This window comes from Aulostomus chinensis, chromosome 1, assembly GCF_037954235.1.
Source record: "Aulostomus chinensis isolate RoL2024-O1b breed Wild chromosome 1, RoL_Achi_v1.0, whole genome shotgun sequence".
Taxonomy (NCBI): Eukaryota; Metazoa; Chordata; class Actinopteri; order Syngnathiformes; family Aulostomidae; genus Aulostomus; species Aulostomus chinensis.
The window spans coordinates 61,370,630-61,614,422 of NC_141320.1; the positions used below are offsets into that span (position 1 = coordinate 61,370,630).

The 243,793-nt window shown below is 43.5% G+C and overlaps 1 protein-coding gene and 1 long non-coding RNA gene across 3 annotated transcripts; one reads left to right on the plus strand and one right to left on the minus strand.

Annotated features, from left to right (window-relative positions):
• Window positions 1–62,191: 62,191 nt before the first annotated feature.
• Window positions 62,192–240,222, minus strand: LOC147272625 (uncharacterized). Of its 2 annotated transcripts, none has more exons than XR_015115921.1 (5): window positions 239,947–240,222; window positions 189,340–189,393; window positions 185,512–185,566; window positions 64,312–64,391; window positions 62,192–62,633 (listed from the first exon to the last, which is right to left on the minus strand). It is a non-coding gene; the product is annotated as an uncharacterized LOC147272625 (long non-coding RNA). The 2 variants fall into 2 exon arrangements; XR_015115923.1 differs by having other exon boundaries at window positions 62,614–62,677.
• slitrk6 (SLIT and NTRK-like family, member 6) lies at window positions 96,632–111,334 on the plus strand. The gene is made up of 2 exons (XM_086198453.1): window positions 96,632–97,188; window positions 107,340–111,334. Exon 2 carries the CDS (start codon window positions 107,355–107,357, stop codon window positions 109,890–109,892), a length of 2,538 nt encoding a protein of 845 aa, XP_086054579.1. The 5' UTR covers window positions 96,632–97,188; window positions 107,340–107,354; the 3' UTR covers window positions 109,893–111,334.
• Window positions 240,223–243,793: the final 3,571 nt, after the last annotated feature.

Below are 243,793 nucleotides of genomic sequence, written 5' to 3' on the forward strand. Positions count from 1 at the left end.
GTCAAGCAGGAGTGAGATAGTGATAGTCGGGATGCCTCTCCTTTCCTGTCCAGTCTCTGTCTCTCTCTCACACACACAGGCAATTACACCACCCTCCCCCTTACTGATAAAGAGTTCAGCATCAGTTCACCAAAAGATTAATATGGCACCATGAACACACCCTTTGGAATGGTCTTGGCTGATTCAGAATTAGCCCGATTAGAGGGGACCACTGCTAAAAATCCCCCTGTAGACAAGTCCAACAGCCCATAGAAAGTTGCTATTGTGCAGCGTCAGCGGGTTTTGCATCAAGCAGCCAGGAAAAAGAGGAGGCAGGCCAGTCATGTGAGCCCTGCCAATTGGATAACGTGGGTGTCCAAATGAGAGATGGCAGCACTGGGTGATTGAGTCATGCTATCTAAAATAAAAAAAGGAGTGGAGATGGATGAGTATTTTCTGCATGGGATGCCCCAGACTGAGAGACAGCGTCTAAACCAGACCTCAACATACAGCTGGCTAATTCTCTTAAGGAGCTGTCATGTTGCTGTTCTTTGTCTAAGATAAGATAATCTTTATTCACATTGATGTGGAGGACCTCAGCGGGCTGATTGCTAATTCAAATGTGAAGAACAGTCTGAGGGTTTGACGTGCACAGAACAGACAACACACATCCAAGCGCTACAAGCGACACGGCAACGTCTCGGCAAGGCAGCACCAGATTCTTGGTGTAGGGAAAGAAATATTTAATGCTATGCTTGTTAGCATTTTAGCAAAGATTAATTTGGATGCTATCTTGTGAGTTTCGGTATGGATGCATGCATGCATCCCTGCAGAGAACCTCAAGCAAATCCAGTTTGTGAGGCAATGCTGTGGTGGTCTGAGTTACCTGCCGAATTTCCACAGAGATGAGCCGACTTCCACAAATTAGACAGATTATGCTCTTAGGTGTTCAGGGCAAGGAAATGCGTTCCTGAACAGATGTGTAGCAATGCGTCCAGATAAATGCAGGGTGAGGCTGAATTTTATCCGTGTTCGACTAGCCGTGTGCACACGGGTAGCATGGCATCTTGTTTTTGCTTACCCAGTCCAAGGTCGCTCCAAGGTCAGTGGCAAAAGCAAAATTTAATATACCTGCAACTTCCCAAACACAAACCAAATGACGAGTTTGTGCATAAAACATCAGCGATGAAGCAGGCTGCCGTAAAAATGAGCGGATCGGGCGTTCATTTATCGCGTGAGGGCGAGGAATGAGGCGTTCGACACATACCCAACATGGCTGAGGGGGGAAGATCCTGATGCTTCAAAATGGCTCTCTTCTGCCCCACGATCACATGCCTCATCGACAAATTATAGTGCGTTTTTGTGGGTGGAAAAAAACTGAATGCCTGCAAAATGGGCAGCATTTAAACTAGGATGTCCACACACACACACACACACACACACACACACACACACACACACACGCTTCCATCAAAGTGTTTAAAAATCACAACAGCATGTGGGTGATTAATAAATTCTGTGTGCATTCCTTTGGTGTTGTCAAGAGCCGCGTTTTATGGCAACGCTGACCCCCCCCCCCCCAACCTCTCTTTCCTCCAGCCCCTCTTTCCTTTCTCTCCCACACAGCGTCTCCACTACAGACTCTGAAGTGACTAAAACTTCTTGTAGCCAGGGGAAAGACTGTCAAGCAAAATTATACGTCGGGAAGATCTTTCATCACAGTGAATGTCGTCTTCCCGTAAGCACACGACACAACTTTTGACTCGAGAAAAGCAGTGATAGTTTGCTGCCTTCTACACGCCTTCACCTCTGAAATTTCAGTTCATTGTAATGCGCTGTCCTTTCAAAATAAAAGCAAAAAAAGATTCATGCAAGAAAAACACAGCTTGCAGAACTCCTGACCTTTGCTTCTCCGGAGAAGGCGCCGTCATCCAAACCTGCTTAAGATAATGACTTCCTAATGTCTTCACGGCCGTGCTGACGTGCACCCTATTGTGCTTTTTTTGTATCCCATATCTTTCCATCAACTTAAGTGATTAACACCAGCAACATTTAAGCAGTGAGCTTCTGTTCCTCTCTCTCTGTTCTGCTGATTGTGCACCTGATAATTGTCCCATTAAAACTTCAGGGCAGCAAACTATTCTTAACATTCCTCTTTCTTCGGCTAGGTCTTTAGGTGGGGGCCACTGGGAGCCCAATGCAGACACGTTGTCATATCACTGCGCACGTTTGCGCCGCCCACGTTAGAAAAAAAAGACATCTCAGAATCCTTTCCTTTTGTTGTTACAAATGCATTTGTGTTTTGAATGTTGCAAAAAAAAAAAAAAAAAAAAATCCTTGTCCACCTTCCTCTCAACGTAAATTTTGCTTTCCTGCAGCTCCATGTCTTTTTCTCAGTTCCTTCTGGGGGGGGTTCCTATCAACTAGGATACCAGATTATACGACCAAACTCGCATTAAATCTTTAAATGACATCTTTCAGTGTGGCCCTTGCAAGCGATCGCAGATCCCATCACACGTCTGACGACTCAGTCTCCAACAAATACCAGTATTTCAGGGTTTGGTGTAGCCAGCGGATATCCGCTCCCAGATTTCTTTGGCCCCCAAAAATCCTGACGTCTTGCTAATTAACGTACAGGTTTGTTGCCTTTGGCCCACGATTACGTGGGTGACTTTTGCAGGTTCGCGGATACAGACCTCATGAATTGACTGAAGAATGCAGAGGTGTTTTAGACCTTCAAAACTTCCCAGACCGCATGAGCATTCGTCGTAGAAGACATGATTTCGTCTACTTTTTTGCGGATTTCCTTAAATAGTCTGTTTTGGGTTTTTTTTTTTTTCACATCCAAAGCCATGTAAAAATGTCAGTTCCAGGCAATACGACTGGAAATGAGGGGAGTTCTACCCATCAACATATACGAACTCCAATTCCTCCTCCTCTCCAGCAGGTTTTGAAGTCTTGTGGTGATGATGCAGTACTCTTGGCAAGTGAGTCAGTGAGGGTAATGTAACAGCCTTCATATCAGTGATAATTAAGATAAATTTTACTTTGGCAAGGACAACGGAGGGCAAGTAAGCCAAAAAGTTTTGAAAGAGAATCACTCCACTGTTCAGGGAAGTTCAATACCATGCGGCTCCAGCTTTACAAGAAGAAAGGTGCTTTTATTTTCCCGTGCAATGATCAACCCTGCAATGTGATTTACCTCCTGCTGATCTAACGTTGGGAGGCTGGAAGAAAGCAACTGTCATCAAAGCACCTTGAGGAACGATCAATACATTTCATCAAGTCGGCGCCATGTATCTGTGTTCACAAGGCATGTAAGCCATGCAAGAGGCGGCGTGTATCAGCTTGACGACAGCCAGTTGTTAGATTATAGGAGAGGGAATGGGAGGATAGAAGAAAGTGAGTGAGGGGATCAAAAAAAGCTGACAAAAGGCCAAAAGGATGAATAAAAGGATGTGTCATGTTCAGAGAAGGCCTGTCAGGATAAGGTTTAAGAAAACCATTTTCCTTCTTGAGTGTGAAAAGTATCCACTGCCATATCAGGAGGAAAACGTTCATTCAATACCCCACTGATGTTATTTTTATAATTCTTGGCCTCGATACGTGCAGATTATTTAACCGGTGAGCAAGCAGAGTTTGGAAAAATGAGATTTAAGGTCATTGGGTAGAGCTGGAAATGAAACAAAGGTTGGGTCTCAAGGGGAAGGGAGGGGTTGGACGATAACGTTACAATTACAGATATAGAGCGAAGAGACACTGGAGGAAGGAATCTATAAAGACCAGGATTGCCATTTCATTTCTGTGACTTTGACTGAACATCCACGGGCTTAAAATAACGGAAAACCTGAGCCTGCAATTGAAAGGACAACTTATAGAGCCATGACTCAACTTTCCACCATGGAGACATCAAAAGGAATGGAAAGCCCCTGCTGGTTGCCATTATCAACCTTTGGCAAGTCTGGGTGAAATCATAAATTAATTCCCCCCCCCCAAAAAAGTAGGAAATCACTTTATTTTGAGTGACATTTCTGCAAAGTTTATCTGCAACTGACCATTAGATTAGAAACCTGTATAGCCTCTCTTTTCAGCATGTGAATTGCCCACCGGATGTGGTGGTCAAATGAAAAAGCGTTGGCTGGGCTGTATGCCTTCTGGCCAGCCTCGGCCGCGCTAACTGACAGGATACCAAAGACTCTTTGGCAGGTCCACTCACCCATTCGCAGCGGTACTCCCGACAGTAACAGCCTGGGAAGCAAAATAGCCGTATTGCTTTCTGATGATAAGAACCAAAATCACATCAGACAGCAAAGAAAAGCTGATTGTGCTTTTTTTTCCCCCTTCCCTTTTTTTCTATAATTTTCCTCCTGTACATTTTCTTTTTTGTATCACATGCTGCGAGTATTCTCGGTGTAAAGGCGAAAGGGGAGAAAAAAGAAAACAGTGATAGAAGTTATTTTCTACCGGGAAAAGGAAGGATCCATTGTGTCTTCTCTTGATTTCACATCTGCCACTTTTTTCTCACCCCCCCCCCCCCTTCGCAAACCCCTTCACTTCTACATGATTAGAACATGTTTCCACCATCTTTTAATTACAAGGTCAATCCACCCTGAGTATGGACGTAAAAAACAAAGGCAATAAAAAGCTTGCGAGCAAAATGTGTTGTCTAAATTGATTTATTCAGTGTCTCAGCAGGACTGCATTGAATCGCTCTGCAAAAAAAAAGAGGGGGACGAGCATTATTGGCCTCTGCAGAGATGTATGACTCCTGTCTGTAAAGCTGCATCTTTTTGCTCACCCCCCCCCCCCCCATGCTCCTGCTCTGTCTGATTACAGCATCTACATTCAAGCGGAATACTAATCGAGCAAGTAAATGGTAACATGTTACTCTGAGTGAAGTTCAGGACCTCCGCTAATTTGGTTTCGCATTGGAGTGGAACAGAGTTTAATAGGTCTCAAGTACAACGGCTATATGCCGAATTCAAACAGACTCTGGTTATAGCAGGCAATGTATGCGCGTCCGTCAAAGGCATGAAATATACATTAGGAGGCTTTTTTCGGATCCTGATGTCACATTTTTAATGCAAATTCAAGTTTGCAAAAAGGTACAAAACAGGGCTTTTTGGCTCCTCCTGTTCACCCTTTTTTTATTATTTCCGGGATCATGATTAAGTTTTTCAGAATGATTATGATCATAATGAGCCTCTCCGGAAAGCAGCCGAGGGCCAGAGGAGGTATGGTTGTGCATCTATCTGTACGGTTGCCCGTTCTCAATGCAACACGTCTGGGGGAATTCTTCAAATTTGGCAGAGAAGTCCATTGTGAAAGAGTTTGCGGGTAAACGATGACTGAGACCTCAGGTCCATCCTCGGGAAGCCTTTGAGTGTCAGGCGCCACGTAGCTCGACCCCACTGAGGGCACTTCAAAAACAACCACCACTGCAACTAGTAAAAAGGGAACAATTAGTCCAAGAAGACAAGTAGGAGCAGCTTCCAAGCAGGCAGGAGCAAAGAACGAAAGAGAGCACAACAGCCTGCTGGAGCACACAGACGCTCAACTTTTGAGGCCGCGATGCAGCAAATGGACGAAGGCAATTGCAGTGCGTTTAGGGTTGGTGGGGGCCCATCTTTGATCAGCTAGGATTGAGGTGTCTTTCTAGATACAAACAACTGACGTTTTGTGCATCTAATCAGATGTCAAAAGCACACAATCACATAATTGCTGTGACTGCAAAATGAGGATTTATGCTGGGGGTTCTTTTTTATGAGAGAGAGAGAGAGAGAGCAAGAGAGAGTGTTTTGTTTGACCAGCCCATCAGGACATGTCATCATGCATGTGACACATGCTGTATTGTGCCTGATAAGCTATCAGACCACTTTGAGCGGGGGAAAATGAGGGCTGAGATCTCTGGGGAGCAAATTTCTCTTCAAGAACAAAGACACAGGGGTGCTTACTCATGCTCTGGCAAAAGAGACAATGAGTCAGCACCGAGCGGCGGCTGCCAGGGCGTTATATAACCTTCCCACACCTCAACCTTATCTTTTTGATCAGACACACCTGCCTCTCATCAGGGGTCATCACTCCACAGTGCAGACTGCAATCAGGCTAAACAAGATACAGGTGCCCCTCACATTGAGAGGATTTCTCCAAGTTGTGCACGACCCTAACACATCTAATTCAGAGTGTATTTAAGGATGTTTTACATTGTGTTAATACACACATTTCAGGAGCATACAAGCACAATGCAGCGATCCGAGTGTGCGCGTGTTCAGCCAGCCTTGCCTAAGACCAGTGCACGAACGATTCTTTAGAAATGCCAGGTTGTTGTTGCAGAATGACACATTTATCCCTTCAGAGACTCACTCATCAGGTCCAACCTTTAAACCTCGCATGTATCAGTGTGCACAGTCCGCGTAGAGGTGACCATTATCCGTTGTTTGGTGCTGCTAAACTGTTGAGTTATTAACTGTTGGGTTTTTTTGTTTTTTTTTTGTTTTTTCCCTCGCACATTTAAAAAGGTCTCAATCTGCCAAGTCATTCCAGATGGTTAATTCACATCTGTAAGGTCACCATAGGATATTATTTGACATTTGATTCTCATTATTCATCATCTAGACATCATCCCAATATGATGAGATTCTAGATGCTGAACTTGAAAAGGACATTCCCAATGCAAGGGGACATTTTCTCCCTTTCATATGTAACCCCCTCTGGGTGTAGTCGCCAAAGGTTAGCCCCGCGGATATCAAAATGCCATCGACAGCACTTCAGCAAACGTCATTTTTGGGAATGCCAGGGGAGCATTTTTAATTATGAATTGACCCGTGGAAGTCTCAGGATCTGTGATCTAATACAGTCGTAGTGAACAATACTTGCCTTTAGCAATTAAAATTAAAATGGGAAGTGGTTTTTCATGCCTCGGGGCGACCATGGGAGTGTGCAATATCCTCAGAGCAGCAGCCAAAGCATGCACAAAGATAGAGGCTGGGAAAAGATACTTGAAAGTATCTTGAGGTGGTAAAGGACTAGATATTATCTTTCCTCTGCTCAATGAAACCATCCTTTTTAACCGCTTTGATTGGGCGGGACAAGTAGTTGACCAGCCAGTGTGTGTGTGTGTGTGTGTGTGTGTGTGTGTGTGTGAGGTTTATGGTATGATTATGAAATTTATGGTTTACACTTTATGATGATGTAACTTTGGTTGTTAAACAAACTGGACCCCAACTTCCATTGCACATCAGGCTCTCATTATCAGCCCTAAAACATAATGATATCAGCTACGTTTGGACACCAGAACGGCAGGAGGGTTCCATGTTTGCGGTGCGTTCAAAGGTAAGAGGGTCTCCTTAATTATACAAGTTCATGAAAACGCACTTAAAGTCCTGAGTCTAGCAGGTATCAGTAGTCAGCGTGGGTCCAACATCTTGTCCCTTACCTCCAGATTCCACATTCTCATGTGGATATGTTTCTAGAAACGACAAGAATCTGCTTTCCCACCTTTTTCATGTTTTTAATTTTTATCATTTTGCCTGTTTGTGATTACCTGCTCTGCCCTGACGCGTGCCACCTGGGTCCAATTAGCTTGCCCTCCTTTTGTTTTTGTGTTGTCCCTGTTCTGTGCCGGTTCAGTTCCTTTGCCTGTACTCTGAACCATGTTTCTTACCCCTCATGATTTCTTTGCCTGCTTTTGCACCGATCTCTGTCGCAAAATGTTGATTCATTTTTAAATTATCATCCTAATCCACCGTTTATTCCCTCTCTGGCCTCCGCCAGTTTTAAATTTCAGAGTGGGCAAGCAGGCTGAGCAGATATTGTGTATATTAGCTTTCATGAATACAGCTGACTGTAAAGGTTAGTTGTCTAAAATGCCCGCGTTCATTTCCAAGGTTTAATTACTTTGCCTGTCCAAAACACCTATCAGCTTTCGACAGAGACACCTTGCCTTTACCAAAAGAAACCCTGCGTGTTTCTTCGGCCCCGATTTTCTAGAGAGGGTCTCTGAGCTGCCAGAGATTTTGAAAAGCTCACAGGTGTGTTTGTGTTGTGTTTAAGACTCTGTCCTCAGTCGAGCGAAGGAGACAAAGCGAATGACTCCTGGCACACATTCACCTTCCCACTCAGAGTTCCCTCCAAGGCTTTGCCGGTTAGCACATTCAGGCCTCGCTGTTCTCTGCCTCGCTTGGCCCGTAAATGTGACTGAGAACAATAGCTGCCTGGAAATAGTGTCTCCCTGTTGCTTTATATCCTTGACTTCATGCTGACAGCAACAGTGCTCGTGGCATCTTTGCATGGCTGCAGATTGTGGGGACCAGCAGTGGTAATAGCCGAGCAGGAGCAACTGGTCCCATACTGGTTGATAGGATGCATTATCCACACTTGCTCTTTACACTGATTGGATTAACATCAGGCATGAATGAAAAGCGTTTATTTTTTGGTTCTGCTCAGCTTTGAAGATGGCGAAACCTTGATGGCTCAGGGTGTAAACACGGCAACAGTGGAGACAACTGCAGGGACCGTAAGGTTTTCCTCATATTAACATGCAACAATGTGGGTTGTTTGCAGATTTGTTGCAGCTTTACAGACGAATTTCCCTTCCTTCCTCAGTTGCGTTCCAAGAAATCTCACTCGCATATTAATGGGCAGAGAAGATGAAACATGGCTGATTAGAAAAATGGTTCATTTCCTATTTTCTGCAAGGAAGCCTCAAAAACAGTCCATTTTATTCAATTGCAAGAGCGATGCCATTCTGCCTTTAGCTGCATGGAATAAACAATGAAAACTGCAGCAATCAGGTTAACAATCAAAAGTAGTTCTTGCAGATAGTTGAGTGTGATTGTGCACTGATTACTTTGATACCTCGATAATCTTAATCAGTAAAAAGAAGGCACCAATAATCCAAAAAAAAAAAATGCCTCAATGTAACATCACATTCTTTTTTTTTTTGGGGGGGGGGGGTCATGTTGCTGAAAACAGAGTGTGGATGACTTTCTAAAAGTGTTGCCATGACACCTATAAAATTGTGACAATGTAATTTAAGAGGAAGACAATGTGGACCTAAACAGGAAAAGACACACCTTTCCTTTGTTGTATCAGCTCTGTTCCTGCTCCACTGAGGTGAAATTACACAATCTGTGTCCTTAGGCTCTTATTTTCTCATCCCGCCTCTCTCTGCTTGATATGGCAACATTGCATTTTTGTTCCCTTAAGGTTAGCCATGAGCAACGTGGCTATGCTTGATGCTACGGGGTTTTTTTTTTTTTCCCCTTCCTTTCTGGAAATAAACCGGCGCGTTGGCAAGTAAAAGTTAATTTTAGATTCTTTAGAAATGCAAAAAAGGGTGAATATGACGCTATAAATATCTTAAAAGTTTACCCAAATGTCACCCGATGATCCTCCTGCGGTAGCAACGGTTGTTTTGAAGTTTAACGGCTTTAAATGTACAAATTAGTCACATCAAACTGTCATTAACAGAAGTTTTCAATCACAGTGTAATTCAGTTGCTCGCTTCACATCGGAGATTTCTTGTGAACTCATTCGAAATGCACAGGCGCCTTTTGAAAATGTTTCATCTCGGACAACAAAAGTTCCCTGTTGCCCTTTTCACTTCCTATAAAGATCTAAAACGCACTTCCCAACAAGTACCAAGACTACCCAATAGGGTAAAGCCTTTTTTTTTTTTTTTCCTCCTGAAAAACACGTCGGGTTATTTCTAGTGTCGGTGACACATTCAGGTCTGAAGCCTGACGTTTTAGTTCCTTTTTTTCCTCACAAGTTGCAACCAGTGGGTGATCAGTGGTAGAGGAGGGAATGGTTCGTCAATAATCGCCTCACTCCTTGATTAGAGGCGAACAAGTCTGTGGGGGGAAGGAAAAAAAAAATCTACAAGATGTTTTGGATTGCTAATTCACGGCGGTCTTTGTTTGCCACCTTTCGACGTGCACTTGTGTTACAGCTGATTTTGCAACGTGCATTGAAAAGAGAAGACGAAAATTGCTTTCTGCACCTCCGCGATTGAAGTGAAGGGACATTTGCGTTATTTAAGGTGTCATTTTTTTGATTGAAACAATAAAAATGGAACAGTAGGGCAAAGGTAAATCATCCTATAAAGGAGCCACATGTCGAGACTTCTTTTAGGTTTTTTTATAAGATGTTTATGCCACAGAAGTGACAACTCGACCAAAAGGTTGCGGTTCAAGGAAGATATTTATAGAAATAATCATTTTTCTTGGTACCAGCATTCCTTTTTCCTTGCTGAATTCTATGGATTGCTTCTTTTTTTTTTTTTTTTTGTACAAAAATATGAGGAATAACAGTCCATTTTTTTCCCCGGGGATATTGTTTCTAAAGACAGGGAACTTCCTCTCTGGAGTCTTATCAAATAAAATAGTGTAGCTCAGTCACAAGTGTTTGATTGCTGTTATTATTCCAGGCTGTGCTTTTGCTGAGGAGGCGTTTCAGCCCCAGATCATGGCCTTGGTATAGCCCAACTATCTTTCATTTGCTAGTCATTTCCATTTCCTTTGCTTGATGTATTGTCTAAAAGGCTAGATGGCAGCTTTGAACACAGACGAGTGAGGCGTAAAAGACAAAAACCTCAGCATGTTTCAAAGAAATTGTAGAATTATTGCTATTGATCATTTCGATCAGCCACGCTATCGTTCTGAGCCGGTGTGCAGTGAAACCTCCCCGATCAGAGCGGTGGTTGGTTCCATTTATTTAGTTTGCCAGTAGCTTGCCAGTAGTAATTACACACTTCAAAGTAGGGATGCCAGAGAAGGTGTTTCTTGGGTTGATTTGGCCTGCCAGAAGACGGAAAAAAACAAATCAAATAAATACAACATTTAAATATGGCTGCTTCTATTTCAGGACCAGCTGTATTCCTTTTTGGCACTGCAACAATGCACAGTTTATTGATCATGCATTTGATTGTTATTGCACGAAGTCGCCATTGCGCCAGCCTCGGAACCCGTCGTCTACTCCTGAAGACTCAGCCTCTGTGAGCCAGGCTTTAATTTCGGGTTTCTGGTGTAGAAAACGGATATCCGCTCTCAAGCCTTCTTGTTCTGTCGGCTACTCCCTGTTTACAGTCAGTTAGCAACTTGAGATGTTTGCAAGGAGTTGAAAGACGCCGAATACGAGTGAATTGTTTCAAAATATTCAGTTTACACTCTTGACAGTTTAAAACCACTGCAACAGCTTTGTTAAATCATCATAGGACCAACACTTTTACGACCTTGATGTTCAGCAAATGCGCTTTGTCTCCTTGGCGCTTCATACGGACCGTTTATCCAACCTCCCTCACCTGCGGGGTTGGGATAGTTTATTGGGGTTATGCCCACTAACATGTGAACAGGAACGTTCCCACAGCGGCGCCACATATGAACACCTTATTTGGAATATTACCTTAACCGGACGACGGACTTGAATCGGAAAATGGTTATGATATTTTTCGCACGGGGTGATGATGTGCCTGCTAGCGCTGCAGAGACGACGTCGCGTGATTCTTGTTCATCCCCTGCGACATTCCCAGACTAGCTGGACATGACTAGAGATGACTATCACTCTGAAGTAACACACTCTTGGGTGATGGCCGTGTGCATGTGTGGGACTTGGAGCCCAGCTTGTCAGTCACTCTTTGGGATTCCATTCAGTGGGTTTTTTTTCCACATGCCAGCTAGAGCCAACTTATCAGCTCCGAGAAGACTGACAGTGATTGAGAGACATGGAGACAATTACTAATGAATGCAAGAACTGATAATGTGAGCACACAGCGATTATTTTTGGTCGGAGCTGTGCGCCGTATGCAAATGGGAGGAATTCTATGCGTGCATGATGAACAGTGACTGCTGGGATTGTAGATGGAATTAGATTTGTTGTGTTGTTTCTATTTGGGTGTGTGAAGCACCAGTAATTCTCCTGAATAAAATCGTAGCAGGAATTCCTGGGTTAAATTTATTCGTGAAATTATACACAGTCGTGCTATTTCCTGGACTCTGTATTTCCAGGAGTTCAGTCATCGTGATGGCACTTCTCTTTCCGGTTTATGACCGATTGTGTAATTTTTTTTCTGTGTGTGTGTGTCTGTGTGTGTGTGTGTGTGTGTGTGTGTGGTCAAGTCTGGCATACTAATGTTTTGCCCTTCAAAGCTGTTTGTCCATCCACTCATTAGCTGCTGCTGAGATGTAAAGTCGGAGTGACACTTTTAGAGGACACCAGGGGGTTGACATGTCTCCTGTGTGTTCACTCCAATTTATATTTTAGTAGCAGAAACCAGGAAATATTATCAGGGAATCCAGGAATCAATGTCACAGACCGAGAGACAAGTTGAGATTGGATTTATTTAAGATCCGGAGGATCCTGACAGATTCAGTTAGCAAGACATCAAGCCTTTTTTGGATGTTTAATTATTTCATTTCAACCTGAACCGCGATGTTAAACAGTGAACAAACTGAGGGTAAGATGTCGGATTTTTCAACCGAAGCGCAAAAGATATCGCGGTGTTTTGACCGTTGTTCTCATTGCCGTGATTTACATTGATAAACATTCAGCCCTGTGTTGGAGTCTAACTCAAGATCTCAGAGTGGAACAGACATGCTGGTCGGAGGCCAAAGTCAGGACCCAAACCGCCATCGCTTGCAGTCGATCCAAATACAAGCCAGTGCAACATCGCTGCTGCACACTCATATTTAAACGATCATAAATTGGACACAGCGAGCAAAATGTCCTGGAACATGGTGTGCTATTTATCCCGTGAGATCAGGTTGTGTCTTTTTGGTTGGATTTCGGTGTCCGCTGTAGGTTAGGGTTGTCTAACCACAGTTGTGGCTCGCACAATTCAAGCCACACTGAGATAGGAAACAAAATTTTGGCATTCAGGAAATAGATTTGATTGGATACGAATTCAAAAATGATGTTCGATATCATGGTTGCGCAGACAAAGAGCAATCTAAAGATACAAAGCAAAAGAAGAGGGACAAGAAGACGGAAAAAAAAAGGAAGGCGGTGTCTAGAAAATTGCTTCTAAATTGAGGGAAGGACAAAAGACCAGGAAGTTACACAAGGGAGGTGGTTTCAAAATAAAACTTATGTAGAAGGTCAAAGTGAAAAGTAAAATAAAGATGGAAATTTAGAAAATTACATGTGTGGCTGCCAAGATGGTTGGTTGTGATTTCTGTGAGGTAAACCCCCCCCCCCCCCCCCCCCATGATGCTATAAAAAGGTATATTTGCGCAAATCTTACCGTTTTCTTAAATGAAAGCACGTCAATGAGCTGGATGTGTCTTTTAAATTCTGATCACTCCCCCGCTGAGCAATTCAAGCAGGTCACAATGGAATGCACATGCCCTCATTCCCACCTGATATAGATGGCAAATGCTGTTTCAATGTGACTGCAGGTGCTTTAAAAGCCCTCAATAAATTCCAAGGAAACGTTTCTTAAATGGAGCCATTGTGTCCAGAAAACCCCATTTTTGTCGCTCATCGCCTCTTTGAGAGAGGGAAAATGAAGGGACTGCCAGTCTCATATAAAGACGCAGGATTGAATACAGTACAGAAAAAGGCCAGAGCGAGTTTATAGGTCTATTTATAAATGGGGAAAATTCTTTAAACGGGATGCAGTTGGAAGAAAAGCTTCCTTTAATATGGGTTCTACTTGTTTTTACAAATTTCTCAGATTGTGAAATGTTTACCGTAATTCTTTTGCTTTCGTGTAAAAAATTTGCCCTTTATTTTTATTTTTTGCATGGTCTTCCCTTAAAGACTTTCTAAGATGTGTCTGATTTTAATTTGACCAGAAGCGTGACCGTTGTTGGGAAATGCGGTTTTCCCAAAAGCCCACTTGATGCTTCAGAGAATTCATTAACTTCTCCTTGTGAGATTTAAAGTCAGGAGTTTACAGTCAGACAATTAAACAAAACTAACTTGAATGCTGAGTTTCCGTCGGATATGAACTCATAAATATGGATCGCCGTTGATCCGTGACGAATGTTAAAAGGTCTATCCAACTCCCCTGACGACTCCAACAGCGCAGTCATACGCGCAGTTCGGAATTTGAACAGTTACGATGGAATTCTGCGAAACTGCAAGTCGTCGCAATTCTTCAAGAGTTTCGTTTGAATTTGATGACACAAAGTCCAGGTTTTGAAGAGGACAACTGGCATTTCCACAAGGGAACTTGAAGCAGACCTGCTGCTCCTTCACAAAGGACAAAATTTAGGTGCTCAGGGGCGATGGGGGCAGGCCGAGGTTCCGGGAATGTCTTGGGTGGGAAAGGGAAGTCTGGTGTCCCTTGCTGGAACTCGGTGGATGTGCGTATGGGTGGATGGACGTAGGTGGATGTAGGGTTTAATTTGCATTCATTTGGAGATTTTAATGCAAGGATTTTTGTAAACAAAAATTGTAAACCCTTGCAAATGTGATGAAAAGCACTTCAGTTGTGAACATGCTGAAGGAACTCTTCATCCTGAGGCTCTGGATTTCCTGTCAGGATGCCAAAGCTGCCAGCTGCTGCACTGATGTCAAATTCACTTTCTTTTGATAAGATTGGGATTTCGAGCAGCTCATGAAAATGTGGAAAACTTGACAGGAGCATGCACATCATACGATCTGGATTTATGGTTTGTGAAGCAACTACGATGATTCTTCTGTCTTTGGAGTGAAGCGACTTGAGACAGGTTTGGAGGACTTGAAGGATTTTTCGGCCAAAACGAGCTCAAGAATAAACATGCAACGCAAGTTATGAAGCCATAATGATAATGTACCAATACGGGGCATTCGCCTTTGCCCACTTTAGCATTTCATTAAACCTCACAAGGTTCCTTGGCAGTGGATACACCCCTATCTCAACAATGCGTGCACGCGCACACACACACACACACACACACACACACACACACACAATGGATAGGTCAAGCATAAGGTGACCTAGCTTAGCAATAGGATGAAATTACAGTTGGTGTGCAGCCCTTGGCCCCGTGCCTGGTCAAAGCGATTGTCCCTGACATTGTGCATCGGTGCATTTGTGCGCACTGGCGAGTGTCTATATGAGAGAGATTGTTTGTGACAAAGAGTCAGAGTAAAGTGGGAGCGGTTCACCTGCATTGAATATCAAGTAAATGAATTATTTTGCTCCATGGAGGGAAGAAACGGGAGATGCTGAAATTAATCGGAGGAGCCAGCTGTCTTTGTACCCCGTGCACTTTGCTGATGATGTATTCTCCTGTCTGAAAGAGGACGAGATGAGTAAGTGAGAGGCTCATTCTTAATGTTCTCCACAACAAAATGATTTGCGGCAAGGACGCTATTTTAGAACGGGAAGAGGGTCACATCGCATCGCTTTACCTTGGAGTTCAAAACCAGCAATTAGACATTCGATGATGATTTTGCAGAATCACATTCATTTGTCAGGCAAGTAACCAAAAAAAACAAACAAAAAAAAACAACATTTTGCAGTTTCAAATGATGTTTTACATACAAATGACCCCAAGATTCAATATTAGACGTGCACTCTGAGGCAAAGATGGGAAATTCAAAGCCGGTGTTAAATTCTGCTTCAGTTCTAGTGGTCTAGATACGCCTGACCCCCAGAGCAAGGAATTCAGACCCAAAAGAATGGTTTGGAGTTGAAAATTCTAAGCATTTCAGGACGGAAGTCCCCTGGGATTGCAAAAAAGGAATCTTGGAATTGGCAACCACTAAAAATCTTGATTCATCCTACAAAGCAAATTCAATACGGGTTGGAATTCACGCATATCAAGTATTACACTTTGAGTTCTGCAGGGACCCCCACCCTGAATCAACCCACTGTAAGTTTGACTGGCGGACATTTTTCCAATGATATTTTCATCCAATAAATATTTATGGAAGTGTTGCTAAAAGTAAAGCTTTGACTATCACAGGAAAGAGGAGCTTCTTCCCTAAAATGTAAATTTTTTAATATTATATGTGTACTTTGCATGATTGATGGATGAGGTGGACGATCGTGATGAGAATCTGACCGACAAGTCCTCAAGAATGTCCTACTTGTACGTTAACTTAGTGTTGGCTGACTTCTGTACCATGTGGTGACGGGGGGGGGGGGGGGGGGGTTGTCCAGGTGCTGATCAGTTGCAGCTGTGCAGCAGTGACAGGTGTGTGTGTGTGTGAGACAGGTCATGCCCCCGATCGCACAAAAAGAAACACCCGACTGGGGGGAGAAGGACTTGGAAAACACAAGAAACACCAAGAAGCAGGCCGTGGAGACGGCGCCAGTCCGGACGGTGCCACCGTTTCCTGTAAAGGGTGTTGTGGGCCGCGCCTGAGCGGGTTTGCTACTTTCACACCTGGACAAACGACCTCCAAAGGAAAAAAACTAAAAAACTAAAACTAAAACTACATGAGGCAGTTACACTCACAAAGTAGAGCGTTTTAGTCAATCCTGCAGTTGTGGCTGGAATGAGAAAGTCAGCAGTCCACCAACAGCAATTGGCTTTCATTATATTATCCCCCCCCTCCCCAACACACACACACACACACACACACACGTACATTTAACCCCAGCAAAAACACAAAACTAGACTTTACACCAAGATACCTCTACAATAATAACAATAAGATGCTTATTATGTGCTTACAAGATTACATGTGGATAATAGCACCATGACAAATCATAGCTAGATTTTAATACGTTCGATTAAATAATTTGTCATCAAGCTTTCTGCTACAATATTAACATCAGGAGGTGTTTCATCATGCATTCATCAGCAGTTAACGACCCATTCACGGGGGGGGGGGGGGGTAACTGCACACATTGCAGCTACCGCATCTGTAGCCCTTATTAAGGCTTCATAATGATATTTATTTCTTCAAGTTTTTCCCCAAATCAAACATTATTCACACTAATCAACACATAATAAACACTTTAAGCTTATATTTGCGATTAATTCATGCTTTTAATGCAAGGAGGCTTCGTACGGTCTTGAATCCAGTTCTAGGGGAAGAAACGTTGCCAGTTTTGTTTCCATGAGGGTTTCACACTCTGCATACAAAAGAGTTTGTTTTAAACAATTTGGTCAGTCTCTCCCTCTCTCTTCTTCGTCTCTTTTAATTATCGCGCTGATATCATCAGTCTGACTCATCCAAATGGCCAAAACTCTTTATTGGATGAATCATTTTTTAATTGAATTCTCTGATAACCATTAATATATTTGACTTGCTGTTTGCTGCGGTGGAATTTGTTCAAATTAACACACCTCGTTTGGATTATTATTAGTGGTATTATCGTGTTTGTTTCCTGGAGGATTGGTGGCTGTGTGTACATGTGTATTAGAGCTCCGTTCGACAAGCGTGACACTGTTTCGCAGTAATGACCGACCCTCTTCACGAGCCGATGATTTTTAATCTCCGAGCTCTATTTTCGCTCCAGTAAATCCACTTGGGACGGTAAATTAGAACAGGAGAGGAACAGTGGCACTTCCCCATTGGAACCATTAAAAAGTGGTCATTTTGACTCAAGCAGTCCGTTTGTGTTTTTGATGACATTACTGATTTCCTCGACTTCTGTTTTTCTTTTCTAAAATCTCTGTACAGGCTAATTAATGAGGCGCGGCTGAACTCTCGAGCGGAGGCGACTCCTGAACCGTTCATTTAGAGCCAACTGTCCCTTTTTAAAGGTCTGGAGCTCATTTGCATTGACCTGCTCCTGTGTGAGCGCGCTCAGCGGGGAGGCGGCAGGAAGCACAGATGAGCCAAAGGAGCCAGTCATTTGCTCTATGAAATTAGTCAGGTGTTGGCACTGCATGGGGCATATCAATAGCAACCCCCCCCCCCCCAACAGACACACACACACCACCACCCTCCCTCCAGTAATATGAAGGAAACAAATACGTCTCACTAAAGACTCATCATTCCACCCAGATGATGTTTGCTGAAAGCCTAATGAGTGTGTCGGTGAGCACATGCGCATTCGTATTCGTGTGTGTGTGTGTGTGTGTGTCAAATTCAACCTGTCTAAATTTAGTTTGCTCCTTTTCAAAAAAAAAAAAAACCCTCAATGTGCTGCGCCAGGCTCTTCTCCACATCCTCCCGAGGCACATTTCAACCCCATTAGCCACACTCTAAAAAATATATATCTGTAAAAATAGAGAAGGAGAAGAAGAGGAAGTCGTATTGGCACCTTTGTGGTCGTCTCTAGATTTCCTCTGCAAGCGCTCATCGTTTCTTTGTCTGATTTTCTTGCCGTCTTCTTCTCACAGACCTCTGCAGAAGAACTCAGACGTTTTTGGTTTTTTTTTTGCATTGCGACCAAAAATCTCGAAATCAACAAGTTGGACCAGTTTTTTAATCTTTACGCGGCGCTGAGAACCAGCGCGTACTGGATTAAAGGTGGGGCAACAGTCAACCCCCGCCGCCCCCTCCTTCTGAAGCGTTTCGATTTCTGCCAAGGAAAACCTCTAAAACTCAACTTTAACATTTCAGAAGACAACGAAAAACTTTTTTTTTTAATTTGCGGGGCGTGCAGGACAAAAATAGATTGAGTGTGTGTGAGTGTGTGTGTGTGTGTGTGGGGGGTGAGATTGACAACAGCTGGCACACAATGATGCATCTCCTGGAAGTCTTCATCTCCACACTGATGAGTGATTGCAGGATACGGGGGGGGGGGGGGGGGGGTCTGCACAGCAGTCCTCCTTCTCATTTGATCATAAGAACCCCTTTTATTTTTTTCCATTTTCCGCACCACTCAGGATAATCACCAAACCCACTCGTCCCACACATGCTGCGTCGTCGAGTTTGTAGGGGGCAGGGGGAGTGGAATCCAGATGATTTTTCCGAAGTGTTCCGAACACACACCTCCCTCCTAAAGGGCCCAAAGAATAACGATAATAAAAAAGGGGGAGGTTTCAGCTGAGCTTTCACGACCCAGGAGGCCAGATTCTCCAACAAGACGCAGAAAATATTTCTAGAAATGAGCAGATTTTGATTTTTGAGGACGGGTGGGAAATTTCGGGTCAGGGAGAGATTTAAAGGGGAAAAAAAAGAGTGTGGGGGTGTAAACAGAGTGGTTTATTTAGCTATTTTTCTCTTTTACACGGTTAAAAATGTTTGTGTTGAATAATGATATGATGAGGTTTCCTGTCTTCTTCAGTGACTCTTTTTCTTTCTTTGTTGGGACCAAAACCATCGTAACAGCTGTTTTTGTGTTTATTGCAGATGTTTTGTGTTGATCCTGCGACGGCCGTATACTTTTTGTTGTTATTTTCTGTTTATGTCTTCGCATGAGAAGTAAAACTAGAAACGGCGTCGGCGAGAGAGGTTGTTGCTATGGAAACAGTACACAATCCAGTTGCGGCGGCAGGTTTCCCGACTTTGCGGGCTGTTGCGAGCTGCTGCAAGTTCCCGCCGGCCTCGTGGTGAATATTCGGGATACTTCTCGTTTCATTTGGAGCTCTGGCACACAAAAAAAGGGACCAAGTGTTTATTGCCTCCAGTATTTGTGATTACGCTGCTACTTTTGCTGCAGGAAATGAATTGAACTGAAACCGTGTCGATGATGGTGGTTAGCGCCGCCAGAGTTCATGACTTACGACAGTCCAGAATGAGCCTGCATAGTATGTAAATCCTGTTTTTCCCCCTTTTTGACGAGTATATAATCCATAGTGCAGAAAGCGCGGATTAATCTATCGCTTGTGAGTCAGCAAGTTTGTCAAAACAGAGCTTGACGGCGCCTGCGATGATCATTCAAGTGTGGTATGAATGAACGATGGATCGCAACTCCGACATCTGCATCTTTGCCTCTTTTTCTCCCTTTTCTTTACACTGACTGGACTGAAGCTGCAGCTAAACGGCGTATCCCCCTGCCTGCTAACACAATAGTTCACATGCACAATTGAATGGAATCAGAGAGCCGCCAACTGGCACTGAAGGAAATCAGTGTAGTAATGGGGAAATGTCGAGCCATCAGAGCAGTAATCCAGGGCAGGAGTGGTGGTACATCCAAAAGTTGTGCAGCTAGCAGAGACTCAATCGTGTCGCAGGCGTCGACACAGTTGATGAAGTAGGAATAGCAGTGAGTTTCATGCGAAGAACGCTGATGATCAAAAGTCTGCCTCCTTCTGCCACGTTTACCATATTCATGAGCAGCATGAGTGCAATTCGCAGTTATGAGCTCCTGTAGCAATCAGGATGTGGTTATGCCATGCGCTGTTGTTGTTTTTTTTCCCTTTTGGAACAAATTGCAAGCTAATGATGCCTTAAATGTTAAGAGAAACCCAACAACATTCAGGGAAATGCGCTTGTTTGCAGTTTTCTACAGAGCCAGATCAGAAGCTAGCTGACCGTCTCTCACCTGTGCTGCGTTAGCTGGCTGATAGTTAGCTTAGCACAGAGAATCAGATTCAGAATCAAACGCTGAGCACCAACTACTTTATCAATCGAGCACATCGACTTGTTCCCGTCGCTCCTGTGAGAGGAAGGTTAATTCTGAACAAACGGGATCTGTTGGAACCAGAATACACAGCTGCAGGCTGAACGAATGTTTGCTAACGCCCATTCGCTACCATTCTTCGTGCTTAGCTCTTTAGCAATCAGCTGGTCTCTGTGGATCTCGAACGCAGCACAGAGGGCAAAGGGCAGGCCATTAGAAATGAGGCACCGACTCAACCTTTATGAAAGATCATATGGAAAATTAAAAACGAGCATATGGCGTATTCCTTCAAACTCATTCCATCTGTGCCTGTGTTTGGGTGGTGATGTTGACTTGTTGGCTGAAACTATATATAAATGTGTCGCAGTTAAAGAGAGATAAATATATTACTGATCAGAAACAAGGGATTTGTGAAATACGCTGCTTCTTTTGAATTATTAGATTTGTAAACTGGCTGCAGATCTCACAAAAATCCATAAGAACAGAGGAGCCGTCACCGTGCAATTTTGCCTCCTCACAACAGAGCTGCGTGACACAATATAATTAACATGATTTTTTTTTTCCCCTCACATTATTTTGGATGTGATAAAAGGCATGAGCCTTATTAATGTAGTTGCTGTTTGTTAATATTTTACTGGCTAGCTCCTCCGCTCAGATCCTGCAGGATTACTAGACTGAGGCAGTGCTCAGTCGAGGTTTTTCAGAGTCGTGCCCAAGCTGTGTAGCATCTAATTAGAGGGAGTATAAATCAGATTAAAATCTTTCACTACGTGGGTTGAGTAACAGAAATGTGCGTCCTAACAAGGAGGAAAACAAGAAGAAAGCAGCTGGATTTTGCATTTAGCTGTCAGAACAGCTATTCAACAGTCGCTCTTTAGCTCGTGTGTTTATGTGTTTTTATAAAAGGCTGTTCAGGGGAAGAGGTGAGACGTAGGCAAAGATCCTGAGGGAATCAATCACAGTGGACGGTGGCACACTGAGGCTGTTTCTGTCAGTTATGCTGGCGTGGCTGCTAGGCAGCAGGAGTGATGGCTTGCTATCTCCTCCACCTCTCTCATTCCTGTACTCTCTGGGCTTTGAGGGCGATTTCTGGATTCTTTTTTTTCCTTTCTCACATGTCTGAATTTGCTTTTTTTAAACGGCACTTTGACATCAAATGCGTGTTATATCAAAATGTTCGGAACGAGCCGAGTTATCTGGATAATGAGGCACCCATTTGACCTGGAGCACTGTGTGAAGAGATAATTTGGCCCTGAAACCGAAAAGTTGACTGCTGGAATTTAGTCTTTTTTTTCCCCAAAATCTCTTGTGAAAACTTCTTCTTCTGGACGAACTGTTTTCGAACATGGAATGGCTTCACAAAGTAGCTCAATTTGAATATAAAATTGTTGATAAATGAGCATGTCAAATGCACCTTTGAAGCCTTTTCAAACTAAATTTGTTTTGCAAATTTCAAAGGAAAGCAAAGCGGCGCTGCGCAACTCTTTTTTTTCTTCTTCTATTTGAGCACACATAGGCGGAGGGCGACATCAGTGCAGCTTTACAGACTTTGGCAATGCTCGCGACTCCTGTGACCCGTGGAGGCTCCTGCACTGAGGTCTGCTGCATGAACATGAGCGATAGGCAAAGGGAGACGACCTGCAGGTGCCCCAGGTTGGAGCTGTGTGGAGAAACCTTTCCCCCGAGGACATGTTTTGATCTCTTGCGGCTGCCGCATGCTGTGTGAAGTGGACTGCAGGTTTAGAGAGCTGAGAAGGTAGATAATAGTCTCTATAAACTTCCAGCCTGTATATGCTGGGTTCTTACTGAATTGTCTGCGTGAAAGAAGGACTTAAAAGTATTTCTTCATTCCAATGTCAGCACGGACACTGGACCAGACAGATCAACCGACCATCTGACCTCGCTTAGAGGGTCAGGTTGCGCAGGTTTATAAGGGATTAAAAGGTCTCAAAAAGTAATCCAGAGCCAAGCCAAGAAGGGCCTTAAAGGTGATCAATAAGATCTTAAAAATCAATCTGAAGATAAACAGAGGAAAGCCTCTGTTTAAAATCAGCTGAGGGGGGAAAAAAAAGCTCCTGCACTAACAAAGGAGGAGGAATTATAATTCTGCATCGGCTACAAGTTCAATTTTTGAAATGTATCCATAAAAACACAAAAGGTTTTAGACAAGGCAAAGAACTCAAATGTCTGCCCTAAACAGACAACGAGTTATGGACATCCTTTTTAAGATCAGCCAGAGGAAGTAAGGAACTGCCATATCTAGGTATTATACAAAGTATATTAACAAAGGAGAACAACGGTGGTACTAGAATCGAGCCTTGAGGACCACCATATCAATTTATCACAGGAAGAATACAAGAGGTGAACAGGCATATTCCTCCTACAATGAGTCAGACTTCCTATTTCAAATACTTAAGGAATACATTTATACAGGAATGAGATTTTGGAAGTCTAATCCTTGCAAAGCAGGTAAGAAAAGCCTGAGAGAGTCCAGCATGAAAGAAAACTGAGCTCCATTTGTGAGTAACTGGACGCTCCACTTTTTGTTTCATGTGCTTCTCTATTGGTTTGTTGTCATGGATTGTGCCCTTTTTAAGACAATAAACCAAGAGAGAATGCACACGTGAAGCACTTTGTAACCTGAATTTCGACAAGTACTCTTTATTATTATTGAATGCAAATTATTTGATAAGGACTCCCCTTCCTCGGGGCAAGAATGAATTCTTGCATCCTCGCTGGCTCTCAATCTCTCTTGTCTGCAGGGCCCCAGACAGCTCTGAGTGTAGCATTGTCCTGTGTTTGTCCGGCGCTCTCCTTCTCTGCGCTTCTAATTACCTCTCCACCATGATACCTTAATACCTCCAAGTCGGCAAAGACACCTCCAGGGTGTCTGAGTGTGTGTGCCTGACCGTTCCCTGTGTGAGTGGAGCTGTTTGTGTGTGTGTGTGTGTGTATGTGTCTATATATACATTTTCACCAGAGTCCTCTGGGGCCTTTTGAGCTCTGGATAAATAATGATGAATTACAGATTGATTACCCAGGAGTGAAAGCTCTGGTATTAAACTTATTATGAAAGGCTGCAACCTGTGATCTGTGTGTGTGTGTGTGTGTGTGTGTGTGTGCGCGCATGCGTTTGTGCACACCCACATGAGAACAGCTTTAATTCTTGCTTTGCTCATAATTAAGGGAGTTATATTTCTGGGTCATAAACATAAGGATTGGTAGTACCAGTTTGAAACTATATTGATTGGATATGGCTTGTGTGCTCTGGGCGAGGCAGCAGCTTTTCAAAGCATTGATATTTTACCTGAATACTTCACACAGACACATTGAGTGGGTGGCCCAATTGATGTAGCTTTTACAGCCAATGCAGAGTAATAACCTCTGTCGACCTGCGTTTACGCAAAATGAGCAATGTGTTGTTTTTATGTTCAAACAAATTATAGCGAATGGTACGATGGAGCTCTCCAGAGTCTTTTTAAAGTGGCATGGGTTTAAGTAGAGGAGGTGATTCAAGAGAAAGCGTGTTTTAACCGTGACCTGGGATGGCCTTTTACGTCTCTTGAGCTTAGAATACAGTCTTTTAAAAGGTGTTGTCTTTCAATTCCAACTCCAATCGGATGCTTAACATTAAATATGTATCTGACATGCCCATAATCACCTCAATTTCCTTGCAACCTGCCACTGTTTTGTCTGGGAACTTCAGGAGAGCTGTTCCACTTCAGCGGATTCAAGATAATTACCTACACATTAACAGGCTGGCAATCGATCATGATGGACTGGTTAACATTTAGGTGGGTCACTCCCACCAACAGCACCTCAAAGATGCAGGTGTTTTTCATCATTTAACTTCAACAACTGCGTCCTATTCATTTCATTTAGCACAATACATACTACAAACTGAAGGGCCGCTGGCTCGATCCTCACTTCCCCCAGCGACCATGTTGAAGTGTCCTTGAGCAAGATACTGAACCCTAATTACTCCCGATGGACCGGTGACCCGTCCAGGGTGAACCCCGCCTCTCGCCCAATGTCAGCTGGGATAGGTTCCCAGCTGACATTGCCCCCCCCGCCCCCCGCAACCCTTAATGGATAAGCGGTATATAAAATGGACAGATGAACTCTTAAAATCCTTGTTTTCTGAATGGAGTTTTGTATCAGGCTCCACAGTCATTCATGCACGCATTCAGCTGATATTTCTTGACAAGTGTGAGCAAGTAGATTTTTTTCTGTTGACATTGCAGGCGATTTGGAAAAGTTTGGCGACAGAGTTAGAGGGTGCTGCGACAAATTGAAAAACATTTTTTTCTGGTCGGGTGATTATAGTCAAAAACTCCTAATTCCCATTATGACTTAGGATAGAAAATGAGCAGACATTTCGAGGTAATGAGCATTGATTAGTGGGTCTGAATAATTATTAACAATGTCCTGGAACAGGGGGCCGCCGGTGTGTGACGCTGTTAAAAAGTGTGATGAATCTCCGGCAACTTTTGAAGCATCTTTTTGTCGAAGATTTCAACTTATATTTATGGGCGTTTATCAAATATATCAGAGCGTCAGACTGAATCTCAAGAGGAGCAAAACCTGACTGCAAACGAAAAAAAAGTGTGCAGCGCCATCAAGGTAAGAAGATATCTGCCTCTTCATGTTGAAAGGAGGCAGTTGAGGTGGCCTCAGCATCTGATTTTCTTACTCTCAGACCTCTAGAGGAATTCTTTGAACTCTCAACTAAGACCTCTAAGCCAAACCAGAATATACTGGAGGGATTACATATCCTATCTGGCCTGGGAAAGCCTCGGAATCCCCCAGGAGGAGCTGGGGGACGTGACTGGGGGAGGAGGACTGCCGGCTGCCACTGCTGATAAAGACGGATGGATGGATACAAATCGCCCTTCTTGCTTTGAGCTGCTGCCTCTGAACTTTGTCCATGACGGTCTCTCGTAAACTGACTTTTTTGTTGTTGTTGTTGTTGTTGTAGTAATTTTTCAATTTTGTTTTTATTGCGCAATATGAAATATTTGTGCTCCACCAGCTGTGAAACACGGGCGTCATCACATAATTTTTCAAACAATAAAAAAAAAACAACAACAATCGATAACTCTTCGAAGTTTCTAAACGTGGTTTTGCTGGAGTTTTTCGTGCTAGGTGATCAGTCAGGCAGTGCTGGTTAGCAGCTAGAAGCTCTTTAAAGCTAGTTTTACATTGATCATATGTACATTTTTAGCTGCAGGTTCTGTTCGACATCCTCCCTTATCGTAACAGGCGCATCGTCATATCTGTTTATGTTTTGGATCCACTGCTCGGCACTCCTTTAACACCCAGACATGTTTTAACCTTCCCTCAAAAATGGTTTTCAGTCGGCAAACAGAAGAACCTCCCTCAAATGTAATCAATGACTAATTTAATCTAAAATTGCAGCTTATAAATGTTACTGAAGCTCAGTCTTTTCGAAAGCCGATGGCATTTTCTCCGTGCATTGTCTTGTCCTTTAGATGACGGGTAAACATGGGGAAAGTGGACGATGCAGGAACACAGTCTTCATTTGGATTTGAACAGTTCCATCATGTGATGAAAGTCTCACAACCCAGTCACGCTGCGCTGGTTGTAGTTCCACGGTACCTACTGGCGACCCTCGAAGCCGTCGCCGGGCCTGGTCCACCTGCACCAACGCGGAACGGTGACATAAAATAAATGCTGAATACCAAAGATTCTCTTTCTTTTCGCTGAACAATCGGTTCGACAGCGCTGCCTTTCAGCTCGAATTAGTTTCAGGCACTAAAAGCCTTTGTTCGGGTCAGGGAACGATCAGAGATTCAGGTTCAAACAAATAAACTGTTAAAAAGGTCGGAAATCCCCGATGTTTCTCTAAACTAATGGGACTAAACTGTGCTAAAATGCTTTGGGATAAAAAATGGCGTGCTCGTCACACGCCTTGTGGCGCTACCAGCCTGTCCTGGGGGTCTGGAGGGAAATCATTGAATTGTTCAACTTTACAATCATTTCATGAGCAACACTTGAACACAGTTGAGAGAATACGATGTCACTGTTAGCCCTGCTCCGCCAACAAACTTCCCACGAATGCAAAAACCCAATCCCGTCTCACTCCTACTCACGCCTTTTGCAGGGTGAACGGGGTGAAACGTGACAAGTGTGTCCTTGCATTTAATTCTTGCTGTATCCAGAATACCAGGACGCACAATCCCATCCACTTACATCCTGAATACAAAGTCCAAAAAAGTTATTTTGACACCACAATATGCTTATTTATTTTCCTCCTTTTGTGCACTTTGGCTCAGAACACCTCGCCAATAGTTTGTTTCATGCTTTGGCATATGTTTCATTTTGTCTTTTGCCCACTCAAATCAGGTTTTTCTTCTTCTTCTTTTTTTTTTTTTTTTTTGCTGCCAATGCACCTGTAAATTGGCCGCTCTGTGGCCTCTTTGAAACTCGCACTACCTCATGTTGCATAGAAATAAAAGAGCTTCTGAGAGTTTCTCCAATTAATGACTCTCCTGTGCATTTCTCATCCTAAGTTACTTACTTCAAAAGTTGAAAAATCAGTTGTTGTTTTGTGTGTGTGTGTGTGTGTGTGTCCTCAATTTTGTCCAGTTCCTGCATATCAAACTCTCTCACATACTCAAATACTCTTTATCCCATAAGTCCCGCGGCAAAAAAAGAAGAAAAATTCCCCCCCAAAAAGTCAATTAAAAAGTAAACTGGAAGTTTTTCTTGAACCATTTTGAGTAAATGCGGGATTCTGGTTCGACTTAGAAGCAACACTCCAAAGTTTAGTTCAAATCAGGGAAGAAATTGAAAGTTTTTTTTTTTTTTGGTGGCTGCAGAAGAATAGAGCGAGAGGAAAGAGCTGGAACACACACTGTCAGCTTGAATTAGCCCCATGCAACAAATTTAACTTCCGATTTAATTAAAAAACACAATGAATTTTTTTTTTTTTATTTCACACCAAAAGCACGTCAAGCATTTATGGCAGGGTCATAAAGTATCAATTGGGGATCTGCCGTACATTCTCTTTTAAGGATAAAGGGCCAGGAATGGTTCCACCACTGTGTTTTATTTTTGCTTTGCCATGATTTACTTTACTGCTGTGGCTAATTAATATGCTAATGATGCAGTTGAGCCATTTAGTGGCCACCGAGGGATTTTGCACGTTTGACTGGTTCTGGATTATCTGGACCTTTGACAATGTTACAAAACCTGTCAGGACCGCTGGTTGAACTGTTTAGCCTTGTTAGCAAGAACAATATGATCCACTGTATAGGGCGGCACGGTGGTGCAGTGGTTAGAGCTGTCGCCTCACAGCAAGAAGGTTCCGGGTTCGAGTCCCGACTCGAGTACAGGATCTTCCTGTGTGAGTCTCCATGTTCTCCCTGTTCCTGTGTGGGTTCTCTCTGGTACTCCAGCTTCCTCCCACAGTCCAAAGACATCAAGAGGGGACGAGGCTGATTGATACTCGGCCCTGTGATGGACTGGTGATCCGTCCAGGGTGAACCCCGCCTCTCAACCGTAGCCGCTGGGATAGGCTCCACCCCCCCCCCCCCGCGACCACTAACAGTTTAAGCGGTAAAAAAAAATGGATATGGATACATGATTTTTATGATTGCAAATGATCTTACAAATGATTGTGCCTGGAAGGAGTTTACATGGGTTCTTTCCCAAGAATCTTCTTTCTCATGATAAATGGCACGTCGAACCAATTCCAGGTCTCGTTTGATACGGTTCCCAGATGAAAGGCTGGTTCGCCAGTCAGGCCTCTTGAATAGCACGAAAAAGGCATCCAAAGCAACGCTAAACTCCAAAAATAGAGGGATGGTCATGGATGCTTGCAGGCTAAATCTGACAAAAGACCCCTGAACTTTGGAATGGGACGTTTGGATCACCACCTGTCGTCTCTAATTCCCTTTTCCACCTTTGCAAAAGATCTTCTCTGGATCCTCCATAGAGTTACATGAAGTGAACGAGCAGAAGCACAAGCCCCCACCTCCACTCTTCCTCGGAGCAAACATCGAGTGCAACCGATTGATGCATTGAAATGAGAGTCGCCCCAGTTTGATTAACTGCGAGCCAAGACAGTAAGGTTAGCCTCCCACCGCTCCGTCAGTGCACCATAAAAGAGACTCGAAGCCTCTTCATCCCTGACACTGCATCAGCTCGCTAGCATTAGCAGCTTGCCACAGCATACGGAGTGTGTGAGGTGACCACTGAGAGCTCCGTTAGGTTACTTCACTGTTATTTTTAGCCCGCCGCACTTGCTGCATGTCATCTTAAGAGAGCTGCCGTGTTGGGAGCAGCATTGCTGCAGAGAAACACACAGTAAAGGCTAGGTAATTATATGGAATTAAGTGTGGGAAATAATAACTCCATTGCAATGGAACAGAAATATTCATGGCTTAATTTAATCTGTAAATTTAGGTAATTATAGAACCATCTTCAGAGGCCGAGCAGCTAGAGCTGCCGCATGATATTTTGAAACGGCTCAATTCTGCTGCCATGGCTACCAGCTAGATCTTATCTTACTAACAAGCTGTCCCTGCAGCTACAGGTTGCTGCTGTATCCACCTACTCTAATCATAACAGAGTCTAAAGATATGATTAGTACAGCATATTTGCTCATAAATATACAAACAGTGTTTCAAGACAGTTTGGCTGTGCCTTCAGGTCAGGGAAGAAAAAGCAGCTCTTGTCGTCATAGTTTCACTTTCATACTCAGACGGTGGAATTTTGGCAGCAAAATTGATTGCTCGACCAAATGGATCGAATTTTGATCGTGAAATGAGTCATTTTTGCCGGTTTAGCAGCTTTAATTACAACTAGGCTAGCAGAGATGTGAGCGTCTCTCCATTATTGCTTGTCATAACTCCTCCAGCCAGTAGAGGGAGCAGCACTATACCTTTAAATCTATTACACACTAAAACAGGAGTCGTAGTTGTATTTCAATTTCCTGAAATTTTGTCCGATGGATCAAATGACTTTCTTTTTCCAGAGTATTGAATATTTTTGGGGAGCATCAACAAGTACGGCTATGCTGTTGCTAAGTATGCTCACGGCAGTTACACTTTTCTTTGGACATTTTATGAAACATCAAGAAAAAAAACTGTTGCAGAAAGAAATACTTCATAAAAAAGAAGAAAAAAATTAAATGTTTGGATTCTAGGAAAGAAAAAAAACTAAATAAAACATAAAATGCTCATCAAGTCTATGGAAATTATAGCAATTTTGGAAACAACCTAGAAAAATTGAGCGTTGGTGCATTGATAGTTAATAAAATATGACATACAAAGAAGAAGAAGATCAACACAAATAATCGAGAAATCCCCGAAACGGCACGGACGTCCCTTCAGGTCTCACAAACCTGTAACCCTCTTCTAAGTTAGCCAAAGCTAACGGTGGGCGCGTCCGTTGAAGTCAGAAAAGCGACATTATAAGACAAGCAAATAATAATAATTTTTAAAAAAGCGACAATGTTTGGTATTTCTGTTTTTAAAAAATCCATCCATCCATTTTCTTCTGCTTATTCCTGCTAAGGGTCGTGGGGGGTGGAGCAGTCTTCAGGGGAGAGGCGGGGTTCACCCTGGACAGGTCACCAGTCCATCACAGGACCAACACATAGAGACAGACAACCATTCACACTCACAGTCACACCTACAGTCAATTTAGAGTATCAATCAGCCTCGTCCCCTCTTGATGTCTTTGGACTGTGGGAGGAAGCTGGAGTACCAGAGAGAACCCACACAGGAACAGGGAGAACATGGAGACTCCACACAGAAAGATCCTGTGCTGGAGCCGGGACTTGAACCCGCAACCTTCTTGCTGTGAGGCGGCAGTGTGAACCACTGCACCACCGTGCCACCTGTTTAAAAAATAGAATCAGTAAATAACACCTTAAATGGCAGCGCATCAAGTGTTCAAAGAGAAACATCCGAATGTTGCGTCAGGTCTAAAAGAGCTCAGAACATCTCCACGCCAGGATATTGAGGCTCAACTGTTAATTTTTTGGAGAGAATCTGTGACACCGAGGGACGAATCAATGTGCTTATTTTGGCAGAAAACAAGTGTCCTATATCAGAATGCTCCACGGGTTTATTTTCTGCCAGTCTGGTGGGAACATATAATTATTCTATCTTTTATCAAGCTCTACAGCCTTATATATAAATAGGGTTTTTTCACCCCCCCCCCCCCCCACTACACATTTACATCTCAGTGGCCAATTTAACTTTCATTGTTAATTTGGCACTCTGCTAGCACTTGCTTGGCCGCCATGCTTTGAGATTAGCCGTGACAGTTATGCTAATTCATCTCTCGCCCTCCTCCCTCCTCTTGGCTGTCTTTTTTTGTTTTTGTTTTTGGGGATGTTTTTTACTGCAGAGATCTAAATTATCAGTCGGAAAAAGGAACTGGTTAATTGAATTAATTAAGGAGGGGGGAGGCAAAAAGAATTTGTGACGGAGGGAGAGTTTGAATAATGTGACAATACTCGATGACGGACTGACAAAGAAGCTCGTGTGTCATCTGTCCGGACGCTGGAAGAAAGGAACTCACATTTTGACATTTGTAGCAGGTTTCAGTGCAGATAAATGCACACACATTCCCTCACATGCCCTCCACTCTCTCTCTCTCACACACACACACACACACACACACACACACACACACACACACACACACATATAAACAGACTGTCGCATGGCTCTATCCCCAGGGAGACATCCACTGCCTTGAAGTCTGCTGCACCCCCAATCTTCCAAGGCTGTAGGAACAGAACGGCTGCACCCTGCTGTATCTAAATCTCACTGCCGCTGCTGGAGCATGTCTGTTTGGCTATTCTCGTGTGTGTGTGTGTGTGTGTGTGTGTGTTTGTTATTCACACGTATTCTGCCTCATAGTCCAGCTGATGACTGTTACATTTTTTTCACTCCTAACATCTTGTGACATCACGGTCGCCAGCGACATGAAGATGCATGTGCACGTATATCTCGGCATCGTCTCCCATTAAAAGGGTGAGATTCAAGACGGAGGGAGCGGAAAAGAGAAGAGGGGGAGAAAAAAAAAAAACAGAGGGAGGAGGGTTGGGAGGAGAAAGGAGCAGTCTGACTAAGCAAAGACGAGCCCCGTTATGAAACAGCAATAGGCTGCGTACACAGCGACTGGCTTCTCAGATTGATTTATAAATGTGAGCCGACAGCTGAAGACGAGTGAAAACAAACTTTCTGGTTTCGCTGCCAACAGTCGTCAGAGCCTCACAGGCACATTATTCACTGTCATGTGATGCAAGTTGTAACACTCATTCTGACTCCCAGTAGATTTGACGGAGTATATATACATATATATATATATATATATATATACACATATATATATGTAAAAAAATCAAATAAAATAATAAAAAGGGTTCATTGAAAGAAGTTGTTTTCTTCTGCTAAGTGCTTTAACTGGAGAACATGTTATTGCTCTATTTAAGTAAATAAAAAGGTGCTTCTCAGCATGTTTTTGGAGTGACTTTTTTTTCTTCTTTTTTTTCTCATATTTCATTCATTCATTTGTACATCCCCATCATAGAACGCACTCCTACTGGCGTTATTCAGTGTAGCGAACAGCTAGTTAGTGCTGGAACTCTAAACCCGAGAGCTTTAAAGCCTCGTTTGTGCGCCAAGCTGGTTTTCTTGATGCCTGTTCGCGATGGCAGCACATTTTTCTACGCTAGGCTACAATGCTAGCTGTGTGGGAAAAGAAAAACACCAAACAAAAACACCTTAAGTCAGGCTTTGGTTTTCTGGTCGGTGAGAGTTTAAAAATGATGATTGTCGGCCAGAAAGTCCGTCCATGATAGAGGACACCAGACAATCATTTGACCATGAGACAGATACTAGATATATATAAAGACATTTTTCTTTCCTTGTTACACAACGACGCAGGATTTATCTCACCAGGTGCGTAAAAAAACACAGTGATAAACTTAAAATCTCCATCAAAGCACACTGCTGGGGGTCAGCAGCCCCGTGAAGGCCCATAGCTGACCAGCTCTACCCCAAGACCACACACAGTGGCCCCAGGTGTAAGGGTACAACCACCACAAAGACGACAACAATGGCGAGCCAGCAAAAGAGGAGCTACAGTAGATATTTCTGATTCCATGAGGATGCTGTATCATAGCAACCAGAGTATCTCAGCTGAAAAGATGCTTCGCCTCCCAAGCGTTCGCAGCTGGGTGCTTTCCGAAGAGCACCTGTCCTCAGAAACTTGGGTACTTGAAAATCAGGGACTCAAAGTTTTTTCTTTATTTCATCCGTTACTGAGGCTCCGCAGGTGAATACGACAGATAAACAACAATCTGTGCTTGCAGAGAAATGCCATATTGCCTTAATGACTTCAATTCAAGGTCATTTGCACCTGCAGATATTCACAGCAGCGACGGTTCACTCAAGAACTTGGCATGTATGTCCATGTTTCCCAGTTGCATCACTCCTCTATTACACTGTATTGCAGGGGAAAGTGGACATTAAATATGTATTTTATCGTGTTTTTTATTTGACACCAGTCACAAACAACCGACACAAACTCGCGCTTTGTAAACATGTCACATTTCACTCACGTCACCGTTACTTGCCAAACAAATGTCAACTGTGGCCTACATTCACACTCTCATACCCTTCCTGCCGTTTTTTCCTCCTTCTTCCTCTCTCTCTCCCCCTCGCTCCATGGGAGACTGATGCAGTGGCTGAGTGTATGGGAAGTTCCTCTGTCATTGTTAGCGGAGGTGCAGGCACCTGTCAGAGGCCACATTAGGAGTTTCCTATGAAGTCTCCCTTTGCAGCAGCAGTCACGGAGAAACACTGAGGGGTCAGTAGTCCACTCATCTTATTGAGGGGATATCAGCGCAGGTCAAAGCCTGCTACTGGGAAGCAGCGTGAACTAAAACCTTTTCAGGTCAATTTCATTCAAGCAATGAAGTATAGTGTGATTAATCAAATGGAGACGTCTGGCCGACCAAATTCAGGCTAGCGAAGCAACCAGGTATCGGTGCGCATCAAAGAAATGGGAAATGACCACAAAAATGGCCAAGATTTCTTTCCAGCATTATGGCTTCGATGTGAAATGACTACAAAATGGCCATGATTTCTTCCCAGCATTATGGCTTTACATCTGTTAAAGTTACACGGCAGCGCCGGGGAAACAAAGGGAAGTGTGCCGTAATGCTCTTTTATGGAGACACGACACTTTATGACATTGCAACAACAGCTTCTTGAGTTGACATTTCGGATGTTTTCATTGCTGGCTGATGAGTTTGCCCCATTGAAAAAAACAAATTTCCCACTAAAAATCCTCTTTACATGCAGCCGTGAAAATTCCAATGTGCGAGCTACTTGGAGAGGCTAACGGTGGAACTAAAGTCTGCTGCTGCTGTCGCTGCTTCTCCCCTTTTCAGTAAAAAAATTTTACACTCTTGCTTTCCAACCTGATTTAGTTGAGTTGCTTATTGTTGATTTTGGAGCAATAGAGGGATAATTATGCGCACGTAGATATTGGGATATTAACCTGAATGCCCTCAAGAAAATGGTGCAATCTACACAGCATTTTCTGACAATGTTGTCCCTGAAAAAGTCCTCGTCAAAGCAAGCAACAATCTGATTTTGACACAAGGTATTCCAGTGTTCGTCACATTAAGGAAGTGCGTTTTGGACATGTATACACTTAGATCCCATTATGGAGTCCTACTGGAGTTTTTGCAGCGTTTTTACAACATGTACTGCAGTTTAGCTTCCAGCAAGTGTCCCAAACTCATCTCCAGTCATATTTTACATTATTAATAGTGAGAAAACATTCAAAATGCACTGGTTGCAAAATCGCAGAAAGGTCTTCGGTCAAATTCCAAAGGGAAACTAAAATCAGGACGGAATGTGGGTGCATGTCTGCAGTCAGCTGAATATTCCATGAGAAACTCCTTTTATCAAAATATTTTCCGACTCGGAATAAGCTCAAAAGTCTAATTATTGACGGTCATGTAAGCTTCGCCATCGCTGAACCTCGAAATTTATGTCGACCACCTGCAATGATCCAGATTCACCCATACGTTTTCTTGGTTTGGCGGTTCTGTCGGGTCATTGGAACACGTTACATGGAGTATGGCGGGGTTGTGGTCACATATTTGCAGGGATAAAAGGCAGAATTTTGGAGCCAGGACAGAAAACATGTCCTTTTTGAAAGGTTACTTGAGTCGTGGGTGCGCCATAGATTTATCGACCAAAGGCAATTTATTGGCATTTGTCTTTCACTTGCAGTCCTTGCCCATGGTATAATGTCCTCTTTAGTGTACACTACAGAAGTAAAGAAAAAGTACATTGCTTTGAACAAAAGCCACCAGATGTCCTTGAGCAAGGCGACTTGGATTCCTCGGCATTGTAAGGAGTCGCGAGAAGACTGTTGAAGTGCCACGCAGCTGTAAGGCATGAATGCAAATCAGCGCGTTGCTGAACCAGCAGTAAGATGACCAGACTGTGCAGAGCAGCGTAAAACTTCAGAGGGAAGCTGGGAAGAGAGGAAACCTGCTGAGGAGATATGATGTCGAGATCTGATGGTGAACTCGGCGAGCTTGTCACAACATCCGATTACATTGCACTCAAAAAAAAAAAAAAAAGAAGAAGGGCCAAACGGAAAAGCATCAGCACAAAACACCGCAAATCCTCTCAGCTCAGCCCATCTTAGCGAGTCACTGTGATGAGAGTCGGAGCTGGAGACACCTGAAGTTTGCATGAAAGGATTCAAACCGCAAGACAGAACAGTCTTGCTCTAATTACCGGGCCATGTTACAAAGTTTCATGTAATCAGTACGCGTGCACACGCTGATATCCGAGCATGTGTGAGGGAAATAAAGTGGGTTTGGTCGGTTAAGGTCCAAGTCCCTGTCACCTGACGTGAATGCTGTACCGCAAGACCATCGCAACGGAAATTCTACGAAATTTGAGTGAAGCATCCACTGGTATTAGAGGAAGACAGAAATGAGTTTGGTATGTTAAGGTCAAACATCAACATCAAGGAAATCGACACTCAGGTGCGTCTCTAGTGAACATTTAAATTTTCCACAAACATCCACTCGGACTCGGGGACGAACTGGCAAGATTTTGGTGGTCAAAGGTCAAGGACCCTAACACCATACCTGCCACAAACATCCACTGGGATGAGAGGGTGAACTGAACTTTCCAGAGCCCAGCCCATCTCCTCGTGCGCTATTTTGTTTTGCAGATAAGTTTCGACGACTTAGTTTGGGTACAATTTTACAGAGCAAAGCCTGAAATAAAGCCGGCGATGTTGATACGCGCAGGAAACAGAGTCCGTATTCACGTTGCTCAGCTCTCTGTCGTGTGTTGTAATGAAGCCGTACTTCTGTGTATTTATTTTGACATTCCACTCATTTGAGACTCTGAATTGCAGTGTATTTATGAATGAGTGTGTATATATGGGAACATTTGCGATCAATTTTCTTTGTGAAATGCATCTGGTGTATATATACGTGTGTGTGTGTGTGTGTGTGTGTGTGAGTGTGTGTGTGCGCACTCCTAATGTGGTTTGGGAAAGTATAGCTTTAGATAGATAGAGAGCCTCTGAATGGGGGAAGTGAGTGTTTTAAAGCCCAAGCTTGGCACGTCAAGGAGATTAATGCACTGCTATTGTCTCCGGTTCTCATCAGAACACTTTTATCTGCAGAAAATGACAGAGCTTGCACTTTTCATTATGTACGTTAGCTAGCGAGCTGCATTCCCCTCTCAGAAAAGGATTGCTTTTGGGGGTGAATGCGTGTGGAACAGACATAGAAGGGGAGTGCTATTTTCCTTTGACCCTCCACACGCGTGCATCCTAACTCAATTTGTATGCCCCGCTCGTCTTCCCTGACTTGTGAATACAATATGACACAATAATTGATGTTTTGTGTCTTGCAAACAGGGATATAGAGAATATGGATTACTCTGGAGACGCCATTGATTGGTTCTACAGTTGTCGTCCAATTTTCTCCAGACACTTTAAACAGAGGGCATGTATCTTTGTTCTTTCACTCCCGAGTCCCCCAAGCCGAGTGGCTATAAGTATGTTTTTGTGTAAGATTACAGGAATTAAAGACTCCAGGCGTTGTTGACCCAATCAAAAAGGATGAAAGTCCTGCTTCCAACTTAAACAATAGAGTAAGAGCTTTGGCTGCCATTTGAAAGTATAATTAGTTTGAGACTATTAGTGCTTTCCCCTACCAAGAACATTATTCACACTTTGAAATCTACCCCTTTGATTTGTTTGGGGAAAGTAGCGCTATCTGACAAAAACACCTGAGTACAATGCTCCACAATGGCTGGTCATCTTTTTTTGCTGTTGTTGCTGTTGTTGTTTCGCATCTAGATGGGGAGCAGGTAACAGTAAATGTTCATTTCACAGTCAATTAATGGCACATTTTTACCTTTTTTTTTTTTCCCGACAGGAAAAGTAAGGAACAAGCTAACCGCACTGAATTTTTCGTGAAAAACGGCAACAGTAAAACGATGCTAATTTTACAGTCAATCGATTGCAACCAGGTGCGCAGTTTTGCTATATTTCTACAGGAAAAATAAAGTTAAAAAAAAAAGATCTTCCGTGTATTTTTTATTGCGGCGGGCAACTGAAAAATAACGTGAATTTTGCAGTCGATAAATGGCAACCCTGCTGTTTTGTTGTTGTTGTTGTTTTACGGGGAAACAGAAGAGGAATTTTTGCACACTAGTCAGTTCACTAAAGAAAATGACTTGATCTGTTAAACTGATACAACAACCCAGTAAACCAGTACATTTGTATCTACAAAAGCACTAAATCAAGACATCTGCCATTCCATGTGCGGTAATCACTGATGTTACGCACCAAAGCATACACTTCCACATCCTTTTCATGCATTTAAAGTGAAGTGAGTGAAGCTTAAAACTAATTTAAACCCACTGTGAGGAAAGCTGAAAGCTAAAAAGGTAAAATCAAGTCCAAAAATACCTTGTAGCTCACTTGAAAGTCATATTTTCCGGGGATAGATGCAGGCTACAGAGGCGTCTGTGATTGATGCTAAGGCAATAAAGAAATCTGTGTGCATCACTGTTAGTCGGAAATGAGATCAAGAAGACACATAGGGACGCGAACAAAGGACGCACTCAGCAGTCGTCAGTCCCAACATTCATTTGATCAAAGGTTGAGATTTAATAGCAGAGAACTTTGATGCTGCCACGCCAGCCGAGCAGCCAATCAATCTCTTTGACAGTGATCATCTCGCTTCATTTTGGGTCAGCGCACTTTGGAAGGAATCCTCTTACAATAAGTACATACTAATCTTTTTCCAGGGGACCGTATTGCTTATCTCGGCGAGGATTGAGAACAAATATATATATATAAAAAAAAAGAAATTAAACAACTTTGCTATAATTCACCTGGAGTGCTCCCCGTGGAGACTGACATCTGAGTTAATGCTGTGCTGAGGCCAGGCTATCGTGTAGAGATGGAGAGAGATGGAGGAGGCGGCACAAGAGAGACAAGGAGTGGACTTGGGGATGGAAATCAGGTGATAAAAACATGTCACTCCAAAAATCCCTCCGTGTTGGATTATAGTGCCAATGGGAGATTTACATCATGACGTCAATTGTGAGAAATGAATCGGAGACGGGGAAGGCGAGTTGAGTTTCCCGATGATTTGTGATGAATGTATACACCGCCGTCAGTGAGCAGAGAAGAGCAATATGTCACTTGAATGTGCGACCGCGGGCATCACACACATTAGGAGCCTCGACACTGACGTGCAAGCAGCAGTAACAGCGCCATTACGGCCATTTTGAATACCAACAACCGTAACAGGTACCGAGCCTCGGGCTTGATTAAATTTCGTACTGACAGTGCATACGTCTTCCTCCTTCCTGTTGCTGTGACTTCAGGGAGGAATCGAACTGGACGGAGACGCCGGCTAAATTGTGTTGTTATCGACAGTGGGAGGGACTGGAGGGGAGACAAACGTAGACATTTGACTTTTATTAAAGTGCAGGAGCCAAAAAGGCAGTTTGGTTGTATTTGAAGGACAATTACAAGGAATTATAAGTGAAGTAAGGGGCCTATTTTTTTCCTCTTCTTTTGTTAGAAAATAAAAAAAAAGAAAGTCAGAAGCCTGAGGTCGATGTCATCAGCAAGGTTTCGTGACATCACGCGACCGATGGCCCCGCCCCTGAAACGCTGCACCGGGCAATTAAATTGAAGCGAACTGCTATTTTGAGCGACTTTTGCATAACAATGCATGTGATGTGAATTAATTTAGCTAATTAAAACAGAGCAGCGTTCTTTTTTTTTGTGGCTAATCTGTTCAGCTTAGATGCTGTGAGCAGAGTCATTTATATAATCACACTGTCCACACCGTCTCCAGCTTCACTGCTGCTTTGTCCTAATTGTACAGGTTCGCCCAAGTGTCTGGTTCTTGGTATTCTGTATTGTCTTTTATAATGAAATAAGTTTGTAAATGTCGATGTTATGGCAACTACATATTTTTGGGTCTCAGGGGAAAAACAACCACACTGATTTATACTTTAATTTTGAAAAAAAAAAAAACGTCACCCTACTCCTTTAATTTCCTGAACAGGCAGGGTTGGCAGGCGCTACGATTGTCACGCACTGTTCATCTGGGGAGTTTGTGAACACAGGTTTAACTCTGTGGCTTTGAGCAGCTTTCTACAGTCTGAGAAAATAACCTTGATAAAATCAGAGGGTGAAAGTTTCAACGTGTTTTGTTTTGTTTAGTTTTTCTTTTTTTTTAAAACCGCCGTTAAAAAAAAAAGAAGCTTCCTTTTGAAAGTGCAATTTGAAAGACACACACACACAAAAAAAAAAAAAAAACCTCAGTGTCAACAAAGCAGGCGAGAGTTTAACAGAAGATGTTCTGTGTTGCATTTTGGCAAATGTATGATCTTATGTTTTTGGAGCTTGAAAGGATGAAAAGTCAGGAACCTCTGCTGTATTGATCTTGGCCATTATTTTTGAGGAAACCTGTGTGTTTCATAAATCCCTCAATTCATGTGCAAACACTAAATCGATGAAGTGCCCTTGTAAAACCATTTTTCTGTTCGCAGCAGATGGCGACAGAAGCAGACCTTCGAAAGGGTTCCTCTGCTCACCTTTGCTTCATTAGTTTTGCAGTAATTCCAGATTTTTGTCCGTGAGGTGTAGGGAATGAATGTAAAAAAAAAAAAAAAAAATGTTGTGAAAAATATAGCAGTTACGTCTTTATTGCCAGCCAATTGACATTTTGACTGGCAGACGAGATGCCGGTGTTCGTCCAAAGAGTTCAGGAAAGTGTAGGGGTGAGGGAAAGCTGATGTAGATGTCTGCAAGGTTTCTAGGCAACAATCCATCCATCTCCAACTGCTTATTTGAGGAAAACGCAAAGACGCAGTAGGTTTGATCTACATATTCATTCACAAACCTGACGACAGAATTTCAAGTTCGACCTTTCAATTGATTTGCGATTGATACGACTTGGTGAGCTCTCCCTCTCCACCATCACATCCTTCCACAGAGACTGGAACATGTCAGTGGCATCAAAGGAACCGCACCAAACTGGTTTAGGTCAAATTTACGAGGTCGATCTCAGTTTGTATTTGGTCTTGGCCTGTGCTTGGACCAGTCCTCTTCACCCTATACCTGCGTCCTCTTGGTCACATGATCAGGCACTTGATTCATTCTCACTGTTATGCAGACGATGTGCAGCTGTATTTATCAATGCATCCACATGAAACCAGTCAGCTGACTAAACTGGAGGCCTGTCTAAAGGAGATAAAAACATGCATGACCCACAATTTTCTTTCACTAACTCCGCCAAAACTGAAGTTCTTGTGCTGGGAGCTCATCGCCCCCCATTATCAAGCGAGAATCCTTCGCTCCCAGGAAGCAGGGTTACTGGAATTTCCCCATGGAATCAATAAAATATCTATCCATCCATCTATCCGTCTATCTATCCATCCATCTATCTATCTATCTACTTGTGGTTCCTAGAGTTTCTAAAAGTAGAATGGGAGCCAGAGCCTTCAGCTATCAAGCTCCCCTCCTGTGGAACCGTCTCCCAGTTTAGGTCCGGGATGCAGACCCCCTCTCTACCTTTAAGAGCAGACTTAAGACCTTCCTTTTTGATCAGGCTTATAGTTGGGCTGCTTAGGCTGGCCCTTAGATATGCTGCTATAGGCTTAGGCTGCCGGAGGATCTCCCATGGTGCACTGGGCTTCTCTCTTCCTCTTTCTCCTCCTATACTCATGTGTTACTGACTGGTCTTCTCCTCCGGAGCCTTCAGGCTCCCCACATCCCAGATGCTGCTGGAGGAGGCTACAGACCTGAAGAGGCTCCAGCTGCCACCCGTAGCACCACCTGCTCACGCCCCGTCTGTCCATCAGTCTCTTCCTTTTCTCTCTCTCTTTATCTCTGTCCCTCTCTTTCCTTCTGTTTATCTGTCTTTGTCTCTGCCCCGCTCTCCTGCTCTCTTTCCCCCCAACCGGTCAAAGCAGAAGGCCGTCCCCACTGATCCTGGATCTGCCTGACGTTCCTGCCTGTTAAAAGGAAGGTTTTTGTCGCCGCTGTTGCCTGATGTGCTTGCTGATGGAGAATTGTTGGGTGGAGGCTCATAGAAGGAGGGAGGTACTGGACCTGCTCTACTTGGAAAGTGTCATGAGAGAACTTTTGTTGGGATTTGGTGCCATACAAATAAAATTGACTTGACTTGTCTCTTCTTATAATGCGGGTTAGCAAAAGGTGGATGCCACCATTCATATTCTGAACTCTGTTCTTTTTGGTACACTGGCCCCGCCATTTGAGGATTATGGGTTTCCTGTACTCACATATGAATATTTGGCATCTCTCTATGTATTCTGCTGCCTCCAAACTATTAAACCCACCATCCAAACACGTCGTTTACTTTCCAGTCATGTCGCTGAGCACTGAATGAGTGCAGTGTGAGGATGAATGCAGCCGGCAGTGAACCACAGTAGGCAAATTAATCTCTCTTAGCTTATTGCACAACTGAACTGGGACACACAATGTCAGCCAGTCATTTAATTCCAATTTACCATGGCCTGTCATGGGTTGTATAATAATTAATCACCCATGCCAATTAGTCCCCCCCCCCCCCCAAAAAAAAACTGCTGAGTAGAGGCAATAAATAGATGGATGGTTTTGTGTTCGATTTATATCTCGGCGTGTCCCACTTAGAATCTTCCGATTCATTTTTATTTGCACCAATGCTGGGTTGATCAGTCCGACACGGTGAGGCCGTTAATGCAGGAGCGAGCTGGCTAATCAGGCGGACGGCGAGGACTCCCAGCAGGCAGGTCGGCCCACTCTGGATGGAACAGATTTCTAAAGTGACCAGGTTGACTTGCTGTGCGAGACCACTGCTGGAGGTCCATATGGCAGACTGTCATTTTCTGTGTGTCCGACATCTCTCACACACACACACACGTCTCCTTCACTCACCCATAAAAGGAATAAACTCACAATATAATAACAAAGCAGCATGGAAAATCAAAAGGCAGCAAGATGAGATGTAAAAACAGTGGCGTCATAATGTTGATGATTCATTTTTAAAAATAGTAAAAAATAGCCTCAAACGAGATGCTAGCATGTTAAAGACACCTCCGCTGTCCTCATATCACTCAGCATTATGAGGAGAAAACAGATTATTTACTTTGTTATAACCGTTTAAATACACTTGACATTTTGGACGAAGAGTTAATTGTTGCTGTTGGCATTAACTTGCTCTTGATACTTCCTCTCTCTCCTTCTCTGCAACCCAAACAAATACAAGGTCATATCTAATATAGAGTCGCTGCATGCCCCCACCCCCCCACCCCAGGACAACTTCATCTTGATCCATGTGACACCGGAGATATGGCTGCCTTTTGGTGTTGATGCCAATTAGAAGCTGTAGAAATATATACATATGAAGCCTTACTGTTTTTAGCCTTTGCAATTCTTTATTGCCATCAAATCAAAATTAATTATGAACACAACATAATTTACTGACATGGATGTAGCTTTGCTAAGCTAACAAGCTTTTAATCTGTGGGATCCCTTTCGGAGGCGAATCCACTTTATTCGCCTGTGCTCACTGAAAAATCTGTCATGTGTGAAGAGGAAACATCATGGACTCGAAGCAAAGGCATACTTTAAGCGGAAGTGTGCAATTTTTTGCAAGGTTTAACAGTTCTGACCCAAATTTAATGAGTAAACCCTGCCACCAAGTTTGGGTAAAAATCAGCTTCATAATTTTAGCCTGATACTGCGAACCGACTCATCCAAAAATGATACTTTCTTGGATGGTAAACTTGCATAGAAATGTCACCCAAGCTCCCCTCGCTCGTCCCCGAAACTATTTTTTTTTTTTTTGTGCTCAACAAAAACATTCAGAGCATGTTTGTAATTGAAAATGGGGTAATTGATTGAATAAAACAGTTTTACAAGGGCGTGTATTTCCCTGCTGTCCGGATGAGCAGCTTCAGAACGGCCGCTGAACCCTGAAATGGGATTTCTCCACACAACCACTTCAGATACGGGTTTGACAATGCAGACATGCAAGAGTTACGTCCGTTGTTGTTCAAATAAAATGCAAATCGTGATGTAACCACATTTTTTTGTTGTTGTAGCAGGGAAACCTCATCACATCTACTCCCTTTTGGACGGTATAAACTCTACGTTCACGCCTGTGTTACAGCCCTTTTGGAAATCTATAAAGTAGCATATTTCTTTCTGGCTGACGCGCTGCACACATGGGCTCGCCTCAGCTTCAGTAGCTGTATCAACTGGCTCAATCAAGGAGCATGAACAAGTATATCTAATCCCTAAAGCGAATTGGATCCGCTTGAAGATACAAGACCAGCGAATCATTAATTGTACTCCAAAAAAATATGACTACTAATAATAATAATGCATGTCTGTCGCGCTTATCTCTACGGGTTAAGGCGGAGAAGTGGCCAAATTAAGATTCAGAGTGTTAGCAACTGTCCGCTCACTGGAGGGAGGGTCTTCAGGGAGGTAAACGGATTACAGCCTCAACAGTCTTTTCTGAGGTGCCGTTGGATTGTGTGCAACCGCAGGGACATCCATTTAAGGAAAACCATTCAGGGCAGCACTTGTGAGATTGAGAGACAGAGAGAGAGAGAGAAAAAAGGAGGTTGAGGAAAAAAAAGAAAGAAAGAAAGAAAAGTGAGCGATACAGGAGCACGAATGTTTAGAGTACAGAGAGGTAGTTCGAGGGCGAAGAAATGAGAAGTTAGAGAGAATAACTTTTTGTAGCCCAGAGAATTCCTCACACGTTTACAAGGATGTCCCCTGACGGAAAGAATGAAAGGCCCGCTCTGGATGAACTGAGCTAACTTTTCCTTAGCAGTGAAAGGGATCCTTATTAAGCGTGTAGCTGTCTTTTCATATTTGATGTCGAAGGGAATCTGTGTATTCAGGATAAATAACATATAGATCCGTCATCTTGGGCTTTTAAGTATGTATGCTAGTTAAAATTTTAGATGCCGAGATGGTAAAGGATGCACCGAAGCTCTTTTCTAATGCAAGATACAGTACAGATCCTTTATCTCAGTGCTATTTTTAACACCTTTTGATTCAAGCTGCTAGGTTTTTTTTTTTTTTAGGTTTTTTTTAATGCACAGAGGAATTTTGTCAAGACACTTCGGGACACAGTTCTGCAGAGAAAGGAACTGGTGAGGATTCAAGCAAACATCAGAATGAAAAATAAGGAAGCAGGTCTGTTGAATGCGAGTTGTTGTTGTTGGTGGTGGTGGTGGTGGTGGGAGAATACGAGCAGTATCGTGCCCAGCGTTGATAACTTCAGGTCCCTTCCAGTCTCAAAAGGTGGAAATTAGATTGAATTTAATTAATTTCCTTGCTATCATCCAAGAGTGTAACGACAGGAAAGTATCGCAGTCGTGTCCTACTTTTTTTTAGGATATTAAGGGTCTCGATATATACAAAATGTATACATGATGTTTGAGAAAGTCCATTCATCATGTGAAATTCCTTTTACCTTAGTAGGAAATCCTACTACCCATTTGACCCCGCATCCACTGAAATAAGGCTTGGTATGTAAAGAAATCAGGTCTGACAGCTAGCGAGCTGCTGCTCCTGCTACTAGCTATTAAAATGGATGACTTACAGGCAAAAAAACAAACAAAAAAAAAAAAGGCCAGCAGCTCATACCAATTTGTAGTCAACCCTTTGTCAAAGGCTGAGAAGGAGTTGGGAGAGATAAGATGTGATCAAAGACTGAGAACAATTTTGTCAGTGTTTATGCTGCGTGTGAAAAGTGCCTCACAGTGTTGCCTTGGTTCGCTACAAGCTGAGCGCGTGAGGAAGCACATCGACAGATGCAGGAGCACGAATGTCAGCGATTGTCACGGGGATTGTCCGCTAACAGGAGCGGCCATTGTTGTTTATTGCTGCATTCACACCTAAGCCGCGCACGTAATCGCCTGATTGGACCAAATCACGGTGGTTAAGACACAAACACACAACTCGAAGCCTAAGAAGTTGCTTTCTCTTAGCAGTCAGATGTTTGAAGACATCACCAACCAGCAGTTAGGGATCCTACTGCCACCTACTGGTCTGGAGGTGGACATACTTCCATCAAAATCCTGTTTCTTCTCTGTGTCTTGTATCCTGGGATGATTTTAGTCCCATTAAATGCCCAAAACATCCAAGAAGCCATGTGCCGCCATATCAATATATATACACAGTAATTTGTCAGTTTGTCAGTACAGCCTTAGCTACACTGCCGTCCTGCTGAGACGACGCAAACCCAGTTGAATTAATACCAACAGTAAAGTACGTGCATCTGTGTCTGTGTATCATGTGGCGTCTGCCCTTCACACCTGTGGCTTATTTGTGTCTGGGACTCTGATCAAAATCTCCAGTTAATCACACAGAAGTAATTAGGAATTGTTTGCACAGGCTGAGAGCAATTGTTTGCCCAGATGGAGAGCTCATACCTCCCAAAGTGTTACCTGCGCGGCGTCACACCGCATTGCTTAGAAATTCCATCACAAATTAAATCTCAGTTTAGTTTGTGATACCTCGTTCCTCCAACTCATCTTATCTCCTCTTCCCACTTAAGAAGTTGCCTCAGAGTGGCGATAAGAAGCAGAGGGAGAGGAACACTGCGATACTGCTCCTGACAGATTAATTCATAGGGGGAAGAAGAAGAAGAAAATCTGTCTTTCTGCTAACGCGGTGGCTAGGCCTGTGATAATGTCTGTGATAACAGTGAAGAGAGAGATGGAAATGTGCCACAGGCAATTGACTCGTACATGCCATTTCTGCATGTACCGCGCCGAACAAAGCGAAAGTACTTCTAACAAATATGATGGTGCTGACATGACTGGGAAAAAGGAACATGGTGACTGAAGATGTCTTCTACTACTGCAAGTGCCAAATGTGCAAAACTGAGGAACACCGCACAGGAATAATCACTGCAAAGAGCGTGGGAATTTACGTCTTGATCATCGGAAGTTTTCCCAGGAATTAAGAACCTTTGCTTCTGAGAAATTTGTCACGGGGACATTAGTTTGCCCACCAACCCCACAAAAAAAAGGTCATCCTTCAGGAGATTCTTCAAGTTTTAGGAACTATGAGTTGTGTTTTTTTGGCAGAATGTCTCTGACTAGTTCCACCAAATTTAATTCTAACCTCGTGTTTAGGAAAATAAGAAAACCGACTATTGATGCGAGACCACGGATACATCCCGGAGCAGATTAACGAGAAAGCTTACGACCAACAGACCAACAAAGGTCTTACAAGCTAATTGTGGTGAAGACGACAAAGTAGGGCTTTGTCACAGGTCGGCCCACTAATTGGCCTCATCTAAACAATGGGCCCAAAGAACTTCTTTAATTTCAGGATAAATGGTTCCAGGAAAGAAAGTGAAACTTCTGCTCGGAAAGGTGCTTATGACACACTTTTAGTTTTAAAATCTGCTGGATCTGTGGCTGGAGCTGCCCGGCCGAGGCTAAATGGTTCCATTCTTTATGGCGATAATGGGAAGAGTGGATGTTCCGAGGAAAACGCATGATATAGAGGTGAATTTTGAAGTCCTACTAAAATAGCGAGCGGAATAGGAACCTTCTGTCAATCACGCCCTGACAAGAAGACCCGCTGATGTCTTTCCTGAGCTCTGGTAGGTGCCGATGGCTTACCTCTGATAATGAATGGACCTTTGGTGAATTTGTGTTAATTTTACATGCAGAAATCTTGTGAAAATAGCTTGTGATGGAAAAGGTATCTGAGCCACTGCGATGCTGGCGGTTGTAAATCAGAAACTAGAACAACCTCATACCGGTAAGACATCTATAAAAACACTAAATCATGGAGCCTCATCTCTCCCTCTCTATCTCTCTCTCTGTCCTCCATTCAGATATTATTGAGCTTTTGGTAATTCCTGTTTCTATGGCAACATGAGTTAAGTCAGCCTGTGGATGGTGTGGGTGTATGTGTGCGTGTGTGTGTGTGTGTGTGTTCCAAAACTGCCACTTAACTTTTCTTCTTTTATTCACAAATGTCCCTGACGGAAAAAAAAAAAAAATCAAATCAATCAATCAATTTGCCGATGAGATAATTACTCAATGTGATGGAACTGTCAATTACAGTCCAGACTCCAGTCTGTCATGTGACTTTCAGCAGCAAAACACAACGGCGCGTTGTGTCGCTGTTGGATCAGCACGAGCGTGATTTGCTTTCTTGTTGTCCTCAAATAACATGACACAGTTACAAATGCCTCCACGAGCTCAATTGTCTCATGAAGCTTTCGGCACCTTACGCTCTTATCTCTAAAGGGAATAATTCATAATCACCCTTCGCAGAAGTGTCGGGGGGGGGGGGGGCTACACACACACACACACACACACGGAAAAAACAGGCATTCATACACACTCATTCAACGGATCATGTCTGGCTTGTGAGAATAATTTGAGTGGGAAAAACAACAACCTCAACTGTTTCTTCTGGTGAGCAACAATCCTGACATTTTCAAATGAGTGAGTCAGCGGCGTCATCACGCCCATGTTACACAAACACACACCTAATGTTGTGCAATATCTAAATATTACTGTTTTGTGCCACCCTGGGAGCAAAATAAAACAAAAGAACCAAAAATATATATCTATATCTATATATATAATCACTCTTTAGTCACCTGAATGCATGAATAAAAAGTAGACAATGGTTGAGTTTTTATCTCATTTTCAGCAGAATGACACCAGGATATATTTGCTCTGGTAAATTTCAAGGTTGTGTCATCCCCGTGTAAAAGTACATCCTGAATATAAACCACAATTTAAATAAAAAATGAAGACAAAGTATTCAAGCTGGTACCGTGGAAGAGAGGTATTGCAGATTCATGTATTTCTCACAGGGCGTCGAATTTTTGTGTGTGTCGGCAAAGCTTCAAGTCACAAGTCTGAAGCTGTGGAAATGGGCGTGGCTTATGTGGCTCAGTTTAATTAAGTTACCCAGCTAGCTTACCAAGCTAGCTAGCTTTTCGTAACCTACGGGCTGTAGTTTAGATTGTGCAATAAAGAATATGCCTTCGGCTGTTTTATACAAACAAGGTTCCCCACATAGAACATGCTTTCCCCACTGGCATCCTCTTGCAAGAGCACCTTCGTCCTGGCCTTAGCTCCGCCCACAACGAATATGACCGGCTTAAAGTTCAAGCACAGAGACGTCTGCATAAGGAAGACCACGTCTGTCGACTACAAAAGAAGAGAGGTTTGGAATTTATTACCTACAGATTGAAAGACATGAGCCAAACTATAAAGTTACAGCGCCACCATCAGGCTGATCTGTGCATTTTCTAGTATCTGTGCGTCGCCATGCCTTTTTGACCGTCATTTGCATTGTTTACTGGCAGAAATATCTGACCGCGTACGACATTTAGCTTGTTTCTGGAGTCTTCTCTGCAGTTCATTAACCCTACACATGTTGGAGGGGGTCATTTGGGATTCACACGTGTGTAAATGTTGCCTCCACTGCGGCATCGTGGAGGTCATTTTCTACTGACGGCAGATCTTTAGATAGCATCCAAATTGGAGGCAGATCCAGTCTTGCGAGCCGGTGGGAGAGCTGACACAGACATTAATGGTGGAACTAATGAACACAGATGATGCGTACGATAAAGACCCCATCCTCGTCTTTCCTTGGAGCCTGAGCTGTGGACGGCGAAGGACGAGGATGAGAAATCACGCTGCTGAGTTTCAACGTGAAAGCGAAACGGGGGGGGGGGGGGGAAGAGTAGCATTCATATCTTGTTTTCGGTTGCTCACAAAAACATCATTAATGCAGTTTGAATTTTTTATGAGGGTTTTTTTTTTTTTTTTTTTTGTCTGCGATGAAAAACAGCACGGGGTAAAGTCAGGCTTAACATCTTAAAATGTTAATCCACTTTCTTGCCAATTGTAGCAGCAGCTAATTCCCTAAGTAGTTTAAAATCTACCAGCTGGCCATGACCAATGCTTCACACTCCAAAAATGCTTAGTCACCATTAAAAAGAGCCCGCTATTATTATTTGACTGGAGAGATTAATCACTTTGTGTCGTAACAAGCATAACTTTAATGTGTAAAAAAGCAGAATAAAATGGTGGAGGGGTTCTTCTTGACATTCTGTGAGAATAAGTTTACAGCCTTTTGCTCTAAATCCCTGCATGATATGTGTTTATCCTCTTATCCTCCCTCTTGTTATTCCCCCATCATCTCCCCTCTGCTCCGTTCATACTTCCACTATCACCCCCTCTCATTTTCCTCAACTCATCTCCCCTCGTTCCAATCCCTTATCGTCTTTGGACTTCGTGGGTTGTTTGTTTTTTTTTGTTGTTTTTTTTTGGGGCTTCCCAGAGCAGCGCGACCTGTTCCCTCAGACGTTATTGCCAATCAGCCCCCGTCTCTTTTTGGTTGACTTATCTTGAAGCACCATATGACAGTTGCAGCTCCAAACACTGATGCTGAAGTGCGTCTGGAACACAGAGAGGATGCATTCAAGATAAGACGTACTGGGATTCAGCCCTCTCACAAGCAGATATGATGTCATGCGACTTTACATTTGGATTCCATAAATGTCATCTTGTAATTTTGCGAGGAATCCCGAGAGTTGTTAGATCAGGCGTGATAATCCAACGATTGCAAATAAGACAGAACTATATTAAAGTGTCTGCTTGCCTTTCTCCCAGAATATTCCATTCGCAGTCTGCCTGATACACCACAAAGCTTCATTCTACATGGGCGTTTCTTTCTTGCTAAAGCCCTATTCACGTGGGATTAGAGTATAACCTGGTGACCTCGTGACATTTAGAAGTTGCCCCTCCACATTTGTGTTTCATAAAGTGCATTTGCACAGGATAAGACAAGTCTCGAATTGACAGACCAGGATATAAAGCGTCTGTGTTCCAGTGCTGCACCAGGCAAGGACTGTTCCTTCGACACACTCCAATACCCATATTGTCCGTAACACCTTCTTTTTTTTTTTCTGGAGGGTGTTACATAGAGATAAAGCTGGACCACACAAAGTGCACTCAGTGGACTCCTTCCTTTTTTGCCTTCAAAGTTTTGTTGTAAATAAATAGACAATAAATGAAAAGTGCAAAGTTGCCAGAGACGGCGAGGGTGGACCGTGAGGACAACGGCAGGGCCAACGAATGATGACCTTTTTGTTCACTCCATCGAGGTAAATACGTAAAGATTCTGTTGGTTTGGCACTGCACGACCTGAATGGGCTGGAAATCAAAGGTTATTTGACAAAGTTTGGGCTCATAGAAAGGAAAACAGCGCGGACAAAAGCGCCTGAAATTACTGAGATGCTGATTCCCACCAGACTGCGACTGTCACAGGATGGGATGCAGCGTTTATTCAAGTCAAAAGAAAAAGGAAAAAGACAGGAAGTTAAAAGTTTGACGGATAAAACATGGAGTGGATGCAGACGGGCGCGGAGAGCTGGCACAGTGATGAACACGGGACGCTGTGGCTGACTGATGAAATGACGACGCACAGGGGAGGACAATGAACAGGCGGGAGGGAAACTTTTCAAATGTACAACAGGAATTAACCAACTTCTGCCACTGAATCGATGAAAAACAAAATCAAGCCCTCAACTCATTCCACGCTTTTGCTGTGTGAATGGTTGTCGCTGCCACTTATTTGAGGAGACGAAGAGGAAAGAAAAGAGTGGGCAGGAGGGAGCGCTTGATTTGTCTGAGGGAGATCAGAGGTTGTGTCACTGAGAGAAAGAGGTGCGGGGAAGATGCCACATTTAAGCCTCACCATCATATCAAGGGATTTTTCTTTTAGTCCAGCTTCTGCAGTTGCATCTTAAACATTAAGAAGTATCTTAAAATCGTCAGTTACGAAACGAAACACGAATGCACGACACGACAACCATGCATGCATACTAATCTCCCAAGCATCCCACTGGTTTACTGTGTTGTCCAGAAGCCTAGCAGTTAGCTTGTTCGCTATTCATTTATTTTGTTGCTTTTATTAAAAGAACATTTGCTTATTGGTCATATTCTCCAAAGCCAGACAACAAAAATAGATCCTCTTCTGAATCCTGTGAGCGCATCGGGGAGTTAAATATCCAGAGGCTAACAGCTAATTAACTTAGCACAATGAATGGTAGTTAGAGGGACGTGTTAGCATGCTCTGTAGAAAGGCAGAAAACAGGCAACAGTCTTTGTGATCTAAAATTTTAGTTCTATTCACGAGCAAAACTAATAAAACCAAACATTGCTGAGGACAAGAAGAGGGACTACAGGTGCTCCCGATGCCAGTCTTTTGAATCAAGGATGACAACAAATCCTGAACCCTATTCCTATTGAATCAGAGCACATCGACGAAGGGAACTACAGGTTTTGGAATGTGAGAGGGAAACCCTAAGGTATGCTACATAGCCTATTCACTGCCATTCATTGTGCTAAGCTAACTAGCTGTCAGCCCCTCTCTTGTGTAGCTTTGGGGAAGATGGCAAATATGTGTTTTTCACCCAAATGTTCCTTTAAGTGAATGCAGTGATTCAACTGTGTACTACAATTGACCCGTTCGCATTGTGTCACATTATTTATGTGCATCAACAATATTGCTTTCTGTAGTTTGAAGTGAACCCCCCCCCCCCCTCATCTCCAGCCACCCCATCACTGCAACTCTTTCTTCTAATGTGCAATAAGCAGATGCTCTGTAGCGTCTTCACACAGAAACATCCTGTGTTTGTCGAGCTGTCGTTGTACCCAAAATAGTTGTTGTTCTGCTCGGCATACGATTGTCAGGGCTTTGAATCATATCTCAGCTTCTCCAAAAAACAGAGGGCGCAGCGACGTCTTAAACCCCACCACCACAGCCGCCAACACCCCCCCCCCCCAACTCAAACATCAAGCAGGCAGCAGTGTCCTACATTAAATTACAAAAAATATATATATATATATTTATATAAAAAGAAGGGAGGGGGGTTGACATGAAAATCCAAATGGCCTCCCAGGGGAGAAACAAGCATGAAGATGCCAGAGACAGAGCCAATAAACAGATGCACGTGCACACACACACGACAACAAAAACACCAGCAAACCCCCCCCCCCCCCCAAGGAGAGTTTGTCTTTTTTATTGTTACACCCCCCTCAAGTCTTCATGATTCACAATGGCTGAAATCATTGTATGATGGCTGACAGGCCTGAGATTTAAAAGTTACACACACACACACACACCCTGAATGAAACAAGCACACGCACACATTGAAGAAACAAGCAAGCACGCGCACACACACACACACACACACACACACACACACAATGACCGCCTTGGTTAATTATGCGGACAGAGCTGGCAGAGTTACACCAGAGGTACAAAACAGTGCGCTTCCGTGCAGTAAGTGGGTGTTTAGCTCCTTAAATGAACCCTTTCAAACACATATTTGAGCACGTGATTTTTTATTTATTTTTTGACGCATTTGAGAGTGGATGAATGAGTTTGCGGTTTACTTAAAACCTAAAATATCCAGCGCGCACTGAGCTCGCTGGGCAGATTATAGCAGTTGGCAGCGACATTTAAGATGGCCACACGTGGGAGACGCACTCGAGCTAGCCGACGCAAGCTAAACCCCAGACAATAAACGTCCCCTTTTGATTTCTTCCCATTCGCCATTCGCCATTCCACTTCACACGAGCAAACTTTGCTAAAATATGTAGCACTCCAATCATTAGCAACTCATGCTAACAGCAAAACAATTTCCTCCCCATCTTTTAAATGTTAGCATACATAAAAATCGAAGTCAAATTATTGTCAAAACAAAACATGCAGGAAATGAAATGATGTTTAAAACACACATATAACTTTTTAACCATTAAAGGAAAAAATAAAAGTGTAGTCATTCAATTGACATGAATTGATGTTATTAAATACATAATAAAATCAATTTGAATAAAATGTTGAGGTACTTAAAAGCAAAAAACAAATAAATACAAAGACTAAGCAAAGAGACAAAAAAAAATCAAGCTCGACTAATGAATAAATAAAATGTCAAAATACAGTTCTATTATTTGCATGTGTATCCGCTGATGAAGGGTTATTTAGTTTTTGAATGAATGTTTTATTTTATTTCTCAAGTCTCAGTGGATGGCCTTAAATTGAACTTGGGGAAAAAAAAAAAACCAGAGTGGCAGGATTTTAAACAATATTTAATAATTCATTCTTAGTTCTTCCTTAAAGTCCTCGGCGGGTGTGTTGTTTTCATGCTGCTGTATGTTTTGTGTACAAGCGCCTCAAAAAGAATTAATGACATGGTTTGATTTTGCTATGTAAGACTGTCATATCCCCCCCCAAAAAATATATATCTTTTCCCTTCGTCTCCTGAAAGCAGCCATAAGAGAGCACGGTCTCCACAGTTCACTTTTTGACAGCATACGTCTGCTGGGCGAGCTGCGTCAGGGTCAACTTGAACCATAATCGTAAATCAATACTTCAAAACTCCCACCCACTATGTTGTGCCCTCCACCTTCTTTTTCCACCTGCTCTTCTTCGATAAACAAGTGCTTTTTACAAAGATGGCCTCAAGAAACAAAGAGCATGTTGTAAATGCCCACACTCACACTCTTAGCCACCACCACCCCCCCCCCCCCCCCCCCCGCCCTCCCCATTATAAAATCTCATGACATGTTGAGTATAGTGGCAGCTTTTGATGCTGGAAGAGTGTTGCCTTTGACAGTCACAATTTAAAAATGTCAAAACTTTAAAACCCTTTACTACATCCAGTGCTGTCTGAAGTAAATCCCATGATTTGGAAGTCTTGCTCAAGCCTTGGAGGAGTTAATGGCCACTGCTGGTGGGTCAAGGCTGTTAGAGTGCACACAGACCCCCCCCCCCCCCCCCCCTTACGGGTCATTCTCTGTTTCCAAGTACATCCTGAAGCTTGGAGCTCAGATCTCAGGTGACTCATTCGTCTCCTACTTGGAACAACAAAAACACTCATTCAAAAAGAGTGAATGTGGAAAATGAGACATGGAAAACCCTTTTTTTTTTTTTTTTTAGAATAGCCGCTGACTGAAATTGTCAGTCTTTGTGGCAGAGTTGGACCCAAACGCTGAGAAAGAAAGGAGGCAGAAAAAAAGAAGAAATTAAAGATTTCGATTGCTTTGAAAATGAACTAAAACAAGGCTGATATAATTGTGGCAGCGTGAGGGATGGGATGGTGTGAACAGGAGGACACAACAAGAACTGACGGCCAACCAAACTAAAATACAAACTCTGCTCATGGCACAAGAAACAGGCAGGAAGGCACACCGGGAACAGAGCCGAGGCTGATGAGGACCGATGAACTGACAAGACACAGGTGATTCACCAAAGAAAGGCGGGAAAGAGACAAAGACAGGAAGTTAAAAATCAAAGGAAGACACAGGATCAAAACTACCTGAACTCCAAAACTAAAAAGTACAAGAGAAAACAAAGTAAAACCCATTTCGAAACATTCACAATTCACATGAAACATTGCCCCCCCCCCATCCAGCCAGCTAGGTGGAGGGAATCAGGGGAGATTGTCCAGCGGATCATTGCCGGTGACACTGCAAAAAGCCAAGATGGAGGCTTGACTTAAGAGAATGGGGTCCCAACGAAGGCGACAAGACCGCTAAAGAGGACGGCCCCTACGGAACTCAAGAGTTCATAATAATAAAGTCCACAACTAAATGGACACCTAGTTTACATTCATTTTTTTTTGCGACATTTCAATAGTTCTCCTAAATTCACCTTACAGTTAAACAGAAATCGACTTACGACAGATGGACCTCAGTTTTCGTATGGATTTTCTGAACGTACACCTTTCACACTACGTCTTTCCACCACCGTTTGACTGTAATTTGCGGTGACGCCTCATCACTTCAAGTAGTTTAATTCTCCGGGTCTTGGTCCTCAAGGTGAGGAGGACTTGCATCCACACCAGATGATATCTGCTATCGCTGTAAATCTTGATTTACAGCTACGCGTCGGTTCATACGGGCCATAACTGCTTGCTGAGGGTCATTTGATTGGTGTGGACTGAGCGCACCACAGTAGCAAGCTGGGATGCTGACTTTGACGATGAGCTTTATTCATCGTAAAAAACAGACTTTTGTCCACTTGAAGCGAATGACGGTTCGGATTTAGACGCAAAAACCCAACAGTTAGGGTTCGTGAAAGAGTTAATTGACAGCCTGTCGCATCTCATAGGACTTTGGAATCCAATCCATTTGAACTGCATATGCAGCATAACAAAAAAGATTGATTGGCTGATGTCTCAGTCACAGTGATATATACAACAGTGCAGCACAGGGCAAATACCTCGGGGCGGTGTGTAGTACTGTACTGTATTGTGAGGTATGGTCCTGTTTATGAAGTAAGGTGCGGCTGCAATGAATAAATGAATAGAAAATGTAATACAGTACAATATAATAATAGAACGTCATTCTGTATTTTAGTGATTTTGTATGATATAAATAACAAAGACAGTGCAATCCATAGCATTACGTTGGCCATAGAGAAGGAGATCGCTCACTGTCCTGTGTGTGTTTGGGCCTCACAGTCTGACAGCTCTGGGACGGGAGCTGTTTCTCAGTAGGAACCTCAGACCAGATGGTAAGGGGAGCAAACAGGTGGTGACTCAAGCGCGTGGGGTCACTGATGATGCCGCGGGCTCTTCTCTGGAAGAGGGTTTTCGAGTCGTCGCTGTGACCCGTAGGGCTGTCCGTGACCAATCGCTGCTGAGCCTGCCGGTGTGTTGCTCCTGGGTTGACCTCCTTCACTCTCCTGAGGGGCAGTGGTCTCCTTTGTCGATGGGTGGGGGGTTTGATGAGAAACCCACAGGAGGATGTTGACCGTCACAGTTCCTGTCTCGACTTTTAATGTCCGTATTATAGTGATAGTGGAGATAGACAGGAAATGGGAAGGATTTTATTTGCCCCAGTATACGGATGTAGTACTGCTGGAACATCTCTGCACGTATCCAACTTCTCCTTGTGTTTTCTAGTGAGGTGTCTTGTATTCCTGACCCTGGATGGTTCAAGATTTTAATCTCCATCGTGTATTGAGTTGCATTCCTTATGGCTCGCAACAGTTGTTCCAGATATGTTCCTTACTGCAAGCCAATCAATCCATGTGTGATCCTGAGATCCAGGTCTGATTTTTTTTAGGCCATTTGAAGCAGGTGACCTTCACCTCAGCAGTTCCGTAGATGTGGACGAGTGTGGGATGCATCTCCCGCCTCAGTATGCTTTGTTCTTCTGTTCCACCATCTCAGTGTGGAACGAACCCAACACGGCAATGTCCTTGGCGAACTCTTAAGGTAATACGTCACTCATGTAGTTTGGCTTTGCGCGTATTCTGAAGGTGTGGAACATCGTTGGCGGTGTGCTCTCCTGCAGCTGGTTGCAATCAGACTTTGTTCTGGTTCACTCTTTTACATCAAATACCTCAAAAATTGGTTAAAGAAAAACTCCTGAAGCCGAGACAAGATAACCTTGACCACAAATGCATTGTTGTGGCGCAAGAAACATCCGTTATGATGACTCGACTGTGCGCTGTTTGAGTTAAATACCACGGCGGGACCTACAGAACGTCCACAAAGAGCTAACATGGCGATGATGAAAGCATATACACACCAGCGTAAATTGATCCAAAATTGCATTCGCTAGGAATGTCAGTCCGAACCCGAAAAGGTAGATTTCAGTCCAGTCTTAATGAACATAATGTGCTTCAGTAAATGTGCACTTAGCCAGATGGACACAGTAGCGGCAGAACACCTCGCCAAAGAACTGGCTAATTAGGACCGACACCAGGATTGATCCGACACTGCACATCAGAGCCATGAGACGGTTCTTAACACGCATTTCCCATGGGTCTTTTTATGGAAAAAAAATATTTAAAAAAATCTTAATCCACCACACATGTGGTCATCATCCAAGCTAAGGACCATTTATTAGGTTTCATGAAGACGTGTTAATCTACTGGAGAATCATTTTCACCTTTGCAGTAATGACTCATGAGATAGTCAAGAAGGCTTGACTAATTTGCAGCAGATAATAGATTTTATCCATTTTATCTCGCTCGCTTTGGTAGCGGGCAGAATGAAGGAGAGGAGGAGGAAGGGCAAGAAGGAAGGATGGAAGGAATCATGGCATCCCTTCAAGTTGCCACATTATGCCGTTTGAAATCCAGCCCCTTGCCTCTAATCGTCACATTTTCCCCAGGGGGGACGCATCAAATGACGGCCTTTTATTCCAGAAACATCCATTTGGTGTCACGCATTTCCATATTTGATCTTGATATTCAGGAGAACAAACAGGATGCAAGAAACATTAGCGCAAATGAAGGCGAGACGGATGACATCCGTGGTTATCAGCGTGTCAACCCGTCTCTGTCTCTTCTCCCTCAGCCGGCTAACCCCCCCCCACCCCCCCATCGCTTTTATTAGTCAGTGTGTCAAGTGTCCACATGATAAATAACTACATTATATCAATTAACCAGTTGCGAGCTCTGCTGCTAACGTAATCTATGGAAAGGAATTCAGGCCTCTGAAAACCAGAAACAATCCCCTTGCAGTGTTCTCATTAATTTTCCCAAAGAGACCTGTCAGCTGGGATAGTACATTATCCATTCATCAACGCGTCATACTCTGCCACTGCCACATATTGGCTACGAGAAAAGGTCAAACAACAAAATTTTGTGTTCGCAACCTAAAGTGTGCCATTCAGCATTTTAATTAACAAGTCCGGGGCAATGAAAAATGAATGAGCTGGGGAGTAGTATTAAAAAAAAAAAAAAAAAAGGCTTTTTATAGCCTTGAGGAGTTCAGTGCACAGACATAATGATAATGTACCAAAGTCCCCAAGTACAATGAAATGGCTAGCTGGGGGTAGCACGAGCGGCTGGATGGCAAAGCAAACATTCAGTGAAAGGCTTGATGAATGTTATTGCTGCCTGTCACATGAGCTGACTGGGTTTCCTGTTCTTTCATGCAAAATAAAATAAATTTAAAAAAAAACAGAAACCAAAAATGTCAAACTTCGAGGACTCATTTGACGGAGCCCTGATGTGGCCAAAGAGATGCTTTTATAATTTGAGTTATGTCTGGGCTTAGAGAAAAATAATGCCACGGCGTATAAACCCTCAATTTTGTGTTTTTGTGGCCACAAGATATAACTTGTTCCATTCATCTGATATATGGCCGGAAAATAAAACTTGTTTCTTCCATTCGACTATTCAGTTTCGTTCATGTTCAGTGATTTGCGTTCCACCAAGGTAGGGAAAAATCCATTTCTCATTTCGCAGGCAGAAGATCTAACTTGTTCCCTCAGTGCATGAAGTCCAAGTGCAGGCACTGAGTACCAGATGGATAAAGATCAGGGTCTAGACCACCAGGCAGTACCCCAGGAGCAGGCTGGGCAAAGATGCCCCTGAGACAGTTCAGCACATAGGAGAAGGGTGGAAGATGGAGGCAGGAGGAGCCGACATGGATCGTCACAACCAAGCGGCTGCCATCAGGTGCAGGAATGTCAGCACTGAGTCGGGGCTGAAGTCCCAAGGTCAGGATGGAAGACCCTCCTAAGGTGGTGGAGAACGGCCAAGCAAAGATGCTGAGGGACCTCCAGGTCCGGACTGGTGTTGATGGACCAGGAACAGAATAAGGTCCAGGTGATCGAAGTGGTGATCCCAAGCGACGGCAACATCGAGATCACCAAGGGCTGAGAGAGGAGCTGGATTTGACTGAAAATCTATCCTTTTAAAATGAACTCAGAAGCTGCAGCAACATGTTCAACATTCATACTTTTCAATTTCAGCGACTGGATCAAAAACATCCTGCATGAAAGAATCTGACATTAATATGTTCACATGCACACAGAACAGCAAACTAGCATAAATTAGCGGAGATCTCAAAGGCTCAAAGACACATTTATATGTCACCCAGAGAGGCGACGTGGTTTTAATTAATATTCGTGGCGTAAGCTGTCCTTTATGGAGTTATAAATGAGGAATATTAATTTCTTTACTTCCTTTGGACACTTATTCTCTTAGGGCTGCACGTAGTACGTAGCTTGCATGTCCAGGTATTCAATATAATTAGCTTCGAATGATGAACGCGAATCTAGGTGCTGGTCAACATGTTGCTAATTCCATTTCATCTACACATGAAAGTAAACAAGAAAAGCCAATGTGTTTATGAAGAATACTGAGTTGATACCATCAGTTATTTTGCCGGTAAACAGTGCCAAACTGGGTGGGTTTTCTTCGGGTTCTGACTCCCAGTAGTGGACAGACCTACACCGTGAAGCAGTAATTAACTGTTTTCATATTGTAGACGATGAAGAGAAACAAGATCATGATGACCTAAATATTGAATCATAAATTGGCAAACCTGCAGAGTATTTAGCGGTCAAAATTAATTGGGATTGAAATGAGGTCGTTGTCAGAATAGAATTTAGTTTTACAGCGGTGGTCGTAAACACGGAGAGATGAGCTTTTTCTGGCCGGTGCCTGGGGTCCAACAAGACACGTTCCTGGGCCAGCCCCCAGTTCTTGTTGTATGGATTTCCTTTACAATTCCTGTCCAATACTGAGAGTGTTGAGGAAATTGTGGTGGATCAAGCTAACACACACACAAATACTAAAACCTGGAATGTGCAAATGAACAAAAACACCAGCATCCTTAACTCTCTGTTCCCTGTCATTTTAGATTCCTGAATAATCTTTAACAGGGTTTAATACACTCTTCAAAATCGAATTTGCATGACTCTTTCATGACTTTTGCACAACACCAGGAAAATTTTCCATGAGCGCACATTTCTCTTAAATCTCCGTTTGTAGAGGAACAAAGAAAATCCATGTCAAACTTTACCATCGTGTATAAAACTAAGATTAATGACAGACTTGCTGGCCCGGGAATTGTTATTTTCCAATTCTATGCTTTTCCAAGTTTTTCCATGACCTGCTAAACTAATCTACAAGGACATGCATGCTGTTGTGCGACAGTAATGTTTTGATAGGCTCCAAATAGGGCAGAGACGTTAGAAATGGAGACCCGAGCCTGTGACTGAATTCCATCAGCTGACGCGCCGGCGAAACCGGGGCCGGGACACGCTCGCGCCTGACGAACAAGCGCTTCCCTTCAAATAAGAAGTGGCAACAATCAAGATCAGACTTGAGTTGCAAAAACAGCTCGAGATTTACCATGCACTCAAGGGCAGTAAATCTGCAGCGAGTGGACGACTGACGGCCCTAATACTTCAGATGTGTGTACACCTAAAGACAGCAGTGACTTTGTTTCTACGAAGTAAGATGATGGCAATCAATCAGTCCAACATTTTCAAGCACTCAAAATGGAGAGTCCATTATTTAGAATAATTCCATCATTCACATTCCTGCTATCTGCCCCCTCACAGCTGCTGAAAGGTGTAATATTTCAAAGAAACGTTTCACTTGAAATCTCACCTTCCCCCAGAGGGCCACCAGGAGACAACCCCGCGGAACAAAAGCTAACAGCGAGGATAAAAAGGTCGGGTGTATTTGTTCATATAATGCGGATTCTAGATTTCAAGGGCTTTACCAGGCTGCAGCTAGCAGGTGCTTGAAAAAAGCAATAAAAGACAGCTGCATTTGATGGATATGTAAGAAATGAATGTTGGATTAAAAAAAAAAAAACATCTGCCTGTGAAAAACAAGGTAGGGGCAGCTTGCTAGCAGCAAGGAAAGCTAACATTGGTCGTTTCCATGAGCAGGGAGTACTAGCTAAATGAGGTTTTACTTTCTCTGAAGACAGGTGATGGTGGAATTCATTCTTTTACACTTCTTTATTTATTTAACATGTTCTGAGAACGTGCAACATTCTGTTTTTGGAGCACTACTTTTAGTTTTTTCTGGAGGTATTGGTTTGGTTATTCAAAAATAGATCGGACATTCAGCAACATCTTCACTATGAATGATTTTAGAGTCCTTACAAGGGTTTATAAATGTTAGATTACAACATTTCTTCCCTGACATTAGCACTTGTGACCAATGTTAGCCAATGATGTGGGAACATCCACTGCTAGCTAGGTGACAACTCCGCAATCATTTGAGCTATTAGCCGTTTCTAGAGGGCGGTACGGTGGTGCAGCGAGTCACTGCACACCATGTGGTCACTGGTGACTGTGCACAGCTGAGAACAGCCTTTTTTTTTCTGCAGGGGTTACTTAGCATGCCGCTATACTAGCTAGCAGCTAGTCAGTGCTAACGGTCCATGGCCACAACAGCTTACCAACATGAAGCAATCACAGATTCAAGATTTAAACACCGGCATTCTTACAGATTCTCGAGGCAAGAAAAAAAAAAGATTCTGTGGCGTCTTGACTACTAAAAGAATCTCAGTCGACTCAGGAGTTTCCTGACTGATTGAGTTTCAGGAGGGAGAGACTTTTGCACTTCTAACATTAAAAAAAAACACCAGAAATGTGATGGTTTCAGGGCTATTTTTTTTTTGTTTCCATTTTTTCACTTTTTTTATTGAAAGGAGGGCAAAATGGATGCTCCTAACTTCCATTCAGCTAGTTTTTATGCTAATAGAGGTGAGGAGGCGCTGCTTGATTTAGATCACTGCTTGGGGGATCAGTGCAATAAAATCGGAGCAGAGGGTTAACTGGTATACTGGGCCTTGCCATGGAAGGCAAGCGCCAAGGGACTGCATCAGAAAAAAATGAAGTTTAGATGGAGTTCTTCCTTTCCTTACTTGCTTCCACATGAACTATATTTGGCTTTGCTTGCTGTTAACCTTTAGTCAATGATATAATTTGGGTAAGTGGTGTGTCTTTTAATTGCTAGCCTTAATTTTAGAATAGCACTCAGTAATTGAAGCCATAAAAATGTCCTCAGGTGGCTCAGGGCGGCTGTAAATGCACAGCATGCATGCGCTAACTGGAGGGCGGCCGTTTCAGGACTGGAGCCAGTTTAGAGTCAGACTGAATCGACAGCCAAAATAAACGGAGCCATTTTTCTGTCGAGGGAGTGTCGGGTGAAGTTTCCTTTAGTCAGAAGAAGCAAAAATGAAAAAATAAATGAAAAAAAAGAAAGGAAGACGCTGCATAAATCTCTTTGTAGGAGAAACCGCGAGTTGTTTACTTGGAGACATGAGAGCAAACAGAGCAACAAGTTATGCTAAACTTGTAAACATGCAGCAGCATAATGATGCATGTTATTATTCGCATTATTATGATGTCTTGAAGCAGCGACAGGAACCTTTTTAATGGGTTTTTGAGTGCGCAAACATGACCTCAAAAGAGGGCAAACATCATTCAGAGAGCCACAATTTTCCGCTCTCGGGGTGAAACAGAAGCTGTACGAACATGTTTTATAATTTCCAACATAAAACACAACAAAAAAAATTCTGTAACAAAAGCAATCACATGGACAGTAATATACACTTTACTGCCTCAAGAGTGGGAGATTAAGAGGAGCAGGTTTTACCTCAGGCCCACCAAGATGATGAGAAACAGAATAATTCATTCAGCTGTTGAATATTTCATCTTAAATTCTCGTATGTTGAATGTCAAATTTACCTGAAGCATCCTCCTTTAGATAAACATCGGCCTCCTGTGCAACATTAGGATGCGCGCTGCTCATGTCATTTCTTCTTTATCTCCCACAGCAGCATTTCAGACCAGCTACAGTTGAACAAGAGCACCACCAGTCCCTGTATCTGAGAAGTAGTAGGAGTAGGAGTAGTAGTCGTAGAGAGGCCATCTATAATGTGATCCCAGGAATGTAAAAGCATTGTCAAGTCGCTAGCAAATTGAGAAGCATGAAGGTAAATAAACGTAGAATCAGACAGGAAGTGAAGACGGCAATAGTTCACGCTCATCGGGACTAGCAGAAATTGACGTCGTCACTTGCTAACAATGTCACTCATCCAACACTGCCGAGGTGGAAAGGCCAGTTTGCACTGAACGGGATGTGGCGCGTCACGTTCAGCCACGCTAATACTAGTCATTTTTGCTCTGATGAAACGTGAGGCTCCTGTCAGCGGTCTATTTCATCACTCACACCTTGACATCGTCACAATCGGTTCACATCTCCTAGCCCACATGACTCATGTAGATGCGGATTTTTTTTTGTCTCATTTCATGCAGATGGAAGGGTTCTCAACTAAACGGGTTGTGTTTCCAGTCAAATTCTGGATGGGAAATGGCACGCCATCGCTTCACAATGATGTATGGGGGTGGTTAAAGGGGAACTTGGGTTCTTTCCAATTTGTGAGTCCACCTCAAGCATGGAGCAAAGGGGCAACTGGCTAATGTCAAATTCCATCCACTAAAAGTGTATTTTTTCACACTGAGAGACTCAAATTGTTATCATTGTCTGACAATGACAAAGCATTTTGTTTTGGAAAAAGGTGTTCAGGATTAGTTGAGTGGCCGTCAAGCAGCCCAAGGGTCGCTGGTTCGATCCTCACTTCCCCCCCCGATCATGTTGAGGTACCCTTTAGCAAAATACTGAGCGCCTAACTGCTCCTGATGGCCCTGCGACGGACTGGTGACCCGTCCAGGGTGAACCCCACCTCTCGCACAGTGTCAGCTGGGATAGGCTCCACCCCCCTGGTGCTCTACTCTTCCTCTGTAATGAAGTGATTTCAAAAATGGTTACTTCGAACGCTCACTTAGGCTTCTAAAAAAAAATGCCTCAGCAGTAGTGAAATGTTTACACGCCATCCTGCAATCGCTTGTTAGACTAGCAAAACTGAACAAAACCGCTAAGTTCTTCAGCGTGTGTGTGTGTGTGTCGCGTGTGACATCGGCTACAATGAACTCGTGATTCGCGTTATCGGAGGAGATCAACTGCACATAGATGGAAACAGCATCAAAGAAAAAGAAATCCAAGCATCTCTAGCTTGATCCTCCCACATGTCTTTCCAACGCTACTTTTGATGTAAGCTGTTGAACCCAGAGGAGAGATGATCACCTTCAAAAACTTCATTAAATACTTCATAGGTTGACTCTCATGGTGAATAAACTTGTCTGGAGTCAGACGAGCACACACAAACTGCTAATGAACTGCTCTTTTTCTGTGGAATTAATCAAGCCGTCATGCAACGATATTGTTATCCAGTCTGTAAATAAGGTAAGTTGGCAAACTCTGCAGCACATGACTGTCGAACCGTCTGCTGAGAGCTTTAGTATGTTGTAATATATTTGGCAGGACCAGTAATTATAAAACTAGGCCATATTGCAATGGGAGATAATTAACGTTAGCCTGTCCCTGGGAGGTTTTTGTGGAGTGGGGGGAGGCTTTGACACAGTCTATTCAATTATGTCCTTCCCTGTGGGTGCAGAAACCCAGAATATAGAATATCTAAATTAGGCACATGACAAATCTCTCACCGAGTCAGATGGAGCAGGTCACGGACGCCGAGGTGGCCGGCGCGGTGCGCAGAGAGGAGACACCACAACACTGTCGACTTCTGGGGTGGTTTTGCGGGAATCGGCATTCAAATAGAGAAACAAAAGAAACAAACAGGTGAATCTCTCTCTTTCTTTTTTTTTCATCGTTAAAAAAAGCCAGATTATCACGGCCAGACATTCTTAAAGATTTTCAGGGTTGGAGTGCATTTATATTATGTCACATATTATTAGATTCCCATTACTGGAGACGTGGAAATGTATGAAAATAAGAATAAAAGAGCGCCGGCACACAGCAGATCAATTAATGGGATGCTTTAAAACCCCTAAAATTACCTATTGATTTTCCACCACATGTGCGCGTCTAATTGCATCGGAAAATCCCGCGACTTTGCTTGATGAAATTTGGAAATGGCTTCTCCAATGATGCGCACGAGTTGATGGGATTTAATAAGGGAGCAATTATAGACAAGATGCTAGCTGAAGTGCTTCTACCTGAGATGTTGCCCAAACCATGATTAGGGATGCAGTTTTGTTTCCAAATGGATGGAACACGCTGACAGTGTTATCATCATTATTTGGGTTTTAGCAAGCACGTTCATTCGCAAATTTATTTTTATTTTTTTTTTGGATAATAGCGAGAATACTGGACCCATACAGAATAAGGAAGGAGATTTGAGAGAAAAAGGAGGAAAAAAGAGGAATAATGATAGTCCAGACCACACACAAGGCGCTGAACGTTTTTTTTCCTTTGCAGGGATTATAACGTATATATTTTCCTTTTGATGAGTAATTGGATTTTTTGGGGGGGGGGTCATGATTAACCCATCAAACTGCAAACGTATAATTAAAAAAAAAAAAAAGAATAATGAGAAATGCAAAATTACACGACATTTTTGTGAAAACGTTTTTTTAAAAAATTTAAATGAAAAATGAATAAAAAAATTGAATTGGACCAGGAGCAAACAGCGATGATGGTAACTTGAGGAACGTAACGGAAATGTAACTTGACAAAACAGTCATTCTACAGTTTTTATGAAGAATATGTTGCAGATTTGCACTTTCACATGAAAAAAAGACAATAAAAACACAACACTTTGCAAAAAAAAACAAAACAAACCCAACAAGTTATAATACAGTATTTCATCACCAGGATATCGCCACAGAGTGGGAACCTCCTTCTCACAAATATCTGACCGTGAGATTTCCCAAAGAGGAGGAGGTGGTGTTGGTGGTGGCGTTTTGCAGTTGAGGCACGACTCAAAAGCGCCGTCCTTTTCTATCTAACAAGCTGCAGGGGATCAGCAGTCTAACACACACGTATGGCCTACCTCTGTACAGTATCTAGCACATCGCAGACAAAGAAATAGGTCACTTATATCAACATGGGGATTGGAGACATCACATCCGACCCTCTATGCCGGGCCCTTTCAACACCTGCACATTGGATATCTGGCTAAAAATATCGTCTGTGCCACCAGAGAGGGAAAGATGAGAGAGGGAGCCATGAAAACTGCAAAATGGAGGAATTTAAATGGATTTACATACACAGAAGTTGCTGCACTCTGTTTGTTTGTTCCAGCTCACAACTGTAGCCTTCAAGTGTTGGATGTGCATCATTAAAAAGTGTAGCTTTTCACTAATGGTCCCAAAGTCCTGCGCCAGGGTCATCCTGAGAGATCTGATGGAGTCTGTCACGCTCAGGGGCGGTCTGGGCCACATGTGGCTACGTTACTGCAGAGGTGTACGGCTGCTCCTCCCATCTTTGGTGGCTTGGTTTGTCAGGAACACGCCGGGGAACGGACCCGGTCCGGTTCTTGTGATTTCTGTGGAATCATGTGGAGTCTCTCTCTCTCTCTCTCTCTCAATAAGACCTAACGTCCCTGCCAATCGGCCAATTTCTCTGTCACATACAAGACGAAAAACAACACAGAAACTCCCTCGGCGTTAAAAACGTCGACATCCGATAACAGGAGACGCGCGTTGAGACGTTGATCAGATCACATCAGGACGGATCTTAAAAACCAGCAGTGCCTAATTCACTGGCCAGGGTTAGAAAGTCCAGTAAAAAGGGACTCGCACTGCTCAGACAGAAGTTTCCAATGTTATCATTTCACTGTGGGTCCGTCTAGACTGTGAAAAAGAGTAAGAGGGTAAACATTTCAGCCCATATTGGACTTTTCTCAGGGCAAACAGAACAAGGCAACTTGGCGGGTGGCACTTTTATGTTCGCTGATTCTTAAATTGTTTGTCCAACATATGGGATGCCAGATTTGGTGCATGCAAGACAGGATCTTGTACGATTCCTTAGTCAAATGCGAAAACAAAGCAAAGAGATAAGCTGCAACAACACCAGTTTAAAAACTTCGATATCCAGCTCAATAAAAAGAATCACAAGTCATCTGGCAGGACATTTAGCAATCTGAAAAAGCACAGGACGATGTCAGCTTCAACTTTACGTCTCTCCGTACGCTCCAAACAAAGACGAAATCCTACTGATGCCTCTTTTCCCGATCACACGGAGCTCTCTTTTAGATCTGACGACGCGGGTTCAACTCAAGTCTCCTCGCTTGCTTCTGATGTGACAGTGGATGTTCAATTTAGAACTGCTCAAACATCTTGGGGGGGGGGGATAAGTCCCGAACGATATTCTCTAATCTCATTTCTGCTGCACTAAATCTGAACACCATCAAAAAAAAAGAAAAGGACAAACCGGTGGTTAAAAAGGTAGGGAGGCCGTTAAACGTATGGCTGAATGCCTTGATTTTGTATTCAAGGGATGCAAACATAAAGACAGCCACTCTGTTAGCATTTTTGTTTTTTGTGGTGCATGACTGTTTTATTTAGGCTGTTCATCTTGTTGCTTTTAGAAAAAAAACAAAACACACCATTATTTATGCCATCCTCCATCTTCAGCTAATCTCCTAAAAGGTGAGATTTATTCCTATAGAGGGCAACACATTATCCACATGCGAATTAAGCAAAATGCCAAATGGAGCATTTCATCCGTCTGACATTAAGCACTTAGCACATTTCTCAGGCGCCGATGCAAAGCAGTGCGGCGTGGAGAAAGTAGGGGGGAATGGTAGTTAATGTATTTGATTTTATAAGCCTAACTGAACCTCCCCTGAGCAGACGCCAGAGTATCTATACATCTATTCTAAAAGTGATTATCAAAACATAATGTGCATGCCTGAGGTGCAAGTCCACCTATGGGTATAGTCATTTTCTCCTTGGCTGACAATAAAGGGAAGATGAACTGTGTCGACACAGTCGCAGCACCCGGGCTGCAGATAAAGGCCCCATTTTCTGCTTCAGATCTGCTTCAGAACACAATGATATGAAGCATATTTGAGTGTGTAAAGCTCAGCGCAGCATTGTGTGATTCTACAGATCTGGTCGTCTATTCATCACCAACAGGGCAGCTTTGCAGGCTTTATCTCTTGACATCTCCCAGATGGAGTGTCAATCCTCTTGCAAGAGACCCGGTTCTTCTATCTATTTTTTTGGGGGGGGGGGGGGGGGGGGGCGGTATTTTTTGTTGAGGTCATAAGACCGCTGTGGAAAAACTGCCACTCATGCAATCAAAAAAGTTACCCTCCTCCTCCTCCTCCTCTTCGTGTCTGCTCTTCTTTGGATTGCACCTCACAAATCCTTTGCTTGTCAGCGCAAGCAACAGCTTACCAACCCTTCATGCCACTTCAGAAAACTTTTTGATGTCGCGCTGGCATTTTGAAGCCGAGGAGTACGTTTATCCGGCAGTCATAAAGCGTCATCGTCACCTGCAGGACGAAGCTGTTTGATTAAGCGAATGTCATTGATTATGACAGCGATTCAGAGCGGTGAGAAAAAGATAGTGAGAGCTACGCACCATCAGAGGTGCTTCACAAACTCTTCCAGGGCATTTCTTTTGGTTCTAGTTTTTTAAAGGCCTCATGTGGCTCCTTTTTAGCCTCTATCAGTGAGTCGAAACTGAAGAAGATGGCAGCCATGAGCCAGTTGGTGCTGCAAAGTGACAAGGAGAGAAATGGGGTGAGACTAAGCAAGCAGCAGAGTAAAGATCAGTTTTTGCTTGCATTTGCCGACCAGAAAATGTGGGGCGGTGCAAGAAAAACCTCTGTCATAACGTTTGAAGGCTGTCTTTTCAATCCTGCCCGGGTCTTCTAGACTCTTTAAATCAGATGGATGCAAAGGGAATGAATGAGGTGACAGAACACGTGGGCAGCTCCCGCAAAGCTCGCCATCTCCAAGAGAGAGAGAGAGAGAGAGAGAGAGAGGAAAGAGGGCGAATGGCTGCCTCCATTCCTGTGACAGCTCGCTCTCCTGTGAGCCATATTCTGCTCTGCTTTTAGGGCGTAATGACACACACGCATACACACGAAAGTGTGCACTCTCCTTGTACAGTCGCACAGATCCACACAACCCAGTGACGGGCGGGTGAGTCAGCTCAGGGGCCCCAGCAGGAGTCACAGAGGCGGCGTGCCAAGTCACAGCCCCGGCTCTCTTCCGCCGCAGCTCCATGATGACACACTATAGATAATGTATGACTGGCTATATGATACCGGCAAATTAGGACATGATGTTCCTGTCAGCACCTCACAGCTGAGGATCCCTTCATCAAACTAGGACTAAAAGACTCATTTTACCGGCACATCGCTGCGAATACGACCATGCACACTAGTAGCAATGTATTCACACACATTGGGTGTGTGAAGCGTGTTTTGATCACACACACCTGCACAGTGCCTCCCACACTCGTCCTGAGTGCAGTTGTCATCGGCAGTTACGTTAGAACACAGTAAAAACGATGCACTAAAAAAAAAAAGGAAGGACCAAATTTGGCTTTCTTGAGATTTTTTTTTTTTTTTTCTTGAAGGGAGGTTAGCCTGTGCCAGAGAAAAGTCCATTATATTTTGGGGCATTTTTGGAACACACAGACACACACACGTACACACACACACACACACAGACACACACACACTTTCAACTTTGAATTTGGCTCTAGAACTGAACTGTTCCACACAGCGAGGTCCAAATGCAACATCGCTACAAATCTGTGCAAGAATGTGCAGTTGTGGATTGGATGAGGATGATAAACCTCAGGAGCTTCCGTCTTCAACGGCTCACCATCACCTCTGGAGGAACAAAGAGGTATTACAAGACAGGACGGTCCCACGCTGGCTTATTAGCAAACCTACAAGAAGTATCGTTAAAGTGTTTTGTACTGCAGACACTCCCCTCAGGAACTTTTACAAGACACTCAGCTTCAGTCGTTTAATATATCATGATATACTGCAGCATCAATACTTTTACTGACGCCATCTAGTGGTCATTGCAATTATGACTGCAGTATTTTAAAGGAGGCGCGACGTACTTCTAGATGTGGGCAAATATTATAGCCTGACATTTGTATGTAGTATTTTAGGCATTATTTTGTCTCACCTGCTCCTCAAAGGTGCAACTACCTAATTTTCAGACCTACACGAGTTGAATTTTTACTTTAAATGATGTCACACAAGCACTGACACCCACACATTGATTTACATTGCGGTTTTAAATGATTAATCTCAGCTAATTAGCCCTGAATTTCTTAGCAGGCTGGAGCAGATTATATAAATATATCACTGAAATGGAAGAGAAAGCATGTCTCCAAGGTTGTGGCGATCAAAGGTGAATGCAAATAAATCTGTTTGTTTCCTCCGAAACCTCCACAGTTTATCTTAGAGAGTACGGTCGCATCATGTCGTGGCAAGCTGCTCTCTGAGATGTTTTTACTCTCAGCAGACCGGGAGAAAGAATTTCCAAGGATTTAGCTTAGCTTAGCTTAGCTTAGCTTAGCTTAGCGTAAAGACTGGAAAAAAGAGGGCGTTGCACTGGAGTGGGAGCTATTAATTGTAAAGACATGTTACAGTTTGAAATTGTTTCCTTGGAGTCGTGCACGTGCAGGAGCTACATTGATAAACACTCCAGGGAGGGCTGTCAAATAATATACGGTCTTCTTTCAGCAGAGTTTGGCCTCTTCCTTTCCTCGTGCTGCTGCTGACACTTGGCACCATTGTCTGGAGGATGCTTTGCCCTTTTCCACAAACTCATCAGGGTCATTTGAGTGAAACTGGCTATTCTGTTCAGACAAAAAAAAAAGGTGTCCTCCGACTCATTAGCGTCCCTTTGGTGCATTTTCATTGACTTTGAATGTGGGTTATCGAGAAAACACGTTAAATGTAGCTGATGAATGCATGAATGAGGTGACGCTAATGCCAGGAGAGGGAGAAGCCGATCAAGTTATCGCAAGCTCAGCCGGAGAAGTGTGGCGCTCCAAAAACAGGAAGATGCAGTAGAGAGATGGATGTTGTGGTTCTCCTGGGGGCGTGTGTTGTTGTTGCACCAGGCCAGCTTAATAGCACCTTAGTTGGGCAGAGGAGGAGGATGGATGTCCTGGTTGGGGGGGGGGGCCACCAGGTTGATCACTGCTGTTAATTTCTCGATTGTATACACACCAAGTAACTATATGGCAGTGAAGAAACTCCCAAAATGAATAAATACAAGAACCAAATCAGTTTTATGCATGAAAAATCATAATTTTTATCTCAACTTTGTCAGAAAATCCCTTCTTTTCTGATGAGATCAGCTCTCCATTCAACTTGGACTAAATATTCAGATGCTAAAAAAACAAAAAGCATCAAAGCCTTTATTTGGCCATTCTTTCCTCTGAACTGATTGGTTTATTCATGGAAGGTCCTGAAGAAGTGCATGTAAGAAAGGGATTCATGGGTTTGTTGTAGGATTTGCTCACAAAACGACCGACAGAAGGAAAACGTTTCCCAGAGACGGCCGAGCTCTGATTTTACATTGAGGGCCGGTGGAAGGCCATGGGTGGACAAACATCCCGTGTCTTCCAGGAGACACTGAAGATGTTGAACCCCTATAAAGCTCCTTCAAGGAGAGAACATTGATAATTTCTCTCTTTAAGCTCCTGGGGGTTTTAATCAAGACGATGGAATGGGCTTGTACCTTCGGTGACGTCTGCACGCAATCAATAGATTGAGATTCTCCGGTTTTGTACTTCTGACTGTGAACAACAACACTCTTTACTTTCTCCAATCGATAACTGCCCCCCCCCCCCCCCGATGCGGCTGCAGTTATTTTTAACAATAATGGAACATTCTCCACCGCTTAGATCTACTGGCTTCTTCTGGTTCTTTTCAGTAATCTAATCAATCGAACCGACCCTTTTCATCATTCGCTCCTTCAGTGGATCCTGCAGCAGCAAAACATCATTTTCCTTTTCGTTTTGGATCAACTTTGAAAAAAGCCAATGTCTCACTGCTTTTTCTTCCCCCCACGCCGATAGGTTTAAATAGTTTGTACCTTAAAATAATTGCATTATTTATTCATGAAGGCTAAATAAAGACACCATCCAAGTTTAAAAGCAGACCTGTCATGACAAACGCTTTGATTCAACCTCAACTTCAACATTTCCCGCCATTTTAAACCCCTTGTTCTTTACAGTAAGGTGGGCTTCTTCTTCTTCTTCTTCTTCTTGTATTTGATTTTTTATTTGTTGTTGTTTTTTTACACACTCATTTCAATGACAATGTGTTGTCGTACAGTGTGTAGGAGGGCCACAAGAGTGGTAAGGCAGAAAATGGGACACCAGCATAAACACCAGAGACATCAGACTATTGTTTCCCCTTCTAAATATACAGAATTCTGCTTCCTGTGGCTGAGCGCGTGCACACACACACACACACACACACACACACACACACACACACACACACACACACGCAGAAAGAGAGAGAATGACATAACCATCCCTAGGAGAGCAGTACTCCCCCCCACCCTCTTCTGTCTCAAGCTTTGAATGCCCTCTAGCTGTCAGTCAGAGAACTGCAGGGCTTTATTTTTCTTTGTAAAGGCAGATTTTCTCCTTGACTGACTGCACACGTGACCGTTTCCATGATGTTAATACTGAATAGCAGTAATTCAGAGGCTGTGATGTCATGTTGTCCTGTAGCGCTTGAACTGAAACGAGCAGAATAGCTGAGAGAATGACTGAAAAGAGGGAAGAAAAGATCGAATTAACTGATGTTTTGTAACTTTTTTTTTTTTTAAAAAGTGAATTAAAAGAGTCACTGGCCTTCAACAATGTTCAAAATATCAGCATCAGTTTTTGACATTACATAAATACAAAGATAAATTATTACTAAATCTGGGGCGAGTGTTAAACCTTTTTAATTCATTCCTGACATTTTATCTCTTTACCCAAAGTCTTCGTGTACGGTCGGTGTATGACATCACCTTCTGAAACTAGAAATACCACATTGTTGTCATAATGTGTGTCTGTCATAGTGACCTTGACCTCTGACCTCCAAACTCTCGGATCATCCTTGAGTCTACGTGGACGTTTGTGCCAAATTTGACTAAATATCTAAAAAGAAAAAAGAAAATTCAACCACGGCCTTCCAGAGCTGTTGCGTTCATGTGAGGCGACCTTGACCTTTGACCACCAAAATCTTTTTTTCCCCACTCGGAGGACTGCGCCAGATTTCCTCCAAGGTGTTCCTGACGTTCCCGAGATAATAAACAGTTTAATGATTTTGGAAGGAGCTGGTTCGTACCGGTTCCCCTCACGGCGAGCTGACGCATCCGTACTCAAAACGTCCGGTTCGCTACTTGTTTAGGCGTTGGGAAAGCAGGTGGAAAACGAGCAGCGCGAGACTCTTTTTAGTCTCCTTATCTGGAAAACGAACCAAGTAAAAGGTCATACATGTTCAACCAAAGTAAGAACAAGTCCTCAGGTAAGGGTTTGTTTTTCTGACAGTGTCCTGAAAGGGAGCACTGCCCTGAATCATCTTGCTTTTTCAGGTCAATATCCTTCATAGGTGTCTGACATTTCTATTTACCATCCAAAGCAAAGTAATGACTGCGAACAAAGAAAGTGATTTCAGACGCGGCGTACGTGCTCGTCTTGGTCTCCTTCTTACTCACTTGTGATGCTTTCTGCTCTGTGCATTTTTGGAAACGCTTCCACATCGGAATGGAAAAGACAAGTCACCATCTGTGTAGTATCTCACATGTGATTCATTTTCAGATCATGTATTAGCTCCTGAAGACAGCTTCTTGGAAGAAGGGTTTTGTTTTGTTTTTCAGTTTCCTCAAGCCCCCCCCCCCCCCCCCCCCCCCCATAACAAGTGAGTCATAATGCCTCATGGTCGGTTCACTCGTGTGTCACATGCGATCTGTGCTGACCATGGATATACAGGATTGGAGATTCAGGGTGGGTTTTTTTTGTTTTGCATTTTATGATACTTTTACTGTTAATTGTCCTTTATTGCAGCATAATTACCCTGACTTGAAAGCAGGTACTACCTAAGTGAAATACTGAGCAGCACAACACGGAAGGTTCCAGGATCCTGTGTGCTTGGGGGGGAAAAAAAGGCTGCTGCCTCAACATATGTTCCTTCAGGCCGAGGGACTTAATTTCTCACCCAGGACGACACCTAACAGATACTCTCCTCCTTGTCACCACATTATGGGGTCATTTACTTCACATTGCACAGCAGTGTAGATGATTTTTCAATTTCCATGTTTGTCCTGAAACGGACTGAGACTTCTGTTCCGTAATAGCTTTTTCTAACAGGATACACTTTACGATCTGCTGAAAGCAGGATGGAATATACAAGTGACCGTGGCCGTCAAAAAATGGCCACACGGAACGGCAACAAGCAATGATGTCTGTCAGGCTGCCCCCGCTCTTCTGCCCACACTGATCAAACACAAAATGAAGTGACGCAATCGCAAAGTCCAATTAAGAAATACAAAATGTAACCACGTACTCCACGTGATGGAACCGAGAGCCGTGAACCAAAGCAGCAGAAGTTAACAAAACCTGGTTTGGCAAAACGCGTCTGAACGCTGTCGCTATGCGAAGCGCAACTGGAGTCGCCGAAGCTCCAGAAACTCATCCTGCTCATGAAGCAACCTTCGTGTGTGGGGACCCAGGTAACAGCTGATGTTTGGCCCAAATTTGGACCGCATCTGTGCATGAAGTGCAAAACGTGGCCCAAACGAGGCCTAAACGTGGCCGCTACCTGGGGAGGGGAGTGGTGCTCAATGTCTTACCTCTCATTCCTCCCTCAAACGCACCTTGCCAATCGCATTTCTGCTCCCCAACAAACTGCCGGAAGGGAGACGCAAGTTTCACCGTACAGGGAAATCGCCTTGCGCTTCACCTGGCGTACACTCATAGGAACGGCCCATCAAACATTTAGAGCCCCTATCAGCATTCCTAGATGTTTTATTCTGCTGATTCGCATGAAATCACCTGACGCCCAAGTTCAGTAACCCAAAGCAGATGCAGGTGAAAGTAATCTCACGATACCAAACACTGCAGCTCTCCACCGACCAAAGTCCAGCGATTTTCGAACGCCGCTTCACTGCTTGGACAGTGTGGTACGGAATGGTCGCTAACAAACACACACACCATTCTGGAGATGATGCTCAACCCACCGTGGTGAAACAAACCGGACGCACGCACACACACACACACACACTCGGAGCAGCAAAGCCTGGAAGGATGTGACACGTGAAATGTTTCGGGGGTGAGAAAGTGAAGAACCAAGTAACTCCTGAAACGTCTTCAAACCCGAGACAACAATGTCTGTTGGGTTGGCAATAAAAAATAAAAATGTTTGCCATGGCAACGCATCTACCCTGAAGCAAAACCTGGTCAAACATAAAATACGTCCAAACGCTGAAGAGTAACTTGTTTCAAGAAAGTTCTCGAAGGGTTAACCCTTTGTATGATGTCAAGGTTGAAAATGCTGAAAATAAAGAAGTTTGGAGTTATTCTTACCTCAGCGGGGGCCGCAACGTGAACGCGAAAGGTCCGATTTGGATGAAAGTCAGTGGAAATATAGGCGATGCGACGCGGAACAAGAAGATCTGGATTACATTTCCGATCCTGAATGGCACGCATGAAGTTCCCTTGGATTCCACTTGGAAGAAAAGTGTCCTAATACTGTAGTCCACAATTCCCCAACATTTGAGCTTTGTATGATAACATTCATTCAGACTTTTAGGATATAAGTTCACCAAAAAAGAATCTCCTGCGTGGAGGTGATGAAGAGGACTTTCTAGTTTTTACAATTGAAAGTTTACAGTTTTGGTATTACAAGGAATGAATCACCACCCCCCCCCCCTCCCCCGATTGCTGATTTGGATATTTCATTATTTTTTGCAAAACAAAAAACAAACAAACGAGAAGCTAAATCATTTTTTGTGCTTTGGAACAAGAGCTTTCCTGTTGCCACCCTCCACTTGCTGATAGCTTCAATAATATTTTACTGTATAATCTCCTATATAAATGACCTGCGGGGCTCCAGGTGTCATTAGAAACATACTTTTGTGGCATGTGTTTTATTGCCACTGTTAATTTTATGGGCGCTGTTAAGTGGAGGTGTAGCTGCCAGCAATCACGCTGCTTGAGCCAGCGCTTCATTAACACCCCCACTTTAAAAAAGGGAAGGAGAAAAAGGTTCGCCGCCGTCCTCCCCGAGGCCTGCAAATGCCACTTGGAGAGTGAAAAATCCTGGTGTTGAATTGAAATGCAGCCGTCGTCGCATGTATCGATGTTTCGCACTAAACTTCCTTCACTAACTCAGTTTAAAAGGGGCATTGAGTGAGATTTATACCGCCCCATAACACAAAATGACCATAACATATTATCGGCTGGAGTTATTGATCTGCCCCCCCCCCACACCAAAAAAAAAATAAAAAAATAAAACCTCCAGGAGGGATTTCTGGCTCTTCTCCTGGCATTTTAAATAACTCAGCAGTGCTATATTAATCTGATCAGTTCACAAGCTCAAAATATCGCTTTTGATACGACAGTCAAGGTTCCTCAGCAATTTATCATCATATTACCGCAAAAATATATGACTTTTACTGTCCAGATAATGACCGGACACAATAATTCAGCAGGAGTGAAAGAGGCGGAGGAGACGGGGGAGTGCGCCAGAGTGTCTTTGAGAAGGATAGAAGGTCTGACAGTACGACATAAAGTACTTATACCTTTTGACCATGTGGTGGAAGGTTAAAAAAAAATGACAGTAGTGCATTATTTCATGTGTTTGTCTTCTTTCAGACTCCATTAAAATGTCTTCCTCCTGAAACAACCTGCTTGCTTATTGCAATTTGCTGTTTCTGTTTTGTTTCTTTTGGACTTACAAATGAGGAAGTTCACATCTGCATGGAACGGGGAGTTTCTCATCCTCGCGGAGACATTGTCCAAGATCAGAACCCAGAATCTTTCGTCTAAATTTATCCGTCTGTCCCCTAAAATGTTATTTATGCTTGCTGGGCCTTGGAGCACGATACCAGCGAACTAATTACAGAATAAAATCTCATTTTCTGCTCTAGATAAAATAGATTCTTATGGTGTTGCTGTTGATGAAATGTTGGTGTGTTGTTGTTGTTTTTTTTAAAACAACCTCGAACTTTTTCTTGCCTTACTGCAACTTTTAAATGATTGAAGTTCATTGCCCGCTAACAGCAGAAGCTGGAAATGTCACGCAGCTCTTCAGGAGTGCTGCAGTCAGACGTTAGGGAAACAAGAAGAACGTGTTATTGTTAGGGCCTGAGCCAGTACCTGGCGAAGACCCTATTATGTTTCGAAGGCACACTCGCCACTTCAAAAGTTAATTTGACCCCCTAAACATGCTGGAAAACTCACCAAATTTGGTAAGCACATCGGGTGTGGCGAAAAATTCAATAATTAAAAAAAAAAAAGAGGCGCTCTACTCAATAGTGCCACCTACATACACAAAAAACCACGCCACAGCCTGTAGGAATGTCCTACAGACATGGGACCAACACCATTGAACTCGTCTCATCAAGACGGATAAATCATACACTCACACCCCTGACCTAACTGGAACAGGATGTCCACAATTTGGACACAAATGTCTAATTTTGGACAATTTTGCACCCCAAAAAAACGCTATCTCCTCCGAAGGGCATTAATGCTATCGCTTCCAAACTTTCACACATTACTCTCCCAACTGTGCTGATTAGAAGTTGTTCAAGGTTAATATACTACGCCCTCGGTTTGGATTTTATAAGCCCTCAAAGTGGGGGAGACACTTTTCGCTTTACAATGGAAGTCTATGGGGAGAGCGTGTCCTCTCAGGGTACATACTGTCAAACAAATGCTTCTCACGTCTACACCATACAACCCACAGCTTTGAAAAACACACCACTGTATTCCTGACAAAAATCCCTACAAAAACATGGTATTTTGTGTTACTTTTGACCAACGTATGCCGAGTTATTCAGCTTTTACACACTACATTTCTCTTAATCCTCCACTCTCTCCACTCTAGCACACATCAGAGACAGAGCAGTGGGGGAGGGGCTCTTAAAGGGCCGGCTGGCAGCTCTGCTCTCAGCTCTGCACTCCCACTGTGCAGCGCACTGAGGCTCGTATCTCCTAAACTACAAGGCCTAGGGATTTGCCGATTACACCGTTGGATTCTGGCCGGTGTCAAGGACACGGCCATAGGCTGCGCAGGGGCTCAGGCCCTAACAACGCTGCTTGCAGCTTTAATTAGGGCCTGAGCCAGAAGGTACTTCAGGCGAAGACCCTATTATGTTTCGAAGTCAGAGAGACACGAAGTCAGCGCTAAAAGCAGTAAAAACACACACTTAGGAGCATCACAGGCCTCTGAAAACATCACAGGAGGGTCCGGGGGGGGACAGGGGGTGAGGTCTTAAGCACACTTATGGATTCCTCAGAAAAAAGAAAAATCCCTACAAAAATATGCTATTACATTGCACTATCAAGCTACATATACAGAGTTATTTGCTTTTCACACACTAAAAATGTGCATTTCTCAGCTGCTCTCCACTCTGGCACAGATGGCACAGATTTGTTTACTGTAGTCATGGAAACCATGACCCCCTGAACATAAATGAAATTCGCTGAATTTTGGCACAGACGTCCGGTCCGGCGAAAAATTTTATATTTAAAGAAAAAATTTCACAAAAACTCAATAGCGCCACCTAGGGAGCAAAAAAACTCGCAAAAAATTTGGAGCGCTATAACTGCTTGCACGAATGTCCCACAGACATGGGACCAACACCGTTGCACTCGTCTCATCAAGACGAAAAATTCATACGCTCTGACCTCTCACCTATCTACAACACAATGTCCATAAATTGGACAAAACTGTCAAAATGAGGACTTTTGCTCCTCCCCGAACAAAATCTATCTTCTCCTAAACTGTAAATGGCATCGCTTCCAGACTTTCACACATTACTCTCCCAACTGTGCTCTTTAAAAATCTTTAAAGGCTAATATACTACACGCTCGGTTCCCATTTTATAAGCCGTCAAAGTCGGGGAGACACGTTTTACGTTACAATGGAAGTCAATGGGGAGGCCGTGTCCTCTCATGGTACATACTCTCAAACAAACACTTCTCACGTCTACACTAAAACTCTCACAGCTTCACAAAACACACCAGTCGATTCCTCAGAAAAATCCCTACAAAAATATGGTATTATATTACACTTCCAAGCAAAATATGCAGAGTTATTGGCTTTTCACACACTAAAAATGTCCACTTTTCAACTGCTCTCGACTCTAGCACAGATGGCAGAGATTTGTTTACTGTAGTCATGGAAACCACAACTGGAGCTTCTCTGCCCTCATGTACATACTCTCAAACAAACACTTATAGCTTCTAAACTAAAACACTCACACCTTCCAAAAACACACCATTGAATTCCTGACAAAAAACTCTACGCACTGATGTCTTTACATTCCACTAATGACCAACATATGCTGAGTTATGACTGTGTTTCACAGTTAAACTGCCAAATCCTCCTCTGCTCTCCACTCTTACACAGATGGCAGAGAGCGAGCAGAGAAGGGAGGGGCTCTTAAAGGGCCGTCTCTCAGCTCTGCTCTCACACTGTGCAGCGCGCTGAGGCTCGTATCTCCTAAACTACAAGGCCTCGGGATTTGCCGATTACACCGTTGGATTCGGGCCGGCGATCCGGCCGCGGGTGCGTGGGGGCTCAGGCCCTAACAACGCTGCTTGCAGCTTTAATTCTTATTATTGTTGTTAAGGTTATTGTTATTTTCCATGTTATTATCGTTTTTCTTTTATTATCACTTTTCTTGCTGTTGGTGTTTATTTTTCCTTTATTTATTTATGGATTTGGATCTATGGGCATTCTGCCAGCCGTGGAAAAACCTTGTGTTTATGTTTACGTCTTTCTTTCCTGACTTTGATGTACTTTTCATTTGAAACAAAAATGTAAATTTAAAAAGGGAGAATATATTTTCTAGTTCTCAGCTGATTGACACAAGCAGTCCAGCTCTGACTCCCCTTAGATGAAGGTGACATGCAACATTTAACCCCTTCCTCTTGATTTAAGGATTAAAACACGCTGATCCCTTGCCAACAGCACTTTTTCATGGAGTGACTTTGGCTGCCGTCTGCCCTGAGCACTTGAAAACGCTGAGCATTAACCCGCGCCCCTGGCACATGATCAATAAAGCTCGGGGGGCGCGTGCACGCACGCACAAACAGCAGCCGATGCCTTCCATCATTGAAACTATTAACACCATGCCAAGATCGATCAGTCAACCTTGGTTCCCCCTCCTCTCCACCCCCTGCCCCGCCATCACTCTGCCTATCAAGGGTATGTGCATTTATGACTCCTTCCTGTAAGGCTCCAACGAGACGGAGCTGCAGCAAAACGTCTCGGAATATTTGACCTTTTTGCAGCGAAGAGGAGGCATCTGCAAGCATTCAGCTGCAGCGTCGCCGTGTAGCACTCAGCAACTATCTCCTCCCCGGCAGCGCCATTAATAATGGGAGGCAATCTGCCTCGCTGAGATGTGGGAAATGTAGTCATCTGTAGCACAGTGGTGCGACAAGCTAAATGCTGCTAATTGATATGGACAGCAGGAGCTTCTCAGTGTGTGGGATTATAAGGCGGCGGGGTGGAGACAGCCTGACGTATATTCAGGCTGTGGACTAAAAAGAAAAAGGAAAAAAAGCGGACACAATTCTTCTTTTTTTTCCTTCTTCTTTTCATTCACTCTCACCCACAAATCTTATTTTTTGTTACCTTACAAGCATCTAGCAAATGCACCCAGAGTTAAGAAACACATCTGTATTCCACCATCTATCCTCCCTCCCTGCCCGATGATTGATGTATCCTTTCAGCTGGTACACCCTTGCTATCCACGGGGATGAATAAACCACAGATGAGCAGCAATCTGCAGGGAGCACACACACACACACACACACACACACTCTTACAGTGGAAACACACACAGATGCCCACATGAGGTACGAATGTAAATGTGTAAAATAAAGACAAAAAACCCACAGCAACACATAATGCTCTAAGCTTTTAGTCCTTCCCATCATTCACTCTGTTGCATCTGTGCGTGTGTGTGATTTTCAGCAGGCGCTTTCATCTCCTCAGCCTGTGACTGGGTACAAGACAGCCCACGTCTATTCATCCGCCATGCTTCGCAACAGATACGAGACGGACAACCGTGACCGGCGAGATGCATGTGTCTCCTCAAAGAGTTGTCTATTTGCGGCGTTTGACAAGTTAATAGGGCCAGTTTGTGAGTGATCGAGGGCCATTCGCCGCCATTATGACCAGAGGTGACTTATGGAGTTGATGTGCCCCCAACCCCCCAGCCAGTCTCCCCCCCCCCCGTTGTAGACACAAACAAGCAAAATAAATGCACAGTGACAAACATAAAGGGTCATGTGCTTCTGGCTGCAGAGGCGCCATGACGGACCTAATTGTCATCTCTTTGACTCGTGGACGGGCAATTCAAAGGTTTTTCACCTTGGACGACTATTTATACATGAACAGCCAGGGAACAGGCTACTGACTCCAGGGGGCACTGCAGCAGGATTGACTTGCCAGTCATGTTTGCAGGGATGTTTTGAAGAGCCACCAGTGCCCTCTTGTGGCTAAAATCAAATTAACAGCTCCTCCACCAAAGAAAGAAAAGCTTGTTTATTTGGAGTTGTACTCAAGAGAGGTGAGTAAATTAAGTGAAGAGAGTATTTGAGTCTCGAGGTGGTGAAAGATGCAAGGGAATCCGTCCCCAGCGGTTCCGCTGACCCGAGGGAGTTAAGTCTGTAAAGTAGTCACCGGGGCGAACCGGGCTCAGGAGAGCTCTCCTCACATTCACCGTGGGCGCGGCGTTATCGCGCTCGTGGACGCTTTCACACAGGAGGAGGTGGATGTAGTTCAAGCTGGGTTAAAAGGCGAATTATAGAACGTGGGCATCTGGTGACTCAGCGTGCACCAAGTAGGTTGGATGCATAAATGGGCTCAAATTTGATACATCACTCCGTCTCTTACATCATCACTCTGCTCGAAAAAGTTCTTCAAGGGCTGGAATTCTAAAAATGATGAAGACAATTGTGGTTACTGTGTCACATTCTGTTTTGACCCCTAATGACCCCTTTTCCTTTGCAGCGGTGTCTTTTTTTCCGTTGTTGTCTCTAAAATTGTATCCACTGTGCAGCATAGATGTTGGACTCTCTAACTCTCTCTATGGACGATGTGTGTACCGGTATTATACCTAGTAATAGAGATAATTATAGTCCAGGACAAGAAACTGCTAAAACAAGACATTTTAATTGGCACATTCCTGCCAATTACAACATATTTATCTCACCCATCCTCCATAAAAACAATGCCTGCGTCCCGCTTTATAGTTGACAGTCATGGCAGCGTAATTAGGTTTGAGGTGGCGGTTAAAGGTAAAACTAATACAAAGACACGCAGCCGCTATAACTGATGTGGACGGCGGCGAGAGAAAAGCTCTCCTCTGAGGTTGCACATAATGTTTAGCTGGCTGGATAATTAGGTGGCAGATTTGTGTGTGTGTGTGTGTGTCCGTGTGTGTGTGTGTGTGAAGTGTGTCCGTGTGTTTACAATAAGACTACGCCTGTCCGAATAAACTGGAAATGTTGTGTGTTTGTGTATGTGTTAAGCTCCCCGCTCATCTGTCAGCTCACATGTAGCTGCATGGAAGAGTCTGTGTGTGTGTGTGTGTGTGTGTGTGTGTGTGTGTGTGTGTGTGTGTGTGTGTGTGTGTGTGTGTATATTCACTTTTTTGGGGGAGGGGGCAAATCACCTTCATTATAGATGTGTCTCATTACAGTAATGAGACGATTTCATTATCACTTAAACAACCTTGTCCCTGGAGCTAAACAAGGCCAGCTGTTACAAACCCACCGGGCTTCTTCTTGATTTGAATTGGGGTGGGGGGGTGGTGGTGGTGGTGGGGGGGGGGGTCCAGTCTGAGCAAGCTGCAAATTTAAATGGAGACATCTAATTCAAGTACATGAAATGTACACATCGCGGAGTGGAGTTTACTCCTGCCAGTCTTCGACAAACTTGACGCCTGTTCGCTCTGATCACAGTTATAAATTCCAAGAAGGATGATGCTTTTCTTCAAGTTAAGTGTCAGAGGATGTTTTCAGCCAGCGAACATGTGGAACTGAAGTCACAGCACTGCAACAGAAAGTCCATTCCAATCAAGACCAATCCTGACAGAGATTTTGCACAACACACCATCATCGGCAAACACGCAGAGTTTTTGTGAGATGAACCTGGTCACTGACATCTGAATCACTGCTGACAATTGTTTTATGATTCAATTAAGTAAGAAGATTGCCTGCCAGGCTAAATTATACTGCAATTCATGCCAATGGCAACTCAATATTATTGTTATTGTTATGTGGTACACTTGGGAAAAGAAAATAAGTGACGAATGGAAAACAGTGACGGTAAGAGAAAGTAGAATAGTTCTTCTTTTCATGGTCTCGAGGGAAAACACGAAGATTACATCCAATACAAAAATGATTCAGACCGATCAAACAGTTGCTGCTCCACTCATCAATTCAGTCAAAACACAGGCCAACGCCTCCGAACAGATATCACCAGAAACGTCAGTTCATGAAAACTGTCTATATATATATATATATATATATATATATCAGAAGGATGGTCACGGTTCTGAGTTCTTAGCACGGTACATAAGCATCGCGGTCAACACAGCAGAACCAGAAGTCTGCCGTTCCACTTGAAACCATGTTAAAATAACGTGGTGCTCTGCTCATGCTCAGACTTGCAAAGCTACATGTTGCCGTTTGATTCTTCTCAATTCCTTGGGCATCACAAGCACAATTGCGCGCGCTCTTAATGGCAGTGAAACACGACCACGGACGCCAATTTTTCTTGTAGGTTTGGTGAATGACAACAACTTACTGGAAGAGAAACTGGTGTTTATCTTCCATCTCAGGAGGAATTTACAGGAAAAATCCCACTGTTTAATGTTTATGGCGGACGGACACACACACACACACACACGTACACTCTTTACTGCACATTACCTGGCTGCCACTTAAGATCTGCTCTCATCCTTGCTAAGCACTCAATCTGTTTGGTGAGTGACCTTTAGTTGTTGGAGAGCTTATCTCCTGCTTTTAAAGTGCCCTCCACCCCTGAACTAATCCTTGGATCCAAACACCGCCGCCCTAATCCCCACTCTCTGAAGTCCTCATTCACCATTTGCTTTCACTATAATTGTCTTCATGGCACCTCAAGGCACATGCAGGTTATTGCTCCTATTTGTGTCCTTTGTATACGAGGAAATGTACCGATCTGCAGGTGTGTGAATGCATTATCGCTCCACTCTAGAGCACTAAAAGCTTGTTAGAACCACTGAGAGTGTGTGTAGCTTTGCTTTGCATGTGTGTGTGTGTGTGTGTGTGTGTGTGGAAACATGTCTTTATGCGTTGGACCAGCATGGGCAAGCAGGGACCGGTGAACACGCGGCCATTAGGGTGCATTTAGGAGGATTGCCACTGTTTAAGAAGGGATCAGGATGAGAGGCGGAACAAAAAGGTGCCACTGGTAGAAGCCCAGAATCGGCATTCAGCAGGTGTGTGCGCATGTGTGTGAGTGGATGAGCCTGTTACAGCTACAGTTGCAGGCTGACTTTACTTGAGGGGTCGAAAAAATTCAGGACCACAGGCTACTGGTAGGTTAGGCACATTCTTTTATGATGGCTTGCATTTCCTCTCTGGGCATGTGTGTGTGTGTGTGTGTGTGTGTGTGTGTGTGTCACACTCCTAGGGTAAGAGCTCCTGGTCACAGTCCTTGAAGAAAGGTAATTGCCAGTGGAGGGAGACCCACAGCCGAGGCCCTCAGATGGGGCGTGACGGTGTCTAACTGGACCGAACCCTCGAATGCTGATTTTTAGGTCAGTGGTTGTGGGTTTCAGGTCAGTCTACCCTAAAACTGACTCCAGAAGTTGTTCAATAGTTCACCATTGATACTGTCCCCTCAGTGTGGAGTGAAATGCACCTGAAATGACTTGACGCATCTTTCAAAGTCGCCCTATAAATCCTGATTCATGACGCAGGTATCACGGAAGGGTGTTTGAAGGGCGACTTTGTATACTTATGATCAAAATCGTACCGTAGCTTGAGAACAAGACAAATATATCATCACGAGAGTTGTTTAGCACCTTTATGTCTGGAAGGTAAATGAGAAGAGTAAAAATAACAAGACACAACTCACTTTACGACGCTGGGAGGAAAAAAAAAGAACGGGAGGGTGAATCGACAAAGATCTGCCCCCTCCAATCGAAAGTGAGGAAAGAGACCAGTCGGGTTCTCACCCGTCTCACCCAGCCTGGTGCGTGGATGAGACGGGTGGAGAGGAAGGCGGGGCAATTGGAAAGAACGGAGAAAAAAAAAAAAAAAGCAAACTGGCCACATGTATCACTGCAGTAGTTGAACAAACACGTATTTGAGGGGGAAAGCAATCCAGCCAACTGGGGACTAAACTAAATGGTGGGCAGTGGATCACACGTGACGCTAAAAATGCCTCTCTGTGCCTTCATTCATTCTTTTTTTTTTTTTTTCTTGATTGACTCACACAGAAAGTCAATCCTGCACAAAGCGTCACTGCATCGTTACTTACTGTATAATTTTTATTTATTTCCTTTTTGTTTGTATTTACTTGCTTTTCATTGATTTTGTTAAATTGTTGTTTATTCTTATTCTGTATTACCATTTTACTGTCAACTTATTTAAATATGTTACTTTTTGCAAAAGCAATATTATGTTTTACATTGTTCGTAATATCGCCTCAGCTGGTGGACCACATCAAACCACCTGGCGGGCCGAATTCGGCCCCCCGGGCCCCACTTTGAGCAGCCCCGCCCTCTGAACTGACAAATAACTGAGTGATTGCCCAACCTTTTAAAGCTGTTTCTTCAGCCTTCATTGTCTGAACAGGACACTTGATGCTGGTATACCAAAGCACCACCAGAGGGCGTCCAAAACTAACATTTAACCACACACACTCACTTCCAGACTTCAGTGGGATTTTGGACATCTCTCAGTTTGCTACATAGAATGAAACCAATCATAGGTTGATCCCGATTTTCTCATTTGAGGCAACACAACTATTAATATTCTAAATGTTTCAGGAATCGATGCGACCTCCAACCCAAACTTACACCGCCTTTCGCTGATCCCTTTTCTCTGGGTAGATTTAGTATTTAGTGCTCGCTCCAAGGTCTCCTTGAAGCTCACCGACTGTAATGTGGCGGCTGCTAAATATATGCAGGACAGGAGAGAGACAGCCCAGAACGAGAGAGAGAACCAGAGCAGAAATGTGGAATGACAAGGCACAGCGAGCACAATAAACCCCGAAATCAGAGAGCGTGGAAAAGCGCTTGCTGCGCTCTTTCAAGGCTACAGGTCAGGATGCATCATTTACTGGGTTACCTGGAAGTGGCTCATGGATCAACAAAAGCAGAGGTGACTCCCGGCTTGATTACAATAGCACCGGCCCCATTGTTGAAAAATACAAAAGCCACGTTAATTAAAAGTTGTCGTAGGTGAACAATAAACAGGATATTGCCTCGGTAGTCGTCTTTTGTTATTATGGGGCTGGGGGGGGGGGGGTCCTCACATACGACGGTGACTCAGGCGGTGTCAGATCGCTGCAGGCCGGGACGTGAGCAGACAGGTGTTCTCAGGATGGAAAACTACATCGAGGTCATGGCTGTTGTTCATTACGCTTATGACTCACGCATGCAAGTAGAAGAGGTTCCGGGACTGCTGGGAGGGAGGCCTCCGCATGACAAACGGCATCGGATCGCTAATAAGATTGCACCTCGATCGCTGATCAATGTAATTCAGGCGTGAGTTTGCCTGACTTCGACTCAAGGACAAAGGCTTCAGCCGATTTCATGCTTTGCGGTTTACTTGGATCTAATTGTGGGATCTGAGGGAATGCCGGCATTGATCAGCTGTGGATATTGATCAAATCATGGCTGCGTGAAGGTGATAGGAAGTTGGTCGAGAATACATTGCATGGATTTGTACGTGGGAAAACGTGATTGACTGCTTTCGTTGTTCAACTCCTCTTAAGTCTCGCTGCAGAGAGATCTTCATTTGCCGATCCTACAGCGAAAGACGCCCTGGATGTTGAGAAAGTAAAGCAGCATCAACCCGGTGACGGGTATTTGATGGCAATAACTGAGGAAAAATCTGTCAAACAAAAGCATTTCTATGTACCATTAATAGCCCTATTATGATATGTAGGGTATTTGATGGTAATAATTGAGGAAAAACTGTCCTGTAAGTCCCTGGCTTTTGCCTGATATTTGGATGTGCGCGGCAGCTTGTTCATACATAGCATGGCAAAGGACTGCGCCCTAAAAAAAACCCTCAAGTTAGAACTGTGTTGTTCTTTTGTCTTAAAGTCAGTGGGTTTAAAAAAAATAAATAAATAATAAAAAAAAAGGTTGTCTGTGAAATGAAAATTCCCCAGCGACCCTCGTGGGAAAAAAAGGTCCGCGGTTCCGTTTGTTCTACGGCATTAAAATCCGTCAGTACCGACCGCACTTGTGAATTTGGAAGCTTCGACAACAAAAGAAGTGAGAAGTTAACCGTGGCGAAGCCGCACGCCTATGATGTAACAAACAGTGGAACGCCAGCAGCGGGTTTGTCGTCGGAGATGCGAACTTCTAGCTGAGCCGACAAAGACAGGGCTTACAGAACCGACGCAGCACCTCTTGGCTGTTCAGGTCACATTGAACCCTTGGCTCAACCCCCCGCTTCGTTATCAAACAGTCAGCGTTCTGTCAGAATATCAAGTGAGGTACCAGTGTGCACCTGTAAGAGTACCAATACTTGTTGCTCAGGGGTTCCATCATGTGCCCTTTTTGCCTCTTTAAAACCAATTTTGAGGAAACAAACGGACCTTTTAGGGGACGATCTTCAAATGCGAAGAACAGTACCGCTCTTGTGGTGCACCATTTTTGAGTGGACTGATGAGTGTGCGTGTATTGTACTGACACAACAGATCCACTTTTCCTGTCCACAAAACCTCTGTTTGTTCCTTTGATCGTCAGTGTGACCTGCCTTTATTTAGCTTTTCCAGGAAAAGAATTCTCCGGGAGAAGACGTCCTGTAGCGCTTTCTTGTCAGAACGCACGACCTCGTGCTGCCAACGAGAAATAATGCAGGACTTGTGTTTTCTCTGTCCTTTCCTGTCAGGTCTTTGGACTCAGCCAGGTAGCCGGTGGCACCTGTTTCTTACACTCTTGTCATATGCTGGAAGTATCCATGAGGGGGAATGGGATCAAACCCGACACCTGCCATGTTCTCTGTCCTGCTGGGCCTTTGCATCTGGCTGCCGTGGATCCACCTTTGCCCTCTTGTCACAGGAACAGAGTAGAACTGGAATTCAAGTGGCTACTGTTCTGAATATAGCAAAAACCTTTTCAAAATAATGGGAGGAATGTCTCTCCTATTTGGACATGCCTCAAACCCAGCAATGACATTTAGCAGAGGACGTGACAAGAATGTGATACACGAACAAACAACAAAAACAGTGTTTTGTTTTGTTTGTTTGTTTTTACTGATGTACAAGTTTGCGGTTTAATGGCCTGCAGGATTGATCTATGAAGCCTTTGGAGTGTTGTTCCACTTTCCTTTGATGGCGACTCAGTCACACTGCACAGTATCTCATTACAAACAATAAGTCACTGCTAAGTGCAGCGAGGGCATCGAAAACAAATCTCCCCCCCGATTTGGATACAAACACTGCGCTCCTTCATTTCACAACACCTTCGAGGACAGGTCGGACTTGTCAGGAGTGCTGTGATCAGATATCCTGCAAGCCCGGGCCTGAGTCAGCGAGGGAAATTAACATGCTCCCCTCGTCGTTCAGCCGAGTGTTGTACATGTTTGGCCAAAAAAACAAAAAAAATCCAACCCTGGCAATGTGATGACTAAGAATCCTTTGGTGACAGAAGTCAGCGTGTCCCGACGACTGGAAAAACCAGCCTCCCCTGCAGGGTTGGTTTAATGGCATGTGTAAATATCAACCAGCTTTCACATATTTACTTTTCAGGCTGTCATTTTCACTGACAGCTATTATTAAGAAAAAAGACTGTAAATGTCTTGCAACTTGTTTAAAAGAGATGTGTCTCAGCCTCTTGTTGAACTCCTGTCTATTTCTCTTATTTTTCAGCAGTAAGCCTCACCTCGACGCAGAAAGGTTCTGCATTTTGATGGGAACCCACGAAAAGATGTCTTTCCAGACTAAACAATCCAAAAGCCAATGTCGCACAGGCTAATATTAGAGAATATGAACTAAAAGAGCTAATTAAATGAATAAGTGGTCCTTGGGGGAGTTCTGGGGATATTAAGCCCACCAATGGAGCAATCAAGCTGACTAAAAGGGCACTTACACCAAAACAGACAGGCACTTGGGGATCAAGCGGTTTGACTCGAGGGGCTCTCAGCTGGCTTCAGAGACAAGTTAAACATGGACATCAGGGGATATACACACATGAAGTGCTTCGTCCATGGCTGCATGGGGCAAATAATCTCTTTGAAATGTTTTATTTCCAACTAAATATTTGGTCTTTGACATTCCATTTGAAAAATATTCAGGAAATCTGATGTTTGTAGGAGGAAAAGCCGTTTAAAACCACATCCCCTACGTTACATCAGGCCATCGACGCCAATACAAATCTGTGGTGTCCTCTTCACATCCTTGAGTAAGACTATGTCATTTCCTCCCAACAGGGAAAAAAATAAGCACTTTTGGCACCTAAAATGTTGCCTAACTTGCTAAAATGTGGTTGAAACACCCATGGGAGCAGCAGAAAACCAACAATTTGCACCAGAGCCAGCATGAATGTTAGCAGTGCTACAGTAGCTGCTGGTAGCTGTGGTGCTAGCTAGCTCAGCTACATGACTAACAAAAACTTTGGGAGCATAAGCCATTTCATGTGTTTCTGATGTTTATACAAAATGTTGCTAAGCACTAATTTACATATTTGTGCGGACACAACAGTGGATTTGCATTTAGCCTGCGGACTAAAGTGGAAATAGCGAGTGTGATGTCACCAGTCAGTTTGTGGACGCCCTTAAATGGAATGAGGGTGATGCTACGCGATGCCAACGCCGCTAAAGCGGCGAGAAAGATCACAAAATCCAAAGCTGCTAATTTGGCAAGAAGAAATGTGATGTGCAGCCGTCAGGATACCCTGCATGGACCCCGTCACTCCTGCTTATGTGACCACAAGCAGCCAACGAGTGAAGAAGAGAGGACGAGAACACGTCTCCCTCCATTTTGGCTCGTCCCTTGTCCCCACAGGGGGCCCTGGAGTTGGATGACAAGGGAGCTCCACGTTTGAGGCTCTTGTCCATCCCCTCGGCATCAGCAGCGGCTGTGCCCAGGATAAAGATGTGGCAGACAATGAGGCAGAGAAACATCTGCCTTCACATGGCTCTGCTTCTTCCTCAGATCAGATGTGAGCTGCCAGATGGCTCTATTTTCTCTACGCTGGGTTTGAAGCACTTCTCCAAAAGAGCTACAGCTCATCTGCATGAAGCAGCTGAGGAGGCAGAAATCACACACACACACACACACTGAGGAACAGAGCTGTGCATCAGTATCAGATGAAGAGGATGTGCACAGCAACCACCGCTGCACCTGAACAGGCACCTGCTCCGGTGCCTCCCTCACTGCAGTACCACCCCCCTGGCATGCTGCAGCTGTCTACACACACACACACACACACACACACCACATTTGATAAATCCTCACTGTAACAGTCACACGCAGCTCGCCCAGCTCTTTTGATTCAGCCTCCCATGACAACTTCACAGTCACGCCGCTCAGCGTGAGAACACCAGCTGTACTGTATCAAGGTCTTACAGAGTACTTTGATTCTTCCAACTATATTTTGGAGTAAAATATATACCATTTATTTGTTATTTGACATGTAAGGGGCAGACATGATTCAACAGTAATACATGAGTCAATATATGCCACGATTATGGCTGAATTACAGTTGTTATTTGGATTCCACCAGCTGTAATCTCGTCACACTGCGTGTTATAATATCGCCTCATTATTTTGGACTCGCTGCTTGGGGTTGAAAATAAAATTTTGAATCTAAAGAGGAAGCGGAGGGGACCAGTGTTAACCCTTCACGTTCAAACGGAAGTGTGGAGTCATGCTTTGGAGGAGGAGATGTGGAAAACTATTTCTATAGGCCGCCTATGGCATGACATCAATTTAAGAGACACGTCCAAGCAGAGAGCTTCTACAAAGCTTTTTTTGACACAGGCAGATGCTTCTCTCAACCCGTGTGGGTCCATCAGGTGGGACGGGTTAAGGACTCCTTCCAGCGCCACTCACTCGTGAGCAACACCGGAAGGTTTGGCTTGGAGAGCTTGACGAGTCCCCGTTCAGACAGGACACATGTCGTCGAGGAGGTGGACTAAATTGACTCAGTCTGGGTCCTGGCGTTACTTTTTTTTCTTTTTTCACAAGAATCTGAGAACATGAGATGTCTCAGACTGCTGCACACGCTGTACAGCCCGGGTGTGTGAGTTATCTAGCTAGCTCTTGGGCTAAGACAAACAATTGTGCAAACACACACACACACACACACAGATGCAAGAGGATTTCCTCCCCTTATTTGGAGAGAGAGAGAGAGAGAGAGGGAGAGGGAGAGAGGTTATTTTTTTTTCCTTTTGGTGACAAACAAGAGTTGCCTTGTCTTTTGAATCTCATCATGCAGCAGTGTTTTTACTCCTTTGGCTTCTTGGGTACGGTGCTGCTCCCATGAAGATGAGCGATAGTGACAAAGTAGGAGCTTGGAGGATATGGCTGAGGCTGAGAATCTGAGGAGGAAGGCAGTGCTGCAGGTCTAAACAAAGCCTACGAGTGGTTTGGTTTTTGTAGAAAGAGGAGGAGAAAATGACCTTGACACAGAGGGGGAAACAGCTGTGGAATACGTTGATGATAAGTGAACATTATGCAAAAACAAAACAAGAAGGAGGAGGAAAAAAAGAAAAAACCTGTTAAGCGAATGAATTCTCAAATAAAAAAAGCTGTGGCTTGAGATTTCTTAAACTATGCAAAAGAACATTTAAAGCAAACCAAACATCCATCCATTTTCTACTGCTTATCCTGTTAAGGGTCACGGGGGGGGGGGGGGGTGGAGCCTATCCCAGCAGCCTTCAGGCGAGAGGCGGGGTTCACCCTGGACAGGTCACCAGTCCATCACAGGGCCAACACATAGAGACAGACAACCATTCACACTCACAGTCACACCTACGGTCAATTTAGAGTATCAATCAGCCTCGTCCCCTCTTGATGTCTTTGGACTGTGGGAGGAAGCAGGAGTACCAGAGAGAACCCACACAGGGACAGGGAGAACATGCAGACTCACACGGGAAGATCTGGGGCTCGAACCCGGAACCTTCTTGCTGTGAGGCGACAGGTCTAACCACTGCACCACCGTGCCGCCTGCAAACAAAACCGTATGCTCTAAAATTCTAAATCAAGTGAGTATTTTCAATCCACATCCAACACGGGAATTTCAAGTTGAACAAATTCTTCCAACAGCAAGCTGGCCAATGCTATTAAATATCTCTGGGCTCAAATACTCCTATCTAGCGCCGTATCAGACGAGTGGGAGGCATGCAATTATGGTGCAACAATAGCTGCTGTGTCCCATTTCAATATATGGAGGTGGCATTAGTGATGGAGCACTGGTAGAATAAGCAGATCAGCGTCTTACTTTCTTTGCTTTTAAATAGATCGTGATTGTGGGTAAAATAGGACAGATGTTGCGTGTTCCTCTGGGGGAGGAACCCAACGTTTTGCTTTTAGTTTTAATGATACAGCCTCGTCTCTGCATCTCCCAAGCTTCGAGACTGCAGCGGGGAAATGTAGGGGTCCCACGGTTAAAAAACAAAAACAACAACAACAACAAAAAAAAACCAACAACTAAACATTAGAATGTGACAAACAAAAGAATGTGGGGAAAAAATAGTGCTCATGAAGAGAATTAATTCAGCCTGCCTGCTGACAAACTCATCTGTGACAGGCAAAAGTGGAAATTGCTTCCACTTTGTTATTGACATGCAAACAGTAACATAATTTCATGTGGCGAAATTATGATATCCCACCAAAAAAAAACAACAAACCCAAACATATTTGCTTATTATAACAAGACGAAGGTCTCCAACGTTGGCTGTAAATCACATTTCCAGCTTCAAAAAGTGCTATTAGCTGTAGAAACCTAACTGTAGGTGAGTCTCATTTCCTCCAGTATAAGGCCTCCATGTTCACACAACGCTTCAATTCAATCCTTTCACCTAATTAAACCACAACAAAGGAATCTTCTGCTGCAGAGATAGCGTTTTAATTATTAACAAAGTTTTGAATATGACTGTGACTCAAATTATTCCCACGGATATTCTTTTTTATAGCTTTTTGCAGCTTTGAAGAAACTTTCACTTCATAACAAATATGTGTGTCGAAAAGGAATACACCAACTTTTGGGAAAACACACTTGTTTGCCTTCCTCCCCAGAGCCAGACAAGAGGAGAGATACCCCTCACTCTTCTATCTGTGCATTAGGGAACTGGCTGGCCGCACGCTAGGTAAGTTAGCGCAATGAATGGTAGAAAATAGCCAGTTCAGGATACCCCCAATAGAAGGAAAGAATTAAAAAAATCAGCATTTCTCTGTTACGGTCTTTGCCTGCATTGATATAATCAGTGTTGTACATAAAACTGGCTGGCTGCTAGATAGCGAAGCACAACAAATGGTAGTGAAAGGGAAGTATTAACATACCTTTATCAAAAGTTTAGAAAAAAACAAGCAAAACATTTCTCTGTGGTTATTGTCAACATTAGTATTCCTAGTGTTGTGCATAGCATTGCCTATAAAACCAGCTGGCTGCTGGTTAGCCAAGTGCAATGAATGGTAGTGAATGGGCAGGTTAGCATCCCTCCAACAACGTACAAAAATAACAATATTGATATAACTAGCTTTTTAGTTTTGCTGCAAAAATGGCTGACAGCTAGTTAGCTTAGCACAAAGAGTGGTAATGAATGGAAAGTGTTAGCACATCTATCAAGAACAATGACAAAACTGAAAAAAAAAATTCTCTTCAGCCTTTGGCAAGATGAATGTAACAAGTGTTGTGCTTAACATTTGGTATAAAATCAGTTGACTTTTTAGGTTTGCACAGTGAATGGTAATGAATGGGAAATGTTAGCATACTGTCATCAACAATAATAATAACTGTAAGAAGACATTTTACAACAGTCTTTGCAGACAGTGATGTAATTAGTTTGTTTCATAAAATTTGTTATAAAACATACTGACTGCTAGGTAGCTTACCACAATGAATGGGAAGTGTTAGCAAACCTCTGTCAAAGTAAAAGACGAAACAAATGATAATTTTTCTCTCAGTATTTGCCCTCATCAATGTAATTAACATGCTTAACTTTTTTATTGAATAAACCCTGACTGCTAGTTAGCTTATCACAATGCATGGTGGTGAATGGGAAGTGTTAGCATGCATTCATAAAAAATAACAAAAACATTTTTCTATGGTGTCTTCCTATATCAGTCCGACTTGTGTTTTGCTTCACGTTCGTTGGGAAAAGGCTAGTTAGCTTTGCACACTGAATGTTTGTGAATATGAAGTGTTAGCATACCTCTGTCATAAGTAAAAATGAAAAAATTCTCAACAGTCTTTATCTGTATTTAAATAATGAGTATTGTACATAATTGTTGATTCTAGTTAGCTTAGCGCAATGAATGGTCGTAAATGGGAAGTGTTAGCATACCTACAGTAAAAGTCATCCAGTAAATAAGATTCAGGTTCTTCACTTGACCAGACGCCATCATCCTTTTATTAAAAGGTGTTCATGATTATTGATGAGTAAAAAACATTTTGTTCTGCTGGTTGAAGTTTTGAGAAGCTGCGTTAAATCACTGTGTTGAAATTATGTTTTATAATCCCAAATTATTTTATGTATTCATTATAGCAAACATTATGCACAGCCCGAGTTACATTAACAGAGACAAATATCTTTTGAAATGTACTTGATTACGATTTCCAGGAGGAATGCTAACACTTCTCATCCACTCCCATTCATTGTGCTAAGCTAACTAGCAGCCAGGCAGTCTCTGTGACTCCCGAATGCTCTCAGATAGGTCTCTAATGCATCTCGGGAGACAAGGCTGTCTTTCTTCCTGTTTGTGACCAGGGAGGACGGTTGGGAATTCTATTTCCCAGAAAGTTTGTGGGCTCTTTTAAAAGCAAAAGATACAAATGGTAATCCAGCTCTATCAACATCCTTAGCTTTAGTTGATAGCAGCACAGAAAAAAACTGCCACAGATGATATTTGTTAGTACACTTCAACGCGGTAATGCACTGGGCTACTTAGGAACAACAAAAACCAATGAAGGCGCTTAATGGCTTTGCGGCTTTTATTAACAGGGAAAAACAAGAACTGCAGAAAGTAGCTGGAGAGCTTTTTTTTTTTTTTTTTAACAAGGCGCCACTAAGTGGATACAGTACTCCAAAATAGAATGAGACCACGTCTGGATGTTATTTAAGGAGTAGCACTACAAAAAAACAACAAAAAAAAAAGCTTGCTCTTTTGTCAAAAGTGACACGCTGTTAAAGAAGGATTTATCTAAATTGCTTGAATTGAAAACCATTAAATGAATTACAAGTGACATGTCATCTAAGATTTTTCATTCGTTTGACACTGAACTGCAGCCCCAGCTCTACATTCAAGGCTGTAATTTATCACCTCCTCAATCCTCTGACCACCTCATTTGAAGAGATCTCCTGAGGCGGGGTCACCGGCGAGGTTAAAGCCATGGCTCTGATGTTCCAGATGGGAGCTGAATTTACACAAATCCTGTGACAAACCCACTTGGCTACGAGCAGCAGATGCACAAAATCACAGCATGAGGGAGACATTTGCAGCCCATCTGAAAGTGATCAACCAGTAAGCTGCAAAGAATTACAGCTGGGGTGTGTGTGAGGTGAGACACACATGAATCAGTTGCTATTCCAAGGTTACAGACATCAAAAAGTATAGATATATATATATATTTTTGTAGGCTAATCACACAAAAGCAGGGTGACACTTCATCTGCAGCACAAGGGAGGTCAGAGGTCAGCCTGTGCCACAGCTCAGCTGGAATAGTAACTTTATTCAAGGACACAGAGCAGCATGGTGGGAGGTGTGTGTGTGTGTGTGTGTGGGGGGGGGAATCATCACACACACTCACCACATTCTCTTTGATACAGACGGGTTTCATTGCATGATTTGTGAATGGTTCTTAATTTTTTGAGGTTCTATTTTCGAGTGGTTGCTTGCCCCTGCCAGTCTATTATTTTACACTATTTGCATGGTTTTTGGATGATGGCGAGGTCAGGCTACCTAAGGCGCATAAATGCAATCTTCTTTTTTCTTTTTGTCCTTTCAGGTGGTATTGTAAAACGAAAGAGGAGGAGGAGCTTGGTGTAAATTACCCAGCTGAAAGGCAAAACACACCGGAAGAAGGATGATTTTACGTCTGAACAAAACTTTTTTTTTTTTACCTCTAGATGGTGTGAACTGTTAAAAAACATAACCTATACCCACATAAGAACGCTGGGTTTAGTTTTACGCAATTTAAATGAAAAGTGAAAAGTTTATTGGACAACAGCGTGCTTTTTTTTAGTGTTTACTTTGGAACTTAAAAGACTGCGGTTCTTTTATTTTGACAAGCTCAACCGGAAGTTACAACGTGTAGCCTCGCCAGCCTGACGCCTGCTCCTCGTCTCTGTCACTCGGGCTCTCCTCCAGCATGCAAATTACGGAGAGACTCCAACACGCCGCAGATTGGTGAACTCCACATACCCGCGCGGCGCTGCGCGAGAGCATGACTCCGCGCTCGCTCTCGTTATTTTGAAGGCTTCAATTAAAATTAAAAAAAGACAAGTTTTAATTTTTTTCTGTTTTTTTTTTTTTTTTTTTTGGGTAAATTGGCTTTTTTTCTCCCCCCCCCCCCCCATCCGGTGGCTCGAACCTCCGGTTCAATCAATTCTGACGGAGAGTGTTTCAGGAAGAGGAGGCGGAGGAGGAGGAGAGCATCCCGGGACCGGAGCGAGACCTCACCGTCAGCCCCCCCACTCACCCACCCTCATGCAGCGGAATAATTAAAGTGTCGGCGGCGGTTCTTTGGCCCTCAGACACACTGTGGAGCTGGAAGTGGAGGCGGTGAAGTTTCACTGCTCGTGCGGAGAAAGTGTTGGAGAGGTTTGCGCCCCCCTCCCTCCTTCCCTCCTCCCCGGCATTGATGGACTGAACACGGGAACACTTGGAAATAGCCTTTATTTTTTGATTATTATTATTTTTTTTTTCCCTCCACCAGTTTGAGCCGGTAAGTCACGAAGCAGCACCTCACTGCAGCGCGTTCACCTACATTTATATGCCGGCAAAGAATCCAGGTGTCATTTACGGGCAAGTTCGAACTAGCCTAAGTATGTTCCAGTGCTTAATATCATTTGACCATTTAAAGACTAAAACACACAGTATCTGGTGTATTTATACACGCCAGGTGGGTGTAGGAGTATTTATAGCAACGTGTCGTAAAAAAAAAAAAAAAAAAAATGCGTGGACTTGACAGGTTTGGACCGGAGAGCGGCCCTGAGGGGCTCCACACCTGGCTGCGTGCCACACACGTCACTGTATCCCACCGCGGCTGCTAATGTGCCCGTTACTACTCATTTATCACACTGGTCCTATTTTTTCTTATTCTTTCTTTAAAAAAAAAAAAAAAGAACATTCTCATTAACCTTTAGTGGATAACACAACCAACCCTGCAGTCTTTTTTAATTACTGGGCGCTCACAGGTGTGTTTAATGACAGCTACGTCATCACTTCCAACAGACCAATCAGCAAAGATCCGATTGAGGCACACATTCAGGGGCCCTGAATTAAAAAAAAAAAAAGACAAGAAAAGACTTTGCACGTTGTTCTCCAGGTGAGAAGAAGGTTGCAGCGCTTCATAAGTGCAGGTTAATGAAGGTGTCTAATTAGCTTTAAATGGTACTCAGCATAATTAAGTTTTGACTCGCTCATTTTGTGCTTGAGTGGATCGATTGTTCAGCCTTAATAGCGCAGGTCTATCCTCTATATACCGTAACTGTATGACGTGTTGATGCCTCATTTGCTGCATTTTTGCATCTTTGTTGGGTTTGTGTGTCCGTTTTGATAGATTTGTGGTATTCATGATAAAGATTTTTGTCATTATCATCACTATCAGCATATATTGACTGTTTTTTGGGTGGTTTTCGATATTGAGCTCTTCTTATATATGTTTTTTTCCCTCAAAAGTTTTTTGGAAATAAAGTTAAATGTAACAAGTGTTATTTTTGAGGATGTAAGAAATGTCTTTTTTAGTCCAATAGCAATGACACTGGCCAAATCAGTTGTAAAAAATGTAACATATTTGATATCCAAACAACAACAAAAAACTCCAATACTTGAAGGATACTTAACAATCCTCCAACTACAGATATTACTGCAATATTACTGATGATTATTTTCACAACAAAGCGATGAATTGAGGAGTCCTAAAGTCTCCAGACATTTTTTTTTTACAAAACGCTCATCACAAATATTTTTTTATTGTCTGTAACTTTCCCTACTTTTGTCTTAATTTCTAAATGTTACCCAAAAGAGCAGTAAATCCAAGAGCCTGAAACAATATGGTGGCACTTTGCCGTTGTAATCATATAGCGAATGACACCAGAATACCTCGTCGAGTCTATAAATTTTGAATCCAAATTCCGTCAACGTTTCCTCACAGCAGGAAGTGACGGATCAAGCCGCTTCCTACGGTTTCACAACCAAACCGTTAGCAGTTATGCTATCGGTCGATGGACGGATGGAGCTTTCACACCCATCAAACAAGTCAATAAAGTGTTTGTTTGAGTAGCTGTGCGGCCAAAGGTAATGAGGGTGGAGCGTCACTGAGTCAGCCTCTGCTTCTAGGACACAAGGGCAGCGCTCGCCAACAGAATATTGAATCAGTCAAAAAAAGAAAGAGTTGGAGCAAGTGAGTTGAAGTAACTCTTGCCTCTGGAGTGGGCGGATGTCATAATTGTCATCTCGTCAGGATTACGTTAGCGGGCCGTGGGCCCTGGCAGAATCTCCTCCAACACGTGGGTGTAATGGTGGTGTGGACCCTGTAGGGCAAGCCACATCACTTCCAATCCAGTGAAAAAAGAGACATGTCCAGCCATAATTGGTGCCTGGGAACACTGCAGGACGCTGGTGTACGGTGAGGGGGCATACGTGTGCATAAACAAGGCTGCAGAGAGATACACACTCTCATGCGCACTCTGGATTTTAGGCTGGGGGGGGGGGGGGGGGGCCGTGTCAGGCTGGAATGAAACAATCCCTCCTCACTGGACGCAACAAGTCTCCCCTCGTCTCAGAGAATCGTTCTCCGTTTCACCCCCTCAAGCAAAAGCAGTCTGACTTTTAAGTGTTAGTGGACGAATGCAACTGTTGGTTGGTGACCTCCAAGAAAAAAGACATGGGGGGGGGGGGGGGGTCCCTGCTTTGTGTCATATAATTAGCAGGTAGATTGTAATAAGCACATTAATCTGGATTATAACGAACTAGCTGCTGCTCGTTATGAGGCTGCAGTGATCGTTGCTGTCATGAGGCTTTTAAAAAAGCGGAAGCCTGTGTGCAGACGCCCCTCCATGTTTCCACTAGGAGCACTGCTGCGCCTTATTAAAAAATGGTTGCAGTCCAAATATAGTCAGCACCGACATGAATATTTAACACGACCGATTCATAATTGCTCTGTTGAAGCTGTGTTACTGATAAAGAAAGAAAGAGAAGCTTGAAGGAGCATTGTAAGGTAGAACGCCTTTGTTTGTTTGCGACGCAACACGCCCCTTCTGCTGCACAGCGTCTGGGACTGGACGTGTTTACTGTAAATGAATTTAATCTTGCCCTCCTGTTGTGGTCCTAAGCATTTAACCTAAAACAAATAGTGAATTATGAGCACTGACGTTTGTTTTCTTTAATTGAGCTTGAAAGGCTTTTTCTTCTCCAAGAAGGTTTTTAACAAGAGGTGTCCAGGTTTTTGTGGGGGTTTTTTTTGTTTTGTTTTGTTTTTTTTAACTGCCCGCTGTGGCATTCCTGTTTAATTGGTCTTGAAAGGTCTTGTTTTGTCAGACAATGCAGGTCGGCTCAAGTCTCTGTGGTGGTTGGACTCTCAATATCAGGCCCTAAATGGACTGGCCGTGCCTGGCTGTAGGGCCAGAGAGGAAAAAGGAGACGCTTGAACCGCGAGGTCGACTTTATCCGGAGCAGCTTTCTCTTTGTAATTGTGTAATCATTCTTGTTTGATCCACTATATTAGACACATCCAGTTCCAAGTAGATTTATTTAAAACCACTCTAGACGAGACTTTTAAGTAAAAATATACCTGGATTTCGAACTTGGACCCCCTGATTCAGATTCGATGCAGACTTGTTAGCTCACGCTGCCTCTTACTGCTCTCATTAATGGTCAAGATTTTTGTTCAGGCAAGAGTTTATGGTTGTTTTAAGCAAATCCAGAGGGACAGACGTAACAATATGTGCATTTAGTTACATCCAGACGAGCTCGTTCTGAGTGCTCTACTCATTAAGCTCCAAGTCCTGCGAGTGTTTGCTCAGTCCATCCCATCGTCTCCGTTACTAGTGGCTCCAAGTCTGCTTCCATCCTTTGGCATTTGCTTCATTGTGCTCAGAGTGTCAGATGGGTGCCGTTAGAGTTCTGCTGCTGGCTCTGCATCATAAGGCAATTCCAACTGATCCCGGGATGACACAGTAGTTAATTATGGAAGTGTCTAGTGGGTAAACAGGGCTCAGGCAAACTGCACCATCCAACCATCATTTGCTGTTGAAGGTAGGAGTTGCAAGTCTCTCACTTCATGGTGCGCGAAGGGAAGGTTTCATGTGTTCCTGCATGCTTGGCTAAAAGCTAATCCTGAAGGCTGAAAGCTGTGTATTTGTTCCCCTTTCTTTTTAAACTTGCATTTCCGTATATCTACGGATTCCTAGTCAACGCACAACCTCAGGTAACATTCGACTGAAGGAGCTAAACTAATGCAGCAGGAGTTCCAGGTGGCACCCTCACTTGTTTACTCCCAGCCTATCTATGTGTGGCTCCTTTGAGACTGAAGCTTCGGTATCAGACAGCAGATCAACACCTATTTCTGGAGTGAATCATAAGACTGTCATTACCATCACCCTCTGGCCCTTTTTACTGACTTCGTGTGCAATTCAAACAGCTGCAAACAGATGAAGACGGAAGATACTGAGGACGATTATGTAGGACACGCTGAAGACTCGCTTATCTCCCTCTATTTTGATATTAGCACCAAAACAATATTACTTTGAAGCAATCGCACAAGGAAAGTACAAAAAGAAAATAATGGATCATTCATTCACGTTTGTTTTGCAGATACCTCTGTATGGACTGAATTCATTTATCTATAATATCCCAGTCCTGCTGGGCACTGGGGGAGTCACTTAGGAATAGAAAGTGCCCCTTTTTTAAAAAAATAAATAAATAGACAACCATGTCCATACATCTGTTTAGTGCAGATATTTTTGCGTACACGAAGTACCTTAATATCTGGACATGATAGCGCACTCTGCATGCTCGTTGCAGGAGAACTAATTACTGCACATTAGTTAGACAGACCATTTGAAATGCAAGCCTGCTAAATCACACTTGCCAAGGGAACTGGGCTGCTCCCTCCACACTTAGACACACACACACACACTCTCTCTCTTTGTGCTTCTATTATTAGTTGCATGGCGCGTATGTTTTCTGTCAGAAATTAAGGCCCACCAGCAGAGGAGTGCAATGCAGTAACCTGAGAGAGAGGGAGAGAGAGAGAGAGAGACACACACACGGTTTCTCTGCACCTGTGCAAGTTTACGGTCACGGACTGTAAATCACAAGGTTTCTGCAGGTTTGTTTAACAGGTCACTGACGATGGTCCCAAAGACATAAACCTCTTTGCTCCAAAGCTGCATGCGAGTAAATACAGCCGGAAAAGAAACTGCAGCCATTTAGGACAAATCACTGCAACTATGAGATGTTTTCACAATGCAATTGGGAATTTTGCAGGTGGAGTTCTCCATCAAGGTGTGTTCGCGGTTTTGTGACAGATAAGCAAACGTACCCTTGTAAAAGTGAAACCAGCACACTGCCACAACGAATGGGCAAACACAGGTGATTACATTAATAGTGGTGCTGTTGTATTGAGCGTTACAGCCATTCCAGGGAGCAAGGGTGCACAATACGTGGCCATACTAAATGGAACACAATTAATGACATTAATCACACCTGCGTTTACCCTGCAACGACATGTCACAATGGCTGCTCACACTCAGGAGGAGAATGGCGGGCGGGGTTAATAGTTAAAATACTCAGTCCCGCTTGGGTTGGCCTGATTTTACAGCGAGCTGTAAATGGTGCTCAGTATTTATTGATACTGGCGATATCTCACAGGTAAGCAGATGAGAAACACAAAAGCACTGAGCAACAATCCCTGGACTTGTCCTTAATCACCGAAGCTGGAAAAAGACCTCTGTCAAAACACCATCTGGCCCCCAGTGAGATCATTTCTCATTCAAGTCATTTGCATCAGAGCTTTTAAACAAACAGACCAAACTAGTATTTTATACAGCATTTGCTTGGTTGTGACAGCAACTCAGAGTTCAGTGATTTAAGATGTACTTACTCCTTAAACCTCCATGAAGTCAGGATCCATAAATCATCATGATTTCAGGGAGCTCAATGGGGCATGATGATGACGATGAGACGTAGGGCTGATAGAATACAGAATCAACCTCATGTCCATGCAGCTTCTTATAACAAAACAAGTTATCCATTCAGTGTTTTAACCACCCAAAGAGGAATGACTTATATCAGTCCTGGTGGAGCTGGAAGAATGGTTCTATCTGTTGGTTGCTATAGTGATGAGAACACAGTAACGTCGCGCAACAGGATACAGAATTTGGCCCCTGCCTCATGGGCTACTGGCATTAGCATGCTTTTCTTACTTTGAGGGAGATGCACACATCGGTGTTGAGCAATAATATGGTTAAGTGTCTGCCGGATGGTGTGTACACGCCGCTCGCTAGTGTAGTTCACGTACTGTTGTCTGTACTGTGTGTGTCGATTCACTGCAAACTGTGACAAATACGGATGATAAAAATACCGCAGCGCTCTGACCGTATTGTGCATGAAGCGTGCACAATTAATGTGCTGCTCAGCACCGGCCTTTAGTTTTTTCCAAACCTCTAACGAAGACAAATGTATGATGATATCATATCAATCCAACTGCCTGCCTTTTATCTCGCTACACTGACGTTTTTATGGACTTTGGTCCGCTGTGTTGTTGCAGAATCTGACTTCACGCTGCTTTTGTGACAATAACAATAAATCTCAAGTTTCATTTGACATTTTGAGTGACTCGCAGGTTTGTGTGGCGTTTGTGTCTTAAAACACTGAGGACTGATGAGTGAACTTAATTAAACGCGATCCGAAGCAACGGCAGCAGTTAGTCAGAGCTAATTTCTGCACGGCTCACTTGTCTTTGTGACATATGAACATGGATATTCATGACTCGGTCGAGTGAGAATGCGCGCGGGAAACATGTGTAGAGGCACATCATCACTTCACTGTGGCACTCTGGCAGTGGATTTCCCTGATTTCATGGAGCTGTGATGTCTAATGCTCGTTGCGCAATTTCTCCTCCCCTCAACTGTTGTTTTGTTGGTGGTGGTTTTTTGGTAACATGATGCTGAACACTGAGTTGGATTCAGTCGCATGCATGAGGGGAGATCTCATCGGGCTTCAGTAGATCTCTAATTGAATTGTCGGAACACCAAGAGATGCATGTTTGAATCAAGGGAATAATAAAAAAAAAAAAAAAAAGCGTACAGCAGAAGAGGGTTTCATCTCACATGGCCGTCACGCTGGATTCCATTCAACGCTGATTGTCTGAAGTAAACAGATCAGTTAGATGAAGAAGTCTATTTGAAACACAGGAGAAAGAGGGCGCAGAGCTAATGTCTTTCCACGAGGCTAATGTCTTTCCATATCTGCCCCTCAGCGGTGTTCATCATTCAGACTGAGATAACATCTGTTAATAGTCTGTGTTTCATTTCACATTGTCTTATGAGCCATCAGGGTCAGAGAGGTGAGTACAGTGGGTACCATGACCACCACCAGACTACTGAGCAAGCAAATATGGACAAAAATTAAAAGGAAATGAAAGATATTGTTGGGTTACAGGTGTTGAACCTTTTCGCCGAACAGTATCACTGTCTAAACAAGGGTTTTTTCCTCATTGTTTTGACAGGTTATGTGCTTGTTTAGGCAACTGTTTGTGCAGGTAGACAATTCCAGTTTCTTATTTTCTGCCTATTTGTATGTTGGCTCATTTCTCAGCTTGCCGCTATGTGGAGGCCCTAAAAAACATTCACGATGACAGAAATGGACACACCGCCTGCGTATGGCAAGTGAGGCCATCGTGGAAGGGCTTTTAAGCTGCATTCTGCTTACTGGCCAGTAGGGGGCGAGGCCAGAGTTGCAAACACAAACATTGTTTCAGGCTGCACAACAACAGGCACCCAAATTTGCTTAAGCGTCTTCAATTTTGCTCATTATCTGTTGTTAAGGGTAAGGAAAAATAGTCGCAAACACAGAAACGATGGCCATTTGTTTGCAGGATTTACATGGATTTTAGACCTTAATGTCATATGAACTTGCTCTTCTACATAGAGTATCAACATATTTGATCACTGCAAAACAACCAAATGTCGCACTCTCTTAGTCTTACTGTCTTCCGAACCACAATTATTGTTTATGGAATTACTGACAGATGAGTTTATGTCCGGGTTGCTAGTTTGATGATGACGATTTTGTACAGTCTGGTCCCATCTAGAGTGAAATTGATGAGGACACAGGTTATCGTCTGAGGGTGCTGCTACCCAGTGATTGACAAGTCTCTGGTGGCTAGTTTGCTCTTATTTACACATCCTGGCAATAGACATGGTCAGCTCGCCATTAGGGTCAGTCCTCAGTTTTCCACTTGCATAAAACCAAACACTGTGCTGTTGTCGTCACATACCAGACTGGAAAAAAACATAACACTGCAATATTGACTGGTGGCAAACACTTTCTTCATGATACGTTCTTAACTGATCAAGTGTGCAGGATTCATAGCCTTGGAAAGACATCAGATTCTCATGCATTCCAGGTCAGACTTAAAAAAAAAAAAAACCTGAAAAAAAAAACCCCAACCATCTGTTTTGTCTCCAGCTTTTCTCTGTAATCAAATACGCTGCTTAACGTGAGAGAAATACTGCCTCCACTGCTGTCCTTGGTGCACAATTACTGGTTTTGTTAATGACAGAAACAGTAGCTGGTCATTTTGAAAGTATTTCCAGTGGTGTGTCTCCCTGTTGTTGTTGAGCTCCTGAGCAGTCTGACAGCACTGGATGTCCCTAGAGGCAAATACATGCAACCAATTATTCTGGTGAGTTGTGTCTAATGTGATTCCCTGCAGAGATTAGTCAGAGGAATTGTTACTGTATTTAGGTTTGGGAACAGGTTTCCAGCTCCAGTTAGATTATCAGCCATGATCTCTTGTGCTAATTAGTTAATTTGTCTTCTTTTTAGTAATGGGAGTACGTTTATTTAAGTCTCGTGTCTCGGTTAACGTTGTAATACTTTCTTCTAATTCTCCTTGCGGTGTGATTCAGGCTTGATTTGTCGGGGCAGCGAAGGATTTGGTGGCTTTGGAGTGTTTATGGCTGAATATATCACACATGCTGGGGACTGTGTTTTCTGGTGAATTTACACAACAGCACCAACATGCATTGAGGGACAAGATGTCAAAGGTGGAATGGAAAGACGAGGCGGGAGTGAAGGAGTTTCATGGTGTATGATAGACTTTGTGGACTCCAATCAGAAGCTTACATGTCAGCGATTCTTTTGCATGAAGCACCCGCACAAAGAAATCTGCGGCTGTTGCACAGTTAGCTGTCTGAATTCATGTGTCTGTTTACCTCTATGGATTCATATTTGATAGACACATTCACATTCTGAATCACCAAAGTGCTTCACTTCACATTCCAAAGCACCGACCTGCTTTTGGGTACCGGAATTTGCAGACTCCCTGAAAAACCTCTCCTACGTCTCATTGACTTTAAATAGGCAGGAAGTTCATTCTGGAATGTCAAAAGAGGGTCGAATGCCATTTCTAAATGGGATCAGAGAGTTCAGGTTATGACAGTGCTCCCCGCCCGCTCTATCTGGCAGAATACGGCTTGCCGAGTCGCGTTAGAATGAAGCTTTCCAGATGCTAATTGGATTCTTTAACAAGAACAGCTGTGCCTTCCCATCATCTCTCCGTGTCTTATCTCTTTGAAGAGTGCTGTTAGTTAACGGGGGATATCTAGTCCTGCTTGATCAAGTTATCGTCCCCCCCAAGGAGGACTCAGCCTTTGATCCATTGTGATTTTAGCCACATTAATGCAATAGATCTCGATGTGGTGCAGAGATCTTGCTTCATCCTCGCATTTCAGCGGTCGCCTTGTCATTCAGCACATAGACGACGGTTGAGCACGTTCTCAGTGGATATATTTTGGAATATTTTGGAGCAAAACAAGGAAGATTATTCAGATCTGATTCAAAGCAGAAGCTCCGTTTGGGATTAGTTGACTTCCGATCCGCTCCAGAGGTAATTGGTCGAACAATGATTCATTTTAAGGTCTTTGTGTCGAACCCTTTGATGTAAACGTAGTCTTGACACGGACTTGAGATGGATTGAACTGACAGCTGAACAGAAAGGAACTCAGAGTGTGTCACTGAAGAGTCTGCATATAAAGAGGAAGTAAAAATCAGTCAAGTGAGAGTCGTTGCCCCCCCCCCCCCACCCCCCATTATTCGGCTGTGAGTCATGAGAAAGACTATTCATTGGTAAAACACGATGCCCATGTACATAATCGGGGTTCTAATAATGGTTTTCCATGGATTATTAAGATTCTCATTAACTTCCACACTTGCTTACACTCCTGTTTATCAGCTCCATGCAGAACAAAACAATCATGGCCTTATGGGGGTAAAACATTCATGAAAATACATTTTGAAGCTTATTATTTTGCACAGATCTGAAGGAGTGAGGAGTGGGCGGTTAAACACTGACATTCCTTTATATATATTTTTCATGCCTTCTTCCTCAAGATAATTCGACACATGCTTTTCATCCAGGATTGGCGCGACTTCTCATCTTGCTTATAAACTCACTCTTGAATGTGAGTTTATGAACTCATTTTGCACATAGACACAGTTTGGATCACCATTATCCTAAATACGGAGTGATTATTGTGAAACGATGCCTATTATTTGTCAGCCTGTCTTGTAAAAACATCCACCACACACTTACTGTTCTTTTTCCTCTACCCACCCTCCCCCTGCCCACTCTCCTTTTCTTCACAGATATCAGAGACCGCAATGCTGCCCTGTGTCATTTTCATCGGCTTGTTTCTCACTGCAGCTCGAGCTCAAGATACCCATCCCTTACAGGCATCATCCTCTATTAGTGAGTCTTGTGACTCCTTGTGCTCCTGCGAGGGGAAAGATGGCATCTTTTATCTCAACTGTGAGCAAAGAAACATCAGCAAAATCTCCCAAATTAAAGTCCCATCAGGTGTGCCCTTCCACCTGAACCTTTACAAAAATGACTTGGTTGAGCTGCGTGCCGAGGAAATGGAAGGGCTTAAGAATGCCCTCTCGTTGCACATCGGGGGTAATAGCATACAAGAGCTGGAACCAGGGGTCTTTAGCACTCTTGGTTCACTGAAAAAACTCCACATAAATAGCAATTTCCTCGTCACTCTGAAAGAGGACACTTTTCAAGGCCTGGTGAATTTAGAGTTTCTCCAAGCTGACACGAATTTCATTCGGGTCATCGAGCCGGGGGCCTTCAACAAACTGATCCGCCTCAAAGTCCTCATCCTCAATGATAATTCCATCGAGTTTTTACCCAGCAACATCTTCCGATTTGTGCCCCTCACCCACCTGGATTTACGCGGCAACAAGCTCCAGACTTTGCCTTACGTTGGGTTTTTGGAACACATCGGACGGATAATGGAACTACTCCTGGAGGACAATGACTGGGTGTGTGACTGTGATATTTTACATTTAAAAATCTGGATGGAGAACATGCGGGCCCAGTCGGCTATCGGGGACGTGGTGTGCAGCACACCTCAGCAGCTTAAGGGGTCCATTTTAGCTAAAGTCAAGCGGGATACCCTCTGCTCTTCCCATGAAAATATCAACTTGGAGGAGCCGTCTAAGTCACTGGATATGGTTGTTACTCCTTCATCTAAAGTGTCTCAGATTCCCAAGGTGGTTAACGCTAAAGATGACGCCAAGGTACCGACACCGTCCCACCTCCCCAGCGGTCCTTGTGTGGAGCACTGCTCTTGTCACAATCACCCCGTCGCCGGGTTTTTGATGCACTGTCAGGACCGAGGAATTCAAAAGGTTGCCGATATCGGAATACTACAGCAAAGCCCCACTAAACTGGTCATGACAGGGAATATGATTCAGAAACTCCTGAAATATGATTTTGTCACATACGACAGTTTGGAACTGCTCAACTTGGCAAACAACAGAATTGATTACATCGACAATGAAACTTTCCTCAGCTTGAGCAGTTTAAAAAAACTGTATTTGAATGGCAACAGAATCGAAAAACTGTTCTCTACAATGTTTGTGGGCCTCCACAACCTTGAATACTTGTACCTGGAGTACAACCTTATCAAAGACATCGCCCCTGGCACTTTTAATCCCCTGCCAAACCTGAATCTGTTGTCATTAAATAACAACATGCTCAGCTCTCTTCCAGCACAGATATTTCGCAACGTGCCCCTCACCAAATTAAACCTGAGGAAAAATCTACTTATGCACCTGCCAGTGAGCAACGTGCTTGATCAACTCGACTCATTAGAGCAGATTTATTTAGAGGACAACCCCTGGGACTGCAGCTGTGACTTGCTCAGCCTCAAACAATGGGTGGAGAAACTCCGCAAGGACACTGTTGTGGGCTCCATCTTGTGTCATACCCCAAAGAAAGTGATGCAAGCTGAGTTAAGAAGCCTTCGTCATGAAGTGTTATGTCCCGGCTTGGGGACCTATTACCCTTTGCCTCCAGATGAGGAGGAAAGTGTGACAGCTACGCTTGGACCTGATGGTGCTGGCAGGGGTTTCCTCAACTCCCTCACAGACACTGTCCCCCTCTCAGTGCTCATTCTAAGCCTTCTGGTTTTTGTCCTCATGATTATATTCTGCTCAGCTGGCTTGGTGGTGTTTGTGGTGCATCGGCGGCGGCGGCGAGCAAAGAAAAAAGCAGCAGAAGATCATCCCAGAGAAAACAGCAGCAGCAGCCCCATTCACTTACACTACAGCATGTACGGGCAGAAGACGACACACCACACGCTGACACAAAGAACAGGGTCTGCCACTCTGTATGAGGAGAGATCACACAGCCCCATTGTGCAGATCTGCCGCAACCCCACCTACTGCTCCCAACACAAGGAGCACGACGCAGATCTGGATTACAGCCTCGACGAACCCAGCGCCAAGCATCACGTCTGCCGGAGCATCATGGAGAAGGAGAACACGTCCCCGCTCACGGGAAGCTCAAAGTTGAGACCCATAACCGGAGAGTGCCCGGCAGAGTTCGTCACTCTCGGGAATCCCAACGCCTTGTACAGGAATATTCTGGAGAGGGAGAAAGAGCTGCAGCAGCTCGGAATAACGGAGTACCTGAGGAAAAACATGCCACAGCTTCAATCTGCTGTAGAAATGCAGGTCCCGGGACACCAGGAGGAGTTAAAGCTCATGGAGACAATTATGTACTCTCGACCACGGAAAGTTATGCTGGAGCAAACTAAGAACGAGTACTTTGAGCTGAAGGCTAACTTGCATACTGAGCCAGACTACTTGGAAGTTCTAGAGCATCAAGCTGCATTTAATTCAGCTTAAGCAGAAACACATCAACAACTATAAATATATCTATTACTATGTTTCAAACCAAGTGCCTTGTCCTGTTTGCCCTCTTGTACTTTCCACAGTTTGAACTATGTATGGGCACGTCACTTTAAGTTTTCTCGTAGCACAGAATGTAACTGGTAAATTCTTCTGGAGCTTTTATCTTCTGACAGCCATGTTATGTAGCCAGTGAAAGTTGTCCAATATTTTTGGCCAAGTTAACATAAAGAAGCTATGAAAGTCTGAACAGGCTGAGGTCAAACTCCATTTTGAAATCCACTCAATCATCTCGATTGAAATTTCTACGGCGTACCGCTGCCAAATTGACCCACGCAGCACACGGCGGCCCACCCCTTTGACAGCCTGTCAGGATGTTGCAGTGTTTCTCAATCCTGATCCAAATGAACGGGTCGCCATCCAGCTCTGCAGAAGCCTGATAACAGTGCGGGGGGTGAGGGTGGGGGGGGGGGGGGTGTGAGCCACACCCAGGATTGGGAAACACTGGGATAAAACAGATGCCTGAAAAGAAGTGAGTGAGTCGCAATCACCACTTGACCCAGAATTGCTATTTAATCAGTCAATCCTGACTCGGGCTCTGACCTGATTACGCCCTCTGTCAACACGCGCCAGCTGGAACGCTGGAGCCAGAATGCTCATTGTGCCGGAGAATCAGCAAAACACCAACTGTACAGGAAAATAATGACTGGCGTGCGGTTCTGTCAGTCAGTCCAATACACTGGACACTTAATTTATTTTTATACAAACTGGTTATCATCACAGAGTGGATGTGTTGTTTTTTTATGAGTAAATAGAGCACTTAAAAGTCTATTATACACAACTGTTGTCTTGTAAAAAAAAAAAAAAATGCATTGCACTAATCAAATGCCATAAGATGGTGCATGACAATCAACAGACAGTCCTGCTGAAACTCTTTTTTTTTTTTTTTAATTTTATCTTTTCTGCCAGAAAAAAAGAGCCACAAAACATGTATTATCCTTCAGTGCGTGTGCGTGTGCGTGTGCACGAGTGTATGCGTGTCTCACAGTTTGGATCCTGAGTTTGGAACTGTTCCGACTAGCACATGTGTGGTTACAGAAGAGCAATGAAGCTCCAGTTTTGTCCATCAAGACGACCCCCATGACTGATTCCATTTTTCTGTCTGGCAGTCAAAGACAATGTGGACGTCGCCATTGTTCAGAAATAACACAACACACTCTTATTGATACTCTTGGGAACTCCTGAGAAGCTCCATGTAAGCACACACACACACACTCTGTAGCTTTTCTACTCGACTAGATTTAATTATTTATTCTGTATATTTTGTAAATACCTATGTTGCATTATATCTTTGGTTTTGTGTGCCTTCAGTGCTGTACAGAATATAAACGGAAGTTGTAACCGATAAACCGAAAAATAAAGAATTGCATAAACTTTGACATTAATTGAAGTTCACTGAATCCCATTAAAGGTTCTCTTGGCGGACACACACACACACAAACACACACACACACACACACACACGCTTGCTAATTGACACAGCAGCAAACCCGAGCACCTGAAAAGAAAGTCATTTCTGTCCTGGGTGTTATCAGTGTATGACAGCACATACGCATGCAAATGCATTGTCGTTCCCCCCAGCAGCAGAATGGCTCAGGCCTACTGTAGCCCTTTATCACCCAACACTGACTGCAGGGCTTTCCACCAGTCTCTCATTTTCTGCCCCCCCACCGCCACCACCACCACCACCACCACCACTTCCCTCTCCCCCGGGGGTTGAAACAGCAGGTCATCTCTAATTCCTCCATCATAATCGATGCATCAGAGATGCGTGACCCCTCAGATAACCACGCCGCTAGGAATAAATATATGTTTATAGATTCATGATCCCTTGAGACTCACAAGCAATATGCTCCTCCTGAGGTGAGACATTAGCAAAATGCATAACGGCGTTCAGAGCGAGAACTCCTACTTTGGGGGCTGACTTCACATAAATGGATGCACTTAAAGCTCACCAGGATGCCCATTTACTCTACCAAACTACACGGCTGAAAACATTTAATAACAAGCTCCGAGAAAGAAGTGGAAGAACTACTTGGGAGTTTAAATCAGCACTGCTGAAATACTGGCCGTAAAATCCAACACATCCAGGGTCGGTGACGGGAAACTTGCACATGATATCCAAAACACTGGTTCCTCACATGGAGTGGGTAGTGCAATGAGGTGTTTGCTGCACTTCACTGCATAAATTTACACAATAATGATGAAAAATGCAGGTGCATTAGGGCTAAGTACCTCTTATTCAGTACACGCCATATACAGCCTCACTCTAATGACTACCAATGTACACGTTGGGCACAGAGCATCGGCACAAGTCCAGTGTAATTACACATGGTGGGATTATGGGGAAATATGAACAATGTTGCTAATTGGAATACGTCTAAGTCTAACATGAACAACCAGTGGGAGGGAAAGGTTAACAATTCATGATTTCATTTTCCACACAGATGTGCCACAAAGACAAGTAGTCCAGCGTCGGGAGTGCCAAACGAACAGACCGCAACGCCAAGATTCACCAACTATTTAAAATTCACTCTGAACACTTTCTGTGTTTGTTTTCCATCGCAGCCAGCCGTATCTCGTGACCTGAAATGTAATTATCCAGCCTCAACAGCAGCACACCAGCACCCAAAAAACCCCAGCAAACACACAACAAAGCACCAAATAATAGCCCCTATTATTGCAAATATCCACTGTCTCATTTGTACTGCAGATGATAGATTAGCTTTATTAGCGGCGTCCTTCTGTGGGAAAGAAAATAAAATCCATATAATCTCACTTAGTTTAGAAAATATCTCTTGCAGAAGTCATTAATATTCATATCTTGGAGCTAAACATCTTTTCTGAGCAACCGCATTGATCCCCGTTTACTTGCAGTTGAAAATCCTTTCATTCCTCCTGACTTTTCATCAGAGGTGAGCGGCAGAATTACAGAACTTCTTTTTTGTATAATAATTTACTGCAGGACAAAAATGATTCAGCATATTAAAGAGGTGAAAAGTTGTCAAGTATGATTTTCTTTAGAGGAGACTGTTCAGAAAGACAACTGCAGGAATCAAACGCGTCTCTATTTTTTTTTTTGAGAGAGATTAAAATTCCCCCCGTGACGTCGGGATCGCTCGGTCCAGCAGCGGTCGTTATAATTGATGAGGCCATCGATCCGTCAGATCTTCCATTTACTTTACTGGTTCTTTATTCATCAGGGTCATGGGGGTGCTGGGGGCTGCAGTCTATGACAGCATGTATGGAGCTGCATGAAAATTTTGAGGATATCGATGACAGAGCGAGAGAGGGAGCACGGACCGGCCGTCTTGTCGAGCGGCTCTGTCTCTAGGAGTTCGTCCATTAGAGAGAATTCTTGATGCGGCACGGGAAAACGTCAAAAAGGGCACAAGTACAAGGCTGTGAACACATTTATCACAAGTTACTCACCACATAAGGCGTTGCTTTTTATATTTCTGACCCAGCGACATTTTGTGACTAAGTGTTGATGTTGCTAAAAAACATATGTCTCATTCTTCCAATTGAGCCGTGGAGGTAGCAGCACCAGTAGGGAAACGTCTCTTTTTCCGGCCACTCCCCGAGGTGATCCCTGACCAGCCTGGGGATCCAGTCCCTCCATCTGGTCCTCGGTCTGCCCTCCTGGATGCACCTGGAACACCTTCCTATGGAGGCACCCTGGTGCCCCAAACACCGAGTAGCGGCTCTACCCTGAGTCCCTGACCTTCCTCCGAAGGGAGACGCCAGCCACCTTCATGGGACAACGCACCCAAGCTGCTTGTTCTTGTGAGTGGTAGTCATCGACATGTCGTGACAGTCGTCGAGATGGTAGGAATGAAGACCGACCTGTAGGTCGAGAGCTTTACCTCTGACATCATCAATACGTTCACGCCAGAAAAGGACAACTTGTGACGCTCTGAGAAGCTGACATTGTTCAAATGAGTACGGTCACGCTGCACTCCACCGATCAGAGATGTCGCTGTTGGACTTGGGGATTGTGGGTAATTCTCAGCGTGAGAGCCTACAAGCTGGAGCAGATACCAACGTGATGAGTTGACCTCGTGAAATGGCGACGGGGAAATTCACTTTTGCAACTTCATTGTTGGGCTCTGCAGTCACTGCCAGACTGGATTCAATTGAATTGAATGGAATAAATAAAGCACACTGAACTGCGTGTATTCAAGTGACATGAATCCGTGCTGTCTGGTCTATTCTGGACATCCAGCCATGAATGAAGCGCCATTATGTGTGCGTGGAAGGGGGGCGGGCGGGGATGACTCGTTCTTTCCTTCACTTCTGGACTCGACTTTAGTTCGCTACAGAGCCTTTCCCTTGAGGCGATCTTCTAACGCCGGCTGCCAAGCAGAGCAGCTTGCTATAAAGCTGCACATTGAGCCCCTATCCTGTTGTTCGCTTGGCAAACTGTTTAAACACCACCAAGCCTGTGACCCACTTATGAATCTGAACATCAGAAGTATTCAGAGATGGGATGTAGTGAATCTTTTGCACTCGCAGGTATACGGGCTATAGTTCTATCCCTCCAAACCAAATGCTTCAATCTGCTCTCTGATGGTATATTTTTTCTGTTTTCCCAAAGCCACATAGATGCTAATGCACTGCAACCAGGAGGACATTCAAAGGTTTTGTTTCCTCGTTCCATCTTTTACGTCAAAAGTTCTCCTGCTGCACTAAAAACGTCTGAAATACACAATGTGTGGGCGCATGAGGAAGTGTAAATTACAGCACTTCATCACCAAATAGCTCCTGGAATGTGAGCATCCCGCGCTGATGATATATGCCAGACTAAAAGTATCTAAAGGAGGATTTGTCCTTTTAATGGAGTGTGCGCGCCGCATTTTATGGGGTTATCAGCCAGAGTCGGTGGAAATGGAGGGGAATAATAGAAGGAAATGTGCAGCGTGAGAGAGATCATAACCAGTCGACGGATTAAACACTGGGACAAGTACACAAATACATGTTTTTGGAGGGGGAAAGTACTGATTTGTTCTAGTTTCTACACTCCTCATCCACTGATCACGCGTAAGGCTGTGCAATAGAAGCGACACAGCAACATCATTTTTGAACAATATCCCAGCTCCTGGTATCCACACCAGTGGCGCTCCAGAGCCGATCTTTTTCGCCGATATTTTCACAACTGACGCTGCCGATATTTGCCGAGGGCGATGTTGTCTGTGTAAAAACACGCTCACGTGGTATTTTAAGTCCTGAAGACACACTTAGACACCAACGTTTGATGTTGGGAATCACGATATATGGTGATGAAACCGTGATGCCGTGATGCCTTCGCATGTTTCAGCCACACCGGAGCCTGGCTAGAGGAGGGAATGCAGTTTTTCTTCTGCATTTGAGAGGGACTGAAAAAGTGAACCAGTGACTTATTCGATGTCTAGACGTTGACGCGAGGCCACAAAGTGGCTTTGGTGGCATGCGGGAGATTATATAGCTTGAGCAGGATCAGGGTAGTACAGTCAAGACCTGCCAGGTCCCATTTTAAAGCAGGATTTGTCAGTGGGATCAAAATAACTAACACTTCAAAGACTCATCCGTGGACATATAAATATATATATAAATTTAATTCTTTTAATTTTGGTCAGGATAAGAAGGTGTTCGAGTCTCTCCATCCCGTCCGAACACAGGAGTTATTAAACAGAGCAGCCAAACAAATCCGGAGTCGATAATCAGCTTTTTTTTTTTTCCTGTAAATCATAGCAACTCACGCTCTTGTCAACAGTGAGGCACATTTAATAGAATTGTTACCTTGTTGAGGAGCGGGATGCCTGTCGCCTGAAAGTCATTTAACAGCTACCACTCTCTCTTTCTTTCTCTCCGCATCCCGGCGGTATTCAAAACCGATCGGCTGTCAAAAATCACGCCAGAGTGACGTCTTGTCCCGTCGATTTTTAAAAGAATAGTCGACAAATCTCTGTGTCAAGCCTTTCCCTTCCACGACCGCCCCCCAGTAAAAACCCGGGAATGTTTTGAAGCCTTTAATTTGAACTGACAGCGGTAGGAAACGTTTGCTTTAACAGTAAGACCGAAGAGTTGTCGTCAGTGAGATTAAGGGAGGCTGTAATTGCTTTCTTAACGTCGTTATCTCGAGAGCAAGAGGTAATTAGTGCGAGAAGAGTGAGCTCGGTTCGTGCCGGCGATCTTGACTGCTGAAATGAGGCGTGATTGAACGAACCGCTCATTGACAGCAGTAACTCTTCGACGACAGCGACCAAGCTTCTGTTTGCAGAGTCAACTGAACCGTTATCATGAGAGAGCGAGCTGAAACGGCGCAGTCATTCCCTCTGAACCTCCAGGGAACAGCACGAAAACCAGCAACCCCCCAGTTACAGCTGGGACTCCGTCACCTTGTTTTTATGCGCATTTTTGAAGTATCGCAACAGAAAAATAGGGGGGATGGAAACGTTCGACTTAAGAGGTTTTTTTTGATGTACTCGATGTGGTGTTTGCACAGAAAGAGTCAACGCGCGAATTGGGAGACAGATTAAAATCTAACGTTCGAACACTGAACTCACAAGACGGCGGTTTCTGCTGACGGCGTCTTTCTGGTTTCCCCAAAACGCGCAACAGCAACTACAGACACATGTGGATCTTTGAGACCAAAACATTCCTTGGCCGTGTCCGTGACAATGATAGGTATCCAAATGCGTGCGTTGCCAAGGCGACTACTTGTTCAATTTGTAACCTCTACTTTCTCCTGGGGTTTATGGCGGTCATGTTACACCCGGGACACATCCTGCGTTTTATTTGGCGGCCATTAAAACAGATTGGAGCAGGAGATGAATGTTTGATGCAAACCTGACTTCAGTCATAGTGACATCGTATCTGCGACGCCACTGTAGATTAAACATTTACGGCCTGTCTTTCAAAATAAAAGCTCTCACACAAGCGTGGTTTATTTGAATCATTCATTCATTTAATTGTGAGGCAGTAAACCCCAATTTTTACGTGTTCTAGGTTTTATTTCAAGAATTATTTGAGAACTTCCGGACACAAGGAAGTCATGTCAAGACCAAATTAAATTTGTTATATGACGTGACAAATGTCTTACTGATGAGAACTGTGAAAGAAAAATGATATAATTCCAAAGACAGGGCTGGCAGGGGTCCATTCAGAAGATTGTAGCTGTAGAAAGAAAATTAAAATCCTGGATCTGTCTTTTCATTCGATCCACTCCAGATCTTTATTTGGCTCATCCTCCCGCCGCGTTTCAATTAAATCAGCTGATAAAGTTGTTTTCGTGTAACTGATCTGACATCAATAAATTAAGAACCTTTGAGGGGCTCCTGTAACAGAGGGTTTGACTTTATGACACTTTCACAGGAAGAAAAAAAAGGAAAAAAAAGAACATTCACACTTCCCAAAAATGTTGAGTAAATCCTCTTATGGTGGAACTTTCTCAGAAAAAATTAAACTTGAATACTCCCAAGTAAAGCAGAGCGTGGGAGTATTCCTGTTTTTTGTTTTTTGAGAAAGTTTTCACTCAATACAACTAAATATGCTTTGGCGTAGTCTCTCAAATTTGATTAAAAGTAGCCTGGCAGTATCAGCAACCCCCCCCCCCGAGCCCCAGCCCCCTTTTAACTATTGATTCAGATATTAGTGCTCGGAGGTAGATGATATTTTTATGACTGATTCCCGCCCACGTCAAAGCACTGAAACACACAGAAATCTCTTTTTCCCCATGAAAAACAAAACAAACTGTTCTTACTTTGTTTACCCTGAGGCGGTGTGTTAATACTGACTACTTTGTAATTCTGTTTGTACGCTGGAGTTGCACAAACAGCTTTTTACCTTTTTTTTTTTTTTATGGCCACGTGAGAGAATCAATAGGAGGTTGTGTTTGGGGCTCAGGGATGCATGACACTGGCATTATCTGGTAGATGGGAGACTAGTTTGTGGATTTATCTGCCATTACTGGATCATTGTAGACCGGCTTCTTGAAGCCAAGCACAAATTATACCCAGATAGAAGGCAGCACAGTGTTTCTGTGTGTGTATATATATATATATATATATATATATACATATATATATACACACACACACACACACACACACACACAACATAAATGAAGCTCGATGAATTTCAGAAGCGAGTCCATCCATGCTAATGTAATATATCCCATATGAGAGCGCGCTTTTTCTTGTTTCTTAGAAAACACAGGGCGAGCTTGTTGAGCATGAAGTGAGGTCGGCTGTGACATGACCGTCTGCAGAGACAAAGAGATCGAGAGAGAGATAGAGGGAGAGATAGAGAGAGAGAGAGAGAGGGAGAGAGAGAGAGACCACACACCCTCCAAGACCCGACTTTAGAACAAATTTCCTCCATATGATCACACTGCAGAAGATGGTAGCCCAAAGTGTTGCTATTAATATTACAAGGCAATGACCCATTTTTGAAAAAAAAAAAAAAAAAAAAAACAGAAGAAGAAGATGGTGGTGGTTGTGGTGGTGGTTGGAGGGGGGGTGGCCCGGCCTGGCCCACTTGGAGCATTGAACGGGATCACTGATGGGCTTTCATGGCTTGAGAAGGCAGCAGCGCTCCCTCCTTCCTCCGCTGAATGATGGTGCAATTAAATGTTTCATAGTGTGCCAACATCAGTACTACCACTGCAGTGGCTCCCAGCTATCTTGTTCATTTTCCTCAAAGAGCTGTCATGGAGAAGCACAATGAGATGAGATGTAAGGCTGTTTTCTTCTGTTTGCCTCCCTTCTATTCCTCCCTCTCACTTCCCGTCTCCCTCTTTCACTGCAGCAACGCATCGCCTCAGTTCGAGATGTAATCTTGATCACCTTCTTGACCTCAAAATCATCTCCGGATGCATTATCTCCCGTGTAAAAGGTACACTGCGATTTTTATGCAAATGTGCTTATTTACTGTCCTCCCCAGAGTCGGACAAGGAGACGGAGACCCTTCTCTCCTCTGTGCTGCATTAGAGACCTGCTGACAGCAAGTCAGTTTAGCACAACGAATGGTAGTGGATGGTCAGGTTAGCGTGCCTCCATCAAACGTCATCGAGCGTACCTCTTTATCTGCATTCAAATCATCCGGATTGTGCTAAAAATTACATTCAGTTGTCGATTTCAAACCAGACACGTAGGTGGAACTGCTTTCCTGACCAAACTACGGGTGGCAGCGTCTCAAATGCTCATCATCAAGGCCAACGATGCTATAAAGTGATTATTCCTTCAAGATCAATCAAGATCTTCTACCATATCTCTTTGATGACTTCTTAATGTAAGGACGCTAACAATCCCCATTCATTACCATTCATTGTGCCAAGCTAACGAGCAGTTAGCTGTTCATTTTTGGTCTGTAGCTACCTATAGCATAAACAGAGGAATGAAGGGAGTCTGTCTTCTTGTCTACTTGTATCAAATATATATATGTGTATCATATGTGTGTGTTTGCCAAAAGGTTGGTGCGATCCTTTAATTAGATTTTTAAAAGATCTGGAATCAACAACGGCTGAAAGACGAATCTTAAAATTTAGCCTAAACACATTAGGAAGTTGCCTTTGCTAGCCTACTGTATTTGCAGAATACATTTGTGTATAGCCTGGCCTTCAGTTTCCCCTAAAAATAAATAAACGCTCCACACCTTTCACATATTCTCTCGAACTTCTCGGCATTTCATGAATTTCCTCAATATTCCATTTCTGGCCCTACATGAAGCGACTCGTTTAGGATGCAAAGGCTTGAACAAGTGTGTGTTGACATCTGTGTGACACATGCGACATATTCTTTATGACAAGAGCCCTCGAGGGTCAGTGGATGACAGCGTTGCATATGTCATGAGTTACAGATGAGGGGTATTTTGACTCGAAAAAAAGAAGAGGAAAAACCATACTCATCAACTTAATAGCACAGTTTAGCCTGCAGCTGCGGATAAAACAATGGAATTATTTCGAATAGAAAAGGAAAAAAAATAAGTCACTCCAAATGTGGATTGAAATGAAGGTCAGACAGCGATTATAACAAGAACGTTAGCTGCGAGCTAACGTTTGGTCAGAGAATTTGTTGCAAAAAACATCAAAGAGCAACTATAATAGGAGAGAACAGATTCGAAGGTTTTCCATTAGGGCCACTTGGCAGCTCTACAAGGCAGGTTTGCATTGCAGCATCAGTTGTTTGAAGTGGCTGCTTTTTAAAAAGAGCAGTTAGTTTAACCTCTTGGTGTCTTTCCATTAGTACACCAGAGCCTTGGATCAGTTTGTTGTTCAAAGTAAGAAAAGCTCTGGAAGATAAGGATGCAACTTATGAGCAACAACGGGTGTGTCGGTATATTAACCAAAGAGCAAGAGTGTCATTCATGAGATAGTTCATTTTTGTTTTCTTCTAACGAATCTGTTTTTAAAACTTTGATCGGAAACTCAAGGAGCGTTTTTGGAAGAGGGAGATGAACTGGGGCCGGCCCTGGTTCAGAGCTGCTGCAGGGTTACGGACGTGAATCTGCTTGATTGATTCAAGTAAATAATTAATTTTTAATGACACTGTCTTCATATCTGAACAAAATATAAAAAAAGACTTATTTTCTAAGTATCGACTGGAGAAACCAATGGAAGTTACATTTAAAATGACATTTTGTATGTTTTATTCTATTCTGTACTCATTACCTCATTTTTTGTGTCCACATTTCTCATTAGTTGGTTGGTATGCCTTTATTTTTAAAGATCTTTAAATGGGGGGTTGGGGAGCTTTCGGGAGGCTACTTGGGAGCTGCTGAAGGGTAAGTATGCGTACAAATATCTTGACTGATGCAAAAACAAATGACGGATGTTGCATGGTAACCATGGCAACAACACGCCGACATCCTGGATAGGTTTGCGTGCTACGCTAGCGCCATCAGAAACAAGAGCCGCAGCCGATTTGTGTGGCAGGACGTTAAAGGAATGAAACGTCGAGTTGAACCAAAGCTGCGGATTGTCGTTATCCGTCAAAAATCTGCCTCTAAGCTCCTTTTCTGCTCCTCCTTCGCTAAACTGCCGGCTTGTTAACACGCTAATGTCCTTTTTAAATTCTAATCTGCATAGCAGACTTTTTAAAATACACATAGAACTTGACTCAACAGATGTGACTCACTGGCCAAATGTCTGGAATCCCCCACCACCGCCGCCGCCGCCGCCGCCACTCACTCTCCCTCCTCCGTCTTCCGGGGGGGGGCTTAGGGGCCTCCCTCGGTGAAATCACTAAATCCCTGAAGTCTCTTATTCGGAATTAAAGCCTGTGCTTAATCTTGTGGATTTAAGGGAAGCGGATTGCTCTCAAAGAAAAGGAAAAATAAACTGAACTAAAAAAAAAAAAAAAAAACGGATAAAATTGGGTTACTTCATTAATGTTCCTTAATTTGGGATTATTCCTCCCTGCCAAGGATGTTAGGTTGGAATATGTCTCCTCTCTCGTGACGTCTCTCATCGCAGAAGTTGCTGTTCCACTTGGGCGAACTTTTTCATTTTTTTTTTTGTGTTGTTGTTTTTTTAAGAGCCTAATATCTGAGCATCCCTGGCTCTGGGCTTGGTGTGTTCCTGCTGTTGTGCTCTTGACGTTGGAAGTCAAAACAATTAAGTCATTCTTCACCCATAGGCCTGTGTTGTATGGAGCCTCGCAGAGTCGAGGCGCATTTAAATGCGCGTGCACACACACACACACACACACACACACACACACACACACACACACACAACTGGCACTCTTTCTTAAATAAAATAAAAATGTGGGAGATTTTCAATATTAATTCTCGCTTTGGTTTTTATGAATAAAAAAACAAAGAAAGAAACGAGCAACGTTAGCTTTCACACACTTGATTATAGACCTGATATAAATGTCGCACACATGAACACACACAAGTCCCAGCTTGTTCGGAGCAGCGACGCACGGCTGGATAGTCAAAGTGTAGATGCAGGCATATGTGAATCTGCTGGATCTCTGTGTTTGTGTGTGTGTGTCCCTGCTGTTTCCATGCCTATTCAAGCCAGCATGTGCTTTTCAGTCCCGCCCACCTTAGTTCTCACAGCTCAGGCTAATTTGTTCCTGATGAAAACATCGCACACTCCTACATGCTTACACACACACAAACACACTTCCTGTGAATCACTTCATCTCATCGACATTCACACGCATGTGAATGGGTGCACACATTGTATTCAGACCCCTGCGGAGTGAACGTAGGTCTGACTGACTCACACCTAAAACCCCTCCGAGGTCGTTTTTTTTCCATTTTGTGTATATATTACATATATATTCATATCCATGATGCGTTCACTTTCCACACGTCAACCACGTATTGCAGCTTTTAAAAAAAAAAAGAAAAGTCTCTTGAATGCTTCTTCACGGTGGGAGCTTGAGCCGGCTGTCAGTTTGGTGAAAAGAAGCCCCTGGAGTTTGGCCTCCTCTTTGCTCGCCGCTGCCAGATCCCCCCCCACCCCACCCCTGATTCTCCTCACCTCACACACTCAATCAGTCACCACCTCTCTTTATCCCTCAAAGCGCGCACACACACACACACACACACACAACAGGAAATGCAGCGACACGCCGCTATCTGTCCCATGCTCTCCCTTTTTTTTCTCCCCACGTGGAGCCCTCATTTTGCACCATCACTTTCCGTGGCTATTTTTAGCGATCGCAGCTAGCAGAAATGAGCCCGTGGACTTATTATGCGGCATGCATCACCTGGAAGTTAGAGGAGAGAGGAGTAAATCTAAAGATTAAATCTCTTATACTGCAGAACAGGTCCCCGAATTCTCCATGAGGATGTGACTGCAATACATCTGAAGCTCCCTCTTATTTGAGGTTGTTTTCCTTTGAGCTTTGAGACATCGAATCACCCAGGCATTTAAACTATGTCCTCACAGCTCTGCGCTGTCAATCACCGTTAGCGTGGACTTTTAAACCCAGAGGGTTCCTCTTTTGTGGTCATTCTCTCATGTTTTTACAGGCTTGCCAGCACACCTGAGGACATTAGAGAGAGGAATGACCTTTTTTTTGGCGTGCGTTTGTTGCTGCTGCTGTTTCTGCGTGTTTAAAGTTTAGCGTCACTCGCTTTTTTAGATGCGCGCACCTCGTTCCCTTCTGTAAATACGAGGCGCACTTTAGAGGAAGATGACGTCACAGGTGGATGTAAACGGTCCAGAAACATCACGAAAGGCCTCATAGAGTTCGTTCTTTTCTTCTTCTTTTTTTTAAGCGATGTAAAAAGTGTCAGCTGGTGAATTTTTCACAGGTGTGCCTCACACGGCAGCTGCCATTTTGGAGCAGAATCAAAGCAACTCACCCTTGGGTGGATGTGTGTGTGTGTGTGTGTGTGGGGGGGGGGGGGGGGGGGTGGGGGGCTTGTACATTATCAGTAAGCAGAACAAGTAAGATAATAAGAAGAGCAGTTTTATGAAACATGTGGGTGATGGTCCTGTTCCTGAACTTCAATTCTGATCAACTCATTGAAATTGTTGACAAAGTTGTTCATTTTGGAGGGTTTCATTGCCGTATTGCACCACAAATATTGACAATTACATGCTGTCCACCTACCTGGGAAGGAACTGGGTCAAAAATACTGTGTGAGGTCCGTACGAGTCTGATAAACTGTCAGCACACACAGGGTGCTACAGTCCCCCGCTAGCATGGCCAATCATGTGGTATGTCAGACTTTAACGCATATTTAACGATAAGATTTTTGCAAGCAGTCTTTTTTTCCCCTCATGAGTTGTGTTCATTGTGTCACTTGATCATCTGACAGATTTGTGACGCATCATGGCGTTCTTTCCAGGCCTCCATCACGGCCTTAGCAAGAGGTCCATCAGGAGTGAGGAGTTAGACGTAGCCGTTAGGAGTTAACAAAACCCAAATCGTAACAGTTCGGTGGCATGAAGAGCCCTTTTGTACGTTATGGTCTTTTTCACACACCCCAAAAAGCTACAAGAGCAAAGCAAACAGAATAAATGTCATGCTAACATTCACCACTCCCTGAATACTTGTGGAATAAACTTCAAAAGTATAAATACTGCCAAGTCGCAGTATTTCTCCTTGATATGTACCTGTTCCCGTCACTGCCAAGACAGACAATGCCTCTCATGTATCACTACAGTGTAGAGACCGTATGACCGGACTTCGGCTTGATTTACTCACCAAACCGGTACCACCTCGCTGATCACAGCTAATGCTGCAGCCAAAAACAGTCGTCATTTACGCCACACCCTGATATGTTCAGGTTTTGGAAGCTGAGTGTGGAGGAGACACAGAAGCACCACTTTGCTCATCAGAACGTCCACTAAAACCCTGTTCAGCCCAATATTGTGCAGAGCACAACAGACATGTCACTCGCTCCCCTCGGTGGTGCCGACGCAATCTCAGACCTGACTTCAGATCAGATCGATTTGATCCATACTGATGACCATAGAGATTTACAAGGGGATAGATAGAACATCCGCCGTACGTTCACTTCCTGTTGTACAACCGCTTGATAAACGAGGGCTGTTGTGTGCACAGATGTGACTTTTGAGCACCAGAACCATCTCAGTCAATCCTTGAGTCCAAGTGGATGTCAGTGCCAAATTCCCTCCAGGCGTTGCTGAAATATCATGTTAACGAGAACAGGACGGATGGATAACCTGAAAACTGAGTGCCTCTGGCCCACGGCAGTCACCCGCATGGTGGCTTAATGAGGCCATTGAACACTCCCAACTATGGCATTTGTTAGAAAAGAGATGCATCCAGCAGAAAAACACACATTAACAAGCTCGAGCCCACTACGACTTATTTTGTAATCCCAGCATGGGGAGTGCATTTAACTTTCTTATGAAATGTCCGAGCTAAATGTAAAACCTAATGAAACCATTAGAGGATTTAAACTGACATGGCTTATTTCATCAAGAAACTGGTGAAGTTGAAATAAATCTGCAAGCAAAATGCTTCTTTAAGCAGTTTAATTGTGGGGTAAAGTGATGGACGACCTCATAAAAACAGATATTGTCTATAAAAAGTACTGGCTTTAGAGAAAGAGCAATTTATCCTTAACGGCTTCTTTCAGTTGAGGATATGCAAAAGGAACTATTTTTTACCTGCTTTTTCCTTTCTTTTTTTTTTTCCCCCTCTCAAGGACTTAGTGGTTCAGCACAAAGGCATACAGGGTGTTACATAAATTTAAAGTTTATTATACATAACAAGGACTACAGGTAGGAAGCATTCGCTGTGACTTGAGGGCAGCTGGGTGCTAAATCATGGATGAAATATGGAATCCAGTGACAACCCCCGTTCCCCTTCGTGTCACGGTAATAGGAGCTGCAAGGTTATGCATAGGATTACTTTAATAAAACCAGGGGAGTTTTTCGATAATTTGGGCGTCCTAATGCCATCTTAAGGTGTGTGAAAAGTGTGTGCCTTTGCGTGACAATGTCAGGGAAAAGGCTGAGATATAGCAGGTTTGCTCGCTCCAGGGTTCGTCGCTGACATGACGGGGAGAATATGCAAGCTGCAAAATAATTTACAATTAGAAGAGCGTCACTCTCCAGTGCCACAACATGTCAAATGATTGATTTAACATGATTGAAAAGTGCGTGAGCTGAGCCACAGATGCAATGTGCAGTGGGTTAAAATGCATGGATGTGGTGGTTTTGGACTTAGGGCCTTTCCGTGTGTGGGGGGCCATGGTCTGGATCATCTAACCCAGCTCACTTTAGAGAACTTTTTTTTTTTCTTTCTTTTCTTAAACAGGTGCAGCATTTGTTTGTCCATTGAAGAATATTTGATCTATCTAACTAAAATATGTACTCTCAAATGGCTGGGTTAAAAACAAACCTTTCTGGGGAAACTCAGACATGATCTCTACAAACAGATTCTGTATATAAATACGGATTCTGTATATAAATATCTGTAAATATATGTAGTCAAGGGAGAAAATGTAGGGACAGGGAAACTTTGACTTTTTGTTTGAGTAGCTTTGACAAATCACGCTTGAGTGGGCCTCAGTTGTGTATACAGTCTGTGTGGAGCACAAAAGAGGCGGAGTTCATTGACCTAAATGCTAGGTTGTAAAAATATCTGGTCAGACGATTTAACAAAGCTGTTGAAGTGGTTTTAAATTGTTAACTGAGAGTAAACCGGCTACTATTGAGACAATCCACTCATTATCGTCATCTCTAAACTCACCGCAAACATCTCAACTTGCTATATTGTAAACAATTAGCGAAGGACGGAACAAGGAAGTCTTGGAGCAGATATCCACTGGCTACACCAGAACCCTGAAAAATATATGCCCTTCTTCCCAGAGGCTAAGTTGTCAGACGTAGACAATGGGTTCCCAGATTTTCTCAGACAGAAACCCAGGTCGAGGTCAAACATGGACTGACCCGGTCATGGACTGCTACAACACAACAGGTTTGGGTTACTCGTATGGCCCGGGGACCAAGTTTAGTGGTGGCGCAGACAATGACAAGGAAGCAGGATGTATAGAACCTAAAGCTTTTAAAACTCAAAATAAACCAATAGAACACTGGGGACAGCAGGAACAGCTGAGCAACACTAAGGAGTACACAACAGGCAGGGTGACATGAGGATCCAACCGAGAACGGACTCAGAGAACCAAACTAAAGTACTACTGCAAGAAGAAACGGATGGGAGAACAGGAGGGCAGGGAAGGAGCTGATGGGAGGAAAAACACCAGGAAAAAGGCTGAGACTGATGAGGACTGATGGACCAGGGAAACAGACACAGGAGGGAAGTGAGTACAAAATAAGCAAAGAACTGGCCAAACCCTTCATCAAAACCAAACCCACAATCAACAAAAACAAAGATTAAAACAACTGCATCTACTAAACTTGAGTCAATATACAAAATGAAAGAGTCCAAAAACTAAATACAACAACTAAATTCAACCTATGTATGACCCAGAATGTCGGGTTACTGGTCTGGTCCAAAATGTCGGGTTACTGGTCTGGTCCAGAATGTTGGGTTACTGATATGGTCCAGAATGTTGGGTTACTGGTAAGGCCAAGAATGTTGGGTTACTGGTCTGGTCCAGAATGTTGGGTTACTGGTATGGTCCAGAATGTTGGGTTACTGGTAAGGCCAAGAATGTTGCGTTTGTGGTATAACCCAGAACGCTGGGTTACTTGTATCGTCAAGAATATTGGGTTATTGGTATGGCCTAGAATGACAAATCACAGGTATGGCCTAGAGTACTGAGTTACTGGTATGGTTCAGAATGTTGGGTTACTGGTATGGACCATAATGTTGGGTTACTGGTTTGGACCAGCATGACAAATCACAGGTATGGCCTAGGTAATGAGTTACTGGTATAGTCCACAATATTGGGTTACTGGTATGGACCAGAATGACATATTACTGGTATGGCCTAGAGTATTGAGTTATTGTATGACCCAGAATGTTGGGTTGACGATGTGGCCAAGAATGTCGAGTAATTGGTGTAGGTGGAAAAAGTTTGATCATTTGTACGGCACAAGAAAATAAACTCGCTGGTACAGCCCAGAATGTTGGATTACAGCTACTGCCAGAATAACAAATTCTGGGTATGGCCAAGTATGTTGGATTATTGCTCCTGGTTACTGGTACTGGCATGGCCATTCCTTACTCTCAAACAAAGAATAAATACAATTTTAAATATAAAATAATTGTCAGCTTTTAATATAATTGAATGAATGCATGTTTCATTCATCCTCAATCAATTTAAAGATTTTATATTTTTTTAACTGTATTTTTGCAAATGAACCTCCATGTCAGATCTGATGAACTAGTAGGTGTTTTCCTGCATCTCTCAGGTCTGTCCAACCCGATCATTTTTGTATCCGTTTTATTAGGAGTTGTGACTATGAAAAATGCCACATAAATGCCAGCCCAGTGGTACCTCAACTACGCTGAAATGTCAACTTCCTAACTGTGCCATATCGTGCCAATTTCTAATTATTTCACTGTCAGTCTGACTCCACATCATAGAGCCGGTCTGCAAATTCCAGTGCAATCCATCCCGTACTAATGAGCATTTTTATCATTTATTTTGTTACATTTGAAGAGATAAAATTAAGTGCTGCCCCAGCTTCAAAAGCAACACTTCACAGGGAAGAGGGAATGAGACAAAGTTGGTAAAGTGGTATGTTTTGAGAGATTAACAGAGACTCTCACTCCCTTCTGTGTGTGTGTCAGGTGATTGGCGGGAAGCGGAGTAATGCAGCCCCCCGATATGAAGACACTCGACTGTGGCACAATGAAATAACGATTAAACAAACTCTTACAAAAGCAAATGAAGGCTTCATGTTTACTCTGATGGATTAGAGCTGGAGCTGAGGAATTGTCAGGCTGCTTCAAGTGAGCGGCAGCAAACAGCTTCTTTTACAGGCTGGAACGCAATCACGGGGAAAAAAAATAAAAAAAATCCTTTAAGCCCACAAATTAAAATGTATTTTTCTTTCTTTCACTCCATATTCTGCTTCAGAGAGGCGCCGTCTCACAGTCGGAGGCAAAGAATGATTGTAAAAAGTAACAGATATGTGATGATGTTATATTGATTGAAGCTTGAAGCTTTTGGGGCGGGGGGGGGGGTGTGAAGATACTCCAGAACAACACCCCTCTTCTGCCCCGAGACAAGATTAATGCTGCTAACAGCCACTGAAGAGTTTTAAGGTCTTCACCCCTTGCTTAGCATCCCTATCACCTGACAGATAATCTGGCTCGGAGTGTTCCAAATGAATCCGGGGGGGGGGGGGGGGGGTTCTTGAACATGATCTTCTCATATCTTCATTCCTCAATGCAGTCTTAAACCACCTTAAGCTTTGCGCGGGCGACTGATTCCAACGTTTATCATGTATTTTTGACGTATTTCTCTTCGTGGGTGGATGTGATGGAGCAGTTCAGCCACAAAAGCTAAACCTTAATTTTTTATGAATAAAGAAAAACAGGCACGAGAAAACTTGAGTTTTTTTTTTCTCTTTTTTGCGTTATCATCATGTCTTTTTTACAAAATCTCAACAACCATTTGTTATTTTGTAGTTTTCTTGCTGGAGTGCATCCTGCAACAGCAGCCTGACAACACCCGCCCCCCCCCCCCCCCCCCCCAAAAAAAACAACAACAAAAAAACAATCCAAACTCAATCTCCAGTGGAGAGATGAATTTTGTCACTAAACAGAGCTGAGATGCATCAGTAACCTTAGTGAAGAGATAATATCATGATTTAGCTTTCGTCCCAAAGCACAGCGTGGGATAGAAAATGAGTTTGGAGAGGCTGCGAACTCAGCAGCATATGAAGTAAACATTTAGTATTGATCAAGCCTGAAAGATAAGAGCTGCTTCCCATCAGCCACCGTGGCTGGAGGGGATTTACTCCTCTGGTGTTAAAAAAATAAAGGCATCAAAAAGAAATGGATGTTATATGAAAGGTTCAGACACACACACACGCACACCTTCTGTATGATGGGTATTAAAATTGGGTGTTTCTATTCTCATGAGCATGCCAAACTGCTTCCGGCACAAAAGACACCACAAAAATGTGTTATATCACAGTGTGGGGAAGATTATTTTTACTTTACAGTGTCTTTCATCATCAGAGGCCAACAAGGGCGACTTCAAAGTTCGTGAGGTGCAACGCCGTACGGTCCAACCGATGTTCCACGCACCGGCTGGAGAACTTCCCCATGAGCTAAGCGGTGATGTGTCACTTCCTAACACGTTGCATGTCAGTGGAGTGAGATAAAGTGTGAATTGTGCGGGACACATGTGATTCACACAATCTGGTGTACAGTGGTGGGGTGCACACCCTCAGGCGGGGGGGGGGGGGGGGGTTGCATGTGGGTAGAGTTCATGATGTTAACACTAAAGTGGCTTTTATCCGATGATATGGATGCACTTGTGGCATTCCTATAATCTTACGTCGTTCATTTATGCTCTGCGAAACATCTGGAAACCCCCCCGAGGCTGTTAAAGGAACACAAAGAGTTTTGGGGGACAAGGCAAGAAGAAAAATACTCCTCTGTCACATCTGACTGCGAGTTAGCTTAGCATAATGAATGGCAGTGGGTGGGAAGTGTTAGCATAACTGTTAAAAGTCATCGAATACACTTTTCTCAACAAGATCTTTGCCTGCATTAATATAACTAGGTTTTGTGTATTGGATTCAGTGTGAAATAATTGTACACAAGAGACAATGCAATTTTAAAATCAGACAAATGACCGGAACTACTTTCCAGAGGGCGCAGTGATTTCAGGCAGCCCGTCAAAACTCAAGAATACCAAACATTTGTTGACAGCTGCTGCTGTTGCGACTCATCATCGTCACCTCTGTGGGAGATTACTTCTGGACCTCAGCATGCCGACACCTCCCATCACCTACCATTCATTGCGCGAAGCTAACTAACGGTAAGCGAACTGCCAAATGTGCCAGACAAAGATATCCTCCTTCTTGTCTGCTCCAGGGAGGATGGCAAAACTGTTTCATGCCCATAAATGTTACTTTAATGGGACCTTTTTAATCACAGAGTGATGTGATGAAAGAATTTGTATTCTGTGCAGAAGAAAGATGCCGTGTATACTGTCAAAATGCACCACTGCGCTCTCCCTCAATTCCTAGTTTAAAAAAGGAAAGAAGAAATATTTAAAATGGAACAGCGGAGGTAGCTACCTTCAGAGGTTGGGTTCTTTCTTCTTCCTTTTGAGCACATAGACGAGCGGAGAAAAAGCACCTTCTGTCAGAACGCCGCTTTCATCTGAATCAAAATTATCGGACTGAGCTGCATTGAATTATCATCAGAGCAGAAGCGCTAATGACTCAGGATCTCTAGCTTTCCAAGAGGAGAGAGAAGAAGAACCTCCAGTGGGGAAATAACCCACTAAAAGAGCTCATTACTCTCCTTCTACTGTACATCCAGCTATCATTAAGGCAGCATTTTGGATGGGATGACCTTGAGTTGTTACATGGCTGTCAGGGGTTATACCAGTAATGGTCCTCAAGCCACTGTCTCTCACTGTCGCCAAATGTGACACAAGTTAAGGACACACAACTATTTTTCCTCGGTCATCCCCAAAGGATCGAAGCACCGCTGGCTAAATAGTGCTGTCTCGACACCTCACAAGCCGGGGTCAGAATGACTTGTGTATATAAGTGTGTGTGTGTGTGTGTGACCTCCTCAGACATGTTCACATCGCGAGCCGTATTGATGTGACATGACAAAGTGCAAAGCTGATTTGTGGGTGGATGGCTAACAGCGTGTTTGACGGCGGCGGCAATGCATGCCATAAAAGAAGGTCATTTACATCGAGCTGATGCAAATTGGACGATTTTCAATTGGCGATTAGATAACTCGGTTACATCATCGGATCTATTTCCCGCTCCACTGATCAAGAGCGAGGAGAGGAATAAAGAGGGGCAAAAAAAAAAGATGAAAAGAGGACGATGAAACTATTTTATCGCTTAATATAACCACAAGTGATGTGATAGGTTAATTTTCTTAACTTAAATTGGTTCCAGTGTGAAAGGCATTGGGAAAAAAAAAAAAAAAAAAGCAACCAACATGAGATAACACATTCCAGTGGCCCCCTTTATTTCCTTTGATGTGGCCGCTTGATCATGCAAGCGAGCATGTAAGAATACATTTCGGGCGACACATCCGTTTTGCCTACTAAAATGTGCCTCAGATCAAAGAAAGTACATAATTTTGTTTTCCCACTCCAACTTTAACTGCTCCCAGGTCCACTGTGTATAATCCATTTTAAGACTTATTCACACTGTGTACCTTTCGGCTTGAACAGCGGGGCTACGGAGGTGGGAGGGAGCATTTGTCTTCCTCCACTGTTTCTACCAGTTTAGTCACGACTCCTCGGGAAGGCCGACCGAGAAGCTCCCTGTCCTTTCCGATAACTCAGGAGCACGGAGCAAAAGGGAGGAGTACATTAAATATTTCAGGATGGTGGCGTCCCTTACAGTCTCTCAGGTGGGGGTGGAGTGTTAATGGTGATGTAAGCACACACCGGAATGTGACAAGTTCCAGAAATCTAAAATATTTAATGTAAAGTAAATAGGATAGTTTGAAGGAAGTAGTTTCACTTTGCTCTTTGCCTATTCTTGGAGGAAGGTCTCTGATAAATTGAGCATTTAAAGGAAAACTTTTTTGGGAAATATGTTTATTTGCCTTCTTCTTGAGGGCAGGACAAGAATATAGATGCCTTTCTCTCCTCTACGCCTTTATTAGAGACCCACACAGGCAAGCTAACCGGAAGTTAGCTTAGCATAGGACTGCTTGCATCTCTATCCAAGGTTCGGAGTGTCGGTTTACAAGTACGGCGTGCTTAGCAGTCACATTTGTTGTCGTCAAACATCTTTATTTTGGGCCAAGTTATGAGGCACTGTATGAAACCGCCGCGCACCGTCAGTGGTGTCATTCCAGTGTCTGAAAATTTACAATTTTTACGTCAATGAATGTTAAGAACAGCTCTCATTGTCTTAAGTTTGGCTAAGAGCGTTTGAGAAGTGTGTATTTGATGACCTGAAGGAGCAGCGCCAAAGTGGCATTCCACTACCATTCGTTGCGCTAAGCTAACTAGCAGTTAGCTGATCCTTTGCTCCTTTACGCACACACGTGCTCCTTGTCTGGCTCTGGTTCGGCTGGCAAATAAGTTTCGATCCTGAAAAACTTCATTTAATGACCTTAATTCAAATATGTATTAATATGTATGCTCCAGTGGCTCCGTCCCTCCTTGAATTGCCCTGAACAAAATTCTGCATTCTCAAGAACAAGATATTGTATATGCTCTGTTACAACAATAAAACTGATATCATCTCAACAGTTTAATATGGAAGATAAGACAGAAAGTAATTAATTTTTAAATCCTCTCTCTTGTATCTGTGTGCGTTCGTGTGAAGGTTTTTTTTTTCTTTTCTTTTTTGTATGACTTTCCAATGCAGACAGTTACTTTCCGCGGGGACAAGCTGCCCCGCAGTGTCTTAACAGTTCCTCCTGCAGGGATCTACCATGTCTGAGTGTTTGCGTACAAGTGCAAATGCAGCCATAAAAACAACAAGACAAAACCAACAACCAAGAAATAAAAGCAAGCCAGGGAAAGGGCGCATGAAAATGAAAGTTCACTGATGCACAAACGGCATCTGAAGCTGCCGGAATGTGTCATATTAAAAGCATAATTAGCAAGGGAGCTCCTTCTGGATGTTTAATATTTTATAAATACTTCAACGGACCTCTTGTTCTTTAGAGTTGGAGAAGAATAGCAGAAGTGTTAGATTGGTAGTACTAAGAGAAAGGTACAGTTCGTAAGGACCGATGGGTCGTCCGGTTCGGACCCTCTCGGGTCTTGAAGCTGTCTCTGTGACATCCACACATTTTTTTTTTACAGACAGGAATGTCAAAAGATTCTAGAAACCTCGCATCTCGTTCTGAGAAGGTTTAAGAAGAAGAAAAACAATGTGAGGGAAACTGAAGGGCCCTCAGTCTTGTCACGACCAATTTCATCTCCTCTGTCAGCCCAGTAACAAAGCATAGACAGGACAAAAGAGGCGGACGTAGCCAGCGTGACATCACTCACTGGACTCAACGAGGCGGTTTCGTTGGACATTAATGAAGCGATCACCTTCGCGCAATGTGGTAAATTTACAAGCCGGTACTGCAGAAATGATGCCAGTGGAAATATTGTATTATTTTTCTTGGTGGAAACAAATTCACTTGTTAAACATCACGCAACCGGCACCGTCAGGGTAAATTTGGAGGCAGGTTTTAGATCTTCAGATCTCAGTTGATGCTTTCCTAAACTGAGGGATCATAAATAGTCTTCTTCCTAGGATCATTTCAACGCTGGCTTGTACTTTCAACATGACACACCACCTCGAGAATGGAAGGAGGAGTTCAAATTCTGGTGGTCTTTCCACATTTTTTCGATAGAACCAGATTGGAACTTCAGGTGAAGCCCTGAGTTTGGTATTTTGGCCATCTGAGGTGACCCTATTTGGTCTGGAGTGAACTTTTGTCTGTGTGAAGACACACGTGACGATGTGGAAAAGAATCTGTAGCATAAAAGCACCTCAATGCCAATTTTTGCCCAAACAAAACAGGCTTCGATAATTCTTTCGAATCTCAACCGTGCTCATAAAATGAATGATTTATGAAAAGATTTTTTTTTTTTGTGAAAACACTGAGATGTGAAACATCACATAATTTCGTGTTAGTCAGAAAAGCCCAGTGCGATCTTTCTATTCTGAGGACAAGGTCGGGTCAAGCATGTGTCAGACCGTCAGAGGAATTCTTTGTCCTGTCAGGATTCATTTAAATCAAACACATCATTTCTGTGAGCGAGAAGTCTTTCAAGCCCAAGTTAAAGGCTCTGTTGTGTGGTAGGTGTTAGCCGCAACCTGAGGCATTTTCGCTCCGCTACACTGGGTTGTTAAGTGACACAGAGGAAGAAGTGGGGAGACCACCACCTAAATCAGAGGGCAAACATGTCACAGTACAGCTGAGACACACCGCATGGGCCAATTAGAACAGAAAGGACACCAGGAAACTCTAAATAACTCAATAACCTGCCCCTGTAGTGTTGCTTTTCTTTTTTTTTTTTTTTTGGCTCTCTGTCAGGCATATGGCACTCTTAAGGCAATCTGTTATTCCTGATTGCCTGGGAGGCTAAATTCATATCTAACAGACTGGCTTCACTTCCTGCCAGGCATCTGGTATTGTCTTGCAGTTACCTACTTTAGCTCCCTGAGAGGCTTAACAGACTGCTGGTATATTTATTAGCCTGTAGCTTGTAGCGCTTACCCCCTTTAAGCCATCAGTTTTAAAAATGCAGCCTGCAAGGCCACTTTCTGGAGGGCTCGGCGCCAAGTGCTTTGGCAGAATTTTGGACGGGGGCTCGTTCGCAGTATTGACTATATCAAACTGATTGTACTCTAAAATAGCTCCTCCTAGAAACAAAGAGAGGAGTGTGAGTAAGCGAAGTTTTGTTGCATGCCAGCTGTGTTTAATGGGAAGGTTGTTATGACAGCAGACGGAGGCGGGTTGAATAATCAGACCCAACTATACTGTTGCATTACCCGAAACTTACTTGAGTAAATATGGTTGAGAAAATGCAGGAATTGTTGAAGTAAGATCTAAAACCTGCCTCTAAGACAGAGCCGAGGACCGTGCTCCCCCAACTGGCGTACAAACAGGGCTGTGCATAGATTTATCAGGGAGTTTCCCCCCCCCCCAAAATATCCCCTCCATCAAAAAGAGACAAGTGGAGAAGCTGCTCCTACGCTAAGCTCCTCGAACATCCAGTTCCAAGGGTGTGACAGCACCTAGGTTTGCAAACCAATGGACCCCCAAAGCCTAACCCTTCAATATATTTCCGTCAGTTTCACAGGCATTGTGCCAGATTTCACCATTTCCCTCTCATAAGCACACTTGGCCTCACAGATTTAAAAGTGTTGGAGCCCTGTGACGTCCTCAAGGTGAGCTGCACTGCCAGTTTTCGAGAACGTAAACAGCTGGAAAGATGGCAACGGTATCAAACGGTGCAACGCATCTCGAACTGAATCCCAGTCCACCTGAGCTGGCAGACTAAAGTGATGTAACATTATTTGTAGAGCTGTCAGAGATGGACAAGTTACCGATCGACTGAGCAAAACCAAAACTCAAATTCAGAATAAAACAAGTGATTTATAGACCTTTTGAGTTCATTTTGCAAGGGAAATTCTGGCACAAAAATCCTCCTTAAGTGGTGAATACTGTAAGACGTGATTTATATTAACCTGGGTTAAACGCTCACAGCAATGCATCCAATGGGATTATCTGTTCAGATGGATTTGTGAACGAAGTGGAGCTGCAAGCAGTCAGATGTCTGCAGCGCAACCACAACCCCCACCCCACCCCCCCACCACCCACCCACCCGCACAACTACCTACGGACATCTGGGACCAGTAAACATCGTCATCCAGCTCCAGCTCTTCTTTTTCATCCCTTCATTATTCCTTTTTCATCTCCTCCCAGATATGCACACATTTGTGTTTCTGCTCTCTTACTGTACTGCTCCCCGTGTGTTTTACCGTTTCCTTCTCATCTTCGCGTACATACAATCTCCCAGATGGTGGCCACCAGCTCTTGCCTCCCCCTCCCCTTCCCTTTTTTCCTCTTGTGCTACATTTACTTTTCATTCCATTTGACTCTTATGAAAACATCACCTCATCCGTGGGAGGCAACTACAGCAGAACTTATTTACTATTCAATTTTATTATGCCTCCGCAGCTGTGACAGCAGTGAGCCAGAAGTGTTATGTTTTCGGGGTCATACGCTTGCTTATCCTATTCTTGATTCTCAGGAACTCCTAAAATATGGAACAAATTTTCACTTGGACTGAAATACGAATCAAAAGATGTCACCAACCCCTTGAGGGAACGTCTAAATTTGCATAAATGTCCTACATGGACCCAAGGATGACCTGAAACGCTTGTGGTGGTCAAGGTTCGAATCATCTTTCACAAACCTGAAGAGCTCTCAGCAGCAGGTGGGTGGCGTTCCTACAAACCTGGCACAAATCAAGAGATGGAAGTGATCAAAGGTCAAGGTCACCATCATCCCACATGAATGTGATCTCAGGAAACTCTTCAAATTTGACCCAAACGTCCACTTGGACTTGAAGACAAACTGAAACATTTTGGTGGTCAAAGGTCAAGGTCACTGTCATCCCTCATGACCACACCGTCTCTCAGCGCTTCAAAGCTTGGCACAGCCTTTCAGTGGGGCTCATATGAGCGCTTTTCAAATCTGTGGAATGACTTGATGGTTTCTCCATAAGATAATCAAAATTCCCTGAAAGGCTGCACTCCCTGACTATTGCTTGGCGGAGGCATGCAACCGTGAGGCAGTAATTGTAATTTTTCACAGGATTGCCACAGGGTGTGTACACATATCTAGCAAATGACTGCGCACGCGCACACGCAGAGTAAACAGTCATTTGTTTCTTTCCATTTCTCAGCCCCGGTTACTCTGTGTGTGTTTGAGGTCTGTCAATCAGTCAGCAGGTGATCCGGAGGTATTGACTGACCATCAGCGTTGAGAACATTCCACAAGTTCCACTGTTACAGCCAAACAGGGTTCAAGGTTATGGTAGAGTATGAGGTGGCTCGGTTGTCTAAGGGCTTAAAAAACAAAACAACCAAAAAAAACACGAATCTGGGATGAATATCACCCTGATGGAGGAAAAACTAAGTCTTTTTATTTTGATTGGTGGGGCTGTGGAATATAAGATTGATGTGCTGATCAAGTTGTTTTGCTCCTTTGTTCCTCATCCAAGTTCTCAAATGCCGGATTTGCTTCTTAAATGTGTATCAAACAGGTTTCTTTAAGAAGCAAATCTGGTATTTCATACTTGATCCTGATATGAGGGTCCAGGACCACCCAAAAACAAAACCCCACCCGATTTTATTCTTTTAAGCGTGTTTGTTGCAGTCCTTTTGTACAAAAGACTCCAAAACCCTCAGTGCTGTAACTGTAGGCCGCATTATCTTAGCCGTCCATCATGTCAGCCCCTCAAAATCAGTGTTTGCAGCAGTGTTTGTATTCATCTAATTGCTCGTGTCAGTCGCTCATTAGTTGCCGCTGGGTGCTCGCATGGAGGCACTGGGATTCCAACCCAGAGAAGTAAGCAAACAGGATATGAAGGAGAGAGCGAGAGAGGGGGAAAAAAAAAAAGGCACTGGAGGTAAATTGTGTATCAGTGTGCCTGGGGAAGTACAGATTACAGTGGTGCTTGAAAAAAATTGTGATCCTTTTAGAATTTCAGCATGAATATGACCTCAAACTGGATTCACGCCGTACTAAAAATAGGTGAGGGGAAAAAGACGACGCCTCAAAACCCAGCCGTGTTTTTGCATCCTTCAGTGGAAATTTGGGGTTTTGATCAATGGATGACAATCTGTGATTAAAAAAAATTAAATAAAAAAAAGAAAAGAAACCTTGATATTCTTTTCTTTTTTTGTGCAAGAGCTCACCAGAGGTAACATGGAGGACACAGAGGTCCTGTTGCAGTGTTCATGTCACGAGTCCACCTTTAGGTGAACAGTAGTGTTTCTGGCAGAAAGAGGAAGCCGCTACTCTCCGAAAAAGAACATTTTCTGCCGGTCTCAGTTTGTTCAAGGCCATGTGGATAAGCCCTGAGGCGATGTAAGCAGAATGTTGTGTGGATGGATGAGACAGAAGTTGGCTTGAATGAGAGGGATTCTGTGGAAATGCTGCACTCCGGCATTAAAAACAGCGTCCGTCTGAGGTGGCGGCATCAGGACGGCCAACCATCAGTGACTGAACTATGAACTGCGCCAGAACATCCTGGAGAAAACCAATGCATTCGATAACAAATGCTATAATTATTTCCTCCACCAAGGAGGTCGGCCTCTTGGTTGTGCCTGTTTGCCAGTCAGCACAATTCCTCATGGGCCTTGGAAGGACTTTAGGATTTGATTCATTCACTAAAGTGAAAAATTGCTTTTACTTATTTTTCCCACTGAGTTTGGCTGCAGTGGTATGGTCTCTGAATTATAATTCAGCTTTTTTTTTTTTTTTTTTCATTTTAATTAAAGAATTATTACTCCTCACAGCAGTTTTTTTTTTCTCGTTTGCAAAATACAGCCTTAAGTTATAGCAAATGCCAAGTTTAAGATCTAAAATATAATCCTTTTTATGCCCGCTTCAACTGTTGCCCACCTGAAAAAATGCACCAAATATTCATTGGAACACAGTTGCACATTTTAAGGTTTAACTCCTCACGACAAACCTGTGTGTTTGTTCATCACTAACCTTTCCACTTGGGTTTTTATTATTGGTGATAAGCACACGGTAATTACCTTTCTTCTACTTTAAACTCTCATTCAAACCAGAGCAGAGGCTCATTTTGTCCTGGACAAATCCCACGGAACACAGCTTCGCCTGAGGAAATGGGTTTACCTGGGAAATAAAACTGCTCCGTCACTGCGTGCAACACAAGGTACAATAAGACGTCTGTGATGGTGGCGAATCCAAATGGGTTTGTAAAACAGCGTGTCCTCTTTGTTCCCCAGCTGAGGGAAGGATAAATAACTCCTGTTGAGCAGAAGGCTGCAGAGTCTTGTGATGATTATTCGAGCCAGGGGAGTGAACGGGGGCCCGCTAAAGTTTACCATGGCCCAGATAGTTCAGGTAGGTTGTCACAGCAATCTAAATATGGCCGGCCAGGGAAAAAAGGCAGTGTGAGTGTTTGTCCGGAGTATAAACAGGAGGCTGATTTAAGGGGAAGGTGGGTGGTGGCATATGGTTAGTACAACAATCTCACCCTCAGCGGGAGCAGGAAGGTCATAATGTGTATATTAACTTTAGTTTAATGGAAGAGCAACATTAAAAAGGCCAAACACAGTAATTTCACTTCATTTGTACATCGCTTTCCCCTTCAATTTGACCTTTTCCTATTATCGAGCAGGGTGATTGCAGCTTTCCACATGTCTACACTTAGTCTCAGTGTTTCGAGCTCGCTAGCAGTGGAACATACTGCAGTGCAGAAGGGTCTCAAAGGGCCGGCTGATAACAAACAAAGTGTGAGTGAAGAAAAGGTTTGGTTCAAGGCTCCTCACTTAATGTCTCAGCAAAACATAAAAAGGGCAACATTCTCCTTATGCTGCTTCTCCCTCACTTTTTTTGACCCAGCCAGTCCCCGGCGGCTTTCTGAATATGGAAAACAGAGGCTTTTCATTTATTCACAGAGAGTCCTTGAACTACTTGTCTGCAGTTTCAGGTGGGACTGTTGACCTTGTAAAAGCACTCGAGCGCAGCTCTCGGTACACGCAGATCCCTGTGTGGGGCCATCGTGTCGCTAAGCATACCGTGGTACGGACATCAGTTCAGGGTTATACCACATAATATGAGATCCTGGGTGGTGATAGGGAATGAATTCAGCTTCTTATCTCTCAGGGCCATACAAAAGGTCTACCAAGTGTCAGATAGTTGACACTTGTGTCATGACAAATTAAATATGGCCTCATCTGATTAGCACTGAGGGCATATACACATATTCTTAAGCACCAGGCCCACAGGCCAGTATGGCCCGAAATTTGGTGGATGTTTCTGGTGTCCCCAATGAAATCAAGACAAGGCACGTTAAGAGCTCATTTCTTATTTTGCCTCTGTCACTCAGCGTGCAAGAACAAGTAGGTTACATATCCTTCAGTTATTCAAGTACACTCCGGAGCCTAAAGCTGGAAGGCCCAAACTTCCGAAGTCCGGGTCTTAAAGCGCTTCCTCTGCAAGATGAGCCTGCTCATGTGTGGTTTATCCTAAACGTCGACAAAAAAGAATTCCCTCCTCTGGAATGTCAAAGTGTCACCAGACCGAACTCATCAAGTTATAAGAGTCAAAACTGTTTCCAGGGGGGTGGGATGCGACTTTTGCAGCACTGTCGTTGACATACGCCATGGTTGTAATTACACGGTTTGACCACTAGGTAAAACTGGCTTCAACAGCCATGATCTATGCATCATGTCCGCCCCATTCTAAGCTTATGAACTCAGATAAATCCCCAGCTGGGATGCATTCCATTTGTTCTCCGTGCTTGTGTTTTCACTCGAAATGTTCTCCCATTAGTGATGATGTGGTATATCCTGAGGCAATCTTTTACATTTAAAAAAATGAGCTCTACTTCTCAGTTAGATGAGCAAACTTGAGGGGTGTTACATCCTTAGATGTCTCACGTTCTTCCTTTCACCCTTAAATCTTTGCTGCCGTTTCACAACCTGACTTTTCTCTGTAATGCCATTGGAGTTGATGTGAAAAGAAGGGCAAATGTGAGGGTTGAAGCTCTGGCTGGTCGAGCGCCTCAGAACCAAAACAGCAAGTCTTGGCTTTTCTTCCTGCTTTGCAGTGGTTAAAATCTATTAATTGCAGTCCCAGGAAGGACAATTTGTCAGCTGGGTCCTGGGTACTCAGAGATAAGTCTGACAACTTAGTCTCAGGGATAAGGGGCCAGTATTTCATAGCTCAGGCGTACGCGGATATCTAGTTCAAAACTTCTTTGTTCCATCTGCCACTCATCGTTTACCGTCTGTACAGCAACTTGAGATGTTTGCATGGAGTTGAATGACGACGAATCGGAGCAGACTGTTTCAAAAGGAGCAAGTTTCTACTCAGTTAGCAGTTTAAACCACGACAGCGGCTCTGTTAAATCCTCAGACGACTGATATTTTTACAACCTTGCATTTCAGCTCACACGCGGCATCTGTTCTCGACTGCTAACGCAACTAAAGCCTGCTCAAACATGATTGGTCAAAGCTACTCAGAGAGAAAATGGAAACCAGAATCTTCCCTATCCTGACCTTTGCCCATAAGTATAGATTTTGAATTCATAGAAGGAATACCTTTATAGAGATTATCAAAGGATATCTGGTCTGGCCTGATCCCACAGAAGAACTCCAGTCTCACATAGTACTGTAGAAATGGATCTGTTGTGAAGGTGTTGGTACCAGAAACCACAGTCACCTATCAGTGGTCTTGAGTCCTTCTAAAGGGGGACCTACACAATATTAGGCAGGTGGTTTTAATGTTTTGGCTGATGAATACTGCAGTAGGCAGTCGCACAATACTGTGGTGCAGTGTTGGCCGACAACTTGCGTTTCCAAAACTGAACCCGAAGGACGTTTTGGGAAGCGTCAAGTGAAGACATGTTGTGGTGACTGAACAACCCTGAATCAGTATTTTAAGAAGGGTTTCCAAGACCCCCCCTTTTCAGTTCTTGCAATTCAGGTAACTTCAAACTGATGACAAACAGCGAGCAACCCCGCGATGGTCATCAGATCATGTTTTACTCTTGACAAGCTAATTGGTTTTGACTCGGACTGATGGGAGCGCAATTTGGAGGATGACCACAGGGACAGTCGATGTATCTTGTTGCTGAAACAAGAGAGCGCAGCTGTCAAGGTGTGACATTCGAGCTAATGACCCTTGAACTCGCGTGATAGTCGGGGGGGGGGGGTAAAGGTAAAGCTGTAAATGCTGTTTCAAAAGACAGGAAATGATGCAATTCAACTGGAAGATTCCTGACTTCAAACACGGTCGCTCCATCTTGACTAAATATTTGATTTCCTACCCGTGTTTATAATGCGTCTATTCTTCATATAATCCTGCAGGCCAGTGAAGATTGGAGGTATTAAGAAGACAATTGTTTGAGAAACACTTTCACATAATCCCATGACCCACTTTTGGTCTTTGCAGGAAAACCTCATCGGATTGCTTTTTATGCCTCTATCAAATGCTTCTCCCTCTCTTTTTCTCAAGAATACATTTCCACCATTGAATGTAAATATGAACTCCTGCGAGTGGTTTATTTTTTAAAGAGATGGCGATGAGTCTTGTACGACCACCCAGAATGACGATGACTCGTCTGGTGGGTGAGAACGGCACGAAGCAGACCTGCTCATGACACGCGGGAATTCAGGTCTTTTTTTTTTTTTTTTTCCTTCTTTACTTTTTTGATGTAGAGGATTATTCAAGTTCATTTTCAAGGATTTTATTAGCACAAGATGTTCCTTTGTGAGCGGAATCTTTCGTCTTTGAGTACTCTGAGTAAGAGGCTGCCTGCTTAGCTTAACACCAGAAAGGTCAGAAGCAATAAGAGGTGTACAGGCCAAAGATTCAGGAGATTGTAGCGTTGTAAACTGACCGGTCTCAACGCGACTCAAGCTTGTCAAGTCCCCAGACATGAACTAACTCGTCTAGTTTCAGGACGAACGCTGACATGATGTTGTCTCATCCTGGATGTTCCATCTAAACTCGCTGTACATTGAGTTTTTCCAGCATTTTGCGACATGAAGGCAGTCTGATGATGTAGTTAGCTTCAACTGGCCGATGCTAACGCGGTTCAGAGCGAGCCGTTTTGAAAAAAGCAACAACAAAAGAAAACGGCAAAAACACCAACAAATGTGGCGCAGAAATGATTTTAAAAGTGAAACTCGGGGGGGGGGGGCATGTGTACATTCTGAAATTTATCAACATATGATCGAAGCGAAGTAAAATCTGGTCAACTGGACGTAAGTTTATCTTGAAGACGTTTCACCTCTCATCCGAGAGGCTTCTTCAGTTCTAGTGAAGAGTGTGGAAACTCCAGCTTGTCATTTGGGGAGGCCAGGTGAGTCTCGGGAGGGTCGTTTCCACCACATTAGCACTGACCACTCCCACATAGGTTTATAAGCTGGAGTTTCCACACTCTTCACTAGAACTGAAGAAGCCTCTCGGATGAGAGGTGAAACGTCTTCAAGATAAACTTACGTCCAGTTGACCAGATTTTACTTCGCTTCGATCTACGATGACCTGGATGAATGAGAACCTACACAGACATCTTATCAACATATGGTTTTACTTACTGAATAAAGTGATTATTTCAGTTCAGGTAAACAAAGTCAATCACAGGACTTCGACTGAAGCGATTATGTCTTTCGGCGGCCTCGGAAAATGTTGTTTACCTGGTCTTAATCATGTTAATGCGAGAAAACTGAAGTACAATAAACATAATCAATGATGGAGCGTGGACACAACCACTTGGTGTTATCCTGTTTACTGTTGATTGTTCAAATAATGTGTTTACCTTGGTCAAGTGCGTTCAGAGACCAGGATGCACAGTTCTTCAGCCAGCAACAGTAACATCCAGTTTCCTCTCTCGTCTGTCCTCTCTCTCACAATTGCACACATTATTTTCAAGGTTTTTTTTTTTTTTGCCATCTCCTAAATATAAAACAGACATTGTACTTCCTCCTGGTGTAAACGTTCACCGGTTGAAGCCGTTTGTCATGTTGCAGGAGGTTAGCAAAGCTGTCTCGTCACCATTCTGTCTGTTTATAGCCGTTCCGAACTGATTTTCAGCTCGTGCAGTGGACGTTCGGGAGAATTTCATGAGCTTTTTAATGCTACAAGTGATATTCAGTAGTTTTTGTTGATAATAAATTAAAATGGAGTTGTTTACACATTTCAAAGGGAGAGGAAGCAAGAAAGATTTGCATTGCAGGCAAATGCAAATGTCTGGTTGTGATTATTCCCTGAGTTGTGCATTTTTCACAATAGTTTACTTTATAAACAGTGTTTTCATCAGGAGTTTTTCCACTCCTGCTTTTAGCTTTGAGCATCAATCCAATGATCCAAACTGGGATAGTCAAATCCAGCTTCTCAGCACTCGTCCATCAAACGTTCCTGACACCGTTTCCTCTCATTACCTCACAGTGAAGCACTTTTAAAAGGGAAATTTAATCATGAAATGCTAAAACAGCTACACTTGGCTTTGTCATTTTTGTGTGTGTGTATTATCAAAAGTCTTCCCCACTAAAAAAAAAAAAAGAAGATAGCAATTTAAAAAAAAAAGTGGAGGAATATCTGACTCTCTTATAAAACATTGCGGGTGAGAAAGAATGCAATGCATGAGGGTAACAGTAGAGAAGCGCAAAGAAAAAGGCAAATGATGTGTTCAAGGACACATAAATGCATCCATGTATGTATCAAAAGAGGAGCCGTATACTGAGTTACAAATACATGCATAAGTGTATAATGTATGTACATTTCAAATACATGCACGTGTGCTCACTACAGGACAGTAACACTATTTTTAAGGATTGTGGTATGGAACAGCAAAGGAATCAAACTTCTGGAAGATCAAAAAGTGCATGCACGCGTTGCACCTGAGCTTGATTGTGAGCAGCAGCAGAGCTGCAGCAGCAGAGCTACAGCAGCTAAATGGACACCATGTGGCAGGTAGTGAGGTGAATTTCCTGGTGATGCCACTGAGCTTCCTTGATCTTGAACCGGGGCCGACAAGGACCCATCCATCACATTCAAGGAGAAAAGTGAAAGCAGATAAGACGGCCCCTGAGCCGGGCCTGACTGAAAGCAGATCCCAGCGGGGTCTCAACCGTCTCATAAAGAACACACTGTAAACATCTCCCACTTTTAGAAGGATTAAGTGTCGACGCTAAGCAGACCGCGGCCTCTTCCTCACAGAGCTGCCGCGTGACCAGGAGAGCGTCCATCATGCCGTAAACTGGACCACTCTGTTCCAGTCGCTTTTAGCTCAATGACTCTCAGAGAGCAGAGCGACCTCTCGCATTGTGATATTTCACCTCTGTGTCACCACTGCCAGCCTGAATCGTCTTTTCTTTTTTCTGCTCGTGCTGCAGTATTGGACAGCCTCCCTACAACTTCATTCCAATTCTATTGAAAATCCGCTTTGATCGAACTGATGCTACAGCACCTTCTACCCTCTTCAGGAGCCCCGTTTGTTGCCCTGTGTCACACCTAAACCATCCCCCTCTCTCCTCAAAGATCGGTTCCCACTTTACGGCAAGATTTGTCGCAAAAAAAGTTGTATAAATAGAAAAAAAGGAGCTGCCGCAGTGTTTTCTCAAGTTGATCCAAGAGTTTTTGATATCGGCTTGTAAAAAGGCACATAATATGCTTTTTTTTTTAACCACTTTATTTCTTCATCGAAATGACAAAATCCATCGGAGATGCTGTGATCAAATCTCCAAAAATACCAACGGAGTGGCGTTTTAGGTCATCAGCGGATATTCGCATGCTTGTAAACCACACCAGTTTGGCATTTCCTGTACAAACTGTGCTCCCCATTCATAAGCTAATCACTTTGATACCAGCTATCCTCTGTAGTCCCAATGACCTCACTTCAGACAACCTCCCCCCCGCAAAAAAAAAAAAAAAAAAAGTTCCAGATCAAAGAATGTGGAGGTTTGATCCGGAGATAATAGCAAAAAAAAAAAACAAAAAAAGCCCCAAAGATCAGAGCAGCCGTTGCTTCATCCTGTACTTTGGTTTTTTTGGGGGTTTTTATTCTTTTTTTTGGGGGGGGGATATACAGCTACATCCTTGCTGCAAATCACCGCCCTAAATAAAATCATTTTGAGTCAAAAGGGGCGAGCACTTAGTGAAGTAATGATGCCATTTACCATCACCAGTCTCCCAGTTTGGTGTGACCTAGATAAGGAGTGACACCAGCAGGCTGCTTCCATTTGCTCCAAAGAGAGATAGAATGACTCGCACGATATGCAAATTTCACTATTTTCCACTATAAAGCATCTGACTTTTTTTTTTTTTTTTTTTTGCTTCATATTTAAGAATATCTACAGCCGAGGGAAAAAGGAAAAGTTTAGGGAGAAGGGGACAGTTCTAACTGTTGCTGCATACTTGGAGCATCAGGTTTCATTAGCAGTTAAATGATTTAAATATGACACATTTTATGATTGCGGCACGGAAAGAAAAAAAAAAAAAGTTTTGACAAGGACAAATTCTTCGAACTCCGGAGAGACATCCTCATCTCTGCTTTTTACATATTCATGAGGAGCAACTGATATTTTGGTCTATGGGACCTTCATCAGTGTGAAGACATATTGAGACAAATTGGCACGCGTCCATGATATCGTGCAGTCTCATACATACACACACACACACACACACACTCACACTCTCCTGCAGTCCACAAAAAGGGAAGGGGGGGGGCAATCCAAGGGCTTTTTCTGGTCCCTTCGTCTGACAAATCTGCCTCACTCTGCACTTTCTGCATAATTCCCTCATGGAGGAGCTCAAATGACCTGTGTGATCGCCATGAATATCAATGTCACGCGTGTTTTGGCTGCATCAGTTCAGCCTGGTTTTGATGCATGCCGCCATCTCCGCCGAGACTGAGGAGGAGGAGGAGGAAGCTAAGCAGGCGGATGCATTTCTGTCACCTTTAAAAAGCGACGCGTACGTCACTTTGAGGAATGTAAGAGGAATGGAGGCTCTTCGCGCTGCTGGAGAGCTCCTTCACCATCTCCTGCACCTTTGTCAACGTCACTTTCTTGGAAAATAATCGTTAGGTTCGCCCTCCCGCGCCGTCATTACATGGCTATTATTAGGTTATTGGCTGCGTTCGCTCAAATAAGCGTCGGTGAGGAATCAGAGTTTGACAGCTGGTTTGAATGACATTTGGAGCGGTGACGAATGTGGTCTCTGAGTGTGGAACTGATTTGCATTTACTGTTGCTGCACGTCCTCTAAACACACTCGCCCTCCCGGCGGCTCAGCAGCATGTGGCCTTGAGTTATATGTTGAGTTTACAATGTGAACCTGCTACTTTCAATCATATCCAACGTCCTAGCAAAGCATTTATATCTGGATCGTTTTGTTTTGGAACAAATGCGAGCAAAAATATGCCAAAGACAATGTGTCGGCCTTGATTTGTGCAGCTCTGAGTCACACACATGCCATGACACACAAAGGGCTGCAAACACAGAGGGAAATGATGAGATTAATCAAAAGAAAAGCATATTTAGTGTTAATGATGATGTTCAACTCCAAATAGAGAAAATAAATCAATGCCAAAGAAAAACGGGAGGACGTGCAGGATTTGTACACTTGCAGTGGGGTTGGACACCTTCACGAAACAATTATGTAAGAAGTACTTTTTAAAATAACTACTTTTAGGATTCTCAGGATCTGCATTTTTATTTATTAATACTGCTGCCAATGAGAACTAAATACAAGAATGCCTTACTATCTGCAGACACCACTCACAGTGCATTATTTATACAGAACTTAACTTTAGTCATTGAAATTGATCCTTGGGTTTTTTGTTTTCAGACAATGTTGAATTGTCTGATTAAAAGCAAAGATGGGAGTTTGACACCAATATTTTCATACCAACTGGGATCGGCTCCAGATATCGAAAATAAAAATGTCGGCTGAACTTTAAAGTAAAACAAATAGGACGCATGTACAAACGAATGGAGAGGCTAAAATCCTCTTTTAAATCAAAGGGGAGAAGTAGCCTCCGCCGTCTCAGACTGAACTTGCGCAAAAGCATTCACTGATGTAACTCACTTGACCTGTATTTAACAAAATTGCAGCCCTCCGTGACGCTAAGCCTTTATGACGATGTGCGATGATGACATCACAGTGGGCTCCCGCTATCGGTCCCTGTCACTTTCTCTAATGTGACAACAGTTGGCCGCTGGTACCGAGCCAGGACAAGCGCCCTTCAAACCAAATATCCTCTCGCCACCATCATGCTGCCGTCTGACCTCCCTGCCTGGCTGGTCTCCATCACACGTTACGGCTGAATAATGTGGACTACAGAACTAATCGGACTCAAGTTTTAAAGGTTAGAGCCACTCAGTGACTGAAAGGGTTAACTAGCAAGGGATCAATCTGTCTGAGAGCAGGCCGGTGCTTTCTTTGGTTATTGATTTGTCTTCAGGAATGAGACGAACATCCGATTCTGAGGTCAAAGTTGGGCGAGAACAAAAATATCATCGCCTGAAGGAGTTTTGTGACTTCAATATGATGCTGTCAGCCCAGACACACACATGACAGGGTTCTGTTTATTCATCTCGAAGGAGGGGCGAGCAAACAAACAAGAGCTGGTTTCATCTTTCCCACAGCGAGACCATTCAAGCCGCTTACGTGTGCAGTTATAAAAATAACTACCCGGACATGAAGCCTCGAGTCAAGCTGGACTTGTGCTTTGTGCCACTTTCCAGGACATCACATTTGGTGAGGAAACTTCCTTGTTTGGGACATGCTAATCGAGGCAACAAACGGGTGACGCTTCCTGCTGCACAGCTGAGAGCGTTACAGTGGAGGCACACCTGCATCCTTGAAGTGAGGGGGAACGTTCCGCAGTCACATTGGGGGAGTTTGGCTGCAAGCTATATCTGGTGCACCTTGATCACACTGGGTAGGATGGAAGCATCAATAATGGATGTGCAGGTGCTCTTCAAGGGGAGGATGCAACTATTGTTTTATTCGGAAGACCAAGAGTTTTGAAACACCAACAGCTCCTGCCACTTCCTCTTCCTTTGAAGTAAAAAAAAAAAAAAAAAATCCCCCCAAAAATCCATGCACCAGGAGTTCGTCCATTGCCAACAACAAGAAAAAGGACCGCGCCGGCTTTTTAATTTCTCCTCCGCTGCGGCACGTCCGATCAGTCCTGTGTAAGTATATGTTGACCGAGCTTAATGGAGGGTCAGGATCTATCGTTTAACGCACTGACACGGCGACTCCACCCAGCAGCTGAAGAGTTCAACGACAGGCTATAAAAGAATCCATTTGCACTAAATATCCAGGAGTGTTCTATAAAATGTCCTGTGACATGGGGAGTCACACCGCTTTTCCGCCGCCTCCCCAGGCCAACACACATGCATTTTACATGTTTCGTGTACATTAAGTGGAGGAAGTACTGCAATCGTCTGTGTGACACACGGTTGTGGAAAATGAGACATGACGTTTCCTGTGTGGAGGATCCTATATGAGGAGCCAGGGGAGTTTGGATGAGAAAGATGTAGATGAGAGAGGGTAAAAAAGGAGGTGTAAACAAAGACAAGGTGCTTCAAAAGTAAAAGAAAAGAAGCGAGGAGAACAACCATCTGGAACCTGCTCTATTATTAGATGTGATTTTGCCTCCGAGGAGACGACAAATGAACGTCCCTCCTCATTATGGTAAACGAGGGACAGCGGGGGGTGTTCACACCTTGACAGCACCAAGCGGATCCTCTGTTATTAACTTACTCAGGTGAGACGCTCAGTTGCTGTGGAAATGCTGGAATCGAGCAAACATGAGGATATACCACAGTGACCTGGGTACCACCTACCCTGACCTAGGTACCTCCCACAGTGACCTGGGTACCTCCTACCCTGACCTAGGTACCTCCCACAGTGACCTGGGTACCTCCCACAGTGACCTGGGTACCTCCCACAGTGACCTGGGTACCTCCTACCCTGACCTGGGTACCTCCCACAGTGACCTGGGTACCTCCTACCCTGACCTAGGTACCTCCCACAGTGACCTAGGTACCTCCCACAGTGACCTGGGTACCTCCTACCCTGACCTAGGTACCTCCCACAGTGACCTGGGTACCTCCCACAGTGACCTGGGTACCTCCCACAGTGACCTGGGTACCTCCTACCCTGACCTGGGTACCTCCCACAGTGACCTGGGTACCTCCTACCCTGACCTAGGTACCTCCCACAGTGACCTGGGTACCTCCCACAGTGACCTGGGTACCTCCCACAGTGACCTGGGTACCTCCTACCCTGACCTGGGTACCTCCCACAGTGACCTGGGTACCTCCTACCCTGACCTAGGTACCTCCCACAGTGACCTAGGTACCTCCCACAGTGACCTAGGTACCTCCCACAGTGACCTGGGTACCTCCTACCCTGACCTAGGTACCTCCCACAGTGACCTGGGTACCTCCCACAGTGACCTGGGTACCTCCCACAGTGACCTGGGTACCTCCTACCCTGACCTGGGTACCTCCCACAGTGACCTGGGTACCTCCTACCCTGACCTAGGTACCTCCCACAGTGACCTGGGTACCTCCTACCCTGACCTGGGTACTCCCACAGTGACCTGGGTACCTCCTACCCTGACCTAGGTACCTCCCACAGTGACCTAGGTACCTCCCACAGTGACCTGGGTACCACCAACCGTGACCTGGGTACCTCCCACAGTGATCTGGGTACCTCCCACAGTGATCTGGGTACCTCCTACCCTGACCTGGGTACCTCCCACAGTGACCTGGGTACCTCCTTCCCTGAACTAGGTACCTCCTACCCTGACCTGGGTACCTCCCACAGTGACCTGGGTACCACCTACCCTGACCGAGGTACCTCCCACAGTGACCTGGGTACCACCTTCCCTGACCTGGGTACCTCCCACAGTGACCTGGGTACCTCCTACCCTGACCTGGGTACCTCCCACAGTGACCTGGGTACCACCTACAGTGAACCGGGTACCTCCCAGAGTGACAAGGTACCACCTACCATGACCTCCATGACCTGGGTGTCTCCCAGACTAACCCAGGTACCATCTGCACTGACCCAGGTGTCTCCTACAGTGACAAAGCTATTACCTACACTGACCTGGTAACAACTACAATGTCCTGGGTATAACCAATACTGACCAAGGTTTTACCTCCACTGACCCGGTTTTCACCTATAGGAACCCATTTATCACCTTCACTGCCCCAGGTATCACCTATCTTGACCCAGTTCTCATCTACAGTGACCCGGGATCTTCCGGTGTCCTGATTCATCTCTGGCTGAAATATATAACTCGCTCCAGTGACTTGATTAAGCTCTGCCCACAAGACAACAGATAACTTGTTCCTCAGTTTGATTCATTGTAGGCCACGAGACATCGAGTGTTATTTTTGATGAACTTGTGGCCATGAGAACTTTCAAACTGCGGGAACAAGCTACATACCTCGGACACCAATTAACTGATATGTGGGAACACGTTGGGTCTTGAAGCCACAGAACACATAATTTTCCCTCTATGGTCACTCCATGGTTTAATGTATCAGAAGTTTTAATCAAAGTGAAAAGTTTGATCAAGCAAATTGACACATGCATAATTAGAGCGCATCCCAGCAGCTCGGTTAATTAAAGCAGACTGTGAGGTTAGATATAATAAAACGGGATTAGTTGAAACTTCTGGTCCTCTGAGGATTTTCCCACATCACAATTAACTCAGCAAATACCCTGAATAAAACACTGCAATATTCATGGCCTGCCTAGAAACAGACACTCTTCTGCATGAATAATGTGACTGAAATCTAATGACCATATGCAAGCATATGTTTACCATGTGAAAATGGGGGTCTGTACCAAAAACACATTCCCTGGCAGGAGGTGGTGGCTGGCGTCCACTCACCATCGCTTTGTTTCAGTCTCTCCCTGGCAAAGAGAGCTCCTTTAACCTTTCCTGACTGTAACTCAAATGAGAAATTTCGTTGCTCACCCTGGGAAGCGAGCTCATTAAAACATACTCGCACCGCTAGTATCCAGGCCATGAATATGCATTATTCAACCATAGGACATCATCCGTCCCGTTTGGTTCCATAGGAATGCTAGTTTCAACCCAGGGGCAGGAGAAATAACGAAGTAAAACACTTTGTAAATGCGTCTTCCTCATAACCAGGAAAATACTGGGATATCTGCAGTCTTCTTTAATTGGTGAGCTTACAGGGTTGTTGTTTTTTTGGGGGGTTTAGCAGGGAGACTTTTGTCAGAGCTCCCATTGATATTCTCCAAGGATGAGTTGATGATGTCGTAACCATCCCAGGTAGACGAGCGAGGAGATGTAAAACAAAGGGAAACGCTCTCGTAGAAGCCGTAGGTTGATTCCAACACTTGGCATCTGACCGCTGCGGCGTGCTGTTGCCATGAAATGTTACATTGTCAAAGTCGGCCATCTAGGGTGTAAGAAAACCGCGTCCTGTTCTATGTTGCACAAAGACAACAAGGAAGTGTCACATGAAAGACTACAATGGCGGCATGCTGCAGGTCACTGGAAGGGCATGAATACAAAAACACTGCAGTGGCCAGTGGGTGGCAGTAAAGCACTCGGACGCTGTTTTCCAACCAACAAAAAAACTCGAACGAAGAGTTTTTTTACTCATTCCGGATGAAGGCCACCATCTTAAATGAATTGATGCCAAGTCAAGAGCTCTGAAAACATACTTCAGTTCCTGATTTTCCAGTTTGACGGATCTTTTCCTGACTTTTGAGTTGAAGGCAACAAAATAACAATCACAGTCATAATTGGCAATGGCTTCTGGGATTGGTAGTTCCTCCTGCGCAGAGTCTTGTATCAATTGTCACTTTCCTATTATGTTTTTTTTTCTTCTCAGAATCGTATATTTCATGCTCATAGTTCGTTGGCATATGTTGCAGGTGTAAAATTCCACTTAAATGGAGACTGTAAAAGGGAAATTCACTTCTGGAACCATTCAGGAAGTGAGCAATTGTCACTTTGGAGCTCTATTAGCTTAATTTACAATTGGCGTTTGAGGCTTTTGTGAGCTTGAGAAAATGAGAGAAAAATCTCTTTTCTCCCTGTGAGATTATTATTCTTTACATTCTGTCCCGTCACGATGATTTACCGCAGCTAACGATATTTTTAATTGATGAACTCAGGCTTTGCTGATTCACTCAGCTGCAGAATCGATTATATGGCTGTCTGATGTCTGATAGCTTGATATTCCAACTCCACTGCCAGAATGCATCAGTCAATAAATCATTTATGAAAGCATCTCAAACCACTACAAGTGTGTATATTGCTGTGTTTAACAGCATAACCTGCACACGTAGGAGGGCTGGCACACTGAAAAGTGCACCTCAGTGCAGCTCATTTGTCACCCTGATGCTAATCTATAATAGCCAGGTTGCCTGCCTGTGCGGGCCGAGCTCAGCTGCAGCCTGGAGACGTGCAGATTTGGCAAACAACGAGGGAGATTGGATTAGGCAGGATTTTACACAAAAGCTACATAATTTCTGATGACACTGCTCTTCCTAACTGTGTTCCTCATCGTTGTGTTTGCCTGCCCGCCTGCCTGCCTGCCTGCCTGCCTGCCTGCAGACTGCCAGCGCAGATCTGTGCCACAAATATTGACTGCTGGTTGTGCCCGCAGTTTGATTACTCAAGTCTGTCATCTGATCTGCCGAACCAGCTTCTGGTGCTCGTCTGGGGAAAGCGGTGATACTATGAAGAGCACTGACGTAGCTTAAAATGTTGTCGAGATGCAAAGCCAAAGTGACATAATGCAAAATATAATTATGAAGTAATGGCCCAGTCTTCAGTTACAGTTAGCGTCCTCTTCATCCCGAGGCCACAGTTGGTATACGGACTAAAGTGAAGGCATCCCGTGGGATTTAACTGCTAGAGGTGCTCTCGTGTGACGTTTTGTTGCACAATGTGTAAACTACTCATCACAGTTTGCCATCATGCAGCTAAAAGACCCGGGAACAGGAAGTGTGCCCGGCATTGAAACCGATTCGACATCGTGGATAAACAGTGAAATTCCGTCTTTTCTTTCAAGACTTACATTGTAAACAAAGCGGCTGTGAAACAGCAGGTGGGGACTGTTAGGCTTCACAACATCGGCAAAACCACATTATTTTGAAAACTGGATCAAATAACATCTGGAGAGCCTAGAAGTTGCCAGAAGAGCTCACAACGGGTGGCACCATGAGTTGGAAGACTCAACGGGAGTCTCAAGTGCGCTTTTTCTGTTCCCTTACGCTCCGATACCACACAGGTACATTAGTAACCATTAGTTAATGCTTAGTCATATACAAGAGTGCTTAATGAGCATGAGTTAAACATAACTCACCAATTATTAATGCTCTTTGTCATCTGGCTTGCATTGCTTGGATCTATGTCCTTTCCATCTTCGCTGTAAAATGACTGTTTGTAAATATTACCACACAATGGCTAACCAGTGTTAACTCTGAATTCGTAACTGCTAACTAAAGGTTAACCAAGCAGTAGTAACTGTTAATTAAGAATTAACCACCATTAAATAACTGTTGTCTCCCCACCCGATCAACGCTTCCTAGGCCCTCACACTCTGATATGACCAGGGAAAAAGATTCTCCCTGATTTTCCGTTTTATGGAAACCACCTCAAAATTCCTTCCACTGTTAATTGTCAGTTCCAGTACCTTGAAAACATTTATATGTTGCTTATATCTTGAGTTCAGATGGACCACGGGCAGTGTGCTAGCTAAAAAACAAGGGTACGTGAAAAGACTTTAGCTCACTCTGAAGTGTTCCATGCATTTATTCTTCATGCTGAGGTGTTGAAAACAGACAAATCAGCTTCTCACGTCAGGCTAATCAGCAGGTTCTCGATGGAATAACCCAAATGACAGAAACCACACATCCACGGGGAGGCGCCGGTGTTAGCAGCACTCTGCTAACCTCTGCTTGTTGACCTCTGCTACCTCATTGGGTCCGAATGAGTCACAGAATTTGTCAAGAAAATTCTTGTCAAGACTCCAAACGGGCTGAATTCTGAGCAACGTTTACAAAGCCGTGAAAATCACGGAGGTTGGAATATGCAACACGTACAAAAACATCACTTGTCAATCAAGCGGCCCTCACGATTGATTTTTATTGACATTTCAGTAGGAGTTGCTCTTTTCTTTTTTGTTCTTTCCTGTCGCGGCTCCTCATGCTAATTACCCATCTCCCCCGCTGATACCAGAAATAAAAACACACATTTTATCCAAAAAGATGCCAGCAAAGACAATGGTGAACAATAGTAGGTGTGGTGGAAAATGGAAGGAGATTGCTGCATGCAAAAGAAAAAAAAAATTGTAATTTAGATATTTTTGATGTAGGCCCTTTCTCTGCACGACGACTGAAAGTGAAGGTCCAACTGCTGCTTCTCCTCTGCCGTCCCCTCACTGCAGGTCATGTGGCGTCCTGCCAGTACCGGAGGATGCACGCTTTTGTCAAAATATGTGGATGTAAACAGCTCAATAGGCTGACAGTGTTCTCTTCCCCCCACGGCTCTTATTTGCTTTCATGTCTGTATCTTATGAGTGTGGCTGCTCTTAGTGCTGGGGAAAAAAAAAAAAAAAAAAAATCGTGAATTTGCTTCCAATGCTGGTCCCACAGTTCCCCGGCACTTCAAAGGGCTGCGATGGAAACTTTCCTACATCCTGATGCTGCACTCACCTCTGTGCCACAATCAGGAAGGCTCCATCTATCTCCATCTAACTGATACGCTCTGAGAATAGAAAGTTTCTCTCTTTGTAGGGGCTTCGGTTTTCTTTCTGATCCGTCTCCGCAAACCTTGTCTGCGGCGGCAAACTAACATGTGACACCCTTATTCATGGTCTGCTTGTTCTTTAAATTGGGTGCAGTATGTTGGGCCGGTGAGGGCGGAGCCTCGTTGCCCACAGGCCGCACTGATTGGAAGGGGCTGGCGAGCGGAAAAAAAAAGGAAGAAAAAAAAAAAAGAAGTACAATTGGGCTGGGTGATGTAATTCAAAGTCAAGATACTAGCAGTTTCCCATAGACACTGCGTCCCTATTCAAGCTCCACAGCCTCTCAGAAATCGAGTTCATTTTAAAAGTGATGTATGATTAGCTCGGCCAGCCGCAATCCTAATTGAAATGAGTTTTGGCTTTGCAGCAGGGGAGCCGGGGCAGGGCGGCACAGCTGTGCCTGTTTCAAATGGGCAGAATCAGTCCCATTTCCCTCTGCAGAGTAATGATTTGCTTGCAGTGGTTGGAATTGCTGATAAGGACATGTGAGGGAAAAGTTTTAACTGTGGAAATTAACATCAAACACGCTTATGTTTGCCACAAAGGTTCTCTTTATTTAGTTCTGCTCACTACTGAACCAGAGATCGGGTTCATTTGCAATTCTACGCGGCTGCAGAGCAGCAGCATCTCTTCACCTATTTGATGCCACTCATCTGCCAAATACTGTCGACTGTTGCCGTTGTCTCGCGCGCCGATCACAAACCCCAACCGGGAGTGAAGCGCTGGGATGTTTTCTGGCTTTTAACGGATTTGTGTTGTTGTTTTTTAACGATTTTTTTTTTTTGGGGGGGGGGGATGTGCGCCACAAAAAAATGGGCGTCTGTTGCGAGACATTTGCAGCTCGTTTTTCTGGCAGCAAACTCCAACGTTTCCAACAAGATATCTGGACGTTTGCAGCAGCGGTTCTGGATACAACAATGCAGCTTTTTTTTGGTGTTTTTTTTTTAGTGAGACATCGGAACGTTTGCGTTGTTCAAGGGAACAACAAAGGGTGATTTTAGAGATCAAGATGTTTTCAGCTGCAGTTCTGGATACAAATGTGGGTGTTTTTACAGAGGTATCAGGGCATTTGTTTCGAGTGGAGCAGAGATCACGGTTTTGACGAAAATACAACCCAACACAAAAACAAAAAAATGTCTTGACACCTCACAAGAAAACCTTACCACACGTTAATCTCACCTAATACTGCAGTTTCAAGTGAGAATAAAAAGCATGTGCAGGATTCCTCACTGCAGGAGCTTGCACAGACGCACTGATCTCTCCTGTTGCAGGACACTCGGGGGGATTAAGCTGGAAAACCGTTGCGTAACTTATATCATAGGAGCGTTTGAAGAGAATCTGTTGCACTGTGACTGTGAGGAGTGCAGCAGTGTCAGTAGCTTTCTCTCTTTGAAAATAAAAAGAAGAAAAAAAATGGCAGCTCGCTCCACCCTCCTCCACATGTGGAACCAGGCGCTCGCCTTTGCTGGCTTCAGGTCTGTTGTTACACACTCCTGCACTCCTCGACTGATGCATCGCTTCAGCAAAGCAGCAAATTATCAAACACGGTTTGTGTGCTTTGCATTCTGAGGGGGAAAATATTTGGTTGATAATATAAAGACATGCGACGTTATCGCAGCCCCGGGGAGTGAACGCGCTTGTTGGAATGGTGGGGATGCAAGAATGAAAAAAGAAAGAAAGAAAGAAAGAAAATTAAAAAAAAAAAAGAATTTGATTTGCAAATTATTATTTTTGGTCGTTTGCTGCTGCCAGCGGCTAATTATTATTCACAGCGCAGGACAACAAAGTGTCATCTTCCATTTGCTGGAGGATTAGGGTGATATAGCGTGATAGAGCACATGTTCCTCACAAGGAAGTGAGATGCCGAGGGCCCAAACATTACACAGGCACTTCATTTTGATAGCGCGACACGTTGATAGTTTTAGAAGACGTGGAGCTTGAGGCATCGTCACCAGATAACTTAATACTCCTTTGTTTTATGCAACACTGTGCAAGTATCAGGTTGATACTGTACATTAACTACACTCCATTTCCCTTAAATATATCTTTTATTTGCAGCGTTTCCACTCGCTCATTTAGATGAAAGGTTTCCCAAACATTATTATTTTATAATTTAGGATTAAAAAGCAAGAGAAGAAGAAGAGGAAGAAAAAAAACAAAAAAACGCTGCCTTTGCTTTTTCTGTCCTTTTGCGCAATGTTGCAGGGAAAAACCTTCAATCACTTAAAAAAGAATAAAATTGTTTTGCTGTGGTGTGCAAAATGCAAATTGGATTCATGTTATCTGCGGCAGCATCAAAGTCCGGAATAAATTTGACGCTGAAACAAACAGCATTATTAAGTGATTTACAGAATGTGAGACTGCAGATTAAAGCGCTATCCTCAATTCAGCTCGATAAACATGATGAAACAGCATCTGATCAGGTCGAGGTAATAACCACGTCATTCAAATCCAACTTTTTTTGTTTTTTTTTTTCCGGAGGACTTCAAGGGGATTCCACGGTTCTCATCCCCGCTGAGAAGCCTGTCCCTCTATCGGGCTGCATGGACAGAGGAGATGTTCCGAAGGACCTTTGTGAGTGAGCAGCTCCAGGCGTGCAACCGGAGAGATCTCGCCAAGTTTTGGGGTTTTTTTTTTTAAACATCGCCTGGAGGTGGACAGGTGTCAGGCCCACTGTTGGATTGAAGTTCACATCGGGGTCTCGGTCCAGGAGATATCAAATGTGAGGCGACTCAAACATGATGTGGGCAGACGGAGGGAAGCAAAGCAAATATATCTTGTTTTGTTTGGATTTTTTTTTTTATATACTGTGCATAAATCAGTCCAATTATTGATTCATCCAACCCTCATTGGAGCATAAAATGAACACAATCTTTCTCATTTGCTGTGTCAGAAAACACTCGGTGAAAAGGAAACCCCTCGTCAGAGCAACATCTCAGGGTAGGCTAGCACCTCCAGCTACGGAGGAGCTAATCCAGGGTTTGACCATGTTGAACTATCTTATCAGAATCTCCACCGAGGTGGCAGGGATTACATTTTAGCTCCAGGCATCCTAGTAAGGAAGGCAGAGTTGACTCTGATCCTACATCACTAGCCGGGCCAACAGCAATTAGCATGCATGTTTGTTGACAGCGTGGGGTGGAGATCTTGTACTTCAGTACTTCGCTGCTCTTCGAGTGTTGCGAGCACGTCGTGGACCAGCTGCATGAGAAATACCGCTACACATTCTGACATATTTATGCTCACTCAGCATCCAGGAGCCACAGCTTTAAATGCTTTCTCTGGACTTAAGAATCCAACTGTTCTTCCTGCAGGTTTGCAACGTGTAGAATATACGCAACAATCCACCTGACGTGCATGTCTTGCATGCATATCTTCGCCCACAGCTTTCACCGTAACACCCTTTAGCTAAATTGTTTGGGATGATTCACAAGTGTAAATGCCTCTAAAGTGCATCACTTGCTAAATTTGCCGAAGAAAATGTATACCGATGCTGGGAAAGCAGGGAACCCCCTCTGGGCTCCCGGCCCCTGGGCTCTGGAGGTTTACTGATGAGTGTTTAGATGGAGTTTTTTTTCATTTAACTGCAGACTTGATACTGTTTGCACCACTAAAGCGAAAGGAGCCTTCAGGCAACCTGCATCATTACAAGGACAAAGTAGCCATTACCTTGATGTACACTGCTGCAGAAAAGTTGATGCAAATGGTTATTTAGAACAAATTAACCACCTCGCTTTCTTTTACTAGTCTCCCGGTTTCACCTCGGTTGTCACGTTTACTTCTAATCACTCCGTTTTAGAAGTGCACCGTATTAAAGTTTGTTCCGCTGCAGGAATACAAAGTCATCTTTGCTTGCCAATCTCGTATTGTTTTATCCATATTTCCTCTAAATAGTTTTTAAAATCTATTTACAGGGGCAGCAGTCATTAGCACACAACATCTTTATTGCAGCAATGCACACACAGGTCCACCGTACCTAATTCAGTCTTTTTCGACTCCCCATCCTCGCTGCTGTCTAACAGCAGCCCGGAGCCTGTGCTTTACCTCCACATCCACACATACCTCTAATTGCCAGAGCCTGTCGCTCCCACTGACTCATTAATACCGTAATTCGCTGTGACATATCTTTGGGGGCCGGAATGCTGTCCTCAGCTCGCTGTGGTCAGTTGCGCCAAAAGGAACAAAGTCCACAACATTAAGAAGGAAACTTACATAAGCTGATATGTCGAAAGTGATATTTCTAGAGTTGTTGAACAGTTTTCAACCCAATATAGAAATGACTCAGTTTGGCCCTGTCACCCACTTGCCTTTATATTTAGACATAGTCATTATTTTTGAGAGATGGTTGTCAAAAATGGACTGATACATCCAAATCAGGAGGGTTGAGAAACGCCTGCAATAACCAGAAAATGCAGGTGGAACTGAAAAGTTTTACAGCACAGCTTGATGAAAAATTTTATAAGATGATAAGAAAAAAATGCAGCAAAGATCTCAACATGTCAGTGTCAAAACCTTGCTGTTATGACTTAGCTTGCAGAAAAATGTGTTGCATTGCTCACACTGAATGTGCAGCCAGAGCCAGCAGCGTATCAGCTAAGCAATAAGAAAAGGGAGGGCAGATGGATTTAAAGGCACTTTAGGAATTATTTTCCACAGGAGTGAAACACAAAAACAGCAAGGGTATCCATTGTCACGGGCCAAAATCGACTCGCAAACTTCAATGTCAAGCATCCTCCGATTGTCTGAGTTCTTCAGCAACCCTGCAGAAGAAACAAATGTTTGTCGCTTGTAAACTTTGAGGTGCAAACTACTCTGGTACACCCTGGAGGTCTGATGGGTCATCATTATTTTTCAAAACCTGCAGAAGTGAGTTCCCCAAGCTGTGCTGTGGGATCCTGTCCTTGAATATCACCAAAAGAACTGGTGACAAGGGACAGAACTGCCAGATCCCAACACCCACTGAGAAAATGTTCCTGACAGGAGTACGACCCAGCTATCAGTTCGGTTATTTAAAGATCAAATGGGTTGTAACAATTCGCCCCGTACACCCACAGCCCGCTCACCAAGCAGGATTAGGAACATCAATGTATGCAGAGGTAGTTGGCCCATAGAGGGCGCTTCAGGTACTGGATCTATTACTTCAATGGACCTGACAACCTTGTAAGACACAGGCAGCACCACATCGCGGCTTATCAGGTGACACCCCTGGCAACAAAAGGAGCGCGGCACTGCAGCAAGTCAAAAGGAAAAGAGACAAAACACGTCTTCATACTGAGGGATCACAATGATTGTGGGTCATCACTCAACTGGTCTCTCCTTATCCATTATTGAGAGACAGCGACTACGAGCTACAGTGGCAGCAGAGACGAAGAGCTGCTACTGAAGCCTTGATGTCCAAACAAGACACGTTTTTGCAGGACGTGACCCCCCCCCCCCCCCCCAAAAAAAATAAAGCAGCTGTCCGAAGTGAAATCAATGCACAGCAAGAATGGCGACAGATGCTGACGCGCGCCGACGCACACCTGCAAATGGCGGTGGGGGGGGGGTCGCACACAGAAACTAATAGTACTGGGTTTGTTATTGCCTTTGGACTGTGTACGTGTAGGGTACCCATTCAATATATTGCTGGTTTGAAACGAAGGATCGACTCATTGATGGCACTTTTTGCGCTCCCAAAGTTTGTGTTGCTAATATTACCGCTATCATTCTTTCTCTTTCTTTAATGGCACACATATACCACTGATCCTGTTAAGGGTGGCGGGAGCCTTTCCCTGCTACCCACCTCGAATGTTGTTCCCCAGCTGCAACTGGCCAAACGGCATCAAGTCGCCATGTAGGCTGCATGTGCAAGAATTCCCGTGGGAACTACGACCCGGTCAACTTGAACCGTCCCTTAATTTAGTGTCCGGAACATTCAGCACCTTGGGGGTGAATCTCAACCGCCCCTGGTGCTGGAGCTGTGGATAAGGCTCCCCCCCCCTCGAGTCCTTGAATTTTACCCCCTCCAACTTTTTTTTCTGAAATGTTTCATACAGCAGTGCTGTAGATAAAGTTACCTCAATATCTGAAGGATACAAAGGAATACTTTGGGAATAGCATTTAATGGTTATAAAACTTCTTTCATTGCCCATATCTGCTATGCTACTGTTCCCGCGCCTGATGGCGAATGAGTTTTCACAAAGCCTATTGTTTGTTCCTTTATAGATCCACAGTACACGTCCCCGGGCACAAACCCCGGGGTAATTGTCTATTTGTGCCGGTGCAGCAGAAACTCCTTGTCAGACATATAGCTCTTGACATTTCCAACATATTACAGATGTGAAAACTGGCCAATGGTACAGTTACACCTCCTGAGGTATAAGTTTGCAGCTTTCAAGACTTTGGGAGGGGATAGTGTGATGCAATGTGCGTCACAAGCCGTTAAAAATTATGTATCGCTTGAATGTGTGTGTTCTTGTCGCAGTTATAGGCAATAAAGCAGGGTTAACGTTTCCTCTCATATTCTCCTCAAGTGTAGACAAAGTCCTCGACTGTGTCTCCCTGCAGAGTGTGATACCACCCGGGGCCTTTTTTGTCTGCTGCGACACGTTCCACGTCAAGTTTGGGCCCAAAACCCTGAAGAACTTGGTGCTAAACTGACAGGAAAATTACCCAAAATTTTTAACTGGAAAATAATAAGTCGGCGGAGCTTCCTGCTTCAGAGGGAACGCAGGACAGACAAAGTGACCAGACTGTTAGATCAAGTGGTGATTTGCAGAAACTTTGTACATCTACTCCTCATTATCAGCGTGTTATCACAGGAAATTTATAAAAGAGAGTATTGTGTGAGTGAGGTCAGCTCATCCCCAAACTATTTGACTTCATTTTAAAACAGCCTGCTACCCTTTGATCATGAGACTAATTAGGCCACGGTTTAATATCTGGTGTAATAATGGCACCCCAATAAAAGAAGAGCATCGTATCCGTGTTCCAATAATGTGAAAAGATGATGTGGATTTTATGCAGTTATGCATATTAATGAAACACGATGTTCACTTTCCAGATGAATGCTCATGAATAATCCTAATTCCAGTTATAAACTAAGGGCTACCCTGTGACTGTAGATGGCGTTGGGCAGGAACAGACCAACAAGTCACGAACAGCCCACCCGACTTGGCGAACTTGCTCAGATTCTTTTGATTTGGTCTTCATTAAACGCCGTTACTGCGTCCTTCTCTCGCCTGTTTTTGCGATCAGGACTCTGCACATTGCGCTTGTCTGGATGAGCTCCAGCTGCCGAAACACAGCCGTAACTCAAGGCAGCGTATCTGAAATTGGAAGCGATGTACCTGCTGCTGCGTGCGATAGGACAGCCAATGAACAAGGAAAGAAATTTTAGAGAAATTGACACCATATTTTAGAAAAGGAACCACGAATGTGAAAAGTGCATCCATCCCCAGTGGATATGCTTGCCGTGCCAGGAGTGAAAAGGCATTTTTGATGCTCATCAAATGGAAGATTTGCTTCAACATGGCGAGAATTACTCGACAGATCAGCCAGGATTTGTGTCCCTATCCTCACAGCCTTCACCGCTGTATTGTCTGTGGAGTCAACGTGGGTTAACTCCTCTGTTAGGATATCTTGATCTCACTTCAATGGAAGTTCTCACACCGTCAGTCTGTGCACTGCAGTCGTTCTTGCAATTATTTTTGTGAAGATAATAAACACGTTCAAGCACGGACGGAGCCTGGCTTTCTTCTATAGCCCCAAAGAGGTTTTATGTCTGATGGGTTTTATTTCCACTTTTCCTGCTGATGCTCCTTCTCCAATAGATTATCTACACCCCTGTTGAGTCACTGAGTCTCCACTGGAAGCTCATCCACTTTCTCCATCATCCTTTTTAGTCTCTGCTTGTTTTGTCTCCTTCATGTTGAAGAACCACCTGATCCCAGCCCGCTGCTGCGTTCCTGCCACCTTCTACAACTCAAAAACTTGTCTCAGAAGCAACTGTTTTGGTTTTTTTTCCCCATCCATTGCTATTCATTGTTAGATTGGCAAAAAAAAACAAAACAAAATTATGTTTTTGTGATGATTTTGACAAAACTCTAAGGTCAATCACTATGGCAAATTTTAAAATAACACTTTTCGAAATGGAGTTTGGTTCAGCTTGGCTCTGTCTATGTTTACTATTGCTTTCCTCTCCATCATGTGTCTCAACTTGGTTCCTCCAGAGTTAACGGCAGGTATTCAGGTGAATTGAAGGTCATTTTCAAGTTCTTGTTGTTGATGTAAAGCAAAAAACAAGAAGGAAGGGAGACATTTCTCTCTTTTGTCCCTGCTGCCATTGCCCTGCTTAACAAGTAGATTTACTTTTATCCATCGCTGGCCTTCACTGCTATTCTTTTTTTTAAATTTTGTTTTGAGCCATTTTTCGACTATGTTGTGCTTGTCAACGTTGTTAGGTACGACTGTTGGATTGTTCTAATGACTGCTGCTGCGGATCAAATTACCACTCGGGGATAATAAAGATTCATGGAACCTTGATTACTGAGAGCCAAGCGCACCGGGGACGTGCCAACTTCTTCCAATGTGAAGTCAACCAAGCTCAATGTAAAAAAAAAAACTGACAATTTTAATTACGCAAAAGAGATCAGCATCAAAATCTCATGGCTTCTACTTCGGCCCATGCTGCATCCCACCACCAAGTTTGGTGGAAATCGGCTTGGTAGTTTTTTTATTGGGGGGGGGGGGGTGGGGGTGCGTAATCCTGCTTCCAGACAAACCGAGCCTGCATTCGCCCCCCAGCAGATGTAATAAAAACCCATCAACCACCTCTAACACTAATTCTTTTAAAATTGGCAATGAAAAGCTAATCAGAGTTGTTCAGATCTAAAACCCTTCCAGATTGAGACATTAAATTATAACATTGAGAAAAGAATCTCATCTCCTCTGCAGCTAATGCATCTTTTAGCAGCGCTTTGAAAATCCCCTGTGAGGGTTATTTGAATATCAATACGCTAAGAGAGAGAGAGAGAGAGTGTGTGTGTGTGTGTGTGTGATCAAAAAGCCTCCAGAGTCACAAGTCTGCAGGCGAGTGTGGATGACCCAGACTGATGGCAGCTCTCAATCCCTGGACAGTGAAGATGAGACTCAAGGCAAAACTTGAGAGGGATGAAATTTGAGCGAGCTTAAGAGGGGTTGTGTTTCTCTACAGAGAGCGAGAGGGAAAACAGTGACGCTCTGTCTGCTGGTGCTCGGGGATTTAGACAGATTTACGACCGGTATTTATTAGAGGGATTTGTCGTTTGAGATGTTTGTTTTAAAGCGAAGGATCTGATTGAGAGGTCGAGCTGGCGCAGTCAGAGGGGACGTCGCTAGAAACATCCACACTTGTTCTTTCTACCGCAGTAACAGAGAGGGAAAATTACAACTGATGAAATACTCTTCCATCATCTCCTGTTTTAGGGAGCATTCTATAACATGGGAATAATATTCCGAGATTGCGATTGAAACATTTAGTGCAAAAACATCTTATCAAACAGGGACGGCAAGAACTAACTTGAATGCAGGTATCCAGGAAGCATTTCATTTACTGCACTTGCTTTTTTCTCATAACTGGTAAATTAATCTATCTACCTTGAGGAAACAAAAGGTTCTTTCCTCTGACAGAGGGTTCTTGTCCTGAGACGAGTTCATCAACCTATCGTGAGAGAATGAACTGATAGCTGGAATATTCTGACTGGGGTTTGGTTTAAAAACACGAACTATCCAAGGTCCGATATCGATGAAATCCTTTGATTGATCCTTTTTGCCATTTCTCGTATCCTCCGAGTTCGTCTCGCAAGAGCCAGAACACGGCTGAGGACATTCAAACACGATGACGACAAAGACGAACCGCGCATCAGCAAAGACGTGTGTTGGAATATCGTGGAAGTCTGACCAGGAATCAGCCATCAACCACCGCTGAACCACGGAACCGTGCTACATGTGTGCGACACGCAAAGGAAGTTGCTTTCGCTAACATGCGCACACGCAGGCAGAGAGAGCCGCCTTGACCTGCCCAGCCCTGAAGGACGGGCTGTTTATTGGTCCACGTTTGTAAAATTTTGAGGATTTGTATTAAAAAAAAACTTTGAAAGTGCAATATTCTGAGGAGGTTTTAGAAGAATTAGTGCTAAAGGCTTCCGATACTCAGTGTTTTGGCTAAAATGTCATTGGGGGCTTAGAATCTCTCGTTCATACTGTCCCTTATCAAAAAAAAAACAACAAATGTTGCTACTTCCTGTTTGTGTTTATCAATAAAATGTGAGATTTGAGCGGATGTTGTGTCAGGATTCCGGGTCCTCGCTGATTAAAAACAAAGGAAAGAAGAAGGTGAACAAAACCTCCACCTCGGGTTGCCCTCGCTCGTGGAGCCGACTCGCGTGCTGGCCTGAGGAAACTGTCCACGTGCTGTGACTGTGCCAGGAGGGAATTTGACTGTGCTGGGGTTTGTTTTATTCCTCTCTCTCTCTATTCTTTCTTCCCTCTTTCAAACATCCTTCCTGTTCTGTCTTTACCCTCTGAAAAAGGAAAAAAAAAAACGGACAAAAATGGCTAAAGCAGAGCGGATTGCTCACTTTAATTTGGCAACCTTTTCAGCTCTGAATCCTCTTTCCTCTGAGCGAAGCCTGTTTGTTTGACATACCCTACGCAACTGTTCAAATTAATTTCCAGGCCAAAAGTGGTATATTGAGTCTTTTTTTTTTTTCTATTCTTGCGGTGCTCCAATGTGCTCAAGGTCGCACTCCCATGTGCATATTTAAAGAATGCCTTTGTTCTGTGATTGATTACGGTGGCTCAATGGTACCAATTAAATTCCCCCAGACGGACAGCAAAAGCCTGCATATCTGGCAACTCACAAGACCCAGTTTAACACATTCTTTCAAGTGGCTTCTAACATTTTGAATTCGTCTTCCCACCATTTGGTTTCATATCCCTTGATAATTTGATTTCAAGAGATAATAAAAGGGAGTGGATTTAAGGTCCAGTTGCATCCGTTTAATTCGGATTTCAGCTCCGAGCAGATCAAGGATGCAATTTTGTGGCCATGCTTCAAAAAACATAACGCTCTTCCCCGATGGTCACTCTGGCCTAAAATTAGCTAGCACATAGCTAGCGGCTGGTATCAGTGATTAATGTTATTATCGTGTTTGTTGGGAGCAGTAAAAACAGGCCGCTCTGAAATCAGCATATTAAAATGGAAGGGTGGAGGGGTTTTTTCTTCTTGTCATTGTTTTCGGAGGTATTTTTAGCTGAAGAATTATTTACTGTAGAAAGCCTCCAGTGCGCGCGTGTGTGTGTGTGTGTGTGTGTGTGTGTGTGTGTGTGTGTGTGTGTGTGTGTGTGTGTGAGTGAGCAAGCGAGCGAGCGAGAGAGCCTGGCATATTTGTCCTGATTATAACTGAGAAGCACAATGCTGAAAATGTTATCCCTCTATCTCTCTCCAAAAAAGCAAACCACACACACACACACACACACACACAAAAAGGATGATTTTTACTCAAGAAATAAGGGAGGAAAGATTTGATTACTGAGCGAATCTTTTGTTTACCTATTTTGCATTCACTCAGTTAAAAACCGGAATGCTTCTAAGATGGTCTAATCAAAGTTCCTTTGTTCTTCTTCTCTTGTTCAGCTGACATAAAGGACTAAACCTCCTCCTCTTCCCCAGGTCTCCATTTTCCTGTTTTAGTCTTTAACCAAACCTTAGCCATGTCTTCCCTCCTTGCCAGGAAGGTAATGCAAGTGCTTCATTTTTGTTGTTGTTGTTTATTTGTGTCAGGAAAAATAGAGGAGTGGAACCCAACTGCAAAGTCTGTTGGGCAATCGGGCACAAGAAGGAGAACAAAGGTGACAACGTGAGGAGAACACAGCGGTTCTTCCTCCAGCTCTGGCAAAGAGACAGTGAGTCAGCAGACTGTTGGAACTCAGGGCTGCGTCTGGCCTTCCTCCACCTGATCCTCATCAGGGATATCAGGCCGACACACCTGCCCTTCATCTGGGGTAACCACCCCACGCGGCTGCGGAGCAGATGGTTGTCACTCACTTTGAGTGACTGTTGCCCTTCACAGTTTGTTTTGTTGCGTAATCGTGCTTCCAGACAGAAGAATTACGAACAGATTTCCGTAGCTCCCTAACAACAGATGTGTCCTGGCACACAGAACACTGCTTTCAACTTGAAGCGTGAATCTGGGGGGTTTTGAACAGATACTGTGGTTCTTTGGTCCAAAGCTCTGCTATGACATTTTTTAGGACTGTGTGATTCGATTTAGGCACAGGTTCGTGCTCAAAATGAGCAGAGTTTTGACTGGCAAACGGAAGGCAACACTCACCGCTGGCCACTTCAGTCGGATGGCGACCGCTCGCGTCATCACATTCAATCAAAACAGGCAAATAGTAGAAGCAACCATCGCGAACACTTCAGCCTTTACCTTTGCTGGGTTTGGTAACATCAAGCACAGCTTATGACAAAACAACTGCATTCATTTAACATGTGACACACCAGTAATACTACATAGGTTGTTCTGGCTTCAGAGAAAGTCAGAAATGCACTGAATGAAAACAGTTTTCTCCACTCAGCAGCCTCAAACACCACTCTCTGGCACTGCTCCCTCCACCTCCGTATACAGGGGTTTTCTAGCTTTTACTGATATCATGTGACTTCCTACTTTCCTGTGGTCTTTGTGGCCACGAAACGGCTTCGGTTCCTTACAGAAGATCATGGTTCATTGACCTCCACATATTTACTCCCTCAAGTCTCGTTTTTGTGGGAAGGGCAGACTGCAAATTTGGTTCGTTTGAGTAATTTCTTGAAATATTACGAAAAAAATTATCCATCACCCAATAGATTTAGAAGAGATTTTATCCGTCTCCAATGTTTAGACCGGGATAAAAAGAACTGCTTCATATACAATTTTGTCTTCCAAGTTAAAAAAAATAATCAGACCAACATATTCTCATTACTCCATTCACCACAACAAGTAAAATATCACGAAATAATAGTAAATAATGATTTTTTAACACACTTCCACTCCCATGATTGATTGCCAAGTTTGCTCATAGGACCCGGTACACATTCATCTCTGTCCTCCCACACCGCTTTTTGCTTTTCCCTGGGTGAATCAAACAATGCAAAAGCTGCATTTCCTCAGTCTCATTGCTGCAGAATGTTATCTTGATAAATGTCGGGAACAGTCACGTGTTAGGGGATCGCAAGACGCTTAAAGTGGAAAAGAGTGTGTGTACATTACAGGAGCCAAGAGCAAGTCAAATGTTAAGCGTAATTCTCCCTTATCTCCTGTTAAAGCATACAGACCTGTCAAAATCCTTTAAACGTAGCTCTGCTTTAGCATTTAGAAAAGAAAAAAAAAAAGTTTCCTGGGACGGAAGAAAATCAGTTTGTGAAGAGAACATGTCAGAGGTTCTTAATGGGTTTTCTGGGCCTGAGGATTGAGTTTCCAAGTTGCTATTCAAGAGCAATAAAAGTAAACTGTTAACGCATCACTGGCGGCTTATTTTTGCAAACACCTTCCATCACAGCTAGCTAATGCTCACTGCTAATTGCGAAGTGCCACCTCATTTGTTTGCTGCTACTGAGGCTTCTTGAGAGAGATGTTTACCAGTTGTGGCCGGGGCCAGGCAGAGCCCTCTCTGTCCCAACAGAGAGGGCTCTGCCTGGTTTGTGTTTACATGAACCAACCCGATTTATAGAGCCCGTCCGTGCCTGTTTGAAAAGCTGCCTGCAACTTTGAATATATGCTCCTTTAGCCACTGTCCTGTTGTCCCAAATCCATTATGTACATGCATGCGCACACAACTCCGATGTGTCACGGAGCGACGTTGTCCTGTTGGAGATTCTGTTGTAGCTCCAAGTGAAGAACGCCTTCAAAAGTAGCTGCCGGAGCTTTTGAAATGAAACGCTGACCCACTTAGCTCTGCTGTTAAGGGGGTCTGTGAGAACGCAGGCAAAACACACACACACACACACACTCACACACACCTCAGCAAAGATAAAACAACCCCCTCGCTGATTAAAAAGTTCTTGGGAAACAACAAAAATTCACAGAAGGGGCTTTGTAAGGCTTCTTCTTCCCACAATGCTGCAGGTTGAGACTGTCACTGCATGTTGTGCGTGCCTCGAGGAGGCTATGCTACGTGGGTATCGTGTGAAGTCACATTCATCTCGTGTTGCCTCCCAGCCACTGACACCTTCTTGTTTCGCTATGGTTTGACGTGCTGTCTGATTCGTACGAGTTATTCTTTCTTTTTACCCCCCGGTCGCTCCTGCCGCACAGCAGGGTGACAGGATGCTCTGTGGTCAGCGACTAGCTTGCATAAATACTCACTCACCACCCCCGTACTAGCGCTTTAAATAACATTTCTATGTTTCATCCTTTGAACAAGAGCAATTAGAAATTATACGCCCGTGCTTTTTGCTGCATTTTCACATAAATATTATCTGGTATTAATGAGCCCGTTTAAAAAATTCGCCACGTAGGTAAATAACAATTCTCATTATCGCACATGGACGTCTGGTGTACCTAAATATGTAAAAAGTACAGAACCCCTGTGAGTTCCGTGTACTTTTTATGCGTTTATTTGCCCCGAGCACACTGAAAAACAAAAGAATACTTCAGCAAATGGGGGTTAACACGTAACAGTTCGTGAAAAACAGACAACATTTCACCCGGGGCCAATAGGTGGGCATCAGCATCCCCTCGTCTGTAGGTAGAAGCCGGGTGTGAATATTTTAATACCATACTTCTTGTTTTGCTGTGTAAATGAGAACCCACTGATGAACCCTCAAACTTCTACCTCCAGATTTCTTTCGAAAAAAAATTCTGTTTACATGAAATATAGACATCTCTGAGGTGTTACAGCCAATAATAAATGCAGTTACAACTGTGCTGAATCAGCCTCTCTCTTATGTGGAAATGTTATTCTACTGTGTATCTCTTTACGGAGCACAATATTGATCCATCGATCCACACATACATATGTTGGAGGATTTTTTTCCCGCCATAAGACAGCCAGGAGGAGGTCATCGCTGTATCTTGGAAAGCCGTGCCACCTCAATTTATGCTCCAAAGATGATGTGAAATTGGACCATTTTGGACTGTAAGAGGTGATGTGCGGTGTAGGCAGCACAGCTTCCCCCAGACTGCATTAGTCGGCCGGTGCAGCGACCTCCTTTCAAACTAAAAGGTTCATTTCAAGCCACTCGTTTCTGTCTGACACACACTCCCGGTCTATTCATGTAATAATTGAGTGTTTGCTTCAGTCTTCTAACTTTCCTCTTCTTTCAAAGAAATGACAGTTTCAGACAGCAATCAGAGTGCATGAAATGTACACCAGTGGATGCGGAGCAAAGCTCGGCGCGGGAAGCTGCGTTTGATTATGATGTCTTGAAGTGATGCAGTCTGCACTGGTGCAGAACAGAAGCACTGAGCGTATGTGCCGTTGTTGCAGGCCAAATATGAAGAGATTTGTGCAAAAACGATCCCCATGTTGCTCACTTGCAACCTTCCGATCGTCACCGGCCCAAAATGGGTCGGCAACTGACAGAAAATGCAGAAGACGACGACGACTGTATCGGAATTGTCACGTCTCCAAAATGGCAACAGCTGTGCCAGAGAGAGGCATGGCATTTTTTTTTAGGTTGTTTTCTCGCAATACCTCAGCAACGTCATCTTTAGCAAAAACAGCCACTGGGACTCAGGGACGAACGAACACGATTTTGTGCGGTCAAAAGTCGACATCAGCGCACCGCATTTTCACAATACCTTCTCGTGATATCTCAGTCACCCCGTGAGGGAATTTCTTAAAATGACGCATCGAGATCTTGGAGGTCAAAGGTCAAGGTAACTGCCACCTCACATGTTGTCAGTATTGGTCATACTCTGATTAATGCGACATCTCAGGAACGCCATGCTGTAATTTCTACAAATTCAGGCACAAACGTCCACTGAGACTCAAGGATGACCTGAGAAAGTGTTTTGGTGGTCAAAAGGTCAGGATGACCTCATAGACAAAGGAACGCCTTGAAAGTGTTTATTCAAATTTAGAACAAATATCCTCTGGGACTCTGAGATGAATTTAGTTTGGTTTATTTTTCCCGATCATTTACAAAATAATCGTACTACCATTTTCATTCCATTTTAAAAAAGATGCAGACTGAAGCCTGGGTTTATTTTCTAAAAACATGAATTCAATAGAGTCGACCAAAAAAATGACTTTGGTAGCGGTGACTTTTAAATATTACTAATGAAATCAATTAAATATTCTTCTTCCCTTGAAATGAGAAAAAAAAAAAAAAGTCAAGTGTCGTTAGGTATACTTCAAATTCTGGCCTCGTTGTCGACATTCTAAATGTAACAGAGAGGCTTTGGAGGCGCCACTGACTGAGAGCCGCCAGATGAACAAATCCACAGTCTTCTCTAAACGATGCATTCATCATTTTCTCTATGAAAACATTTAAAATATTTTTTTTTTTAAGTACAAAGATACATCACTCGTTTGTGTGTGTGTGTGCACGTTAGTCGGTACGTCAGTGTGCTAACAGTGTTAGCCTCAATCGCTCACCCGCTCGCCACGACTGACATCCCATCCCTCACTTGGGGAGCAGGCCCCGCATGTGGATGACGGAGGGAAAGCATCTCATCATTGCTGGTTTGACAGGAGGGTCCAGGGTTCCTCATATTTTCTATTCTTTTTTTTTTTTTCATTCCTTATTTTTCAGAGCTGATAGTTAAGTGCTGCTCTGGACTAATGATTGGTTTCTTTGTTGCCTTGAGAGCAACTCTGCTACAAATGTAAGGAAATAAAAAACATTGAGGGAGGTTATTTTAGGATAAAACCAGCATTCTAAAAAAAAAAAACAAAAACAAGATATGCTCAAGAGAAAAATATGAACCCTTTAAGAAACAGAAACTTAACAGCACTGCGATGCTTTCGGCATTTATTCATCTGCGCGGAGGAGCCGACCTCAGATCTCCCTTCTCAACGTGGAGTCAGAGACGCGCAAACATTCACAACAGGAACAAAAAAAGAAAAAAAAATTCCAATCATGTGGGACAAAAGATCAGTAAAAGTCTGCATTTACATTTACAACCTGGGATCAGAGGACGACAATAATAAGAGGATATGAAACTGTGCCGCTGTAACATTTAGCTTATAAAGTTACACAGCCTCGCTAGAGCAAGAACGATGAGCACCTTGAGGGCTCTCATATATTTCCAAATTAACAATAACAAGCAAAAGGAAGGTAACGTTTGATGAGTTTTCCTTTTCTTTTTTTTTTGTTCATATATTTTCATGGTTTCATGGTTCCCAGCATCACCCTTGATGGATGGCTGACTGTCTGCCCGGATTATTTCTGTCATAAACTTTTCCCTTTGAGCAGAGTCAAACATACGCGAGGAAGCAGAAGGGTAAGAACAATGAAACCTGCCCTTTTTGAAGACGTCTCTGTTCGCCGTAACGCATTCCCATGCAAAAAACGCCAACAAGAGAGCTGCACGCCACATTAAAAAGCACTTGTTTATGAGGCCTAATTAGCACCCGGCTCCTCTAAAGAGCGCTGGCTGAAATGAAATGCATGCTGCATTGACAGGAAACATCCTTATTATCCTCACAAGAGCTTTGGAATTTATTTGATTATGCACACAAAATCTCTGTTGGCAACCAAATATTTATCGTCTTGCACGCTACACCTACGCTGCAGCCCCCCCCCCCCCCCCCGCCCCGCCGCCTTTCCACTTGAAAAGACTGCAGAGGCAACAACCAATGAGGAGCAGCAATTCAAATGTGGCGAGTTGCATTCACTGATTGGCCTATGTGGAGGAGGAAATACATAAAAGCTAGAGATAGATGTTACACACACACACACACTTAAATTTTGATATGCAAGAGTTGACCAAACATCTAATTAACATCAACAGACTTGTAGACTGAGGGATCCAAGAAGAACAAAATTAGTAAAAGACAATAAATATCTAAAACATAAATATAAGACAATAAATGATAGTTACAACTGAGTAGATAAATAAAAATGGAATAGGCAAGTCAAATAATAATCACAGATCGCATAAAGTGATAACTTAGAAGTAAAATGATCAAATTAAATAAGAAATAGCATTTTTTTTAATGACTGCATGAATTAGATTTATGAAATTAAAATTCTACGTTAAAGTCTGACGACTTCCAATTAAAATCCCAAATCACCTCCATTTGCAGGAAAAAAAAAAACAACAACAACAACATTTTTTATTATTATTCATGGGAAGAAGGAGGAAAAAAAAGTGTCTGGGAATATCAAAAATTCCTTTTCAGGCTCTGAGCCCCTGAGCCAGTGGAGGCTCCAAGACTTGTTGCCCTGGCAACTGCAGCTTCCAAGATAGACATCGGTGGTATTGGAGAATATAAGAACAGCAACATTTAGCATTTTAATAGATTGAATTTAACAGCTTCAATTACAATTCACTGGCGTTTGACTGTGGATATCAGCAAAGAAAGTATGAGTATCTCGGGTGACACTGATAGCACTTCATGTTCCTGGTCATGAATAAATAATCTCATATAGCATAAGGGAGTTTCACAGGGTGGATTATATAAACTACTCCCCATACATCAGGTTCAACCTCATCTAGATAAAAAACAACGATGTTTACCGAGTCGTCATGTCAGCACAAGTCACAGTCGGCAAGTTTTCCTGCGTGCAACCCGCAACAATTTATGCAACAGGAATGAAACAGAGGAACGCCTCGAGGCAGGTGCATCAAGCGAGTGACGCTCGTGAAACCAGTCTGAGGATGAGACCAACACAGTCCTCGAGCTGTTTTCTCTCCCCATTACCAAGTTGCGCCGCGTTCACACACGAAATATGTGCGACTAAAGACGAGAGTGAGAGTTCGACATCGGAGAGGAAAACAGGAAAAAAAACCAAACCAAAACAAAACGCTTTCATTAGCCGCTAATGACAGAATCCTGAGTAACACCTAGCATAAACAGATGCAAATCGCATGAAAATACGTTAAGACATGTTTCCAAACTGCATATTCAGCTGAAGTGTGCAGCTGGTGAATTGGAGCCCATTTATCTGTTTATCAGAGGACGCATATTTTATCAGCGGAGGGACTTCTGATGCCGCACAAACAGATTTGGGGTGACGGACTCCTTTTTATCCGCGAGGAGAGAAGTGCGTGTTGTCTTGATTGAACTGAACCAGGCTTGACATGCTGATCTTTCTGCTGCGATCACTTTGAAGCTTTAAAAAAAGAAAAAAAGAAAAAATTCAAAAATCAAAAGATGTGCTTATGCAACAGACGGGGTTTCTCCTCAGGTTGCTGGGAGATTTACCACTCAGCAAAAGAGAGTGTGAGCCCTCCCCGGCCGTGGGAGATATTTCTGCTGATATGGGGCTCTTCCTGTTTTCCGTCTCTGGATTTTGAAGCCCTAAAGGTTTAAATGCGACCCCAAAGAGGTAAGAGGTCACCTGTTTCGCACCTGGACATGCTGAGCCCACCCAGTAGGCAGGTGTTCTGAGTGACCGATTGTGACCTCCAACGGGAGCCCGCGTATGTCACTCTTAACCTCAATCTAAATGAAAGCCGTGCAGCCTTGTGGGCACAATTTACTGAGATATAAACAAAAAAAAAAAAAACAATTCAGTGCAAGTAAAAATCTATACAGCCACAGGTAACGGAGAAAGTCACAAGGTTGCCTGGGAGTTCTCAGAAAATACCATATATCAGCTACTGAGGCACGGATGAAGAATGTTTTATTTATTTTTTAATAACCAGGGAGCTGCGAGAGATAAGGCACTGAAGTGAGAATCTGGGGAATCCATCAACTCAGGTGCACAGAAACCACAGGGGATGCGAAGACACACAATGTGGGGAAGAACACCTAGCGCTGTAGCTGTAGCACGCTGCGCTCAAGTGCCCCGCAGAGATGTAATATTAGATCACCGTTGTAGCATTCGGCATCACATTCCATCATCCTCACAATACATCAAATTGACGTCCTTTTCTTCCTTAATTGGTGGATCTTGCTTATCCATCTGTGGCTGCTGCTTCTCTTCTGGGAACATCACTGGCATATGTTCAGCTAACATCCCAGCAAGAAATGGGGGTTTAGAAATTGTGCAACGTGGAGGTTAAAGTTAATAAAAACATTTGTGAATATACACATACAAAAATATATATATATATATATATATATATATATAATACTTTTTTTTCTTTTCTTCTTCTTTTTTTTTTTTGCCATGCATCTGCACTGTGCTCCTCAAAGGATTGCATGTAGAGCAGCAATAAATTGGCTCCTCCGTCCCAGAGGCAGCATTGCTAGCTGGAGCAGCGCGCGCCACATCCTTTTCTACACTGAGGACTCTTTATCAGCGTAATCCCTGATAGAGGCATCGGTGCACACGAGCGCAACTTAGCTGGGTAGGTTGGAGGAAGCTGAAGCAGTTGGCCGAGCCTTGACTGCATTGCTCTCGATACTTGGGCTTGAACAGTTTGCCGATCAAAAGTAGTCAAAAAGAATTACAAGGGATGAAAGGGGGGTTAGATATTTGCTCCTCTGAGCCAGTCTGATTAAACACCAATCAGCCATGACATTAAGAGCATGGACAGGTGAAGTGAATCGCATTGACTATTTCATTAGAATGGCTCCTCTGAGTGTGTGTGGGGGGGTGGGGTGGGGTGGGGTGGGGGTGGGGGGGTTATATAAGGCAGCAAGGGAACATTTTGTCCTTGAAGTCGATGGATTGAAAGCAGGAAAAATAGGTGAGCGCAAGGATCCGAGCCACTTCGGACACAAAACAGGAGGTCTTGTTGGGTTGTCCTCGTCCTCCCAAACGTGGTCTAACGACAGGAAAAACTGGCGCATGATGATGCACGGGAGTAGGATCCTAAAAAGGAGCAAATGCAGCACAAACTGCTGAAAAAGTGAAAGCTGGTTCTGGCAGAACGCTGTCAGAACTCTCGAGTACGGGGCTGTGTGGGTGCTCATGCTAGCACCTGTCCAACCCCAACAGTGACTGCAATGGGCCCGTCGTGGCTAACCTGGGGGAGAGTGTAATGTAATGATCTGCTGGGGAAGCTTGAGTTCTTGTGGATGTAACTTTGCAACTGGCCAGATACCTAAACATTGGTTAGAACCACGCACCCCCCCCCCCCCCACACACACACACACACACACACACACACACCAAATCCAGCATCTGTGGCTATACTGGTCAAACAAGGCTGATCTATAATCCCATCAAACATGGAGGTGTCACAACCTACAGGACCATAAGGCTCTGTCGCTAATGTCTTGGTGCCTGATACCACAGTCCTCCTTCAGAGTCTTGTGAGGTCCAGTCCTCGACGGGTCAAAGATATTGTGGTGACACAAAGGGGGGGCCTACACATGAGTCAGGTGGTCAGAATGTTACGGCTGAGGAAAACACAAGGCTAAAAGGAGTCGGAGGTTGCAACATGGGAAAAAAGACACAAATACCCAAAGGATCCCTCAGAACAGAACATACCAAAGGGGTCAGGAGACCCTGGCCCAAATGATCAAGAAGAGGGAAGACAGTGGTCCAACCCTGCAACGGGCCGTTGCTCCCATTAGCTCCCCTTTACGCACTTCAATGTAAAAACTAAGCAAACAAAAGAGGCAAAAACCGAAACAATAAAATGTTTTATTGTAAATGTCCTGCAGTACCTTCACGGAGCACTAGGGGGCTGCGGTTTACATTCTGAGCTGAGCTGCTCCTGCTCCAACCAGGTATATTTGAAGAAGTTGTCACGCAAGCAATCTTCAAACGATCAAATCAATCATAACGAGTCCTGTTGCCATGCAATTTCCTCCTTTTCCTTCGCCGAATGTCATGTTATGAACGCAAACGTCCGTCTTACAAACCGCACCCACACACACACACACACACACACGTCAAACACTCCACTGACTCGCGCATTTCATCATTTGTCACAGACGCAACTGGTGTGAAAGATCGCCGCTGTAATAAGTCATAAAGCTGCCATAATGAGTGAATTTCCAAGTTTATTTCGTTGCCGTTAGTTTTTTTTCTTCTTCTAAAAACACACTAAACATGTCAGCTGTAGCGAGCTCCGCGGGGGCTGATTGTGTTTGGCCTAGCAGGAGCTCACTCACCGAGTCGAGAGCGTGTCATTTATCAACTGTTGATTTGCATAATGAAAAATATATTCTGAATAGAACATCCCGAATCAACAGGGATAAAAAAAATGAAATAGGCTTGGTCGAAGAAGAATAGAGGAAAGGTTGCTTTGTTTTCTTGTCAGAACAACTTGAGCACCCCTGACGATACTTGAGTGCACCCCTACCCAGAACTGCCTCCACTGGAACACTCTTCGATGCACTATTTCTGTACTTTTGATGGTTCGGGCAAAGCCGGGGTGATGTCTGAGTATCCCCTCTCGGTTCTGTGAGACATTGGCATAAATTGAATAAAAAAATTTTTAAAAAAGAAGTTTTTTTTCTTTTTTTCTACCCTGATTGGAACAGAAAAATGACATCGCCACAAATCCAGGAGACTTTAATGACTTGGGGGGGGGGGGGGGTTTAAAAAAAATAAAAAGTTTCTTTTCTGTCCAAATATCTCATCAGTGCAAGTCGCTAAGTGAGAATCCGATCCGTTTCAGTCCAGAAATGTCAGACAGAAATTCCTGCTGCCCTGGTTGAATCCTCATGGATCATGGCGGAACCTAGGGCGAGTTTCTTCACGTGGAAGTACGCTCAGTACTTCTCCTTCGTTGAGCAGAAGGAGAAAAATGTTCTCTGCGGCCACAAACAGCGACTCTAATCTATTAGCGCATGGAGGCACGCAGCATGCAGCGGCGACGACACTTGTTGCTAAAGCTAGCGGGTCAGGGACCGGCACAGATGTCACCTCACCCCGTGCACCTGAGCAACAGCGCCTGAGTTGTTCATTTCAACGAGGGAGTGCGACTGCTTACAATGTTGACAGTTCTGAACTTTTCATAGTTACTTTTCATAGTAATGCTTTACTTTTTGGTTTTAATCACCAAGTTAGTAACGGAGTTGCTTTTGAATTGCAGTAACTAGTAACGATAACTAATTACAGTTTTTCAGGAGCACAACACTGTTCCCTGGAATGTTACTTGGTCTTCAGGTGGAACATTGCCAGAGCTGACTTCCCTGAAATTTGATTCCGGCTCTCATTCACACACGAGGCCTACCTGGGAAAATGCTGGAATAGTTCCTGGAAAGCCTGCAGGCAAAGCTGAATTCAGACAAATTTGGGAAAGAGGGTATTCAATAAAAACAAGGGCCTTTTTGCAAATTTTGAATTTCAAAATCGGAATATTTAGGGCCTGAGCCAGAAGGTACTTCAGGCCAAGGCCCTATTGAGTTTTTAACTCTCCTTTTGTTCACAGCTTGGATGCAGTTTTGTAATTTTCAAAATAACAGCGGAGAGCGGGTAAAAGTAGATGTTTGCTTTTCATGGGCATTAACAGTGGATTTGCTGTACCAGCTGGGGGCAATCAAACCCTGGGGTGGTTGTCAAGAGCCTTGACTAAATTCAAACACACTCACGTTTGTTTGGGGTGAGCTGACCTGATTTGACTTTGCAATCAGTAATTTATTGTTAAATGTGTCCTTAGAAACCCACAATTTCATTAATGGGCTCCAAATGGTGCAAAATGCAACAGCGAAACTCAAAAACAGAGAAAGAAGAACCTCGGGGGACCAAGCAGCGGAACAACCACCCTGTGGAACAGCATCAAAGCCACTTTTGAGTCTGTTTTATTGAATATCTTCTTAATAACATCTTTGCTGCTTTATAATCTGGTTTTTAAATCATCCACTGGATTTTTTTCTTTTGCCTGCCTCTTTATGACCATAATATATATATATATATATATATATATATATATATATATATATTTTTTTTTTTTTTATTGTGCCACTTTCTCTTCAACTTATCTGAGCCAAACGCAACAAACGAACTTATTTTATTCATTTAGGTCTCAAAAATGTACATCAGTGTGGTGCAGAGTTGATCTTCCATCCTACAGTTGACAATGGGAAGCACAAAGAGAGGACAGCATATTTTCACCAAAGGGTATTTGTCACACGCTCTGTGTGACTCTGTGTGTGTGTGTGTGTGTGTGTGTGTGTGTGTTAGTTTGTGTGAGATATCAAGACAAAGTGTGAGAACGTGACATTCTGGCATGGGAACCTGCTGATGTGAACTGTAATGAATGAGTTGGCTCACACTTGATTTTGACAGAATAATCAGGTCAAAATGTCGATTCGTCCACACCTCCTTTGGTTTTCGTTTCTCAGTTTCACACATCGAACAAAGGAGCTGCTTAGTTTTGTCCGCGGATTATCACTTCAGCTAATCAGACCCCCATCACCTGATCGACTGTGTAAATATTGTTGTTGGCCGGCGTGCGCTCAGAAGTTGGCGCGCTCAGTGGTTCACAAGCGGGTTCAAACGGAACATTGCGTCTTTTGTTGGCCGCAGCCCAAAGGCGCTGCATAATTTTGGTTGGAGTTTATAAAGCGAGCAACTGCCATCAGTCACAAGTTGTTCAGACTGGTGGAGGTTTGAGGAGGATGGAAAGATCGCCCAGGTGCTCAGGTGACTTACATACGTAGCTACCAACCAGCTGCTAATCCATTCAAACTGGATCACTAGCAACCGCTGGGGGATTGTTATTCCACATCTCTAGTGTCACCTCAGGCTCTTATTACAAGATTCACATCATGTAAAGGCCTTTTTTTTATCAAATATCCCGATTAAGACGTGCGACAGATGAGGGATAATTGCAATATCAAGTATAAGTGATAATTTTATTGATTTAAACGGCAATTAATTCCATCTCTCATTGATTGAGCCACTTGATTAACCATCATTAACGATCTAATCTTTTTTCTTTTTTTTTTTTTAATAATGCAATTTTAAAGGCAAACGCAAGCAGTTTCTGCTCCTTATACATTCAAAGTAGTTGTTTCACCTCATTTACTGACAGTTCTCTTTTGGAATATATTTGTTTCTCTCTGGTGAAATATGTCCATCAATTCCCCGCCAACACAAGGATTGTTTTCTGTTGTTTTTTTTTTAAATATATTTTCATTCATTTTCATGTGATTGTTTGATGTATTTGTTGTTGTTGTTGTTGTTGTACATTCTGTGAATGACAGGCAACAATTTGTGTCATAATTTCACCTGTCAGAGCTTTTCCACACTGACACACTAATTCAAAAAAAAATCAATCTATACGATTTATTTTTTTCCTCGGTGTTGGAACCATTTCAACATGCTTGCAACAGAGAGACATTTAACAGTCACATTTATACTGAGGATAAATGTTATGCCACCGCCAGAGGAATTTAACCGCTGTAATAAAAATAATGATGTTCTTTTATGAGCTCAAGCGCCAATAAGACAAGCCGCGGTAGAAATCAAGCCTTATTATCATCAACATCGACAGCTACGATGGGATTAGCATGACAGTAAAGAGGCGTAATAAAAAAAACTACGATAAAGATGTTGTTAATTATATAACATGTGCTAAATAAGTAACTAGGCAAAGACCCTTGCAGATAAAACCACTTCCAGAAGACATCATGCCGTGTTTTTTTTGTGGTTTGTTTTTGGTTTCCTTGGAGCCGATTTGTCAACCTTGAGCTTCCGTACCTTTTCTGAACTGTGTATATAAAACAACTTGGTCTTTGCAGGATCTTTTTACTGCTTCCCCCCAGGAAAAAAAACCACACACACACGCACACACACACACACACACACACACACACACACACACACACACACACACACAGACGCGAAAGTGAGACTGCAGCTTAAAAGAATTAACAGAACAAGCAAGTACAGAAACCCTGACTTTCCATGTTATTTTTATTTATATATATCTATATATAGATATCTATATCTATCTATTTGTGTGATTCTTTTTTCACCTCTGTCTGTCTTCCAAATCCTCTCTTCGCGGAGCTGATGAGAGCGCGTGCGTGCAGGGTCAAGCCGAGGTTCCGCACAGATGCTTGTGTTCCGTTCAGGACAGTTGATGTTTTCTACCTCAGCAGAGCCCTCCTGGCCCTGCACTCGTTCAGACAGCAATTACGCAGGAATGTTAGGTCTGTTGGAGTTTGCTTGCCGGGGCGAGTTTATACGGGCATATGCTCGGGACACATGGGGATGTTTTTGCCTCATCTTTTATTTACTTCATTATATCCGCGCCGCCTTCTATGCTCATTACTGTAAATTTTAAGATCATTGTGACATGATCGTGTTATGGTGCTCAAACATATGACTCTTTATCATTGTTGTCAGAAGCTTTAGTGAATATTAAATGATGCCTCGTCACACTGGGAGCTTTAATTTGATTCAAGAGAAAGAAACAAGGGAGAGAAAAAAAAAAAGAGGATCACTAAATACACAGCGGGAGGCTTTTTAACACTACAACTTTTCAAAATTAGCTATGATGCATGTTTAATCTTTTTATGTTCATTAGATTTAAATAATTTATGAGTTTTTTGGGCTTTTTTTCTTCAAGAAATCTGCCTGTTGCAATGTGACTGCTGGGAAATAATCATGTTTTGGATGGGAGCCTGCATCTTTCGACTTGTTTCACTCGAAAAGGCGCTTAAAAACCTCAGGCATCCCCCCTTTTTCCCCCATCTCTCATCTCTCTTCTTCTTCCTCTTCTAATCATGTTTTATTTTTAACTCGGTTGAAACGCAAGAGGGATTGTCAGCGTTTCGGCAGTGGCGGTTCACCTTCTTGTTGTTTTGGTTTTTTTTTTTCCAAGTGGTGATGCGGCAGTGAAGAAAACAAATAATTAGCCCTTTTTTGTTGTTGAAAAGTCAAAGTATTCTCGCGGCCACGGATCAAAACAATCCATTCATTAATTTAATTGGTTGCTATGAACAGACATGGGCTATGAGTGCATTATGGGAAATTAGATATCGTCACTGCTGAATGGCGGGACCTTGATCAACCTTAGATATCCGCGCCCCCAACATCCACCCACCCACCCACCCCCGTACATGTGAATGTCCCTGCATCTGCATTAGTGTGCAGGCTAGCAAACCCTGCTAATGCACTCTCCTGCTGCACACACACACAAAAGACCCCTGTGTTTGCCGAAAGCACAGAGGGGGCTCACATCTCACTTTACCAGAGTGAGAGGATGGGTGTGTGTGTGTGTGTGTGTGTGTGTGTGTGTGTTGGGGGGGGGCATATCAGGAGCTAATTCCATGGAGGGTAGACAATAGCCGCATCTGATCAAAGTGGCGGATGACACTTGAATTCATGTGTTGTCCTGCGAATCATGTACATAAAGAGAGGGAGAGGTAGAGTTACCAGGTTGAGGTGGTGGTGGTGGTGGGGAAGCAAAGAATGTGAGCAGAAATGTGTATGAGGGGGGAATAAAAAGCGTTGGGGGCTGTATGATGAGGAGTGACAGTGAAGGAGGCAAGCGGCGGACATAAAGGCATGCCTGCTGAGTGACACATATGCCATCCAAGTCAAAGAGGACTCCTGTCTATCCAGTAGCGTGACAGATAGCGTCTCTAGATAGCTGATAAGCGTTTCTCGCCCAGTGACCCGCCATGACCTTTGAAATTCCTCCCCAGCACAGCCCAGATTGGCTGCTTCTTATATTTACCATTCTGAACCTCCGTTGGTCCACAGCAACCTCCCATTACCTCCCCCCGTCCCTTCCCTCCTCCCCCCATTTGCAATGTAACATATCCTCCACTTTCTCCATTTCGCTTGTCTGCTAACTGTGGTTCTCTTATGCTGCCGTACAAAAGGGATCAAATGTTCAACAGGCGCCGCTCGGGGATCTTGTGAAAAAGGAGATTTTACATGCAGAGTGGCGATGAATAGATTCGAAGAGAGACCAGGTCTGGTTTCCAGGCCAGAACTGTTCCCCCACATTCTTGTCTGTGGCAATTTGGGGCTTTCGAAGCTCTGCCATTTCTTCATCTCTGTGCAGACATGTCTTAGAACAGACACGCCCCCAGATCCATTTCTCCTCTGGTCTGTCAGACTAGTTACATGAACAGCAACATTCAGCAATATTACTCAAACTCAAATGGTCCCAGGAGGTTTCTGACGACTCCAACACGAGTGAGGTCGAAGCCGGAGGAGGCGATAATCAAATTAAGGATGGAGCGATGTCATCTTTGTTGAATTATCAAAGCGTGACGTGGTTCAATCTGAGCTTCTGCAGCATTTTGCAAAGTCTTATCAGTCAAACTACTCAGCAGCTACAGAACAACATCAGCAAGCGAACACTCAACGAATATCACCGTATCCTCCTGGCAGAAATGGCTTCAGGTCAGATCCCTGAAGGAAACTGATGGAGCTTGTAGGTTGAAATGGAGGTGTGGTATTCTGTCTGAAGCGTGTAACTTTCAATTTGCATGTCAAAAATGTTCAGCAGAAGCACAAAATAATGGTTTTAACATGTCCTTTTATCACATCAATGATCGACACATTGAAGGGATGGAAACTATTTTTGTGGATCAGCGTGGAGGTACAGGAGTGAGCGAGGAACAGTCGTAAATTTGTGTTGCTCAAAGCAAATTTTCTGAAATTTTTTTGCAACGTTTTGACGTATGACAAAGAACAGAAAAATCGGACCCAAACACCCGTCAGCATTTTTAAAACACTTTCTGACATTCTGGTCAAAAATGTACGCTATACTTTGAAGTATGACAGTGAAGACAAATTTTGGACTTAACCATGAACATTTTTAGAGAAAATTTTCTGAAAATTTTGGACGCACGTTGATGATCGACAGAAACTCTGGATCAAAATTCACGTTAGCTTTTTTTAGGTTAATTTTCAGAAATTTTGTCGACAGCCCGTACCATATTTGCACGTGTGAAAGAATAGACCGAGAATTTGGGCTGGAGGTACTCGTACATTCGCATTTTCTAAAGGGCATTTTCTGAAATTTGGTCGAAAATTTGTCCCGTCTTTTGAAGGATGGTGGAACGGACAAACATGGCAATGAAACACCCACAGTTCTGCATTTTCAGAGCAAATTTTCTGAAAATTTCTCCAACATTTTGATGGAAACGTATCATGAGCAAACATGCACGTGTCTCTGCTGGACAGTCCGTCTCTGTATTTCAGCCCAGTGTACAGTTGAATCACTGTTAACACTGTATAGCATTCAATATGAGCTCTCTGGGCCTCATTTTGTTATAAAACCTTTTACTCCTAACCTCATAACTCTTGCCTCAATCAATCAACTTACAGCCTACCAGAGGAGCACTCCACCTGGGAGTGGATTCAATATATGTGAAAAACTGGTTTTTGAGAGGAGAATTCATGCTCTGAGGCAAATTCCTCTTTGACAGTGAACACAACCTGCAAGAGCAGGTGCTGCAAAAACAAATCAGAGGACGGAGAAAGAGGTACAGAAAGTTTGGTTGCCTGAGGATTGGAAAGTAAAGAAAGGGAAGGGGAGGTATGGACGGGAGGGCAGAGGAAGGGGAAATAGAAGAGAAAGCCGAGGGGCGTCGAAGAAGATAAAATGTGAATTCAACAAAAAAAACAACCCTCCGTGTCCCCTCGGGTGACATTGAGCCAGTGTCGGCTGATGTCATGCTTATACACGTCCCCTCGCTGAAGACGAGATGCAGATTAGGGGGAAGCAGCTGCATCTCAGACCGGTGTTCAGACAATGGCATTTGCGGGGGGGGGGGGGGGGGCGTCATACTGTCCCACCACAATCACGTACCGCTTTATCTTTGGCGTACAGTTTTGTGGATTGGATAAGGTGAAATAAACAAATTTAACATAATCGTCCAGTTGCCCTTATCGTCTGATTCACAGTACTCGCCCCTTGGCCCTCTCGTATGTTTGGATGATTCGAAAACCCACCTCTTGAAGACGTCATTATCTTCCTCCAAATTCAGGTCCATTTCAAATCGGAGCCCTGGAGGAAAGAAAAAGATGTTTAATGTAATATCCCGGATTGCACACAAATTATTCTTGCACATATTCATTAAATTCCCTTCATCCTATTGTCATTTATTCATTACTTGGATACATTAAAGTAAAACTCTCTCTTAATCAGAGCTCGTTCCAGTTCACTGGAACTTTTTTAAAACATCATATTATAAATTTGTTCTGAAAGGAGCTGGAAACAACTCCTGACGAGCCAACGCTGTTCCGTGGAGATGAGGGAGAATGTCATATCAAACCGCATGTGGAAAATGTGGCGGTTTAATGGCGACTGACAACCTGACTTCCATCCAGAAATACACCGTGGATAAAAAAAAAAGCGCCCACCCCCACGGAAAAAACAAAACAGGCGCTGACCTTAACAAATTGTACGCAGTCACGTTCTGCGACACAAACGTCTGCCGCCTAATAAGGAAGCATTTTCATTTTTAAAAAAAAGGCAATATGGAGATTTTCCCCTCATGTTAACCTTCCTCCCCGCTGCATCTCCTTCCACCGCTCCTCGTGATATTTTTGGTTATGTTGACTCATCATCTTATTTTATACCAGATGATCACCTTCCCCTCAGAGCCCCAGCAAAACCATTTGTAAATGGTGACTAAATCAAGGCGTTCGTTCACAAAGCAAGTGCGTCAGTTCTGACATGAGGCAAAAGTATAATTTTATCCTTTTAGTGACTCACTGTTAAGTATCTTGAACTGTGGATTATTTCTTGTCCAGTGCAACTGTGTCTTGCTGGCACACACAGCTGAACACCATACTTGCAAGAGTTCATGCTCGATGTGAACTGGAAGTTGTTTTTAAACATCAATCAAGGCGTTTTTGGATTACAGAGCGTGTAACAGGATGAAGAAGACATGGGCCGTATCTGAAAATGTGCTTCAGAGGTTGTAAACTGATGTTTTTGTGCTGATTTGATGCTGTTAGCGGTCAGTAGTTGCTATTAGCTACAAGCTAAAAATATGTAGCCAGGTTTTAAAGACCCCTGGAGTCACACTGAAGTAATGTGGGAAGTAAAAAACATCCCTTTGTGAGCTCAATATAATTTTCTATACACTTTTTGGGTGAAGTATCACTTTATGGGTCAAGAATTGTAAGCAGGTCCAGTTTATTTTGGGGTTGAGTTGACATGCTAGGCTAGGCTAGGGGCTATTTTTGGTCATCTTCGCTCCTTTGTGGGGGAAGTATTGCTTTACGAATAAAAACTGTCAGCAGGTCTGTTTATTTTTGTTGTTGTGGTTTTTAGGTCAAGTGCACATGTCATGGTAGGCTAGGTATTAGCATGGTCAACTTTGCTGAGTTGGGTGAAATATTGGTCCATGTGCTAAAATGCTAACATGCTATGCTAGACTAGCCCTTTGTCTTTAAGGCAGTGAGTCTCATATTGATGTAGCAGATGCGCAATTCAGTTTATCTTTAGATTTAAAACAGAAAAAGTATAGAAATTTGCATTCACTAAGGAATTCATCACAGGGATGCAGCCACTTCGGGGAAGGGCGACGAGGATGAATGAAAGACAGCTGCTCCACGCCGTCCCTTCATCCCGAGGTCAGATGAAATGTCAGTGGTACACGTCGCCATTTAGAAAGCTACAATAGCTGGTCAAAGAATTTTGACACACGCCCTGAATGGATTTCCGAAAGCAGGATTTAAGGGGTTTAGGTGATGGGAAGCTGTGATATGAGAGCGCCACAACATCAGGAATCCGTCTTCATCAGGTGAAATGAAAGAGTCGCTCCTGCGATCAAAACTGCCACGATGTGCCCCCTCTCACAAACGCTGCATGTGGGTAATTCATCAATGATTCATGGTTACAATTACAGCTTTCGGAAACATACGTCTTTCTTTTTCACCTCTCAAGATGTTTTTTTTTTTTTTTCCCAAAAAATATCATTTAAAAACAAAAACAACAAGAAAATCAACAACTGGGATTTCTCTGGGGAGCAGTCAAGCGAAAACACGCCCGAAGGTGACGCGTCAGTCTCAAGGAATAATGTATCACCTTGTTATCTGCCATATTGCTGTCACACACATACACACGCACACAACTTGAAGCTCAAGAGCCCATTATCACATATTAGTCATGCGCTTGTGGGAATGTTTGTTTATGTGCACTGTAGTTTAGCAAAGAAATTCAAAGTTAATTATGGGAGTTAATTATCTGGCATTGCTGCTCAGCAGAGGGATATGTGACTTTGGAGAATGATGTTATTATATCTCGCACCAAGGGACTCGTGTACCATTTCCCTCTACAACAGATGAAAACGGCAAATGGAGAGATTAGGAATTCAATCTGAAGACACACACACACACAGCATCTTATTCCCAAGATCTTAAGCTGAAAGTTGATTTGATGAGACGTACTCATGATTTATGAAAGTGGCAACTCCATCAGCTGGAGTCCAATCTTGTTTTTTTTTTGTCATTCGCAGAGCGACACATCCGTTTTGAGTTCTCAAACTGCAGCGGCGAGGGGAAAATAACACAACGCTCAATTAAAGCGCACACCTGGACGGAATCTTCCAGCTTTATTAAGTCGGAGCTGTTCTACGTGAATGAGTCCCTGGATCAGCCTCCTGTTTGACAAATACAAGATGGATATCAGACGGCTGAGAAAAACTAACAAGATAATATTGAAGAAAGAAAAAAAGTGACCAAAAAAAAAAAAAAAAAAAGAAGAAGTCCCTGATGTCAGAGCTTCTTTGAAAGTGATTTGCGAAGATGCAACCCTGGAGTCAAACGAGTAAAGTTCTCCAGCTCAGAGGGAGAGTTTAAAGAGCCCCCGAAGGGAAGCAAAAAACAGACAAACACTGTAAGAGTCTTTAATTATCTGGGTTTTTCTATACCCATGAGTCGCTCTATTTATGCTATGTAAACATGGGCTAGCAGCAAGTCATCAATTTACATGACTAATCCTCATTATATTTCAGGGATTTCACCAAATACTGTTTGGGTACTTTTTAACCGACCAACACACACGCGCCCGCGCTCACACACACGCACACACACACAAATCAGGGGCAAAAAGGTGCTACAAGAAGACAGATATCTCCTCGCTGTATCGTAACAAGTCATTCGTTCGCTACTCTTATAATTCTGACAATTTCCTGTTGGAGGAAGTAATAAAAGAGGGAGCGGTTGAACTGCTGCGCCAGAAAAAGGCGGACAGGGTTAAACTGCAGCAACGTTTTCAACAAGCCCCATTTGTTGCACCTGAAGGAGGCAAGTATGATCATTTTATCTGACTCTCTCTTCCCTTCAGCATCGGGGCTGTCTTTGCTCACTGGTTTCACCTTCATTATTTTGCTACAAATGTAATTACATTGTTTCTTCCTTCAATAGCCGATGTGTTTTGAGGAGAGATTCTCTCTTTTAAGCCCCTCAAGGTTTTCTAATCTCTCCTGCACAATTTGCTTCTTATTGGAGTTGTTTTCTACTGTTTGGTTTTATTATGCATAGAAAGAAATAAAAAGAGCTGCAATCCAATTGCATTCTTTGCTGTTTTTTGCGTGTTTGTCTGTTTTTGTTCATTTGTTTGTTTGTTTGTTTGTTTGTTTGTTTGTTGGAAGGGCTTGCCATGAGGTTGGACTGGCCGGGCAGAAAAACCAAGAATAGTAATGAAGATGACAACAATAACAATAGCAACAACAATAATAACTACAACAACAACGATGATGATAATAGCAACAACAAGGCATATAAATAAATAAAAGCTACAGCTACAATCCAAACGCATTCAGTTACCTGTGTTTTTGTTTGCTTGCTTGCTTGTAGGGCCGGCAATGAGGTTGGACTGGCCTGGCAGAAAAATAAATAAAAATGATGAAAAAAACAACAACAACAACAACGGCAGCAACGGTAATAATAATAATAATAATAATAATAATAATAATAATAATAATAATAATAACAACAACAGCCCTGATAATCAAATTAATGACAAAAAACATTTAAGAACAACATTCTGTAACCCAGTGCTTGTGTGTCTCTAATTTGTCCTTTGGCCCCTGGTCCACCATTTCATTTCAGTTCTGGCCCTCCCATCAAAAAAGGAGGAAGTTTTCTGTGATGCACCAGTGTGTGTGTTTGTGTGTGTGTGTGTGTGTGTGTGTGTGTGTGTGTGTGTGTGTGGAGGGGGGGCAGAAGATCCACCACAAGCCAGTAAAGTCTTTAAGATCAGGGAGCCACCATGACGTAGCTGTAATACTCGTTCACTCTGAAAACGTATGCAACATCACTTGGGACCATATCCAGCTCCTCCACATCCATGGAAGAGAGAGAGAGAGAGAGAGAGCTGGAGTCTGATGACATCATCATCCCTTTATACACATTAATTCCCCAGAGATATATCTATATATGAGGATTCAATTGCATGGACTGAGGTCCTCTCTAATATAAATGTGTGTTTGGCTTGTGCAAATGTTAGCGCAAACAAAAATGAATCAATAAAATAGAGTGAGAGAGAGAGAAAAAAAAGAAGTTCCCTTCCTTCATCTCTCCTCCTCTTCATCTTCCACCTGTGAAAGAAATCCCCTCGCTCAGCTCTGTCCACATCAAATTACTTCACAGCCTTATTGAAGTCTGACCACATATGAGTCTGAAGATAACGGCTTCAAAAATGTGGTGATTATATAAATGTCTTTTGCCCACATGCTTGTCCTTTCTTTACTCTCTGAATAATAAGAATCCACCTGAGAGATGGTGAGCCCACCATTCTCTTTTATTGTCTCTGCATGCATGAGTGTGTGTGTGTGTGTGTGTGTGTGTGTGTGTGCGCGCGCGTGTTTGTGTGTGGGCGAGCAAGAATGTGCATCTGTTTAGATTTGTGTTTGGTGGGTGGTGTTAGCTTGCACAAATTTGGGAGTTTGTGTGTGTGCTTTTTTTTTAAGTGGGCGGTTGGGATGATCTTTGTTGCAGACTGGGGTTTCTAACAGAACTGGAAGGAATAAATCAACCAATTTTCAAAGCTGCCATGCAATTGAAGTGTAAAAGCTTTCTCGAAAAATTTTCAGCATCACCTTGCCTGGGATAAAAGATTCCTCTCTGTGGGAATATTCCACGATTTGACTGTCGTCTTCTATTTGGCGCATTAATTAAAAGTCCTCTCTAAAAGAGCACGTGGAACAACTTTCAACAGGCCAGCAAAGTGATTTACACTTGAACAGAGTTCATTTTCCAGCGAAGGTGCTGTAATAAATTTGAATATATCATTTTCCAGAGTCTATTATTTATGATTTTGCTACACCTTGCAGCTGTAAAAAGCATCCGTCAGACAAAATACATCAAGTAGTTGAGATGAAATAGTTTGCCAGAAGTAAATTGAATGGGTTGCAATCATCCCACTCTTGACCTTTTTCTAAATGAGACAATATTTCAATTAAAGTTTTTACATTAGTTTCACATAAATTCCCATCAGACCCTAAGATAATTTCTGTCGTGTTGTAACCGTGGGTCATTGGGAGTGTTTTCTCGCTACTAATTCAGAGGCTGGAAGTCAGCCCGTGTCTTGTAAAGCAGCTTGACTGCCGTACGTGCTGCAAAACTCCACAATGACTTCATGGTGCAATTCAAACACGCTTCAATAATGCAATTAAGATTTGAAGCCTGTTACACAGAGGCATATTCTCTGGTTAATAGTTATTACCTGTTTTTATTTTGTGGCGTATTGTCTCTTGTAGGCAAGAACGATGCAGAACAGTAGAAGGTGAAGTGGGATTCTGCAGAGGGCTGGCTTTGAGCATCTGCTCGTTAGCTTCCGTAATTGATTGATCAGGTACACCTGTGCTGACCCTGACCTGAACTTGCTGTGAATTATTTCCACAGGAGGGTCAGAGACATATTTTAGTAGGTTGCTTTGCTGAGCAAGATAACCTTTGCAAATGTGCGAAGGAGTTTTGAGGCAGAATTGCAGGGCTTAGCGCTACAAAGCTAACGTTATGGCTGTGACAACCGCTCTTGTCTCATTTAGCCACTTGCTAGCATTTTTTTAAGCTTCGAAATTTGTGTGTGAAAATCACTGATGTATTTTTATGCTGTAGAACAAAACATGAATACATTTGAAGCTCGCCATTGACTTTGAGCTAACGTTTTGATTAGAGTTTGCATATGATCACCACACACACCTACTGTTTCCAATCCGAAACCTGCCTTCTCCGTGTGTTTTCCCCCTGGGGGTCTATCCAACTAGCACTGCTCCTTCTTTACCTGCCTTGTTTTGTTAACACCTTCAGCTGTCTGACCTGCTCTGCCGTTCCTTAGGATTGACCTTGTAACCTAACCTTTCCCCTCTTTCGCTGAGTCTACAGCCTTGTTTGCCTGACCCTTGACAGAAAGTTCAGTGCAAAAGTTTCCACATGATCATAAGCGTGCAGCAGGCCGTTAGCATGCTGCGGCTAGTGGAATTCACTGAATGACATGGCTGTTTGTTTACTGCAAACAAGCCAAGCTTACGTGACGATGAGAGGCTTCTTTTTCTGGGCCTTATTATTACCAGAGAAGGACAACATATATCATATTTTCACATTTCTGGAGGGCATAAGTGGAAAAATTCACTGATGTATCTATATCTATCCTTGATGGAGTGCACAGTATGTAGCTCTGTTGGAGAAACAAGGAAGAACATTGAGAAGAGAAAGAACTCTCCTGAGCAGTGGAGCTAATGCATCCCTGCTGGAGAACTGCTACAGTTTAACTATCAACTCATTACGTCAGATTATTGGATTGGGATTGTTTTGAGTACTTTATTGCAATGAAATTATATTCAAACCTGGTTTTGGAGGCAGCAGGTTATCCAGATGCCGAACCAGGAGGTGCGTGAAATATGACATTTTCTGACAGGGGTTTAATTTTCAGAGGCTACAAAAGTTATTTTGGCCATTCAAAGACATCTTCTTGTTTCCCCAGACACAATTTTCAGTTTGATTGTATTGGTATTTTACTCATGCACAAGGCGTAAGTTCACTTTGTGCGAGCACAACATAATCACGGTGTCCCGCCAAGTGGGATGCAGCGAGGATGGATGACGCATCTTGGTTTCCATAGCACCCTGTTCATCTAGACTGCAGGTGCCCATTTCCAGACTCCATCTGAGTGCAGATATGACAGATCTTCCCCACCCGCCCGGTGACGCATCTTTCCAACTTTGCTGCCTCATTTTAAAAACACCACCAGGTGCCCGCCACCAATAACTGGCTAAGAAATAGGATGTGCTTCCTGTAGCTTGTGGAGGTACAAGGAATAATGGAGCCCTCATATTTTTTAGCACGACACTCGTTCTGTTCCTGCCTGTTTATGCCTTTTGTTGAATTTTCAGCGAAAGAATAATGAAGAGCAGCAGCACCGTGATCCATTCGTTTCCCCCCGACGATTGTCTCAACTGATTATCTGACGTAACCTCTTGTAAACTGCACCTGCATCTAGTATTGATTTTTGCTGTATTTTATCGAGGCCGTTGTGTATCTGCCTCCTCTAAAACATCGCAGACATTTCATATTACTGGTTTGGAAATCAAGTAGCTGTCAAGCCTGTGCTGCATGAGAGAAGCTTGTACTTGGAATGTGTGTTGCAAGCAGAGATCTTACTTCTGTTTGGCAGCTATACAGATAATGATGCTGTCCTATCACTGTGGAATCACAATTAACTGAACCTTTTGGCTCGTTCCATGTCTTCAATGCGCTAGGAAACGGGAGGGGGGCTGTTCCGTGACATTAGAGGGACATTATTTTGGTGTCTCTATCTTTTGCCACAGTGCATTTGTTTGTTTTTTTCGATTTCTTTCGCCACACACCCATGCGCCGTCTGAATGTCGTGTATGTGCCTTCAATCATAAGTGATGTCATGTAGAGATCATCAGGTAGGGGGCGGGGCTTCAAGACAAGATTATAGACGACAGATTAACCTGTCAGGGAGGTGCGAAACAGTGGAGAAGAGATGAGTCACTAAGAAGTAGAACGCTGATGTTGTGCTGTGCCGAAAGAAGCAAATATTAGTGTTTATCTGAGTGAAGTGGAACGGCTCGCTAAAAAGCCGAGACAACAAAAGGTTACAAGTGGAGGTGTTTCAGTCAAATTAAACACTTTCCACCTGCGGACAAAAGCCAGATGTTAGGGAGGTTTTTTTTTTTTTCCACCCAGAGGGAAACGGCAACCTCAGCTGCTACTATATGTCACGAGTAAAGCAGGTGAAAGTCACATGAACCGATGTTCTTTTGTTTATGAACATAACGCGAGTGTGCGCAGATTAATTGAACGAAAGCATTTGAGCAGTTCAGGCTTTGGACTACTCTTAAGTGAATAAGTGGCTCCCACCGTTCCCTCCAGACACACCGATGATGTACCTCCCAGACGACACTTAACTGCTAAATGCTCCAGTGGAGCTGCTCAGTGGCTGGAAGAGGAAGACTGAAGCTGTGCCGAGCAGCTCCCAGCTGTGAATGTGTCTAAGTGTATGAATGTGATGCAGGGCATTGACAAGGAAAGCATCCGTGCCCAGTGAATTCTCCCCAGATGAGTGAGTGAATGGAGTGTAGCAGGACTCATGGAAACGCATTAAATACTGAAATCAAAAAACGCTGATGAAAATCCACCGTAGCTCAATGTTCTCTGTCATATGTGAATGATCTTTGGGTTGGAGAGAAGGTAAAATATCCTATCGGAAAGACAGTTGTCCCCGTGCGAATATTACAAACACAGCGTGTCACAGAGCAGTTATCCTTCTCTCTGTGGCGCTTCATTAAGAATAATTGGCCAAATGACAAGTCACCATGTTGCACAGCCATTTCATCAGCACTAGTCACCGTAATTGGGAAGAGGCTCTGCAGCGAGAAGGTTACCCTCCCTAATAGGGAGTGAGGCCAACTTCAAGCTCACTCCCGAATATAAATATATAATCTAAATGCCTTGGGATGAGCTGAAACTCAGAAAGGCTTATTTAAGGTGGAACACAAAAGGCTTCAGTACCAACAGTCAGCTGCCAAGATGGAGGCGTGCCATTTGAAATCAATAATGAGCCCAACGTGGCGTTGGAGCTATATAAACAATGTCTAGATGACACAGGCAAGCTGTTACGGCAGAAATGAAAAGAGAAGAGACTTTTCTTTGAGAACAATAGGGAGGAGAGAGCAGGGGTTTGAGGAATGACTGCACTAGAAATGGTGTTTAAACAAGTTATCCAGAAGAAAGCTCATTGCTTTGGACTGTCACAGTGATCAAGCAGAGCCATATAGGAAGGAAAGTAATGCACTCTCGCTTTTTAATGGTTTCAGCCACACTCAGTGTTCGAAAAACCCACCATAAAGTCACGCCAACATCACCCAACACAGAGGAGGACCTGTACTGCCTTAATAAAAGGACGCCATTGAAGTTGACTTCATCAAATAACTAGCCTGGCTGATTGTAAGGCATGGAAGGTCCTCCATCGCACCGCAAAGACCTCGTGCAGCTCGTGCAGCACGCACCTTCACCATGCCTGCTCACAGAGAAACCAAACTACAGCGCTGCTAATAGGAGATGAGCCAATACGCTCCGTGCTGGTGTTTCAAGTGGCCTGGCAACAAGACAAGACGCAGCAACAAAAAAGACGCCACCAGGGTTCGTACAAAATAAATTAGACCCGGACACTTACTGGATATCGGTTCCAAATGGATGCATCCAGCAGGACTCAAACTCAAATACTGACACTTGCATGGCACTGCAGATGCCTGACAATCATTTTTGGAGGGTTGCTACACAAATAATGCAAGCCCCGGTTTTACACCGGAAAGTGCAGCACGTCAGGTCTTAATCACACGCGGTAGGTGTGTCCATGGTCAAAATGGTCAGTGAATCCAGGTGTGCACACAGCAAATTCCATCTTCAAGAAAATTTGCCTAACAGTTGGACCAAGATATACGCTTGTCGTTGCGCTTCCATGAAGAAAAGGGCGATAAAGTCGATTGTGTCTTGGGTAAAACATCAGCCTCTGAGCATGAGTTTGCACTCCGAGCGCCCAGGTGTTGCAATGGTCCATTGAGTTACCTACAAACACGGGAGCACTGTTTTGGCTCACGGTGTTGCTTGGTTGGATGCCATCCAGACCCAATTAATCGTGTCTGCGCGTGGTAAGCTCGGTGAGGTTATAATGCTGCTCCAGCGCCTCCTGTGGTTGAATGTATCAGGTACAAAAGTGGTACTGAAAAGAGGCAGCTGATAACACTGCATGTGGTGGTAGAGGCATGGAGGGAGTTTGCTGTTGCTCCCCAGAATGTTAGAGGGGGGCGGACCAGGCAGCTTGGTAGAGTGACAAAAAAGGATAAAAGAATACATTTTTAAAAAGCTGCATTTTGTTAAAGGCCAATTTATTTTGAAAGGCGATTCATATGTGTGTTTTCGGGTGTTCGCACAGCTGAATCCTATAGATGGACGCTTCATTCTTTTCCCCCTATGTAATGCTTTATTGCTGCAGGATGTTTAGCTGATTCATCTGTAAGGATGCAAATAAAAAGCAGCTGTACTCCCCTCATGTATCAGCTCAACCTGTCAGATATCCACATCTCTCCATTTGAATAAAAACAGGAAGGACAATTTGTCACACAAACAACTGAAGTCGCTCCATATTGGTGCTGCCTCCATCCCTGGCGGCGGATTCTGGGTCAACACTAATTCAAACAGGACGACAAAGAAGATGTAGCAGCTTGGACGTCTGCCTGCTAACCAGGCCAGACAGAATGATTGGAAAGACACTCTTAATATCAGTTTCCAGCTTTCAGAATATAAATTCCATATGTTTTCTTTTCTATGGGGGGGGTGGGTTGAGAAAGTATCGCCAGGGGATTTGCCAGAGATGACCTGACCGAGGGAAGCAAACATTGAAGGGTCGGGTTCATTTGCCAGGCAACAATTAGCTTATATTTAGCACATTTCTCCTCAGAAGTTCCATCTTTTAGCCGCACTAATGACTGTAATTAAGGTGCCTTGTAAAGGGGGGGGGGGGGATAAATGTGCAGTCTTTTCTTTGCTGTGCTTAGAATTTGAAGCGATGATTCCTTTGAGAATCAAGTTGGTACAGATGTCAGGAAAGACCTGGAGGAAAGAGCGTTGAAAAAAAGGACACGGGAAACGTGTGCGCATTGTGCTCCTACATGAGGTTTGACCGGGTTTGAGTTGAAGGAGCATAAGAACGTTGTTTTCCAGAGTTGTGGCTTCATTATAAACTTTATGGTGCCTTGGCTGATTATTTCCACGTGGCTCACGTCTCATTCAGGCTGTGTAATGTGGCGTGACTTCCAAAAAAAGTACAGTGAAACTTGCCATGTGTAAAAAAAAAAAAAAAAAAAGTAAGCAAGCTATAAAGCAGAGCAACTTCGATGGGGTTCTATTATTATTTGCTGCATCACAACCAAGCAATCCTATTCCATCTCTGGCAATATTTTTAAAAAAGGATTTCAACCCAGGCTGCTGTATAAAAATATATTTCCTACAGCTCTAAATGTCTAAATATCCTCCTTGGAGGGGAAGCGGAGAAAGTGGATGAGAAGCAGAGGGAGGTTGGGGAGGTGGCGGAGGGTAATTTTATTGGATAATTTTCCACAAGGTAATGTGAGGTGACAAGCCGCAGCAGTCGGTGTGTTCTCCAGTACCTCTGGTTTGGGAGTTGTCAAGGAGAGAGAGCGTCCGTGGCAGTCAAATGATTATAGATGCTTCGTTAGGATCCATTAGCACAATCAGTGAGACAAATCAAGAGAACCCGGAAGATAAACTGCCACTGGGGCAAGGTGCATTCATGACGGGATAAACAGGAGAGGCGGATGAGCATCTGGTTTGAGAGCTTCATTGCATCACTGTCACAGATCCAGGGTAGATCAAGGAGGGGCTGGCTGGTGGAGTCCAGCGCCAGATAAACTGCCACGGCTGTCAGGCAGCTGAGGCTTCACCGGTATTCCTCCCCAGGTCTCGTGATGCGCAGCCCCTCAGAGAGCGACACTTCTCTGGACCCTTACGTCCATGCAGGGGGGCATGATGTTTTTTGAGTCATCTGTCTCATTCTCGCAGTATCCATGGTACTTCACAATATATTATGGATATTTCATCCAATTTTTTTTTTTGAAAAATCTCTTCTGGATCTCGAGGATGAATTGAAAAAGTTTTGGTGTCAAAGGCGAAAAGGACAAGGCGACGGACATCGAATGTGTTTGTGTTATCTGTGACAGATTTCAATGCGATAGCTCAAGAACGCCTTGATGAAATTTCTGGAAAATCTACCAAAAAAAAAACCTCCACTGGGAATGGGGGATGACCTGAAAAGATTCAGGTAGTCAAAAGGTCAAGGTCACATGTCTCAGAGGCAAAAACATTTTTTAAAAAAAACCTCAACAATGCAGTCCTTGTTAATTTTCATCTTATTTATTTATCCGCATCCTGATTTTCCTTGGTTGAGTTCGGGCTCTCAGAGATAACCCGTAGAGGGGTCTCCTCAGGGTTTTGGGCATCTGTTTATTTATTTATTTATTTATTTTATCAGATTTAGTTGTTGCTTTCATTCCACACGAGAACAGCAACACACATGCCAGCACCGTGTAGGAGTGTGGTGAGTATGACTGCTTGCAACACCTTGGGCTTGATGCCTTTATTTTTGAGTCGTTCCAGTCTCCCAAAACCACTCTGGAAGACTAATGTGATTTAAGGGAAGTTTAAAAAGCATAAAAGCTGTGCTGATTAATATTTAAATATTAACAACGGCACAAATAGATGTCTGTAATGTGAAAAGGGTAAATCAGATTAACTGCCCACTGCAGGGAGTGCGTTATCGGCGAGAAAGGCTCTGCTCAACCCACCCTGCACCACCTTACGAGTGCAAAACAAAGAGACTATTCTAGAGACAAGTGGTGAAAGATGTAGATGTTGTGCCTTCCACAGAGCCAAGTCTCTTCTTGGGAATTTGGGCGAAACCCAAACAAAACAAGGAGGAGTGTGAATAATGGCCTTTGATTTGCCAGGCAGCTACAAGTATAAAATCATATCTAAATTAATTGAATCGCCTCTTGTCGACTTTCTGTCCATTTTGTCCCCTCGTCATGTTCCTCTTCCCCAGCTGTCGGAAAAGATCAACGGACGTAGCTTCATGTTTCCGCGGGTATTTTTGCTGTGACATTCTCACATGCAGTCTTATCGGGAGAGATCAATTAGCGAGATATTCTTTTTGAAATGAACTCATGAATCACTTTACGGACATATTAAAAACCAGCCTTGAGATAAAGACTGTAGGAAGGAACCACATGAAGCATCAGCACAAGCAAAAACCAGGAAATTATTATTGTGCAGCTAATTATGGTCCCGACCCTGAAACAACGATCAAGGGGAAGGGGGGGGGAGCGGAACGCTTTAATGAAAAGGCTTCAGATGTTGTTCATGTGCGTATGGAAATATTTGCAATGATCATCGAAAAAGACAGGCTCGCTTAAAAGTATCTGGAAGGCTCAGCCTTTGGCAGAATGAGCCGACTCCATCTTCACTTTAAGTGTATTCAGGTCGTTGGTTGTCAGTCAGCGTTGTTGCATAAACTGGACTTAAGTCATCGTGACAGCTGACAAACGGGCAGCTTAGCCTCAGCAACCATAATAGATGGGGAAAAAAAGAAGAAAAAAAAAACGAGGTGTGCCTGGAAACTTGTTTGTGCTAAAATTCCCTTTCATGCCAGGCAAGTTCCAAAGCATTTGAGTTGATTTTGGCAGAAGTTCGCCCACGACACACGGCGATTAACAAGATCGACTTGTATGTGTCGATAATTAGATGCTTTTGCTCTCTTGGAGCTTGACTATTACATCAATTTGGCCAATGATATTGAGCCGTCCTGGCCTTTCTACTCGGATCGTCCACCCATCCGTCGTCAAACTGCTTATTCCTGTTGACAATCCCAACCCAGCTGTCATCAGGCCACAGGGAGGGTGCACCCCATGAAGAGTCCATCACAGGCCAATCTTTCACACTCATATTCACACCCATGGGTGTCAAGTGTCTTCAGTATCTTTAATTTCTATTGTAGGAGGAGGCCCGAGCAGCTGGACGCTCTGACTTTTTATCCTTGACCACCAAAATCTTTCAGTTCTTCCCCGAGTGGAAAATTTTGGAAAGTTTGAAGAAATTCCCCCAGTGTTCCTTGATAGGACAGACCATCCAAAGACATAACACCCCCTGACGCCCACACAGGTATGAGGGGAGCATACAAACTCCACACACAAAAAAGGGAGAACGATACTGGAATTTCCTTCCTCCTTAACATCCGTTTTGGCCCTACAAATCCAGGATGTCGGTCTGTTTCTGGAATTTTCTGATGCAGCTTTGTAGTCGTCAGCAACAGAATCACGACATTGCCGTGGCTCATGTGGTTCACCCGTCACTGGAAGCCAATTTGGATGCCAAGTCTTTAATACCACGTATATCACTCATTAAAACTTTCAACCAATCAGATTTAGTGTCAGCGCACGTCACCCCCTCAAGAATGTAAATGAAGCTGCATTTCCACATCATACACACACTTGCACCATTTACTCTTCACACTGCTTTCATATTAGAACTTTTTTTTTTTTTTGTCGAAATGTTTTGAATTTTAAAAAGGAAATCCACCCTCTAAATTAGATTAGATGAAACTTTAATTATCCCCTGTGGGGAAACCGGGTTATTGCTGCAGCAGCAGCGAAGACAGAGACACACACACACACACACACACACACACACACGCACTGAAGAATAGATTAATGCCACAAATGGTCCAAGCAAATGAACATGTTGTTTTAGTGTTATTTATTTAGCATTTTAGCTGGCAGAAAAAAGGCTAACAGCATTTATGGATCGATGTTCAAAAGTGCAATCTTATTTTAGCTTAATTAGATTTTAAATCATGCAAAGACTGCACCTGTTTGCAGTTGAAGCGTGCACGTTTTTAATTGGAGGACGTAAATTATCCTAAATGTGCAAAACTGATAAATGGCTTCATAATCATAGTCACTTTCCCGAATCCGCATGTATTTCGTCCATTTATTTCATCAAGGTGAACAAGTCAATCCCTCCTTAAGGACCGGCTCGTTGATTGTGGAGGCCCAGATGTTGTTGTGTGTGTGTTTTGAATAATTTATGAAACAATGTCAGTGCGTCTTCGTAATGACTTCAAATGGACATCAGCCAAGCGTTAAATGACAGGGATTAATCTACTTTTGAAATAATAGTCCTAATGGAATATCGAATCCTCTGGGAGAACCTGAGAGCCAGCATAGCCACCCCTGCCCCCCCCCCCCCCCACACACACACACACACACACCCTTGCAACTCCTCCTATTAAAAGTTCAGACGACTCCAGGAGTTCACAGCTTTTTGTTGAGGCAGTAGTTTTGTTGGTTTTTCTTTTTTTTTTTCTACCGCAACAGGACCCCGGTTGGTGTGACCCCGAAATTGCCCGAGGATCTCTTCTAAAGTGAAAACAGTCGACGCTGAAAGTAAACAGGTCTGTTCCGATAAGCGTCACCGAGGTGTCCGCTATTAAAAGTGCGGTGATGGGTGAGAAGCAACGGAGGCATGAAGCGTCGTCGCCGTTTTCAGAGCCCGCGGGGTTCGAGGACTTTAAAGTGAATGTTTCGGACACTAATTCAGCCTGAGTGCAAATTCAGGTAAACTGGCTAATGGGGACATTTGATAGCAAGTAAATTATTGTGATACTTTTGCAAAATCTGTGTCTCTGGGTTTCTTTGTATAGATTCTTTTATAAAGCACTTCATAAATGTACGAACAAAGCGACACCAGAGCGATCATTCCAGCTGAAACGTTATTGTCTGTATATTAATATATTCCTCTGTGGTTGAGATTTTTGGTTTTTTTCGCTGCAAAAAAAAAAAAAAAAAAAAAGGTGGAGCACCACAATCAAGCTGAGACGGTCGCAGACGAGTTTTTAACAAATGGAAATAAATAATGCATGATGCATTCCTACACACCGTGGCCTCGATGATCCCGAGCAAGAAAAACCTGCCCTAAGCAGCAACAACAACAACAAAAAAAGTGCATTCAACAAGGATTTTTTTTTTTTTTTTCCCAGAACACCACAAATTTAAGTGCACTTAGGACAACGGTAATATGAAATGAAGCTACAGTCAGCACCAGAGTAATCTTTTGAAATGGGCTCGGATTTGGGACGAACTTGCAGCTGCACGAGTGTAGCTGTGTAACTTCAGGTTGGGTTCTCGTCTCTGTAATTAAGGGTTCCGATTGATTTACACTGGCATTGATTCGGGAAATAAATCTGTTCAAACTTTCAATACGTGTTCACACATTTTTGCTGAGCGTAAACGGTGATTTCCTGTAGTTCTTGGAGCAAGACTTTGTGGTGAAAGGAGGAACTTGGAAGTAAAGGAACTTCTTGCTTCATTGATGCTGCACCAGGGGTCTTGATGCCTCTTGTCTTTGCTTTGCAAGGTGCATTTCTGAAGAGAGGGCTTCCTTTTCATAGAGACTCAAAAATGAGCTTAAACTTCCTCCGATTGAAAACCAGAGATGGTTTGCAATGTTTGGACAATCTGAGCCCTCGAGCCTTGAATGTTCACTCTTCTGTTAAGAGTCTCCTTGGATATTTTGACCCGTCAGTTGTTCGGTTGAGAGTCGGCGCTGAGGTCGAGGTCGGTCTCCCCCCTAAATACGTGGAGAGGCTGACTCATGCATTAACGGACTTGATTACTGCAGTTCTACGGAATGCGAGGTTAGACCAGTCATCCTCCATCGGCGTTTTAATGCGTGAATGTTTTTAAATGGTGACTTCTCTCTTGGCACGTCCATTCATTTATTGTATTTATGAACTCAAACGACACACCTTTAAACCGCACTTTGCTCACAAAACTACCGTAAGAATCCGATCAAAATCTGCCAGTGACATCGCAGGCCCTATTTAATGATGTATGGCCCCACGCGGTTGGGCGGATGGCATTACATGTGCGTCATGCGTTCGGGACGTGTTCAGCTTCATTTTGGTATTTAGAGGAAGTGTAATCAGAGTGCCAGCCACGGCACGAAGAGGCCATCATTAGACCCGTTATTATTCAGAGGTGTGTTTGGTTGTGACATCGCTTTAACCAGTAAGAGCCTCTAGCGTTCCCTTTAAGTTGATCCAGGACTTGGGGTGTTGCTACTTCTGCGGCGTACTCAGTTCAACTGTGGCGAAGTGAGCGCTTCTCATCTGCAGAAACGGACCTCCTCGTGGGCCAGATGAAGGCGCTTCCACGTCTTACATTTCTATAAGGGAGCAGCAGGAATCTACTCAAGCATCTACCCAAAGCAGGCCCGGGAGGAGGAGATACAGGCCCGGGAGAAGGTGACCCGGGCCAGGGAGGAGGTCACAGCCAGCTTTTCCGTGTAGTCAGACATCAATAGAGCTGCATTCTGCTGCCGTGCATCCGCTCATCAGATCGATGCGCCCTTGAAATATCACTTCACACATAACGCCATTGACCAAAGTCCAGCCTCTCCTTGGTCTACAGCGCAAATGTTTCTGATGTTCTAAAATAGCCAATGCACCACGGTTGCTCCAGATCACGCCTCATTAACATACCTAAACACCTGTTGGCGCAGGTGGAGCGCAAGCTTATTTGCTAGTTAAAGGTCATACGCGCCGGCCTGAAACCAGCGATGGCACTTGCGCTTGACCGAGCGCCCCGGGGATGAGAGGGATCACCTCCGAAACAGTCACGCTTGTTCCTTGCGATCCACCCTATCCTCCCACCGCATTTCATCAAAACCTGCCCATGAAGTGTTTTTGAGACGTCCTGCAAACAAACAAAAACGAACACAAGCCGCTGATCACATCCCCGCCGGTGGAAGGAATTCTGAGAAAAAGCTGCCTCGTTGTCTCAGGAAACACACAGCTGATGTCAGCATCTTTCTGGATTTATAGCGAGTAAATCATCCTTTGTGAAAGACGCTGAACAACAAAAAGACACAATGATGGATGCAACAACATGAGATTATACTTTCATATTCTAGGGTTTCATGGCAGTTTTACATGTTCCACATTCCCAATTACCAGCCTGCTGTGTACAAATCACATGGTGAACGAACACACGTCTCTCAGGTCAGTCTGTGGTAATCTCTCTCTCTCTCTCTCTCTCTTTTTTTTTTTTAAACCCGATTTTCAGTCCGCATATTCTTCAGTGTGATCTCAATTCTATAAATATTGCATCTGACACACAGTAAAAATACAATACGATCATAAATACTTCAATAAACTGCACTCAAGATTCTCACAGGTTTGTCCTTTCTATTTGGCGTGCAGCGATTAAAAGAAGAAGAAACGACACGTTTTCCTCCCGTGCATGCAAATGTAAATATATTAGCTTTTACTGGAGTTGATCCAGCAGATTATTTGAATTGCATGAGCCTCGCGTGCGATTTAAATTACACGGCGGCAAGCCTGAAGTTGAATTTCATCACAAGCTGCGGCTCATTCATCCAAAAATCTTGCTCAGTGATGCAAATGCTTGATCATTTAAACTCATTTATCCTAGCTTTAGGCTTTTGCAACAAAGACAAATGAGAGATTTTGCCCCCCCCCTCCCCCCACCTGAACACACACACTCCCATATAAATGTTAGGTGAGAAATAAAGCCAGAAAAAGCACGAGAGGAATCCAGCGGAACACATTCATTCATTACGGCGGTTGATTTGTTGCTTTTAGCGACACAAAGTAGGTGACATTTCATTTTCACAGGCGTCTCCTCGGAGGTTTTGCTCATTCATCCTTTATCCTCAGCATTACTCCAGAAACCTTCCAGACCAATGAGTTCAAACGTGTGTATTCAACAGGGCAGCCGTAGAGACCGAAACTAAAATCCGCCTGTTCCAAAAACCACGATCACAACTGCTTCATCCGTTCATTAATTTCAACACAGACTCCTTCCTTCCTCGCCGCCGCCACCCCCCCCCCCCACACACACACACACACACAGTTGCCGTCGCCTCCTAAATATTTAGCAGCTTGTGCCTCAGCAAGATAGAATGTTTGACTGTGTTCGTGTAATTCGCGTGATAAACTGAGGCGGATCCGACACGATGGCGGGGAGAAATCTCTCATTCACCTAATTGGTGTGTTCCTGTGAGACAATGAGGGGGAAAAAAAAAAAAAAAAAAAAATCACTGAAAGGAGGAAATGATGAGGAAAAAGAACAACTAAAATTTGCGTCCATATTACGAGAGAAAATTTGGGTCTGATTGAGTTCAGATCGTTTTTTTTCTTCGTTTTGAGCACAACTGCATCTATAACCTGTTTGCATGCGATTAAAAGACACAGGATTTACTGTTCATCGATACATCGGCCCAGAAATCCTCTTGATGAATGAGGTCTTTTTTTGTTTTTTTTGGCCACTGCTGTAATTTTAACATCGTATCATGATGATGTAAGCGCTCAGGGTCTCTGCAGGGTCCAGTCTGACGTGAACTGGTTCAGAATGCACATCGGGATGCTTCAGACCGGTCACAACAACCCGGGTTACTTTTGTCCTGTTCCACAAGTTACAAAGTCAGCAGAGAGATCATGTGACCTCACGTGACTGCGCGTGCGAAGCTTCTCCTACAATTGTTTTTTTCTCTGTATTTGAACCGAGCGCGATGAAAATTGGTTGCCAAGGGTTTGAGACGACCCCGAATGTGGAGCTCCTGGGTGGAGCCTAAGCTGGGCGCCATTTCTCAAGTCATTTTCTTCGAGCCATTCAACACAGTTTTGTCCGATTAATTTAGCGAGACGAACACCATTTTCGTTTATCGAACCTAAATCCCAAGTGTTCTTTGTTCCGGATCAAAATTCATGCAAAATTCGCAAAATCTGTTGAATATCCTCCTGGATTTATCGTGCAAGGACTCCCTTCTTTTATCACTGTTCCGGCATTCTTGGTCATTTCTTAAATTTCGCGTAGTTTTCTTGCAGTCTAGCATCAACCCACCATAGACGGTTACGGTCTGGTGTATTTACGTGCAACTTGTTGTGTCCTTCCTTGTCTAAATTAAAAGGCTTCTTAGACGGCTAAATTCACTCCAGACCAGATTGAACAATTACAATCACGTACAATTCCAGCACAAACTAAAACGAAGTGAAACAAGGAGAGGAGGAGGGGTAAAAGGTATCTCAGCATTGTCGTCCCCCCTCCCTGTAACAAAGGCGCATACGTGGACTATATTATCACGTCAAATCGGTAAAACGATCGAGCTCATTTACTCTACGATAGGGTTTGAGGGTTTTTCATGACAGGACAAGACTGGTGGTTATTTGGAAATGTATTCCAGACAAACCACATTGGATTTTCGAATCGTAAAAATAAAACATTCCACTAAATAAATGCCTTTCATTTTACATTTTTCACCAAGACGTAATGGATTCTGCGTGTTAGTTATCCAGCAGTACGATGCATAATGGCAATGTTTTATGGGAAACTTTCCATGTCCTGACAGACTCATCAAAAACCATAATTGCATCTAAATGACATGCAAAATGATTCCTGCTCCATAACAATTTGTATTCTGGTATCTCGCGTGCCGAGTCAACACAAGGTTAGAAATCACACATTAAAGTGTTTTGTGCATGTAATGACTGTGTAATAACCAGGTGTCGGTGAATCAAAGGCGTGCCGACAATGTCACTCTTGCATTCTGCCGTCATTCCAAACAGAAGCAACAATGGGACAACACTTATTTTGACAGCTGAGCAAGAATCTTATGCGATGACTCAGGCAGGAGAGGCATACCTGAATGTCCCACATAGCGGCTTCTTAATGATGCAAACAAACTTCAGAAGACCTCAACGATGTACTTGTGATTCGGGTTTGTTGGTTTGTTTTTTTTGTTTTCTTTATGACCACGAGCGGAAAAACTTCTCTTCACAACGTAATCAGGGGTAGCAATCTGTCTTTGTCCAAATGAAACAAAAATGAGCAGGGAGGGGAGGCCCCAAACGAGATGAGTGAGATAGCGAGGAGGAGTTCACATCCACCTTTGTCTCTCTTTTTCTTTGTCTCACCGTTGCTCACTCACAAGTTTTTCCATGTGGAAAGAGCACACGTCATACCCAGACCAAACGTCTGGAGGTACAGTGTTTGTGTGCATTCCGAACACGTGTTTCTTGACTTTTTTTTTTGTTTTTTGTCTCTCCTCTTTCTTTTATCCCCCGCTGCAAAACACTTGAAGAAAAAAAAAAATCTTGTCTGTATCAGCACATCAAGCTGTCTCCTGTGGGGCTTGTCAGACGCCCGTCACAAACTGTGTGCCACAGCTACACCGGGGTCACCGGGGTGCCATTCATAGTCAGTCACACACACACACACACACACACACACACACACACGGAAGCCTATTGTTCCATCACGGCTCGTTCACACAAACGCACACACGAGCACATGACTTTTAACTTGACTGAACTTCAGAGCTGATACACGCTGGGCTCCGTGATGTGTGATCTGATTACTATGGAGAGCTGCCAGCAGTGTTTGCGCTGGAGAGTTGCAGTTCTGACACACTCGACAGGCGCACATTCACTTAAGCTAAAATGCAACAACACACACGCGCGCACACACACACACACACACACAAAAAAACCCACCTTCCCATCCATTCAGATCCTCTGAGGTTTTTTTTGAGCGTTCACATTCCTGTGAGGGGAGTCACTCGGACAGTGTGTCTCATCTCAGTACGCTGCCTAGTGATTACACAAATAAAAGGGCAAGGCACAGCATAGGAGGCGACACCTGGGGCGGGAAACAACACCCGACACTGATTCGCAGCAACATCAGTGGCGATGGAGGCCGACAAGGTTGTTTAGTTCCATCAAGGGAGGTCATGGACGTGAGAGGGGGTTGAGAAAAAAAAAACAAAAAACGAAAAAACAGCTTTTGGTTCGTTTGACATGTTGATGCAAATCAGACAAAAATGGTGGTGGTCAAGCTTCTCTAGATTTGCAGACAGCCATCAGCCAAAGCATTAAAACCACCTTCTGTCATACCCACACTATTGTGAGTCAAGCAAAGCGTAAAAGTCGTGGTGCTTAGTTGTATGGACCCACATGGTGTGCGACTTGGGGGAACTGCTGGAAGAGTTGACAAATGCTTTTTTTGTGATTGAGTGTCAACGACAAAAAGATCTGTGTCCTTTCAGTTTGTCGTTCATTTCATTTCCTACAGGAAGTTTTAGTTAAAAAAAAAATGTTGATAAACTTCGTGATGATCGACTGATTGTTCCACAGTTAGAGAGGGTAGGAGGGACAGCTCATTAAAACGTTGTTTAGTTTAAAAAAAACAACATGAAAAAACACCCTTCCGGTCAAGGTCCGGCCCTTTTCCGGTCGAGGTCCGGCCCTCTTCCGGTCGAGGTCCGGCCCTCTTCCGGTCGAGGTCCGGCCCTCCTCCGGTCGACTCTCTGGACACAGAAACAAATCATTTCTGGACTGAACACAACCAGAAAATGATGTCTAGATCCCCTCCTAGCACCTATGACCTGCTTCACCAGTCTTCCCTCCATGAACCACATTTGGTCGCCACAACCAGGAACAGGAACCATTATGCGCCCTTCTCTCTCACTTATCCAAGGGCAACTGTACAATTTTGGTGGGTTAACAATAAGCTTTCCCCACCCTCTAGAATCGCTGTTTATCATCTTAATCTCTCAAGCAAAAAAGGAAATAAAATTCGTTTAATGAACGGAGGGAGGGGGCCGGTTTGAAGTAGTTGAGGAGATTTTTCATCAAACCAAAATAAACCCTCTTCCATTTTTATTTGAGACAGCTGCACGATTAATAAATTGGCAAAATGCTTCGAATACAGTGTGCTAGATGAAAGGGTTTAAATGAGTCTCAACTTCACTTCAAAACAAAACAGATTTGCTCCCCGATGAATTTAAATGATGAAATTGGCACGGAAATGTGAGTTTGCTGTGGGAAGCAGCAGCAGGGATATTATGGGAGACTCTGACAGCAAATGGAGGCTCAACATATCAGGGCGATGTCGCAGGAAATACAGACATCGTGTTTTAAAGGAGCAACTTCTCAAAAGATCCAGACAGGGAAATACATACTCGTCTTTCCTCTGTGCACTCGGCCAGGACTGTTGGCTGCACGTTAGCTTAGAACAATGAATGGGGAGGGAAGGGTTAGCATAGCGCCAGTCACTCCTCTCGTTGTCGGGAAATGTTTGTTTCATTAAATCCAATTCATGAATGTGCTTTTGAGGTGTTGCGTCACATCAATGCGCCCGCCACTTTGTCAGGAAAAGCAGTCCCAACTATGAGTTACACTCTAAAATAAATCTTTTCTCATTATTTTGATTTTAACAACACTCGTTCTGCACTACCCCCGTTATAGTTATGCAGGCAGGGACTGTTTTGATGGGAAAGGTATTTTATGACTTTCACTAGAGAAATGCTAACACTTCCCATCCACAACAATTCATTGTGCTAAGCTAACCCAAAAAAAGTCTGTCACCGGAGGCAGTTTGAGGTGGTGGCTCGCACCATCAAGCATCAGACTTTGCAACTGGAGATGGACGGTTATCTGAACCCAATCTTTCTCGTGTGAGTAGTTTCCATCAACTTATTCTGGAGCGCATTTTTTTTAAGTATTGCATTAGAAACGAATGTATTATTTCAAGGACATTTTGCCCCCCAAAAAAATATTACTCTCATTTCAGGTGTTTTTTTGGGGGGTTTTGTTTTGTTTTGTTTTTTATGTTGACGCTGCCATCCTATGGTGGCACTGTATATGATACTTTAGTCGGTCCAAACCAGTTGAAAACACATCACGCACGCATCTTTTATTGCACAATTATGAAAAAGGAAACGGTAATTTGCCAAAAGCCGCCGCCAGTTGTCTACATGGCAATTTACACATTATTGTTTCTGTGGGGCGTGCTTGTAATTTTAACATCACATCCTCCTCGGAGGAGGAAATCATCTCCGCCTGTGCTTTGCTTGCTCTCTGCAGCCTCATTTGCGTCAGGCTAATATCATGCAAGCATTTGGATCAGTTGGTAAATTTAATGGACCCCATTTCTGAATGATAAAGAAAAGTGTCACTTGGACAGATAGATGAAGCCACAGCGGTGTTCATGTCTGAAAGGCACAAATTAATGTTTTTTAATCAACTAGAAAATGACCCCGAACTGGTCTCGTCACATTGTTATTAGCGGCAGCTGCAGTTCCTTCTCCAATAAGAAACAAGTGTAATTGCAAGGTGTTTGTCAGAAACCAGTTAACACCGCAACAGTTTTCCAATCAGCCCTGAATAATGATCACGGCTTCTTTTCTAAAGGCAACAATTGCTTTCTTGATTACTGTGTCATATTATTTTTTGCAACATTTCTGAACATACAAAGCCGTTTCCCAGAAAACTGCTCCTTCTTCCTTTTTTTGGGGGGGGGGAAATTACATTAATCCCATTCATGAGTGAAGGGCAGCCAGCCCTCCTGACGTGTGGAGCCCAGCCAAGTGCACGTCCTCCTGATGAACGCTAAGCTGCAGCGATGGGAGGTGATTCAATATTCGTCAGAGGGTGGGAACTGCTGACAAGGGGAGTGCATGAAGACAGACAAATGGAGACAGACGTACCTCAACTGGGCTCATTGTTGCCGGTCAGCAACAGATAACGACATTATTGCTGCTTTAATTTGGGCTTCTGTGTATTCTTATGTCAGCTGACCAGGGGCATGATGATGGAGGGAGCTCTGATGCAATAAAAGCCCAAAAGGGAAGTGAGATTTCAAAAGCCCAATTGTGCTTGTGTCCACAAATATGCAAACAGTAAATCTGATTTATTCCCTCCAGAAAAAAAAAAAAGAAGAAGAAGAAGACAATCTAACCAGCTGGATTTCAAACACGCAGCCTGCGGAATTCCACTACATTTAATGCGTCTGTTCGCAGCTGAAAAGAAAAGTTTATATTGTCATCCTGCATTTTAAAAGTCTCACAAAGGAACAAAGACACATTGATTTATTGATGCTAACAAGAAGCGTCAACCTGTAACACAACAAGATGTGTGCTGTTAAGTTGTAACCTGACGGAATGCCTGCACAGAGACCTCTAACGGTGATGCTAATTTAAAATCAATGCAGCCGTCAGCGAGGATACACTCCTCCATCTGCCATACCTGTGGTGCCATTATGTTGGAGTCTAGGTAAGTGGCCAGCTTCAAACGGAGGGGGGGGGGGGGGGTCGGGGTGGTTAGAGGAAACTTCCTGATGTAGCATTTAGTTCCCACTGTGAGACAGAGCATGCTTATCACTGCGACTGCGGAGGGAAGCAGCTGCTGGAAGAAGAAGGGGAAGGAAGGGGGAAAAAAAGGAGAGCTGCCACTCAAGGAATAAAAGATGTTACACAAGCTGGTGAGATTTAAATGAGAGGAGATGTACTGCCGCTGCCCCAGCTTTCAGATTATGCATGGAAAGCATTAACCTGGCTTTTAGCGTGCCACAATGGGCCCCCTTTGCCTCTGTCAACCCACACACAGCTGAGTCCCGGCGACATCCACTGCACTGCAAAACACACTCATACAAGCCAGTATTCACACACACACACACACACACACACACACACGCAAACAAGATAATGAATCAGAAACGAGTGATAAAACCTTTTTGAAAGCGCTACATTTAACTTCTGTGACATGCATTTGCAATTTCGCCCTGATGCTACACGGTGTCAAGTCCAAAAGAATGGTATTAATATTCATCCTTCTTGTCCACTGGGCGAGGATTATTGTCATCATCTAATCCTAGTTTAAAGTACGTCGGCTGCACATACATCAGGAGTCAATGGCGGAAATTCCCTACTCACTGTTAATTTATTCCATCATAAAGAAAGCTGGAGCTTGCCCTGGGGGGTGGGGGGGACTCGATTTGTTCTTCCATCAAGCTCGGATAGACACAGCTGAAGTTCTGGAGCAGCGCCATGTGACCCATCAAGAGGCTGAACAATGCATGTGTGACACTGCACTGACAATTCAAAGGCATGGCTTTTATTTAAACATAAAAAAAAAAAAAATCACAAACAAAAATGTCTGATTTTCTACTTTGACACGGCCACTTTCATCAAAACGAACCAAATCGAAGCTTAAAAAAAAAAGTGTTGTATTTAATTAAAATAACCACTGTAAAGAAACGGGAAGTTAAGCAGTGACAAATATCGGCTGAAAGACGAGCTGTGGAACATCCGTCAGTACTTGAGAAGACGGCAGCCCTGGAAACGGATGGCTCTCAATGTTGTCTACATTTAAAATGAAATTAAAAAAAATGCAGTTTCAAGTGACAGTCAAGCCCTGCTTATGACTGTCATATGCAGCTCCCTGCCTTCCTCTCTGAGTGCAGTTTTATATATATATATATATATATATATATATATATATATATATATATATATATATATATATATATATATATATATACATTCACAGTTTTGATTCATGGTATACGGTTGTGTTGTTCTCCCTACTCCGCTTCAAGGCTGTGCTGTTTCCATAGTTTCAGGACTTAATATTGAGGGAAGAAAAAAAAATAAGGTGCTCACACTGACTCCAAATGTGAAAGAAGCAAAAAAAAAACAAACAAAAAAAAAAAACGCAGGAACTGACATCATTCAAAGGCAGTTGGTGCCTCAGAGGCCAAAAACACAGGGTCCGTCTGTGACGCGCAGATCTGCTCATAGTTTTACCAAAAACTAAGATCTGAAAGAGCATTTTGAAAAGAAAAAAAAAATTACTGCAAATTTAAGAGCAACGGCGTCTTCTAGCAAAAACAAGCGAACAGCCTACATGTTTGCTGACAGGCTACTTTATCTCTGCAGAGCTCCGTGTGCACGTTCTTCAAAACTCGCAAAAAACAAAAACAGGAAAGTAGCCTCTCACCTCAGGCTGATCAGGTGGGGGCTGCTCTCATCCCTACAAAAATGCACGAAGGGGTATTTGCTTCTTTTGATTTTGTTTCAAAACTGCCTTTTAAATAGTACAATACTTTACCTTGGTACAGTAACAATCTAATTTATAGTCTTATCGACAGCTTGGTTTGTGGCCATGCTTCAATAACGAGCACCGCATCGGAGATGAGCAGGCCATGTAGTGATGACGTTCGTAGCAATCAAGAATGAAAGTTGCAAATTACAATTAAAAAACAAAATGGAGATCAGAGCTGAGAGATCAGAGTCCAAGATCAAAGTCAGAGCCTGAGATCAATCCTACAGTTTCCCCAATGAACTTGGAACGAAGTGCCATCGGCCGCGACCACATAGTTTGAGGAAAACTCAAAAGCTACAAATATCCCTGAGGTCTCTTGATGACCGCATTTAAAGAGAATATGATTAAGTTTGTTAAAGTCTGACTCCTGGAAATGGCCGTAAATTTTAAAATTTAAGAGACTGCGCGCAACAATTTGAGACCTCGCAGACCAAAGTGAGACCTTCACAGTCTCTCTTGGTTGCCTAGATGAGCCTGTAGGCTTGTTTCATATTTAATATCACCACCTTTCTCCTCTGGCCGTCACCCGTCTAGGAAAAAAGGAGACGGCCATTAATATCAATTCACTGACTGTGGCATGTAATGCATTTTTCAAAGAGTTCTTGCCACTCACGTCGAGACATATGAACACACACTGTCCCAATTAGAGCCCAGCGTGCAGCAATTACACTGCAAGGCAACACAGGAAGAGAGTTCGCTCGTTGCTAATTTGCTTTCCATTTGCGAAAGCTTGATAAATGCATTCATTATTCACAAAACCAGTGAGTCATTACCTGTGTCACATGTAACAAGAGATTAACTCAGCTGTTTAGCTGAAATTGCCTTATCGATTACTTCCCTTATTAAAGTCCCCCTCATGAGACTTCATTACCATATTCAAATGTATGAGGGGGAAAAAAAACAAAAAAAAAACAGCTCAACCAAAGAGGTGATTATGTGTTGCAGTAACAATCCAAATCAAAATGAGTTGCGTGTGCAACAGGGGAGTCGGTGCAGCGAAGAGCAGCTGCGCCTGTTTCAATTAGCAGGAACCTGTTGTTAAGCACACAGCAAAATGCGGATTTGGTGCCAAGCCTTAAAGCCATTTATATGCTAACATGTTCATCAGAGGCCTGACTGTCAATGAGTCTTATTGCACTTTCAGTTACAGTTTGTAGAAATCCTGTTGAGCCGGTCTTGTGCAACCCTTAACAAGATCTGCTGTGCATCGTCTGTGAATTAGGCAGCCGAGCACATCTGTGGTCTTTCGACGCCACCAGGGAGGGATTAGCAATCCTCCAACATAACAGTAAATAGTTCCCTCCAAGATCTTTGTCTTAAGATAATATTTCACACCGATAAAAGATTTCCATTAAAAATAATTCACTCCTTTAACCTTGGCCTGTGTGGGGAGCTGTCACAATTATGTGAAATGCTGCAATTTGTCTCTCGTTTCTTGCTGAACAAGGCAAGGCCGCCAAATAGTTCATTCGGAGCTACGGTTTCATGCCGCCGTTTTAACGTGGCTAACTGTACACCAGCTGTCTTAGCTATGTTATTTCATACAACACGTCCCCCTGCAAACACACACACTGCACGTGCTCTGGTGTGCTCGGACATTCCAGCATGCATACAGAGGCTGATCTAAGGCAGCGGGGAAGGGAAGATAATGAAATATGGCTGCCGACAGGACAAGGAGTTGACTGGACGCCAATTCATTTACAAGTTGATTAAAAAAGGCAGAGTTAATTCTCATTTGGACGACATGGTCTTTACAAATCGAAAAAGTAGTCCTACAAAGTGGTTTCCTTTCTGGGAGGCAAATATGTCATTAAATGCCCCTAAATTATGGCTGTAAACCATAACACAGTTTTTGGTGTCGTTTTAGCACGGTCACACATAACAATGAACAACCAGATGCTTGTTTCCAGATGTGCGCATAACAGCACATTCAGAACTGCTCGAAAGGAATCAGTTCCAGTTCCAGTTTTGGTCCGGGATGCAGACACCTGCTCTACGTATCGAAGAAAATTCCATATTCAAAATAAAATAGATAACCTCGGAAGTTCTTGCAAGACTTTTCACCCCTTTGGACGTACTTAAGAGTTTTGGACGGTTCTGGTTTGTCTCTATGTTTGCAGTGCTCCAATGGACAGACAGAGAAATAAAGGTCTGTGGCATTTAAATTATACAAGACTTCGTGTTGTTGAAATACCCCATCATTAATATAGATTAATTCTTTTTAATTTGCCAAATTTGAAAGCTATAATGTGAAGAGTCACATGCAATATGCTCAAACGTCAAGTACTTGTAATTAATCCCACGAATATCCGAGGTATTGTCCTCCTTGCGAGCGGCCGCCTCTCATTCTGGGGTCAAGCCCATGGCTCTGAGGCCAGATGCCAGTTAGGCGAGCGCTAGCCCTCAAGCTAAACGCCAGACATTCCTTGTCCTTGAAAAAGTAATATCTTCTGATATGTTGTGGCAGCGCTGTTGTTTAGGGAAGCATTCAAATAAGAAGGGCTTACTCATCTATGAAATACAATGTATTACTTTTTCTGGGTATAAAAAGTGAATGAGAACCGACTGCAAGATGAGCAAGTCAAGTACAGACTGCAACACAGAAATTATGAAACGATGAAGCTCAAATTTCATCACACGAAAAAGTTCACTGGAAAAGAAAAATCAAGTAAAACATCCTTGGGTATGTTAGCGGTCAAGGTTGCTAACGCTGCTTTGATAAATATGATGGTAATCGTGGTTTGTTTTTGTTTAGTTGTTGCTTTTTTGTGTGCGTCTCTTATTTCAAGTACAATCCACGAAAAAGAAGACCCGCTCTTGTATGCAGGCACAAGGACAAAGGTTTGCTGAGTTATTGTCAGGGTCAAAGGATGCTACTTGTTCTCCAGATCCATTACAGACAACCTCCAGTGCTGCGACGACAAACACAATCCATCATCTCCAAAAAAAAAAAAAAAAAAAAAAACACACGTTTGCTCCAAAGTTAATTGAATGCATTCTCTACAAAGTACATTTTTTGGAGTGTTCCCCCTCAGAAATGATTGATGGCTGCAAAAAGCAGAAGCTTGTTTGTTTTTTTCCGTTGCTATTAAAGATACTGACGTTGTAATTTGCCCCCCCCCCCTCATACAACTGCAGTCAGTATGACAAACTTGCGTCAAGCCTACAAGGGCCTTTATAAACTTAATTTCTACATGATTCATCGATACACACAACTGATTTTTGCTGAAACCTTTTGACCAGCGCCAGTCCTGATAATAACTAAGACCGCATTTGTTCATGATGCTTGTTTCTTTCTACATTTAGATGAAAGTTTATGCATCCAATTTCCATGATGTTCACAAGGGCTTGTACAACGTGACTGTGAAAAAGTAGTCAAACGGATGAATTTGTATATGTTTGTCCACGCAGCGGTGATAAAGCCGAATCACTTAACCCTCCACGCGCAGGAATCGTGGGTGAATTCTGACTGTGGTCGAACACATCACCAGATGAGTCAGTGATTGAAGCGGACGCGCATCCTCTTTCAAGCCACGCACATCCTTTACTTTGTGTTAATGTGCCGTCTCCATGTTCTTCATAAACTTTTCATGCGAGAAAAATGTTTCTGGAACTCCTTTTTTCTTCATCAAGCATGTTAAGACATCATTTGAAAGTCATCATGTTCAGAATAATTTTCAGGCAACCATCAAGGTTTTTTTTTTTTTTTTTTTTTTCCAAGGCTACAAAAACATGTTTCATTCATGTCTGCGTCTTCCAGGTGGTTTAGAGATTCAAAGAGGTGCCTTTTGAGGGATGATTTTTGCCTTCTCAGCGACAAGGCTCCTGCCGCCACCACGTGGGCTTCTTTGAAACATTTATACAGAATGTACATGAAGTCCTCAGCCTGTCATGGCGAGATATCATCATCATACGTGATGTCAGGGTGCTTTGCACTATTTTATTATTTACATCTCAAAAGTGGTGGCCATGTATGGTATTTTAGGATAAATGGAGTCACCTTGAAGCACCGCCAGAGGCGTGGAGCCTGCAGGGGCTCTCGTTAGGAGCTCCGGCGAGGAATCCACATCAGCTGTCTTGTCTGACAAAAGCAACGTCTCCTGCTGACTCCCAATTCTCCTTACACTGCACTGACTCATCAATGCATGCCAGCAGCACTGGGAGGCAAAGCTCCCGCTGCACCCTTTGTACAGCTCAAATCTTGTTAGACAGTAATTTAGTTCAAATTCTCACCTGAACTGCTGCAAAAATCATTAAACCGTAATTTGATCTCTAATTTGCAATGATTCTGACTTTTAAAACATTACTTCTGTAATATTACTGCAATTACAATGCTACAACACGGCCTGATATTTTTAATACATGAAGAATTAAAGCTGTTTTTTGACTAAATAGCTCTCGCATCTGCCAGGTGCTCCTTCGTTCTTTGCTGGTGCATGCAGGCGATTTATATGCTTGGAGGGCTTCCATGATGTGAAGTTTCTCTAAACTGTTGCCCTCTAGTAAAACGGGAGTCTACTGTTGTAAAGCCTGATGTGGAATTTATGGGCCTAAGAATGTGGGCTTAGTTTAAAACACCAATGAACCTCAACACTGAGGTAGCGCTTGGTTTCGAGGCTCAGCTTGGACATGAGCTGGGAAGTTCTCATGGTCTGGGTGTCCATAATGGAACTAGAATTAATTATCGCCTTTCTGGAGTGCAATATCACAGTGGCGCCAGACAGCAAGGTGGAGTAGAATCGCCTCTTGTCAGATGCGGGTCCAGGGTCGGAGGCGTCTAAAGCGCGCTGCAAATTTCGGGCATTTTGCGTTTACGTCACTAGGCCTGGTTTCCATCTAAACATGAAGGGAATCTTTTTAAAAACTTCCCAAAACAGAAATGGGAATTTCTTTTTCAAACATCAAGTGATTGGAACGGACAAACAACCGCAAATTTTTCAAGGACGAGATGGAGTGACATCGGAATTCTCCTCGCTGGTCTTCATAACGTACGGAACAAAACACGGCGATTGCTCATAGGAGTTGAAAAATGTAACTGCAGCGTTGGGCTCCGACAGTCTGACGCTCCAGGATGTCAGCAGGTTTCTGTTTTTTTTCTTTTTCTAGGGAGGGACATAAACGTGGTCTTTGTCATCCTAACAGAACAAATCTGCACATACACAAACTTATTGTGCACTGTGTGACTGTACAAGATGTTCCTTGTGACCACATACACTTAAATATCATAATTCTCCAAACGCAGCATGTGAAGGAAACTACTCAGGCACGCGGAACAAGAATCAGCTGGAGTCTGATTAGTTCCTGGATGAAAACGAAAGCGCTTAACAGTTTTCTGCTGTGTTCTTCTCTCTGATTTGCATCAGCATCACAACTTAAAAATGCACAGCCACTTTTTGTCTTGAAGCTACAAAAAAGAAAAATGAGTGAAAGCACGCCAACACTTCCGAACTTGCTTTGTGTTCTGCTCCTCCGGTTCAAGGTATTCCTAATGAAATTATTTTTTTTACGTCATCCCAAATGCGGTCTTCTAAATGAGACTCGCGTTGTTGCAAAGGTACTTACACAACCACAAGTTGAACTGCTCTCAATCATTCCAATCGACACCTTTGTTTTTATTCTTACTATCACGCCGTTTTCACTTTTGAGAGCCGCATCTCCCCCCCCCCCTTTCATCCAGTGACATCAAAGCCTTCCGACTTAGGCATTCCCTCTCTTTTTCCAACTCCAGACTCCTGCTCATTCTTGTGGAACTAATTAGGACCGATGAGGACTCGCTCTACTTCCCAGCGCACCTCCTCAAAAAGAGCCAAACTGTAACTGTATTTGGCCTCAGCCGCTTCATCTGCAGCGTAACGGGAATTAGCTTGGTTGTAGAGCAGCATGGGTAATTTATGTTCAGTTTAGCGCTGGATTCAGGCGGCAAAGTGCAACGTGCCACATTTGAAAGGCTTGAGCGAAAACAATTTGGGTCGCCAGGAATTGGGAAGTCGCTAAGAGACTGTAACGTGATGGAAGCGAGCGTCTGGTCGACATCCTGGAGGTCCGCCGAAACACATGTCAATGTATTTGACAATCAATCAATGAGATGCTTTGCAGAACTCATCCCCCTCAACCTTAAAGCAGTGTTTATGCCTCCATTTTTCTATCTTGCCTGTGCATGTTTAGACAGTATTCGCGCGCAGCCAATCATCCACTCGGCTGCACATCCATATTGGCACCAGATGTGTTTTCTGGCTGAATTCTGACAACAAAGCTTTACCTCTTCTCCCTCCCCTGGTTATATTCTTCACCGTTTCCTCCTCATCTTCTCTCTCCGCTGTGATGTCAGCACCATTCCTGCACACTCTTTTGTGTGTGCGTCTTTGATCGAATTCTTGCTTTGTACCGTACCATCCTGATCTAATCTCGATTCCGTGTAATGTTTTTTTTTTCCCCCCTTTACTTCACACGCTGCGCCGCAGGCAAAGGGACATAAACAACCCCCCAATAACCTTCAACACGCAATATTTGTGGTCAAAATTTAGCTGCATGGACTCTAATCTGTTCAGTGTGTGTGACGCCATAAACCAAAGCTGAGCAGACCAAAAGGCGTGTCACAGAAGTCATAATGCATAGTCTAAAGCAATGATTTTTATTCTGCCAGTGCTTTGCTCTCAGAGTGACCCCATTTAGGAATGGACTCGAGAGCCAAAACTTGGTGAAAGTTTGTTGGAGATTATTTTTGAAGAGGCTTTTTTTTTTTTTTTTTTTTTTTAAGAAAAATGTGCAAAGCCATGGCTACACGAAGCAGATAACAATGATTTGAAAAGTCTCTGTTAAATGAATGATTTTCTTCCCTTTTTTTTTTAACCCATTACCTGTCCCTGGATTGTCTTTCTTTCAGCATCCTCTGTCAGATAAGCCTTTAAACAAATTCACACTGTGTTGAATCAAACTGCAATTGCCAAAATAGAGGTTGCCAAAATAGAGGACTCGCTTCACTAATTTGTAGATAGGATTCACGAAAGGCAAAGTGCCTTTTCTTTCTAGTCCACTCCAAACAAAGGCAGCACTAAATAATTGTCGGCGTTGCGATTATGTTTTTGGTTTCCCCTCAGTGGAAGTGCCTTCTTGAAAAATGACAGCGCTGTCATCTTCAGGGCATGCGTGGTCTGTCACTACTTTGATGAACATGAAAACCATATCAAATAAATGCCACAGCTGTCTAAACTGGCAGATCTTTACCCAGTTGAACACTTGAGGGAAAGGATTTGCCGTTTTGTCAGAAGCACCCCCTTACCTCACACGTGGGATTTGCTGATGAGTCTCGGAGCAGCTGGGGTCCAAAGTGCCTTGCGTCATGGCACTTTGGTCCAGAGGCTTGAAAAGATGCTGGCTATCTTTAACCGCACAAGGATTTCCGAGACAGAAATATGCATCTCACACAGCTGTGGGTCCAAAAAAAAAAAAAAAAAAAAAAAGCAAAAACCCAGTGGGTCTCATGGTACGAAAATGTTTGCATGAAAGTATTATATTGCATAAAGTTAGGCAGATGCATTTTGAATAGCTAGCGTGCTAAACATCTCGCCCGTGAGCTTGGGCCATGTGAGGCGAAGCGAGTGAAGGACGCACGTTGAGGGAAACCTGCAGGAGGGTATTTGCAACACAAAATAGGCACAAAAAAAAAAAGTTTTACTCAGCGCTTGTAACCAACAACATGCCAGTTCCATCTTGAATCCATGTCCTTCGATCATTTTCAAGTTTTTTCACAGAATATCCTGTCTAGTTTATATTCTTTTGTCAGTTTTTTGTGGGAAAAAACAACAACTTAGTTCAGAGGCTGCACAGAGTAGTCGGGGAACCTTCACGACTCAAAGATTCCAGTTGATGTGATCACTTTAAAGACAAGCAGTGCCAACTTTGCCGAGGAAGAATGCAGCAACAAGCGGACCAGATCACTTTGGACCAGAATGCACTGGTGCATTCACAGCTGGAAGGCAGAATGGATGCAAAACTCATTCATTTCTCAATACAACCCCCCCCCCCCCCCCCCAAATCAGGTCTTGGTCAAGAGAACAGATCTGGCATCCAAACATCACATTTTCTGTGTTTTTCTTTTGATGGTTCTGTCTGTCTACAAAAATCCACCGGGATCTTGTAAAAATCAGATTCAGGCTGAACAAGGCCTCGGAGGTGTGACCAGGACCACAGGCCTGACTGCGAGTCCCTTGTGAATTTCATTTTGGCTGCACCTTCAGAGACACTGTGCAAATGAGTTGCTCTAATTATGATGAGTGAACTCATTCTCGTGTGTAAAATCAATCAAACTTTCCCTTCTACTATGCGTTAGTCGGCCAAATTACACAAATAAATTGGACACGGGGCATTAACCGTAGTCTTAAATGTGAAAAATGCATCCGTACACATGTAAGTATTCAGGTTTATACCGAAACCTATGTGGTAAAGCAAATATTTTGGGGGAGACGAGTTGTAACCTGAAACCAACTGTACTAGAAACCACAGCATCGGTGCCAAAGCTGCTGGAAAAGACCATGAAAGTCTTGGAACAAAGTAAAATCACGCTCAATTAAGAACGGGGTTGATAGGTGAGAAGAGTGACTTTGCCCTTTTCTCAGGCAGACAATGTAGATTAAAGGTGGGGTGATGTGAGCTGTGGATTTGTTACTGCACCGGGGGACTCTTAATCATAGTGTTCATAATAGAACCCTCGTTGAGTTGCCCCAGGCCTTTTCTCGGCTCTGTTGCCTTAGAACAATAACGCGTGAGCAAGGAGTCCCCTTTGAAGGTGACATTTGGAGGAAAAGGTTGCCGCAATGCCACCGCAGACTTTGATAAATTATTTTTCATCAGCACAGAGCACGCTCTGCACCTGTGCATGGGTCTAATGAAAGAGGAGAGGGCAGGGATGCCGGCCAAGCTTTGTGCGTACGTGTGTCCGTGCCTGAACAGGTTGTGTGTTCCAGTTTGTGCAACCCAAGAGATTCGATGTGTTGGCTCGCTACAAATGAGTTATTGAGTCAGCACTGGAAACAAAAGCAAAACATGAAATGTGAGAAGAGAATATACACAACAAAGAGCCTTTATTCATATAATTACTTTATTTTTAACAAATCCAATTATCCCCGTGGTTTCAAAGAATGCTGCATCGAAACACACAGTGTGTCAGGCTATGTATAATACATTGTAATGTTGCTGCGATGAAACAAGCAGCTACTTCAGTCTTGAAATGTAGGAGAGTGCCAACAAGGCAATTGCTGTCTCTTGAAAGCTGTCAGTGTTTAAGGCATCTACCCATCAACTGAACCCCCGCTGCGCTCTCTGCTGCAGGCATTTATTTTCCTCCCAGCCGTTCTTTAATTCACACCTCTCTTCTTTTTTTTCTTTTTTAATGGGAAAGCGATGTTTGTGCACCTCATTGGCGTTTTAAAAGACAAGCTGGTAGCATCAAACTTGACTTGATTGTGAACTGCGGGGACTGTGGGCTGCTCTGTTCCTGGTGTAAAGGTGCTGCAAAAACAAAAGTCAAGGGATGGAGGGGGGCTGGTGGGATAGTTGCCGCAGGGTAGGAGCTGCCATGTAAGGATAACCCCCCCGGGTTCATTACGCTTACCAGCTGCTGTAGGATAGCTGAGTATGCTCTATACGGTACACAAAAAGAGGGGTTGAAATATTCTCATTATAAAAATATTAGCATTTAGTTTTGGGCCGTGTCTCTGAGAGGTCTCGTCAGTTATTCACAGTTGTCGTAACTCCTGCAGGGAAACTATCTGGCTCTTATATATTATATATAACCAGAGCTCTGAATATTCCTGTTCAGAAAATTTAATGTACTATTCTGTGTGACCCTCGGCACAAGTTTTCTTTTTGGATCCATTTTGTTGGCGGCGTCACCTGACGAGGACTTTCATCATGGGGGCTTATGAGAGAGGGAGGATCATGCTGTGTGATTTACTTTAATTCATTTAGTCTAAATCACATTATTTGGATGTACGCTGATGAATGGGTGAATAATATGGCCAATTTTATCCATATGCATGGGTAAATGGATGAAAAATGGCAAATTTGTCCACGTACATGGATTAATAGTTGAATAATGTGATGTTTTGTCCTTACACAAGAATAAATTGATCAAAAATGGCAAATTTGTCCACGTACATGGACGAATAGATTTGGAAAAACATGCACATACAAATAGACATCGACATGCACAGATAAATAGATTCCAAATTCCCCAACGATAACAAAAACTGCAGCAGAACTGTGTTGGTTAAATGGTTAGTATCCAAGTATTTGTACTTTTAATTAAAAGTGGCTTTGAACCAATGCAGCAAGAAAGAGGCTACAGCTGAAGAATTGAGCGGAGCTGTGTGATAAAAATGTGGGTTGTCAATGCAAATTAATTCTTTTGCTCTTTTTTTTTTTTTTTGCTCCTTCAGGGCAGCGCGGCAGTGATCACGTGACGATCTTGCTTGCACTGGTTCAGCTGTGGGCCCCTAACACACACACACACACACACTTATGAGTTAAAACACGACATCCACATTACAACACAAATATTGATTGTATTTTAATGAATCGTTTCATCACGCAGTGCCTTCTTGTTTCACGGGCTCATTACAGGAGTTTCATATTACTGCACTGGGAGGCTACATTGTGTATTTATCATTAACTACATGTAAAGCATTCATGACGGCACGTTCTATGATCCTGCGCACCAGACGACGCCGCCGCCTCGTTAAAAAAAAAAAAAAAAAAGCTGAAATATAAGATGGATCCTTATGTGACAAAACTTACACAGTCCCTTAGGACTGTCACTGGCATGTAATAACGGTCAAAATTGTCCCTGGACAACCTTTGAAATGCATATTCAATATGATGGCCAAATTGGTCCTCTGATCCCCAGCAACGGAGCACTCTGGGAGGGAGCCATGCAGACACTAGGAAGTTCACATCAGTTTCTGGGATGCTGATTCCTTTTGTCCCATCCTCTTACAAGTCCTATACATAACATATTCACTGGATATTTCTTTAAAATATGCATAGGCAGGGTGCTTAAAACAACCAAAGGGCGATTAATTATGGATAATGGCCCCCCCCTTGTTCCACCCAATGTCTTCCGAACAGTTGGCAGCGGTGTCTTCATGTAATAGGGCTGTCATTTATTTTTCTTCTGGAGAAGCTCAGAGGAAGGAAGGAGAATTGTGTGACAGCTAGAGACTTCTAAGTGTGTAATGGTATGTTTTATTTCTCCAATTTGTATGAAAAACCGGTGAAATATCGACTGTCTTGCTGTGGAAACAAAATTTTATTTTATTTTTTTCTTTCTCTGAAAGAAAACATTCCCGTGTCAGCTCTAGAGGAGAGAGAGGGTTGGTTTAATATTTAATCTCACCAGCAAGTCCCACTGTGGTCAGAAGCTCTTGTTCATACAAGAAACAAATCATGTTGGAAAACAGAGTATATCATTCATTAGCCACCAGCTTGAAAAGGTCAGCCGTTAAGGAGGGACCGTAGAATCAATAGCATTTCTTAAAAACAACATGATCCAACGCAAAAGATGATTACAGCCCGAGGTTTTGCTGCTACAACCTCTCCTCTGACATGACCAGTAGCTTATGGTCGCTAATGTTGTTGCTAATGTCGTCAACAGCGCTGCAGGTACAAGCGCGCTAATGGCTGTTTCACATTATTAGCCCGTTCCACTTTCAGTGTGCCGCTGTTTCTCTTGCTAAATGAAATAAATCCAATCTCTGTGCCAGCTAGCTTTCTAATCAGCAAGCTAAGAGCACGCTACACCCCGAAAATGGAACGTTTCGACAAAGAACCGGATCGCGCAATGAGGTGGTTCTGCTCTGAAGAACTCAAACAGGAAGCTAATAAAGACATGAGAAGAAAAAAAAAAGGCCAACTGCAAAAGGTCAAAACAACCAAAACAAGAGTCGATACAAACTAACTTTTACCAAAAGTAAAAGATGATCAGAGGTAACATGCTGGTAGACGTTTACCACCGACACGTATGGCAAAATGGTAACCAACAGACGCCCTCATGTTTGCTGCTGTCCTGCAGAAGTCGTGTTTCACTGAACAGCGCCATTCTTCTCCACAACTGCTGCTAGCAAAGACAACAAGGTCAGCTAATGCCTGGAATTCGTTATCCTGATTGAATTACCTGCTGTCAAGGCAGTCAAGAGTTATTGTTTGGGTTTTTTTTTGTTGTTTTCTTTTTGTTGTCCGTTTGTTCTGTTATGCAAGTGTGTGACCAATCAGGGGAGGGTACTGTGACGGCGTCCTCATTCCAGAAGTCCACGTTGTTGCTCATCCCCACAACAAAAACCACCATGAAGTTTTCAAGCTAAAATGGGGTCAGCTGAGTTTTCTTAAAGGTTTCTTTTCAGGCTTTGGGGGAAGCCGGAGTCGTAATGTGAAGAGTAATGATGATGTTTGTAAAGTAACTACAGGACTTTGGGGAATAAAAGAAGGCAAAATTGATGCCTAAATACTTCTGTTGCATCAGCAAAAGCAACCCCGCTGCTCTTTTTGCCTTCATAAGTTCTCCAACTTTTTCTGGCCCCTGACCTTAATAAGTAATTTAACTTCTCATTCTGGCCCAAACACTCATTAAAGTATATTAATGCCATGCACTATTTAAGGACCATCTACAGTTGACGAAACCCATGCCCCCCGAGGAAATCCTCACTTTGAAACTGAGGAACCAGACTCGTTCCTCACTGTCAAACCGCTCGCTGCCGACTGTGATAAAACCCTGCGTGAGCCTACTGATGTGTGTGACTGCAGAGCTCTTGTTCTCCCTCACACACACACACACACACACACTAACATTTGCGATTTGGCAAGAGGGGGTGGGGGGGTGGTGGAAGGCATGAGAGAGTAAACTAACAACAAACGAGGATGGATGGATGCACAGATGGAAGGAAACATGAAAGGTAAGAAAGGAGCCATCACATGAAAAACTACAATCGGACAAAGACAAAAACAAAAAAAAAGGTCCAGATCTCTAACTTTCCTGCATCAGCAAAGTTCTGGCACAAAAGTGCTCCCAAACCGCAACTTCCTGGTGAAGGAAAATTATGGGAAGTGGATGTAAAAAAAAAAAAAAAAAAAAAGGGGGGGGGGGGACTCCAAATACTACTGAAACTGGAAGGATTACTCGCAGCACATCCGATATTTACACATGCTGATTCTCCCCGTCGCTGAAGAACACTTAGTGACAACTTGACCCCAGAGTCCTGTTCATATGCAAACCTGTAAAACGGTGCCAGAGAAGGCCTGTACTTTGCCATGTTAACCCCCCCCCCTCGTGAGCTGACTGGTGAATGGCACACTTCATTTACCCGGACGGAATCGCTGCAGTTGTGGGAAGCGTTATGAACTTGAGGAGGTACAGATATGGGGGGGGGGGGGATGTTTGTCAGGAACAGGATTTCCCTTCAAAAGAAAGAAAAAAAGTGTGTATATAAATGTTCAAAAATCACATCAGTTTATGGAGACCAAAATGTTGGGAAATAAAATAGATGAAAAAAAAAAAAATCAACGCGTTTTCATCTCGTGAAAAGTTTACACCTTTATATTTTGGTACTTCTGCCTCAAGCTGTAAATGTGCCAGGCGGTCCTAACATCCCTCTAAAGCAGCATTGGTTACCAGCCAAAGTGAGTGAAATAATATATAAATAAATAAGAATTTTTAGAAATGTGAAAACGCAGATCTTGCTTTTTTCCTTTGCCAAACTGTATGCGTTTATTTTTTTGCATGGATTTATTTGCGCAGAATTGCCTCATTGTCACTCGCATCTCAGAGCGAGTTACCGAACAAGCTTTTATTTTAACGCTTCCCGCGATATAAATAGCCGTTACTTGTCATGTCCAGGATGTGATGCTAAACCCCTTGAGATCAGGCTGTGAAGCCTGACAAAGCATCTGAATAAAGCCCATTCTCAATGATACCCACCAACCCCCCCCCCCCCCCCCACCTGTCAAAGACTATTTGAGGATTTTTCTTGTCTGTTTGTCTCTCTCTTTATTTTTATCATTCCAGCCTCTGTGCTGACAAGCTGCGGAATTCATCATTTCTCATATTGTGTCATGTCACTCGGAGGTGAGCGGCGAGGATAATCAAGCGAATCGCGAGGCTGGAGGAGTGCAATTTTAGTGTGTGTGTGTGTGTGTTTGTGTGTGTGTGTGTGTCCCCGACGCTGTAGATGTTTTTTCACCCTGCGAGACCTTTTCTTTTTTTCCTGGTCTGCACAAAAGCTGCAGGCACACAATGAAATTACACACACTGATGCAGAACGTACAGGCGGAAATGTGAAGACACGGACACTCACATCTGTCATCTGTCACCCCTGGTGCTGATATTTTGACTCGTCCATGCCCCGTGGGAGTACTGAACAGGTGAAGTGCATGTTTTCATCATCGACAGCAGAGCAACCAGGAGCAGGAGACAGTTATCTTTCAGGTGGCGCCACTCTCATCATGCATAACGACTACATTTTACAGACTGTAAAAACCCTAAACAGCCCCGAGGGTCAGCAGTGACGTCGCTGAAGTTCTCAGCCCTGCTGATGAGGTGGCAAACAGAAGCAATGAAGTACCTGCGAGAGGCACCGAGGGAGTTCACTTAGCCAAGTGTGTGCGGGGAGAAGTTTGGCTGTCACGCTCATCAACACAAAAACACACAGCAGCCATCATTGTCTCTGTCATCAGAGTGTGTATGACATGGTTTTACTGCCAACTGCTAACAGAACCGACATGAATTCAGGTAAATGACAGCAGTATTCTGCTTCAATGACATTTCAAAGGCTCTATCACATCCAATGTTAGCAGCAAAGCAGTTGTTATTTGAGGCGACCTGAAAAGGACCTCTGCATCTGTACTCGATTGCTTTTCCTCAGCGACAGCATGAATTGAACTGGTCCTGGTTTCCAATGCACATACTTGGTTGAAAAAGTCAACCAGACGTGACAAAACGATTCAGACGTGAAATGACTGACTTAAGACCCAAATCAAATATATACTGGTTCCGTTCACAGCCACCCAGCTAACACGGCCAGGCGGGGTGAGCAGCTTCACCTCGACGAGGCCTTGATCTGAGCTGGTACTGATGGGCTAGAAAGGGGTCACCGCAGTCCCAAGTGGGACCAATTCCTTCCCATAGGAGTCCTATTAAACTCACTCATGTACAGTAGGACTTCAAGGCAAGCCGCCCGGGCCCCAGTTGGGAATCCCAAATGGGTCTTACATGGGTGCGCTGGCTGGGAAAGAGCTTCCAAATGAGCTCGTCATTACTTACATTTGTTACCTACGGGTAACTTAGAGTCTCCAGCTCTTTGGTACGGGAGGAAGCTGGAGTACCCAGAGAGAACCTGCACTCCATGACTGACCAACTTCCTTCGCTATCGATGAGTCTCACCCAGTGTGACTAGCAAGGAGCATTTATTCAACCCATGCTAGCAGTGTCCCTTCCCACCAATGACCCATGCATTGAGACATGTCATGACTGCCCTTGTTTCATAGATTTATTCGTTCTTTGTCCAAACATGAATCCATTTACTCCTTCTATTGATATAACAGGCTTTCCAGACCCTATCCTACCTGCCTGCGCACACATGACCCAGCACGTGGTTTATAATACAACACACAAAAGGTTAAGTAGACTTCTTTGAGCTTCTTGAAGACATTTAATCTCTCAGAGTTAGAACAGTTCCTCCTCAATTGGATTTGGTTTAAAAGCAAAGTTTTGCTAAAGGTCTTGCCAGCAACAATTCACAAATGGACCTCAAGTAGTTCCAAAATGCAACTTTAGGAGAGACTTTGCAGCCCTGCCTTTAGCGTGACCTGATATGCCCGAAAGAGATGGTTTAATGAGAACAACAGTGTTGAGTTTCTCAACCTAGAAAGAAGCAGAAAATGATGGAAAAGACTGCCAACACGTAAAACCAGCCCTCTAAATTATCAGAATGAATATTCTATTGTTGTGACAGCTTCAATAATCATGCCGTCAGAGACAACAACTGCGAAAATTACAGCTTTTTCTGTAAATAAGTAATTAAGGTCGAGTTTGAAGAGCCTGCACTTCAGAGGCTAATAGGGCTTTTGGACACAACTACGGTGCAACAGAGTGGAACAGCCCTCGCTGTCAAAAAGAAATTGGGCAGATAAGTTGCGAGGATTTTGAAAACAAGCACCGAAGCACTGTACATCCCTCCATCCCACCCTTGTTTCTTCATTTCATGCAACATTATCCAAGGCGCTGGTGCACAGTGGCGGACATTCGTGCACAAAAAAGGCCCACTTTTACACACTCTTTGTAAGTTCTTCTAAGGGACGACTAGAAGAAGGGTAATGTGAGCTGAAACATGGCACAAACGCATGAGCGATACTCTTCCCGGCAACACAATAGGGCATTAATAGTTGCACAGGTGGCTGCTTCATTCATCTGAGTGTCACACATCACCCAGCTTATGAATGTGTTGTCCCTCAGGGCTGACTGAGCGATGGCGGAGGGTGGGAGGTAGTTTTCTCCTCACCTTCTTTTCATCCCCAGCAAGACCTAAAAATAAAAAAAGGTTTAATCCTAATTAATCTTGACTTTACAGAAATCCTTTATTACTCCACTGAATTAGCTCAGTGGTTTAAATCACTCAACCCCTGGACAATGAGGGAAGGCGCACACATGCTAAAACGGGAATGCATGCGGAAATATACCTCGTTTCCCAAGGAGCGGGACTACAGTGGACACAACTGCAATCTGATTGCAATTAAATCACATGATTATGGATGATGATATGTCACTAAGACAAGTTCAACCAAACCCAATGGAGAAAAAAAAAAGGCTTTTTTTTTGCAATGCTGAATGGATCTGCCCCAAAATTAAATGGGTACTTCCTCGATTAAGTCTCCAAGCCTCCGCCAAGTTTGGGGAAATTCGGCTGCATAACACCACCGAAAACACGGCCTCCTTAATCGGACTTGAATCACCATCTGTTCTCCACACTTTCTGTCGATAAATAGTAGTTTGCTAGATCCTCAACCAAAAAGACTCAATTCGCTTTTGTGTTGTAAGTGTTGTGTCTCATCTTTCTAGCTTGAGATCTTTTCCTTTCAAATTTTGACCAACGGTACCTCCACGTCACCTGATGCCTGTGGGTCCACCCGCAAAATAGGTAGACTATGGAACTGGATAGAGAGTTAGTCTCAATACAATATAGAATAATTATTGTCATGCACGCAACAACACTTCCGTTTGCGATTACGGCTCGTCAAAGAAGTGTAGATATCACGCTTTTACCTGCGCGTATCTGCAAATCTTAACATTTCTACAGCCAATTAAACATCGTTGGAGATAAACAGCCACTTCCACATCCCCGGCCTTTCCATTAACACAATAAACCAACAGGGGGATTACGCAGGAGAAGAGACGGCGTGATAAAAATCATCAAAGGAACATATTCAGAAGCTGGACGGCCTCGGAAGATAATGCACGAGTGTTTCGCCTGAGTCACTGTGGCGAGAACAGGAGATGGTCACTTAAGGACGTAAACAGCCAGAATATATGACTAATTTAAGCTGACAAAGCTCACTCCCCACCCCACCCCACCCCATCACAATTTTACACAGATAATCATTAATGTGTCACAGATTGCAGTTTAAAAATAACCTCTGCAGCTCAAACGCGCACTCCTGTGTAATCCCCCCCCACCCACCCACCCTCTCTAACGATAATTAACTAATTCATGTCACAGCATTTAATTGCAGATGAAGCGAATTAATCACATTACTCCAATTTCACAGAGGCTCACAAGTGTCCAAACAAAGATGAGCGCGCCGTGTGTGTCTATTCAAGTTGCTCGTGGCTTTAGAAAATGTGGAAACTTCTTAATACCCAACTGGAATGATTCTTTTTTTTAATCATTCGGTCATTCAAGTAGTTATCTACCTTCATGCTGTGGACACTTTTGTGTCCATTCCCACCCACCCAACCTATCTGAGTGTTTAAAATAGTCAGCAGTCTTGGATTTGCCCCCCTCCCGAAAAAAAAAAGAGATTTCTGTATATCCAAATAGAAGAATATTGGAGTCTAGGAGGTAATCGAGGATTAGCGCTCCAAAAGAAAAAGCATTAACCAAAAAAAATTGAAAATGGGTTTATTTATAATATTGCTCTCTCCATATCTCTGCAGTGCAACTCAAAAGACTTAATTTAGAAATATATTGACAATCTTCAATAAAAGCCTTCTTGAAATCTTGAGTTAATTATTGTGTTATCTCAAGATGACGCTGCATGTTTTCCCCGTGATTGCTGGTCAGTGTGACTCGTTATCTTAAGAAAACAAAACGTGTAAAAAAAAAAAAGGGGGGGGGGGGGGGGGACTAATTGGCTTCCCTAAAGTAAAGAGGCTATTCTTGAATTATAAGTGAATTTGAAGGGGATGGGAAGGAAAAGCGAGCTCAGATGATAAACGAGTCCAAGCGCAAAATGTGCATGCACACGTTTAACTTGCACGTGAATCATGAAAAGACACCACACACACACACACTTTTTTTTTTTTATTTTCTGTGCTGAACAGGATTTGGTGACACATTTTGGAAGTCAATCTCCTGAGAGCGGCACACAGTCAAGATAAGGTCATACGGAGAGTTAGTTCAGAACCTCTTGGCTGGAGAGGATTTTGTGTGTGTGTGTGTGTGTGTGTGTGTATACCCTGCAGTGTACACAAAAACTCACCAGGATACTAAAACATATTTAAACTCAGAGGTTGGTGTGCTAATCTCCAGATGGTTCGGACTGTTACGCGATTTGCAAGAGGGAAATGTGAAAAATTACTCTTGCATTTGCCTACAACCAGAGCAGCTGTGATGAGAATGTACATATTTCACCTATAATGTTGCAGCCCCCAACACACACACACACACACACACACACACTGAATGTGCCTTTAGTAACACATCCTTGGTGATTTGCTTTATGCTTTTACCAAATAAATGAAACGTATCAAATCACATCTGAGTCATCAAGCAAAGGGCCTGTAGGCTTCCTGGTGGCTCAGCTGGCAAACGTACATGACGTTACGCGTTTTAAAATCTGGCCAACCACTGCAAACGCTCACATGAGCCATGGGAAGCCTATGGTCAGTATAAACAAGGGGGGGGGGGGGGGAAGTAGGACAAAATAGTGCAGATCTGCAAGCTCTTTTGCAGCGCAACACAAAACGAGGCTTAGATAAGTTGTTTTCTCCAGCAGTCTATTAAGTCCTTCCAAAAAGAGCACTGCTGGGATTAACAAGCATCGCCGTACACGGCCGTACCTCTCAAGTCAAAGCCATAATGAACAGATAAATATGCACCAGGAACAGAAAAAAAAAATGCAACAAAAAGTCCATTCATCTTTGTGGCATTCCGCTCCAGCAAGAAGATGGATTTTCATACAATATGCAAAACTGTTTTACAAGTGGTAGATTCATAACATTTTCAGTCAAGGTCAGTATTTAATAATCAAAAGGTCCTTGATGATTTCAAACTCTTGATGAAAAAAAAAAAAAAGAAGGATGTATTAAGTACAAGCTGCTCCGGTATTCCAGAACTTTTTTCAGAGGGAAACTAACTATTTTTCTCCTCTAATGCCATTTTAACCGCTCGAATCTGCAGTGAAATTTTCTGTTTGTACTTTTATGGAAAAAAAAAAACAGTTTCTCTTTGTGTCTGAAAGCTTTAGCGCCTCCCAATTTCATATAAATGAACGGTCCTTACATTCGCTCCCTCTGCAGGTACGTTCCCGCTCGCGTTTGTCGCGAGTGTGCATGGTTATCGGCGGAACTGGCTCCTTCTTTTTAGTGCCACTGCTGCCTTGAATGTGCTCAACTCATCGAATTGTGTCGCTTCATCGAGAGTTCCCAAATCTTACCGGATCAAAGGCGTTCATTTCTGACAGCTGAAATATTTCATTTTGCAGGGATCTGCGTGACGCTCAGGGCAATTAATCAATCATCTCACACCTAAAACGGGAACAGCAGGAGATGCCTTTGCCGAGCTTGCTACTTCCAATTCGCCTTCTGCTGGCTTGACAGAGGATAAATAATCGTGTCGCTCTTATCGCCTCCCAAATGTCGTCTAACCAATCAAACTGAACTTCTGTGGGGGTTGTGGGACGCCCCTCAGAACTCCTCCACTATTGGTACCTGCCTACAGTGGAGCTCACGGGAATCAGCTTCCAGAGCGTCCTCCAGAGCTCTTTGCCCTCTCTAATGTATTTACGTTGAATGCAAAGTCCATAAGAATCAAGACGCCGCAGTCTAAAACCCACAAAAACTCTCAGATGATAGCAAAAGAACTTAATGAAATCTGTGCTGCTTCGCCTTTAGCTTAGCTTTGCGTTTCCGCTCATGCCAATGAAGTTCTTCCTTTCTTTCTCGCAATGAGGCTGTACCCACAACTTCCTTGCAGTATTGTAGGCCGCCACCGCACACAAACACACACACACATATGAGCCACTGGCTTTTAGCAATCCTCCACATAGGACCTTTAAAGTACCGCTAACACGTGAATATTATAGGATGTGAAAAGACGGAGGAGTTCACTGTCAGCATCTGGTACTGTCACTTTTATTGGTTAGAGGTACTACAGCAATTACAATACTATTTAGAGCTGTGCAGTATTATTTACAGCTCTCATTACAGCGATTGTGAGTTGACTAGTTTGGCTAGTGTCAGCGACATATCTGCCGGGCCAAGAGATTTACTGCATTCTATTAAAGTGAGCTTCTAAAATCTGCTCGGTACAGGTGAGGAGGCAGTACTTTAGAGCTGGGAGCAGCTTATTGAGCATCCTGGAGGTGCTGTGGCCCTAATTCAGTGTGATGTGTGTTCAATGAGACCATCTGTGAAGGGAGGCGCAAACACACAACCACCTTTATGAACTTCAAAGTCACCGAAAACAGCACAGATACTGCAAACTCTTCCGCCGCAGCTGTGGGAAAGCCTGATGTTTTGATAGATTCGACTGTAATTTTACATCTGATGGTGATCCGGTGATATTTGGAAGAAAAGTGATGTGATTAAGTGGCTGACCCGATGCTCCTCGTGACTGTTGAGGTAAACCAATCACATAACAGCGTTAAAACTCAGTTTACTGCGTTGGTAACTGTCATGTTGTTTACAGCTGAAGCTTTCACTGCATTCTTCTCTTAATCCTTTCCCCTCCTTCCCTCTCTTAAAAGTGCACGCACAGCATTGTCGGCCCACGACAATAAAAGCAGACCTACTTTTCCTTTGAAATTTAAAAAAAAAAAAGAAGAAAAAAAAAAAAAACCTCCAGCTTTACATCTTGTAACCCCAGATATTTGGGTGCAGTGCGTCTGAGCTATAATAACTCATCACTGATGTTTATGACTTATAAAAGCTCATGCTGGGGCTGCTGCCGCGTATCATCCTTATAATGGAGACCCTGTTTTTCCATTTAATCCATCACCTGTGCTGTTTATTTCACTAATTTACGACCAACAATTACATTTTGTAAGGCTTGAAAAATTATAGTCATACTTTCGGCAAGACAAAAAGGACTTTCCTTCCCTGGTTGATCCGTAGCGTGCCCAACCATATTTGCACCAGGGTGCCTTGGCCAGATATGGTACGCATCTTGGCCTCAGAGTAGCGCAGTACATGATGTAATCTAGCCGCACACAAAGGGTCGGGTGTGGACTTTGATTGACAGTCCCGGACCCCGATGTGCAGCAGGTTGACTTGGCTGGACAATGACTTGCGGCAAAATACAGTAGAAACATGGAAACAAATATCCAAAAACAACAACAACAACAACAACAAAAAGGAGATGCAGCTACGAAAAAGACTTCGACACAAGGTATTCATGGGTGAAGCTGGAGAAAGGTCATTCGTGTATGGTTTTTTGAAATTTGCCAGTCTTATTTTTCAATTTCCCTCAGGGGGAATGTGATGTGAAGCGTCACAGGCGGTGTGCAGAAAAGCGAGGCTCCAAAAAGACACATCGCATTCTGTGGAGGAGTTTCTACAGAGACCAGGTAAGACCCAGTATAAGTTTAGCAGAGGCCAGCAGGGGCAGAAGAGGGCAATCATGCTTCAAGAAGCAACCTGGCCAAGTGTGAGGGGTTGGGTCCTGTCCCGTAGGCAACTGGACTTGATTGAGTTTACTTGAGGACATTTCACCTCTCATGCGAGAGAGACGGAACAACAGAAAAGAGAGGGCGGTCTTGGATCCAAGGTATCACCCACCAGCATCCCGCCCCAGACAACTGAACATCCATTCACACTTGGATCCACCCGACCCCAATAAAACCACATGAATACCGGTTGGATCAAAGACCCTTACGACTCCCTAAGAAGTCACAAGCTGAGAGTTTAAAGCCCCACCAGTTAAAACTGAAGAGAGCCCTTAGACAAGAGGTCTTGAAGAAACAAAAGACTGAAACCAGTGGACACAGCTTGCCTTGTTCCCCAACAGCACACTTCTTAAGAAGTTGTTGTCCAACTTAGAGACGTTTTTAGCATTTATAGCTCTGGAAACATCAAGGAGGACTCAGTAGGATTTCAATGTCTCCTTCAGTTTGGCCAATTCTGATGGTTTTCTTCAGATTTTGCTTGAAGAAAATTCAACATTTCAGCTGTGGGCATGAATTAAAAGCAGAGTAACCACCGCTGCCAGAAATGCTAGAACATAATTTCAACAGTAGAGCAAGAGGAGAAGACATTCAGTCAGCAAAAGTTCAGGTTGAAGATTCAGTAAATGTAGCGACCAGGAAAGGTTGCATCAGCACAATGTGATTCTAAGAAGGCTACATTTTATTGCTCATCATCTGTATTTTTTTTTCTTCCATTTGCAAGATTTAAAACCTGCTTTATTTTTATTGGTTCTTCAAAAAGGAGCTCTCTGTGAGAAGACATGAGGTTTTCTGAAACATCCCACTAGGATTAAATAATTTATTGGCTACATAAACCACTGGGACGGTTTTGGAGTGTGATCAGGATGACAATGAGGGATGTGGTTTATCTTGTAAGCATTAAAGGCAAAGACACAAACATGTACACTCGAGACTTATTTTATTGCCTTGTTTTGAACCCCTTCTAGGATGAACAAACTACAATTTCTTGATCATTTTTCAGGCTTATTTCTTCCTCAATAAAATGACATGCTGTAAGTTCCGATAATGCAGTTCCAAGAGAGCTAATTAAACCGTCTTCCTCCGCAGACCAGTGCCACCTTGTCCTGCTTTCCACCACAGAGCTCTTGCTCCCCCTTGTGGCAACTGACCGCCATCACGCCCTAACGTGACACTGCTGGCCTCCAAAACTGCTCTGCTATTTCATGCATCATTAACATGCATCAACTACTGACAATGATGAGGATAATTGGATTTTAAATGAACAGAGTTTATAATTTGCTCAAGAGATGGATGGGGATTATTAATGTGTGCGATGCTCCCGCCAACCCTGAATTAATTTACACCCATGGATTATCACGGTGTCCTCAAAACAACTGCAGACCAGGCCACCCTGGTTTAGCTCAAGCTTCGTTGCCATGGCGATTTTAGCTCACCTGCTCCATATTCAACAGGTAATGGTGAACTATGATCCTCAGCATTATCAGGTAGGCTTCACTCTCACAAGTTGCAGTCGACTTGTGTTCATAAAAGTCTCGCTCAGCCCTGAGAAGACGCACCACAAGTGGACGAGAAATAAAGAAAATATACGGACAGAACCAACGTTGTCAACTCATTCACAACATTGTTGGGTTAAATTTGTTCTGCCTTAAGTATTTAGTCTTGAAAAATTTCCCTGGGAGAGTTTTTCCCATCCTCCATGAAACAAGTCATCATTTCAGCCTGAAAAATCAGGAGGATGTTGCCAATTGTGGCTTAAAACAAAAAAAGAGTCCCATGAAACTGATGTCAGAGTCCCGTGTGATTCTGTATATGTACCTGCTTTCAGTGAATTCATGAGGAACTTCTGATGAATTTTGTTTTGCATTTGGATTGGACAACAATAGAGAACGGGCACCACACCGCCATACGATAAAATCAGACTGAACTTTCTCCTTCCAGCTCGTAGTTAAATCATTGAACTGTGCAGCTTTCCCAGACCTCCTGGATGTTTTCATACCAAACAAACAAAATTCTGACTTTTAAACTCGTCACACGATCCATCGTTTTACAGCAACTTTCACATTGTAAGCCTGTGGAGAACGACAGATTGGGGAAGGGGGGCACAAACTGAAAATGCAAAATTAGCTTTCCTCCACTCCTGGGTGCAGGATGAGTCAAACGTTCTTCCGGGAGGAGACAGGAGAGGGACTTTGGACCAATATTCCAAAAATCCCCGCAAATTACAAAGCCTTTGGATTGAGGTTTGAAATACTGAATCTCTATGGGCTTTACAGAAAAAAAATAAAGCCTCCTTCATATGAGTAGACCTGTAATATCACTTCCAACCACTAGATGTCGACAAAGGTCCCATTAGTGACAAACAGCAACAATCTCCAGCCCTTCATCTACAACAATACATTCTTTCATCTGTTATCCATTGTAAAGTTGTTGGGATCAGTTCCATCTTCATAACATAAATCAGTTTTTTGGGATAGGAAAAATGTGGAGAATGTCCCTTTCTTTGCGTTTCCTCACATTTAAACCATACTTCTTGTTCAAGACTTGACCTTGTGCAGTGCGCTTTATTTTGCCATCCAGCATTCAGTCCTGCTGAGCTGGCACCCTTTCTCTAGACGGAGATTCATCATCAATAATTCGTGGAATTAGCTTTATCGGAGCAGCACTTGACCATAATTACAGCAAGATTTCTTTACCCGGCTGAAGGCTTACACAGGAACGAGCAAAGTCACTCTCAGCAGCCTTGGCTTCACGCAGTTAAATGTACAGACATGGAACCTGGAAGTCTACTTTCCATCAGTTCTATTCAAAACATCAATGCAAAGACACAAAGAGCAAGCAGAATACGGGGGGGGGGGGGGGAATTGCACCTGGATTGTTTTCAAGGTGCATTTTTTGCTGCCACTCACAACAAAACATTGCACCACCTGACCTACTTGTCCTGAACCTCAACTGTTCCTTCAATGACAGACACAACAATGATCACCTTAGAACTGCTATTTAGACGCCATGTACTCTCATTCTAACCTGTATTTATCCTTGAATAAGACGCCGTGCTTTTTTTCTCCCACTCTAACATTTCCTCTTCAAGAGGATTACAAGTAGACGATAACACCCACACGCAATTTAACACTCAGAGTGAAACAAAGTGTGCTTGATGTCTCCCTCCCCTTTGTTTGATAGAAGTTGGATAAATGTTCCTTGTCCACATGGAACAGATGTTCATAGGTTGTCAATGTTGACCTGATGAAGGTCAAAAGCAAGTGTGGTTCATAAGTAGCGACAGAAATTAGTTGGGGAAATAAAATCTATCAACGAACATTGAAATTTTCAGAACATACAGAAAAAACAAGTACAAGACACGTACCGTTCATGCCATTTTTTTGGGGGGGGGGGGGGTTACCAAGGTGCAACATCACCCCTGCCTAAAAACCTGTTAAAGTTAAAGGGCCAACACATAGAGACGCCTACGGTCAATTTAGAGTCTGGATTGACCTCGTGCCCTCTGGCGCCAAAAAAGAAGAGGCAGCAGAAACAGAAAGAATTTTAACAGAAGCTCTCTTGGTTCAGCCCACAATTCAGTCGGACTCTTGGCCCGCCAAGGAAAAAATATTTGGACACCCCTGCTGCACTCCAAGGGAATCCTGATACCCAAAACCCTTTCAAATTTATTTACAACCGGTTTCCGTTATAAGCATCATTCTCTCCCTTAATACTCGTAACCCTGATGAATTTCTCACTGAGGGAGAATCTGCTTGCATGGTGTGAAGCACTGGTGAGTCCCTTACAAGTCATTATCAGTCTGTTCCTTCCCTCCCGTTCCACCCACACGCTCCAGGAGGCAATAGAACTCAGATGTAGGAGAACGTGTGACGCTCCCCATCTGTCTCTATCTTGTTCACTCACACACACACACACGCACACACATCTTGTTCTGGGATATTTGTTGGATTCGCAAACATTGACTTGGGTGAGTTGATCCAGTTAGTTAGGAATTTATATGCGGGTTATTGGCTGCTGCATTTGGCTTCAATTCGAGCTGATTGTAACTGGTGTTAATCATTCTATAATGAGCTAAAGTTGCAGTGGTTTACTGCATATTGGGGACATTTCTGTTGCAAACACGGTCTCAACTGCATATTTGCAGCATTAAGGAAAAGCTAGCCAGGTGGTTAGCCAACATTGCAAATTATTTGTTGGGTTCACAGAAAACTAAGCTCCACCAAGATTACTGAAAAATGTAATAATGTCAAAAACTGGTCGAAAACCAAGCTATCAATGGGTCAAAAAGTAGTCGAACAGAGTACAAACTTTGTATTCATTCTTTACAAAGGGAGCATGGAATCAAACACAGCAGATATTAAACAAAATACTGGCCGTGGGATCATTCGTTCATGGGACTCAGAGATCATCAACCATAATACTGAGTGGAAAAACTTTAAAAGTTTTAGTACCTGCATCAGGAGAGCAATGATATGACAAGGATTGTCCCCTGCACCTGTAGCGGTTAGCACGTCCCGCTACATCCAGGGCTGCATGAAAGAACCAGTACCACAATATGTGCCACTTGACTTTACTTAGACATAAATGCCAAACAAATTTTCACAAACTAATCCCTCGAAGTACTAATTCCATTTATATAAAAAAAGATTTTTAAGATGTATTTGGATAAAATACAACAGCTGAATACAGTCTGGTGAGCCGAGCGACATCTGGGGAACCGATTGGTTTATGTGGGTGATTGACATCTCTAAAGAACCAATAGCATACAGCTACAGTCGCCAAGTCTCCGGAAATGACGCACTTAGGCTTCTTACAGTCAATAAACATTCAGCTAGACCGCCGGAAAAGTGCTAAAAAAAAATAGGGCAGAAAAATAATATTAAGCAAGTAAATGTATTAGCAGCGCTTTTAGGCTTCACATAAACCTAACTATCTCGACAACAAAGCAGATTGGGCCACCAGTTAACCTCTTCGGAACGGTTCCGGACTCGGGGCCGAGCGACACATCTTTCACCAGAAACAGTCTTAGTCCAGCCCCGGCGACGCGATGTAGCATGTAGCATTCAAAAAAGGAGAAGCTAGGCTAAATAGCCTGAGCATAACCACCAGTTGTGTCAACAGCAAACACAATTCCATCGGCCAGCAACTACATAAACATGTAATTAAAAAAAAAAAACCACATAAACATGTAATTAAAAAAAAAAAACCACATCAGCAGAAACATACCTGTGGTACAGCCAAGCCAATTCCGGTGTCGTCCACGTCACTGTCGGCCGCTGGTTCCTCCACGTTTGGTCTTGTTGATGGAACTTTATAAAATCCTGTCAGTTCGTGATTTTTTTTTTCTATTGATAAAACCCCCACTGCTTTTTCTCGATGAATTTCTATCCTTTGGCTCCACTTTACAGCGTTCTCCCATCGGGTATTATTCGGTGGCTCCTTATTCTGTCAGTCAGTTTCCCTCTCAATCCGGAAATGACACCTGCGCATCGATAATTGAGTATCGGCAACTGTTCATTGGACAATTAAGACAGGATTTACCAATCAGGGTGGCTTTAGTTGATTATTTCATGATATCAACACCTGCAGTAGGCGGGCCGAGACAAGCGCGCGCGCGCGCACACACACACACACACACACACACACAGTGAAGCGCCAAATTTTTACAAAAGCTGCAATTTAGGGTGCTAACGTAAGAGTCATAGTTCTAATATATAAAATCCAGCTTCCTGTTCCCCCAAACCTGCCGAGGGTACCTTTATCCTCAGGGATGTACATTGAGGTGAACCAAAGTTCAGGGTTTTTGTTTTTTGTTGTTGTTGTTGTTGTTGTTTTTTTGAGGAAAAAAAAAGTATTTTCCATGTGGTTTAACATATGATTTAATTACAGATCGTAAATGTTCTCGCGCTCACTCTCATTTCAGCACGGTGGGCAAATGGGGACATTTAATAGACTCCTATAAAACGACTGCCATTTGACATGGGAATCAGAGAGGCCTGCGGGGGTTAAGTGACACTAAATGTAATTGCAGTGGAGAAGTACTGTATTGCGTAATTGCAGGTGGACTCGTGGGATTATGATGTCATCGTGGAAGCATAAAAAAAAAAGGGCGGGGGTCACAAAAGGAGGCTGGGATATGGGATTTATTTTGAGTTGATAATCCAGAAAAGAGATGAAATGCTGGTTTAAAGTACTGGATTGCAGTTTATTAGCAGATATCAAAGGATTTTGTGTGTGTTTTCTAACCCGTTGCTGGCTCTGTTTATGTACAAGTATACGTACTTCTACTTGGGTGGTAACTGTTGCTACTGCTGCTCTTTATGTCTGATTGCTAAACTGCAAGGGCCAGCCTTATGGTGGAGTTGTTCCCGGTCCTCACCAGAAGAGGGGGCACCACCCCAGCGTTACAACCCCAAAGTGGTTCAATGTGTATCAGTGTTGATTACTAATAGAATTCCACCCCAATTTATGTGTGAAACACCGTTCTAATAAAGAAAAACAGCCACAAATGTGAATTCAGGGTTTAGTTCGGTTGTGTAAAATATATTCGGCATCATTTGAGAAGCCTTGTGCGAACACGCGGGGCAAGAAACGACGACATGCTGCATTAAATTAGCATGGAAATTGCAGTAAAAAGCAATTCAGCCCGCAGCTAAACAGTTACAAATCATGAAGTTCCCTCTTGTGTTGAGATTTCACCGAGCATCACGGAATGGGAACAATCCCATCAGAAACGTCCTTTTGGGCGGAGCCGGAGAGTTTTAAAAGATGTCCTCAAAAGAAATGTAAAAGAAAAGAAGAAGACTCCATTTCGAAATGGTTCTTTGAGAGACTGACTCATTTGGAAGTCTCAATAAAAGCCATTGTGGTGAGAGAGAGAGAGAGAGAGAGAGAGAGAGAGAGGGCAGTGTGTGTGGTAATGCGGGAGGAGTTCTCCTGACCGACACGGCCTTTTGTGTGGCAGTGAAGCATTGTGGGACTATCGCCGTCGGACTGACTTCCACACACAGGTAGTTGACTGGATTGGCACTGCCATTGTGCGGCGGTGAAACGATGGGAGGCTGCAGCTTGCGACGCAGCTCGTGCACTCATGACGGTGTGTGTGCGTGCGTGCGTGCGTGTGCGCGCGCATAGCTATCAGACGGTATTACATTGGGAGCAATTAAGAGGCGGCGGCTAAAGAAGTGGGAACCATTACGGCTGAGTCCCTTCCCACTCAGGTTTCGGTAATGTCTTCATCTATCCGAGGCTGCTGCCGGTTTATATTTCTGTCACAGGAGTGTTTTGGGTGAAGAACATGATGCGGCTCTATCTCAAGTAGCATTCCGTCAATTTAATCAGGTGGTGGTCTGGTCCACATTTGGCCCATATTTCCTCTGGTTGATGCATGTTTCGATGTGTTGGGGAAGCGGAAAAATTAAATTTACAAGCAGATGGAGTATTGAAGGGAAAAGGTCGCAGCAAGAACTGTACTACAGTATCTCATCACAAAATACCTCAAGGGACCCGCTGATGATGTGTACCGACAGCGTGGGAGGGTTGACCTTGCGTTCAGTGAAACACAGGGGGGGGGGGGGGGGGGGGGGAATTACTGTTCCTGCACATTCAACACCGGAGCCTCTGTGGGTAAGAGTCTTGTGTCAAAGGCTCTAGAGAATGCAAATTTGCTGCACAGCCAACGCATTATTTGTTGCGTGACGTAAACAGTTGGAGAAGGTTTCCCTATTTAAAGGCAGTTGGTGAGGGAATGGTCCTTTTTTTTTTTCTTTTTTTTTTTTAGCTTTTAATGAAATTTTGGCAGTTTCAGTGGGCAGTTGTTGTTTGTTTGTTTGTTTGTTTGTTTGTTTTGGCCCTAAACTTAATGTTAATTAATTAAAACTACATACCCTGACCAAGAAATGCTGTAAAATGAATGTACTCTTTCTGTTACCAATGAGAAGAAATGGATTTGAATTACATATTTAAAATATCAATTTTTAGCATTTTAGCTTGACAGTTAGCTAATTAGCTTGACAGTTAGCTAATTAGCTTGACAGTTAGCTAATTATCTGACATTAGCTTACCGACACGACCAGAGCAAATACTTACCTGTACAAAGAAATGCTGTAGATGTCCATGTACTGTTCTAGTAACTACATACAATATACATTTTTAACATTTTAGCTCGGCAGGGATAGTATGTAGTGTGTGTGTAGTGTGTAGGTAGTTGTAGTAGTGTGTAGTTGCTGTATTTTGGGGGGGGGGGGGGTGAGTTAAAATACATGTACCGTGACACTGATCTGCGACGCACAAAAGAAATAGACTTAAAAAAAAAAAAGCTGGGTCGATCAAAAGAGGAAAAAAAAAGTTGTTCTGCTTTTTGTGTGTGTAGTGGTGCACAACGTTACTGAGATCACACCTCAATAATTACGTCTGTTTTAAGATTTATAAATGAAATACATTTTTAAAAAACACACACACAAAAACAAAACAAAGACAGAACGCCAATTCAATCAGGAAATATTGCACATGAAGTGAACTACACAAAATTGCCCCCCATCTTCTTGGATCAATATTTATCCAGTATTTAAAAAAAAAAACAAAAACAAACAGATGAAGTCTTCTGGACTGCACTTCCCATAATGCAACCCTCTTGGTAAATGCATCCGTCTGTCTCGCAACACACTCCTGTTGAAACCGTTCATTTCCATGTGGCTTGAACGTGCTGCTCAGTGCTTCCTCCTAGTGGGATTCTGGTGAAACGCAGCACAGCAAACTGATAGATTATTGATGAGGATTAAACGATAATCAGTTCTCGGAAATTACCTGTTGGTTCATGTTGGTTTAATGTGAATCCGTTAACTACATTAAAATTCCACATCCATTACCAGTGCTGACTGACGCCGACCGTAACTAGCATGAAAACAGCTCTTGTCACTTTTCATGAGTTCAGCGGATTCATTAAGTAAATTAAATTTGGAGTAAAGAGAAATCCTCATCTATCAATTATCCTCATTAACAGTGCATGAATGAAGCATTCCGGATCCAGGGTTCAGCGTCTGTTGTAGGGGAGCTGTTTAAATTTACATTTTGA

Bases quoted from the DNA above. Each gene is read 5' to 3' on its own strand.
- slitrk6 (XM_086198453.1), top strand. From the start codon at position 107,355: ATGCTGCCCTGTGTCATTTTCATCGGCTTGTTTCTCACTGCAGCTCGA.